Below are 281,015 nucleotides of genomic sequence, written 5' to 3'. Positions count from 1 at the left end.
TTCCCATTGAATTCCATTGTATTTTTTGTCTGTATAATGGAAGTCAATGGGAACCAAAACTGATTCAACAGAAACAGAAAGTTATACGGGTTTGGAACAACACGAGGGTGAGGAAAGGATGACAGAATTTCATTTTTGGATGGACTATCTCTTTAAATCAGCGATTCTGGCGAAACCTGCCAAGAGCGTCAAATGAAAAAAGTTTTGCTTCTTTAATTTTAAGGTTTAAATAAGGACAAAATATTATGTTTTTATTTTTCCATTTTAATATAGTACAAAATACTGTGTTGCAGTAATGAGGATCATAAGGAAAGAAATATACAGACAAAAATTGGAGAAGAATTACACACAAAAAATGTTTTGAGGGGTGGTTTGTGGGAAAAAAAATCTTACAGGTCCTTAATTTTCTTTATGCAAAAGTTATTTGACTCATTTTTGATTTGGATTTTGGGGTGACAAGGATTTGTTCTTGTGAGTTTCACACAAACACTCATAAACGCTTCATTAAAGTCAACTTAATCGTGAGATTTGTCAGATTTATGATAAACATTTAAATGCGTATTTGATCCTGTGTTTCACTCAAACTTCACACGTTAGTTGTTCCACCACCGTGCCCTTGAACGAAACTCAGAAACACTACGGGCTGCTGGGTAACGCATTACCATTTGCAGCATCAGTACGAGATAACAAAACCCAAATCATCAGACTCGTTCCTATTTTACATTTAGCCTTTACGTGATTGTCTTGGTAAGAAACACCGTGAAGGCTTGATTACATGACAAATACTGTGTTATTACGGATGCCTTGTCTGAATCATTTCTGGTCTTCTAACTGTTTGACACTGTCGTCCCTCTCCGGCGTAAAGCACTCCTGCCTCCTTTCAGTAGCAGCGGACGGTACCGACACGCTAGATTACGAAATAAGAAATAAGTGTGTGTTTGTTTTATGAGTCCGATGACCTCCACACTTGTGACAGTGTGGATGTTTTTGTATCCAGACGTGTGTTTCTAATCGAATGGGATGAACCGGATGTGGATTATGTACATTTGTGTGTATACAATAGCTTTTCCTTCTCCCTCTTGCAGCTAGCTGTGTGTCATGTGGGCAGTTTATGGATGTGATGACCCATCCGAAACCCATCAGCCTTAACCCTCGTTTGCTCGTGTGTACGGCGTGAACTTTTACAAAACACTCCTTACTTGAAATATAAACTCATGATTAGACCCTGATTAATGTTTGGCACATGTCAGTTAAAGGGAAAGTGGTAAAGCGACAGGGAGATGTTGAACCTCTTTAATGAGTTTTTACCAGACAGTATTTAAGTTTACATGATTTTTTAGGTGTATTATATGGATGGTTGTTTCCGCCACGAAATAAAGAATAGAAAAAGAGAAAAAATCTCTTAATTGCACATTTATATCATAATTCATAATTGCGAGGTATAAATTGAGCTCACAATTCTGACGCTTTTTCCCACTATTGCGAGTTTATATCTGAGGGAATATACAATTCTGAGTGGGGAAAACACAGAATTGCGATTCTGCGATATTTATTTTGTGGCGGAAACCAGCTTCTATAGTTTTACCTTCTAGCAGGTACTTTTTCTGTCATATTTTAGTCCGATTTGTACATGCAACCCTCATCTAACCAAGCTTTAGGAGAAATGCCATTGATTTAAAATACAACGGCGTTTAATTTCTGCGGCACATTGTATTTTAAACCTGTTTTTAATTCTGGAAGGTCATTTGGAGCAACATGCATGTAAAGTTTCCTTTGGTGATCTGCCCATGTGACCCTTTTGACCTTCATAAAGTGAACATATATCAACGTTATGAACATTTTTTTTAAATATACGTTGAGTTTGGGCTCCTGTGTATGGCTTGAGGTTACTTGGATGAGCTTTTGGGAGTATGGCAGTTGAAAATGATAATCAACTCTCGCCCTTCATCCTTGCGACTGCCGGATTATTGAACGCTGGGATGCGCCTGTAAAGCTCAATAAGTATCCCAGTACCAGAGAGGCACCGTTCTGTTTTTAAGTTGTTTTTGGTACCTGTTTTTAGGTCTCAATGTGTGCACATTGTCTGGCCATTAAGGTACTTTGTGTATTATATGTACATTTGACATATTTATAAAAGCAAGATGTAAATAATTCTTTTTGTTGTTGCTTTTATTGAGCTGTTTGATAACTTTTTGTTGGTTCTTTTAATTTGCCATTGTTTTTAATTGCTCCTTCTGAACATGACGGAGCGCTTTCATGAGAGTTAGCTGTTGTCTGATTGGATGCTTGGCTGGATATTGACATAATAAACACTCCAATAAAATGATTTATACCATGAGTGCTGAAAAAGTTTGTCATTCATTCGTCATATATGATTATGAAAAAGTGTGCTTGAGAATTTGTCGAATAATTTCCCTATCTTTTCTCAATGGTTATTGTGTTTTCTCAACCTGAATATAAATATATTTTAATGTTATATTCCTGAAAAAATTGTGGGAATAAAGAAAATGGTAATTTTTCTAGTGATATTTTTCTAGCTATGCTTTGTTTTAAAACATTTGACACTATAAAATCTGTGGTTCTGTCGATTTCAGTCTATATTAGCTTTGCAGTCATCGATATGCTAGTGTGTAGTCCTAAAAGCTGACCAAATTAGTTTTTAACTAGCATGTTTTGTATATATTGTGTTTATATTTTGTCCGAATGTAGGAGTACATTAGCATTTTGATGACAAAATATGTACACAGTTAATCTTCCAGGAAACCTGCTCAAAAATATCAATGACATCTTTAACTTGGGTTTTGTATGGTTATTCTTCACAAAATCAACAATGAGTGTGGATGAGAACAAAGGTATTTTTAAGGCAATGTCAGCAACACTTGTAGAGAAATTAGATGATCAGAAAGTGGAACTGAGAAAAATGATACTTTTTTGCCAAAGCGTTTCAGCACACAGGCCTTCATCAGGGCTAAAGGACTGCAAATAAAGGAAACTCATTCAAATACTAACACAGATAAGATTCAAACTTATAATTGACCAATGAAAAGTTAAAATCATCTTTAACTTGTACAGAGCGCTCCAGCGATTAAGTATTTTTGTAGGCCAACCTGGAAGTTAGCATCACCCTCGTTCCTTTGACAAAAGCCAATAGGTTTTTTCCATTTGTTTTGGATTATCACAGAAAACAAGCGTTGTGGCCAACAAAAGATTTTGGAGGCCTAAATATACAGTCTGCAAAAGTAAAAAACCAAAGTTAAAGCTTTACACAAATTACATATACGTCCACACCACCAAGCCTGCAAGCGCATTAGCATTTTAGCACTTCTGGTTCCATCGTCCTGAAGTCAATGAGTTTTTGGTTAAATGCTTTAAGATCTGCGGTGAACACAAGCTCAAGATATTTTCATGTTTTATTCTATAATATGAAATACATCAGTAATACCCTCTTGTGATTTTTTTTATAGCTTTTAATTGTCTTGTAAAAGGCAGTTGCTAACAAGTGGCTATTGGGACTCTAGGCTGTCAGGGATATTAAACGTCATTAGCCGAACAGGTAAACTCTTCTAGTCGCTAGTTTGCTTCCACAGCCTTGTTGTATTTATAATCACGCTCTTGCAAACTATTATAACTCAAACTTTCAGGGAAAATGTTTTTAAACAAAGACTGAAAGACTTGTGAAAGCTAGTGATGGTGACATTGAAGTCATGTGACCATGGTATAGTTCATTTATTTAGCTTTTAACTTCTGCTGATTGTATTTATGCTTTAAACATTGTAGCCTGGGCATTTGTGAAGATTCTCATGATGAATAAAACATGTAAGAATCAGCTTTTGTTAGTCAAAAAACCCTATTTTCTGAAATACTAATCCAAATGATCCTTTTTGGTTGAGGGAACCAAGGTGATGCTAACTTCCGGGATGGCCTACAACGTCATTAATGATGTTTTTATGCTGAAAATATCTCAAGCTTGCCTTAAACACAGACCTTACTTCAGGCAGTTACCCAAACCGATTAAAACCCCTTAAATTAAAAACCCGGATGTTCAATGATGCCATCAGTATTTTTTTTTTTTTTTCTAGAAGAGCAAGACTGTAAATTTTACATGCGTATTTGTGATGAAGGCTAATTATGTTTACATATTAGCATATAGATGCGTAGCTCAACGCTAACAGGCATGGACTAAAAGACAGGAAAAAAGTCCATTTCAGTTTCATAGGCTGTTTAATTGTCATTTTATGTTTTCTGTCCTCGCATTCTCTCAGTCTCGCGCTTATCACTTGTTCTTTCTTTCTTTCCCGTCCTTGTTTGGATTCTCGGTGTCTCTCTCTCTCGCTCTCAGTGTGTTAATTTGCCTGAGAATGCATTAGCTGTAATGAGAGCTGAAGGCCGAGGGAATCCTCCAGGGTTCCATTAATCATGGACCCTCAGACAGCCAACCTTGATTACAAGTGGCAAGAAATTCATTAGAGCCGCGCCTCTGACAACTTTTATCTCCGCCACTAGCTCTGACTCATTAGGCAGCCAAATTAAGGCTATGATGGCACTGATGAAATTCATCGCTTGTTTATCCTGTGTGATTTGATGCATCTGCCCATACATCAGCGGCGTGGGCGTCCACAGACACTCCCCAGGATTCAGGCCTCGCGCTCCCCGTCCCTCCTCTTGAAGACTTCCGGAGAACGGCACGCCGAGGAGTGGGAATAGCCGGTACCTTGCGCTTCCTAACGATCCGTTAATGAAACAAATGCTCGGATATCAATTAAACTATTAATCTGATTGTCATAATGAGAGTGTTCCGCTCTTGACAAGCTGTGCTGCTATTCCCTTCACCGCATCCTCGGAACAGCACCTTGTGGAATATCTCTGTAGGCTATTTGGTTTGTGATTCATATTTTTTTTTTTTTTGTAGTGATACTATAATAATTAAAGCTAGTATAATTGGCATAATGAGAATGCTAATTAGCAGAGTGTCTAAATGAGGGGATATGTAAATGCAACAGCTCATAGGCATTTACCACTAGCGGTTACTGGAGGCTGAAGCAATTAACTTGCACACTCGTGTCACAGCGACATGCTGACAATACAAGTCAAGAAAGTTCAGAGATTCCTCATTAGTTTATGAGATTGTTTTCTGTGCACATAATTTATGGGATTGTTTTGGGGAATTTGTGTTTAGCACTTTAAAGTCACCATGAAACCAAAATTGACAATTCTTGTCTGTTTGTTTTTTGATTGTTTTTTTGTTGTTGCAGTATTTATTATTTAAATGATTTATCAGAGCACATAAGTTTTTATGTTAATTCATGTGCCTCGTTAATCAAAATAATTTCTCTTATTTGCTCTTGCAGCGTCTTCTCTTTGATGAGTTTACTGATGTTGAAGGCGGGGCAACCTGTCACTCACATGAGATCGACCAATAGCAAACCACAACCATCCAATTCCACATGAACAAAATCAAGTCCTTCTCTACATTATTTCTTGTTCGACCGGCCACGGATATACATCACAATAGGACTAGACAGACTATCGCAACTTCAGCTTCATGTCGACTTTAAGTGAGCTTGTTTCATCAATTCAAAAAATAAGGTCTAAGTGGGCACACTGTAAAAAATTATATGATCAATAAGTTATGAACACATGTTTTTACATTTCTTCAATTCATCAAAATAAGTTAAACAATTTTTTTCAGATTCATCTGATTTCTTTTAATTGGTTTAATGTAATTTAAGTTGATGGTACTGAAAAATTTAAGGCAGCAACTTTATTTTTACAGTGCATGAGCTTTGCCACAGGTTATGCTGGATTCTTTCAGGAGGTCAGTGTCTTCACATCTCAGCGTTGCTTTCGTCCTCCCTATTAGCACTTATGAGAGAAAACATTGCTGGTGTGTCATACATCATGGTACGTTACACTTGGCATCCTGTTGCCGTTTCTAGCCATGAAAGCAGCTTTCAGTTACGTTCACTCTGCAGGTGAATATGGCTGTGCTGTAGCTCAAACAGTAGAGCATAGAACAATGCCCAAGTCATAGGTTTGATTCCCAGGGAATGCATGATCTGATTTAAAAATACACGTATACCTTCAATGTGGTGTAAGTCACTTTGAGATAAAACCTGACAAATGCATAAATGTATCCCATTCTGTATAGCAGCAGAATACAGTTGTCAGCTCTGCTTCTTGATGCTCCGGAGATCAGCATAATCAAAACATGATGGACAGTAATATGCAGTTGCTAATGTTTGGCCAAAAGAAGTCAAGGTTTATTGCAGCCATGAGACAGCAACCTGTTGCTATGGTTACCACTGTGTCAATCATTCCAGTTTGCAGGTGTGACTCCTGTATTCATACGCACAAACAGTCATTTAGATATACAGATACTGTTATCATTCCTAAGACTTTCCAGTGTGTGTACACGGCCTATAAGCCTTTCTGAGCAATCATCTCTTAAACCAGCCTAAACTGGTTTTCTGGTTATAACTAGTCTTCCCTGCTGGTTTTAAATGTTTTTTTTTTTTCTTCTGGTGATATGAGACTTGACTAAAACCAACTATTTGTTCCCCATCTGGGTTAAGTTACCCATGTCTTTTAAAAAGTTAAAAGCACCATTTGTAAAGACCGTTCCATTCACTTTAATATCAAGAACATTCTGTTTCAGCCGCACTAATACATTTTTGTCTCCATTTGCAAATTTTCATTAGTAAAAGGCAGATTGCCACTAAATTCCTCGGCCATGTTTCTGGTCACGACAGTGAGAACATTTGAGCTTCTTCCATATAAGACTTTGAATTAAATTACACTGGACTATCTTGAAAAAGTCAACACCTATAAATTAAATGTATGAATGTTTATAAACCTATAAATGTATTTTACATACTATCGCTGTAGCTCAAACAGAAGCATGGCTAGCAACACCAAGGTCATGGGTTCGATTCCCAGGGAATGCATGCACTGATTAAACGTGTCTTGAATGCAATGCAAGTTGGATAAAAGCATATGCATACCATAAATGTGAATATAGTTTACCTTCATTCAAAGCAGTTTTCCAGCATCACTGCATGATGATGAGCGTGACTGTAGTGACTGAATGAGACTCAACCCTTGAACGAGAGCGAGAGAGAGAGAGACCCACCGTGGTCTTTCGCTCTCTCCTGTAATGATTGATGTTGAAGTTCATTACAGTGTGTTGGATATGACCAGTGTAATAGAGCTCCATCACTCTCATCTGAGACAGCACGGCCTCCCAAAGAGAGACAAATGAGTCCCGTGCTCATTAACAAAAAACCCTCTCTCTCTCTCTCACACACACACACACACACACTCTCTCTCTCTCTCTCTCTCTCAAGATGATCTGCGCTGGTCATCATGGAGTCAAACGATTGTTGTCTGCTGCTTTGGGTCAGTGTCGGTCCTTCTCAATTACATGTGTGGATGTAAAGTATGCTTTCATTTCCATCGTCTCTTGCACAAGTATAGGACATACTTTTCAGGGAATAAGGACATGGTGAGACTTTTAGGTCGGTTATGGACAAGTAAGCTAGAAGTACATCGGATGCACATTTTAAAAAAATATTTTATAGCACAAAGGTTGTCATGCAGTTTTCATGAAGAGCCTAAGAACTGAGAATCTTTCATATTATGTATTTTCCTCATGTGACCGTATAGTCTTATGATTTGGATAAATAACACGTTTTTCACTAAATCAAATGCATGTGCAAAGGCTAAATGGGGAAGTTAATGTTTCATGTCAAAGTCATATAAATTGAATATTGGCATAATTGCATGTTAAATGAAAACTTAGATCTCTGGATATTGCATGTTTGGTTTGTTTTCAGAACAGAAAAGAAATGGTCCAGAACAATAATTCTGATTTAAAGGGAAAATAAGATGCTGAGGGCTGAAGCTTCACAATGATTCCTACTTCAGAAAAAAAAAAAATCCATGTTCATTTTTAACACAAGAATAATCATTTTACCCCATGGTCTCTTGACATGCACTGATGACAGATGAGCTCTATTACCTGCTCAAAATGCATCAAATAACGTAAATCTGCTGGAGTTTCAGAAGAGCAAAGACACCTTTAAAAGTCCACAACTGTTTCAAAGGAAAATGGAGATTTTAGTTATGACCTGTGCATTAAAACAATAAATATTGCAAGATTAACATTTCCTGTAATTTAGCCTATCTTGAAATTGAAAAGATTCAACATATAACATAGGATATCTATATATAATCTATGTATTTATCATTATTATTATCATCATATTGTTTAGTAAATCAAGCCATATTGTTTTGTATTATTAATTACACTTTATAATCGCATGCTAAATGTACTTTTGTGGATGAGTAAATAAATAAATCAACAAATAAAAATGATTAAAAATAACTGTCAGTTGTCACCTTGTGCTTTATAGGCTAATGTTTGGTATACAATTATATATATCAGCAGTGAGTTGATCAATAATTAATAAATTCGTTTCCACAGATGACAAACACTGAAACAGTATTTAAGAAGAATAAACATGCACACAATGAATACATTTTCTCCCAATTGTATGCAACCATGTTGCACCATATTTATTGTGACGTCGATGTGAATATATCACTCTGCCATTGTGTTCTTGAGCTTATTTATTTCCATCACCGTTTTTGTTGTTGTTTTTTTTCTTCACAAAGAACTGGGGGATATTCCGCCTCTAGGACAGAAATGCTTTTAAGAGCACATGCAAAAACTGAAACGGCCCGTTAAAATCATACGGGGAAATCAGACAACAAATGGCAACACATGCAAAAATTCACTACAGCAACTTATAAATACTTATTTTTTTTAAAAAAAGGTCTCTTTACAGTCTCGTATAGTGCACATGTGTGTCGCACGGACACATTTAATATTTACAAATGTACAAAATAATAAATTAAAAATAAAGAAATTTTAGGGGAGAGAAGGAATGAACAATGTCGACGTTGAAAAGTCGGTAACAACTTAATAACTTTCAAATATTTATAATGTAATGCTTAACAGGTCGTGTGTCAATAGCCTATACATTCGAATAGTATAAACTTTAAGTCATATATAGGCAATTCAGAATTGTATGTATAAACCGATGATGATCCGTTAAGCATTGTATAGGCCTCGAGTTTGAGTGAACAAAGTGTTACCTAAACGTCACTGGATATCCTTAGATACTGAAAATGTCTCCTTTTAGGTGTGCTTCATGCATCTGTACTGCGTGACCCCTGACCTGTGTGACTGTGGCTCGTGTAAATGTTCGTTTGAGGAGTTCAGGGTCACTTTGATTGAGGAGTTCATGGCCTGCTGCCCGGCTCGATCTGTTGGTGCTGACTCCGAACCGCGAACCTGTTGACGTGCACGGGGATGGGCACCACGATTTTGGGGTTCCGGACGGGCTCCCCGGATCTGTTGTTGACGTTCCCGGCTTTGATCCGTTTCCATTTGGCCCTGCGGTTCTGGAACCAGATTTTGACCTGGACCTCGCTGAGTTTGAGCGCGTGCGCGATCTGAGAGCGCTCGGTGAGGGACAGATACTTCTTACAGTGAAACTCCTTCTCGAGTTCCAGGAGCTGTTCGCTAGTGAAAGCAGTCCGTCTCCTCCGGCTCTTTCCCGCAGAGCCGCCCGGCGGTAACGCGTCCTGTGAGCCGCCTTTCAGTTTGCTTTTCTGGGCCGCTGAAGCGCAGGTGTTCCCGTCGGAGAAGCTCTCGTTCTCGCTGTCGGCCGAGCTGTCCTCCCGGTCACTGCACGCGGCCTCCGCGGACTTCAGGTCCAGCTTCTCATCGTCGGAACTGTACAGTTTGGTTTCGCCTGAAGAGAAGGACAATTATTAAGCATTACAAATATTCTGGTCAAGGGACAAATGTAGTGTTTATGTATGTAGGCTAAAACATTTAAACCCAATCGAAACTTAATGAATGCATTACAGGTGGTGCCAAAGTGACGAAGTGACTTTTTGACAACCTCGAATTAATTACTGATCAAGAAAATCGAGTTTAAAATAAATGTTCTTTATTGGCATTGATGGTTCCATAAAAGAACATTTAACATACATGGAACGTTTGCGTTCCACAAAAGGTTCTTTAGGTTATTAAAATAAATAAATAAAAATGTCTCTTTTAAGATATGTTCGCTGAAAGGTTCTTTGGGGCACCAAAAATGGTTCTGGCATCACTGCAATATCCCGTGTGTAGAACCTTTATTTTTAAGAGTGTAGAAATGAATTCTCTAACATGATGAAAACATTGAATTGTTAATTATTTGCTTTATGGTGTAACATAATCCATTTAAAATTTAAATTGTACTGATATTATTTCATAAATATCCTGAAACATAATAAAATCCAACAATAATAAAATTCCTTAAAGGCCTGTCCACATATTCGAACCAATGACTTTAGTTCATGCCTTACAACTTTAAAAGCTAATTTAATCTGTAAATTCGTTACACTTTTTATGTTTAAGAAAATGGTGTATAAACTCAAAAGCTCGAATAGAAATGACAGTATTGGAACAATTTGTATGGGGAAAATATATTTTTATAACATAATGATGAAGTAAAATAAACAGTGTGCTGAAACTTCACAGCAATTGCTATTTTGTTCGTATCGTTTGCTTTGTGGTTCAGTCTGCTCAAACTTTAAAATATCAAAAATTTTGCTAACTATTTAAAAATATCACTAAACATATAGCCTAGCCTATAATTAGCTATAATTGTTTCGACGCTCTCCTGTGCCGGAGTGGAGGCCTGTGCCACCTGACTTCAAATCAAACGACAATGGAAGTTTTCAAGCTAAAATGTGTTGATATTTATTTTAATAATTTTATAAAGTCCGTTTATAAAATTAAACAGTTAATAAAAACAGTATATGATAAAATGTCTAAAATGCACTCTGTTTATCCAGCCACAAAAACGACAGTTTTAAACCACATAGGCTATAGGTGAATTTTGATTCAAAAGCTATACCGAAAAATGTTATAGGCCTTACATTTATATCATAAAAAAATACATGACGTTTCATGACATTTCTGACTGTTTGAATGTACAGCAAGTTTCAATTGTTTGTTGATGACACTAAAGAAAGTTTTTAATGAAGTTCCACGCTTTTAGAAAAAAAGTTAATTTTAACCTTTTTTTCACCAAAAGAGCATCTCTTCTTGAGCATCTGTTTTTTGTTGTTGTTTTTGTTGTTTTTTAGGTTAAAAAAAGTTATTTTATTTATCATATTGGTTTGTTTGTTATAAAACTCACCAGTATTTTCTAAAGAACTAGGGTAGAGGATAAAAGTTTGTTTTAGAACTTTTGGCATCATAGAACCCTTTTGGTTCTAATCAGAACTTTTATTTTGAATAAAGGCGGTTAGAACTTTTGAATCCAGCTGTCAGTGAGTTTGTCTCCGGTGCTCACCTGCAACCGCCTGAAAAGTTTCCGTGAAATTGAGGAGTTCGGAGCCCTTGAGTTCGTCATGCGGGCTCTCCTGCCGGTTCATCCCCGTCCCGTCCGCGCCTAACCGGGGTCCCGGCATCTCCTGCGGGGGATAGAAACTATCTGGAGGGTCCGAGAAACTGGGGAGGGTGGTGGTGAGCGCCACCATGGAGGGCATCCCCTGACCCAAACCTGCGCAAAAAGTGTTGGTGAGACGCCCCGCGAACGATGCCAACGGTGCCAAGGGAGGGATACCCGACGGTAATGACGAATGAGACAGGGCTTGTGGAATCATAAGCGGTCGGTACGGCATAAACATCGGGTAGCCCGTGTAGAGCAGGTGGCCCGGCCGGGGCTGTGGAGTGCCAATCAAAGAATCAATGGAAAACGCCGTGCCCGTACCGCTCGGTCTCTGCATGGTGAACTGAGCGCGGTCTGGTCGTATAAATCCCGTGCACTGGCCTTCTGAGACAAATCACCCAAATGTGGTCCACGGTTATCCTGATGGTGCTGTAGGGTCCTCGCCGTCCAACTGACTGGGACCTGATGCGTTTTTTTGTCTGAGCTCTCAGTGTCTCAGCCTCTATTTGTCACATACTGAGACATAAACACACACACACACACTCTCTCGCGCGCGCGCTCTTGCACCCTCTCTCTCTCTCTCTCTCTCTCTCTCTCTCTCTCTCTCTCTCTCTCTCTCTCTCTCTCTCTCTCTCTCTCTCTCTCTCTCTCTCTCTCTCTCTCTCTCTCTCTCTCTCTCTCTCTCTCTCTCTCTCTCTCTCGCTCTCTCTTTCTCTCGGTTATCATCAATACAAGAGGATAGAAGGGGGTGTTGCCCTGGAGACTCATCCATCTTCCTCAAATTACGCTTCATTTCCTTATTCAGTCCCTGACTTTTTAGGCCGCCTAGAGAGGGGGGTGTAGTTTCCCAGTGGGTCAAGTCCCCTCCTCATGGAAAGCGAATGTGAGGGGACTGCGTTGACCACACCAACCCAATCAACTATTATTAATTTTGATTGATGATAAGTAATTACTTTGTATTCAAGGGAAGATATATAACAACGGTTCTTTTGTTGATTCTTTTAGAGGCCGATGGCATCGGAGTCGTGAGGGCGGAGAGGCAGATGTTTCGGCCCTCTTGTGAGAGAGAGTCTTTTCTTTTCTGTTCGGAGAAAGAGTGAATCTGGCCGACAATTATCCCCAAGAGAGAGATTTTACTGATGAAATGACGTTTGAATGTAGAGATCTGTGTGAACACTATGCTGATAAAATAGGGAAGTATTACAAGATATTGGCTTATAATTATCTATAGGCCAAAAAAATATGGATTTTAGATGATAAAATTAAGCAATTCCTTGAAGAAAAAATGTCAAAAAAATGCTGGGTTGTTTCAATGTTTGGATCAAATATGGACAAACACAACCATTGGGCTTAAAATTTTAATTCAAACCATAATATATATTTAAATAAAATGTAAACCAATTTACGCTTGGGTTCGTCCATATTTGACACATACGTGGGTTGAAACAACCCAACGTATTTTAGAGTGTAGCCATTTTTGTGCATGGAAATGTGAAATGAAAACATTTCAAAAGCGTTTTCAAATAACTTTCAGTCTCCAAAAGTTAGATAAGTTCGCTAAATGTAGGCTACATGCTAGCGAAAAGAAATCGTGGTTGTTCCCCTGAGGGGTAACCATAGCAACAGCAGGCAGCGCGAGACGAGTGCTTTCCGTTGGGATCCGCCCGGCCGGAACTTCCACAAAACACAAGTAGGCCAACTGTCATTATTTATCACTTTATTATTCTATATTAATATATCGAAAGTATATCACAAAAAGTTTTGTTTAGATGGCTTACGTCACCCAGAGTATTAGGGCGGCGAAACAACAATTGAGTTACGCGAGACGATCTCAACAGATTAAACCGAAAATTACTGACAAAAATTCCCTTAAAATGCTGGGCCTGGTCATGGATAACAAGTAACGTTAGTTTCTTCGTTTGGCCTGAACAAACCTGCCTTTTTATTTATTTTTGAAAGTAAAAACAATATATAGGGCTAACGTTATAGAGGCTAGCTATAATATTTTTAAACTTTAACTTAATGGCACAGCCATAGGGTCTAAAGGGCTCTGTGTTTTTTATCCAAGATTTTCAGCCTTTTAAAGAGACATTTCTCTTTTTTATAATCTCCGGTCAGTTAGGTCATCTACATTTAAAATATATATATATATATATATATGTATGTATATGTATTATCGTAGTTCATACATTGAACATATTAATCATGTGCATTCACGTAATCCATTGTAATGTGTTTAAATAGAGCCAGACAAAAAGAGTGTCATGTAGGCCTATCTCCACAGATATTCAGAGGAAAGGTCCTTGATTAATCATACAGATAATTTGGACAATATGTAGGCTACAGAAAATTAAGAAGGAAAAGACTTTAAGAGAAAAACGAATCATATACTTTCCTTATTTGAGAATATAATTTAGATTTTAAGAAAAAAATAAAAGAAAAAACAAAGAAAAGGGGTCTAAAATTGCACCCTCTGAGCGGTTTCTCTTTCCCCGCTAAGCATTAATTTAATCGGAGATCATTTTACCGTTTAAATGCCAATTCACTTCTGATGATGATTAGGCGCTATTGAGTCCTGCGGGGCGCGAGCTCTCCAACTGGCCGTCTGATTGCGCGAGGACATAAACACATCACCTCCGACTCTGATTAGCGATGGAGGACCCACAGATGCTAATTATTCTTATAATTGCAAATGACTCCATTCAGGAGCAGTGCTCTTTGATCTATTGAAACCAGACAGCGTTCTCTCTCTCTCTCTCGCTCTCTCTCTCTCTCCCTCTCTCTCTCTCACGCTCCTGAATGGGATACAATCAGAGCCCCCCCCTCCTCCTCTTGGTCATAAGACTTTTATCAAAGATCTGTTCATAGACAATTGCTTTGCAGCTTTGTTCTTCACTACATGAAGAAAAAAGAGCAAACCAACAAGGCTTTATTATCTTTGACGCGCAATTATATCCAAATAATGCTAGGGATTATGATCAAATGTATTATGATCAATGTATTAGGATGGATGCAGGCCAAGTGGGACAATTGGTAAGCTTCATCCTAATCTAATATAGGGTGACATTTGGATCATATATTTTTTAAACAACACTATCAGAAAGTGTCCCCTGTATTCTGATACTTTATAATAATTTATAAAATTGTAGTATAATAATAAATATTATTATTCACAAACAAATGTCCATTGCATTGTTGCTATTGTTTTTTAAAGAGTCAAGGTGACAGGATCATTAGACATGAGACCCTCACATTGTCCCCAATCATTCTGCGCTCTGCCTTTACTTGCTGTTTATCATTCAAGCGCATGCCTCTCCATAACATAATCACATAATACTTCCACACAACTCATCTCCATAATGCTCCTCTGAAGGAAAAGCCACATGTGGCTGGATGAGCCTGTGTCACTCATCTTTCAGATCGGATAACAACAAGTAAAAAAAAATTAAAAACCTGACGTGGTACTTAACATTTTAAAAATCATGTATACAATAGTATTCATCCACATAGAGAATAATGTTACAGCAAGATTTCCTATATCATTCCTCTGAGAAGATAGATAAATGAAGATGAAATCACTGGATAGGATAACGATATCAAATAAGAAAGTGCCATCCAAGCATATCTGGACATGTACCATAATAATACAGAATTGTATTGTAAGCGAAGCCTCAAATTAGACATGAAATCAAGCACTAAAAATGTTAAAATAGTTAAGTTGATAGAATAGAATAGTAGAACCTTTCTCTCTAAAAAGAAACATTTTAAATATAAATCAATTTTTGCGAATTAAAAATGCTGTTGTTTCAACCCATGTTTGGGTCAAATATGGACTAACCCAACCGTTGGTTTAATTTTTTTAAATTAAAATTTTAAACCCAATGGTTGTATTTTTTTAGCATTAATAACAAATAAAATAAGAAAAACAGCTAAAATGAATTACATAAATATAAATACAATTTGTAAAGTTTATTTTACAAGAAAATTGAAACATTAAAACATACCATTGTTTTGAATATTTTCAGAAACTTTCAATTTCGCATGAATTCCTATCAGTGCTTTAAGAACTTTGAAGAGTTCAGATTCCATGAGAGCTCCATGGCGCCCCACTGTGGAAGCTAATGAGAACTTTATATCCTGACCTTCGGCTTACACCTCCTGTTTTGTTCTTCATGAAACTCTTTCATCTTTTTTCTTTCTTTTAATGCTTTAAAATAGATATCAGTAATAGTACAACCTCGTAATCTTTAATCAATATAACTTCCCCTCCCTCTTGCAGCGATGTCTCTTCTCTGATGATGTGTTTACTGGCCCGAGGGCGGGGCAACCTGTCACTCACATGAGATCCACCAATAGCAAACCACAACCATCCAATAATTTCCCCATGGACATAATCAAGAGGACACTTCACTTGGATATACGTCTGCACAATGGTCACATGAATTTACCAAGTAAGACGTTCCAGGATTAACATATTTTTGTTCATCCTGGAACAACAGTCCTGTCTGGAAATGTAATCCTAACCCTATCCCTACCCCTAAAACTAACCATACCCACAAGTTAACCCTAAAATCAGAGGGAAATATAACACTGATGTAGAAGCACCTAACCCAGGTTGTAAGCCTAAACTTGATATAAACTGTAAACTTATCCTTCAAATCTGATTGGTGGATTGAAATGTTGATCCAGTGTTGCACGGTGAAATCACATTCATCATGTCACAATAGGGGAGAAAAGACTATTGCAACTTCCATTTCATGCCGACTTTAAACAAAAAACTTGGTAAGGACAAATTTCTACCCTTCAGAATCACAAAGAATTAAACAAAACTCAATGACTTGATGGATGGTTGTGTGCGTGCTTGTGTGTTCTCAGGTTTGTGGTCTCTCAGTGCATATAGTCTTTGAATGCCAGCATTATATAATTTTTTAGAAAGGTTGGCAGACCCAGGTTAGGGAGCACCCAGTGCAAGCGACCCTCCAGGAACGCTCGGAGTCTGTGGCGGGCCAGGTGCTGGAGACATCGAGGAGTTTGGCTCAGTGCAAACAGGGATTCGTAGAACTCCCGGTGTTTCTGTGCCAAAACAAGACACATATGAATTCATATGATCTGATATTGTAAGAAGATTATTTTGAGATGAGTGAAACCCATTTCTTTTTTTTTCTTCTTTTTTTTTACTTGCTATTTAACATTCAGTTAAACATTCAATACATTATATTTAAGAAAACATGGAAGCTGTACATCATCTGACCTGAAACACTTCCGGAGGAACCGCCTCTACCCAGGCGTCCGTGATTTTGAGCCGGTCATAGGCGTTGAAGAGCACTTCTATTGTTCGTGGAGATGTGCAGCAATATTTCAACACCTGTGTCAGAGAATAAAGCTGTCATATTACAAGAAAAAGAAAACAGGGAAATGAAACTCAAATATCAAGTATATTATTTGTAGCTGTTTTTTTATTTGAATATATTTTAAAATGTAATTTATTCCTGTGATGCAAAGCTGAATTTTCAGCGTCATTCATCCAGTGTCACATGATCCTTCAGAAATCATTCTAATATATTCTTATTATAAACAATGTTGAAATCTTTTATTGCATTATGAATGTCTTTACTATCCCTTTTGACCAATTTATTACATCCTTGCTAAATAAAACTATCATAAATGTTAAAAAAGTAAATTAAAGTATCAAATATGAATAAAGTCTTGTTTATCTCTGAAAATAGATCCAAATGTAATGTTCTTCAGAAACCAACAGAATAGATCACAAGAAATTAAATGGCCAGATCTTAATAAGAATAAACCCTTTCCCAGTAAAAAAAAAAAAAAACCATCCGAAATCGCATACTTCCCTATATAGTAGGCGAAAAACAGTATGTGACAAAAGAAGTATGTCCGAGTTCACAGTACTCATAAAACAGATGGTAAAATTACCCGGATGACCTACTACTTCGTGTGCATACGATAAACACTTTACTATCCCATGAGGCCACAGGAGAGGATTTATGAATGGAGGTGAAGCGCGCAACTGACGCTGGTAGGTCACATGATAATGACAACATGGCGAATGTAGTATGTTCAGATTTAGCGGTTGTGAAGTAATTACTTATTTAAAATACCTACTCAAGAGAGTACGCGATTTCAGACGCAGCCGGTCATAGATCAGCAGGTTTCTGTCAGTTTCCACCTGGTGCAACAGCCCCACCTGTGTTGTGGAGGTCAAAGGTGGAAAGTTGTAGTTTTGGGTTGAACATGGCATGGAATAATTAACTACTTGGGCTGATGAACAGATTGGGCCCCCCTCTGGGGGATTGTGGGGAATTTCTGCAATTACTGCTAATTAATCTCCTATTAACATTTGCCTCGTTAAGACTCAGGCAATTTATTTGGCACAAGTGGGACTCATTGGATGCGTGATGTCAAGTGTTTTTAACTGTGCGCTTTTGAAAGACAGAAATAAATCCATCTGAAAGTGATTATTTCTGTATTTGTGACAAGTAAAGTATCATATGCTGCTTGCTGTGAACTTTAATGATGGTTTTGAGTTAATTCATTCATAGTTGAATAGGATAAATACTGTATATATACTGTTTAATTTATAAAACTGTAATTTACAGACTGCAGATGGATGTCTTCTTGAGACGTGGGTTCGTTCAAGTGGCAAAAAGGTTAGTTCCCAATTTTACTGTGCTAGTTATAAAATGAATAGAATGTAAAAATGAAAATTTATTCACCCTCATGCCTTTCCATGACTTTCTTTTGTGGTTTCTTTTATAACATTATAAATGGCTTTACTGTCACTTTTGACAAATTTAATGCGTCTATATATACAAATATCCCAAAAATGAGAAATATCAGTAGTGCATACCACTAATAAAAAAAAATCCTTAAGGAATACTTTAATTTATTCATAATTTGGAACCAATCCTAAACAGTCTTTATGAGATAATCAGGGAAATAAGTCAGAAAAAGAATGAAAAATTAACCTAATGGATAAACAAAAATAAGCATTTCAGCAAATCCAGCATGAATTGGTACAATCAGATAACTCCTAAAGTGCCCCTGTTATGCTGTTTTAAAGGTTCCTAATTTTATTTTGGATGCCTCCTACAATAGTTTTACATGCATCCAAGGTTAAAAAAACACTTTGATTTTCTCATAAAATACATTGTATATCACCTCATTTCTCAAAGAGTCTGAAAACGGTTTGTTCGATGATTCTGGCTGAATCCCAAATCGCCCTCTAAACCCTCAATCACTATTCCCTACGTTAGTCAACTAATACAGTTCACTTGAAGGAATGAATGAAAATGAGTGAGCGAATTCGGACAGCCGTTGAGCGTACATCAGCTGTACACTCGTTATTGCAGTGCAATGTGGGATTGAATGAGTGCACTCAATAACGTCCACTGTGGTTTCGGACACCACTACTAATGGCTGTCCCCTCAAATAATGCCCTATCTGAGGGTATAGATTTTGGATTTAGCCAATGTTTCTATAAAGCCCTCCTTTCCACAACCATACTCTGCTCTGATTGGTTAGATGGCTCAGTCTGTTGTGATTGGTCTATCGCTTACAGTGCATGCTGGAAACGAAACGCATATTACCAAATCTGAATTTCAGCTCTGGATCTTCCTCAGCGCTTGATACACAGTGATACGAACAGTAACGATGGCGTCAGTTTTTCTGTATCAATTCTAGCGTGAGTCTTCGTCCTATTAAACTGCAGTAAAGTGGATTTGCTTTCGGAGAGCTGAAAACAGCGTCTTTATGACATGTCGAAAACACAAACCAAACTCTTCCAGTCTCAGCTACAGTGTTTGAGGGTCAAAGTTAGGGTTAGCCATTGTTCGCCATTGCCGTTGTTCGCGGGCAGCCATTGACCATAGGCTGGTATTGTGCTAATTTGTTACATTGTTACATAGGTATGTAACAGGAAGTGAGACTGGAATTGCTAACGACTCCGTTTCAGCAGTTCAGAATTTATTATTTTATTCGTCTGGCAGATGTTTTACATTTTATTACACACTGCATGAAAGTTGATTTTCGAAAAAGCATAATAAGGACACTTTTAAAGGGTTTCAATCTTTTTAGATTGGTTCCAAATTAGGATATAAATGAGCATTCCTTGACTAGGGATATAGTGTCCAGTGCTGACCTTGGGCAGAGCTCCAGGCCACACTCTGATGGACCCGTAATTGAGGAGTGCCTGAACGATCCTCTCGGGCTCATGGTCCGTCTTGTAGGCCACCACCTTCAGGATGTTATGCATTGGTGCTTCTCCACCGTAATCCATTTCGTTGACCAAGGCTTTGTTCTTAAGCAGTAGATCCACCACGTCAGGGTTGACGTTCTTACACGCCATGTGCAGTGGAGTCTGCTTGTCCGTGTCACTGACCTGTACATCCGCCCCGGCAGAGACCAGCATGTGGCAAACACGACTGTAGCGCTCCTGAGACGAGCGCTCCTGAGGCTGGGAGCACGCGGCATTCAGAGGTGTGTTTCCTTCGTCGTTTCGTAGGTTTAGCGCAGCTCCGTGTCGTAAGTAGAGCTCCACGTGATCTGGAAGGCCGTGGCGGGCCGCCACATGAAGGGCCGTGTCGTTCTCATCCAAGCTTTGACTGTTGATCAGAGCGCCGAACGCAAGTAGATGTTTGGCACACCTGGAAAAACATACACAAATATTACATTCTGCGTTAGCTCTATCAATTTTGTTGGATATTATTTAACATCAAAGTCTGCGTTGTCTACAAGTACACTACCGGACAAAAGTTTGAGGTCAGTAAGATTTTAAATGGTTTTGAAAAAAGTCACTTATGAGAAGGCCTCATCGCCCTTAATTGATAAAAAAATACAGTAAAAACAGTAATATTGTGAAATATTATTACAATTTAAAATAGCCATATATTTGAAAATGTAATTTATTCCTGTCATGCAAAGCTGAATTTTCAGCATCATTACTCCAGTCTTCAGTGATCCTTCAGATATTATTCAATTATACTGATTGAAAAAGCATTTATTATTATCAATGTTGAAATGCTGCTTAATGTTTTTGTGGAAACCAGGATACACTACCATTCAATAGTTAATACTTTTATTCAGCAAGGGCACATTAAATTGATAAAAAATGAGAGTAACAGGATTTATAATGTTACAAATGATTTCTATTTCAAATAAATACTGTTCTTTTTAACTTTCTATTCATCAACAAAACCTAAAAATGTGTATGTTTCCTCACACGTATCGATACATATACATTGATAAAAATAAGAACCATAATTAATAATTGAGCACCAATAATAATTGAGCCGCAATATTAGAATCAGCATATTAGACTGATTTGTGACTGAAGACTGGAGTAATAATGCTGAAAATTCAGCTTTGCATCACTGGAATAAATTACATTTAAAAATATATTCAAATAGAAATATATTTCTTCTTTCAAAAACAAACAAACAAACAAAAAAACATAATTATTCCAAACTTTTGAGCGGTGGTATACCTTCATTTCAAGTGTCAATCTGACAGTCATTTGAAAAGTTCACCACAGGATTTCCTGTAATCACAGCACTGAACAAGCACTTACTCAAGGGAATCGAGTTCAGTGCACACGTGCAGGGGCATCTGCCCGTCTTCATTGGCTACGTTGGCATTGGCTCTGTACTGCAGCAACAGCTTGGCACACTCGGGCTGGCACTCCTCACAGGCCTCATGCAGGGCAGTGCTGCCCCCAGGTGCCAGGTCCACTCGAGCGCCCCTCACGAGGAGATGCCGCAGACATTCGGTGAAACCCCGGCCAGCGGTGATGTGCAGTGGCGTGGTCAGCTCTTGTTCATACGTCAATGACCACAGTCCTGAACAAAAGAGCACGGTTATTATGAGATTATCTGAAGATTACGACATTCAGTATTGCAGTTAGCTTTCAACTGTACAGTTAGTTTCAATTTTAGATCAGGAAATCAAGAACACGACTGGAGAGTTTGAAGATTTAAAAGATTTTTGCTTAGTTTGTGTGGATGCCAACCAAAGTGACAGGGCTAACATCTAGGGAAGGGGCATAAAGCACATTTGCATATTATTACATTTGCATTTCAAAAGTTTGTGGTTGGTAACATTTCTTAATGTTTTTGACTCTGAAGTCTCTTCTGTTCACCAAGGCTGCATTTATTTGATCAAAAATACAGTAAAAAGGTAATATTGTGAAATATTATTACTATTTAAACATTTTCTATCTGAATATTTTATAAAATGTCATTTATTCCTGTGATGCAAAGCTAAATTTTCAGCATCATTACTCCAGTCTTCAGTGTCACATGATCCTTCAGAAATCATTCTAATACGCTGATTTACTGAGATTTACACAATTATTAATAATAATGTTTCTTAATATTATCAATGTTGAAAACAGTTTTTGCTGCTTAATATTTATGCTTAATTTTTTACCATGATACATTTTTTGATGAAGAGAAAGCTCAAATAACAGAATTTATTTGAAACAGAAATCTTCTTTAACATTATAAATATCTTTACTGTCACTTTTGACCATTTTAATGTATCCTTGCTGAATAAAAGTATTAATTTCTTTAAAAAAAAAATCTTACTGTACCAAACTTTTAAATGGTATATAGTATACTTTCGGTACATGTTTAATCTTAACAATAATTCTATAAATATCCAAAGCAATTTCCATTGCATGTTTTTTATTTAGGTGTTTGATGACATTAGATGCATTGTAACTGTAACATCACACACAGTGCTGTAGGTTTATCTGAATTCACTCATTTACTGTTAACAGAATGCTAAATGAGTCAAACACCAACATCCAACATAATGCCTCTGACACTTACAGTGTGTTCTTATAGATTAATAAGTTAGCAGATGCCATGATGCACATGAGCAGACAATCTTGTTCAGTTTCATTACTTGCTAAATGACAATGCGGACAGTCAGTTTATAATGTAACACACCAAGAAAAGTTTGTCTCCCATGCAATACTCATTTTTTCTGATCAGTATTTTAGCAAGTTTCAAGGGAACACGCATAAACACAAACTCATAAAAAGACCCCGAAGCAACCTCAAAGACACAGTCGGGGTGGTGCAATAAGAAGAGAGCAATCTATGTGTAACCGGAACACATAGGGGAACAAATAACTGTGACAGCAGGCGAGTCTGACGTGGAAATACTGGAAATGAAGATACGCTTTAGAGTGGCAAAGTTTAAGCGCTAGTGTATGCACAGGAATGTATACACTCACCTACAGGATTATTAGGAACACCCGTTCAATTTCTCATTAATGCAATTATCTAATCAACCAATCACATGGCAGTTGCTTCAATGCATTTAGGGGTGTGGTCCTGGTCAGGACAATCTCCTGAACTCTAAACTGAATGTCAGAATGGGAAAGAAAGGTGATTTAAGCAATTTTGAGCGTGGCATGGTTGTTGGTGCCAGACGGGCTGCTGCTCAGTTACTGGGATTTTCACACACCCATTTCTAGGGTTTACAAAAAATGGTGTGAAAAGGGAAAAACATCCAGTATGCGGCAGTCCTGTGGGCGAAAATGCCTTGTTGATGCTAGAGGTCAGAGGAGAATGGGCCGACTGATTCAAGCTGATAGAAGAGCAACTTTGACTGAAATAACCACTCGTTACAACCGAGGTATGCAGCAAAGCATTTGTGAAGCCACAACACGCACAACCTTGAGGCGGATGGGCTACAACAGCAGAAGACCCCACCGGGTACCACTCATCGCCACTACAAATAGGAAAAAGAGGCTACAATTTCCAAGAGCTCACCAAAATTGGACAGTTGAAGACTGGAAAAATGTTGCCTGGACTGATGAGTCTCGATTTCTGTTGAGACATTCAGATGGTAGAGTCAGAATTTGGCGTAAACAGAATGAGAACATGGATCCATCATGCCTTGTTACCACTGTGCAGGCTGGTGGTGGTGGTGTAATGGTGTGGGGGATGTTTTCTTGGCACACTTTAGGCCCCTAAGTGCCAAATTGGGCATTGTTTAAATGCCACGGCCTACCTGAGCATTGTTTCTGACCATGTCCATCCCTTTATGGCCACCATGTACCCATCCTCTGATGGCTGAATCATTTTAAATTGGTTTCTTGAACATGACAACATGAGAGTTCACTGTACTAAAATGGCCCCCACAGTCACCAGATCTCCACCCAATAGAGCATCTTTGGGATGTGGTGGAACGGGAGCTTCGTGCCCTGGATGTGCATCCCACAAATCTCAATCAACTGCAAGATGCTATCCTATCAATATGGGCCAACATTTCTAAAGAATGCTTTCAGTACCTTGTTGAATCAATGCCACGTAGAATTAAGGCAGTTCTGAAGGCGAAAGGGGGTCAAACACAGTATTAGTATGGTGTTCCTAATAATCCTTTAGGTGAGTGTACACTGCAATGATACTTAGGTAGACATAATGCATGACAAAATGATCTTTGAGAACAGAAAGGAATTATTATTAAATTAGTTAATAAATTATTTTATCCACACTTTAAATGGGCTATCAAAACGTTTTATGCTATATTCTGTGCTATTAATTAATTCTGGGTGGTCAGGTTTTTAGATTTCATAATCATTTATAAGATTATTTTATCATTCTGTACAAATAAATGTGTTCTAATAGTCTCAAGTGTGAAACATTCTAAAAAAATTATATTCAACGTTGTTTCCCTCAGAAGCTGAAACAGTTTCACATTGCATAAAAGTTTCTGCGATGATACGAAGCTCAAATATTGAATGGCTAAACAACTGTTGCGTGACATTCTAGTATGTCACCTTTGACTTCACAATTTTTAATGCTAACCCAAACGCAGGAGGTCTGAAAGTGTGCTAATCTAACCGGTCCTACTCAACCCTCTCTGAGCGGGATTCAAACCGGGGTCTCCGGCGTAGGAGGCAGGTGCGCTAACAAGTATGCTAAAGACCTCAGCCTAGCGTCAGACGCTAGCGTGCCTCTTGAGGCCAGGGGAGTGAGGTTTACACGCTCAGCTCTAACTGGTCTACGTCTGTTACACTAAAACGCATTCAGAATTACCAGTGTGAAGTTACTCTTAACCCAGGGTTAAAAATGGCCTCAACCTAGGGTTAAAATGACATTTAAATCAGTTTTATAGGCTACACATATGTAGAAGGCCTAGATTTATGCCATTAAAGTCACTGAGAAACTGGATTTGAGCAATTTACTCTTTTTTTTTTTAACCATTTTACTTACTATCACTAACAAAAAAACAAGTAAAATTTACTTAATTTTTGCATGTTTTACACTCAGATTTTTCAATTGCAATTGAGTAAAATCTAGCTAAGTAAAATGAACAAAGTACACACTGATTTTACTCAGTTTTTCTAAGGCAAATGGTTACACAAAATTAATGTATTTTAAACATCAAGACATTTATAGATTGTCTATGCTTGTGACACAATAATATTCAGTTGTGGTCAAATGTTCAACAATTGAGTTGTTTTAAGTAAACTAAACAAGCAGCAGGAATTATTTTTGCCCCATTGCATAGAAACATCATAGAAACACCAAACATAATTTCACATGTGTCCCTGTAACATACTTAGCCCTCTGTAGTTGAACCTGAAGTTCTTCCACTCCTCTATGTTGCTGGTGTCATATATGGCATCGATGAGATAAGCATACTCTGGGTCATCAATGATACCAATAACGGTGATGTCATCTCCGACCAGAAGCGCATTCCAGAACTGGAGGATAAATCCTGACGCTTGAGCCGTTGCGATCACGTCGCTGCGATATTTCTTTTGTTTGCGAAATTTAATCTTTGGCCCCATGTGTGAGGTAAAGCAAGGAGCAGTTCCGAATCCAGCTTCTTCTTCACGGTTGTGTTGATTGTCTGAGGGGCTTTTCAGACTGGGCACAATGTTATAGATGTTTGCCCTGAATATGTTTGGTTAGTCTGCTGCCTGTTTTTAGAAAGGGGCTATTTTAAGGACGCCTGGCATGACCTTTAGAACGGTCCAGAAACCCGAGGCTGTCTGGCCAATCTGAGAAGTAATCAGTTCAAGTAATCGTGACAATCGAAACAGATCTCTTGGGGGCAACCGAAATACTCTAAGCTCTAGCAGACAAATGCAAAGTTGAGCTTGACAACAACTTGCGCAAAGTTGAGCTCGGTTGCACAACAGCTTGTTCTTACCTCTCACTTTTCCACTTGGGACATAGCGCATGGCTCCTCCCTGTGGCTGGATGAGCAGGTCTGAAGGAAAGCCTCTGGAGAAAAGCTCTTTCACGGCCTCTACATTTCCAGTGTACAGGGCATTTTGAACAACAAGGTCTCGGCACACCATCGGAGGGTTTCCCACGGTCTGCCTGGAAGACGTCCCTCTGTCCCGGGCTTCTTTCCTCAGCAGATACCCACTGAGAACCGGGGCAGCCAGTCTCATCTGGTGCCGCTCCTGCTCTAAAGAGCGCAGAGAGCTTGGATTATACATGGGAGTCCTTCGAGACATGTCTAGACAATCTTCACCTACAGCTTCTTTTTGGTCTAGACACTAAAAGGCCTGGGATCTTTCAAACGGCCTTCTGCTCGGAGGGCTTGTTTTGACATCTGAGTTGGAACTTGGCCACATGTGCATCGAGACTATTTTTACAGTGTCACATGGGTGGGACATAACTTTACAGATTATGTTCGCTATATAGAAGGCAATGACTCATTGTTTATATCAAAACAGCTGTTTACCAGCAGGTCAGCTCTGCCTTATTAGTATTTTCAGATCAATCAGAATCAGAATCAGAATCAATATATACACTCTTGGGTGTTTCTTATACTCAAAATTATATTATATATTCATAAATGATATTATATTTTCATAAATTATGAAGCCAGTGACATGAAGAACATTTGAATTAATAATCTATCTTTTAATTAACCTATCTATCTATCTATCTATCTATCTATCTATCTATCTATCTATCTATCTATCTATCTATCTATCTATCTATCTATCTATCTATCTCTTCAAACTTTAAAGTTTTTTTTAAATGTTTCTCAAAACTTGTTTCTCAAACAAGGCTTTGCTTTTTTTCTTGTTAAATATTTTTTATTCGCATGAGTTAAATTTTTTTTTTAAATTGCAATTCATTAATTTCCTTACATTCAATTTCAAATTGCAATTCTGCATCCTGCTCGCTACCTCAGTTCAATACGAATTCAGGACTTGGATAGCAATTTAAAAGGCATTCTCAATTTAATCTATTTATCTTTCCATGTTTTCTCAATATAAAAATGCATCTTAATGCAATAATTATGATTATAATTTCTTAAATGATGATCCACCATCTCTCCCCCCCCCCAAAAAAAAAATTCCACATTCCGGTTTGCTCTAAAGACACTGCCTCGCGATGTCTTATCCATATGTTAATGACCCTGCCAATAGGAATATAAATGACATTTATTCCATTTTGCCATGCAGTAATAGCTGTCACATTGACTGAAGGCATCAAAAAGTTGCGACTTTGCGAACACACATTACAGGCGAGGCAGAGAATGGGAAGATTGTTTTGCTGCTGGAGTACATCCTTTTAAATGATACACATAATGAGTTTATAATATGCATCTGGGCTACCTCCTCACTACTTTGATGTCTTCCAAATGGCCCGGGTATCATCAGCAAAACATGTAGGCACTTTCCCGCCCCATTGCCTCCCAAATGTATTTTAAATATCATTCCTTGTAACGCAATTATTTAAAACGTTGAACTAAACACTTACTAATGGGGAAAAAAGACAGTGACTTCCATGAATTCATTTCTCAAATGGTGGACATTCAATTTTTGTGGAGGCAGGGACTTTCTCAAGCAAGAAAAAGAAAGAAGTGCATTGAATCAGCACTCCCTCGACTCGTTCGTCTTACTCCCTGCGGACAACACACACACACACACACACACACACACACATATACATATGCACGTACACAGACACACAGTCGTTTGTCTTGCTCCCTGTGGATAGAAGATGTCTATCATTTTGTCCTGCCGTGAGCTTAACAGTGAGGCCATCTGTAGGGTTAGGCTGGTCCGGTCAGACTCACACTCGCTGTTGAGGACCGTCACTGGACTTCCAGAACAGGCTAATGATCGTAACCTTCATCAGTGCAATTAGACAATTAGTTCCTGCTGATTATCTTCCACTTAAGACTGCTGCGCCTCATGTTAAAATCATAAGAATACACTGCTGAAACATCTAGGCCTACTCGGCGTGCAACACTAGACGCTACTAATGAATTTACTAATTAAAGGAACAAAGAGAAGACCAAGAATTAGAAATGCGAGCTAATTGGTTGAGACTAATTGATAACAATCATTATTTTTCGAGGAATAACCAACATGATTATGAGCTGTTTGAATGCTGTGTAAATGGTGCTGCTGCAAATGAACTTAGCTTTGAGCCGGATGGATTGAAGAACTTCATGAAGAGGATTAGTTTGTGGTTTGTGCAGTAAACTGAACATCTAATGGACTTCCTTTCAGAAGTATAAAATACAGTATTAGTTAGCCCTTCACACTCGCAATGACCATAAACTGTTTCCAAGAGGCCAATCTGGTGGTTCCTCACTGACTAATAGCAATAAACACCGCTTAGGATGAAGTCATGACACAAAGACATTCAAAAGTTTAGGATCAGTAATATTTTGCTCACCAAGGCTGCATTTATTTGATCAAAAACACAGTAAAAACAGTAATATTGTAACTTAAAATAACTATATTTTCTATCTTCTCCTCAGAAATCATTATAATATGCTGTTTTTCTGCTCAAAAAATATTTCTTATTATTTTATCAATGTCGAAAGCTGCGGAACCCCTTTTTTTCAAGATTCATATTTTATATGGAATAGAAATCTTTTGTAACACTATATCTATTGCTTTTGATCAATGTAATGCATCCTTGCTGAATTAAAGTAATCATTTCATTAAAAAAAAAAGTTACCGACCTCAAACTTTTAAATGATGCCCAGATGAGCAAATATTGGTCATGCCTAGTCATTATTCTGAATTGTTTCATATAGAACCTGCAGCAGAAGGTGTTGTATAGGGTGTTGTACACTTTTGAGTTGATTCAACAATACAGTATCAACTTTAATGTAGCGTCTTCCGTTGCTATCCTCCAGATTGGGCTCTGTTCAGTTCCGAAACATTAACTTTGGGGGATTAATTGAATTTCTGAGACTGAGACTCATCAATATGCCTCAGTAGAGAATATTATATCAAATTAATTTATGCGGCAAGTTTGCCAAAATCGTGAGTCAACGTTGGCACCGACATCAAAAGTTAGCTGGCATTATGAGACGTAATTCTTCACGAGAGTGGCGTTTATGATAGCCGCTTTGTCCCGTTGCTCAAAAAAAGCTTCCAATTCTGTTTTATAGCCGGTTGGTCCTAACGTTTTGAGTAGATTATTGAAATTTAGTAATGAGGTGAAATTTGTAATGAGGTTAGGGCGACGCGGTTGCATTTTCTTTCGGCAAAATTGCTTTCTCTCGTTCTTTCGAGCGCCCAGAACCCACAATGCATTGGTGTATGTTGCTCTGTTGATTGTGTACGACCGGGCACCCTCTTCATTATGGCAATTGAGAGGTTCATATTTCAACCTAATAGCTCTCGATAACTTTAACAATTGATCACAACCTCATTTTATTGCGAGCCGAGTTAATACACGCTTCCCTGCCAAGTAGAACATTTTCTAATGATGTACTTGTGCACCAAAACAATGCGGGGCCCAGCGCCTGCATTAGTTACTAATGTCCCCATCCGTAATGTGCTTATACCACCCAAAAGAGAGAGAGAGGGAGAGTGTGTGCAAAAATGAAATGAGCGCATGGGGATCTATGAGGGAACCGCAAGATCAAGGGGAACATGGTGATGATGACGATAACGCTTAAGACGCTGTCATTAATGACACCATCACCCTCGCTGCTGTAATATGTCCATAGACATGCCATCATTAGCATATATAAGATCATCAGTAAGGCTTATCGTAGGAGCCAGAGAGGGAGGGCTGGGAATATGGAACACCAGTATTCCTCAGATTTCCCTGATTAATGAAGGGCAAAACATGATTTGTTTTCACCAAAGCTTCCTATCCTGTGAAATACTTCATTGGTCAGCTACTAGACTGTAAAATGGACAAATTATTATATCAGTATGAGCTTTTTAAATACAAAAGTAAAATTGTAGGCCTATTTAATGCTTCTCATTCTGGTTCTGAGTCTCTCACAATGCATGTGACCCGTAGCTTTGTCTCTCAGTCTCACCATATATATCATTTCATGTTCATAAATACGCTTCACAGGGAGTCATGCTGGAAAATCCAATTACTGTAGTTCAAATTGAACATTTGTCAGCATTTACAGTATGTAAAAGTTATTCATTACAATTTGCTAGCACCTTGTGTGATTAGTTTTATATAGCTACAGTTGGGGATATTTCCCATACATTTAAGAAAACAGTGCAGTTTAGCACTTACAAATAATTAAAATATCATAGCATATGTTTGCTACATAAAAATATAATAGGAATGTCAAAATAATTTTGCCAGAATATATCAGGTGAAAGAAATGTCCAATTGTCCTGATCTTTTCTTTACACAACTTTGTTGCAAAAATGTCGAGCACAAACATTCCCATTTTAAAAAAGCAACTTCATTATATATTTGTTAACCTTTTTTTGTAAGACGTTTTTGATTCACTGTGGTTTCTTTTGTTTGAAATACACAGAAATTCAAATGGCTTTGTGGTGTAAGGCTGTTTATTCATTAAATTCAACTTTTTTCAAATTAATTTTCCCATGTAAAATTAATTCAGTGTGGAAAACAAACCCATGCACATGGCAAATGAAAGTGTTGCTCCAATCCGTTCCAGGCTGTGACTATTTGACTCAGTACCTCATGAAAAACTCATCAAAATGAGTTGCTCAGGTCTCAATAGTGTTGAAATGACTCTATCTAGTGGCGAGAATACAACACTACAGTGTGAAAGATCTCTGCACATAACAGAAAGATGCACTTTATTGATCCCTGAGGGTAAATTTGAGATATTCATGTCCTGATTTGCAAGATATTATACACTCCAAACTGTATGCAATCACTATGGCTAAGCTATAAAAACTTTAAGAAGTTGCAGCTTAAATGTGAAACTTCGACTTTCCTTGGCCACTAAGTCACATTTTAGCCCAATTATACCCTCAATACATATTTGAGATGACGAATCTTAAAGTCCCCGTGAACCGGAAGTTGCAAACGACTTTTCTCCAGTGTTGTGACGTATTTCCGAGAGAAACGGAATACTAAATGAGGCAAAATGGTGGGCGTGGCTTTTTCCCCAACTAGCACCTGATTGGATCTAGAAAAGTAGGTGTTTTCATTCAGCCTGTCTACTGTCAGTTGGAGGGGCGTGGTTATGGATGTTAAGAAGACGCCCAAACCGTGAAACCTACGTCATCAGGCAAGGTCCTCCAACGCAGAGGGGAGGGGAAATTTCAGATTTGGATTAAAGATTACGAAGCCAAAAAAATTTGTGTGGATTGACTTGCATGGATGAATTGTTCACCACAAAACGATCAATTTAGGCAAACAAAGTAAGTATGGCCAATTTTGAATTCATGGGGACTTTAAAGGGATAGCTCAGCCAAAAATAATAGTGGCCTAATTCAATCTGTTCATCATATAAAGCGATCGAGTCTTTCCAAAACTTTGGACTAAATCACTCAATTCATATGAATTAGTTTAACGATCTCTTTATGAACTTTTTGAAGAGTCAAAGTGGTAGTTGCGTAGCTGTCAATGGAGGGACAGAAAGCGCTCAGATTTCACCAAAAAGATCTTCATTTGTGTTCTGAAGATGAACGACATGAGGGTGAGTAATTAATGACAGAATTTACATTTTTGGGTGAAGTTACCCTTTAATAAGACTAACAATCATGTAAATAATATTCAGTAGTACTATGGTAACAGCATGGACATTTATAAACTAATATTTAATCAGGAAAAATCAGTTGTTTCCAAGTTTTGTAGTATGGTATACATTGTACATAAGCGCATAATCATTAGATACCATTCCCTCAGTGCAGTATTCTTCTGCACTTGCAAATAAACCTGAGCAAAGAGATTGCTTTTTAAACCAGAATAACGAATACCGGTTCCACCCAAGTTTCTGTGTGCATTTATTAATATTGAATAGTGATTGCAAACATGGCCTTTACATTTTTTGTATTAGTTGAAAAGATTCCCACCCCTTGGACAGCTCTCAGGTGATCACTTGGAGCTGGTGTATTTGGTGACGGCCTTGGTTCCCTCTGACACGGCGTGTTTGGCGAGTTCCCCGGGCAGCAGGAGCCTGACTGCGGTCTGCACCTCTCTGCTCGTGATGGTGGAGCGCTTGTTATAGTGCGCGAGCCGGGACGCCTCTGTAGCGATGCGCTCGAACACGTCATTAACAAACGAGTTCATGATGCTCATGGCCCTGCTGGAGATACCAGTGTCCGGATGAACCTATGGTGGAATGCATGTATATATACACACACATAAGCAATAAGCAACAACAGTTCTGTGATTAAAATATTACATTTTAATATCTAATAATGAGGGTAAACAATTCTTCCACCTAGTAATATAGCTAATTGGCCTAATAACTATGGGCCGCTTACAGGTTCCAAGCAACGATTAAAAATTCAGTTCATTAGCATATATAAGTTCAGTTCAGTTCAAAAACTAGTACATATATATATATATATATATATATATATATTTTGATTTCATTTCACTTTTTTTGATCCACTTCAGATGTTGACACACACACCATGTGATTACATCATGATGTAAAAAATAAATAAATAATATATATATATATATATATTTTTATATCATGACGTAATCACATGGTGGGGTGTCCATGTCTTTTGGTTATATTTTAGTAGTAGTAGTAGTAGTACTATGAAATCGATTAATCACATAAAAGTTTGTATTTAATTATATATATATATGTGTGTGTGTATGTGTGTGTGTGTGTGTGTGTGTGTGTGTGTGTGTGTGTCAACATCTGAAGTGGATCAAAAAAGTTAAATCAAAGTTGTCATATGACAAGAACGGGTAGGCTATTGTTCAAAATGTATATGTACGTATTCATGTATAACTTTGATAAAAAGTTGATCCACTTCAAATGTTGACTACTGAGATAAACAAACACACACACACACTAGATGTGATTAATCGATTTGACAGGCCTATTTATTAGACAAAGCGTTTATTGAAGTGTTGTGTCCTAGCCATAATTCTATGGATTAAATGGATAATGCCATTTAGAACCTGGATAAAATTTAGCCTACATTATAAAAAAAATATATACTTACATTTATTGGATGAAAAGTTTCTTATGATATACCAATATTTTTTAATAAAAACAATTTCGTTTTCTTGTGGGTATTTATTGACTAAATTGATAGGCTTATCAAGTTGTAAACATTTGATCCCGAATCGGACAGATCTAAAACAAACGGTTCTTTGTTCAGTGAATCAAAAAGACGCATGACTCGAGAACCTCTCGGAGCGATTCAACCGACACATCGAAAAGATTCGACTCATAAGAATGAATCATTCACGAATCCATCGCGATTGCACGTGGCGTCAAACGCAAGTCATCAATCAACATTTACAGTGGGAATCATCCGTTTGATAAGTATTCTTCGATAATCTTTATTATTTATGAAAACTCACCCACCTGCTTCAAAACTTTGTAGATATACACTGCATAAGTTTCCCTCCTCTTTGCTCTCCGTTTAGTTGGTTTTTTGTCTCCTGGTACTTTTCCTTTTTTTTTGGCTCCTTCATTAGACATACTGGATTTTTCTTTTTATTAATGAAACTAAGCAATATTTGTTGCTTTCAGCTACGTGTTTGCCGCTTCGGCAGGTCTTCAGCAGGCCTTCATCAGCCATTTATGACGTGTACGGAAGTGTACACTAATTGGAAAGCGTCTGCTCTCAATCTCGCGTGGCGAGCGGAAGTCAGATCTCCACTCAGGATATCCAGTAAGCGTTCAAGTTGTTTTATTTTTCTACCTCCTGTGTCACATTTTAGTTGGTAAACAGATAAGTTAAAGGGGTAGTTAAGCCAAAAATGAAAATTGTTATCATTTACTCACCCTCATATTGTTCCAAACCTGTGAGTTTTTTTTCTTCTTCTTCTCCATATTACTATGGAAGTCAATGATGGGCCCCATCAACTGTTTGGTTACAGACATTCTTCAAAATATCTTCTTTTGTGTATAGCAGAAGAAAGAAACTTGTACAGGTTTGGAAAAACATGAGGGTGAGTAAATGATGACAGAATTACATTTTTTGGGTGACCTATGAACTAATCCATAACAAATACGCAGATAACATTTATTTAACTCTTTCTTTTCCTTGTTTTTAAAACTAAAGAGATCATACTGCCATAGGAGGAATATTGCACAATGAATGAGCTTGACTTTTTATCTAACATGATGAATGACCCAGAAATAATTTTGAACTAATTAAATGATTAAATGACAAAGTTAAGACACTGTTACAAAACTGCATTAAAAATGTATGTTTTAATTTCCAAGATGATAACTGGTTACTGATATTGATGAATTAAACATTCAACCTAGTGACGTCATGTTTCAAAATGAATGCATGTTGTTACATTTTACAGTGTTTTGCATATTATTTTAAAAAAGTAGTCTGCGAATAGTATGCAGTTTGATATCCAGTGTTCATTGCAGGTAGCTTTCAGCTGGGAGTTTTGGCGCATTGTATTTCATGCCGTTGTATGATTTGATTTTTAATTTATGCTTGAATTAAAATGGCAGTCAGGACTTCATTTGCCATTTATATTTATTGCTGCTTTCTGTAGATTCAGCCATAGTTGCACCAAATATCACTTTTGAAATCCATAAAACATCTGGCCAGAGATGAGACAAGGTTCAGGTGGTGAAAGGATGCAAATTGCTCGTCACGCCTACAGTTAATTAGCTTCCGGCATAATATGCCAATTATGTTAAAGAGCTGCACCTGCAGATACTCATTACAGCACAGCAAATTATGAGAGAGGCTAATATCTGTGCTACTTGTACAATTTTGAACTTCAGGAGAGCCTACTTTACTGGCCTAACTAGTAAATAATTGAGTTTAGTTGTTGTGTGTATTATATGCGAGTGCTGTCAATCAAGTGCCATTGTTAAAAATTGTCCCCTGGTTTCACAGACCAGGCTTAAGCCTTAACCTGTCAGTGCTATTGACAGTTCAAACATGCATTTTAACCTGGGACTAAACTTAAGCCTTGTCTGTGAAACCAGAGGTCATAATTCTGATGTTATTCAGATAATCTAACAAAAATTGAGATGCATAATATGCCGAAATCAGTTGTGTACTCTCACATCAATCATTTTCTGCACTATATTTACTATTTTTTTTATTTATTGAATATTTATTATAGGGATAGATTAGCTTGACTTTTTATTTAGCTATATATTTAGCTTTAATTTAAAAAGTTTAGGAATCTTACACTGGTTCAAACGAGGCTACTGTATTGAATGTGTTTGATTTATGTTGAAGTGTTTGGGACATGGCTTTTAATGGTGAGCCTTTTGTTTTTGTATTCAGGCTATCAAAGTATATCAAAATTTGAATTTAGATTTATCGGCCAATATATTGGTTATCAGCTTTCAAATTATCAGTAGAAAGAATTATCAGTTATTGGTATCGGCCAATAAAAGTGCTCCACACGGCTCTAGGGGGTTAATAAAGGCCTTCTGAAGCAAAGGGTTTGTGTAAGAAAAATACACAACTTTTATGATGGATAGATGCACTTTTATGGACTTTAAAACAGAAACAGCCATTCACTGCCATTATAAAGCTTGGAAGAGCCAGGACATTGTTTATTATATAGCTCCCATTGTATTCGTCTGAAAGAAGAATGTCATATACACCTAGGATGGCTTGAGGGTGAGTAAATCATGGGCTAATTTTCATTTTTGGGTGAACTAACCCTTTAAAGCAGAAGTTGTTTATCCATTGATTATTCATTTTGGAACTGACACAAGGTAGCACTGGCGCTTCTCGTAATCATGCTGGATAGTATAGTTTTGCTGTCTGAGACCAATTTTAGAAAGTGTCAAAGATTTTTCGTTGTAGGTCAGAATCGTCAGTTTTGGATCTTTTAATGCGACATGCTTGCTGATGGGTAATAAATTTCCCTTGCGATGAATTTTAGAAATTCTCACAGTGTTAGAAATGTTGCTGCTCCTACGGCGTCTGTCTAACGAAGAACCAATAAGTGTGTAACAGTTGATGACATTTGTGTGTGACATGTTCATATACAATTGTACAATTGTTCAAATAAAACAGGTTGCTTATAGGTATGCAGCTTAAAGCCAGCATGAAATCAAAATTTCTTGACAATTCATGTTATGGAAATTGCAGTGGTGGAGGAAGTACTGAATCTCAGTACTTAAGTAAAAGTACAAATAACCAGAGACATATTTACTTTAGTAAAAGTAGAAGTACCACAATGACAACCCTACTTAAGTAAAAAGTAAAAAGTACCTGATTTTAAATGTACTTTAAGTATTAAAAGTAAAAGTACTTGCATAACAATTTATTCTCTTAATGTCTATATTCTAATGATTAATAAAACAGTTAATTCTAACTCATTCAACCTAATACTCATATAATGATGTTCAATATGATGGAAAAGCAGTTATATTTTAAGTTTTTGTCACCATTTCTGAACAAGCTTGCAATTAGGCAATATACGCATCAAGCTTACTATATACCCTTACTATATACGGTGTATATATATATATATATATATATATATATATATAAACACACATATTATGTTAAAACGCCGTATACGACGGCGTTTGGCTGTAAACGCGATTCATTTATGGCGTAATTCTGAACCTCTTGGCTTGCCATACTAATCCTTACCAAACGTATAATACACACGCACCCCACATCACTACTAAACCTGCCAATGTGTTTCCTATGCATGTAAAACTAATTTTCGCATATAAATTGCACGATAAACACACTGCGTGCTATAGAGACGCATTTAGTGTGACCGGGTTGATATATCTATGGCAACCAGACTTCACTGGTGAGACAAACGTGCGACGAACGGACGGTCAGGATGACGTTTTGACAGAGGAAAAACTGATCAGAAAATTTTACGAAAATGTAACAGAACGTTGTAGAAATGTAGTGGAGTAGAAAGTATAATAATTGCTGCAAAATGTAACGAAGTAAAAGTAAAAAGTATCCACTATTGATTCTACTTAAGTAAAGTACAGATACGTGAAAAATGTACTTAAGTAAAGTAACGAAGTATTTGTACTTCGTTACATTCCACCACTGGGAAATTGCAGTATTTATTATAAATGATTGATCCATGCACATCATTATTTTTTTGTAAAAATTCTTGTGCCATTTTAATCTTCAACCAAAATAATCATCCCCTCCCTCTTGCAATGGCATTTCTTTTCTTTGATGATGGGTTTACTGGCATGAAGGCGGGACAACCTATCAATCAACCATCCATCCATCTAGTCAATTCCCCATGGACAAAATCAAGTCCCACCCTACATTTTTTTTTTTTTCTCGATCAAGATGTTTAGATATCATATTGTCACAATAGTGAAGAAAAGACTATTGCAACCTCCGTTTCTTGCCGATTATAAAGGGGGAGGTCATTGTTTATTTGCATATACTACCGTCATAGTAACAATGAAAATCTGCAAACTTATCCTATTATGTTTTTTTTTTTGGATATTACCTTTAATGTAGTAATATAGCTGTTTGTGAATGTAAGTTACAAAGATCAAAGTTCACGATAAATGGAGTTGTTGTCTCCTAAAAGAACCAATTCTGAACGAATCGTCAGTAATTCTAGTCTCAAGCCCCGTTCACACTACAAGTGACAAAGCGACACGATACCATTCATTTCAATGGGGGGCGGGCGATTTCCGGCGACACGCGTGACTGTTGGCGACCGGTGGTGCGTGTCTGGCGACGCGACAAAGTTGAGATCTGTTTAACTTTATGCAAATGCAGAGCGACTTTCGGGAGCGACAACCAAAAGGAGTGAAGTCAGTGGAGCGCATCGCTCTTCAGTGCTGAGTCTGACCGAGGCAAGTTGAACGAGAAGCTCATTTTAGCAGTCAGAAAATGTCCTATAATTTCTGATATATCTCCGTGTGGTATTCACCGTACTGACTCCGTGCCTGAATGGTTTCGGGAACCCAGATAGACCGGTATTTGCCCGTTTGCTGCAGTTAAATAGCCGCGATGGCAAAGAGCACTCACTGTTTCTCGTTCAACTTTAATAATATGCATTTTATGTACTGATTCCATTTATATTTAGACTTTTCCTTCCAAAATATTTGTTTGTAGCGGCAAGAAAACGTATTTGTTGTCTAACATAGAGTAACAACCGTGAATGTCACTCACAAACATTACTAGGCAACCAGTAGTGGGAACGCCCTCCAGCGCAGCCACTGCCGACCTGCAGCGACAAAGTCGCTTGTAGTGTAATCGGGGCTTTAAAGGGATAGTTCACCCAAAAATGAAAATGATGTCATTAATGACTCACCCTCATGTCGTTCCAAGCCCGTAAGACCTCCGTTCATCTTCAGAACACAGTTTAAGATATTTTAGATTTAGTCCCGAGAGTTTTCTGTCCCTCCATTGAAAATGTACGGTATACTGTCCTTGTCCAGAAAGGAAGTAAAGACATCATCAAAGTAGTCCATGTGACATCAGTGGGTTAGTGAGAATGTTTTGAAGCATCGAATACATTTTGGTCCAAAAATAACAAAAACTATGACTTTATTCAGCATTGTATTCTCTTCCGGTTCTGTTGTCAATCCGCGTACATTTTCAATGGAGGGACAGAAAACTCTCGGACTAAATCTAAAATATCTTAAACTGTGTTCCGAAGATGAACGGAGGTCTTACGGGCTTGGAATGACATGAGGGTGAGTCATTTATGACATAATTTTCATTTTTGGGTGAACTAACCCTTTAATTCCGGTATAAACCAATGGAGGTTTGTAACAAATTTGCATAATGCCAGCCTATGGTCTTCATTGGCTGCCTCTGAACTGTCTACTTTAACCCTCAAACACTGTAGTTGTACAGTAGCTTAGACTAGAAGAGTTTGGTTTGTGTTTTCGACATGTCAAGAAGAAGTTGTTTTCTGCTCTGCTAAAGCAAATCCACTTTGCTGCACTTCCAAAGGATGAGGACTCGGGCTTGAATTGAAACTGTAAAACCGACACCATCGTTATCACTGTTCGTATCACTGTGTATCAAGTGCTGAGGAAGATCCAGAGCTGAAATTCAGAAATGGTAATTGGTGTTTAGTTTCCCACAAATGCTGTGAGCAGTCGACCAATCACAACAGACTGGGCCATCTGACCAATCAGAGCAGAGTAGGCTCTCGGAAATGCGGCGTTTAGAGAGACTGAATCCTTTATTGAACCTTTTCAGACACTGTGAGAAAACCGGGGATGCTGCAATGTATATTATGAGAAAATTGGTGGGTTTTTTTACCTTGGAAGCATGTAAACCTATTGTAGGTGACATCCAAAACAAAATTAGGAACCTTTAAAATAACATTATAATAGGGGCACTTTAAATATCTTGTTTAGTGTTCCCTTCATTGTTCATGATCATTGATCCGGTTTTGCTGCCTATGTAGCACCACATCAGCAGGAGATGCGGCACACACTCAATAAACCATCAATACAAATCACAGAACTGTGTGCAATGACTTTTAGTCCTGTTGACTGTGATTATGACCCACTTTACCCAAAGATGGTGCATCTGGGAGGTTCCCCAAAGGTGTTGTCTCTCAGGAGAGACCATGTAAAGAAAGATCCGGTTCTGCTGGCACTGACTAATAGAAGCTAAACAGCCATTTATTATCTTGTTTTTTATACTTTCATCCCTGAGTGATAAGCATGAGTGTTGTGAATATGATTACAAAGTGACTCATATGTTTGGACTGCCATTCGCTGTAAAAGGTCATCCTGTGCAGTCAGCCAACAGTTTGATAAAAATTGCAGTGTGAATTGCTTGGATTAAGTCAGGGCTTCATAAGCAAATAAGCAATAAGAAAATCACATACATCTGCCTGGCTGAGCAAAGAACTGTATTTAGAATATTAATATTTTTAAATTGCATACATTTTTATGTTTAGATTTCTTTGTAGGTGTGCATGTCTCAGTTTAGTTCTAGGTGTGTTTATCTGCACAGTTCATTAAAGGATTAGTTCACTTTAAAAAAAAAATTGCTGATAATTTACTCACCCCCATGTCATCCAAGATGTCCATGTCTTTCTTTCTTCAGTCGAAAAGAAATTAAGGTTTTTGATGAAAACATTTCAGGATTTTTCTCCATATAATGCACTTTACTGGGCACCAAACGGTTCAAGGTCCAAATGACAGTTTCAGTGCAAACTGCAAACTGTTCAAAGGGCTTTAAACGACACCAGACGATGAATAAGGGTCTTATCAAGTGAAACGATCGCTCATTAAATTTTTTTTTTTTTTTTTTTAAGTTTTATAAGCTCAAATGCTTGCCTTGCTCTGTTCTGTGTGACTCTCCTGTTCGAACTCGTTCATCAAAATGAACGAATCTTTTTCAGAGTCATTTCGTTCGTTAAATGAATCAAATGACTTGTTAAATGAATCAAATGACTCGAAAAAAGATTTGTTCATTTTGATGAACGAGTTCGAACAGGAGAGTCACGAACGTGCATCACAGAGCAAGGCGAGCATTTGAGCTTATAAAACTTAAACTTTGTTATTTATTTTTGAAATGACCGATCGTTTCGCTTGATAAGACCCTTATTCATCGTCTGGTGTCATTTAAAGCCATTTGAACAGTTTGCAGTTTGCACTGAAACTGTCTTTTGGACCTTGAACCGTTTGGTGCCCAGCAAATTGCATTATATGGAGAAAAATCCTGGAATGTTTTCATCAAAAACCTTAATTTCTTTTCGACTGAAGAAAGAAAGACATGGACATCTTGGATGACATGGGGGTGAGTAAATTATCAGCAAAAGTTTTTTAAAAAGTGAACTAATCCTTTAATTGTAATAGCACTTACCTGGTGTGTAAATATCCAATTAATATGCCAGCCTGGTCTGTCTGTTTTTTAAGGTTCAAACATAAAGGTTTGCTCTGCTTTTCAGCTTGTGACCAGCGATTTGTGTGCTGCAGGGTATTCCTCCGTGTTCAATTTCACGATTTTGTTACTGGACGAGACCTTTTGATATTTTCAATTTCACAGTCCCTCCGATCTGACAAGTTCATTGTACGGCAAGACTGATGTGCACCCTCAGGTTTAAGGCTTCTCTCCACTTCCAAGAAAGGTGGTTTATCCTTTCTTTTATCCTCGCCTTTATCTATTTACAGCAGACATTTTTTACCTGAGCCTCAAACTTTGCAGGAAAAAGCCGTTACCAAACATACAGTGTGTGATTACTTGATAGAAGGCCTCGTCATCAGTATTTGTGTTAAAGCATTCTGTTAGTTAAGCTGTATGTTTTGTCCAGACTTTCTTTAGTCATTTTTTCAATTTCTTTGAAGAAGGCATTTCCTGGGAGCAGTGTTATTTTACTTTTATTTATATACTATTAAAATATTTAATAATATTTTGAATATATATATATATACATACATGCATACAGTTGTGGTCATAATTAATGGCACCCCTGGTAAATATGATCAAAAATGGCTATAAAAAATAAATCTGCATTGTTTATCCTTTTGATCTTTCATTCAAAAAATTCGCAAAAATCTAACCTTTCTTTGAAGAAAAAGAATTGAAAGTGGGGGGTAAATCACATTATGAAATAAATGCTTTTCTCCAAAACACGCTGGCCATAATTATTGGCTCCCTGTTATTAAATATTTTTGCAACCTCTTTTTTCCAAGATAACAGTTCTGAGTTTTCTCCTATAATGCCTGAGTTTGGAGAACACCTGACAAGAGAGCAGAGACCATTCCTCCATACATAATGTGATTTCCCCCCAAAATGTGTGTATATATATATATATATATATATATATATATATACACTCACCGGCCACTTTATTAGGTACACCTGTCCAACTGCTCGTTAACACTTAATTTCTAAGCAGCCAATCACATGGCGGCAACTCAGTGCATTTAGGCATGTAGACATGCTCAAGACAATCTCCTGCAGTTTAAACCGAGCATCAGTATGGGGAAGAAAGGTGATTTGAGTGACTTTGAACGTGGCATGATTGTTGGTGCCAGAAGGGCTGGTCTGAGTATTTCAGAAACTGCTAATCTACTGGGATTTTCACGCACAACCATCTCTAGGGTTTACAGAGAATGGTCCGAAAAAGAAAAAACATCCAGTGAGCGGCAGTTCTGTGGGCGGAAATGCCTTGTTGATGCCAGAGGTCAGAGGAGAATGGCCAGACTGGTTCGAGCTGATAGAAGGGCAACAGTGACTGAAATAACCACTCGTTACAACCGAGGTATGCAGCAAAGCATTTGTGAAGCCACAACACGCACAACCTTGAGGCGGATGGGCTACAACAGCAGAAGACTCCACCGGGTACCACTCATCTCCACTACAAATAGGAAAAAGAGGCTACAATTTGCAAGAGCTCACCAAAATTGAACAGTTGAAGACTGGAAAAATGTTGCCTGGTCTGATGAGTCTCGATTTCTGTTGAGACATTCAGATGTTAGAGTCAGAATTTGGCGTAAACCGAATGAGAACATGGAACCATCATGCCTTGTTACCACTGTGCAGGCTGGTGGTGGTGGTGTAATGGTGTGGGGGATGTTTTCCTGGCACACTTTAGGCCCCTTAGTGCCAATTGGGCATCGTTTAAATGCCACGGCCTACCTGAGCATTGTTTCTGACCATGTCCATCCCTTTATGGCCACCATGTACCCATCCTCTGATGGCTACTTCCACCATGTCACAAAGCTCTAATCATTTCAAATTGGTTTCTTGAACATGACAATGAATTCACTGTACTAAAATGGCCTCCACAGTCACCAGATCTCAACCCAATAGAGCATCTTTGGGATGTGGTGGAACGGGAGATTCGCATCATGGATGTGCAGCCGACAAATCTGCGGCAACTGTGTGATGCCATCATGTCAATATGGACCAAACTCCCTGAGGAATGCTTCCAGCACCTTGTTGAATCTATGCCACGAAGAATTGAGGCAGTTCTGAAGGCAAAAGGGGGTCCAACCCGTTACTAGCATGGGGTACCTAATAAAGTGGCCGGTGAGTGTATATATATATATATATACATACATTTTCATTTCATGTCCTTTTTTTCATTCTTAATAGTTTAAAAAAATCTAATTACCTTTAATTATTTTTATTTCATTTTTAGTTTTATTTATTTTTAGGACTTAAACTTATTTCAGTTGGCAATGGCAGCATTTTTATTTTCAAGTTTTTCACCTAATATTTACATTTTATTTCAGTTAACAAAAGCTATTGTAATAGGTTTAGTTTACAAAAGCAACACTGACAGGGAGTTTTTTTCTGATTAGACTGAAATTTAATTACCATAAAATTTTAGTTCTTCAGTTAATTAAAAAAAAGAGAAATTTTAAAACTTTATTTGGCTTCATGTAGTTCCTGCATTCCCTGAGAATCAAACTCATGACATTGGTTTTGTTAACACCATCCCATGCTCTACTTCAGCTTGAATGCAATGTAAGTCGCTTTGGATAAAAGCGTCAATTGGCATAATGATAATCTAGCTCTTTTCTTATAGCATGCCAGTCCATAATGACTAGGGGAAGAAAATAAATCCCATAAAGCAGTCCATATAAGTTGTGTGCTATACAATGTGGAGATTTTTTTTAAAAGTCATCCTTTTGGCTTCCACATGCCACGTGATACTATAGCCATGATCAGTTTTACATTGACTCAACAAACTTTGAGGCATATTTTAGACAATGATGGTTTGATTCATATGAAAACCAGTGAATGAAGGGAGGCCAGATTTAGTTTTTCGATTTGTTATCAAAGATAAACTTTAAAGGCGCCATTTTCATGGTATATTGCATAATTTTTTTTAATTCAGGTGCCCTCATAACCTTTAATCAAAATACAACATGACCTCTTCTCTTCTCTGATGATGTGTAAAACCTGTCACTCACATGAGATCCACCAATAGCAAACTACAACCATCCAATCAATTTCAAATAGACAAAATCAAGACCCGCCCTAGATTTTTTTTCTTCTTTTCGTCTTCTTCGGGAAGCCGTTTCACTCGATATTTAACAAATGGGAAGAAAAAATTATTGCAATTTTTAAAAAGACTCACAACTTTTGTGAATTAATAAAAAATTTTTTTTTTCATATTTTGCTACATTTTAACCCGTTTTTCGCCATAAATAGCTGTGGTATCTGGTATGGCATCACAGTAAATTCTAATAAAAACACTGACCCAACATCTTGAATGAAGTTGTAAATAAAACAAAGAATATTATTGGAATATGTTTTGCAAGATAATACTACTTCAGTCTTCAAAACGTCCCATTTAATTCAATGTTACTTGCCATTTCCCTGTAATTATTTGTGAAATTTTCTAGCATTTTTTTCGATTGTTTTAATTTCAATTGTATTCAATTCAAGTAAATCCTACACAAAAATGTTTTCAGTGTAACTGAAGTGTTTAAACCTCATCATATGCTGTGTTCTACTGTTAGTTGCAACACAGATTTAGATTGCGTTAGATTGGCCGCCGATGTGGGATGATTTATGTCCTGGGTCAAGCAGGGTGGCCCGTGTCATTATGCTCACCGTCGCTTCTCAGTAAGCAGTCTCAAGAGGCTGCTGCAAAACTGCAAAGCTGATGATCCTTTAGTGTTTACAGCATATCTCAGCACGTATGAGAAGCGCCCCTGATGCTCTTCTGCCTGTAACAGACATTTCAGTGGTTTCAAATCAGTTTTAAGATGCTTGCACTTTCATATTAGCTGCAGCATCGCTCTCGAGAGTGGATGTCTTACTCCTGCTTTTGAGCTGACTTCAGCGATATTCTCGGCTGAATGGGATTTTGAGTCTGTTCCAACTGCCCATTAAACAATTATCTTTTTTTTTTGTCTGGTAAATGACACGTGTCTGGTGAGTGTGCTTTTAGATGTGTGTATGTCCACTGCTGTACCACTTTTTTTCTCCTGTCGTGCCCTTCATTTCTTGCATAGATGGAAGAATTTATTTATTTGCTTTTTATATTCAGAGACAACTGAGCAGTTACTTGTCTTTTGGCTCCTGCATACATGATATATTTCATGCAGCATAAAACTGTCATCATTTCTCCTTTTCATCCTTTTCCAAACCCACATTCCTCCATTGAACACAAAAGTTGATGTTAAACAGCATGTTCATGCTCTTTTCCATGTAATGAAACTAAATTGTTTCTAGGGCTTGTTACATAATATACTATATCGGTTATCAGACATTTAAATTTTCTGATTTATCTGACTTTTAATTGTGCATGTTCATTTTACTATTTTTATAAATGCATGGCTTTGCTATCATCTAACACTTACTTAAAATTAGTCTAGTCTTAAAATTAATCCTTTTTTCACAATTGAAATGGTTGTGATGCCTAAACTCACACTTCAGACAATTAATTGTGTTTGTAAGTATTATGTATTTAAAATGGTATTATTTGCTTTTTATTTACTTTTTGTAATTTTATTTTATGTAGACAAAATAGTATAGAAATTGAATGTGTAATTTAACGGTTATTGGCCATAATTATAATTTATTGGTAGCAGACTGAATTTTAATATTGTTCAAGCCGGAAAAGCACATAAAAAGGATTGTAAATGTGGTCTTCTGAACACATTGTTTTTAACTTATCTTCTCAAATCTAATTTCCCATTCAAACATGCTGTCAGTGTGAAGCCAAACACCATTGGTCGGTCCTCATTTATCTTAAAGTTCATATTCTGCCTAACATAAACTTTTATTTGTTGTTGTATTACAATAACAAGAAAAGAGAAGTCTTAGTGGGTTGGCTAGAGAGTGCCAGTACTTATGAACCAGTGAATGAATGACAGTAAGTCTGTTCCTCATGGCCTCTTATGACCTGAGGTCAAGTCCCTGAGGGATTAATCTTATGGTTGGTGCCAAAATATCTCTGCATTGACAAGCTGTTGTGCTTTTCCTGACAGATATGCCAAGTGTTCATTGGGTTGTATTGAATCAAGCTTTGAACACTTTGATTATATGTCAAACAAATCAATCATTGTACAGTTCCTTATTGCATATTGCATAGCAGGGTTGTGCACCATTGGAATTGAATTGAAAATGCTTTTCAAATTCCAGTTAAATTGCTGAATTTGAATTAAAGTAGCCAACAGGAAGCAGAATTGAAATTTGAATGGAAAAGTAGAATTTAAAAAGAAATTCATATAGCTGCAATAAGTGTAATTTTTAACTAGAAAGAGAATGTTTGTCAAGACAAACTTTAAATGATAGCTTGACAACTTCCACACCATTTTTTTTTCTCAAACAGATCTCTTTAAAATGTCACCTGTGGAGATTTGTGCTTAATTATATACACATATTTATATTTAATACATTTATAGACCAGGGTGGAAGAATGCTTAATTTTCACTTCCTGTAATTCCAATTTAACTTCCTGTGGTGTGACCAATTCACCCTCATGAATTGAAAGAGAGCCAGTTCTTTACTTCTAAATTCAGTCCTTTGGCAGCAGAATGTGTTCTACATCTTCCCAAGTTAATTGTTTACTGATGTGACTTCTATTTCAGAGTTGTAATCTTGTTCCAGGTGTTATCTTTGTATGTATAAAGTGAAATCCATTGGATCATCAGACATAAATGGTTTGACAAATGGACAAAAAAAGATTTGATCAACTATTTTGTAAAATAGTTAAGCAAATCGTTGTCTAAAAGGGTTAAGAAGGTGTCAAGTGAGTTAACAGTAGATCTTTACCAGTGCAAGTAAGAAAGCCCTCAAAAAATGCATTGTTGTAGCAAGTCGAAGCAAAAAATTCTCCAGGTCGATGTAGGAGACCAATAAACAATTAGACAAAAAGCCTGTAACTGATTTTCTGCCAATGGTGGCTAAAAGCAGCTAATAGTTTGCTATATTTTGATGGTTTTGTCGAGCAAATTAGTTTTATGGTTGTTTTGTTGGTGACTCATCTTGGTGAGAGATGATTTCAGCTGTTGATCACTGGTGACCAGGTACAATCTTTTATTCATTCAACCTTCAGGTGATAGTAGTAGGAAGTACGTAGGAACATACTCAAAACAGCATTCACAAACTCCCAGAGTGTAACAGTAGAAATAAAGTGATTAGCACATTTGGTCAGGCTATTGGCATATTAAAAGCTCCATGTTTGGAGTGCCCTCTCTCTGATTAAGTGCTGCTCCTCCTTTTAAAGTCCAGCTTTAAGATTGAATCTTAGTTTATTTCACTAACAGTGCTTTTCCATATTTTGCTCTTCATTCTTGAATTTCTTCATAGTGTGTCTCAGTGGTAACTGCTTTTCTTTGTTACTCATTGGTTGCCTTGTTAACAAATAGCTAAACCGCATCCGTCGCATCCGGGAATGTCTGGTAATCAATCATGCAGAGGTATGTGAAATATAAACCCATTTTTGTTATTGCATTATCCGTCTGCCTTTTATTCAAGGACTTGTTTTGGATATGCTACCTACACATGGCAAGCTTGCTCAGTCTAAGCATAACAATGGATTCAGAGTATGCCGCTCAGTAATTTACATGCAGAAATATGCAGAATAATATTGTAATATGCTAATCCTCACACTCAGCATATTTGCTATAATGGAGAGCCTGTAAACAGGATCCAGACATTACAATATTTGCAAAAGTCAGAATATAAATGCATATACACAGACTCCATCTGGTCTATGTGAACACTTCTGAAAGCTGTTTTTTTATTTACCATTGGTCAGGATGCGAGTGCAAACTAAATTTGACGTTAAAGCTACAATGTCATTTTTTTCACCGCTAGGGGTCGCTAACCTCTTAAAATAACAAAGGCGTAGGTTGATGACGCACAAGCGGAATTATGGAACTTGTCGTCATGCCGAAGGATCTAATAATATTTATGTATGAGTGAATACATTGATGTTTTTAACATGACTGTGGTATGAAGCAGGGCGCGATTGCTAATAAAAGACAGATATCAGCGTGGATCCCCGCGGAGTCCCGTGGATATAAAGGACATTTCATTCTACCGAATTACCCGCAAGTGCTGAATTAATACTCACACAGGTCAGTTTGACTAATTAAACTTGTGAGGTAACGCAGTGCTGTTTCACTTGGTTATTCTTTGTTAGTTTGTCTGAATGAGAATAGCAGTAAGCTAGATCAACATTACAATTACTGATCACATTCTAACATTGCATCATGTTGAGCTATATAACATTGATTCGTTTTTTGTACATTTGCTCACCTGTCTAATAAAGTACATACAAGAGTGGCGTCTCTGTCCAATTTAAAATTGGAATTTCTCTGAAATTAAAAATCTTTGGGAACTTTTGGGATATTGTAAGTACACAACTGCAGGAAATATATCACACTGTGCAAGTGATTTTTGGATATTTTATTACAAAAATCTTACATATTGTAGCTTTAATAGAATTGCATGTATTAAAAATGAGACCCTGCAACAACTAAATATAAACAAGTATTATGTATTTTACTCCCATGTTACCTCACCTTGCGACATTGATTGGATTATTGATTTCATTTGGTTGAGAAAGATCTCTAACCGTGACCATTCACCCATTGTTATGGTAATTTTTCTCCTTTGAGCATCATAGTGGCTGTAATCTTGTGTCACTTAAGGCTGGATTTGCTAGTGGGCTGTGAAGGGATCCCTGAACTATTAACCCTCAAAATACAATGCATATTGGTATTGATTGATTGAACCTCAGTCCATAAATCGAGTCTGTTTGACCGACGTGTTTGTTACTGCTCACTCAAATGGTGTCTTGAAATGATAAAAAACCATGCGAGTTCATCTCAACTAAATTAAGATGCAGGTTTAGTAGGGAAAATGAGGATGTGCTTCCATGCAAAACCAACCTCCTCAGATACGATCACATGGCACAGATGGTTGATTCTCTGCAACTACCTGTAGCTGAAATACAGCATTGCACATTTGAGAGCTTTTCTTTCATACAAAACCTGGAGTCGAAGTACCCCCAGCCCCGCTAGCACCCTCCCCCATGCTTCTCGCACACACACACACACACAGGCTGTGGCGGAGCAGACGCTCAGCAGTGGGATGGATCCTGACTACTAAAGAGCAACGGAGAGAGAGGAGGGGTGGCAGGCAGCCGGCAGAGGTGCATAAATCCTCATTTCCAGATCTGGAGGAAGGAACGTTCGCTGTCTGAGGCGAGACCACCACATTGGCTTTCCAAAACACCAAGAGGCAGCGCTCCCCGCAGCTCGCCGTGAATCCAGGAGAGACTGGGAACCCAGCTGAGGCTGTCAAACGCAGAGGTGGGATAGGAGGTCTATGACCCTTGATTTTCAGCAGGGGAGTGGCACAGGGGGACGTAGCCGGCGACGAGCAACAGACGCTCGGCTCTTGTAATCTTCCCATTCACGAATCCATTCCATGGCATTGTCATAGCGATGTAAAGCCATTCTGTGCTGACCGGAGGAGGCACGCTCCAATCAACTGTTCTCGCCTAGTGAGATCTTTCTGCTGTGTTTACATTTCCACAATTCCTCTGTGCCTTTTGGTTTCCCTTCACTTCTTTGTGCTTTGTCCCTCAGAAACCGGACAGCGTCACTCCTGTCTTTTCATGCGACTTGGTCTTTTTGGAGCTGTCATTGTGTTTGGTTCTGCATGGAATGACAGCTGCTTTCTCAGAGACAGTGGAAGAGGTTGCAGATGGAGTGAGGACTACCACTAATTGAAAAGCTACCTAAAGAACCTCTTCAAAGACTTGCTGCTTTTTAAATTACCTCATTTGCACACTTTCTACCGATTGTTTCAGCTGTAAACCTAGTTTTCAGTGGATACCAAATGACAGCCATGAAGGGAGACTCCGAAGATAGCATTGAAAGCACGAGGCCGTCCAGCCTCCAAGTTTTCGCCAACTCCTCCACGTTACATGGCATGAGCCACATATTCGCCTACGGGCACATGACGTTCCGTCGCTTCCTGTGGTCACTGTCCTTCTTGGGCTCTCTAGGTCTGCTGATGTTTGTGTGCATGGACCGAGTGTACTACTACTTTGAGTTCCCTCACGTCACCAAACTTGATGAGGTGGCGGCGCCCATCCTCACCTTTCCTGCCATCACCTTCTGCAACCTCAACGAGTTTCGTTTCTCGAAGATCACAAAGAATGATCTGTACCACGTTGGGGAGCTGCTGGCACTGCTCAACGAGAACTATCAGATCGCTAACCCTCACTTGGCCGAGCCGGAAGTCCTCGCTTTGTTGAAGGACAAGGCTAATTTTGCCAACTACAAGCCCAAGCAGTTCAACATGACGGATTTCTACAACCGCACAGGCCACGATATCAACGAAATGCTCTTGCAGTGCACCTTCAGAGGGGAGGATTGCATCCCTCCAAACTTCACCACTGTAAGTTACCATGCTGGTATATTCTTCTACTGCAGTCAGAAAGTTGTGGCAAACTGAATTACAAGCACTTTTAGTTTATAGGCAAATATCACCTGACATGAGGTACAACGGGCCATTGACTGAGAAACTATATTCTTTTTCTTTCCGACTACTTCTTTGTTAACAAGAGACTTCTCCGTTTTTTGCTTGTGCACTGTTTTTTTTTTTTTTTCCAATCCATTTCCAGCAGAGAAATCCATAGGTTGAAATATGCAATTACATTCATGAATCAATGGCTTCTGGGTAGTAAAAATCAAGAATGACTCTCAAATTGCTACTCTAAGACATTACAAGAGTAGTACACATGCTCTCTCACTCCGTGACTATTCTCACACACGTACAACTAAAGCAAGATGAATTTCTGACAGCAGAGTCAGAGAATTGTACAATATCTTAATGCTCTAATATTATTCCGTGCTAAAAGCAAGCAGCTCTAATTTAAAGAGAACTAGATGTATAAAAAGAGTAATTGATTATAGAGACAATATGGATCAGTTTGATCAAATTAAAAGCTGTATAGACTGATGAACTTTGCATTTCGGTTTAATTTGATTACTGTCAAGTTACGTGCCAGATGTGGAGTTAAATCCTGTGACTGACTCTAATTTATGTTCGGATCCTGGTTTGAACATGTGGAACAAATTACTTAAGCTAACATAATGGTCTAAGTTAAGGTGATGTTGAACATTGGGGTTAATGTAAGTCCACCCCCTAGGAGGAGGCTTTATGCATGCTGAAGAATATCAGCATGCACAATCATAATAAGATCTTTGCTGATGTCAGACATGGATGGGGTAGGAAATGAGAGGAAAAGTCTTCTTTATACCTCAAGGCGGTGTTCAAAGCGTACATTGTATGTTTGTTCATATTTGTGACAATAGGATTAAAGGAATAATTCACATTCAAATAAAAATAAAAAACTCTCATTATTTACTCAACCTCATGTCATTTCTAACCCGTCCTAATTTGACTTTCTTACATGGAAAACAAAAAGAAAGAATATTCTGATCACTCTTTTCATAATAAAAGTGAATGATGACTTGAAAGCTTCAAAATGACCAGACAAGGCCATATGATGTATGCACAATATGCCAAGTCCTTTGAAGTCATGCAATATGTTTGTGTGAAATGCAGACAGAAATGTAGGTTTGTATTCACAAAACTATCATATGGCTTTCGAAGACTTTGTATGTAGTGGGTCATATGAACTGCTTTTTTGCTGTTTTTACTGTGCCTTTACATGCTTTTTGAAGCTTGAGTGCCTCGGTCCCCATTCATAGTATTTTTTTACTTCCCATTCAAAGTAATAGCATGAAAAAAAGTAAATATTTCTCATGACCAGTAATAATTTCTCCTTTAGTTCTCCATGCTGTAAATTCATATAGGTTTGGGTAAGTAAATAATAGAATTTTCCTTGTTAGGAAACCGATTTATGTGTCAATGGGTTGTGCAAGTTCATTTGACATAATGGCCTTTTAATATAAAGGTACTTAGCACACAGATTATTCTGTGTGTTCAGCATACTCACCTTCTAATTTTTTATCATTTACCTTTAATTTCCATCATAAGCATCCTAAATGACCAAATTAATAAATGAGGGGTCATTAACTGGACTATGAGTGCCATAAACTCTGAGTGCAAACATTGCTCTAATTCTCTCTAAAGTGGCTTTTGATTGACTCTAATGAAAATAAGTGTTGCGATCAGGTATCTACAATATGGTCTCCTGACAATATATACATCAATGCTGAGTACCAGTGTAAAACCTCTGGGACTGGGCCCAATGCGCACTTACCTAGTTTAGGGAGAAATCTGTTCTTAATGAAAATTAAATGTACTTAGGAAAACCCAAGTGCCTATTGACATTCAGTGTTGTTCTTGAAACCCTCAAGGGCTGGATCCTGGACTTAAGCATTAAAAAGCACAACTCTTAGGTACATCTGTTTTCAGCTGCTTGAGCATCACAGTTGAACCGCTGTGATCCAGATCGTTTTCAAGCCCCCCTTCTGTCGGCCGAGTAACGTGCCCTATACTTTTTTACTTAGAGAATGGGCTTTCTTCATTAACATGAGTGTTGCCTGGCAACAAGGCATCGCATTGCACTGCAAATCATTCAAGGGTAATTGCTATTGTTGTGCGTGATGACAAACACTCAGGTAGTTGAGATGATTTGAAAGCAGTCACTTTGTGTGCATTTGTGTGTGCATGTGCACGAATGTCTGTGTGTGTGTATATATAACTGTTTTGTGAAAGTACTCTAATAGCTGTCAGATTACTGTTGGTCACAAACAGCCATGCTGAGCTTCAAGCACATATCTTTGAAACAAAACATTACTGTGTCTTTCCCATCATGCATTTATGTCTTAGTCAGACATTGCACATTATGTATTCTAGTGCTGGTGCTTCTTGGACAGTTTAGGTGCAAGAGGTGCAACGTCTATGTTTAGTCCACTGAAACATTGGTGGTGCATTTTTATTGTATTTCTTTTATTATTCAGAGGGGGTAGCTTTGTGGCATCATCAATATGATTTTGCAGCTGATAATGAACACTAAATTTGAACACACTTTTTTTTTTTTTACAATGTGTGTACATTATGTGCCTGATAATGATTGTAGCACGAAAATTGCATGTATTTCTTTTGTTTACAATGCATTTTATTACAATTAAATAATTTCTATATAATTTCTAATTATACTAAGGAATTTTTCATGGGCACATTATTGATTTAAATTCTATGTGAATTATGAGCCAATATTATGAAATATTTTGCCTTGTCTGAAATGGGATTCAGCATTTGGCACATGCACGAACACATTGAGCGGTAATGCCCATGTGGGACACAAGCTCAGATTAACCATAGGGCTGATTTGGCGGTTGCTTGCGGGCCGTGAAGTCCAAAGGGCTTTGAGCTGCAACCAGGTTTTTTTTGTCCAACCAGTGACTCATTCTAAATGGCTTCATCACTTCATTTTGAATGGGTTTAGTCAGGTTTTTCAAGCAACACAATGGCTTTAGTGACGGGTGTGTGTTTATTCTCACAATGTTTTAAATTCTGGTGAGTTTTAATCCATTTGGGGGACATTGGGACAGTGTGGGTGCAGAGGTTGTGCTACAGATAATCATTACCTGTCACTTTGACGGACTTGGTTGTCCATCATGCTTTATTTTATCCTGTCATTAATGAGTTAAGTCCTCTTAGGACCCCAGCTGTTAGCAATTTAAATTTGCCCGATCAATCAAAAACGGCTGAATGGCTAGCAGTTTAGGGTCAGTAAGATATATTAATATTATTAATAATAAAAATGAATAAATAAATAAATAAATAAATAAATAAATAAATAAATATATATATATATATATATATATATATATATATATATATATATATATATACAGGTCCTTCTCAAAAAATGTGCATATTGTGATAGTTCATTATTTTCCATAATGTAATGATAAAAATTAAACTTACATATATTTTTGGATTCATTGCACACCAACTGAAATATTTCAGGTCTTTTATTGTTTTAATACTGATGATTTTGGCATACAGCTCATGAAAACCCAAAATTCCTGTCTCAAACAATTAGCATATTTCATCCGACCAATAAAAGAAGTGTTTTTAATACAAAAAAAAAAAAAGTCAACCTTCAAATAATTATGTTCAGTTATGCACTCAATAGTCAATACTTGGTTGGGAATCCTTTTGCAGAAATGACTGCTTCAATGCGGCGTGGCATGGAGGCAATCAGCCTGTGGCACTGCTGAGGTGTTATGGAGGCCCAGGATGCTTCGGTAGCGGCCTTAAGCTCATCCAGAGTGTTGGGTCTTGCGTCTCTCAACTTTCTCTTCACAATATCCCACAGATTCTCTATGGGGTTCAGGTCAGGAGAGTTGGCAGGCCAATTGAGCACAGTAATACCATGGTCAGTAAACCATTTACCAGTGGTTTTGGCACTGAAATCTTCATCTCCATAAAGCTTTTCAGCAGATGGAAGCATGAAGTGCTCCAAAATCTCCTGATAGCTAGCTGCATTGACCCTGCCCTTGATAAAACACAGTGCACCAACACCAGCAGCTGACATGGCACCCCAGACCATCACTGACTGTGGGTACTTGACACTGGACTTCAGGCATTTTGGCATTTCCTTCTCCCCAGTCTTCCTCCAGACTCTGGCACCTTGATTTCCGAATGACATGCAAAACTGAGCAACAGTCCAGTGCTGCTTCTCTGTAGCCCAGGTCAGGCGCTTCTGCCGCTGTTTCTGGTTCAAAAGTGGCTTGACCTGGGGAATGCGGCACCTGTAGCCCATTTCCAGCACACGCCTGTGCACGGTGGCTCTGGATGTTTCTACTCCAGACTCAGTCCACTGCTTCCGCAGGTCCCCCAAGGTCTGTAATCGGTCCTTCTCCACAATCTTCCTCAGGGTCCGGTCACCTCTTCTTGTTGTGCAGCGTTTTTTGCCACACTTTTTCCTTTCCACAGACTTCCCACTGAGGTGCCTTGATACAGCACTCTGGGAACAGCCTATTTGTTCAGAAATTTCTTTCTGTCTTACCCTCTTGCTTGAGGGTGTCAATGATGGCCTTCTGGACAGCAGTCTTACCCATGATTGCGGTTTTGAGTAATGAAACAGGCTGGGAGTTTTTAAAAGCCTCAGGAATCTTTTGCAGGTGTTTAGAGTTAATTAGTTGATTCAGATGATTAGGTTAATAGCTTGTTTAGAGACCCTTTTCATGATATGCTAATTTTTTGAGACATGAATTTTGGGTTTTCATGAGCTGTATGCCAAAATCATCAGTATTAAAACAATAAAAGACCTGAAATATTTCAGTTGGTGTGCAATGAATCTAAAATATTTGAAAGTTTAATTTTTATCATTACATTATGGAAAATAATTAACTTTATCACAATATGCTAATTTTTTGAGAAGGACCTGTATATATATATATATATATATATATATATATATATATAGCAAGGATGCATTATTGATAAAAATGTCAAATTTTACATTATTACAGATTTTGGTTTAAAATAAAGGTAAGGCTTTAGATTACAGCACGGAAAGTACTGTGTAATTAAGAGGAATTTACAGTGTAACTTGCGGTAATTATAGTGTACCTATAATGTACTTGCATGTAAGTATAAGGGAACAATATGTAAAGTTTGGGGAATAAAGGGGTAACACCCAGGAGAATTAAAAAAAAATATTTATTCTGTAAGTATTATAGAACTAGGGGGTACTTATTCTACTATTAACAATCTTACATTTGGGAGCATTTTAGCGGCGAACATACACTGCTTACCTTTTTGTAATAATTGTGTTTTTTTTTTGATAACAAAAGTGCAGATGTTTAAGTTTGGGCTAACATGTTTCAAGACAAGAAAAGCTAAGACTATTGCATTTTTTTTAAATACTGGGAAATATATCTGGTTTCATGTGGTTACAGGGTAAGTGGTGCTTGTATAATAAATAAAGGTTTCTGAGTCAGTGATATAAGATTGTGTCTATGCATTTTTATTTTACTTACCCTGTAACTACATGGAACAAGAGGGTAACAAGCACCACTACATGAAACAAGAGTATCTTTCCCCAATATTTAAGCAAATGTTGCAATAGTTTTCGTTTTCAGTGCAATTGTGTTAAAAAGATTACATTATAAATGCATAGATATGTACCCTGTCATTTTTAAAAAGCCTATACAGTATGTACTGGTTCACCATTATTTCAAAAAGGTAGCTACGCAGTGTATGTTCTCACTAAATTGCTCCCAAATGTAAGATTGTTGTATCAAAATAGTAGAATAAGTACCCCTTAGTTCTATAATACTTACAGTATAAATAATTCTCCTTGTTGTTACCCCTTTATTCCCCAAACTTAAAATATTGTTCCCTTATACTTATATTGTAAGTACGTTATAGGTAGACTAAATTGCCAAAAGTTAACCTGTAAAATCGCTTTAATTACGCAGTAATTTCCGGGCTGTAATCTAAAGCGTTACCCAAATAAATTCTGTTCTTTCGAACTAACTATTCATTAAAGAATTCTAAAAAAATGTATCACAGTTTCAAAAAACACTAAGCAGCACAACTGTTTTCAACATTGATAATAATTATAAATGTTTCTTGAGCAGCAAATCATATTAGAATGATTTCTGAAGGATCATGTGACTGAAGACTGGAGTAATGTTGCTGAACATTCAGCTTTGATCACAGGAAAAAAATGACCTTTTAAAAAATATATTCAAATTGAAAAGTTAAAAATAAAATAAAGTTGTGAATTTAATAAATTTTTACTGAATTTTTGATCAAATAAATGCAGCCTTGGTGAGCATGAGACAATTATTATATTTCTATTAAATATTTTATCGGATTTCTGTCCAGGCACAGAATATAATTGGCTGAAAGAACTTTTAATTCTATGTAATTGCTTTGGGGTTCGACTTCGAGACAAACTGTTCACCATGCAGGTTGAATTGTTCATGACGGCGTCAGTGAAGTATTGTGGTTGAATGATATTTATAATGTGACATTACCATCACAGGAATCTCTGGTGCACGAGCTCTTCTGGTCTCCCCAATTGTTTTGTTTTTTTGCAGGTTTTTCTTTTTATTCTGCTTGCAAAATAAGAAAAAGATAATGGAAGCTATGTGCTATTCTGGTAACAAAATCCGTGTCACGTGGACTGTATCCGTACCCTCGCGTATACCTGTAAAAACTGAAGTATATTTTGGGCTTTAGGATTTAGTTTGTTTGCAAGAAATGTTGTTCTAGGACCAACAAAAGATGATTCAGGCAAAGTCATGGTCACCCTTAAAGATAAAGTTTTTTCCATGCTCAGATTTTATCCATGCTCAGTCTCAGCACAAAATTGGTAAGTGTTTTCATATCGTCCAACAAATTGAGAATGCTCAAATTGTAGATAATTTGTTCACAAGTACTGCCCATAATGCAGTAAAACCGGCCGTAGTCTGATTGTTTTCAAAGTGTGTTTGGTTGTTTTACGCGCAACTCTTTTCTTGTCTGATGTACCACAGCATGCTTCCATTATTTCAATACACAATGAAGAAAAGGCTCCTTGCACTACAGGAAAACGCATTATCTAACTGCCCCGTTCACGCTACGTCAGGAAAATACAAAGGGTGAGAGGATAAACCTAAAAATCACATAATGGATGTCTTTTGAACACTGCCTTTCAAGCATCTTCTGTCTTTATAACACTGCATTCTGTTTCATGTCAGAAAAGCAGCAAGAGCAACCTAACTGCTCATGATTATAATTATGGTAATTTACTTTCATGCCCTTTCGATTCAAGCCGACATGATGGAATTCGCTCTAGATTACACTATTGTTCACATCTGTTGTATTTCTAAGTTTAATACAAAGTGCTTGAAGAAACTGTGTAAACAAAGAAAGGTCTTTGCACTGACATTCATTATCAAGTTGCATTAGAGCAAAATTAGCTTGTGTTCATCAAACAAATGGACTTTGGAGTCTCAAGAGATGTTTATGTGAACATTGCGATTCTTTTTGTTTCGTTGTCAATTACAAAGTTTCTCTTCAAGCGTTTGTCGCTAACCGTTTGCGAATGAGAACAGCTGCTAAAGTCTAATCATGTACTTTCTTTTTTCTTCCACTCTTTGATCAATGTTCATCTTGACCTACTGCTCACAGTCCTCTTTGAGACGAGGTTTGCCTCACTTTTTCTTTTTCTCACGTAAACCGTTGCCGAGCCCCAGAGACGTGAACAGATTGAGGTGGCTTTTAGCAATAAAAGACAATGTCGTTACGGCTGAGGGAACCTCAGAAGACGACGCAACTCATCTCATGATCGTCGTCTTATGATATTCAGCGCTTGATGCGGGTGATTTGCCAGAAGGGGTGTCACAATACAGACCACATCAATAACTTTTATGATGCTTTTGGGAAGCGGCACAATTTTTCGAGGAGCTTCCTGACGCGATCATTCTCCTGAAGTGTGCGAAGGCTGCCTTATAAATGAGTCATGGGAGTCAAAGGCCAGTGTTTTTGGCAGGAGAACGAATGCCACCACTATTAAAGGTAATGCCAGGTCAGCGTGCCTTAAAATATGTTCACACTTTTGCAGCGATTTTGTGGGAACTGATGCTGAGCTGTATGTGAACATGCTTCTTGGGATGTGTGGGTTGATTCACTGATGCATTGTGATTCTTTCCCAAACAGTTCTGTATCGATCTACAGAAATTCACCATTGGAATTTGAAGGGAATTATTATTAATTCTGCTTATTTACATGCATGTTGTCAGGACCAGTGACCGATTGGGAAAAATAGGGTAAGATGTGTCTGGGTAAGCTGTGCCACCCTTTTAATCTAGTAAACTGCATTAATTTTGCTTTGTGGCCATATATTTAGATGGAGCCTATCATATACAATAATTAAATAGTAAAAGATTAACAACATTGTTTTTTTTCTATGTCAGTACATTTTGTCAAAATTGGTCAAAGCAAATGTATCCAGGTCTATAAAATATGTTTAGTTTTATTTTATTTTTTAAATGTATTTGTTACATTTTATTTATTTTAATTTGAAAATGTATTTATATTCATTTTACATTTTATTTATGTTTAATTATTTATATTTATTTTAAATGCTTATTTATTTAATTATTTATAATAAATCTTTATAATAAATAAATACTTTTTTGGCACAAGATATGAAGTATTAAATGAAGCACTACCCAAAATGGTTGCTGTGTTGTTAAAGATGTAATTCTATTAGGCTACTACAAGTATTGATTTTTTTTTCTTCATTTCATATTCATAATATTAAAATGCAATTTATTTTGAGAAGACATGACTATAGATTTTTACTGAAATATAATTAGTTGTTTTAGTTTTACCTCAATCTAATTTTTTCATGCCCAGAGCATGACATAAGTTAAATGTGGAGGCTTAGATAGCAATTTTGTATATGTTTGGCAACTTAGTATTTTATGATGTTTTTAACGTTATTGTCTGCACAAACACTCAGGGATCTTGTTTATGTGCCTTCAGTGTCATAGTTCAGCTAGTGCTCTGTGTGATACTTGTTTACCTGACAGGGCAAATGCTTGTGGAAAGTGAATTGTGCTGCAGTATCCTCAAGTGTATGTTTTGTTACTGAACCCAGTGTGATGAGTTTTGGCCCAGTTGACAGATCCGCCTCTCGCCCCACTGGAACAATGATGCACTGTCACTGTATCTTGAATTGGTTGGTTTCATATCTTTCAAACCTTGGTGATAAACTGAACATTGTTGTTGCATTTTGAGTCATATGTCACCAAGGAAATAATTGTCTAGCTGGCTGAAATAGTTTAGGGTTTGTTGAAATTGCTATTCTTTTTGAAGAATGTTGTGTGATTGTCTTGGAAGCATCAGTTAGAATTGGTTAAAGGCAGAGCATAGGTGATTTGTTTCAGAAGCATTTTTTTGTTATGCTGATTGAAAATCTCTTCACATCCTGATAGGATTTTCTAAGTTAAGTGGCTTATTGTCTGTGGAGGGCGTAGGACCATAAAATGTTCATCCAATCAATGATACGATGTCCTACCTGCCTGTCCACGTATGTATTTTCATACCTCTGTGCACCTGCTCACATAGTCAGAGTCCGACAGACGTCAGTCACCGAGTATCGCAACCGAAACAGCAGCCGGCTTTTACAGTCCCTCCTGAATCAAAACAACGAGCTTATCCTGCGTTCACCCCATAACTACTGTAATCTGGAAGAGATGGAAACCTGTGACGCTTTACTCGGAGCGGTTCGTGACTCAAATTTATGTGTTTAAGTGGCAACACTATCAACAGCTAAATGAATCTGCAGCAGTCAGGTGGTACAGGTCAGGGCTCTTGAAGTTGTTTATGTTCATTATTATTGTAATGTTATGTGCTTTGAGACATGAGGTAGTTTAACGCCGTCTCTCGTGACACTTGCGTTTGCTCCCTGCTCTGTGTGTTTGTGTGTTTTGGAGGAGGCGTGGCTTTGGAGACGCTCTGAAGTGAGGGTGGGATCTTATGCTTTCAAAGCTAGCTCGCTAATGCTAGCCTCTCTGAAAATTGCCTACCCTACCTTTTAAAGTATAAACAAATTAGTAACATGTGACATCTTATGCCATTATTTCCTAGCAAAAGTGGTACTTTTTGTAGTTTTGTCAATAAATACCAGTCAGAAAATTCTTCAGATGCAAGTGCCATATCAACAAACTCTTTACCAAACAGTATAGCACAACTTTGCCCTCATTAAAATGTGTTTGTCACAATTTGAGGAGAAACGCTGTCTTGTAGATGTTGTTAAATCCGTGTCTTTATATTAGGCAATGAGGCTGTGTGAGCTGAGCTGATTTCCGCTGTAATCTCCCTCCTCAGACTCATCCGTCCTGCTCGCGGATGCCTGACTGTGCCGTCTGATAGTCCCTGTTCATTCAGCACTCATGGTGGTTACGCTAATGGATTTCATGCTAAGACTTTATGCTAATTCTCTCCATGTCTAAAGCTCAAACATTGTACAGAGATGTTATTAATTTACTAAGTCAGCAGTTTTTAATTGATTCTTACGTATTAATCATGTTACACATGGTTCTGCTGTAAGATTTTTTTTTAAAACTGCCAAAGATGGTGGCGGTGCTAGAAATAAATGACATGGTTGTCTAAATGTGTTAAGTCGCTATAGTTCTATTATTTCAGGATTTTTAATTTGGATATTGTTGCTGCCATTGTTTGCTAGGAAACATGTCAAAATAAATTATCAGCTAAACATTAAGAATCAAATGTACAGAAATAAAAGACGAATGAATGTTACAATTATTTATCTATTTTTTTACTATTGGAAATTATTGAAGAAATAATTTTTTATATTAATTTTTTTTTTTTTTTTTTTTTTTTTTTTTTTAAATCAGTTTTTTTAATACTACCCATATAATGGAAGGTGGGGCAGAATTGTAATAAAAATATCAAAATAATTAAAGAAAATAATTAGTAAATATAAATGAATATTTATTTATTTTTGATGTGAAATAGTTCAAAAATATATATTTTTATTTGAAGTTTGCTAATCTTTTTTTTTTTTTTTTGTGGTTAAAATACTATCCTCCTAGTAGAATATATTTTTAAGAATATTTATTATCTGTTTCAGTTTTACTTCTAGCAGATGAAAATACTTTTTTCCATTGTTCATGTAATATTGATAAATACTTTTACATCATTTTGTATTATAAACTGTCAAATAATGACCCATAAATAAGTTAATATACTTTCTTAACCTTTTGGTCTTGTACATTCGATCTTATCTCCAGCTTTGACTTGATACAGTATCTCTAGGCAAGGACTGTGGCTTAAATGTCCTTTAAATGTTTGTCTTTATCGATCTGATCCTGCACACCGGTCCATTTTGTTTTGAACAAAGCATTCTGCGTCGACCTGCTTCAATCTCGATATTTTTTTCTGGATGATTTGCGTCCACTGGAGTGTGGAATTACTCATTTGTTTCAATCAGTGACATCTCCGCTCAATTTGAAGAGCACGTTTGGATTATGACCACCAAGAGATCTGATGATTTTGTGAACTCGCACCACTGCCAGAGATGAAGACGCCAATCAAATTCAACAAGGCAGCCATCCAGTCTCGCTTGAACTAGTCTATTGTCTGCTGGAGAGGCCATGCGGTGACTCGAGGGGACAAAGTTGTGATGGGAAATAAGAAAAGAGACCGTGATAAAAAAAAGCTGCTTTGATGTGGGTTTGTGAATATCGCCCTTTAAAGAGGATGATTTCAAAATCTCACATTTGAGACCGTGTCACATGTTTCATACCAATCCGCTTAAAATGGAATTGGATGAACTTGGGCATAAAGTCAGTAAGAAGTAAGTGTGAAATCTTTTAGAAACTCAATCAAAGTCAGGTCAGGTTGGTAGATGTATGATCACGTACGTTCAGCCAGTCAAGGGAAAGTTTTAGAATATTTCTTTTTAATAAAAGATTACAAGACAAGCGTTTTTATTTGAGAAAACATGAATCATGAACAGTAAGACTAGGAATGTTCAATTAGACGGTGAAAAGGGTCAGATTTGTTTCGTATTGATTTTAAACCTTTTTATTCTCATGGTAAGATGAAAACTGGTTTTATTACGAATCTAAGAGATGAACTTAATTGGAGTTGAAGAAATTTTATTTTGTGCTTTTGTATATGACTCATTTTGCTCTGAGGGCAAACGCAGTATGGGATACGTATGTGTTTTTCATTTCATATTATTTGCTGTAAGAAAACTATTACATTGTGTTCTCTCAAGACTTGTTATGATTCTAGAACTGAAGGCTATGAAATAATGTTTTGTCAGGGGACCACATACAGAAACATGGAAATGAGTGTGCAAATAATTGCCAGTATTACATCAGTGCATATCCATGAAAAAGGCTCTCTGGGCAACGGTGTAAAGTCTTTCACAAAATGTCATTGTACTACCTAGATATTGGAATCGGCCCAATCTAGGAAGTCAGATATTGTCAATGAACCATGTATTGATATGCTGTGCTCCATCGGTGCATGAAACCAGGATCATTTCTGAAACATTCACCGAGATGAGCTAATAAGGGAACGGAGGTGAAAAAGCATTAATGGTTCAGAAGGTTGAGCTGTTATGGCTTTGTCTCCGTAATGAAGGCGAGAAGCTCTCCCTCCAGCTGGAACCCTTAGATCTTCATTCATGAAGACACGCACGTAAGTAACTCGGAACAAACTCTGTTGCTTAAATAATTAATTAAATAAATCAAATTAAATAATGTCGGATGTATCCAAAAGCAGCGTCGGTCATTCCTGGGAATTGATCTGTTGTAGGTGTATTTTGGTTATGTAAGGCTCTGGGAGAAGACTAACCATTTACTTATCAGTGTTGGAAAACTTCACTGAGACGCCAAGTTGCAGCCTACTCATACTTTAATGTTTTATCTAAAGTCACGGTACCTTTTTAAAAGTTAGTAAGCTACTTTTTGTTAAGTAGCTTATATTGAGGGGACAATGCATTTTTTCAATCATCTATATGACATTTAGAATTGGATTAATGCTGTGCAGCAATTTTAGGCTCAAACACAATGAGGGGTTTTGCATGAATGAATCTATGTGCCAAAAAAGACATTGCCATTATAAACTCAGTGATTAATCTTGTCATGTTGTGCTTTGGCTTGTTCTAGTATTGTTGTATGTGACTTAAAGGTATTGTAGGTAGGAATTTTACAAAAAAAAAACTTTTTTCCAAATTTGTTTAAACTTTCTGTATATATCAATGCATAATTAAAATGTAAGTACTCTGATAAAAAGAGTATAAAAATCGAGTGACTCTAGACCGTTTAATCTGCACTAAACACAGCTCATTATTTCCTTCCGGGACGAAACAAAGGATTGGCTTAGGCGACTGTCACTCTCTCGCAACCATGGCAACCACCCTTTTGCCACACAGGACCTGCCCACTTAAGCGTATCCGTTTGATTTGAGGAATTCAAGAGGCACGGAATAGAGATGCACCGATTGATCGGCTGGTGAACGGAATCGGCCGATTTTCACGTGATCGGCCATGATCGGCGACCGGCCGGTCAGTCTGACATATTCCGATTTTATGCCGGTCAAATGCCCTCGGGCGCCACATGATTAACATCGCGCAACATCAGCATCACACGTGCACACGGAACGCACATGTAGGAAACCTCGTGAATTACGGCCGTTTCACACCGCAAACGTGAGCAGCGCGTTTTTTTTTTTCGGCGTGCATGTTAATCAATGAGTGCATTCACACCGGGAGCAGGAGCAGCTCGTGAGCGTCGAGCAGGAGCGTCGCGTGAGCAGCAGTGAAGCGCGGGTTTCGGCGTGCATGTTAATCAATGAGTGCATTCACACCGGGAGCAGAAGCAGCGCGTGAGCGTCGAGCAGGAGCAGCAGTGAAGCGCGGGTTTCGGCGTGCATGTTAATCAATGAGTGCATTCACACCGGGAGCAGGAGCAGCTCGTGAGCGTCGAGCAGGAGCGTCGCGTGAGCAGCAGTGAAGCGCGGGTTTCGGCGTGCATGTTAATCAATGAGTGCATTCACACCGGGAGCAGAAGCAGCGCGTGAGCGTCAAACAGGAGCAGCAGTGAAGCGCGGGTTTCGGCGGCGCAGAGTCTATTTGCTGCGCTGCTCACGTTTAAAGCACACTTTTGATGGACAAAATAAATATGATTTCACACCAAAATTTGCATGTCTGGTGTGTCTTAAAAAGAACTGGAGTAGGCTATGTTAGAAAAGAAAATGAATACTCAAAAATATTCATAGAAAATGTACCCATTTAAACTTGTTTTTATTATTTCCCAAACTATTTAAAGGTGCAATGTGTAACATTTTTGAGTATCTATTAACAGAAATGCAATATGACATCCATAACTATGTGTTCAGTGGTGTATAAAGAACTTACTTAATAAACCGTAATGTTTTTATTACCTTAGAATGAGGCATTTATATCTACATAGGCGCGGGAATCCCCTTCTATGAAGGTCGCCATATTGTGACGTCATGTTTCTACCGTAGCCGACAGCGAACAAACAGCGTTACAGACCGCGTTTCGTCACTACATTGAAAGAGAAGCCGCAGGAAGCTAGAAGAAGCTAGTCATAAACACCGTGAGTAGTGACTTTTCCCTTGTCAGTGGTGTAAATATGTAGTTGGATTGTTTCATGTAACTTAATTCTTCTCCCTCGCTGTGTTATGGCTTTGCTATGTGGGGATAAATGTGCTGGTTAAGTTCGTGAGACAGCTGATTAGTAGGCTACTCTTGTCATTGACCGTAAAACAGTTACAGGAATCACCAACCCGTCGATCTTGGAAGCATTTTAAGTCGATCGAGTTTCCAAAATCAGAGAAAAAAAGCCTATTGTGTGTAGTAAGTGGTGTCTAGGGGATGCGGAGGCGCGCGCGCTGTTACAATCACGTCATTTTTGCCGCGCGCACCTTTGCGCTCATGCGGACGCATCGAGTTTAAAGTCCCCATGAATTCAAAATTGACCATACTTACTTTGTTTGCCTAAATTGATCGTTTTGTGGTGAACAATTCATCCATGTAAGTCAATCCACACAAAAAATTTTTTTGGCTTCGTAATCTTTAATCAAAATCTGAAATTTCCCCTCCCCTCTGCATTGGAGGACCTTCCCTGATAACGTAGGTTTGACGGTTTTGGTGTCTGCTTAAACATCCGTAACCACGCCCCTCCAACTGACAGTAGACAGGCTGAATGACAACACCTACTTTTCTAGACCCAATCAGGTGCTAGTTGGATAAAAAGCCACGCCCACTAGTTTTCCACATTTAGTATTCCGTTTCTCTCGGAAATACGTCACAACACTGGAGAAAAGTCGTTTGCAACTTCCGGTTCACGGGGACTTTAAACAAGGCTTTACGCTTTAACCAGCTCAGCCACAGTAACAGCTCATATTAGCCAGCTAAACTTTTACTATCCTGTTAGAAAAAATATATAGTTGCATAGTTTCATGTGGTTCTTCTCCCTCGCTGTATTATGGGTTTGCTGTGTGGGGAGAATGTGCTGGTTACGTTCGTGAGACAATCAGCTGATTACTATTATTATATTATGTAAGGTGCATTGTGTAATATTTCTGAGGATCTATTGACAGAAATGCAATATAAAATCCATAACTATGTTTTCAGTGGTGTATAAAGACCTTACTTAATGAACCGTTATGTTTTTATTACCTTAGAATGAGACATTTATATCTACATAGGCGCAGGAATCCCCTTCTGTGAAGGTCTGAAGGTATGTTTCTTGAAGCCGAAAGCGAACAAACAGCGCTAAAGAAACCTCATTGCTTGACTTACTACTCTCTGCTGCTGACTCAGACGACGACATATTTTGTCTTACGTCGGCCACCGTAGCTTCTCATTCGAGTTTGAAAACCGAGGGATAGGCATAGACAGTAAAAGAAATGGACAGAGCGATCTCATTGGAACTCAGTTGAGACAGTTGAAGCCCACTTTTCGCGATTTTTGAGAACTTCCGTTCCTGACGCGCAGACTCAGACCGACTCAAACTAAGCTTGATGACGTGAGCAACCTGTCTGACAGACGTTAATCTTCTAGTAGCTGTGCGTGAAAACTGCCAACGTTAATCTGGCAGAGACGGGGAACTTGAGCAAAGAGTTATTTGGCGTGAGTGAGCAGGAGTAAGTATTCCGTTGCTTTTATGGACTCATTATCTATGGGCTTCTCCCTTGATGGGACGTCCCCCCGATTGCCTGCGAGCTTCTTCTCCTGTCTGTACGGTAATTTCTGTACAGCGCGACAGAGAGTCGAGTGGTTATGACGCAATCGTTAGCCTATTTTTACTAAATCTGTTTCTACGGGGCCATAATGTAACATAGAAGGTAATGGAGCCCTTTATACATTGTCGTGTTTCTTTAGAAATAAATAATGGACAAATGGAGTCTTTAAACGCCTCAGATGTAAAGTTATTCGCTGTCAAAGTGACGCCAAAATGAATGGGAGTCAATGGAAATGCTAACGCAAGTGAAGTTCTGCTACAACATGGCGGCACCCGGCCGGCTTCAACTTCCGGTCGATGGATTACCCCCTTGGGGATAGGCCGGCGAGTGACTTGCTGTTTGCAATTTGCAAGTCTCACCACTAGATGCCGCTAAAAATCCCACACTGCACCTTTAAAGTGGTTAGAAAAAATGAAAACAGAATCGGCTAAAATCGGTATCGGCAGGTCAAACTCAAGAAAAATCGGAAATCGGAATCGGCCTAGAAAATTGTAATCGGTGCATCTCTAGCACGGAACCTAGGAATAGCAAAACAATGGCAGAGAAAGACCAATCAAAATTCACATATGCAGTTCGCGAAGGCAAACCAGGCAAAAAAAGGAAGACAGTAACGTTACTAGAAAAGGTAATGAACAAAAAGTCTTTGGATAAACAACGAAATAAAACGCGTGTCAATATCGGCGTGGCTTTCCAGCGATGGCGAGAACTGAGAGACCTCAAGGGGCTGAAAAGTGACGCCTTGTGACGACCTCCTCTGCTTCGCCCTCGACCCCGGATCTGTCCTCGAGCTGACGATGCGGTACTTGTCTCTGGAGTGTAGTCCTCATCAGAGTCAACAATGCTTTCATCATGGAAACTCTTACATGCAGAACACCATATATGTTATGAATGTTACACGAAATTCATCTTCATCACAGTGTAAATGATGGCAATGGAAAAACGTGTGCAACCTGTTTTTAGCTTTGCCTTATAGATAACTAGCTCGTTAGCGAATCAATAAATATAAATTTTAAACTTTACCAATATCAATATGCTAGCTTGATAGTGAGTACTAAAATACATCTTATTTGTTTATCTTCATAATGATAAAGTTAGATTTTTTTATTACATGATTCTGACATGATGTCACTACATGCACTGCGCTCCTTCCTCTCCGCTCGTCTCAGGTAAATAATGCGTCTTCAGCTCAGCGGTCGGAGTCGCGCGTTCATGTGTTTTTGGGCCGTGGCTTTGGAAGGAGCCCAGAAGGGAGGGGGTGGAGTGAATGGAAATAATGAGCTGTCTTTAAAACAGTCGTGAGAGGTCTACAGACACTCGATTTTTATACTTTCTTTTTCAGAGTACTTCCATTTTAATTATGCATTGATATATACAGAAAGTTTAAACAAATTTGGAAAAAAGTTTTTTTTTATAAAATTCCTACCTACAATACCTTTAAGTTAAATGCTACCATTCAAAAGTTTGGGGTCTGTATTTTTTAAATGTTTCTGTCTGCAGAAATTGTAAAATATTATTACAATTTAAAATAACGGTTTTCTATTTGAATATATTTACAAGTGTAATTTATTCCTGTGATCATTACTCCAGTCTTCAGTGTCACATGATCCTTCAGAACTCACTCTAATATGATGATTTGCTGCTCAAGAAACATTTCTTATTATTATTATTATCAATGTTGAAAACAGTTTGCTTAACTGCTTAATATTTTTGCGGAAACCATGATAACACATTTTTCAGGATTCTTTAATGAGAAATCTGAAAAGAAGAGAATTCATTAAAAAAATTATATACACTACCGTTCAAAAGTTTGGGGTCAGTAAGAATTTTATTTTTATTTTTTGGAGGAAAGAAATCAATACTTTTATTTATCAAGGAATAATTAATTTGATCGAAAGTGACAGTAAAGACATTTATAATGTTACAAAAGTCTTTTGAACTTCCTATTCATCAAAGAATCCAAAAAAAAAAAAAAAAACTGTACAACTAACAGACCAACAACTGTTTCAACATTGATAATAATAATAAATGTTTCTTGAGCATCAAATCCTCATATTATACTGATTTGTGAAGGATCATTCGACACTGAAGACACTGACACTGGTGATGCTGAAAATTCAGCTTTGAGCACAGGAATAAATTACACTTTACTATATATTCACACAGAAAACAGCTGATTTACACTGGAATAATATTTAATACTATAACTGATTTTTGTTGTATTTTTAATCAAATAAGCGCAGCCATGGTTAGCAGAAGAGAATTCTTTTAAAAGTATTTAAAATCGTACCGACCCCAAACTTTTGAAAGGTAGTATATATATATATATATATATATATATATATATATATATATATATATATATATTTGCAACATTATAAATATTTTTTGTCACATTTGATCAAATTAATTGGTCCTTGTGGAAAAATGACACCAAACGTTTGAACTGTAGTTTACATTTAATGACCTGTCAGATGTTTGAGGCTAAATTTAACAGCATTTGGTTAAACCCAGCATTATTTTAGAATAAATGGGCAAGAACTGAAGTGTTAGACTTCCCTAGTGAATTAATGCATTGAGACTGACCTTTTGTGTTTTAAGGTTACCAAGTAGCTCTAGCGGCAGATTTAACGATTTCAGGCTGTTAGCTGTGGTTTGGGGAGATAGAGAGTCTCACATTGTGTACTGGATCAATGCCATCGATGGTATTTACTGCAATTTAGAAGGTCTGATTTCTCTGTGAGGTTGAAAATGTGTGAGTGCAGATGAACATAAGGGAATCATTGACATCTGAAATCGTCTCTCTGCCAAGGCTTATCTGCGCATCCTTTCCCAGCACCTGTCACTATGCTGATGAAGCTGTAACTCCCCTATTGTGTTCGATGACTACATCAAACTCATTGACGCTGCATGGTCCTCAATGACTCACAAGAGTGAGGGTGACGTCACGTTCATTTCTTTTGACAGGATTGAAAACGAAAGAAGACACCGTGTGTTGTTTAACAGCATGCTAATTGTTAAAGGGGTCATATAATGGTACATGCACTTTTACAAGTTGATTGTACTGAAATGTGTGTTGGCAGTGCCTGTACACAACCATCATAAAATGATAAAAAATCCATCCAGTGTTTTTGTTTTAATCTCCTTATATGTTACCCGTCTCAAATCAAGCCGTTCGACCGTGTGACGTCACACGCTCGGAAGCCCCTCCCACGATTGTTGATTGACAGCAGTGTTTCAACACAGACCCGCCCTCGCTCGTGAGCGAGCTGTCAATCATAGTCTGCGCGGACCGGCGCGGTCATTGTTGATATGCTGGAGCACTGTCTATGAGCAGAGTGGCGTCTAAGCGATTGTGGTGTTCTGTTCTTGGGTGTAATAACGAACACAGTCATTTTAATGTTCCTAAATCCGAACCGCTGAAGACGCAGTGGCTGAGTTTGTTTTCGAAGGGAATATTCCCCACGAGCAACGTCAATTCTCTCATGTTTGCGCTAATCATTTCTCACCAGACTGCTTTATAAACGAGGATCAGTATAAAGCTGGTTTTGCTAAGAAGCTGCTCATGAAAAAAGGATCGGTACCAGCTATTCGTGTTCCTGCTGAAGCTGAACCTCTAGAATAACTGAAGTGAGTGTAACGTTTTATTAAACTTTATATTAATATTTATATTAATCTTTGCAAATCGCTAGCTGCACGCTTCACAATGAATGCGTCTAAGGTTTACACTCAGGGTACATTACGGCATGTTTTCTATGTATGATGTTCTCAATATAATTCATAATCCCACGTTTATACTGAACAACGCATTATGGTTATTGTGTTACAAATGGTGTACACAGAACAGAGAGGCGGGGTGAGCAAAGCTCATTATCATTTAAAGTCATATGCACTGAAACGGCGTGCTGAAAACAGAGCTGTTTTTGACCAAGTAAAATAAGTGTTTTCTTACAATACTAATGAGAATTTTTAATTAAAGTATATTACAAACTTTTAATTTAGACCCTAAAGAATCATACTAGCTTGTACAAAAATGGCATTATATGACCCCTTTAAGCTGATCTCTCCAAAAAACTTCTGGTAGACAAAAACTTTTGAACATTGTGAGTTTTGAAAATTGCATGTGATCTGCAGGACCCTTTATACAGTGCGTGCCATTGAAAAGGCTGTAAGTCTATCCCTCACAGCCTCATTTTCATCCACATAACATTCCGTATTGTGCGTTAGACTTTCAGTATTTGCTTCCAGCCTGATTGTGTGTATGTGTGTATTCCCAAAGCATCTAGAAAGATTTTTTTCATTCGGTTTGTACTAGGGCTGCACGATTTGGGGAAAATGTCATATTGCGATTAATGAGGTCAATATTGCGATTGCGATATAATAAACAAATGGTTTCATGAGTCAACTTGCTTGGTTCTAAAGTAAAATGCACACACAGATTAGTAATCATTCTGTGTATTAATGTGTATTTCTCAACTCAAACTAGCAACAACAACTAAATGATTGATAACGCCTATAATGATCAATAGACCATTGATGTCTGGATAAAAATGACGACACCCCCCACATTTTAAACGTTAATTATAGCCATCCAACATTACAGTGATTCCATCAATACAATTGAAAGCTATCAACTTTTAAAATATTTATTAGGCTTAAAAAATAATAATAACAGCTTTTAAATTAAGTGAACTTCAAACAATCCTCACATAAACCCATACTAAATGCCATATTTACCTGTGCCCTTCCTGTCTTAACAGGTAGGATTGAGGATTTATATACAGATTTATATACAGAAATTGAATAAAGTTATCAAACAGTCTGCGCTGCATGAATTATAAATTATATATATAGACTAATCCTTATTAAACCCACAAATCTTCTTCAGTCAAGAGCAGTGAGTAATTTTCTGTTCCCTTTGTTCTTTGATTAACTTTACTGACGGAACGCTTTATTCGCTGCTGGCCCTTTAAGAGCAGCCGTTGCCGAGACGGGGATCTCTCACGCGCCTCATTCTCTCACAAGCACAACTCTTTTCGTCCATCATAAGACTGCTCTTATGTTATGAAGATAATCGACAAAACGACATTTTGGCATAATTGTGTGTGTTATTGTTCGTTCAAGCTCGAAAGAGAACTGTATTCTGGCACGCGGTCTGTGCATGCGCATTATACTGGCGCGCGTTTTTCTGTGAGTCACATTCAGGACATTCACAGGCAGCGCGCTCTCGTTTGACTTCTTGTCGTGCAAAATGGTTTTAAGGCATTTGCACGAATAAGAGCGGGATCATGTAACACTAGTCAAAGGATGACAAAAAAGAAGAGATGCTGTGTTCATATAAAATCGCGGCATTTTGCGTTATATAATCGCATAGGTTTGACATCGCGATTACGATTGCGATTCGATTAATCGTGCAGCACTAGTTTGTACACAAAAAAATGTTTTTGGAAAAGTTCAGTATGTAGCTGAGCTACAGTCACGCTACTGAACACTTTAATTAAAGGTAGGGTACGCAATTTCGGAGAGGCTAGAATTAGCAAGCAAGCTTTGAAAGCATGAGATCTAGGGGTGTAACGATTCATTCGTTTTCTCGATGCATCGATTACAAATCCTGATGATGCATATGCATCGATCTTGAAACATGTATTTCGAATCGTGAATCGTTTATTTCGGTCAATATTCGATTTAAAATGCTAAGAATCGAATAATTTGCGATTCTATATCGATTCAGTGCTTTAAAACATATAAACATTAAATGACTACATGCGCGAATTAATGAGGTGTTGTGTGGCGTCATTTCGCGTCCTCACACCTCTCACACACTCGCTGCACTCTTACCATCTTTCACTGGATTTCGCTCGCGCTCGGTCCCATATAGCTCTCATCTGCAGATTTTTGAGCAGTCCATGTTTGAGCTCTCCTCAGGACAGCCATTGGTGTTCACATGAGCAGATGACAGCTCTCTATCGAGAAAGCAAGCCATTGATATAGCTGCCATATCATTGCGCGGGCACTGCTATGAAACAACGCGTTGAAAGATAAGATACTGAAGTTTTACGGAAATGGGTCATACCCGTCCTGAGCAGTTAAAGTAAAACCCCACTTATTCAAGGGTGCGCATTCATTACATGGAAAGAGAAAACAAAGAGTAGCTATTCCATGAGGAAACGTTAGTTAATGTTTAGTTGGGAAAGTTCATGGTATTTTTAGTCTCACAATGGAAGGATGTTTAATGTACCAGGAACACTTTAAGGTTGTGTATCCATTCCTACAAAATAGTTAGCATGATGAACTAACTATACTTTTAAAGCCTTTTTAAATCTTGGTTTACATTTTTACAAATGCTAATTTATAGGCTTTGGAAATATTTTTTATAATAATAGATTCATTAAAAACTAACATGAACTAATGTTAACAATAGACAAAACAATTGTTTTTTTGTTGTTGTTTTTTTCCCACTCTCTGACCCCCTGAAGGCAGCTGTAGCCTATAATTCACACCCTGACTAAGACCCATTGGGGGAAGCATTTAAATAATCCTATGAATGCATATAAAAAATTAAGAATCAAATCGAATTAATCGCATCGAATTTTAATGTGAATCGCATTGAATCGAATCTTTCTGAATTTGCAAAAATCGTTCTTGAATCGAATCGAAAACCTATGAATCGTGAATCGAAACGATTCGCTGCCTACCCAAAGATTCACAGCCCTAATGAGATCCCACCCTCCCTTCAGAGTGTCTCCAAAGCCACGCCTCAATACACAAACTCACACAGCAGGGAGCAAACAAAAGTTTTAAACTACCTCATGTCTCAAAGCACATAAACAACTTACAGAGCACTGACCTGTACCACCTGACTGCTGCAGTGAGGCAAATGGTGGTCACACCATATATTGACTGGTTTTCGGACCCCCCCGGACCCCCCAATACAGTAAAACTGTACATTTTAGAGTGGCCTTTTATTGTGGACAGCCTAAGGCACACCTGTGCAATAATCATGCTGTCTAATCAGCATCTTGATATGCCACACCTGTGAGGTGGATGGATAATCTCGGCAAAGGAGAAGTGCTCACTAACACGGATTTAGACAGATTTGTGAACAATATTCGAGAGAAATAGGCCTTTTGTGTACATAGAAAAAGTCTTAGATCTTTGAGTTCAGCTCATGAAAAATGGGGTTGCGTTTATAATTTTGTTCAGTATAATTAATGTTAATTATCACAAACATTCGGTGTGATCTTTTATAAATGTGGGGGAGTATTTCATGCAGATGTTGTTATTGAATATGTGCGGGAGGCCTTAAGTATGCATTCAAAACGAATATTTGATTGCGTTTAGTCATGCATTATTTGTCAGAATGGAAACAAGGAGACATTGTTTACTTCAATACAGTTGCTGTTGCGGTAAACACTCAGAATAGGTTTAGTGAATTCATAAAACACATTCTGACACCCGAAGCTATTTACGTGCTTAAAGTGCCACAATATAAACACTCTTAAAATTCCTCAAATCCCACACAAAGACAGCATTTCCACTCAGATGCCTTTATCTCGGGAAGCATATTGGATAAATACAGGCAAATAAAAAAGTACACTATACAGAAATAAGGAAGCCAGCGCAGACTGTCGGATTAGAGTTTTTTACGTGCATTGTCAAAACTTATCCTTCCAGTACTGATCATGGGCTTCACAAAAGCGATTTGACGCTCTAAGCGCTATCGCGCTCAAACACGTGACAGAAAATGTCAACTTAGCAGTTGAAATGGCAGAGTATTTCTTTGTGTATCAAACCGAGGGTGCTAATTACGCACGGTTTGCACACTGCAAGGTCACGGTGAATACTAGATCTGTTGAATGAGCTACAGCCTTTATTTATGTCCTAAAAGCTCTTGCATTGAGAAATAGCCAAGCCTGCTTTCTCATGTAGCAACCGATGGTTCAATCATCAGATAACAATCAAGTACATTGAGGTACACGGTTGCCTTGGCAACGGCACACAGCTTACTATAGTCTGCACTGGCCCTCATTCATAGCCATTCTAGCAGAGTTTAAAACCAATAATAATGGTCTTTGATCAGAAGGCTCCTTTCGAGGGGATATTTTATCCACTTGAGGCGAAGCGTAAAAGAGATTTATGTCACTAATGCAGGATGTACATGAAATATGAAAATGCAACTTTTAGTAGATCATAGATCGTGACATGAATGCAATGGAGCGTATCAGTCACTTGTATTCTGGTTGAGGCCATATTGAACAGCTTATATAATGTTGCCATGAGAACAGTAAAAAATCATTGCTATGATCTCAGTTCCACGTTTGTCCCAGGTACACATATTTGCAATTATAATTGCTTTGACTGCATGTTGTTGAGGCCTATAGATAGAAGAACATACGGTTTAATTATTTCGCTTGAGTGCATGCAGTGTCGTCAAATATTCTTTTCAAATGTAATAAAAAAAAATGCATTTGACCTTAAGCTTGAATTTTTTCATTTAGCAGACGCGTTCATCCAAAGCAACTTACAATAGAGAAACAAGCAGTTTTCTTTTCATTTTATCTTTAGTAAAAAAAAAAAAAAAAAGTTAATTATTATTATTATTATTATTATTATTTTTTTTTTTTAAATGTATTTGTTGGTATTTAATTGATTTAATTTCAGTTTATTTTTTTGTTTTTTAATTTTTTATCTATTTACTTTTGTTATTATTATTTTTTTTGTTATTTTGATCTATTTTATCTATTTTATTTATTTATTTTATTTGTAATTTACCTGCAATTTGTGTATTTTATTTTGAATTTACTTTTATTTTGTGTATTTTTTGTGTGTATTTTAAATGGATGTGACTGTACGATCATTATTTTTGTTGATAAATTAAATCTGCTCAATTTTTTAATCATTTGAAAATGCAGTTATTTTTGACAGACCACGAAACATCAAATCAGATTACATCATGCAGTCAAAGTAACAATGTACTTTATATAATTGTTCTTTTCTTAAATGAAGGAATTCTTTTGGGCATTAGTGCGAATTATTACCTTCCATATTTTGTAAGGGTTTCCATAACTCCCTTCTGTTCTGCTTGTGGAATCTCTAATGACACGTACTATTTCTGTACAATGTTCTTATGTTTTGAGTATGAAGGCATCTCAGAGACATCTGAAGATTTCGTAGTAATGCGAAAAGAACACAAAACAGGTGAAACAACACTATAAAATCTATAAAAAGATCATTTCAAAAGAACATTGCTTTCAGCCACATTTCTAATTTTTAAAATATCATTGTTACAGGTTTCATATAGATGAAAACTTCTCGGATTCACGTGTTATTCACACATTATCAGCATCAATTTATTGCTGGGTACTAAAGCTTGGCTTTCATCCATTTCATTTGAGATAAGTTCAACAATGGGCTTTTGAGATTCTCTTAATCGGTTCGGCCAGCGTGAGGAGAAACTGCTCGAGTTGATGCTTCTCCGGTCGCTGACTCAGGTCCAAAGGGAGATCTTTTCCGGACCATAAATTAAGCAGCGTCTCTCCTACCTTCAACCACATTTTCTGAGGTACGGAGAGCCGTTAACAGAGTCCCATATATATGCGCCGGAGCTTGTGTCAAGTGCTAATGTCAGCAGATTTAGGGTCAGTCGGATGCATTGGGTGATTTAGGTGAAGGGTGATGCATTATTAGCAAAAACACTCTTGGTTACACCACTATTATTTAGCTTAGCAAATTACAAACAACATATGACGCTCTCATCTGTGCAATCCAAGAGAACATATCCATGTCTGGTGCCTGTTAACGTTTACTTCCTACTCCATTATCTCAAGCTGTGTTATTGTGTTCATAACTGTTAGATTCCTCCTGAGCTCAATGCCGTCTTCCATTACGGGAATGTGAGATGTTTTAAAATGATTCGTTTACAAACAGTTTAACATCTTGGCATTTTAGGCGATCAATAACCTTTCAAGCAACAGCTACTCGATGTTTAATTTCACGGAAATGAAGTGTGTGGGTCATGTATGGTATGAGAAGTGTGAAGTTAACACCTTGGCAGTGCGGGTGAGTGTTGTGAATGTTGTCTACATTGTGAACCACTTTGCCAGTGTTTGCAGGTTTGTTGATTATGCTGGGAGTGAGTGTGTCACAGCATGATATCAGGTGTGTGTCGACAGCGCTGCGGTGGAGCATTTCTCACCTACTGCATCCAAGTAATCAATCTGTAAATAGCATAATTTTGCTTGCTAGCTGGGAAGATCCTCTGCTCTTTAGATTAAAAAAAACATCAGTGAGACAGATTCTTTAAAGGAGTAGTTCACTCAAAAATGAAGATTATGTACTTATTCACTTATCATGTCTTTCCAAACATGTGTGAAACACAAAAGAAGAACTTAGTGAAGGTGAATGGTTAAAAAAACACCATAAGATTTAGAAATGGGGTTATTGGCTCATGTGGTCCCCAGAAATATTACATTTAGACTTTTTATTCGAACTATCAAAAGTTATTGTTGTTGTTATTATTATTATCATTGGTTTTTTGGAGGAATATTACATATTATAGTTTTTTTTTGGAAATATCTAAATGTTTTATGTTTTTTTTGCTGGAATATTACATATATACATTTATTGGAAATATAAAAATTGTATTTACTATTAATATTAGTATTATTATTATGTTTTTTGAGGAATATTATATACATATTTGGGAAATATCTAAATGTTTATTATTATTATGTTTTTTGCTGAAATATTTCTATATAAATGTATTTGGAAAATTAAAATGTTAATTCATTAATTAATTATTATTAATTAATTAAACAAATGTATAGATCATAACATAGGTTTCAGATTCAAATGCAGAGGTGGTAAATCTGGTTTTAGGGATCTAAGACATGCAACTCCTGTAATGGAATAAAAAAAGAACATCGGGACATTAATTTACATATGCTTAATAAAAATTGAAGTATAGTAATAATTAATTGAAGAATAATAGAGGTGCCAGTTTCAATTGCTGGATCTGGATATTGCTATGGCACAAATTAAGACATGCAGCTACTCCTTTAATGGAATAAAATTAAAAAAAAGAAATTGAGCAGTTTTTGATTTGCACACTGGGATATTTTTGCTTCATTGCACTGATGAAATGGTTTGATTGTTCAGTTGATTAGACTCTGTATCAGACATCAGAATGGGAGGTTTGCAGAACACTAGACGGCTCGACTGAATAGAAGAGCAGTGCTTTGAACTCCACAGATGACATTAGCACATTTTCTGCACTGGTAATTTGCATGTATTTGTCACCGGCGCGACCCCTGCGAGAGAGGCGCCTGTTTGAATTGCGCAAATATCACGACCATTTAAATATCACATATCATTGGTATTCTGCATCCCGCGTCTGTGAGCTTCCGAGGGGAGGAGGCGGAATGGGAAAGGGATACAGCGGGGAATGAACGATGCCTTTTGAGCTAGACGCAAATCGATGAGACAAACATGCCGGTCTGAATGTCACAGTTTCCATTCACAAGAGGACTGTTAAATTACAACAGACTACTTTCCTTTATAAGCCTGTAGACCAATGCTGATATGCCCACCATCAGTCGTTCTGTTTGAAAAGATACATGTTTCTCACACACTCAACACAGTACCAACACTGTCATGCAAGAGTAAACGAAATGTTTTTAATATATTGCCATGAGCGGCGTAGACTGATTATGGTTTTTGTTGTTGTCTAGCATAGTTGTGTTCATGCTTTTAGGGCATTTCTCACAACCTGTCTACGTTGGCATCTGCCTCATTTGGCTAGCTTTTGCCAAGTGACAGATTGAATTTTGTCTGGATGCAGAGCTTTTAATGTCAACAACAGATTATATAGGTAGGAATTGGGTTTGTCACAATACAATCGTTACAATCTTTACCAATAAAAGTGGAATTTACTGGTTAAAAAAAAGCAGTATGCTTTTGACCTGTTTTGAGCAATCAGGTTGAGTGTCATGTTTTTTGCAGGAACATAACATATTGACTTTTTTTGCATGGAAATATTAAAAGATAAAAATGACTAAATACTACTATTTTAATATTTACAAAAAATCCTTATTATAAAATGTTATAGTTATACTAGTATAACCATTTTAATTGTTGTTTTTGTTTATAATTATTATTATACTCTTTTTATTATGCCTATGTACACTCTAAACAATGCTGGGTTGTTTTAACCCAAATTTAGGTCAAATATGGACAAACCCAAATGTTGGGTTAAAAATGTCATTTAAAATTTTAACCCAACTTCAACTTTCACTTTCAACTGTAAATTTTTTAATTACATTTTTAACCCAACATTTGGGTTTGTCTATATTTGACCCAAATTTGGGTTGAAACAACCCAGCATTTTTTAGAGTGTATGTACAGATCTGCCAGGCTTTAAAAAAAAAAAATATATATATATCAATAATATTGTATATAATGCATTCATATTTAATCCGTATTTATATTAATTTATCAGTATTAATATAATGTATATAAAATATATTGGATATTTAATTGTGCATGCTCATATCTTCCATTTTTATAATCGGTTTTATCCATATTCTATTTCATTTTTAATTTAATATTATCTGTAATATATAGAACTGTTTATGACTAACTGAATTGAAAATCTGTTGGAAGGGACTTTTGCATGTTTACTTGACCTTTCCAATATTACAGACACGCAAATGTAAGAAGGTAATTAAATTACCTAAGTTTTACCAAAGTTTTACAAAGTTTACAAAAATGACCATTACCAAAGGTTCCTCTCTACTGTGGATGCTGTAACTCCTCTAGTTTCTTTTCCTTTAGAAAGGCATTCTAAAGTAGCCTTGTATTCTGATGCAGCATATAATTGCTAATATTTCACTATATTCCAATACTTTTTCTGGGGCTAGAAATATACAAGCAAGAAATTGACTGCTGCCTTTGACGTCATGCCGTCAATATTTCATTTGCAGCTCAGGTGATTGGCTCTAACAGTTCTCATGAGCAAAGTTTGCAGGTTTCACATTGTGTTTTTGGGTGGTTCTGATGAATGTGAATGCTAACAAATGCTAGTTTTCTCCTTGGTTGCGACCTGCTAATTGAGAAGCCCTGATTCATGAGATCTAATTGGCATTCTGAAACAGAAGAGAGCAAGAAGTAGAAAGTAGCCTTGAAAAGCAAGGCCAAAGTGACTCAGTGTACCAGTTTACAAATCTTTGAAAAGCAAGGCCAAAGTGACTCAGTGTACCAGTTTACAAATCTTTGAAAAGTAGCAAAGACAAATGTTGTGATTGGTGTTGAACTTTGGAAAATGAATGTGTCAAATGTGTGACATCAGTTCCCAGTAGCTAAAAAAATGGCCAATACAACCCTTTGAGAGTGATGTCTATTTTTCTTGCAGGTCGCACTTTACTTTGCAAATCTCTCTGTATCTTCTACATGCCTTTCAAAACATCTCTCATGCTTTTGTTTTTCAGTGTTCTATTTTAATGGAAACGTGTATCAAAATGCTCTTGCTGGGAGGATGAGATTGTGTTTGGTGAGAGTGCCGTCTCACGCAGGCCGTCTCATGCCTGAACTTCAAATCGGTAGTTTTGTGAAGAGTCCTCGGAGGTTGTGCTGCGTCTTAGAGTTGAACCGCTTCATTTGAGACGAACTGTAAAAGTGATATAAATGACTGTAGACGGATCAGATTTGTCGTGCAGAAGAGTAATTGTTTTCAGTGGGTGCACAGCTTTCCATTTCCCAACACAATCATATGTTTGAGTTCAACTACAACTGAAAATCGTCATCATTTACTCACTCTCATGCATTCAAACCTGTCTGAAAGTCTATTCACCCACGCTTCAAAATATTCATATACTGAATATAAGCATTGATCGAGTACTCAAATTTGGTAGATGGAAGATCAAGCATGCTTGCTTGACACGCAAGAACCAATGAGACAATTACTGTTGAGCTTCCGTTGACTATGTTTGAGTGCTGAGCAATGTTGAAATGTGACTAAAGCGATTGGGTCTCTTCGGAAGATTTGGATTACACCAATTCATGTGGATTTATTTTATGATCTCTTTATGAATGTTTTGAACTATCAGAGTTTTGGGTGAATAGACTTTCAATGGAGGGACAGAAATTTCTCAGATTTCATTAAACATGTCCATCTGTGTTTCGAAGATGAATGAAAGTCTTATGGGATTGTAATGACATTAGAGTTAGAGTGTGTTCACACTTGTCATGTCTGGTTTGATTAAAACGAACCCTGGTGCGATTGCTCTGTTAGTGCGGTTCATTTGAATAAGTGTGAACGCTGCCATCTGAACCCTGGTGACACCAAACGAGCGGACCGAGACGCTGAAAACATGGGTGTCGGTCCGCTTCCAAACGAACTCTGATGCGGTTCGAATGAAATATGAACGCAACATGGACCAAACACATGTAAACCAACCAAAAGCAGGGCATGATGTCACTTGACACGTCCCTAAAAAGGACAGAATGATCAAGCATAACTTTTTTCTCGTCATAGTCGCGATGTTGCCCATCACAGTTCAGTACAGGACTGTCACATCAGAATCACGTCTCCTCACAGCAGATCTTCGTTCTTCGACAGATTCCTGCCGCTGTTTGAATCTTTTACACATTTAATAAGCTCTTCACGAGTTCTCAGCTGGTCAACATACAAAACGATGTAGGCTACGCACATACAACGAGCGCATTTAGCCCAGCACACAGCATTGTTTTGGATGTTCTGTAAGTTCCGTCGAAAAATATACGCCGACATAAAAGATGACCAATCCGTTTGTGAACACTGTATCCCTATGCCTTTAGGTTCGGTAGCGAATTGAACTACATGTGTGAACGCACCCTAACTCACTCTCATGTCATTCAAACCTGTCTGAAAGTCTATTCACCCACGCTTCAAAATTTTCATATATATATATATACAGTGGTGTAGTCTACGTGATACGCAGGTATACGCCGTATACCCACTAGAAAATGTCAAGGATTTCCGTATACCCACTAGGAAAGGCCAAGGATCTCCGTATACCCACTTAAAAAAGCGCGAGTATTCGTAACAACATCGTTTTGTGACAGAACTTTCATTCATAAATTCACCCCGCCGTCTGTGTTTGCGCAGCGGATCGAATCGCGGAATCCAGTCACAAATGTAACTTAGCCTACTGTAAAGCGGAACGTCACGCAATTTGGCCATTTTTGAAAGAATAAATCAAAAGTAGGGAATGGGATGTACAACGATATAGTGTGTAAACTAGTGTACTAGTGTGTAAAGCTCAAAAAGACTGCTATAGAAATAAACTCTGCATGTTCTGCGTGTTTCTGTGAATGAGCGCTCAATGTGTGCTCTACTAGCTACACACTGAAGCGCGCGTGACACTCATGGTGTTTTCAGCGTTTATGAGGAGGACACATTTGAACTTCATCGCAGACCTTTTATGAGAGTCACTTCACAAGAATTTTACCATTTCATTTGATAAAACTATCGTCATTCATTCGTATCATATACACTCACAAACTTTAAAGTCTTCATGACAACCTGTCAAAATAAAAGTTTTCTATAACGAAGAAAATATAACAGAAATATATTACTATTGCACAGTAGAGTATACTTCAAGTAGGCCTAATAATAATAATAATAATAGTTTATTAAAACACACAGAAGCTCAAATGTCTTTAATTTACAACCCACCATAATAAAAGTTTGTAGAGAGAAAGAAAGTAACTCGAAGGAATTATTAAAGAAATTGCATAGTAAGATGTAGCCTACTTTTTAAAATAATAATAATAATCAAATCTATTAAAACTAGAGGTGGGCATAGATTAATTTTTTTAATCTAGATTAATCTAGATTAATATTGAAATTAATCTAGATTAATCTAGATTAAAATGGCTCATTTGAATTCTCCCGAAGGCATTCAGAATATGTGTGCTACCCAAATAATGACTAAAAGTAAGTCTTTGAGAATAGTTTGCCTCGCGTAGGGATGTGCATTTCTGCCAAAAATGCCATTCGACAATCGAGGAGCAAAAGTCAAATATCGTAAAAAAAAAACAAAAAAAAAAAAACGCAATGACAGAAAGGGAGGCCAATTTCATCTTTAGCGATTTGTCATCAAACAAACTGTTTATTAATTGAACAAGTAACATGTTTTCGTCCTTTTTTTAAGATAGTAGGCTAATTGGAAGAAGAAGAAAAAACAATACGCACGACAGTCCGTTTTTGCATCGCCAATGCTCGTTAGATCAAAAAATAATGTCATCATATGTCATAAGAATTTTATGTGAACCTGCCTTGTTACTGCAATAGCCTCATTTTTAAACAAATTAGTTTCAATCAATGTAAACTATTCGTGTGATTATGCCACTGCGCAATACACGCGCAATACACACACAATGTATTACCTGAATGAAATGAAATCGAATGTATCGTCCTGTGGAATCATTCATTCACAGACAGCTTACGAAGATGTTCAACTAATAAAGATCTTCATCGCTGGCAAAAATATGATGCATTTGCAGATTTGCATTCACTAGACTAGACTGTAGATAGGCCACTTCATCCAACGCTCTTGATGCTCTTAAATCTTCCTGCAAATCTTCCTTAAATCTCCGAGTGTGAATTGAAAGCGCTTCAGACGATTCAGTGCGCGAGGAACTGAACAGATCAACTGATTCGCGAACCGATTTAGACAGATCATCTGACAACTTGTTTGATGAAGTCTTTGAACAGAATCGACTCAAAAGAGTGATTCATTTGTAAATGAGCATCGCTCATGCCCATACAAAGGACACAGCGCGCTTGGAATAAACTCATTTAACAACGTATTGCATTAAAATAAAGTAACGAGAGGAACGTCGCCCAACGTAACAAAGTAAAAGTACACCTTGTGTCCCTGACAGGAAAATACCCTACTGCGCGATCTGTGACAGTAGGCGCGGCGTCATACTACACATTAGAATTGCGCGAAAATATAACGATATTCGAAAAAGCTATTTATGATCCCAACCCAACTTTGATTAACGGCGATATTTTTTTTATCGCCCGATAAGAGTCTCACGTTAACGCAGCACGTAATATCACAGTATACTCACTACAAAAAACTAGACTACACCACTGTATATATATATATATATATACACTCATCTAAAGGATTATTAGGAACACCATACTAATACTGTGTTTGACCCCCTTTCGCCTTCAGAACTGCCTTAATTCTACGTGGCATTGATTCAACAAGGTGCTGAAAGCATTCCTTAGAAATGTTGGCCCATATTGATAGGATAGCATCTTGCAGTTGATGGAGATTTGTGGGATGCACATCCAGGGCACGAAGCTCCCGTTCCACCACATCCCAAAGATGCTCTATTGGGTTGAGATCTGGTGACTGTGGAGGCCATTTTAGTACAGTGAACTCATTGTCATGTTCAAGAAACCAATTTGAAATGATTCAAGCTTTGTGACATGGTGCATTATCCTGCTGGAAGTAGCCATCAGAGGATGGGTACATGGTGACCATAAAGGGATGGACATGGTCAGAAACAATGCTCAGGTAGGCCGTGGCATTTAAACGATGCCCAATTGGCACTAAGGGGCCTAAAGTGTGCCAAGAAAATATCCCCCACACCATTACACCACCACCACCAGCCTGCACAGTGGTAACAAGGCATGATGAACCCATGTTCTCATTCTGTTTACGCCAAATTCTGACTCTATCATCTGAATGTCTCAACAGAAATCGAGACTCATCAGACCAGGCAACATTTTTCCAGTCTTCAACTAGATGAGTGGTACCCGGTGGGGTCTTCTGCTGTTGTAGCCCATCCGCCTCAAGGTTGTGCGTGTTGTGGCTTCACAAATGCTTTGCTGCATACCTCGGTTGTAACGAGTGGTTATTTCAGTCAAAGTTGCTCTTCTATCAGCTTGAATCAGTCGGCCCATTCTCCTCTGACCTCTAGCATCAACAAGGCATTTTCGCCCACAGGACTGCCGCATACTGAATGTCTTTCCCTTTTCACACCATTCTTTGTAAACCCTAGAAATGGTTGTGCGTGAAAATCCCAGTAACTGAGCAGATTGTGAAATACTCAGACCGGCCCGTCTGGCACCAGCAACCATGCCACGCTCAAAATTGCTTAAATCACCTTTCTTTCCCATTCTGACATTCATTTTAGAGTTCAGGAGATTGTCTTGACCAGGACCACACCCCTAAATGCATTGAAGCAACTGCCATGTGATTGGTTGATTAGATAATTGCATTAATGAGAAATTGAATGGGTGTTCCTAATAATCCTTTAGGTGAGTGTATTTATATTTTATATAACCTGGAATTATGTTAAATTAATTCAAGAATTTAGTTCAATCAGTGCAATTAGATTCACTCTAACCAGTTCCAGACAAGATCTCAGACATGATATTAGAGCACATGACAGCCAGGATGGAGGTCAATATTTTGAATCGAACGCATGATTAAAAATTGTTTTAATTGCAAAAATCTATGCACAACCTCACCCCTTCCCCATCTCGTTTAATGATCCGCTCTTTATTCTTGGAAGCTTCCCTGCGCTGTATTACCCATTTTCAAGCGTCCTCCTCCTCGTCACAGGCGATGATGAGTCACTCGTTCTCAGATCCACGGCTGTTACTGGTGGCCACCAGAGAGAAACGCAGCATCCACCTTTATTATTGCGCTGCAGACCTGAGCCCTATGAAATCGCTGTAATTACCTCAGCCCCATTCACTAACGTTAGCCAGCTAAAAATAACCACTGACAGCACAGGAAATATAGAATTTTAGCACATACGCCCATCAGTTCACATGTGCGCTTCGGCAGGTTTGATCTGCAGAGCTCATTACCTGATGTGTTGGGGAAATATTTCTCGGAGCAGACCATGGCACTAAATATACTCTCTGTAACCCTGCTGCGGCTAAAGCAGGTCTTGATGGATGCCTCTAAACGCTGCGTAAAGGACTGATAGCCATTGGTCTATGAAGTCCATTTATCTTTCATGCCAACACTGTGTACAAAGAGCTCAGAATGCAACAATATTTCAATCAGCTCAGCGCCCGGTGCTCGCTTAACCGTTGCATGTCTCTGAAAGTGAACATCTGATGCATTCGGGGGCTGCCAACTTCAGCAGAGGAAAATAAGGGACACTCAGGTTCTGTTTTAGGAAAATGTACACTCCATACACACATATGCTATTTTAGATTTAAGTAAACCATCAGTGGCAGGTGACGATTGTAAAGGGGAACATTCCCTGTAAAAAAAAAGTTATTTCAACTTAGAAAAAAAAAAAAAAAAAATTCTTGCTGCCTTCATTTTAAGTTTAGTGAACTTTCATTTTTTAAGTTGTAACCTAACACAACTTCACATTTCATGTTGACTAAACTTAAGATTAAGGCAGCATGCATGAACACTTTAAAGTTGACACATTTTTTACAGTGATAAAAAGACTGAATTAAATGCATTTTATATTTACATTTTATTTATATTTTTTTATATTTGACATTTATAATTTTTATGCAAAGTGACTTCCATTTATAGTATACACTACCAGTCAAAAGTTTTGGATCGGTAAGATTTTTAATGTTTTTAAAAGAAGTCTCTTCTGCTCACCAAGGCTGCATTTATTTGATTAAAAATACAAAAAAAAAAAAGGGTAATATTGTGAAATATTATTACAATTTTAAACCGCTGTTTTCTATGTGAATATATTGTAAAGTGTAATTTATTACTTCGATCAAAACTGAATTTTTCAGCATCATTACTCCAGTCTTCAGTGTCACATGATCCTTCAGAAATCAGTCTAATATGGTGATTTGATGCTCAAGAAAAATGTCTTATTATTATCAATGTTAAAACAGTTGTGCTGCTTCATATTCTTGTGGAAACTGTGATACATTTTCTTTTTCAGTTCTTCTTTGACTATAAAGTTAAAAAGAACAGCGTTTATTTGAAACAGAAATCTTTTGTCGCAATATAAATACCTTTTGATCAATTTAATGCATCCTTGCTGAGTAAAATTAATAATATATTTTTAAAAAATCATATTGACCCCAAAGTATTTTAAGTGTATTTTGTTTTGTGTTTAGCAGAAAAGAGTTTGGAACGACATTTCGGATGAACGATCCCTTACATTTTAATATGGCAATAAATTCAGTGAAACATGCGCTAGTGAAATGGTTTTTCCAGCATTTATAGAAAAACATTATGATGATCCAAAAGTGCAAAAATCCAACAGATAATAGTTGGCTAGTAGAGCAACTCTTCCTTGATCTTTTTTGACCTTCTTCCCACTATCAAGTGTAGCATCAGGGCTCTTGCACAACTTCACATCTACTGAACATCTTTGATAATTCTTGTTCCATTCTAATGTGTATTTTAAACATTGACACTTGTATTAGAAACTGATTAAGATGCAATAAATACTACCGTGTACGATGTTAAAATACAAACTGCTCAATATCAGTACCGAAATGCAGGACCTTTCTGTCTTATTCAAGATGGTTGACATCTATAATTCAGACTGTCTTGGCTTGTCTTCTGAAATGGCAGGTTGGTTTTGACGTATACTTGTGAGATGTTGGCAGTTGCTGAATGCTGTTTAAGCTTGATGTGAGCTGTTTGGATGGAAATGAGAATGTCAATGAATGTTAGCAATGCAGTTTGTGATTGTAAAGAAAGTTACGCACATCATTTGGTTTTCTTCCTCTGGCATTTCCAATATTCCCTTCATCAAAATATGGATCATGTATGGATATTTTTTAACCTTTATGTACATAAAATGAATAGCATCCAGTGAATTGAATTTTCAGTCATTGTTCCTTTCTGATCATGTATGAAGAAAATTGTGTGTTTTTCCCCCTTTTTCATAAAATGTGATTTTATTCCAGAACCTTGAATCACAGAAAGCTTTTGTCTCAAGCTCAGAGGAGCCGCTTGATTATGTGCCATCTGAGAATTGGTGATAAGAAGCAGTTTCATGTGGGTGACTCATCACAGCTGAAAAAGAAGTTATTTTGTTACACTGTACCCCCTAGAACTTTAATTTGCACAGTGTGCATTGACTGAACTTACTTTTACTGATCTGATAGCCTTCTGGACTTCACCAATTTGAACAATGTACTTGCCGTTATCATGCAGTTGTATCATTTTTATGAAGTTCTCCTTGATTCATAAAGTCTGACCCCTGCTCTTGAGTTACGTTCTCATCTAGCTGCTTGAGCAATTGCCACTTATGAAAGATGTTTCTTCTAAGTCACTTGGGTATAAAAAATGTCTGCTGAGATCAAATGTAACTGTAAATGTAAGCACGAAATCCTTGATAAATGATCCATGTAAAAGTTGGTGCTCGGTTCATGCAGCGCAGCTATAAATCAGCAGTTCTCACGCTGAATGTCTCTATTATTCAACAATAAAACACAGAGGAGTGTGAAAAGAACTGCAGACGTCATCATTTCATGTTAGGGCGATGGTGAAAGTGATGGTTTAAAGGGATAGTTCACTAAAAATTAAAATTCACTCAAATCCCCATACAGGAATCTATTTTTTCAATGAAACAAAATGAAGATTTTTCATTAGGTACATTTATGTATTATTTTATAGTAATTTATTGCTAAATAAATAAATACACTAAGGTTCAAAAATGTTCTTTTACATACATTATAAACACTAATAATTTGAAATATTATTGCAATTTAAAATACTTTCTATTAATATATTTTAAAATTATTTAAAATAAAAAGTCATTCATTCCTGTGATGTCAAAGATGAATTTCAGCAGCCATTACTCCAGGTTTCAGTGTCACATGATCCAGACATTTTTCTTTCTAATATGACATTTTTATAAATAAATAAAAAGACTCCAACGTTAGAATAGTAGTGTAAATACATAAATAAAAAAACACATAATCCCCACATATTTGAGCTGACATTTGTGTATGATAAATGCATTATTATAATTATTATATCTTATTATTTATATATTTTAAAAACCTGCTGCAATGCGTGTGCCATTGAAGTCTGATGAGCTTTTGTGCAAAGACTATTGGTGAATAATGACTTACATTTTGGACTCTTCCTCACACATATTTGGCTTCAGAAGACTTAATACGATGGCATATGTACAGTACTACTTTTATCGTTCATTCACTCTGTAATTTGTTTTTTTTTTGTAACTTGAAAGCATCGTTTTTGTATGGAGAAGTGCATGCGCCATTTCTTTTCAACTATGCAACTCATTATGAGTTCTCTCCCTGGACAGACATGCAAATAAAGCCTTAAAGAGTTAAAAGGTCAGAAATTATTCATGGCATGATACGATCTTTAGTCTAAACGTCCTTCGGGATCTGTGAGTCAGAACTCAAAAAACAGAGTTCTTTTTTTTATTAAGTGGGCTTTAAATGTACATTTGCATATTCAGACGGCCATTCGTGTTAAAAGACTGACGTCGGACATCAGAGATTATGAATTTATGAATGTAGATTTATGCCCTTCTATTAAAACCCTGGAATTACTTTAAATCTCAAGTTCATAATTACCACCATTTTATGTCAAAGAGACTCATACTCAACATGTTGTGTTATTTATGACGCATTATTTGCTTTCGGCCTGAATCTTCCCACCCCGCTCAATGCTTCAGGGCGTACGGTTATGTTTTGATGGCCCTTGAAACCTTGCTGTTTGTGCTGAATGACTATGTGGGCTGTTTACTCTCCTGTAGACAGTAAGGTACAGTAGAGCGAATACATTAACACCTGCCTCTGTTTCCTTTTAACAAGCTCTCCACTTCCAGCCCACGAGACTCGCTGTCTCAGTTCTGCATCATCATCCCTGTAGCTATCGCTGATGCTTGTCAAAGAACCATGGAGAATTATCATTTACCTAGCAAGTTAAAGGAATAGTTCGGCCAAAAATAAATTCTCTCACTATTTATTCCCCCTCCATATTTTTTTTTTCCAGTTTATAAAGGTTCAGTGGGAACCCTACACTGTAAAAAAACAATTCTGTGAAATTTACGGTAAAAAAAAACTGGCATCTGTGGTTGCCAGAAATTTACAGTAAAAAAAATACAGTAGCAACATTTTAGGTTTTACATATTTAACTTAAATATGCGGTAAAAAACATATTTCATTAACTGATATAATGTTAATATGCCAACCTATACTAATATCTGTTTTGTACCTATGTAATAATACACTGAAAACATGCGGGATGAGAAAGTCACGTGATGAATCAAAGCAGCTTTTTCACAAGCTGAAGGTAAATACTAATATACAGTGGTGCACAGTGTCATTTACATAAACACCATCATGGTAACACACATGACACTAAAGTAATGCAATAAACAGTAATTTAACCACATTAGATGTAACCTAAAACCCTAATGTACATAACTGAATGAAAAAAATAATAAGATGAAACCGTATTTCAACAAAATTACATTGAATGAATTTTGGGAATATCAATTACAATTTTATACAATGACTTGTTATTTTTCTCTTACAGAAACTGTTTAAGAGTATTTAACTGTAAAATTACATTAAATGGAAGGTTAAATCACCATATATAGTAAGGAAACTTACTGTTAAACAATTAAAAGGTTTTTGCTGTTGCATTTATATCTTTTACAGTGTAGGGTTCTAAATAAGGAGAAATGTCTTAATACTTTGTTTAGCAATTTTTCTAGACATAAAGTATGTTTATAAGCTACTTAATATATATTTTTTTATTAAAATTAAAAATGAATTAAAACCGAATGTATTGATTAAAATTAAATCCATAAAGTGGCGGGAACCCTTAAAAGGTTCTGTATGAGGCGCCTGACAGAACCCTTTAAGGTTCTATATAGAACCTTTTCTTAAAGGTGAGAAACTCTGTTAATATTTGAACTCGACACTCAAACAAACACACCTCTCTCTTCTTTGCTACTCTCCCAAAATATGCAACACAGAAAACCACTAACCGCTGGTGCATCACACAACTCGCGCAAGTATGGATGAATCAGCTGTAATTCAACAACAGCATATCTTGGCTCTGTGAAACATGACAAAAACCAATGTTACTTGTGTATCGAGCAGAAACAAAGCAACCTCGGTGTCCGTTTTCAAGCCTTCCCGCTCTCTAATGTCTCTCCTGCACTAGAAAATTTCTCCAATATTAATGCGGGTCTTAAAGCTTTTGCCTTGTCGTGACCTTTCTTCTTCCAATTATATTCATCTGACCTTTACCTTTAGTAATATCGCAACCATCTCTTTTTCTACAGTATTTCTACAAATTTCCCTCTTACTCACTCTCTCTCCTCCCCCAACATGAGTGGACACGCCCCCTACTGCTGATTGGCTACAAGAGTGTTTTGATGCTCGGTCAGATCCACTTTTGTTTTTTGTCCTATTTACACAGCCAGGATTATGTACAAACATAACTTTTTTTCAGCACACACGCAGAATGGGCATTACAAAATTGTTGGTTTAGGTGTTGATTTAAATTTTCAACAGCGTTTTTCAGAAATCGCTTACTGCACCTTTAAAGAGTAACCAAAAAGAGATGAAAAGCACTTTATGTGAGCAACAGACCAAAAATGATCATTTATAGACTGATAATCTTCACCTTTGCTAAAGCTCTGAAATCGCACGCGTTTCAAAGAAAATAAATAAATAACAGTATGCAGGTTTGAAATGGCATGAGCGTGAGAATTGGCATTTTTTGGTCTTAAGTGCTTAATTTGTGGCTGAAATGAGTTAAAACATGTTTGATTTCCATTTAGAAAGGCTGTGCTATTCATTGTAGACATCAAAGCGAGCACAAGTGTCTCAAATCCGGCCCTCTGTTTCTACATTCTCATTAAAGGACAGCAATCTCGCTTTCCCCACGAATGTCTTTGATAAGACGACTTCACACAGAAGGCAGATTCATTAGCTCTGTTCATTCCCACAGAATGGCTCTTCGTAGAGTAACCTCAGGGACTGGAAAAGTCACCTTTCCCCTTTCAAATGCTAATTAATTTTTCTGCTTGGAAAGAATTCACGTGTGTCCTTTTGTGTCCTTGTTTCTTATGAATTACTACCTGGAGGATGGATAATAGCATAGCAAGTAATATCATTTTAACAGAATGCAAATTGTTCTGTTGAATTAAGTATGGCTCATATACATATATAATACAGTAGTACTGTTTAAAAGGTTGAGGTCTGTAAGATTTAAAACAAAAAAAGAAATCAATATTTTTATTCAGCAGGGACGTATTACAGTGATGAAAGGTTACAGTAAAGACATTTAAAACACTTCAAATAAACTTTTGAAAGAACTCTTTTGAACTTTCTATTCATCAAAGAATCCTGAAAAAAAGCGTATTACAGTTTCCACAAAAACGTTAAGCAGTTTTCAACATTGCTAATAATAATAAATGTTTCTTGAGCAACAAATCAGTATATTAGAAATGTACTGTATTTTGATCAAATAAATGCATCCTTTGTGAGCGTAAGAGACTTCTTTAAAAAAAATTCTAAAGAAAAAGATATCAACCCCCAAAAAACAAACAGTAGTGTGCATAAAATAACATAAAATGATGCACTTCAAGCATGAATGACATTGTATTACATAAAATCAAGGTTCCTATTGTCACAAAAACTGTAATGTGTGTGTGACGTGTGTGTGTTGTGTGTGTGTGTGTGTGTGAGAGAGAGTGTGTGTTTATTGGCTGAATATTTAAAAATTATGGGTAAAGTCATGCCAGTTAATAAATCATGGCAAAGGCATGGAACTTTCTGTTGTGAAATATAAAATTTGCTAGTTATGCTAAGATATTTCATCTGTACATGTTGTTTTTTGAGTAGAGTAAAAACTGCTTGTAACCCACACTGATGTTCAATTTGTGAGTGAACTTCTTTTAATTAATTGGCAAATGGTTCACTAATCACTCTGAATGATTCATTAGTGAATCAGTATGAATCAAAAAAGAAAACAAAACCTGTCAGCCGGTCCTCACAGTCAACTGGAAATTTAATGGAAATTTACTGGTGAAAATGTTTGGGAACTTTGGAAATATCAAACAAAGTTATTGAAATATAACATAAGCGCACGTTACAAGCAAATCATCTCACACAAACAATTTTTAGGCTTAAAAATACATTTAAAAAAAATTATGTTTAAAATTGTACTGAATTTTTTTTTTGTGGAAACTGCCCATAATTCATGTGTTAAATGTGTAAATGTGTTGTTTTTCGCTGAGAAAAGCTCCAACATCATGTGCTTTGCAGATACAACTTGCTTTCATATTTTATTACCTATTCCAGTGACATTCAAACATGTTGTGTGGCTCACGCAGATATCGACCCAATGCTTTTTTTGGGGCCGTTTTAATTGTGTGCCACATTTTACATTCAGGTCAGTGTTTGAAAGGTCTGGTTCATGCTGTTGAAGATGGCCCATTGTGCTCTAATTAAAAGAAATACTTGACTCGGCAGGGAAATTTACCAGCAGGAGGCAGTATTGAACATCCGTATGATATGTCAAATGTCACATTTTAATGCAGCAAATCATTGGATTTGATGATACTTAACACCTAGGGTCTTATTGATTTGTATAGCAGTATATTGCCGTTCACATCATTTATTACATAATCTAATGCTTTAAATTTAAAGCCATCCTCATTTTGAGCTCCTTGTCTGTCGGCTTCCCCTTCCTGATGGATTTTCAGTCCTGCGTGGCTCCTCCATACTCCGGCGTTTTAAGACTTCCCTTTTATAGGAGCTAAGTGGATTTGGCAGTCTTCATATACTAACATTGACATTTCCTGCATGTCTGGGAAACAGGGCTCGGGATATGAAAGCGTGTGCAGGCTGAGATCAGTAATCTGAACACGTGTGAATGCAGTTCTCTCGATGTTGAAAGGGGGTGAAGTCTCGTTTGGGCCCTCGTACACTGAAATGCTGATGTGGAGGAAGCGGTGTGTTAAGGCTTCAGATTGGAGGCTGCATTATGAGAGTCTGCTGTGCTCCACTGATTTCAGAATTGCAGTGACCGAACGGCGCGAGGCAGATTAATTGCTGAACGCTCATGGCTGGAGTGATTCGTTTTCCTCCTAGTCCTAGTCCTTTTTTTTTCCTCCTGTGAAATTGTGTGTGTTTGTGTATCTGGCTATCCAGGAAGATCGATAGATACATAAGAGACAGATAAGATAAGTAAATGGATAGATGCAATTTGGGAACAATGAAACTTTAAACAATCTACAGTTTGCTAAAAAGTGCTAAACCAATCCATTTGGAATGTTTACTTGCTTAAAGTCATTATTTAGAGAGTATTTAAGGGATAATTCATCCAAAAATGAACACTTTTGTCATCATTTATTCACCCTCATGTTGTTACAAACATGTATGACTTGCTGTCTTCTGTGGAACACAAAAGATCCCTTAAACAACAATAATTGCAGATTGATTGATTGTAAATGTTCTACTGAGGTATAAGTTTGAACACACTGAGCTTGCATCTCTCTATTTTGGGCCAAAGTGTTTTTCTCTGTTCCTCAATGCCAAATTATTCCTCTTATGCTTTTGGTTAATACTTCACATGTTTAATAATCAGCATTTTTGTTCGAGATCACAGGGCTCTCATTTGGTTAGCCGTGTTCATAACTGCCAATTTTATGCAAGGAAGCATTAAAATGGTAAAAAGTCATTTCTATATATATACTGTATATATATATTACTTTCTTGAGCAGCAAATCAGCATATTAGAATGATTTCTGAAGGATCATGTGACACTGAAGACAGGAGTAATGATGCTGAAAATTGCATTTTAGGGTGTTCTGGATGATTGCCTTTGTTATACGGTTCCTATGGTGTTCTGGGGGATTTTTTAGCACATTGCTATATGTGTTTTCCAAGATGTTTTGGGTGGTTAGTGGTTACTTACTGGCTCATGTCAAAAGATCCCACCCCAAAGTCTCTGTGATATTCTGGTCTCAGTCCATGCTTCGGTGTAAGTCTTCTGAGAAGTAAAAGCACACACACTGCTCAAATTGAGGTATCATGCATGTCTGTAGCAAAAATGTTTTGAGGTGAAGTTTAATACTTTAGTTTAGAAAGCATCACTAATTACCTATAGACCAACTGCCTGACATTCCTTTGCCTGCTATTAGATTTTGGATTACTTCATTATTGATTAATTTCTATGGTTTCTCATGGGCTTCTCCTCATCCTTTATCTATTAAGGGACTGAGTTTCATCCCAACGAAACCCAATCTTTGGTCCTCTTTGCCCTCCAAGAATGCACAAAACGGAAACCGCTGTCAGCATCAAAACAGTCGTCTCATGTTTCCGAACCTCCCCACATGGACGAGGGTGTTAAGACCTAGAGCCCGCTTAGACGGCACCAGCTTCACTTCGAAACAATCCAGACTTCGTAGAGGTTAGATTTAGCTCGCTAGATCACCGCTTAGTTTATTTGCAATGGGTTCCGCTGAAGAGGACGAGCAGCCCCGGCCATCAGACATCACCGTTTTCGGGGCCAACTGCACCCTTCATGGGCTGAGCCACATCTTCCTGCCTGGAGGAGTCACCTTTAGACGTCTACTCTGGGCAGCAGCGTTCCTCTCCTCGCTGTCCATCTTCCTCTACCAGGTGGCCGGAGCCGTGATGGACTACCTCAGCTATCCTCACGTCACCATCCTGGATGAAATGGACAGTCCCGTCATGTACTTTCCAGCCATCACTCTCTGCAACTACAACAGCTTCAGACGCTCCAAAATGATCCGCAATGATCTCTTCTGGATGGCGGGATTGCTCGGAGTGGAGCAAAGTGACTTTGATGACTTTATGGCTGCCCTGGGACAGCAGCCGGACGACAGCAAGTTCTTCCCCAGCAAGACCTTCAACATGCTGGAGTTTGTACAGAGGACCAGCCACAGCATTGATGAAATGCTGCTGGACTGCAAGTATCGTGGGAAGGACTGCGGTGCGGAGAACTTCACAACTGTGAGTAAAGGTGGACAGAGAGCCACTGAATGGAGAGTTTTTAGGCATTTGAACCACTTTTGATCAAGGTGATCGCTTTGCGATGGAAATTTCTAGGGATGCACATACTGTATGAATCAGAACCAAAGTGTTATTGGCTTGTTGTTATTGGTCTTTATTGGATATTTTAATGTGTATTTTTACTTTTAAGTTTAAAATCTTACTCTTTAGAAAATTCTTTAATTAATATCCAGTTTTCATACATATAACATTGTAATGTTGTAATGTCTAAAATAAATTCGCTTGATTTATTTTATTTTTTAATTTACTTTCGGTATTGGTTTCTATATGCATGTATATGCATTATATATATATATATATATATATATATATATATATATATACAAATATTGTTGATTTAACTTAAAGTAAGTTTACTTGGTTGCCTTAAAATGTTGACTAAAAGGTATAAAGGTAATACAATGAAGGAGATTGGTTTAATCAACAGAAACTCAAAATACTATGTTATCTGAACCACATTAGTTATCTAAGTTGATTTGGTAAAATATATATATATATATTTTTTTTTTTTTTACAGTGTATGCGTTTCTTATATTTTTGGCTTGAGAAATGCATATTATTTATCTTCAATTATGTGTGTGTGTGTTTAATTATCCAATATTGGTAACCAATACCAGCAAATGAAAAAAATGAAGACAGACCATTAAATAATTTTTATAATTAAATATATATTAAATATAATAATTCTAAATAAATCATTTCAATGCATACCTAGTCATTTCCTGAGGATGTCTAAACATCAAATAAAGACAAACCAATTAGACCCTTGAGCAGCAAATGGGTTATTCCAAATTTGGAGGCTAATCTTGATTGTAGTTTAATTGAAAAAAGAGAAAGATCATCAATTTCGATCGATTTTAACGCTACCTCTGAAATACCACTTTCCACTTGCTTTAAATATCACCAAAAATGTGAACCTTTTAGGCAATTAGAAAGTGTGTTCATGTGACCTTTACATTTCTTCTCTGTTGAAGGAACTTGTGCTAAAAAACATCTTAGTCCGCCAGCAAATGGCTGTCAAAGCCTGAAGAAAAAAAAGGATTGCATTTCAATGATATGGCCCATTGATTTGAGTAATGAAAGTGGAGCCGTGCACAGGGTCTGTTGCTCTAAAAAGAATCTGTCCTTTTGCACCGATCAAGTGTCTGTGCGTCATATCCAAATCTTTATCTTTATCCATCATAACAGAAGCCGCAGAAGAAGGTCTGCTTTTATAAACACCAGGTTCAGGATGACACTGACGTCAAGATCCTAAGCTTCTGCTTTTGGGTCTGGTGATATGATGGATTTGTCACATCCTTGCTATCACTAGACTTTCGATTTCAGCTGAATATCGGTAATTCAAGCTGCGCAGTCAGCTCTAAGTTTAGAGAGATTTGATTAAATATGCATGAATGCCTTCATCGAGTGCATATGTTTCCCAAGCCTTAGGCACGGTGGTCTGATAGTCTGGCAGAGATCATTAGCAAGAAATATATCCATCAGTTAGCCGCTAATGCTGTTGAGTTGTTTCAGCTCATGATACGACTTTTAATTGCTGCATTAATAGAGCCGAGCACACAATAACAAGCAGGAACGCAACAAATTGAATGCAATGTTTTGTACTTTTTAGCGCACAACCAATTGTAATGCATGCTTGAGCATTTCATTACCTCAAAAACTAAACTAAAATGCAACAAAAGCAATCAATAAAGCAGTCAATGATCTGATAAGGCTTGTGTAAAACAATCCCAAAAAGTCATTTACTTCAGAGCTTCTGCACCAGATCATTTTAGAAGTGTTTGTATTTCATGCCTCGCGTAAAGTGGCTGGTTTCCATTACTTTACAGAGACACCAGCACAGCCACATTGATCGTCTAAGTCAGACTTGTGTCATGATGAAATTGTCTCTCAAGCTGCTGTCCAGACCTGAGACTAATTGTTTTGTTGGCAGTCGACATGTCTACATAATGCCTTTCATCTAGCAGTGAAGTATGCAGTTTCTCACTACAGGATTATCTTTCAGTATTCAGTATATGGTGCGCCTGATCAATGCAGCAAACAAGAACGTTGTCTCAATGTTTTCATGACAGGGCTCAGATAATTAATGAAACTGGAATCAGGAAAATAGTAATTTGTTGTGTGCTTGTAATTTGCCGTCGACCTTGTGTGAACATGATCATAATATGTTGCAACCTTAAAGTAGGCATGAAACGGAAGTTGCGATGTCTTTTCTTCGCTATTGTAACATATGTCTGAGTGAAACAGCTTCTCAAACCAGAAAAAATGTAGAAAAGAAAAAATCCAAGGCACTCTTCTTCAAAGTTATTTAAAAAGCCTTTATTTACTGGCTATTTAATGAAAGAAAATTAAAAGACATTAGAAGCAACCCGTAGGGTTGAAAAAATGTAGGCTGGGACTTGATTTTGTCCATTTGAGAATTGTTTGGATGGTTGTGGTTTGCTATTGGTCAATTTTACGTGAGTGACAGGTTGCCCCGCCCTTGTACCAGTAAACACGTCATCAGAGAAGTGGTGTCACTGCAAGAGGGAGGTGAAGTTATTTTGATTCAAAATTAGTAGTGCACATGAATTTAAAAAAAATGTACACAGATGAATCATTCATCACTAATGTGGCAGCACTGCGGTACAAAGATGTTAATGCTATGGTACATACCATGGTACTCAATTTTTAAGCGTATTCTTATACTATCATATTTTTAGAAAAAGAACTAGAATGACTGTATATAAATACAGTATTTCCAAGAATACCATGGTTTTACTATGGTAACTCTCAAACATGTCATAAGGAAGTTACATGTTGTCTATGCTAGGCTGTAAAGGCCGTGCTAACTTAAAAATCAGATAATTGTCTTTGGCTGCGTCCGAAATCGGCTACTCTCTTGAGTAGGTACTAATTTTGAATATGTAATATTGAATATGTTCTATATAGTATGAATGTAATCTGGACGTACATTCAGCCATGTTACCATGTGACCTACCAGGGTCGCTTCACTGCCATTAACAAATCCTCCCGTGGCCTCATGGGATAGTAAAGTGTCCATCTTATGCACACTTCAGAATCTCGCCGGAAGTAGTCAGTCATCCGGGTACGTTTGCCAACTCTTTTATGAGTACTGTGAATTCAGACATACTGCTTTTGTCACATCCTTTTTTTCGCCTGCTATATAATAGGGAAGTATGCGATTGCAGACGCAGCCACTGTCTCGTGTCATTTTTAGAAAAGTGTATAGGAAATAATTGCTATTTAAAGCTGCAGTCCGTAACTTTTTTGGGTTAAAAATTAGGGCTGCAACGATTAGTCGACGTTGTCGACAACGTCGACAATAAAAATTTGTCGACAAATATCTTTGTTGTCGAGTAGTCGTTTGATCTCACGTGACCTAATGTAAGGGCCTGCAATATCGCGATTTGACCGCTACGGCGCTGTAGCGCTAGAGTGTAGTGTAGCCCTTACAAATGCTATTGCGGTAGAAGAGAAAACAGCGCGAATTATGACAGTGCAAACGAATCCGAACTAGCAAGGTTTAGGTTTGGGAAAGTTTCACAAAACTTCAAATCAAGAATGCTGTCGTGTGCAATACATGCAAGGCGGAACTTGCTTTTCTCCCGTGAAAAAGCACAACATGCATGTTGGAGTGCAAGAGGAAACATCCCGGCAAAAGAGGAGCCGGTGAGAAGTGAGTGTTCTCCAGCTGGAGCTTACTAACCAGCGGTAAATCTCTCTTTATTAGAGAATGCAATACTACTAATAATAGTAATAATATTATCAATAGTAATATAATTACAGTAATGTGATGACTTATTTTGCATAGAATAAAGCTTGATCGAGCTTAGGAGTCAGGGCTGTTTTTATTATTGTAACACTATTAGTATATTAGGTATTATTATAGGCTAGTCTTATCACTTGCCTGTATTTTGTTCAATAATCATGAATACTTACAAAACGAGATGTTATATCCTTCCTATGATATAGGAAGAATATCATGGCAGTTACTTTATCATACTATAAATTAAAAGGTGAATGAGAACGTCTCTGTCAGCTCAATTGTCATGTAAAAAAAGATTGTAATTTTATAATTATAATAATTGTTTGCAGATTAATATTTTGCCATTCTTTGTGTCCTGAAGTAAATGTCCCTTTTTCTGTTTCAGTTCTAAGAAAAGCAGTGGGCCTATTAAACAATGCTTAGAGAGCATTTGTGTGTGATTTGAGTTGGACCGAAATCTGAAAACTTAAAGAGAATGACCTGTTTAGTTGGCTCAAAGTTCATTAAAACAACTATTTCAAAAGCTGAAGTGATTTTCTTTTTTTATATTATAGTTAGAATATGTATAACTCAATGTTTTAACTAATTGGAAAAGCTGAATAATCGTTCCAAACTTACTGATTAGTCTGCAAAATAATCGACGATTAGTCGATTAATCGTTCTAATAATCGTTAGATTAATCGATTATCAAAATAATCGTTTGTTGCAGCCCTATTAAAAATGATCCAAAATAAATTTTTGAGTAAGTACATAACCAGCCAGTGTTCAAAACTATCCGCTTGCCTTAGCTCGATTCAAAACGGTAAGCTTGAAATAATGTTTTTAATTCCAGTGGGACTGGTGGATTTCCGCGGGAAATTTTAGCATTTCTTTGCGTCATTAGTCACATCTGTAGTTCTGTACACATAAAGAAGGAGTCTCGGCTAGTAGACTATATTGCGTGTGAGGATGCTGGAGGTGGAGATTTATAGCCTTTTCTCACAGCACTTGATATAATTAAACTTATCAATTTGATGGCGGATCCAGAAAGGTACAATCAACAATCACCAGTGACAACAGATTCACCCGCTGTAAAATGCCACTTAAAAAAAAGTAAAAAGACTTCGGAGTGGCTACAGAAAAAAAGAGACTGCAGCCCATGCGAAAACAAGGATAATATCGGAAGGACATTACATGTAGTCACGCAATGCTGATGTTGTTAACATTAACAATTTGAGAACAAAGTATAATTTGCACGGTTTGACGTGATATTATAAGTGATCATTAGATTTAATCAGCGCGATTTACTGCAATGCTTTTTTCCCCTTTGTTGGTCAGAACAAAAGTGGATGTTACTTACTTGTTCAGATGACATTTTCCGGTGAAAATTCCAGTCATTTTCCAGTCATATTTCCAAAAAGTAGAATCTGTGATTCTGAATGCCAGTATCCACACCGGTGCGGCGACTGACAGCCGCACATTCACCTCAAAACATTGGATTCATCCGTGCTGTGCCGTGCCGAGGCACAACCCATGGAAAGTTGATAATTCCGTGAATAACTGCAATTGCAGATTTCGAACAGAGATGGCGACAAAGAGGAAAAACTACAAACTGCAGCTTTAAGCTAAAAATAGCACCAAAAACTGAGCGTTATAGTTAGCTAAACTACTTGGCCGTTCCTACAGTAGTTCAGCCAGAAGTAGTAGGTTAAAATAAGGTTTGGCATTGCAGAACGTGTTGGTGTGAATGCCTTTTACTTTAGCGGCGGGAACTTTCATGCCCAGTAGGATTCTTTTGTTTGTATAATGCGTAAATGAGCTAGTCAGTTAAGAGCGGCTCTGAATATTAGCTGCCTGCCAACTTAGCGTACCCAAGGCAACAGCGGAAAGAGTATTATGGCTTACGTTCTGGACACTCCAGGGTAATTTTGCAAGGAAAACAGTGTGACTGTGCAGTGCATCTGACACATAAGCTGTTTTACAGCCACATCACACTAGCTGCCTAATAATGGGATAGCATGCTTTGCTTCATAATAGCATTAGATACTCTGGTCTCCTCAGGCACTAGAGTCATCTTGCAGGACAAACAAAAAAGTACCATGTTATTAAAGTGATTTCAGACATGCTATCATGGCAATTCCACAGTCAGGGATGTACTGATGTACAAAGCTAATTCCATGGTATCATTTGTAGTACCATGTAAATATCTTCATGTTTTTAAAAATAAGAAGTCTCTTCTGCTCACCAAGGCTGCATTTATTTGATAAAAAATACAGTAAAAACAGTAATATTAAATATTATTACAATTTAAAATACCTGTTTTCTATTTGAATATATTTTGAAATGTAATTCATTCCTGTGATCAAAGCTGAATTTTCAGCATCATTATTCCAGTCTTCAGTGTCACATGATCCTTCAGAAATCATTCTAATATGCTGATTTAAAGAAGCAAATTATCAAAGTTGAAAATACTATTAAAAAGTTTTGAGGGTTAGGGACTCATTTAATTGATCAAAAGTGGCAGTAAAGAAATTTATAATATTTCTTAAGCCAAAATGATTTTCTTTTACATGATATCAAAATTAGGGCTGTTGAACATGTTCATTTTAATTAATTGTTTAAAATGATTGCTGCATACAGCAATTACAGGACCGAGCTCATGAATTTATGAAACAATGTGTGCTTCTATTAGTTTGAAATTTATTTGAGAATTTTTTAATATTAAAACGTGTAATCACGTATACATAAATTAATTCAAATTAGTGTATTATTTATAAAATACAGCAAGAAAAATGTGTGATGTGCATATACTGTAAATGTGACTTTTGCTTTTGTGTATAGATACTGAAATATTCCCTAATAAGTTCCTGTTTACTTTTTTAAATGTGTGTCTTATTGTGCAAAATTCTTCAGGGCACATTATTTAAAACAAACAAAATATATTTGTTTCAAAATACAGTAAAATTGAAATACATGTAAAAAAAATAATTAGAACGGTTTAATTTAGTTTGATTGTATAAAAAAAATATCAACAGCGATCACAGGGCTAAACGCAACATGAATTTAGAAATGGTGTTGTTTCATTTTTAGAATCAAAGAAAAATTGTGAATGTCTTTTTCAAAATCAGATTGAAATGATATAACGTGCAGTGTTGGGGAAAGTTACTTTTAAAAGTAATGCATTACAATATTGCATTACTCCCCAAAAAAGTAACACATTTTTATGAAAAGTAATGCGTTACATTCCATTTGCGTTACTTTTTCTCACCTGGGCTGGGCTTGCTTGTTTTTTTTGTTTTTTTATAACAACAAAAAATGTATATTTTTGGCAAACGTTAAGGCCCTTTCACACCAAAAGTGAAATGCATAAGCCTCAGACTGAAGGAAATGCATATATACACCAGTGCAGTAGAGGGCGCAGCTCAAACTTTTGCTGTTTTTATTCATTTTGAGGAATACTGAATGTTTTCGTGCAAGTGAGATGAGTAAATGCATGTCCACATTTAGTCTAGAACTAAAATAACCATCATGTTTACACAGCGCACACACAACACCTCCTCACTTTATTTCTCTCAACATGAGGACAGGAGCTGTCAGTCAATAAATGTGAAAAAGTAACTAGCGTTACTTATTTGAAAAAGTAGCTTAGATATTTTGTTGTAAATTGAAAAAGTAATGCCTTACTTTACTAGTTACTTGAAAAAGTAATCAGATTACGTAACTCACGTGAGTTTCCCCCAACACTGAGCATGTGGTCCTGCTTGAGCTTGTTTTGAAATGAAGGCATGTCAGATCAGATCTCATGATGATGGGTTGTAGCAGTGACTCTGGAAATGAAACCAGGATGATGTACTAGATAGAGTATTATGGCATGAGAAGGGTGTAAAGATGCGTTTGCGGTTCCGATTGAGTAGCATGGGGTGAGCCGAGATGAGATGGGCCTGAGATGGAGTGATTTGGGAATGAAATGTATGGATGTGGGCTTGTGGCATTGATTTAGTGCTGCAGGGAGAGATGGAGCGAGCAGAAGCAGAATGTACTGAGTCCCTTTCCTTTCCATCTTAGTCACACAGCCAACAGCTGCCCACACTAATGAGCTGGTTTCTGCCAGCCAGGAGTCTGAATCGCTCTAAACAGAAAACCAAAAGCATCTAATTTCCCAGGCTAAGGTATTTTACTGGACTCAATTATACTTTTAAATGGCTTCCAGTGGACATATTCTTTTTAATTCTTCTTGAAAGCCAAAGTGCATCAGGGAAGCCACCTTTATTAGACCCACAACGTCTTTCTTCTGACCTGAGATGATGCTCCTCTAATAGAGGTTTGTTATTTGCAGTATTAGATTGCATCTCGATGAGAAATGGCTCCTAAGGTGGCCTCAAATGTAATATTGGCAACGTAATAAGATATCAAGATGAAGGTAGTGTCATAAATTCGGAATAAACATGTAGGCTACATTAAATACATAAACGTTCATCATTTGATTTTTTTTATGTATGATATCTTTTTGTTTAATGTTTTATTTAATGTACATGTTTATTTGTTTATGTATTTTGGATAATGCCTAGCCTGACTTCGTCATACTCATATTCTAGTCAGAATGTGAGTCTGATACTGGTCCATAGGGCTTTGATTATGAGGCGTGTCTTAACCGAACCAGGAAAAAAACAAAAACCTCTGCACTCAATTGGATAGACCTACAACCAATCAGAGCAACGCAGTAAGTGACATATGTTAAGCTACGCATAGTTGTCAACAGAACAACTGCACGCACGCTGGAAGAAGTAGTAAAATAATGAGTGTTGCTTCTTTTACTTGGTCCTCCATGAGTGCGACCAAAGGAGAAACCACAACGACCACAGGGTTTTCATTGCGTCCCATCTTCATATAGTGACCATCGGAGCCAGCTGATGAAATATACTTTTGCCTAATCCCGTAGGAAGGACGGCAAACACATCTTTCCGATCGACAAATGCCTTGATTGCAGTTCTCTGTTCGTCTTTTAAAATGAATGCGCTGTCGATTTATTTTACAACAGACGCGATAGCGGAATCTATACATCTCAGTTATCCAGCTGCAGTCATCTCTGAGGGAAACCAGTTCAATCCAAGCGCTCTTTGATAACGCGATTATTACGTAACTGCAGATCATCTGTCCATCATCGTATAAAGCCCACCCTGGCAATTTGATTGGCCCGACGATTTCTGAACCGATCATAATTACTCCTCAATGGATCGAGTCCAGACCGAACTTCCCGACCAAAAAATGTTGTGGGCGGGGTTCGGGCTGGCATCCAGGCTAGATAATGCCTGTTTTAATTATATATTTAAGCAACATGTGTATTAATTAGAATAAATATAATGATAGATAGATAGATGCATTAAAACAATAATTGTAATATTTTTAAAATAATTTATAGTATACTTTTATATGTATTCTCATTTATATATATATATATATATATATATTAGGGGTGGAACGGTACACAGAAGTCACGGTTCGGTTCATACCTCGGTTCAGACATCACGGTTCGGTACGATTTCGGTACAATGGAGGGAAAAGCAAAACAAAAATGCAGAAGGCATTGTATTTTTAAAATAAGTTTTATTAATAAAGGCATAGAACCAGTTTATTTGTAGTGCACTGACAATAGTTTTATATAATTCGTTTATTAATTAAATTAATAAAAAGACAAAAAGACCTTGCGATATGTTTGGTAATTGTACCTGAATTAATTTAAAATTAATTTGCTATATTTCAGATAAATATATTTGTTTTTTCTTAATTTTAATTAACATTATTAATTAACAATGTAACATTATTCTCATCTGAATTATAAATAATTGATTTCTGTATAAAATAATACTACCATTAATAACGCATTCGATTTTCTTTTTTAATCAATGTAGAATGTGTAAGATTAGTGCTCCGAGGACAAGAAATGAAAACCAATGCGATGAATGTCCAAAAGATGGGACCCACAGACTGTTTTGAAATGTAGTTGGATAAATATGTTTTGCTTTTAAAACAGTGTGTGTGTGTGTGTGTGTGTGTGTGTGTGTGTGTGTGTGTGTGTGTGTGTGTGTGTGTGTGTGTGTGTGTGTGTGTGTGTGTGTGTGTGTGTGTGTGTGTGAGAGAGAGAGAGAGAGAGAGAGAGAGAGAGAGAGAGAGAGAGAGAGAGAGAGAGAGAGAGAGACAGAGAGAGAGAGAGAGAGAGAGAGAGAGAGAGAGAGAGAGAGAGAGAGAGAGAGAGAGAGAGAGAGAGAGAGAGAGAGAGAGATTTTGGTTGGGTGACAGTAAGGTTACAGTTTGACAAGAGTTTACAGTGTGACAAAAGCACAATGTTGTGTTTTATTGCGAGTGTACACAAATATAAGTAAACACTTTGCAGGTTTAATGATCTGTATGAACAAAATGACGGAGTATGTTTTTTATGTTTCCACTGTTCAATCGCGGCCGCGCCTCTCTCTCTCTCACACACACACACTCCAGCATTGCAATCTTGACATCGCAGCCTGTTCATTATGCGGTCACACCAAACCCGAATAGAGCGTTAAATTCGCGTCTATCGCGTCTAGTTCGACGCTAGTCCAAAGCGAATAGGACGCGCGTATAAAGCCAACGTTTGAAGTGAACGCGCGTTCAGAGCTAAGCCGATGGTACAGATTATGTGTCCCTAAAGAACCCGCGTATCTAACAGTAGTTCCGCATTACATTAATTAATTTTTACGCGAGTTTTATTTATTTTTATACCGTGTATTCTCCGTGTAAATTCGTGCACCGAACCGTGACGCCCGTACCGTTTCGGTTCGGTACGAATACATGTACCGTTCCACCCCTAATATATATATATATATCAGTGATGCGCGGGTCAATGTATAAACAACCCGCACCCGACCGACTTTTTCAACTAACCCGCCCGCAACTCGGACCGCAAAAAAATAAAATAAAATATTGTACCCGACCCGCTTCCTGACCCGCATTTTTTAAAAGTAGTAAATGCTCATCGTAGCGTCATTGGGCCATTAGACGTGTAACACAAATGTGTAAATAGCATCGCAAGAAGTAGGCTAATTGTTTATTAATAAACATGAAGTTGACGTTGCTGACTCGAGATCTTCGCAGTAGTGAATGCGCCAGAGAGAAATGCACATTTCATACAGATAAGTAGAGAGCAGTCCGTGTTCTTTCGTTTTGAATTGTTCTGTTTACAAGTAGACATTTCAATATAGATATATTTTTCAGGTCTGGGAAGTAGGCTACCTTATACGCTGAGTTTCGGTTAATTTATGAGACACGCTCCAGTTCACGCGCCGTCGCCTCCGTGTCGTGATTATCTTGTCTGCTATATTTACTTCTTATTTATTAAATCCAGGCAATTGGTTGATGAAACATTGATTAAAAATAAGATACAATTATAAATCGAAATTCACTTTAAAAAAAGGCTTTCTGTTTGAGGTCTCTGTGAAAGTTTTAAAACAGTCTTTTAGTGCCGCTTCAGAGCGGTCACGTCCTTACATTGTTTTTTCCTCATAAATGCGAACACGAAAAATAAAATAAAATGAATATTTTATGTTCTGTGGAGAGCCAACCCTTCTTCATCCGGTGGGTAGTTTTACTTTTGATTTGCGCAGTGTAGCCTAATTCACAGAATTACAAAAAAAAATATTTTACCTCCTAAAAGTTGAATATTTGTTTTGTCACGCATGAATGCGTGTGTAGCCTATTTCCCTCATATAAATATAAAACGCATGTGTAGACTGATATGTTTCTAATGTCTGGACTCCTTTAAGGGGGTATGGATAAACAGACGTTTCAATATATTGGTAGCCTATTAAATGCATTTTCTGAGAATTTATAGGCCTATTTCAAGTTTTGACTGCAAATGTCACGTCCATAACGCTGGAATTAATCTATCCTCAACTAGTTTTGTTGTGTTGGTCTACGTATTTTATAATGTTAACTTCAAAATTCAAATAATAGGCCTACTAATAGCTATAATTTAAAGATGTGGTAGCATTGGATCTGGACGGGAAGGATAACTCTTGGAGTTGGAAGGGGTGTGTCGCGATTCTTTAGGTTCGTGGATCTGAGTGTCGTGATTTCGGTTTCATATCGCATATCGTTACAGCTATACCTTTCCTCTCTCCGCCTCCATCTCTGCCTGCAGACTGAGCTCGTGCGTCATCTTCGTGCCAGTTATTCAGCTAATAAAGTGTAGGCCTATGTATTTCATAGAAAAGTGTGTCTAGTAGCTACTATATCAATTACAAAGGTTTAATTGACATCTTTATTTCAAACGACCCGACCGACCGCGACCCGAATATCATTAAAAATATTTTTGGATGACTCGTAACCGCGGGTGACCACAGGCACCCGCTCATTTTGGATCAACCCGCGCATCACTGATATATATATATATATGTATAAATTATTTTTATATTTTATAATATATAATACATATTTATATATATTCAGATTATTGCATACTATATATAGCCTAGATAGATTGGAGTTGCGGATCAGTGTCAAACGCTTCCTCTTGACTTGATTGATCGTCCTAATTTAAAATTGAACACTGTGTTTCAGGGTTTGCCACTGACAGTTTATTACCCATTTGTTAAATTGTCAGAGAGTGTTTATTTTATTAATGCCATATTTCAAAAGTTGCGTTATAAATCACTGGATCATTATGATGGATTCCTTTCATTGTGAACCTAAAATAGCATCAAATTGTTACACGGTAGTGAAAAATACACAGGAAATGTCTTCGCATCATCAGGAAATAAATCCATCCATCAGACAGCCGTGTCACAAACCCGGGGAAAAATCCCAAAACATCTGAGAAGATCTTTCTGAAGGTGTTTATCACATTAGAGGGCACAGTCTCGCCTTTTTCTTTTTTTTCCTATATTTGTTTTTTCCTGAATAACAAATGAGGCCTTACAGCCTTTCCATCAGTTTCAAACAGTGTGACCTTGTGTCTCGTATTACATTCCTATGTGCAAGGCTTCTGTTTCCCATAATGCTGTAACAGATCTATAGCACACATCTCAGTCTGTCCAGGACCCTCCATCATCACTCCAGGATTTTCTTACCACTTCAGTGTAAACCGAGATTTCCCCAAATGATGCGTCCCCGTTCGCACGGCTGATTAAAATCTTCACTTCCTGGCCCGGTATCTTTTCATATACTCTAATACTTTCTGTGGTGTGAAAACCTAACCAGTAATTGCATGAACAAACATTCAAATCTCTTTGAAAGTATCTGTAATTAATTTAGATTGTGATTAATACTCCTGGGTCGAACATTTGGCCATTATGGTCTCACCTAATGATGTTTCATTTGTGTCTGATGCAACCTGGGATGTTAATGCAACCCGGCTGTGGAGGTAATAGTCTGCTGATGGTCATTTCAGATGAGATCATATCAGCATCTGTGTCGCTATGTGAAATTAATACGCCGAAGCTCAGCTGTGGTCTGTCTGATTCAATGGACAAGTGCCTAATTTGATCAATAGCTCTTTCTCGAGCGATATCGTCGTATCATGGGCCTTTTGAACATTTGTCATGATGTAATGACCGTAATGGAATGATATGCCGACTTCACAACTTGCCAACAATCACGAATCACATTAAAGGAATCTTTAGGTTTCAATACACGCTTTCTTGATCACATTGTGAACCACGGAAAATATCTTTGACTCGTGACCCATTTGAATCATAATCATATTTACAGTGAAGCACTTACAGTGGAAGTCAATAGGGGATAAAAAAGCTGAAACATCATGTTTTGACAAGACTAATGAGATTGCTCATTTTATGCAAAGTGCATTTACTGTGTGATTTTTTTTTTTTTGCTTTCGAATTTAACCTGATATATATATATATATATATATATAATTGATAAAATGTAACATTTATTTTATTCATATAAATATAATACATTTACTTTTTCATTAATATGGTATATATTTATTTGTTTTGTCTCATAATATATGCCAGTATTGCAACTTTCCTAGACCTAAAAATAACAATAAATGTTTGATTTGTGTGACATGAAAATATTTTGGATAATGCACATTTGATTTATTTAGGTTTTTTGGTTTATTTAAATATAATATATTTCTTTATGTGATTTTTTTGTTCTTTTTTATAGTTATTTAGTTTTATGCCTCATAAAATACCAGTATTGCGACTTTAAATAATTCAAAATTTGACACATTTTTTTTTTGTGTGTGTGTGATATTACAATCCCCTTCTTTTCCTTCACTCCTATTTTTGTAAATTCTTGTATGTAACGCCCAATTTGAACAGTCCAGTCAGTTACTTATGAATAAAAGGAAGTCTTCCTCAACATTCTATCTGAATATCTGTCGCACTCAGAAATATGCCAGATTATGTAAGCAAAAATGGTTTGTAAATGTCATTTCATGTAGAGTTTTACACAAACACTCATTAACATGCCAAGCAGAACTAGGGTGGATATCAAGATTTTATTATGGCTTCCGAAGGTTTTACATATAGCACACACAGACTCCTATGCGTTATATGATATGCTTTTTTTCTTTTTAGCTTTAAAGCTTAATTTGTTGTAATCGAATAGGGGGGGGATTACCTTTACATTATTCAGAGCGTCATCTTTTGTATTTCATGGAAGAAATGAAGGCATACGGGTTGGGAAAGACTTGACAGTATTTTCATTTTTGGTTGAACATGAGTATTAAACCTGAGGTAGATGTTCATGGTGTGTGTGTGAGTGACAGAACAGGTCTGTTTCTTCTCCTGATTGTGCTCAGTGCTGCTCTCTCATTCGGGATTCACAGAACAAGGCCCGGGGTTTGAAGAAAACAGCATCTGTTATTTACTGACACACACACACACTCGTCTCCCAGCTGACTGTGTGTTTGGGGAATAGAAGCAGTCAGGCAGCGGTGCGGCTCATTTGATTCCTCCGCTGGCTTCTGAGTCGCTTCATCACTCCTGCCTTTAACCGCTTTAAAATGTGGATCTGCTTTGATCACTGTTTGCAACCAACATTGTAATATTAGCTGTTGTTATTAGCTGTTAGCGCTCGGGGAACACACTTGTTTGGTTAGAATTTGTGATGTTTCTGGGGTAAATTCTTTTTAAAGGAGGCTTTCACAAAATATATTTTGATGTAGTAACAGACAGTCATTTAGGCTACCACACAAGTTAGCAGTTAGCTAGTGCTGTGTGAGAACTATGACCACAAGATGGCGCTGTTACCAAAGAGATTCAATGTCTTCCACAGCAAACAAATGTATGATTGTGTTTTAGATACATAAACTACACAATAATTGCTAGGTTAGCCAGACTTCTGGAGTTGTTTGACGATAGAGATGTGAGGATTATGAAGAAGATGATTTAACAGCAGGGTAGTTGATCTATAAAAAAAAAGTATCTATAAAAGGGGAAAAAAGCTTGTTATTTGTTCAAAAGGCTTCTAAAAACAATTTGACTCCTTTGGCAAAGGAGGGAAATCCAAAATGTCTGAACTCTTTTCGATAAGTTGTGAAGGATGTGCAAGCCAAGAGGATCCATTTGTGAACTTGATTTATAGAAATGAAGAAACTCATTTATCATGCTGTTTTGTTTCAGCGGGGAAGCTGGCATAAGGTTAGCTGGGTTAAGCTGGTCTCTTAACCTGGTCAATATGGTTTTCATCTGGTCTATCTGTAGTCTAGTTGAAAAGTATCCTTAAAAAGTCTTTAGAATAGAATATAGAATAGAAAACTTCATTGTCATTGTCACATGTACAACGAAAAGAGGTTCTTTATCATAGCAGTTTTACTGAGTAAACTGAGTTTTTTTTACTGAGTAAAATCAAGGTTACAACCTTGAAACCTTGATAAAATTGCAGATAAATCCCACTTAGGCCACAAACTACAAAGATGCAGAAATCAATAGTTGCCACAAATAGTTTTTCCCCCCTTTTGCTCAATGTAAATCGAGATAAATCAGTTGTGATTCCCAGTTTTAGGACCATTCATTTCCATCTTAAATCTAAACATCTTCACAAGAGGACGGGTCGTCCTTGTCTGTCTCCGCTCGCTCGGGTTCATTCTGATACACACTTCACTGCTCTGACTGGAGTCTCCCTGTAAAGCGCACACACGAATAGGGATGTGATTTTTAAGATTTCATCATCCCACCACAGATACTTGACATGATTTAGTGATGTGCATCGGTACGGTCCGCCTGTTGAAATGTGAGCGCTGCTTCTGTCAAACCGCTCATATCTCTCACACATGTGCGCTGGTTTGATGCACTCAGTAAAACTGCTATGATAAATTGCATAAAAGTCTTGAAATATGGTGCTTGAGCAATAAAAAACAGGGAAAAATTTAATTTCAGGACTTTGAGATGTGATTTGGTTTGGCATTAGTCTTAGTCTTAGGTAAAAATCAGAACCGGCCCGACTGGGCCAGTAGGAAATATCCTTAGCATTGAGCCTTGCTTAAAGGCAGAGCTAAATGTGACATTTATTATAATATGGGTAACACTTCACAATAAGGTTTCATTTGTTAACATTAGTTAACTACATTAGTTAACATGAACTAACAATTAACATTTTTTAAAACATTTGTTAATCTCAACATTTATTTATTAATACATTATTTAATCAAAAGTTGAATCTGTTAACTTATGAACCTGAACAATAAACAGTTGTATATTTATTAATGTTAACAAAGACTAATAAGTACTGTAACAAGTGTATTGCTCATTAGTTAATATTAGTTCATGCATTAACTAACTAATGGAACCTCTTTGTAAAGTGTTACCATAGGTTTATGTGAAGTTCATTTAAATAAAAAGCTGTTATATTTTTTTAAAGCCTATTACACAAAAAATGATGCCTCTCAATCATACTTTAATGTTTGAATGGCTATAATTACTCATTTAATCCCCAGAAATTGAGAAAAATCCATTTACATCAGTATCTGTATTGTTATCGGCGATACTGCCCTTCATTCATAGTACTAAAGAGATTCCATGAAAATATAATTAACATTTTAATGTTAGGTATGATTAATCGCGATTAGTTTAAGACAGATGTACAATTTAAATAGTTAATTTTTTTAATCGATTGACAGCTTAAATGTGTGTGTGTGTGTATATATATATACACACACACAGTATATACAGTATTTCACTATTGCCTGCATGGTGGCTTTTTTACTCTGATGACTTTAATCCATCCTTGGGGTAATTTTTAGAAATTGTTTTTAATCTTTTTTAACTTCTACATTCTTTACACAAACAGTATTGAAATTCAGTATTGGTTTTGTTGTCATATTTTGGGACAAGAAAAAAAATCCTAAAGTTATTTAGGTTAGGGTTATTTTTGTGTATAGTAGCTGTGATTATGAATTTTTGAAAAGGAGAAACTAACAGAATAAGCACTTGGTTAAAAAATTAATACACATAAACAGTCATTTGCTCTAGCGACCCAGCAGTAGTGCTTATTGCTCCACTCAAGCTCATTTAAATTCTGTTTTCAAATCAGTGCTTAAGCACGTGTATTTTATTGAATGAAATCTCATATAAAGTTCACAGTGCTGCTTTAATGGAATTATGCATGACAGAACCAGCAGATGTCCTTCGGGACATTAACAGATCGTACCCTGAGAAAAGGGACTAATTTAAAAGCAGATGAAGATTGTAATTCACAGATGATCTGTAAAGGTTGGTCAGGTGATTTATTCCCTGATACTCCTTGATAATTAAAGTTTTTAGCGCTGTGGTACATTACCAAACGGTTGTAAATCTTATACGTTTACAGACTGTAAATATGTCAATTTTGCACTTGGCATTAGACAATGATTCGTTTAATAATCCAGTGATCCGAGACTGTGTAACAGAATCGTTTGTCACTCGCTGATCCAGTTCAGCAGTATTCCAGCCGTAATTGCTCAGTTCTGTCATAAATGTCCATGATGTGCAATGGGAATTGACAGCGGGACAGGTAGAAACGGTCCCAGGCATATTTAGAGCTGTCTGCGTGATTGCTCAGCCATCATCATATCTCTTTCAGCTATACCCTCACTAAGGAGGAGTGTATCTGATGGTGGTGTGTTTAGCGGTTAAAGATCTGGCTTTTAAGACCCGGTGATTCATGAACCATCATCACATACCAATAAACAAGGCTTTTAACCCTGAGCTGTTGTAGAGGGAATCATCCTTGCACACTCATGGCCAAAAATATTGGCATATTTTTCAAGGAATTCATCAACAGCTTTATTTCCTTAGTGCAGTGAACCAAAAATACACGAATAATGGTCTGGACACACTAGATTTCATGTTTGATTGTTCTGGCTTCGGACTACATCTCTGTTCTAGCAGTTTCGTCATTCTTCTTCTGCAAAATGCTCCAGATTTAAAGGCTTCCAACTTTTGACTGCTGTTTTCGGGTCTCTTCATTTGTATTCAATGATGGGATCAAAACTTTATTGCTTGCCACTTCAAAAAAGGCCAATGATTTATTTTCAACCATTAGATGCTTGCTTTAAATTTGGAGTTTGTCATGCTGGAAGACCTAAAGCATGATAAGATGCAAGATGCAATCTGTGGATGTTTTTTGGTGGGGAATTCTGTGGAATTAATTTAAAATTCAATTGTGTCAATGGTAAAATCAATCAATTATTGGTAGCTGAAAGCACGATCAACATTTGCCTACATGTTTAATAATCAAACATGTAAAAGGCAAAGGATGTGTTGGGGTCTTGAACGGGAGACGCTTCAATTCTGCAGATATGGAAAATGCAACAACTTTGATTTATTACAACTTCTGTAAAAATGCAAGAGGTGACATTTTTTTGCCAATGATCGTGGAAGAATAATACAGTGAAAAGCTTTTGCTTACTAAACTAATGGAAAGTGGCTGAGCACTTCGACTTTGGGAGTTATTTTGATTTATTCGTGTCACCTTTAATGTGATTAGTGGACGAATGGCATCATCTAATAATGTTTGAGAACTGATAGTTCCAGTTGGAATGAACTGGCAGTCAGAAAGCATGAGTTTCACACTCGTTTTATGACCAAAATGTAAGTTTTCCATCTGATTATTATTTTTGAAATTGAGCTCAGAGGAATAAGATAACGATCTTAGTTTATGGGAATACATATTCGACGCACCACAAAACTGGCTGGTTTTTGAAGTTCTTGCAGTTTTGCCTCTGAAAGATGTATTAATCCACGAGGCTTAATGACCCTAGACAGAGAAATATTGACTGTGGCTCCAGTGTAACTGGGAGAAAATTAGCCTCCACTGAGAGACCCGACTCTCATCTATATTTATATCAGCCTTCACTGAAAAATGTTTCCTGAGCAAGACATACAGATAGTTCTTCAATCCTGACCACACAGTAAATAAACACAGGAATGAAATATTATGGATTGCAGCTGGAATATTATGAAACCATGATTCTGCCCTTGACTCAGATAAAAAAAAAAATGTAAAAGCTGTAGAAATGTTATTGAATAGAAGAGGAATTTAATGTATTTTCAGCTCTAATAAGCTCAAGCGATACTGAACCAGTTTCATAGCTTTTGGAGTAAGCAGGCTATATGGAGTTATTAATAATTTGTGATTTTTAGGAAGAAATAATCACGGCAAAGGTTGCATGGTCAGGCCTAGACTAAAATGCATGTTTGAGCTGTTTTAGCTTAAAGCAACTTGCACTGAAATATCATTGGTTTGTCTCAAGATGCACACCAGTAATGCTTTTTACTGTTAGGCACGTTTATAAAATCTTTTTAAATATCCTAATTGAACTAAGGTCTAATCCTGACTTAATCTAAGCCCTGTCTGTGAAACCATGCAGGCCATAGCGTTGTTTGGGGCTTGTATTGGCAAGCAATATCTATGGGTATTTATATTTGCCTATAAAATAGTCTCTATATTTTGTATAATATCTCATCACGATGACTAGGTGTTTTTTAGTTTTCCATTAGAGTTTATTATTGTGGCATCCTCTAAATGACACAGAAACTGTGGTTGGTTGAATTACATTTAGGTCAGATGATCTGTCTCTTTCTGTCCAAGTGGGCTGTTCTTCATGCAGATAGTCAGTGGCTGATACAAGAAGCATGATAAACTGGGTTGGTTATTCTGGGGCTGATCAGATGCAATGACAGGCGAATGAGGGCAGAATGCAATCTTCAAAAACTTTTTTCATTTGCGCTGATAAATGGTTAAAAGAGAGGGGATTTTTATGCGCCAAAATGCCCTTTGAATGCCCCTTGATTTTGAAGGCATTCAACTATTTACCTGAAGCAGTTCTTGATCAGATGAGTATTTGATGGCATTCAGTCAGAGCACAAAACACTGCAGCCGAGGCTGATAATGTCACTGATGCCTGAAATTAACTTGGTTATAGGTCATATTTATGGGCTTTTCCATTCAGGAAGGCAAGGAAGTTGATTGAGTAACAAAATAATAAAGCACAAGCATAAATATTAATTTAACCAGGGTTTTATGGATGAGAATGAATGGAAACACTCGCCTGGTGTTTTTATTTCAATGCATTAACAGCCTGAAAACATGGTAGATTGTACATGATAACCTCTGAGATTACTTGTGAATCATTTTGCAGGTTTTTCCTTTTTCTTTCTACAAATTATATTATCATAATAATGTGAGTGAAAAGATCAGATAGAATTTTTGGCTTTTTTCAGGTTCAAATAAAAAACAAATCCCGGATTTTCAATGTGATCTCAGAGTTTTTGGACCCTACTGTACATGTAGACTCAATGTAAAAAATATATTGTTGGTTTAACTTAAAAATGTAAGTTACCTGGTTGCCTTAATTTTTTAAATTTCAATGAACTCAAAAGTTTGAGTTAATACAATGAAGGATATTGGTTTAATAAATAGAAACTCAAAATACTGTTATCTGAACCACATTAGTTATCTAAGTTGATGTGACAAAAGATACGTTGTGAAAACAAATCATGAAAATAGTTGTGTATGTATCATACATCATAAAATATCAGTTTATGATGTCCTACAGGTGTCAGCACAGGATTTTGTAAAGGAATGATCAGCTGCATGTCCACTTTTTCGTCATGCACAACATAAACAAGTTTACCTGACCTCATCTGACCCACTAATGCACATGTACATTTATATATGTGACTGATTATGTCCCGTGAGGATACTATTAATGTTAATGTAAAATAAACAACTGTGAAAGGCTCCCATAAGCATCAATGTCGACAGAAAAAACAGGTCTGATAAATAACATGGCCTCTGGGTATCTCTCTCTTAGTTGGCCATTTTTCTACTTTAATACAAGAAATATTCAAGCTTCTGGGTTTCCTGATTCAGGAATGCAAGAAACAGGGACAAATGGATCCATATGCCTGCTGCAAATCCATCGACAGAATAATTTGAGCGGAGCGGGAGGGGCCGAGCGCTCTCACACAAAGAGGAAAGCAACAAGAATCTGCAGCCAGCCTCACATAGTTGTTCTGTACAAAAAAAAATCCGAAAGCCGAAGAAGAGAGAAGAGGTGAAAGATGAGAGGAAAAACTCAATCTGATCTGTTCAAACAGCTTCACTGAAAGACGAATCAACCTGAGGATCCTGCAGAAACTACGCTGTGAATGAGACTGACATTAGCTGTATTTATCTTATTGAGCTTTGTTGGATTACAGCTTGGTAATGTACAAATCTTTTTTTTTTTACCTTTTATTTATATAGTTTTCCTTTGCATGGACTGGCAATGATATAGAATAATAAAGCTTAATGAATTCATTGGAATTTTGCTCCATTAGTGTAACTACATTACTGAACATGAAATGAAACACTTAATAATCTAAGTTAATATTAACGTCAAAATGTACTGATACATTATCAAAATTAAAAGTTACATCTGTTTATGAATCCAAAATAACATTAACTAACAATGAGCAGTACATTTGTTATAGTATTTATTAAAGTTTTTTAATGTTATTTAATAAAAACACAACTGTTAGTTGTCAGTTCATGCAACTAATGTGTAAATGTTTTTTATTGCTGGTTTGGGTTACACTTTATTTTAAGGTGGTGTCATTGTTACAGTGTAATTATAGATTTAAGTACTGAGTAATATTAATTAGCAACATGTACTTACTATAGTGTTTGGGTAGGATTAGGGTTTGATTGAAGGTTAGTTGCATGTAATTATGCATAATTTACTATGGTAAGTACATGTAACGTGTAACAAGGACACTATAAAGTGTTACCCTGGTTTGATTCATGTGATTATCTTTAATCACAGGATCATATTTCTTCATTGAGACCGTATTGATGCATGATGCATTTTGAAAGAGTTTAACAGCACTATGGAGGAGATGTCCGCGTCCGATCAGGAGGCAATAAACAAAGACTCTGTGATGGATGATGCCAAGACACGCAGCAGCCGGAGGAGACTCAGAATGACTTTAACCCACAGCGCTAAGGACGTTACAACTGCGTTTGTTCTTCGAACAAAAGTCCATGGGCTGAAACACGTATTCTCACCAAACAAATCTAAACTCCAGCGCTTGTTATGGCTCCTGGCCCTCTGTGTTTGCCTGGGGCTTCTCTTCACGTGGTCGTGGAATCGAATCCTGTATCTTCTTTCCTACCCAGCCGTGACCAAGATCTACATGGTTTGGACTCGCAACATGACGTTTCCGGCCGTTACGTTCTGCAACCAGAACCTCCTCCGCGTGTCCAACCTCACCAAAGCAGACATCTACCACAGCGGCTACTGGATGGACATCATGCACCTGAACCACACGGTCAACCGACAGAGCGTTTCTATGCTCAAACACAGCCGACACGGCGAGAAGCTGCTGCATCTTCTGGACTTCTCCAACTACAGCCCGCCTCCTGACCACCAGCTCAACACCACAGAGATGATTGACAGGCTGGGCCACCAATTAGAAGACATGCTGCTGGAATGCAGGTTCCGGGGTGAAAACTGCACTTACAAGAACTTCAGCCCTGTATGTAAACATCACGGTCATGCTTTGCACTTTCAGACACTAGCAAGTTTAAACCGATGCCACATTTGTATTTAACATCCGTTGCTCTGGATAAACCAGTAAAACAATTCACAGTTGTAATAAATCAAAGCTCTGACTTAAAGCAATTAATTATTAGTCTACCTGAATAAATCTAGCTGAGGGGTTTTGTGTTTCTAAGAATGCCTAGTTGTGTCTTCTGGGAAAAGCACAGGGCAAGGTGTTTAAATGGATTAGAAATGAGAGCGATTCCTATTTTAACAGCTTAGAGTCTGTCGGAAGAGATGGCAAAACCATTTCCACTGCAGCAATGTGTGTGTGTGGCTAAATCTCATGGAAAAAAAGGTCACATAAAAAAGGGGTACAAAATAATAATAATTCTATTTATGTGCTTTTGGAATTTTTGAAGTGAAATATTCTTTTGCGTTGCATTACCATTATTCTCAATGGCAGTTTTCATCCGAATCTCATTACTGTAGTCTTTTTTTAAAAACTTTTTATTCACTTTTTCCTACTATAAATGCAGTAATATATTTAAAACTAATAGTGCTGTCAAATCGATGAATTGCATTTAACATTAAAGTTTGTAAAGTGTGTGTGTGTGTACATGTATGTATGAACATGCATGTTTTGTGTATGTGTGTATATATACACACACACGCGCATACCTACACACAAGTTAGTGACAGTACTAAAAAAATAAGCATGAATTGACAAACACTGCCAGTATGTATACAGTATATATATATTTTTTTTAAATATCATAAATGTAAGATAAATTTCATATAATGTATTTTTCATATTTTTGTCATTTATTTTATTATATAGAATATTTTTATGCATTAAGTCACAAGAATGAGAATTTTTTGCTTTACAGAATGAAAATCAGTTGTGATTTTGGGGTAAAATATGAGCCGCTCATTACAGGTTTTCACCCAGATTCACCTGTGTATGTTTTCTTAAAGGGTTCATCGGATGCCCATTTTCCACAAGTTGGTGTGATTCTTTAGGGTGTTCATGTAAAGTTTGTAACATACTTTGGTTAAAATTCCTCAATGGTTGTGTAAAACAACACCCTTTTACCACCTCAAAGACAGCTCTTTTCACAGCGACCCGTTTCGGTGCATGTCTCTTTAAATGATAATGAGCAACTGCTCGCCCCACCCCTCTTTTCCCTGAGGTGTGTCACACAAGACACATAAAGTGCTGCCATGGCAACCTGCTCCGCAGAAACTTTTTTTTTTTTTTTTTTTACAGTCTATGGGCAGAAAGTATACAAATGGCTGAGGGAGGAAATATGCTAATACAGGACAGTGGTCGTGGGCGGAGCATGAGCAATATGACATCATATTGCTTAGAAAATCCAAACGGCTTGATTATTGAAAGTGTTTAGACTTTTTGAGGATAAAAAAAAAAGGAGTGAATTGATTTTTTTCATTGTATGGTGGTTGTGTCGACACACTGCAAAGACACATATGCAAACACCATATAAAAGTGAATTTTGCATTCAATGACCCCTTTATGTAAAATGTTCACTTCCAATCATTTATTTACAAAATTGCTGGCCGCATTTGTCATCAGCGTCAACATTAAGTTATCTCTTTTTTTATTTTTATTTTTATTTTGTAGAAACGTGTGGCAGGTTTAGAGGACTGTTCACAGAAACCCTGAGGCGAAAAATCTCAGTAACATCTACTGGCACAGAAACTGCTCTCTGACAAATTTCTGTGTGGAAGACGCATGAATTATTAAAAAGCTCTGGGTGCTTTGCACAGATGTGCTTAAAACCTGCCTCCAGCTAAACTCCATTGCTCAGTATCTTGATCCTCTTTTTCTTCATTATCAGATAGAAAACCAATCTACCTCTTATAATCCCCCAAACCCTTCCAGTGTTTAAGCATATGAAATTGTACGCATTGCTAGAATCTGATGTGAAATCAACAAGACTGCTTTCCATGAATCTGCGCTCACTTGCAGATTACATATGCACAAAGCTCTGAATCATCAGTCTAAATGAGTTCTCGCCTGGTGCGGTGCGCTTCCCTTCAGAATGAATGAAGTTAATTACTTGGGAAACAGGGAGGAGAGAGAGGCTTCAACTATTGTTGGAAAACAATGTGCTCATTCGATGTGTTTTGGTAAACCGTGATCTCGGCATGGCAAACACAAATCCTCTGTGATGCATCGACATGCTGACAACAACGTTTCATTTTTAGCTCACAGCACTTTCGTGTTAATTGAGATTTTGAGATAATCATAACCATCTTACTCTTCAGATGCTTGATAAGAATGTGGGAACATAACGATCGTAGGTGTGATAGTGTCAGACTGATTCGTTTGATTGAATGTCCTCTTTTAAAGGTCAAGTGTACAATCTTGTGACACTGAGCAAAATTGCAAAAATGAATAGATTTTAACATCATCTTGCCCGTGCAAAACACTGCCAGAGTGCTTTTTGGGAGGTTTAATTTAGTGTGCTTATGCAGTTGCTAGGGTGTTTTGCAAGGTTGCAGTTGCCAAGGCATTCTGAGTAGTAAAGCATGTTTGTTTGTGGTTGCTAGGGTGTTGCTATGCAATTGCTAATGTATTCTAAGTAGTTTGTAGTAAGTAGTAGTGTGTTTATGCAGTTGCTAGTGCGTTTTGAAAGGTTGCAGTTGTTAAAGCCCCGTTCACACTACACGCGACCAAGCGACGCGATACCATTCATTTCAATGGGGAGCTGGCGATTTCCGGCGACACGCGCGACAGCGACCGTTGGCGACCGGATGGGGCGTGTCTGGCGACGCGACAAAGTTGAGATCTGTTTAACTTTATGCAAATGAGAAGCGACTTTCGGGAGCGACAACCAATAGGAGCGGAGCGCGTATGATCCTTCTCCACATCATTGGATGTAATTCATAAAGGCAACCAGTAGTGGGAACTCCCACTAGCGACCTCATCGCCAGCCACTGGCGACATGCAGCGACAAAGTCGCTTGTAGTGTGAACGGGGCTTAAGGCGTTCTGAGCAGTATAGTGTAGGGTGTTGCTATGCAATTGTTAAAGTATACTGAGTAGTTTAATGTGTTTGTATGTTTGCTAGGTTGTTGCTATGCAGTTGCGTAGGAATTCGAACGAAGTAATTTTTAGAATGTTTTATGTAGTTGTTTGTGTGCTCTGAGGTTGTCCAGGTGTTACTATGCAGTTCTAAAATGTTCAGAGCATAGCATGTTTGTTTGTGTTTTCTAGGGTGTTGCTAAGGTATTCTGAGTAGTTTAGTGTTTGCATGGACTTGTCAGGGTGTTCTGGGAAGTTGTCAGGGTGTTTCTCTGCAATTTCTATGAGTGTTTGCTTGGCTTTTCTGCAAGGTTGTCAGGGTGTTGCTATGCAGTTTCTAAGGATTTCTGAATAATTTTTGTATAAAAAATAACCTTTGTATGCAGTTGCCTGGGTGCTCTGTGAGGTTGCCCTGGTGTTGCTATGCAGTTGCTAAGATGTTTTGAGTTGTATAGCATGTCTGTGTGTTTGATTAAGGTTGCTAAATTGTTATATTCTGACTATAGTGTATTGTTTGCCATGTGGTTGCCAAGGTGTTCTGGGAGATTGTCAGGGTGTTGCTATGCAGTTTAAATGGTGTTCTGAGTAGCTTAATGTTTTTGTATGTAGTTGGCTAGTTGCTAGGGTGTTTTTGGAAGGTTGCTAGAGCATTGCAGGTGTTCTGAATAGTTTAGTGTATTTGTGTTCATTTACTATAGTGTTATTGGTGGTTGTCAGGGTGTTGCTATGCAGTTGCTAAGGGTTTCTGAGTAGTTTAGTGTGTTTGTATGCAACTGCAGTTCTTTTGAACGAAAACGTATAAATGGCTTACTTAAAGTAATCTGTGTAGATTTAACTGGCATAGTTGAACATATTTTAAAGGGATAGTTCACTTAAACGTAAGTCATCATTTACTCGACCTGCTTGTTCTATTGCTTTTTGCCCTTCTTTCCTTTTCTGACCACAAAAGGAGAATTTTTTTTAAAAGTGTCCCGCTCGCGTAGTCCATATAATGGCAGTGAATAGCGACCAAAAACAAACCAAAATTTAATGTAGCCTATTATATAACGAAAATCCTGACCTTGGCCATTGATCTTCTGTGCATGGCTAAGCCTTCGTGAGACTGTTAGTGCCACAGTTCACTCCATCTTCCCCAGAAAAAGCACGCAAGTTGTGAGAAATCAAGATGATTAAAAAAACAAACAAATACAACCTTGAAATCCCAAAAAAGTATCCGTGTATTTTTTTCTCTGAGTTAAATATCTCTGAAACTCCATATGTCTGATGACAGTCGGAATCACTGCTGACAGATGTGAACATCGATAACTTCGTTATGATGAGCACAACGAAGATATATTCACCTCAGAGAAGAAGGTACATGGATTGTATTTCATGTTGCGTTTTTGTTAATCTTGTTTTCTCACAACTCGTGTGCTTTGTCTGGAAGAGACGGAGTGAACTGTGGTCATAGAGTCTCATTAATGTGCAATCGAGCACAGAAGACCAATGCCTAAGGTCAGGATTTTCTTTAAATAATAGGTGTGTTTTTCAGCAAACCCTATCATATACCCCCAGAACACGTTGAATATATGACACGTGTCACATGGGATCATTCTGTGATACTTTTGCATCTTTAAAAAAAAAAAAAAAAGCTTGATGCTTGTCGCTATTCACTGCCATTACATGTGAGTGGGACTTTTTTTTTTCTTCTCATTTTGTGGTCAATAAAAGAAAGACACAATAGAACAATCCAAGCGTGAGTAAATTATGACTTTATTTTAATTTTACACTCTAAACAATGCTGGGTTGTTTTAACCCAAATTTGGGTCAAATATGAACCAACCGAAATGTTGGGTTAAAAATGTAATTTAAAATTTCAACCCAACTTCAACTTTCACTTTCAACTGTAAATTTTTTAATTACATTTTTAACCCAACATTTAAGTTTGTCCATATTTGACCCAAATTTGGGTTGAAACAACCCAGCATTTTTTAGAGTGAAGCGTGAACTACTACTTTAAAAGTGAATCATCTTTCAGTACAACAGATGTTTATCTTTAACTGCACTGTTTGCCCTTAATTTTTCATGCTTTTATCATTCTCATGTTGAAATGCCTCAGAACCCACATGGATGAAACGGGCGAAATGTAGCTTTACCTTTTTGTTTCAGTATTTTGTGCTGTCGAGGTCTAGCTTGTTTCCCGCGTGTGTGAGACAGTCCTTGTTGAAGCTCTAGAGCTGAACGATCTACCGCTCATTAGTGTCACAGCGGGGTCATGAAACCATGACTGAACTCATCTGTGTGACCAGTGTCTCTCGCTTCATCACTGTCGAAACACTGCCAAGACCATCATATTTCAGCAGCTATTATCTGCAAAGGGATGAAGCCTGTTCTTTCAAAATGCTGTCAGTTAATTGGATTTCCTTTCAGTGAAAGTGGCGACATCAACCCTTTTTCTTTTTGCTTTGAATGTGTGAGGGGTTGCAGTCAGCATATCATATAATTGATTCGATTGCATTATATATACTATCTAGCCTGGGAAAACCCAGACAACTTCCGGGAAATTTAGATTTGCTCTGAAAGTTAGTCTGGCAAAGAGCTCATTCAAGCCCATTTCCAATCCGTCGAAATCGAGGCACCAATCAGAAACGTTGGGGCGGGCTTTACATGATGACGACAGCGCTGGGATTTTGAAGCAGATTTTGTAGCCTACATTACAGAGATGGATGCCGCCGTCGAACATCACTCGTTCGAATCAGCCATCGCGTCTGTTTTAAGCGATTTGAACGTTTCCTTTCTGTTAAAAACCGAGCAAAGAACAACACTCGGAGATGTTTCTCCGCCGCTCTGCATACGTCATCTCCTTCATCGCTCTGATTGGGTTTAGGTCTATCCGCGACGTCCGTTGGTGACGCCCCTCTGGAATTGATTTGTCTACGACGCTTTGCCAGACCATAACTCAGTTACGGTTACAACTGAGAATGGTCTGGTTTTAACCAGGCTAGCGTTCAATCGTTACTACCGTTCAAAAATGAGATATTTTTTTGTTTGTTTTTGACAGAAGCCTCTTCTGCTCCAATATTGTATGTATTTTAATCAAAAGTACAGTAAAAAACAGTAGCATAATATTGTGAAATATTATTACAATTTAAAAGAACAGCTGTCTATTTGAATATATTGTAAAATGTAATTTATTCCTGTGATCAAAGCTGGATTTTCAGCATCATTACTCCAGTCTTCAGTGTCACATGATCCTTCAGAAATTAGTCTAATATGATGATTTGATGCTCAAGAAACATTCCTTATTATCAGTGTTGAAAACAGTTGTGCTGCTTCATATTTTTGTGGAAATCGTGACACATTTTTTGATTTGATGAACCCCATTTATTTGTGCATTTTCTTTCTGAATTAAAGTATTGATTAAAACAACGCACTGCCCCCAAACTTTTAAACGGTAGTGTGTCTGTATATACATTTACATAAAACTATATTTCATATATTATACTATTGTTCTTTTGTGTGTGTTTTTTTATACTGTCCTCCCACAGATTTACACCAGATACGGGAAATGTTACACGTTCAACTCTGGTCTAGATGGAAACCCGTTGTTGACGACTTTAAAAGGCGGAACGGGGAATGGGCTGGAAATCATGCTGGATATTCAACAGGATGAGTACTTGCCAGTTTGGGGTGACACGGGTAAGCAATATATTAGACATAAAAGACGTCAGTGATGTGTTTTGCATAATTTATGTAAATGCAAATCACAGTGCCTCTTCAATAATTGTATCGATTCAAAAGTTTCAGACAGAAAGTTACATAGATGATGCTTTAAAGTGCCCCTATTATGCTATATTGAAGGTTCCTAATTTTGATTTAATGGTTTTGTTACAGGAATTGCTGATGACAGTTCAGAATCGGCTCTTTATTTTGGAAGCCAATAACTTTATTTGTCATGCACAAACAGCTATATTACTCACTGCATAAAAGGAAATATTGGAAAAAGCATAATAAGGGCACTTTTAATGAAACCTTACGACAGTATGTATCACTCTGGGGTTGAAATGCTGCCATATTTTATATAATATAAGTTCCTTGGTAGAGTTATGTTCCAACTATGTCCAAAAATTATATTTAAAAAAGACAAGATATGGGTTGTACATCATATCGGAAGGAATTGCACATTAGCATAATTTACCCATAAGTGTGCGCACCAAAATGATTTAACTTGTGGTAGAACGTTTAGATGCTGAGATAATAAGGTTAGGACTCCCTCTTGGTGTGTTTTTTAGAGTACACCTGTCCCATTACTGCCTCATTCATTTTCTGTGGCATGCTGTAATTTCTCACCATAATCATGCACGGAAAATAAATACAAAACCAAAAGAGTTACGAATATCAAAGTGCAGTTTAATCTGCTGTAGATGACATGCGGTCAGTGCTCAGAATTGATGCACTTGCATGCTAGTGAAGATTATGTATTTATAATCTATTAATCTTGGTAATTTCAATGGCTCTAGAGGAGACTTTATATCCAGAGGCAATATGGAAGCAGTAAAGAAACATGTATTGGCATTCTGGATAATGTAATTATAAAGTTCATTATAAAGTCATTATATTTTTTGCCTCGAGGCAGTAGACGTCAAATCTCCCGCTCTGTAAATAATCTTGCTTAATGTCTCCTCACAGACGAAACCTCATACGAAGCCGGCATCAAAGTTCAGATCCACAGCCAGGATGAGCCGCCCTTCATAGATCAGCTGGGATTTGGTGTGGCCCCTGGTTTTCAAACTTTTGTGTCTTGTCAGCAGCAACTGGTACCTAATGCTCAACGTATTGCATTTATCACATGTCCTCATATCAGCTGACCTATCCATCCACACCAACATCTCTTTAAACCTGGAGAAAACCAGACTCTTGTGTCCAGAATCAAGTCAGGTTTTACATACACTACAGTTAGAACGTTATGTTTTTTTTTTTTTTAAAGAAATTAATACTTTAATTGCCATTCTTTTGAAATTTATGTTAAAGAATCCTGACAAAAAATCGAAGTGATTTTTCATTTTAGAATGATTTCTGAAGGATCATGTGACACTGAAGACTGGTGTAATGATGCTGAAAAGTCAGCTTTTGCATAACCAGAAATAAATTATATTTATAAATATATTTAAATAGAAAACAGTTATTTTAAGTTATAATTATATTTCACAATATACTGTTTTTACTTTATTTTTGATCAAATAAATGCAGCCTTGGTGAGCAGAAGAGGCTTACCGACCCCAAACCTTTGATCGGTAGAGAGCCTTGTACCAACCCGACCAGTACTCTTACTTATCAAGATTCTGAAGGACATTTTTAAGTATTACTGGACATTATGATCTTACTATTTGCTACAATTTATCTAGCAAACTAAGAGTAATGTGACAGTAGAGATCTAGTGGGAAATAATAATGACATGTTTTAAGAAATAAAATCATTTGTTTTATAATATTAAACAAATATTTATAAACAGTTTTAAATGTCTACTTCATTTTCTACTTCCTCTTCCCTTTTAACATCAAAGCTCTCTGAATAGGGAGTGCACTAGATAGTGAAGTACACTAGATAGGGAGTACACTAGATAGGGAGTACACTAGATAGGGAGTACACTAGATAGGGAGTACACTAGATAGGGAATACACTAGATAGGGAATACACTAGATAGGGAGTACACTAGATGGTGAAGTACACTAGATAGGGAGTACACTAGATGGTCCACTAGATAGGGAGTGCACTAGGTAGTGTAGTACACTAGATAGTGAAGTACACTAGATAGGGAGTACACTAGATAGGGAGTGGAATAATAATTAATCTTTTTTTAACAGAAATAAATTATATTCATAAATATATTCAAGTAAAAAACAGTTATTTTAAGCTATTATAATATTTTTAAGTATTACTGGACATTATGATCTTACTATTTGCTACAATTTATCTAGCAAACTAAGAGTAATGTGACAGTAGAGATCTAGTGGGAAATAATAATGACATGTTTTAAGAAATAAAATCATTTGTTTTATTTTGTTTCAATACAATTTAAACAAATATTTATAAACCGTTTTAAATGTCTGTTAATTTGTGCATTTAAAATCGATACATTTTTAAGTGTCACTCCTAGTCCTCCATAGTGTTATTGTTATTGAGTTGAGTGTTTATTTGTATATGCGCTGAGGTCACGTGACTCCTCAGGAGTATCGGACTCAGTTTCTAAGCAGAACTAATTGGCAGGAGGTCAAGAAAAGCTCTCGTTTACAGCCTTCAGTGGATCAAAGGCAGAAGCAGCTCTCGCTGCCAAGATCAATATGTCTTCATTCATCGACCCTTAGCAATAGATCAATTAGCTGAAATAATCAAGTGCTAAAGGCTACCGCACGCTTCTAATCTTGCTTTCAATTTCATGACCTACATTTTCTACTTCCTCTTCCTTTTTAACATCAAAGCTCTCTGAATCCATCATAAACGCATGTATTATGTGATGCTTCAAAAAGTGACTTCATTTAATGGGAGGATTATCTTCTCTACTGGTGCCATTAGATATGCAAAATGATATAAAATCCAATTATATTTTTTATCCGATTCTTATTAAAAGGCTCTTAAATTTAATCAGAAGTGCATAATATGCAATGGTCAAATGTTACTGGTGAACTTGCACCCTGGACCAGATTACCCTTTTAAAAATGTATTTGCATATTGATTATGGTCATTAGAGAGCTGGTTGTAACTGAAGAGTGTAATCACTTTCTAATGAGGCTTTTCTCTTTTCAATTGATTGTGAGAAGCTCTCGACTCAATTCTGATTCGCAGTCGCTGCAGGTTTCGGTCATGTTACTGTGCAATTGAACAATTTATAAAAAAAAATTTTTTAAAGTAGATAAAGTGTTTTTATCTACAAAAACGAATTAAAAAATGTATAAATATATATATATTTTTAAAAACATCCATTCCTATAAAGCTTGTTTGAGCTAGCAACAGCAGGTCAGTTCGTATATCTCTGGTTTTCTTCAGGTTTTACCTAACACTGATTTCCAGCATGTTTCTTTCTGTGGAATATTGCATTCATAACCCCCATGCTTTTCTACAGTGTGAAAAGTGTCTGATTGCACTGTGGGTTTTATTATATTCCGCTGATGTCCTCTGCTGTTAGTCCTTTGATTGCTGCGCTCTTTGGCTCGGTTTAGTGTGTTATGATTTGTTATTGAACAGCTTTATCCTTCCAGTAATGAATAAAGGTTTCTGCCGTAGCTCCAGTATCTCCCTCCGCCGTGGGGCGACTGCAGGTCCACCCCGATGGACTCTGAATACTTCTCCACCTACAGCATCACAGCCTGTCGCATCGACTGCGAGACCCGCTACCTGCTGGAAAACTGCAACTGCAGAATGGTGCACATGCCAGGTGCGGACACAACAGACCTGAACTTTACTGCTCTCAGCATTTCAACGCAAATCCACTGTAGAATTAAAAGCAAGAAGATTCACCATATCTTCATATTTTGAATGTATTACACGCAAAAGTAGCACATTTTTATTTCAGTGCCCATATTAAGAGGTTTTTTAAAAAAAATTCTTTGATAGATCTTTATATGCATTTTCTTAAATTTTTAATTCATTTTAATATTTTATTATTTTGTTTATAATAATAAATACACTCCTTGTGCTTGCTTATTCACACCTACAGAATTTTATTCTCAATTTTCAATATTTTATAGATGTAAAATCTTTCCTCACTCTTGCTTATTCACACTTACATAATTTGATTCGTAATTGTACCTAGATTTATTTTATTTTATTTTTTTATTTTTTAACAAATATGACTCCTCATGCTTGCTTTTTCACACCTACCAAGTTTTCATCTTAATTTCACCTAGTTTTGTTTTTATTTTATTTTATTTTTGAACAAATCACTCATGTTTTTATACAATCACTCCTCACACTTACTTATTCACGCCTACAGATTTTTAGTTATCTATTTTATTTTAATTTATTTTATAAATGTAAAATCTTTCCTCACGCTTGCTTTTTCACACCTACAGAATTGTATTCTCAATTGTACCAAGTTTTATTTTTGTATATATATATATTTTTTACTTTATAAAAAAAATCCACTCCATGTTTTTATACAATCACTCCTCATACTTGCTTATTTTTTGTTATTTTATTTAAAAATTGTTTTATTTATAAATGTAAAATCTTGCTTTTTCACACCTACAGAATTGTATTCTCAATTGTACCAAGTTTTATTTTTGTATATATATTTTTTATTTTATAAAAAAAAACCTCCATGTTTTTATACAATCACTCCTCATACTTGCTTATTTTTTGTTATTTTATTTATAAAAAAAATGTTTTATTTATAAATGTAAAATCTTTCCTCACGCTTGATTTTTCACACCTACAGAATTGTATTCTCAATTGTACCAAGTTTTATTTTTGTATATATATATATATTTTTTACTTTATAAAAAAAATCCTCTCCATGTTTTTATACAATCACTCCTCATACTTGCTTATTTTTTGTTATTTTATTTAAAAAAAGTTTTATTTATAAATGTAAAATCTTGCTTTTTCACACCTACAGAATTGTATTCTCAATTGTACCAAGTTTTATTTTTGTATATATATTTTTTATTTTATAAAAAAAACCTCCATGTTTTTATACAATCACTCCTCATACTTGCTTATTTTTTGTTATTTTATTTATAAAAAAAAATGTTTTATTTATAAATGTAAAATCTTTCCTCACGAAAAATCGTTTTTTCACTCCTACAGAATTTTATTCTCAATTGTACCAAGTTTTATTTTTTTATATATATATTTTTTATTTTATAAAAAAAACCTCCATGTTTTTATACAATCACTCCTCATACTTGCTTATTTTTTGTTATTTTATTTATAAAAAAAAAAAGTTTTATTTATAAATGTAAAATCTTTCTCCACGCTTTCTTATTCACACTCACAGAATTTTATTCTCAATTGTACTGTATTTTGTTTTATGTTATTGTATTATTATAAGTGTTGTAATATCTGTCACAGGCACCTCCACCGTCTGCACACCCGAGCAGTACAAAGACTGTGCAGATCCAGCTTTAGGTAAGAGGCTGTGTGCCGTGATGCGCGACTGTATTTCTATCTCTACCTAATAATGTGTAAGACCATGTCAGACTTTTGCAGCTTCTATAGGATGATGCCATTAAAATATGCTTCTGGATTTCTTGTGCTAATGTTCCTTTTTTAATAATAATAACAACAACAACAAATAATTGACAGATTTTCTTGTGGAGAAGGACAACGATTACTGCGTTTGCGAGACGCCATGCAACATGACTCGATACGGTAAAGAGCTGTCCATGGTGAAGATACCCAGCAAAGCTTCTGCAAAATATCTTGCCAAGAAGTTCAACAAAACGGAACAGTACATTGCGTGAGTTTACATTTAAATTAAGTTAGTTACACACTGAGATGTTTGTTATTTACATCCTGGAAGGTTTACCTGTCCTTTTATGTCATTTGTCATTTTACAGGGACAACATATTGGTGCTGGATATCTTTTTTGAGGCTCTGAACTACGAGAAAATTGAACAAAAGAAGGCGTATGAAGTTGCTGGATTACTCGGTAAGTGCGCAAAAATGAGCAAATTCGACACCATTATGAAAAATAACAGCCTTATTACTTGTATTGCCAATCCATGTTGCCTTCTGCTTCAATATTTCATTATATTTTTCTATTCTTCCAGGTGATATTGGTGGTCAGATGGGTCTGTTTATAGGAGCCAGTGTCTTGACTATATTGGAGATATTTGATTATCTGTATGAGGTCCGTTGCATTCCTGCTTGTCTAATTTGTGCTTTTTTCCGTAATGCGCTCAAGATTACAAATAATATTCGGCCCGTTTATAATGAACAGTAATTTGCTGACAACATATGTAAAGAATGTGGCACCATTTTTCATTTTGCAGGTTTTTAAGGACAAAGTGCTGGGATATTTTCTACGCAAGAGACGGCCACATCGGAGCGCTAGTGACAATCTGGTAATTGTGCTTCCTGTGTTGCTCTGAATGTGCGCATGCTGGTTTTGTTCATATTTGTTGTGTTTCTTATTGTTTGGATTTTTCTCTCTAATGCTGCATGCATCTAGTAGCTTTTTGTCTTTGGCTCAAATTCTGGGAAATGATTGATGAAGATGGCCTTTCCACATAAGAGAAAAGACACTGGTTTATGTTTGAATAAGGACAAATATCAAAACCAGAAATGGACAAGTTTTAGAAATGTTTAGTATGTCTATCACCCTTCGCTTGTGACAAACCTTTATATCTGACAAATTAGCAGATGATCTGTGCTTTTTATTAAATCAATTAGGACTTCCTACAGTATTTTATTATTTGATTTTAGCGTTATTATTTTACAGTATATAAAAAGTGCAGTGTAGACAGAGAAGTAAGAGTGAGACTCGTTTTTACGATCTGCTAGTGAAGTCGTGTTCATTTGATTTGTTTAAGGCATTCTGGTTTGAGAGTTTCCACACGACCCTGTCCTGGATTATATCACTGATGAAATCAAGTTTCTGTCCATCACAGGATAATATTTCGTCCAAGAAGTCGGTTTCTTTTTTCCATGTTAAGATCAAAAAAGGTTCACCCAAAAATGTCATCATTTACTCACCCTCATGTCTTTCCAAACCCGTATGACTTTTTTCCTTCCATGGAACAGAAAAGATGATGTTCTGCAGGATTTTCATGTTCTTTTCCATAAAGCGAAAGCATATAATCATCAAACGCTATTAAAAAAGGACAAAAAAATGCACCTAATAGTGCTTCATACTACTACAGTAGTGGCCAAAAGTGATGTCCGGCCTAAGAAAACTGACATCTTCACCTTTAATTCAAATATTATAAAACATTTGATAAAGAGTTTGTAAGTATATTGCATAGTTGTGCTTGGAGTCAATTGCTTTATTTGGGATAATGCAATGAAATAGTGTGGACATCATTTTTGACCAGGCTGTCATACAAAGAAATTATGAACATGCAAAAATGAGAGAAGCAATGAAATATTAATAACTTACTATGCTGTAGTCAATGTATGCTTTTTCCTGTGAGTATAATAATATAGTATAATAATAACCTGCAGCTGTAGTTTGCCTTTTTTACCAAATAATTTTGTCAGATAAATACCTTAACCAAGTTTAGAGTTTGTTCTTCCCTCATATTATAGGGTCATTTAAAACAAATATCCCCTCCGGACATCACTACTGTACAGTGACTTCAGAAGTCGTACAGACTCTTTTTATGGTGCTTTAAATGATGGTGTGACAGCTGTTTTGACTGCATAAAAAGAGCTGTTGAAGAAGTTGAGTAAATGATGACTGAACTGTTCAGTTTATTCAAGAAAACTGCAATATGACAGGGCATTTAAATACCACAACATCAGCGTCATTCACCATTATTGTGCCATATCATACCATAGACAAAACAATCCATCATTTTCCCCTTCCCAGCATGCACCAGGACATAACTGATCAAACATTAAAGGTACACCATGAAACTTTCGGCCCTCTAGCAGTTCAAAAACAAAACTGCATGCATTTTGCGGAAGAACATTGTTGAGGTTGTGCTTCGGCTCTGCGTGACTGTGCGGATGAATATGGATATTCTCCTGCTCATAAAACATTCAGTTTAGATATAAAAGGACCTCAAGCTAGTCAGCTGAAGACGTTAGTATAGCTATACCCATTAATAGACACGCTACTAAATAATACGTAATAAAAAAAAAGAATTCTTTACAAGGACATATGACAGTTTATCTGTTCATCAAAATACCGTACTCACCTGTTGGTTATTAAAAACGCCATCTCTGTGTCGCTTTTACAATATACAGGGTTTTCCTGCATAGACAATTATGAGGCGACTTCTGAAATTTCGTGCCGCCTCCGCCTCTCGACAAAACTCGGACAGACAGTCACGTGCTCATATACACGACTTTTCCCACCGTGACAGTTCTGTCGCGATTCCGGCTTGTGTCCATTCTCTAACCGTGTAGTTTGCCGATAGTGCTGCACGGATCATAATCCGCGGGTCGAGCGGGCAGAGTAATAAAAACATTCCATTCAATCGAGGGTGGATGACAGCTAAATGTAATAAAGACACGGAACTCCCATCATGGTACCTAATGTACGGACGGTAACAAAGTTGCGCTGTTGAGTCTCGCGCAGTTATTTATAACATTAACTATAGTTAAGAAACAATATAGCTGCTATAGGCTACACACGACCAGAGTGCTGTTTTCCTGAATGCCATCACGATTGAAACCGAGATATTAATTTCATAACAGTTCAATAAACAAATAGTTAAAATTAAGTTACTTACATATTTAGACTGTTTTTGTTCTGTTTTAGCAGCGAAAATAGTTCCAAACAACAGAACCATATCGCGTCTCACACCAACACTCATCCATGATTCATTACTGAATCATTCAGCGTTTTGAACTAATTGCTTGATTCAAAGATTCAATTGCCCATTATTAAACCGCCTCATTCTGAATCAATCAGCCGTTTGAACGAATCGTTTACATTAATGACTCAATGACTCGCTCATTAAGACGGCCGCCTGCCGCCTCCTACTGGCGGTTTAGTTTCAAAGTATCATTCTTTTCAACATTCCTTGTATATTCAAAAAATATTCAAAATAATCTAATTTAATACAGTTATAATTTTTCAATGTAAATTATTTAATTTGATTGGTAACAGCCTAGTGTCTTATTATTTTAATTGAATGTATTGATAAAATGTAAGAATTTTAAATGAAATTTAGAGCATACATTAAATAAAATTAGGGGAAAAATGCCCTTTATAAAGGTACAAAAAATTATTCCGATAAGAGTGTTTTCAAAAATGAAACATTGACAATAAGTTTAAAGGGAGTAAAGCCTCTGTTTAGGCTATAAAGAAAATGTAATTTTGCCAAAAGAAGAACTTTTAATTTAAATAAATGTTAATTGTGTGATATGTTACCATATTATCATGCTTAATTGAATAATTGTAATGTGATGATCAGATGCAGATATCTAAATCAAAGAATATGGGTGGTTGGCGGGTGGATTATTATTTATTTTTAACAACAGATTCGAGTGACTCAAAGTGCACCAGATTAATGAATTTATCTTTAAAATGTACAAAAATTTCTCCCCCGGACCCCCCTAGTGTTACAATTTTACCACCTCCGCCTCATTTTGAGCCAGGAAAAACCCTGATATAGTTCTCGCCATCTCCGAAAAGCCAAGCAGTGTTGATTCTGGTTTTATTACGAGCTCTTTTTGCCAGCAAACTCTCCTCTGTTCGGCGTTTCTTTAAAACGGGTGATTCTCCAGAGGTTTAAGCTTTATCTGCTCCATGTCAACCTTTCTCGGTCGTTGTGACACTAACCTCTCCCACTCATACAGCAGATATGCGTCACACTAGATAGGGAGTACACTTGATAGTGCACTAGATAGTGTACACTAGATAGTGAACACTGGAATAGTGAATCAAGGTAAGACAAAACACATTTTGGGAAAAGGATTCATAATATTGACTCTTTATTGTTCATTTTGAACAAAAAAAGTTACATGGTGTACCTTTTAAGATACGCTAACAAGCTCACACCACACTACATGATTAGCAAACTTTTGAGACTTCAGAATTAATGTAGTGAAATTTTGTTTAGTTTTAGTATTCAAAACTTTTACCGCAGTAAATTATGCACATGATTTTTAAGTCGTAGTTCATGGCTAGTGCTTGTTTGGTTTTACATTATTGTTTTGATGTTATTAGAATCCATTAAAATAAAGTGAACGATCCAAAGTTAGTTAGATTAAATGTAAAATGTATATTTTAGAGAAACAACATGTATTTAAACAAATTGAACCATTGCTTTTTCAGCACTGTATTATTTTGTCATAAATCTGGTGAAGGTCAATTCAGTTTCAAACCAAATAAATGTGAAATATTTCAAATATATCTAAAAAAAAATGTATTTAATTAGTAAATGTATTTAAAAAATATTCAAAAAATGAATGAGAAATGTTAAATTTCAGTCTTGCATATAATAAGTTTGAGCTGAATTGGCCTCCGCCTGGGTTTGGTCATCTTCATCTCTTTCCATCATGTTTATTCCAGGATTCCCCCGAGATTTCCACCAGCCCTGGTGTCACGCCTAACCATGTCCCCAGGTAGCGCCGCCATTAATAATATTGCAGAAGCATTTCATTGTGTCCTTCTTTAAAATCCTTGCATTATTCACGCCATTTAGAGTCTTTTCCCTTCGTGACATTGAATGTCAGTAGTTCTAGACATGAACAAATGTCATTGTTACGCTTTCTAAGATCCCTTTTTCAAAACCCTGTAGCTTTCAAGATGGAGATGATGTTTTGCAGAAGTTCAGGTAAAACAACACCTGTAGCTTTCACTTGCTTTTATTTGAGTTTTTTCTTCTTTCTGTTTTCCTCCCAACAGTTCATGTTTTGTTCTCTTTCACCAAAATGATGCCATTTTAAATCAAATAAAATATATATATATATTTATGTGTGTCTTAATTACACTACCATTCAAAAGTTTGGGGTCAGTAAGATTTAATACTTTTAAATGTATTTAATAATAAGTAATATTTTAATCATTTGTATTAAATGAAACAAAAGTGACAGAAATATTTTGTAACATTATAAATGCATTTACTATTTCAAATAAATGCTGTATGTTTGAACTTTTTATTCATCAAAGAATCCTGAAAAAAAAAAAATTCAACATTGATAATAATCAGAAATGTTTATTGAGCAGCAAATCAGCATATTAGAATGATTTCTGAAGGATCATGTGAGACTGAAGATTGCAGTAATGATGTTGAAAACTCAGCTTTGCATCACAGGAATAAATTACATTTTAAAAATATATTCAAATAGAAAAGTTATTTTAAATTGTAATAATATTTCACAATATTACTGTATTTTGATCAAATGAATGCAGCCTTGGTGAGCAGAAGAGAGTTCTTTATAAAACATATAAAGACATTTTACTGACCCCAAACTTTTGAATGGTGGTGTGTAAATGATTAGCGTTTGAGACATGGAAACATTCACACCATCATGTTGCAGATGTGAAACCTCATCAAAACTTTAAGGAAAGGGAAAAAATAGCGACACGGGCCTTTTGTAAACGCGTGAATTATTTTTTAGTTTCTCCAATAATGACAATTCTGTCATTATTTACTCACCTTCATGTCGTTCTTCTTATTTTTCTTTAGAATAATAAGAAAGTATCTGAATCTAGCCCATATTCCTGTCCGGATTCAACATTTTTGCTGGGATTTTTGCATTGTCAAAACAGCGTTGATTTTCACAATGCTTTCATATGACGTAAGAACACTTTGACTAATTAACTAATTGGAGTTAAGAATTGTGAATTTCTCAGGCATCTATAGGGGCTTTTGCACCGGAGGAATGTTTTCATATGGCTGAAGTACCCACTTTTTGGCGCGCTGGCACACAGGAACTGGGAACATTTTAGTAATACGAACGCCTTTTAAATTAAACTAGCTCCCAGAGTAGGGTCATGGTGCGTTCAAGTCCTCCTGGGAAGTTCGTACGTACGAGGTGGGAAGTCGTGTTTACGACGGCAGGCGCGTTCAAGTCACTTTCGTCGGAGTAAGATGGCGGAGTACTTTCTTCTAATTAATTACACAAAAATACAGTAAGGTTCTTAAACTCTTGTTCTAGAAAATGAAGAACAAAGAAATGTGCATCAGATGTACTTTGTTTTTTAATGTTTTTAATTAATTTATGAAGCCACTGCCAACTTTATCGTTACATGTTGCATTGTTATATTATAATGCCATCATATTCTGTGCAAGCAATTAGCTTAACTGCGCTGTAAATAGAAAACCTTGACAATATCACTGCATAATATTTTAGTATTGTATTCCGCCATGTTTCTCAGTGACACGCCCACAACTCGGAAAGATCGGGGCGAGAAAATCCCGAGCTCCCCACTGGTATTTACGACATTGTGGTGGCATTCAAGTGCGTTCAACTCGTAAATACGATACGAGATGACTTGAACCATAGACAGTATAAGAAGTGGACAGAGCCATCTCATTGGAACTCAGTTGAGACAGTTGAAGCCCATTTTTAGGGATTTTTGAGCACTTCCGTTCCTGACGCGCAGACTCAAACCAACTCAAACTAAGCTTGATGACGTGAGCAACCTGTCTGAGAGACGTAAATCTTCTAGTAGCTGTGCGTGAAAATTGCCAACGTTAATCTTGCAGAGACGGGGAACTTGAGCAAAGAGTTCTTTGGCGTGAGTGAGCAGGAGTAAGTATTCTGTTGCTTTTATGGACTCATTATCTATGGGCTTCTCTCTTGATGGGACGTCCCCCCGATTGCCTGCGAGCTTCTTCTCCTGTCTGTACGGTCATTTCTGTACAGCGCGACAGAGAGTCGAGTGGTTATGACGCAATCGTTAGCCTATTTTTACTAAATCTGTTTCTACGGGGCCATAATGTAACATAGAAGGTAATGGAGCCCTTTATACATTGTCGTGTTTCTTTAGAAATAAATAATGGACAAATGGAGTCTTTAAACGCCTGAGATGTAAAGTTATTCGCTGTCAAAGTGACGCCAAAATGAATGGGAGTCAATGGAAATGCTAACGCAAGTGAAGTTCTGCTACAAGATGGCGGCTCCCGGCCGGCTTCAACTTCCGGTCGATGGATTACCCCCTTGACTTGAACGCACCATAAGTGTACGTTGATCGGCCGAACGCGTGCCATACGAAACTCCGGCACCTGGCATGTTTTAAGAGTCGTGTAAACACACAGCTTACATATACTTACTCCACAAACATGGAAAACAGCGATAGATGGACAGATGCCGAAGTCCAGCATTTTTTAACTTTACAACTACAGAGTTGTTGACATTGTTAAATCCCGCGCTTAAATGACTTCGCTGTCGTGCGAATGCAACAAGCAAAATGTCCGTTGAGGAAAATGTAGTTCTCAGGGTGTAGTTCCTGCGCTCCTTCAACTACCCGGTGTGAAAGCCCCTTATATCATTCGCAACTGTATGAATGAATGTTTCCAGCCTAGTAAAGAGGTGTTCTGGAGACAGGAAGTGCTTGTAGGTTTGGTTATACATTGATAAGAACTATATTTAGCAAGTTTTTTCTTGGTGAAAGTTTTTTTATTAATGAAATGTTTCCTGTTGACAAAAATTTGGCCACTTTTTTTGATTCTCTATTTTATTTATTCTATAGTGATGACACCAGGGCATCAACAACTTGCTCTATGCTATACTGAAAGGTTTGTCTAAGTGAAAGGTCAAGATTTAGATAAACAACGTGTATTTGGTGGAAGCTTGTGCTGTTTTGGAGGACAGAAGAATGATGAAACAAGGTGGAAATATGATGGAAAAGGACATCTTATAAGAGAACGTTCCCATATTGCTCTTGCTTTGAATACAGCTCATCGCATGAATTTTTAACACAGCCACATTAAATAAATTTGTGTGTAGTCACAATATATTAGACTGATCCAAGAATTAATTTGAATATTCTAGTCATAAACAAAGCAAAGAAATATTAAGATGATAGAGGAAATGCTCAGCAGAGAGGAGACGAGAGACCCAGAGCTGCAGCTTTATTGCTTTATTTAAGACTTATTTTTACTCAATGACACCTACAAGCTTCGGCTTAAGAAATATGAAAAATAAGCCTGCTTGCCAGGGGAATTACTACTGTGTCTTAACGTCTATTTCTTAAACATTTGCATGTTCAGTACAGGTGATGCTCTAGCATCTGTGATATGTTATTGATTATCGCAGATTATTTTAATTCATCAGTTAATGCACAGTGATACTCTTACAGTGAACGTTTCAGACATTGCACCTGGATAAACATTAAAATACACAATTAATTTACAACTCAAATAAAGCATATAATACAGATTTTATATTTAATAGAAGGCTTTAACAAATATACAAGCTACAAATTGTTCATTTTATTGAAATTTTATATTTTTATTTCTTTGAAGTGTTAAATATTTTATATTATTGCTTTTGAAGAACCAGTTAATTTATTATGTGGTAATCAGCAGCATGTCAGCTGCAATTGCTACCTTAAAAGTATAGAAATTTAAAATGTAAAATGTATAACAATTTTGTTTATAATAAAAATTATTATAAACTTTTATTATTTGCTTGCTTGTGCAAACTGAAGAAGCGGTTAAATTATTATGTGGTTATTCTATTCTATTCTTGCTTGTAGAAACTGAAGAACCAGTTAAATTATTGTGGTAAACATCAGCATGACAATTTTATTCTATTCTATTCTATTCGTGCTTGTACAAACGGAAGAACCAGTTAATTGCTACCTTAAAAATATAGAAATTAGGGAAATTAAAAACAATATATATACACTCACCTAAAGGATTATTAGGAGCACCTGTTCAATTTCTCATTAATGCAATTATCTAATCAACCAATCACATGGCAGTTGCTTCAATGCATTTAGGGGTGTGGTCCTGGTCAAGACAATCTCCTGAACTCCAAACTGAATGTCAGAATGGGAAAGAAAGGTGATTTAAGCAATTTTGAGCGTGGCATGGTTGCTGGTGCCAGACGGGCCGGTCTGAGTATTTCACAATCTGCTCAGTTACTGGGATTTTCACACACAACCATTTCTAGGGTTTACAAAGAATGGTGTGAAAAGGGAAAAACATCCAGTATGCGGCAGTCCTGTGGGCGAAAATGCCTTGTTGATGCTAGAGGTCAGAGGAGAATGGGCCGACTGATTCAAGCTGATAGAAGAGCAACTTTGACTGAAATAACCACTCGTTACAACCGAGGTATGCAGCAAAGCATTTGTGAAGCCACAACACGCACAACCTTGAGGCGGATGGGCTACAACAGCAGAAGACCCCACCGGGTACCACTCATCTCCACTACAAATAGTAAAAAGAGGCTACAATTTGCAAGAGCTCACCAAAATTGGACAGTTGAAGACTGGAAAAATGTTGCCTGGTCTGATGAGTCTCGATTTCTGTTGAGACATTCAGATGGTAGAGTCAGAATTTGGCGTAAACAGAATGAGAACATGGATCCATCATGCCTTGTTACCACTGTGCAGGCTGGTGGTGGTGGTGTAATGGTGTGGGGGATGTTTTCTTGGCACACTTTAGGCCCCTTAGTGCCAATTGGGCATCGTTTAAATGCCACGGCCTACCTGAGCATTGTTTCTGACCATGTCCATCCCTTTATGGCCACCATGTACCCATCCTCTGATGGCTACTTCCAGCAGGATAATGCACCATGTCACAAAGCTCGAATCATTTCAAATTGGTTTCCTGAACATGACAATGAGTTCACTGTACTAAAATGGCCCCCACAGTCACCAGATCTCAACCCAATAGAGCATCTTTGGGATGTGGTGGAACGGGAGCTTCGTGCCCTGGATGTGCATCCCACAAATCTCCATCAACTGCAAGATGCTATCCTATCAATATGGGCCAACATTTCTAAGGAATGCTTTCAGCACCTTGTTGAATCAATGCCACGTAGAATTAAGGCAGTTTTGAAGGCGAAAGGGGGTCAAACACAGTATTAGTATGGTGTTCCTAATAATCCTTTAGGTGAGTGTATATAATATAATAATTTTATTTATAATAAAAATGTATGATACAAATAAATGATAAACTTAGCAGTTAATATTTGTGTATTAATATTTCTGTATTATATTTAACAGTGACCTTACTATAATTCAATGGGGAAGGTAAATCCAGAGATTTATTTAGAGTTTTATCAAAAAAGGCTCAAATGGCTTCCATTGTTTGAGACCCGTGTCCAATAACATCTCTAGATGCATCTCATCACAGGTCTACACACAATGAGTCCCACACACACATGAGCTTCACTGGACTGACACTGAATTAAGTTCATGCATCCTGCTGAGTTGTGATTGCAAAGTTCGCTGCAAGATTTCCAGAGCTCCAGAATCAAGACTAAGAAACCTTCTTCCTTCCCCACTCCCCTTCATCCATACCTTTATCCGTGAATTCTTCCTCCTCTTTTTTTAAAATCAAAATTTGACATGTATTCTTCATTATCGCATCACTGATGTTCTGTCTGCTGCTTATTGCCACCTTTTATTTCCATTCCCTTGTTCATTTCTCTCCCATATTTGTTTATTTCCTCTGTTATAAATGCGTCTGGACGTCCTGACATGAATTCATCTCCAACCCCTCATCTGATCTCCTCGTATCACTCCCACCCCCCCGAAATCTTCCGTTCCCTCTGTTGCAGAGCACATGCGACACACTCCGGAGTCACTCGGACAGTCTCGGATTCGCGCCGAACGTGCTACCTAGTCACCCGGCTATAGGCAACTTCGAGGAGTTCGCTTGTTGATGACGCAGGCGACAAGACGGCTTAGGATACGACGGAAAACTGTGAAATATATCAGATAGACTCCAAAAGAAGTGTAAGTCCATGAAAATGTACATGTTAAATAGTTCAAAACAAGCAAACAATGTGACACCTGAATAGAATCAATATATCATCATCAAGTACAAATAGACAACACTTCCAGAACAAAACTCAGGTTTTATTAATAACATCACAGCCACTGTTTGTTTGACATTGTGGAAAATCCTGGTAGATTTCATGACCTTTCTTTTCGAACGATTTCAAATGTACAAATACTGTGAGGGTATTTAATCCGAGAGAGTATTTTTTCCTCTGTGCTTTTCTTGAATCCTGTATGAACACTGTGGGCCTAATTTGATCAAGCCGCCTTAAACAAATCTCAAAAAGAAAGCATTTTAATATTGCACAAAAATTGTTATAGATACAGTGGGTTTGGCCAAGGTTTCATCTATTTTGGCACTTTTTTGTATAATAATCATGTAAGCTTTAACTGCGGTTTGACTGAATTCAGCCCTGTGATAGTACTCGAAAGCAAATGTGTAACCATTCAGAATGTTTGTCTCTGTTCATATTTTGTGTATATATATATAAGTGCAATAATATGCATATTGTGTTAATGAAAACCGTATATTACCTTCAAGTCTTAATTATTAGCTGTCAGGTAAACAGAAGGAACGAGATGCTTTCGGTACTACCTGAGTTACCAGCAATTTGCTCTTCATGCTGTTTTATTTCGACACGCTAATGTTACTCTATTTATTTCCACTTCCGTCTACTAGGCAGTGACGAGATGGGATGTTGTTGAATAATATTTAGATTTATGAATGATGCATTTGATGTGTAATGATCCTATGAAAGCTTCACTACTCTTCCCATCCAATCCCATGAATTCAAACAACATGTGAAGCCATTCAGATTGTTTCCTCTGGGAGATAATTCATTATTTTAATTGGCAAAGACTGTACGCGTCTTAAAGAGTTAAACGCTCTTATTAATTATAATGAGCATTAAAAATCCTGCTCCTAGATCATGGTTCCCCATCCACTGGGAAATATTCAGATGATACACATTACTCAAACAGTTTGATTTGATTCTGTTATGTTTTGGGGGTCTACCTAGAAGTTACAGGTGTCTTCCTTTTTCTGCCATATATATATGTATATATATATATTATATACACATGTTCAAAAATACCCCAGAAAAGTATTTGGACACTTAAGCAACACTTCTGAATTTCATTGCATTAGATACAAAGGTTCCACTTTATTTCAGTAGTCCACTTTAGACATTCTACTAACTACATGTCAACTTAACATTAGAGTATTAGTAGACTGTTGTGTTAGGGTTAGGTTTCACAGAATGAGTTGACATGTGGTTGCAAAGCTACTTGTAGTCTAGACTCACAAAATTGCAAACACTTCAGGAGTTTCGAGGTCATCTGATTGGTTGAATCCTACAGGATTTCCGGGAGACGTGTGTGTTGCGTTCTTCAACGGTTCCCCTGGAAACAAAGATCCCGTGAAGCCAAACCCCCTCAGGGAAGAAGAAAGCTGTCATGTTTATAACTGTGACGATGAGCGCTTATCAGGATCATCTAAACACTGGATTTTCAAATGTATGCGAAGTATGTAAAGTTCATGGCATAGCCTCTTTAATATACGTCTAAGAGTTTTACACACCGGTCTGTTATTGTAGGGACATCGACGTTACATTTTCACACCACTAAACAACATGATGCAGAACAAAATGAACTGTGATTGGTCGCTCTTCGGCCAATGAAAGCTGCTATAGTCCAATCCTTCTGACGTCAGTTGCAAAGTTACTTATAGCAAAGTCCTTAGAAAGAATTAGAATGTCTGAAGTGGACTGTCAAAATAATGTTTTACCGATACAAAATATCAAACTGAATGGCGTTTTTTGTTAAAAAAAAAAAAAGCACAAGCACACTTTCGAAGCAAAACATTTCACAAAACGAGTTGGATATACTGTGCAAAATGAAGATATTTCAAATATTAGTGGATCATGTTTTTAGTTGATGTGAATCACCTTGAGGCCTGTTGGTTGAAAAACGGCGTGGAAAAGTCATGTTAGTTGTGTGACATTTTAGTGACAGTTTTAAGTGTAATTTAAGTGTCCAGGTACATTGTGGGGAGACTTTAGCTTCACTACAGTGCTTTGCAATGTGGTTAAAGGCAAGATATCATCTTCCATCATGTTTTCTGCACTCAGCAACAATGTATTATTGTATTGTTTTATATAAACCACAATGGGATTTCTAGTACAGGTATCACAATTTTAAAATGGAGAGATGTGACATGTAAATGATCCAGTATAATAAACAATATATTTAACCATCTCTTAACATGTTGTCTGTCTGTTGATTCTGTGCGTAATATCAGGTCTGTTTATATTGTCTTAGCCTGACAGTGATGTTATTGTTGACTAAAACTATAAAACTAATTGTTTTCAGTCATTGAAATAAAGCTAAAATATAAATATTAGATGGAAAAACTTAAACTTGTTCCAGTTTATAGCAAAGTATTTTGCCATTTTTAAATAGTTTTAGCAAATTACTAAAACTGAAATAAAACAGCTCTACAAATCTAAAACATAATAAAAATTACAAACTAACCCTAAGCACAAAATTACCTTAAATTAAAATTTAAACTGAAAATATATAAATAAGAGCCAATTCAAAATATTAAGAAATACTATAATCATATATAAATATTAGATTAAAAACAAATGTATTTTAGTTTATTGCCAAAAAAACCTAAATACAAAAAAAGGACAAACTAACCCAAAGCACATAATACAATTACTGACTAAATTGATGAAATAAATAATAAAATGAAAACTGAAAATATAAAAATAAAAGCTAATTCAAAATATGAATACAATAATTATATACAAGTATTAAACACTTTAAACTTGTCACTGTATTCCCAAGGCAACAATCCTAATTTTTGTTTAAGTATTTTGTCATTTTTAAATTAAATAAATGTTTTTTGTAAATTACTAAAACTGAAATTAAAATAAAAGCTATACAAATCTAAAATAATAATGACAAACTAGCCCTAAACACATAAAATGACTAAGAAATGAAAACTGAAAATATAAAAAAAAACTAATTCAAAATATTAAGAATTTCTATAATCACATTAAAGTAATAATAAAACAGCACTGGTGCCTGAAATGATCAACCAAGACAGCAAATACAGGTTTTGGTGTGGTTTATTTTTTTTTTGATAGTGTTATTTCGATCAGACAAAACGAGTCAAAATCCAACAAAAAGAGACAAATATCGAAACAAATTAAATATACAAATATATAGCACCTGGCACAGTTCGACCCCAGACTGTTTAAACAGAACTTTAAGATAACAGAGCTGTAAAACAAAGTGTTTCACTTGTGTGGAAAAAAAACCCAGAACCCCGTAACACTGCGTCTGCAATAGCTCGTCATCCTGATTGTGTTCGTTCAATAACGTCACACCCACACAAATAAATACTGTACATATGCGGTCTTAAGGTACACTGGGAGGTATTTCGGTGGGTATGATATTGAAGCCGTTACCCTTATAAACTACTACTCTCTAACATCCATTTACTGCAGTATTTCAAGTAGGTGATTTCTGAAAGCTCTGGCCACAGGAAGGACTGTGTCGTTCAGGCCATGTGTAAACTGTGCCCTCAGGCTCTTGTGATGCTGATATATTACAGAGGCAAACCTTTTGAGAGCACATTCATTAAAAACTATTTGTTCTATGGCAGATTCTAGTTTAAAAACGGATTGAACTCCACACCCTTCAGTTTTGGGTCTATACGGACACGAGACATTAACTGCTTAAACGGATGAATTCTGGGATACGGCTTGAAAGATCTTCTGTCAGATGTGTCATATTTAGTTCATCACACTGGAAGAGACTGTTATCGGTTGGGTGCAAAGTACAAATCCCAAACCAATCTTAAAAACATGACATTATTAACAGCTGCAAACTGATTTAGTCAGTTTAACCTTGACTAGTCACTATTTGTAACTTTTTGAGTGGTTAAAAATGTTCATATGTTGTTTACAAGTTGAAAAATCATATTTAAATGGGATTGAACTGTGACTAATGTCTGGCTTTATAAAAAAAATCCTATCATTTTATTCATTTAAATATTTTTTCGACATTTAACTCGAACATATCTTTAGCTTGTTTCATTCTTATAGCATTAGCATCATTTAAATGATAACAAAAATCATTTAATGCAGTCATATGATCATCTAAAGATTAAAACAAGCACATTTGTCAGTGTAGATGAAACGCGCTCATGACAGACTGACTTTTTTATTTGAACTATTCCCCTGCAAATCAAACCCTTTTTGGTAAAATGTGATGAATTTTATTGCTAAAATCTTTTTTTTTATGTTGCATTTTATTCATATCTGTCAAAACTTTTGTTTCATTTAAATTAAACTAGGCAAAATTATCCTTAATCCTATATATTATATTTTCTTTAAGGAAAAAAAAGATAATTTTATGTTGAATAGTATGTTTTTCTTATGAGGCAACTGGCATGATTTTACATTCAGTGAAGTTTCTCTGTCCGCCGGAGCTGTAACGCTAAAGTGAAACTAGCAATACTACGATAAAGGATGTTTTCATCCCTGAAAACCGAGGCAGCGCTTCAAAAGTAAATACTGCCGGCGCGGAGAAAGTTACTTGCCCTAACCCGAATAAATCAAACGTTGCATGAGGAAAAAATGAAATGGAAATAAATACTGTAAAACAAGTGTCATCCTGTCATGTCATAAACAAAACAAACACACACACACACAGCAGTCTTAAATGTAAATGTGATTGATGTGAGGAGGGAGGGAGAGTGGCAGACATACTCTTGCAGTCCATTACATCAGTTCCTCTGAACTGGAAGACGGTGCGTCCAGAGAACCCGACGGCCCCTGGAACAGCATGCTTGGTGTGGCGTCCCAGCACGCTTTATCAAAAGGTTTCAAAGCAAGGCCACAACTCCCAGAAATCAACACAAAACCTGCAAAAAACAGAGATGTTAATATGGAATTTGATTCATTTTGCACTTTATTGAGTAGTTTGAGTCAAAAATCGAATCCTATGGAATGATATATCAATATAATACGGGATAAGCGATGTCGTTGATGTGTGAAACGCACCGTACAGGTTGAAGGCACTTCAGCTGCTCCCTCTGCTGGTCTGATCTGGCACAGGGTTGATGTTTATCTCTTCCTCGTCCCCCTGCTCCTCCTCTTCCTCTTCAGCCCAGCCACCCAGGCGGACAGAAGTGGGCGACTCCAAGGTGACTGTCTGTGTCTCGGGACCTTGGGCTGAGAGAAAGAAGCGGCTCATGATCCTTTTATACCAGAGTTATACCATATAAAATGATTGATTAACCCAAAGATTCAACATTTGATATCATAGACCTGTTGATGGCTTATTCTGGCTGAGAAACGCTCACTTATTGACTAAGTTAACTTGACTGACCAGCCACAATCTGAAAATGTATTTATTAGTCCCATTCTCTAAGAGCACTTTATAATGAGGGTAAATTTGTGAATATTACTTCATGCATTCTGCATCATGAACTAGGAATAAAAAAACACTTTTACAGCATTTATATATATATAAAAATGTGTGTTTGTGTGTAATTACTACTTTTGTTAATACATTAGCATTACAAGTTGAATAAATTAACAATATATAATGCTATTTTAATTCATTCATGATTCAGATTTATTAAATTATATTAATATCTTTAAACAATTTTTTTTTAAATCTCAAATTTAAATAATAATAATAACAATGATTTTAAACATGAAGTTAGATTAATATATGCTGTAAAAAGTATTGTTGATTGTGAGTTTGTGATTCCTAATGCTTACAAATGTATTCTTATTGCAAAGCGTTAGAATATTGTAGAGCAAGTTTTTAGAGAATATTGCAAATTAATGTTTATTAATTACCCCATTCCCTAGTATAATGGTTGCACTTTACAATAAGGTTAAATTTGTCAACATTAGCTAATGCATTTGGTAACAGGACCTAGCTAAAACAAATAAAATAAAATACTTTTATTTGAGTTGTTTAAAATGATAAATAATAAAAATGTGTAATAGTAATATTGATCATAAATTAACAATAAAAAACTATTTATTTATAAATTAACAATATTTAAAAGACGCTGTAAAATAAATGATTGTTTGTTTGATATCAAATGCATTAACTAATGCTAGGAAAAGTAACCATATTGTAAAGTGTTATCAAACATTTTTCAATTATATTTCAAATACATTTTTCATCGTGACTTCGTCTACCTTAGGCACATATGAAATATATTTTTCTCGCCAAATCTCTTATCAGTCTCATCTTTAATAAAAGCATTGGGCGGCACTAATGTGATGCGGATGATGCACCAATGGACGTACTTTCAGATGCCGCCAAAGAGCAATATTTCAATTCTAATTAAATCTTACTTGATTCTTTTCAGTGCTGTTGATTTGACTAATTACTCAAAACGACCACCACTATCTGATGCGTTATGAAAAATCAATTTCTGTGTGTAATATGCATCAGACGGTTCATAAGACAACTCTATGGTTCACTCACCACTGTTGGCGCTCATGTCCCTCATTGGCACAGAGGCCTGAAACAGTCCAGATGCATGCTGGGTCTTCTGCTGATGCACCTGAGGGAAAGACCAAAAGGTCTTATGAAGGATTGTTATTAATATTTGAGTATATTGGGGCCACTGCGAGTAGAGTGTACTCACCTCATGCATGTATATAGCGTGCAGGCTCATCTCGGCAGATGCAAACTCTGACACCAGGGCTGAATGAGACTGGCTGAGCATCTTGGAGTCACTAGCGGACATGCTAAAGAACAGGTAACATGGATATAACACAGATCTGAATGACTTCGACACAAATTGCGGGGTTTTATGACAGTTACCTGTCGGCCACAGTGTGGTCGCTGTCGTACATGAGGCCGTCGTGCTGCTGTCGGGATGGTAGAAATGTGTGTGAGCGAGATCGTCCTGCATGGGGCTGCTGGGAAGACGAGAGGGACGCCAGGACACTAGCCGCGGCTGAAGCTGCACTGTTCGGAGAGATGAAGCGCCGGTTCCTTCCAGGCAGTCCAGAGGCAGTCAGCACAGGGTGAGCCAACACACTGGCTAACAGGTTATCAGGCTGAAGACCAAAAATAATGCAAAAACACATGCATCTCATTGAGGGATGTGAAAAATGAGCTGGCGATGTAATACGGCAGATGTAACCCTGCAGACGCAGATGGCTGAAGTCACTGCGCTCGGGATTATGATCTGTGAAATTACCAATCTGGCAGCAAGTGCAGAAACAATGCAGAGGCATAAAATTAAATGTCAATATTTCTTGTCTTTCCTGGCAGGTTTTTTAATATCCTGAACGCCACAGGAAATGTTTTTTTTCTCTCTCTCGTTTTGCTTTCGGAGTGGAGTGTTTCTAAGTGTGTCCCACTCAATAAATACAATAAATCTCTACTCTGTAGGTTTAACCACTGAACTACCGAAACTAGACCGTAAAATACAGAGCACATCACAATGTTTACCTCACATTGTTGTATTGATATTCCTACCCCAAAAATCATAACATATTCACATGATTTTTTTTTTTTTGGTGGCGGGTGGGGACTCATTCAAATTAAAGGGGTCATGAACTGGCTTTTTAAATTGTTTTATATTGTTGTCTGAGGTCAACTTATGACGTTCGCTTGGTTTTTACATTCAAAAACATCAAAATGAATAAGTAATAGGCTATTTTCTACCCTAGTTTTGAGCCTAGCTCAAAAACGCTCGGTTTTTATGGGTGTCTCGCATTGAAGACTTGGAAGTAAACGCCCACTGCTGTGAGTGGATAACAGTTTTGCATATTATAATGAGTTTCGTGTAATGCGCGAATCGGTGGGCGGGGCTAAACCGGCCGTGTTGAAGTAGGCGGTGATCTTCTTCTGCGGGGGTGGTGTTTTATCCTCTTTGACGTCATAGTTCCCCACTTTGAAAAACGAGTCGTTTGCTGAGCCTGGTGTCAATAAAAGATTTTATTGGACTAACAAGGACATTTTCAGTTCTGAAACTTACAGGATATTCTTATAATTTGATGACCTCTTAGATGTCAAAAGCTCAAGGAAAATTTGATTTCTCAGTTCATCACCCCTTTAAGTTTGTAAAAAGACAAAACTGAAGCTTTAGGTAAACACACTCAGTTTTTTTTTTTATTACTTTTTTTTTCTGATAGAAATAACTAATAATAATATAGCTGCGAGCAGCGATTACGGGCCCAAGCCGGTGTCACCGCAACCCCGGTGCCTTTAGTTATCTAAAGGCACCGGAGTGGCGGTGCCGCCGGCTTTGGCCCTTCATCGCTGCTCGCAGCTATATTTATATATATATATATATATATATATATATATATATATAAACAAGCCGGTGGCACCGCCACCCTGGTGCCTTTAGGGTTACTGTGCATGACGGGCAATATCGTAACTCCGCTTTGACCTTTGAGAAGATGTGTGCTGTAGAGCTTGCATTGGTGTGGGCTCTGCAAAAGTGTGCATTGAGGGCACATATCAACCACAAAGTATGCGTGAGCAACCTTCTGAAACCTAAAATGAAAAATGAGACACTCTACGGTCTCATGGACTTAATGGACACATGAAATAAGTACACAAGTTTGAAAGTTATATGAAGTGTGCCAAGACAGAATATTACTTGCCTGATCTGATTAGAAAAATAGTTGGTGTGTGTGTGTGTGTGTGTGTGTGTGAGGCGTGATTGAACAATGTAGACATAAAAACATACCCCGTCCTTTTGTTCATACAGGACATTATTCAAACTGCAAAGTGTTTACTTATATTTGTGTACAATCACAATAAAACACAACATTGTGCTTTTGTCAAACTGTAAACTACAACTGTCACCCAACCGAAATCTCTTACACACACACACACACACACACACACACACACACACACACACACACACACACACACACACACACACACACACACACACACACACATAGTTTAAAAGCAAAAAAAATCTTTTGGACATTCATCATATTGCATTGGTTTTCATTTATTGTCCTCGATCAGAGCCCTAATCTGTTTATTTTTTCAGTTACACATTCTACATTGATTAAAAAAGAAAAATCAAATGTGTTTTTATTTTATACAGAAATAAATAATCTATCATTCAGATGAGAATAAAGTTAGTGTTAGTTCAAATTTTAAGGAAAACAAATATATGATCTGAAATATAGCACATTAATTTATAATTCATTCAGGTTCAATTACCAAACATACAAATCTCAATGTAATTTAAAGCAAACAATACATTTAAAATACATGGGTTGTATGCTATTTTTTTTTATATAAAAAGATATATATCCAAAAAGACAAGGCCTAAACTTTAACAAGGGTTAAACAATCACTGTAACAGACACAATCACACACACACACACACACACGTCAAATCACTTACATTTTAGATGCAATATTGACTTTTTTTTCTGTTTCAGCAGCGAAAATAGTTAAACAAAGATCACAGCAGAACCATCGAGCATCTCACAGCAACGCGTTCTCATTACTGAATGATTCAGCATTTTGAACGAATCGGTTGACTCAAAGATTCAACGACCAATCCATAATCTGTCTCATTCATGAATGACTCAGCCGTTCGAACGAATCGTTTGAACGAATGAATCAATGACTCGCTCATTAAGACGGTCGCCTGGCGACACCTAATGACGGTTTAGTGATATTAAAAGTATCATTCTTTCCAACGATTGTTAATTAACTCATATTTGAAACATAAGCTATATATATATATATATACACACACATATATATACACACACATATATATACACAAAAATAAAATAAAAACACATTTGAAGCGTGTTTGCTTACTAAATTGTGAGCGGAACGAAAGTTGCAGCAAATATCAGCAACAGGAGTCAAATTTCATTAATCACGAGAGTGAAGAGCTGACTGAAAAGATGATGACGGAATAGGCTATTTTATGTAAAAGCCCCTATTTAAGCGAATCTATCATTGTACTCTTTTGTTGTTGTGTTTTCCGTGAAAAATAATAGACTATTGAACTCACAATTCAAGCAATCGGCCCCGTTATTGCACTAATTTTAAAGTGACACTAAAAAGTATGCGGCTGCACTGGCATTCATAATGGTGCGCGTCCATGGCGACGAGCGAGCAGAAAAGAGCGAACGTTTTTTAGTTCATTCCTACTTCCATAGGAATTCCCTCGAGCGCTCTGCACGTGGCCATTATCAATGTCCCGTATTTAAAAGCTCTCGGTCCTCAGTCACATACCAAATATATGTATAATGTATATATAAATATAATTTTGGACACAAGAGGGCAGTATGGCCCTATGTATAATTTTGTGTTTAAACTAAAAGAGCCCCTCCCCCCCTCCCCACACAGACACAGACACAGACACACACGAATGGCAGGGTGCATTCTCTCTGTCAGAGGGAGAGGGAGAGAAAATTCTCAGAAACATCCACATTCAAACCAAAATATCTAACTTCCTCTTGGTCTGAGCTAATGACAGTTAATTAGAAAGTTGTCCGGCTTGATCTGAACCATATGCATACCTGTGTCTGTCGAGTTTCATGCAATTTCAAGCATGCTAAGAGTCTCAAAAGCATCAAACAAGAATATTAAAGTTTGATGTGTTGCCACGGCAACAGTATCTAAGATATCAATAATCCTTTCACAGGTCTACATCTGCCGTGTGTTTACATTATACACATAAAGTTTGAAGCAAATCGGGTAAAGATAAGAGGGTGATTTCAAAGCATTTAGGAAGTGACACACTTCCTGCTGCCAGTTGGTGGCGCTATAACTTTGACTCACAATAGTCACATCCATGTGATCGGGCTCTTACAACGAACACACTGTTGAAGTTTCATCAAGATCAGTTAATGTATGCAGTAGTTATGACACACTTCCTGTTTCACGTTTCTCGCCATAATTTTGTTTCCTCGCCACGGCCAAACCGTTCGAGATATCAAAAATCCCCTCGCAAACTTTCATCCTCAATGTCTTGACTTCATGCTGACCGAGTTTCGTGCCGTTTGTTTGAATTCTCTAGGAGGAGTATTTCACATTCCATTGCGTGTGTTTTACCAACAACCCTAAATAGCCGACTTCCTGTTGGGCTGGGGTAAAAAGTAAGAGTGTGAAGTATATATGAAACGAGGAGATCTACATGTGTACCGAGTTTCATATTATTACATGCAAGCGTGTTTGATTTATGGACCATGTTTTCGGACCCCGTTCCAGGGGGCGCTGTCGAGCCCCCCTGCCACGCCCGGGTACCATCTTCAGCCCGGCCCTGATGGCCGCGGGTTCTGACATGTGTGCAAAGTTTCAGGAGTTTTTGAGCATGTTAAGGCCTCCAAAAGTGTCCAAAAGGTAGCAGAAAAATAATAAGAAATATAGCTGCGAGCAGCGATTACGGGCCCAAGCCGGTGGCACCGCAACCCCGGTTCCTTTAGTTACCTAAAGGCACCGGGGTGGCGGTGCCGCCGGCTTTGGCCCTTCATCGCTGCTCGCAGCTATATTTATATATATATATATATATATATATATATATATATATATATATATATATATATATATATATATATATATATATATATATATAAATTATATATATATATAAAAAAAAAAAAATATATATATATATATATATATCACTTGCCTTACCGGATTAGAACAATGAAAACAATAAAAAAATAACTAGGGAATCACTAAACCGAGAGAATTAATCTGTTTTGATGATACACTCAAAATATTACACAAGCAATTCTTTAAATTTAATGATATTCAGAACAGAACAAGAATAAAAAAAAACTATAATTAAGAAATAACCGAAATAATTGAAAGCGAAAGTGAAAGTAGGTGGTGTTTGGCTCACGTAACTCTCTCATTAGAATCAAACTGTTTCAACATTTGCGATGTATTTGGATGCTAAACTATTCTTCATTATGGGCTTTGTACTTCACTCAGGTTTCAATATGTGTGTGTGTGTGTGTGTGTGTGTGTGTGTGTGTGTGTGTGTGTGTGTGTGTGTGTGTGTGTGTGTGTGTGTGCGTGTGTCTGTGTGTGTGTGTGGGTGAGGTGCGGGTGCGGGTGCGGGTGCGATTGAACTGTTACACATAAAAACATACTCCGTCATTTTGTTCATAGAGGACATCATTCAAACTGCAAAGTGTTTACTTATATTTGTGTACACTCGCAATAAAACACAACAAAGTGCTTTTGTCAAACTATAAACTCTTGTCAAACTGTAACCTACAACTGTCACCCAACTAAAATCACACGCACACACTGTCTAAAAGCAAAAAAATATTTATCCAACCCCATTTAAAACAGTCTGTGGGAGCCATCTTTTGGACATTCACCATATCGCATTGATTTTCATTTATTGTCCTCAGAGCCCTAATCTGTTTATTTTTCAATTACACATTCTACATTGATTAAAAAAGAAAATTCTAATGTGTTTTTATTTTATACAGGAATAAGTTATTTATAATTCAGATGAGAATAAAGTTAGTGTTAGTTCAAATTTTAAGGAAAACAAATATATTGATCTGAAATATAGCACATTCATCTCAGGTTAAATTACCAAACATACAATCTTAATTTAATTTAAAGCAAACGATACATTTAAAATATATGGGTTGTATGCATATTTTGGAATTTAAAAAAAAGATATATATCCAAAAAGACAAGGCCTTAAACTTGAACAAGGGTTAAACTCTTGTCGCTGTAAGAGACACAATGATTCAGCATTTTGAACGAATCGATTGACTCAAAGATTCAATGACCAATCCATAAACATGTATTGTCTCATTCATGAATGACTCAGTCGTTCGAACGAATCATTTGAACGAATGAATTAATGACTCACTCATTAAGACGGTCGCCTGGCGACACCTAATGACGGTTTAGTGTTATGTTTAAAAGTATCATTCTTTCCAACTCATATTTAAAACAATCTCACATTATTTAATGCATTGTTATTTTTCAGTGTAAACGATTTAATTTGATCACCCCTACCTAGAGTAACAGCCATATAGTGTCTTATTATTCTAAATAATTGAATTTATTGATCAAATTTACAAATTAAAAATGAAAGATGAAGCATACATTTAATAAGACTAGACTAGGGGTGCCCAGCAGATATTACAATTGGCAGATTTAAATATACCATGGCCCCCCACCGTCAATTTGGTGTGTGTATAATAAAATCATTTAGTCACTACAATTAAAACTTGAACGTATTTGCTTACTAAATTGTGAGCAGAACGAAAGTTGCAGCAAAGATCAGCAACAGGAGTCAAAATTCATTAATCACGAGAGTGAAGAGCTGACTGGAAAAATTATGACGGAATATTTTGTGTAAAAGCGCCTATATAAGCGAATCTGTCATTTACTCTTTTGTTGTTGTCTTTTCCCTGAAAACCGGAAGCAATCGGTCCCCGATATGGCGCTAATTTTAGTGACACTAAAAAGTATGCGGCTGCACTGGAATTCATAACGGTGCGCGTCCATGGCGACGAGCGAGCAAAACAGAGCGAATGTTTTTTCATTTCTACTTCCATAGAAATTCATTCGAGCGCACTGTGAGCGCCACCACTATAAATGTCCGTGCGGACGTCCTTACTTTACTTTCACTTTTAACTTAGCGATTTAACACGTTTTACACGTCAAATAACCGGTGAGAAAATATTCTCGGAGTCACATAGGCTACCTAATATATTTAAATACAATAGGCCTACCTGATTTTGAACACAAGAGGGCAGTATAGCCCTATGTATTATTTGATATATTTATTTTTTTAACTGAATAGTGCATCCTGGCTGTTTTTAAACTTGTACATTACTCTTAAATTGAAAACAAGAATAAAATGGGTTTAGTTGTGATATTTGTATAATTTTATCTAGAAATAAATGGTGTATAATTAAATTTTTAGAAGATTTGAGGCTTTTAGTGTTTATTTTTTTTTTACATGATTTTAATCCCTCGCCATAGCAAAACAATTAGAGATATTCAATAGATATTCACAATTATGCTTCTTTAATGTATTTTCATCATGTTGAAAAAGTTTGGTGGGAATAAAATAAACCACTTAAGAGGAGTGGGTAAAAATGTAGAGCCTGGTTTTGCAAAACATCCACATTAAGACAAAAATAGCCCACTTCCTGTTGGGCTGGCTTAAAGTTGTTTGGCCCGATGAGATCTATATACCGAGTTTCATAATATTACATGCAAGTGTGTTTGATTTATGGACCAAATTTTCTGACGAAGTTTATGGACCAAGTTAATTTAATTAATAAACTAATTATATAAAACTATTTTCAATGCACTACAATTCAACTGGTTATATGCCTTTACTTATTAATACAACTTATTTAAAAAATACAAGGCGTAAGACATTTATTTTCTTTTTTAATGCAGGCCAAACAACACAGCAGTCAAATGGTTAATCTAGCCCCCCTCCCCCTCCCCACACTCACAGACACACACACACACAGAGACGTAGGCTCAGAGAGAGAGAGAGACATAAAATGACAATTTTCAAACCAAAATATCTGACTTCCTGTTGGTTGGAGCTATTGAGTGTAAATTAGAAACTTGTCTGGCTGGAGGAGAACAATACACATACCGATTTTTATTACTGTAGATAAAATTAATCCCCCCACTTTTGACAAAAGGTGGCGCTACTGAGCCCTCAACACGCCCGTTTCTGAAACTTTGCACATGTCTACTGGCTAATAAATGAGATGTGTCTGTCGAGTTTCATGCAATTTTAAGCAATTTCAGGCATGCTAAGAGTCTCAAAAGCATAAAAAAAGAATATTAAAGTTTGATGCGTTGCCACGACAACAGTATCTAAGATATCAAGAATCCATTCACAGGTCTACATCTGCCGTGTGTTTACATTATAGTAGTGAAGTTTGAAGCAAATCGGGTAAAAATAAGAGGGTGATTTCAAAGCATTTAGGAAGTGACACACTTCCTTCTGCCAGTTGGTGGCGCTATAACTTTGACTCACAATAGTCACATCCATGTGATCGGGCTCTTACAACGAACACACTGGTGAAGTTTCATCAAGATCAGTTAATGTATGCAGTAGTTATGACACACTTCCTGTTTCACGTTTCTCGCCATAATTTTGTTTCCTCGCCACGGCCAAACCGTTCGAGATATCAAAAATCCCCTCGCAAACTTTCATCCTCAATGTCTTGACTTCATGCTGACCGAGTTTCGTGCCGTTTGTTTGAATTCTCTAGGAGGAGTATTTCACATTCCATTGCGTGTGTTTTACCAACAACCCTAAATAGCCGACTTCCTGTTGGGCTGGGGTAAAAAGTAAGAGTGTGAAGTATATATGAAACGAGGAGATCTACATGTGTACCGAGTTTCATATTATTACATGCAAGCGTGTTTGATTTATGGACCATGTTTTCGGACCCCGTTCCAGGGGGCGCTGTCGAGCCCCCCTGCCACGCCCGGGTACCATCTTCAGCCCGGCCCTGATGGCCGCGGGTTCTGACCAGTGTGCAAAGTTTCAGGAGTTTTTGAGCATGTTAAGGCCTCCAAAAGTGTCCAAAAGGTAGCAGAAAAATAATAAGAATAATAATAATAAGGCACCGGGGTGGCGGTACCACCGGCTTTGGCCCTTCATCGCTGCTCGCAGCTATATATATATATATATATATATATATATATATATATATATATATATAAAGCCGGTGGCACCGCCACCCTGGTGCCTTTAGGGTTATTGTGCACGACGTGCAAAAACGTAACCCTGCTTTGACTGTCGAAAAGAAGTGTGCTGTAGAGCTTGTATCAGTGTGGGCTCTGCAAAAGTGTGCATTGAGGGCACATGTCAACCACAAAGTATGCGAGAGCAACCTTCTGAAAGGTCAGGTCTACATCCAGGTCTACATCTGCCGTGTGTTTACATCATAGTAGTGAAGTTTGAAGCAATCAGCTGATTTCAAAGCTTTTTGAAAGTGACAGACTTCCTGCTGCCAGTTGGTGGCGCTATAACCGGGGTGGCGGTGCCGCCGGCTTTGGCCCTTTCATCGCTGCTCGCAGCTATATTTATATATATACACACACACACACATATATATATATATATATATATATATATATATATACATATATATATATTGTTTTTTTAAGAGACAAGACAGAATATTACTTGCCTGATCTGATTAGAAAAATAGTGTTTGTGTGTGTGTGTGTGTGTGTGTGTGTGTGTGTGTGTGTGTGTGTGTGTGTGTGTGTGTGTGTGTGTGTGTGTGTGTGTGTGTGTGTGTGTGTGTGTGGCATAATTGAACAATGTAGACATAAAGACATACTCCGTCCTTTTGTTCATACAGGACATTATTCAAACTGCAAAGTGTTTACTTATATTTGTGTACACTCGCAATAAAACACAACATTGTGCTTTTGTCAAACTATAAACTCTTGTCAAACTGTAAACTACAACTGTCACCCAACCAAAATCTCTTACACACACACACACACACAGTTTAAAAGCAAAAAATATCAAACAATCCTATTTAAAAACAGTCTGTGGGAGCCATCTTTTGGACATTCATCATATCGCATTGGTTTTCATTTCTTGTCATCAAACAGAGCCCTAATCTGTTTATTTTTTCAGTTACACATTCTACATTGATTAAAAAAGAAAAATCAAATGTGTTTTTATTTTATACAGAAATAAATAATCTATCATCCAGATGAGAATAAAGTTAGTGTTAGTTCAAATTTTAAGGAAAACAAATATATGATCTGAAATATAGCACATTCATTTAAAATTCATTCAGGTTCAATTACCAAACATACAATCTTAATGTAATTTAAAGCAAACAATACGTTTAAAATATATGGGTTGTATGACTATTTTTTAATATAAAAAGATATATATCCAAAAAGACAAGGCCTAAAGTTTAACAAGGGTTAAACTCTTATCACTGTAACAGACACAATCACACACACAATCACACACACACACACACACAAGTCAAATCACTTACATTTTACATGCAATATTGACTTTTTTTCTGTTTCAGCAGCGAAAATAGTTAAACAAAGATCACAGCAGAACCATCGCGCATCTCACAGCAACGCGTTCTCATTACTGAATGATTCAGCATTTTGAACGAATCGGTTGACTCAAAGATTCAATGACCAATCAATCCATAAACATCTATCTCATTCATGAATGACTCAGTCGTTCAAACGAATGAATCAATGACTCGCTCATTAAGACGGTCGCCTGGCGACACCTAATGACGGTTTAGTGTTATGTTTAAAAGTATCATTCTTTCCAACGATTGTTAATTAACTCATATTTGAAACATAAGCTATATTTATATATATACATACATATACACACACATACACAAAAATAAAATAAAAACACATTTGAAACGTGTTTTCTTACTAAATTGTGAGCTGAACGAAAGTTGCAGCAAATATCAGCAACAGGAGTCAAATTTCATTAATCACGAGAGTGAAGAGCTGACTGAAAAGATGATGACGGAATAGGCTATTTTATGTAAAAACGCCTATTTAAGCGAATCTGTCATTGTACTCTTTTATTGTTGTGTTTTCCGTGAAAAATAATAGACTATTGAACTCAGAATTCAAGCAATCGGCCCCCGAAATTGCACTAATTTTAGTGACACTAAAAAGTATGCGGCTGCACTGGCATTCATAATGGTGCGCGTCCATGGCGACGAGCGAGCAGAACAGAGCGAACGTTTAGTTAATTTCTACTTCCATAGGAATTCATTCGAGCGCCACCATTTCAATGTCCGTGCGGACGTCCATATTATACTTTCGCTTTCAAGTTAGTGTTTTTAAACCCCCCAGCGGGAGGTTTACACAATTGGTTTACACAATCACACGTTGATTAACCGGTGGGAAAATATTCCCATAGTAACATCCCTAATATATAAATATATATAAATTCAATAGGCCTACCTGATTTTGAACACAAGAGGGCAGTATAGCACTATATATGATTTGGATTATTATTATTTTTGACTAAACAACCATTCTGGCTGTTTTTAAACTTAAAAATAATTCTTAAATTGAAAAAAAGGAATAAAATGGGTTTAGTTCTAATATTTGTATAATTTTATATAAAAATAAATGGTGTATAATTACATTTTAGAAAGATATGAGACATGCCCTGATTCTTTTTTTGACATTATTGTCCTCGATCAGAGCCCTAATCTGTTTATTTTTTCAGTTACACATTCTACATTGATTAAAAAAGAAAAATCAAATGTGTTTTTATTTTATACAGAAATAAATAATCTATCATTCAGATGAGAATAAAGTTAGTGTTAGTTCAAATTTTAAGGAAAACAAATATATGATCTGAAATATAGCACATTCATTTATAATTCATTCAGGTTCAATTACCAAACATACAAATCTCAATGTAATTTAAAGCAAACAATACATTTAAAATACATGGGTTGTATGCTATTTTTTTTTATATAAAAAGATATATATCCAAAAAGACAAGGCCTAAACTTTAACAAGGGTTAAACAATCACTGTAACAGACACAATCACACACACACACACACACACACACACACACACACACACACACACACACACACACACACACACACACACACACACACACACACACACACACACACACGTCAAATCACTTACATTTTAGATGCAATATTGACTTTTTTTTCTGTTTCAGCAGCGAAAATAGTTAAACAAAGATCACAGCAGAACCATCGAGCATCTCACAGCAACGCGTTCTCATTACTGAATGATTCAGCATTTTGAACGAATCGGTTGACTCAAAGATTCAACGACCAATCCATAATCTGTCTCATTCATGAATGACTCAGCCGTTCGAACGAATCGTTTGAACGAATGAATCAATGACTCGCTCATTAAGACGGTCGCCTGGCGACACCTAATGACGGTTTAGTGATATTAAAAGTATCATTCTTTCCAACGATTGTTAATTAACTCATATTTGAAACATAAGCTATATATATATATATATATATATATATATATATATACACACATATATATACACACACATATATATACACAAAAATAAAATAAAAACACATTTGAAGCGTGTTTGCTTACTAAATTGTGAGCGGAACGAAAGTTGCAGCAAATATCAGCAACAGAAGTCAAATTTCATTAATCACGAGAGTGAAGAGCTGACTGAAAAGATGATGACGGAATAGGCTATTTTATGTAAAAGCCCCTATTTCAGCGAATCTATCCTTGTACTCTTTTGTTGTTGTGTTTTCCGTGAAAAATAATAGACTATTGAACTCACAATTCAAGCAATCGGCCCCGTTATTGCACTAATTTTAAAGTGACACTAAAAAGTATGCGGCTGCACTGGCATTCATAATGGTGCGCGTCCATGGCGACGAGCGAGCAGAACAGAGCGAACGTTTTTTAGTTCATTCCTACTTCCATAGGAATTCCCTCGAGCGCTCTGCACGTGGCCATTATCAATGTCCCGTATTTAAAAGCTCTCGGTCCTCAGTCACATACCAAATATATGTATAATGTATATATAAATATAATTTTGGACACAAGAGGGCAGTATGGCCCTATGTATAATTTTGTGTTTAAACTAAAAGAGCCCCTCCCCCCCTCCCCACACAGACACACACGAATGGCAGGGTGCATTCTCTCTGTCAGAGGGAGAGGGAGAGAAAATTCTCAGAAACATCCACATTCAAACCAAAATATCTGACTTCCTCTTGGTCTGAGCTAATGACAGTTAATTAGAAAGTTGTCCGGCTTGATCTGAACCATATGCATACCTGTGTCTGTCGAGTTTCATGCAATTTCAAGCATGCTAAGAGTCTCAAAAGCATCAAACAAGAATATTAAAGTTTGATGTGTTGCCACGGCAACAGTATCTAAGATATCAATAATCCTTTCACAGGTCTACATCTGGCGTGTGTTTACATTATACACATAAAGTTTGAAGCAAATCGGGTAAAAATAAGAGGGTGATTTCAAAGCATTTAGGAAGTGACACACTTCCTGCTGCCAGTTGGTGGCGCTATAATTTTGACTCACAATAGTCACATCCATGTGATCGGCCTCTTACAACGAACACACTGTTGAAGTTTCATCAAGATCAGTTAATGTATGCAGTAGTTATGACACACTTCCTGTTTCACGTTTCTCGCCATAATTTTGTTTCCTCGCCACGGCCAAACCGTTCGAGATATCAAAAATCCCCTCGCAAACTTTCATCCTCAATGTCTTGACTTCATGCTGACCGAGTTTCGTGCCGTTTGTTTGAATTCTCTAGGAGGAGTATTTCACATTCCATTGCGTGTGTTTTACCAACAACCCTAAATAGCCGACTTCCTGTTGGGCTGGGGTAAAAAGTAAGAGTGTGAAGTATATATGAAACGAGGAGATCTACATGTGTACCGAGTTTCATATTATTACATGCAAGCGTGTTTGATTTATGGACCATGTTTTCGGACCCCGTTCCAGGGGGCGCTGTCGAGCCCCCCTGCCACGCCCGGGTACCATCTTCAGCCCGGCCCTGATGGCCGCGGGTTCTGACATGTGTGCAAAGTTTCAGGAGTTTTTGAGCATGTTAAGGCCTCCAAAAGTGTCCAAAAGGTAGCAGAAAAATAATAAGAAGAATAATAAATAATCCTAAGGAAAACAATAGGGCCTTCGCCCTTTGGGCTTGGGCCCTAATAATAATAAATATATATATATATATATATATATATAAATATAGCTGCGAGCAGCGATTACGGGCCCAAGCCGGTGGCACCGCAACCCCGGTGCCTTTAAAGGCACCAGGGTGGCGGTGCCGCCGGCTTGGGCCCGTAATCACTGCTCGCAGCTATATTTATATATATATATATATATATATATATATATATATATATATAAAGCCGGTGGCACCGCCACCCTGGTGCCTTTAGGGTTATTGTGCACGACGTGACACAAAATATCTGCTTGCTATCTGCCGAACGGCTCTGGTAGTTTCGCTTCAGCACTGATGATGTTGTAGAAATAGTGCGCTCTGGTTGGTCTGGATTATTCGGGATTTTTTATTTTATACAGAAATAAATTCTTTATAATTCAGATGAGAATAAAGTTAGTGTTGATTAAAATGAAGGAAAACAAATATATTGATCTGAAATATAGCACATTAATTAAAAATTTATTTAGGTTCAATTACCAAACATACAATCTTAATTTAATTTAAAGCAAACAATAAATTTAAAATATATGGGTTGTATGCACATTTTTTTTAATAAAAAAAATATATATCCAAAAAGACAAGGCCTTAAAGGGTTAAACTCTTGTCACTGTAACAGACACATCTCTCTCTCTCACACACACACACACACACACACGTCAAGTCACTTACATTTTTAGATGCAATATTGAATAAGCAGAAAAATCGGATTTTCTGCTCTGAAAATATAAATAAGCAAAAAAATTGAATAAGCACTTTGAATATTCTAAACAGAATAAGCACTAGTCGCTAATGAATAAGTACTAGTACTTAATGGAATAGATACTAGTATCTAAAAAATAAGTACTAGTAGCATGAAAATAGAGACTAGTAGGTTAAAATGATTAAATGTTAAAACGGCTTGCCATATTGGCTCAGAGAGAGAGAAAGAGAAAATGACCTTTTAGATACTAGTACCTATTAATAGATACTAGTATTTATTCAATAAATACTAGTACTAAGTCATTAGATACTAGTACCTATTAAATAGATACCAGTACTTATTCATTAGCTACTAATACGTATTCAAAAGAATATCTAAAGAATAAGCACTAGTATCTAAAGAATAGGCACTAGTACTAAAGAATAAGCACTAGTCGCTAATGAATAAGTACCAGTACTTAATGGAATAGATACTAGTATCTAAAAATAAGTACTAGTAGCATGAAAATAGAGACTAGTAGGTTAAAATGATTAAATGTTAAAGCGGCTTGCCATATTGGCTCAGAGAGAGAGAGAGAGAAAATGACCCTATTCAAACCACAATATCTGACTTTCTGAGGGTCGGAGCTAATTACTTTAAATTAGAAAGTTGTTTGGCTTGAGGAGAAGAATATACACGCTGAGTTTTGTAACTGTAGATAAAACTAACCCCCCCACTTTTGTCAAAAGCATTTAGAAAGTGACACACTTCCTGCTGCCAGTTGGTGGCGCTATAACTTTGACTCACAATAGTCACATCCATGTGATCGGCCTCTTACAGCGAACATACTGTTGAAGTTTCATCAAGATCAGTTAATGTATGCAGAAGTTATAACACACTTCCTGTTTCCATTATTCGCCATAAATTTGTTTCCTCGCCACGGCCAAACCGTTCGAGATATGAAAAATCCCCTGGCAATTTTTCATCCTCAATGTCTTGACATCATGCTGACCGAGTTTCCTTGCGATTGGTTGAATTCTCTAGGAGGAGTATATCGAATTCCAGGGGCATACGCTTCCAAACAAACCATAATAGCCGACTTCCTGTTGGGCTGGGGTAAAAAGTAAAAGTACAAAGGATATATGAACCGATGAGATCTATATGTGTACCGAGTTTCATATTATTACATGGAAGCGTGTTTGATTTATGGACCAAGTTTTCGGACCCCGTTCCAGGGGGCGCTGTCGAGCCCCCCTGCCACGCCCGGGTACCAGCTTCAGCCCGGCCCTGATGGCCGCGGGTTCTGACCAGTGTGCAAAGTTTCAAGAGTTTTCGTGCACGTTAAGAGCCCCAAAAGTGCCCGAATAGTCGATAAAATAATAATAATAATAATAAATATAGCTGCGAGCAGCGATTACGGGCCCAAGCCGGTGGCACCGCAACCCCGGTGCCTTTAGTTACCTAAAGGCACCAGGGTGGCGGTGCCGCCGGCTTGGGCCCTTCATCGCTGCTCGCAGCTATATTTATATATATATATATATATATATATATATATATATATATATATATATATATATATATATTTATATATATATATATATTTATATATATATATATAAAGCCGGTGGCACCGCCACCCTGGTGCCTTTAGGGTTATTGTGCACGACGTGACACAAAATATCTGCTTGCTATCTGCCGAACGGCTCTGGTAGTTTCGCTTCAGCACTGATGATGTTGTAGAAATAGTGCGCTCTGGTTGGTCTGGATTATTCGGGATTTTTTATTTTATACAGAAATAAATTCTTTATAATTCAGATGAGAATAAAGTTAGTGTTGATTAAAATGAAGGAAAACAAATATATTGATCTGAAATATAGCACATTAATTTAAAATTTATTTAGGTTCAATTACCAAACATACAATCTTAATTTAATTTAAAGCAAACAATACATTTAAAATATATGGGTTGTATGCACATTTTTTTTAATAAAAAAATATATATCCAAAAAGACAAGGCCTTAAAGGGTTAAACTCTTGTCACTGTAACAGACACATCTCTCTCTCTCTCTCACACACACACACACACACACACGTCAAGTCACTTACATTTTTAGATGCAATATTGAATAAGCAGAAAAATCGGATTTTCTGCTCTGAAAATATAAATAAGCAAAAAAATTAAATAAGCACTTTGAATATTCTAAACAGAATAAGCACTAGTCGCTAATGAATAAGTACTAGTACTTAATGGAATAGATACTAGTATCTAAAAAATAAGTACTAGTAGCATGAAAATAGAGACTAGTAGGTTAAAATGATTAAATGTTAAAACGGCTTGCCATATTGGCTCAGAGAGAGAGAAAGAGAAAATGACCTTTTAGATACTAGTACCTATTAATAGATACTAGTATTTATTCAATAAATACTAGTACTAAGTCATTAGATACTAGTACCTATTAAATAGATACCAGTACTTATTCATTAGCTACTAATACGTATTCAAAAGAATATCTAAAGAATAAGCACTAGTATCTAAAGAATAGGCACTAGTACTAAAGAATAAGCACTAGTCGCTAATGAATAAGTACCAGTACTTAATGGAATAGATACTAGTATCTAAAAATAAGTACTAGTAGCATGAAAATAGAGACTAGTAGGTTAAAATGATTAAATGTTAAAGCGGCTTGCCATATTGGCTCAGAGAGAGAGAGAGAGAAAATGACCCTATTCAAACCACAATATCTGACTTTCTGAGGGTCGGAGCTAATTACTTTAAATTAGAAAGTTGTTTGGCTTGAGGAGAAGAATATACACGCTGAGTTTTGTAACTGTAGATAAAACTAACCCCCCCACTTTTGTCAAAAGCATTTAGAAAGTGACACACTTCCTGCTGCCAGTTGGTGGCGCTATAACTTTGACTCACAATAGTCACATCCATGTGATCGGCCTCTTACAGCGAACATACTGTTGAAGTTTCATCAAGATCAGTTAATGTATGCAGAAGTTATAACACACTTCCTGTTTCCATTATTCGCCATAAATTTGTTTCCTCGCCACGGCCAAACCGTTCGAGATATGAAAAATCCCCTGGCAATTTTTCATCATCAATGTCTTGACATCATGCTGACCGAGTTTCCTTGCGATTGGTTGAATTCTCTAGGAGGAGTATATCGAATTCCAGGGGCATACGCTTCCAAACAAACCATAATAGCCGACTTCCTGTTGGGCTGGGGTAAAAAGTAAAAGTACAAAGGATATATGAACCGATGAGATCTATATGTGTACCGAGTTTCATATTATTACATGGAAGCGTGTTTGATTTATGGACCAAGTTTTCGGACCCCGTTCCAGGGGGCGCTGTCGAGCCCCCCTGCCACGCCCGGGTACCAGCTTCAGCCCGGCCCTGATGGCCGCGGGTTCTGACCAGTGTGCAAAGTTTCAAGAGTTTTCGTGCACGTTAAGAGCCCCAAAAGTGCCCGAATAGTCGATAAAATAATAATAATAATAATAATAATAATAATAATAATAATAATAATAATAATAATCCTAAGGAAAACAATAGGGCCTTCGCCTTTTCAAGGCTTGGGCCCTAATAATCCTAAGGAAAACAATAGGGCCTTCGCCTTTTCAAGGCTTGGGCCCTAATAATAAATAATCCTAAGGAAAACAATAGGGCCTTCGCCCTTTGGGCTTGGGCCCTAATTATATTGTTGTTGATAATAATAATAATTATTTACACTACTGTTCAAAAGTTTGGGGTCAGTAAGTTATTTTACATTGTAACAGTATTTAATTAATTGCAGCCTTGGCGAGCATAAGAGACTACAAAAATCTTTTGAACGGTATGTTTTTATCTGAAATATTATAGTAAGTATCCCTAATATGATTTTGCAGGATTTATCAATTATTTACAAAAAAGTAATTTTTTATATTGTAATATTTTTAAATATACTATATATATATATATATTTTTTTTTTTTTTTTTTTTTTTTATGTATTTATATAAATATAAATTGTTTGTAAATAAGAAAATGGCAATTTAAATTTTTTTTTATATTTTTTTGCAATTAAGGACTTTTTCCATCTAATCTCCATCTCTCATTATAATAATAATACTCATTCTCATTATTGCAATATATATATTGTAAGTGTTTATATAAATTGTAAAGCATTTATAAATCAGGTCAATATTTATTGCCTCTAACATATGCTGTTTTAAGGTTTAAAAAAATCATTGTCCTTACCGTAATACTCTTAAAAATAATGTCACAATACAAAGTAAAAAAAAAAATCCTAAAATATCTCTCATTTTTGTAAGTGTGTTTTAATGTGAAATATCAATCAATCTAATCAAATCCTGATGCATCCAGTTCTGCCCTACATTATATCTAGCTGTGTCGTGAATGCGGTTTCAAAAAAGCTGCATTGATTGGAGCCTGATAGGGATCCTCCTAATACAGTCTAAGGCAGTGCTGAACATGAGAAAGTGTGGCTTACCCCAGTGGCGGACTCGTTGGACAGCAGCGAGGTACAGAGAGGAGCCTCGGACAGCAGCAGCTGAGGAGACGGTCCCGTCTGAGCGTCCTGTTGCACCTTCTCCATCAGGTGACTGATGAACACCGAGCTCTCCTGCGGCGGCTGCCAGCGAGGGTTTTTGATGGTGAAGTGCATCAGGGAAAGCTCAGTCTTGCCGTTCTCAGCCTGCTGGTACACCGACGCCTCCGTCTGGCCTTCAGACATCCACTGAGCGAGAGGGGGGAACGGTATTTTTGAGTCTCTGGGTTTGCACCATGAAGCTTTACCCACCGAATTATATCGCAAGCTGAATGTCCAAACGTGCATGTGATCTTTGATGTGCATTTACCTGTGGGTTGCCATGGCGCCTGATGTCCATCTGGGCGAATGAGCAAATGTCTCCCACCCCTGCCACATCCACGGTGAAGTTACGGAAGAAGTCGATGATTTCTAAAGACTTGCTCCGCAGGGGGAAGATGAGGATGAAGGGAGTAATTATGGGACTGAGAAGCTCCTCCAAGATGAAGACCTGCAGGACAGGTGCACATAAATGAGAGAAACTCTTTAAAACAGCTGCACAGGTGTGAAATAATCCTAGAGGACAGACGCACTGAAGATCCGAATCTAAAGAGCAGGTGTGCAAAATCAGACGAGCTCTTTAGACAACAGGTGCAGAGGGGTAAGGTATCATTTCATACTTGAGATAACCGAAAACTCAACAGTTCCTGTGGTAAACAATCAGCCGTGCTCATTTTCAGCTGTCAGACTTTGCGTATTTTGTTTCTGTGTTATAAAAGTAAGATACAGACTAAAAAGTCCAGACTGTTGATATTATTTGAATCCTTTGTTTTAAACATAATAAAATACTTAAATAATTTATATACTGTATCATTTCAACAATGTTATTTAAATAACTGATTATTTATAATTTAGTCATGTTTGTTTTTCTGTCTTTTAGTATGTATTAATAAGAGGGTTTTTTTAACTATGAAATATTATTTTCACATACTTAGACCCATTTACAAACACAAGTATACTTGATTTCATAAAGACATGTTTTCTAAATCAAATTATTAGCTAGTGATTGTACTAAAGCCTAAATCAAATATTTAAATAATAATTCATTTAATTTGAATCAAGCGGTTTATCCTTTTTATATTCATTATTAGAAAATAAAGGAAAACATTTTCAATTTAAATGTATTTGTATAACACTTTTCATAATAGATATAATTCCAAAGCAACTGCAGAAAATAGTGCCTTACAACCAGTGAACGAGCTAAAAGTGACAACAGTCGGAAGAGCACAAAACAAATTAAAAACTATTCTTAAACACATGTACTTTGCAGGAAAAGACTGATTTTTTTTCTGAGAAAAATATATCCATATGCACTTTCAAAATAACATTTGTAATTGTTTAAAGTTTGAAAACCCCTGTATTCGTTCATTAATTGAATCACTTATTTATTTACTGTGTATTTTATGCATACAGTGCTGTTCAAAAGTTTGAGATCAGTAAGATTTTTTTTTAAATATTTTTGAAAGAAGTCTCTTATGCGCACCAAGGCAGCATTTATTTGATCAAAAATAAAGAAAAACAATAATATTGTGATATTACAATTTAAAATAACTCTTTAATACATTAGATAATATATTTTAAATATTTTATTTTAAATTATGTAAGTCTTCAGTGTCACATGGTCCTTCTAATATGCTGATTTGGTGCTCAAGATATATCACTAACACTAGCACTAGATATATCACTAGATAGGGAGTACACTAGATAGGGAGTACACTAGATAGGGAGTACACTAGATAGGGAGTACACTAGATAGGAGTACACTAGATAGGAGTACACTAGATAGGAGTACACTAGATAGGAGTACACTAGATAGGAGTACACTAGATAGGGAGTACACTAGATAGGGAGTACACTAGATAGTGAAGAACACTAGATAGGGAGTGCATTAGATAGTGGAGTACACTAGATAGGGAGTACACTAGATAGGGAGTACACTAGATAGGAGTACACTAGATAGGAGTACACTAGATAGGACTACACTAGATAGGACTACACTAGATAGGACTACACTAGATAGGAGTACACTAGATAGGGAGTGCATTAGATAGTGAAGTACACTAGATAGGGAATACACTAGATAAGGAGTACACTAGATATATATGACTAGATAGGAATACACTAGATCAGGGGTCTTAAACTCGCGGCCCGCGGGCCGTGATATTTTGTGGCCCCCTACTTGACATTAAAGTGTAATGTTAGTGCGGCCCGTCGTTGCGTGTGCCGCGTTTTAAATGGGCTACCTTACGGTGGGTTTGTTGTCAATAGTTGCCATAGACAACCGCGAAGTACAAACATACTGCGCGCCTGGAAAAAATGAGCGCGTCGCTTCAATTATGAGCGCGCTTGCCGCGCACGCGCACCTACATTTGAAATAACGAACTTGAGCGCGCAAAATATGTGAGCGCGATATGTGAACGGCCCCTTGTCGGGCTACCACCAATCAGGCCGCGAGCTACTGGTAGCTCGCGAGCGACGTGTTGGAGAGAGACCCTGCTCTAAAACAATGTGAGAATAATCATTTTGAGCTTGCAATTTGTGTCCAACAGGTTGATAAGAAGGTTTGCTTTGATTTGTGCAGTCAGTAATTTGCCTGAGACACTATGCATGTGTAGAAAGAATTCAATAAGACGGGCAGACATGACTGCAAATATTTGTATTTCAAAAGCAATAATTGTTTTTCTAAGTATATAATAAAAGGAAATGTGCCTTCCAAAAAAAACATTCAATATCATTAATGTGTTGTATAAAGAAAATAAAAAGGACATAAGCAAATATAAATATTACAAATATGTGTTATAGACAAAGAAAGTTTGTAAAATGAACTTCAACTGTCAGAAGGACAGCTCATGAAGAACCAATCATGTACAGAAAGGAATGTTCAAATTCAGAGGAACAGTTCAGAAGAAACGTTAATAATAAAGATTGAGAAGATTGGATCAGTTGTGCTCCTTTTTTGGAATACTTGAATACTATTTTTGTGGAATACTTGATGCGGCCCAGCCTGACCCAGACTCTACCTCCAGCGGCCCCCAGTTAAGTTGAGTTTGAGACCCCTGCACTAGATAGTACACTAGATAAGGAGTACACTAGATAGTAAGTACACTAGATGACTAGATAGTAAGTACACTAGATAGGGTGTACACTAGATAGGGTGTACACTAGATAGGGAGTACACTAGATATATGACTAGATAGGGAGTACACTAGATAGTACACTAGATAGTGAAGTACACTAGATAATAACTCTTAACATTAAATAATACATTTTAAATATTTTATTTTAAATTAGGTAAGTCTTCAGTGTCACATGATCCTTCTAATATGCTGATTTGCTGCTCAAGAGACATTTATTATCATTATCAATGTTGAAAACATCATTGCTGCTTCATTTTTGGGGGAACCGTTAAAAAAAAAAGTTTTGTTTCAAAGTTTCAACTTTGATGAATAAAAAGTTCAAAAGCACAGTATTTATTTGAAACAGAAATCATTTGTAACAGAAATGTCGTTACTAGCACTTTTGATCAATTTAACTTAAAAAGAAAACTTGCCAAACCCCAGATTTTCTTAACGGTAATGTATATTAATGAATGAATGAACAAAAGGCATAATATCTAACAACAATGATCTGACAATGTCATGCAGTTCTCACCGCTTTATACTGGAAAAGCTGTGCCATCTCATCCCGGGTCTCGCTCTTGTTGGCGTTGCCCTTCCAGTGGTCGGGCATGTAGTGGATGTGTGCCAGGACACACTGCAGCAACTGTTCAGGACACCACACCATATGTTCATCTGGAATAAACGACCTGTAAGAGAGTCACATGGCATTACTGTAGACCAGGTCAGACTAACAGGTGCTGAGAGTGTTCAGGGCAGAATTACAATGCTTAGGTGGAACAAGGTCAGCAGAACACATGAGACAGCACTTGTTCTCTGACCTGAAGCCAGCTGGGAAGAGCTGCGGAGAGCCATTGTCTTTTACTTTATGTAGTTTGGCCAATATGTTTTATGTCGAGGTGCACAGCTGTAATCATTTTACACATTAGCTCTGTTCCAAAACGGACAGCACTGCCTCGTTGTCTACATAGGCAGCATCTTTAACTAAATTGAACCTCATAAGTGACTGATTTGGAACACTCTGCATAGGCAATAAACATAGTGCACAGTTTTGTTTTGTTCAATGTCATGTTTAGGGGTCTAAATGCGGCCACAATAACAGAACACATTTCTTGGACAGATGATTTCATGTTTACCTGCAGATATTCCCTTCTCAGTAAAGTACTTCACCTGATCTTCCATTAACAATGTCAGAGGACTCACAACTAATACAATAAAATCACTCAGGAATCTAAAAGATCGGCCAAGCTTGGAAAATAGTACTTTTCCCATTTGCCATTGGTAAACATGTGAACACATATTTTTAAACTAAATGCCTCTAAAAACTCTTAAAACACTTTTAAAAACTACAAAACTTTTAAGCCATTATCTTCACAAATATATTCCGTTCTCACAAAAATAAATGAAAGCTAAATAGATTTTTTTTAAATAATAAAAATGGTAAAGCACATGAAATATTAACTAAAAGTTATTAACTAGATAGTGTACACTAGATAGGGAGTGCACTAGATAGGGAGTACACTAGATAGGGAGTACACTAGATATATGACTAGATAGGGAGTACACTAGATAGGGAGTACACTAGATAGTGAAGTACACTAGATACATCACTAGATAGGGAGTACACTAGATAGTACACTAGATAGGGAGTACACTAGATAGTACACTAGATAGTAAGTAGCCTACACTAGATTGGGAGTACACTACATATATCACTAGATAGGGAGTACAGTACACTAGATAGTACACTAGATAGGGAGTACACTAGATATATGACTAGATAGGGAATACACTAGATAGTACACTAGATAGTAAGTACACTAGATATATGACTAGATAGGGAGTACACTAGATAGTACACTAGATAGTGAAGTACACTAGATAGTGAAGTACACTAGATATTGAAGTACACCAGATAGTGAAGTACACTAGATATATGACTAGATATGGAGTACACTAGATATATCACTAGATAGGGAATACACTAGATAGGCAGTACACTAGATATATCACTAAATAGGGAGTACACTAGATATATGACTAGATAGGGTGTACACTAGATAGGGAGTACACTAGATAGGGTGTACACTAGATAGGGAGTGCACAAGATAGGGAGTGCACTAGATAGGGAGTCCACTAGATAGGGAGTACACTAGATAGGGAGTACACTAGATAGGGAGTCCACTAGGTTCTGGAACAGAGCCGCTGTTAAAACTGATTTACTACACAGTCAATTCTCGGTGTCGACTAATAAATTAAGTGACTGTCTTCATCAAGTGCTGCTAATCAGGTTTGGTCTTTTACCCAGAACACACACACACACACACACAGAACAGAAGATGTGAACTAACACACACACGATACTAAATGGGATTGCATTTTCTGAGGTGGAGACAAGCTTTTGGCTTGAAAGGCAACATAAAAGGCAACATAAATAGACATAACATACAAAGTCTTGCCGTACCTGGTGATGGTGATGACCACGCCAAGTACGGTGATGGCCGTGAGGATGTGTTGCACGGTCAGCACGTCTTCATCGTACACCGTCAGAGCGATGAGCACAGCGAACACCGAGCCGGAGAAGAAAGCCACGTTCTTGGCCAGCACCGCCAACATAGGAGAAACAAAGACATTCATGTACTTGGCGGCGGGTTTGTACCCACGGCCCATCCTGCCTTGCAGCTCGTGATCCAGCTCGTTGAAGTGGCGCAGGTAGAGCCGACCGTACAGCGACCAGCGCCGGGCCCCCAAACTCCCCGGCTCCCGCTTGATGACCTCAGCGTAGCTAAAGAACGCATACAGCACCTGCCACACCAGCACGAAGGGGCACAGCAGCAGATTGACCAGCCCTGTCAACAGTATGACGCGGCTCAGCTGCTTGGCGAGGTCCTGCCGGTTTGCCGCCCGTTTGTATTTAGGATGCAAGCTCCATTTGTTCTGGAAGAGTGAGAGGGGTCCCCAGAACAGAATGAGCTCAAAGTTGTATTTTAGGCCCTGCGTGAGGAAAATCATGTCGCCGCAGAAGGGCACGCGCAGTCTGACGGGCAGCAGGGACTTGTTGATCATGGCCACCGTGTAGTTTTTAAAGCGCAGGATGCGGTGGTAGATGTCGAGTTCGGAAAGTTCCCGCTTCTGGACACACATGGGATGCTCACGCTGCAGGTGAATCAAACGCCCTTGAACTTCTTGCCATGTGAAGTTGCACAACTCATCCTAACATTCATAAAAACACAAAACAGTGTGTTTAACAGTGTTTGAATAAGTAGTATAATATAAACAATTTATAATTCGTCTAAAATGATTTAACTAATACAAATATTTAATTTATTTACTTATTAAATGATAGAAATATTTATATTTAGGTGTGACAAATGAATGTGGTTAATAGTGTGCTAATTCATTTTTTTTTAAAGATTAGTTTTAGATGAATCTGCACTTTGTTAATCATTTTATGATTATTAATATACGTGCAGTTTTATGACTTCATTAACTAAGAGACAACATGGAATATTTGTACTTTTAAAAATTCATTTATCACACCATCGGACCACTAAAATGATAACAAATGTAAAAAGGTGTGAGAGGAGAATTATGTAAAACAAGACAAGTTACATTTGCACTTTAATCTAAAATCGTGTTGTTTGATAAACTTATGTAATGTGTCTATCATGAATGTATCTCTTACCATCTGTATTTTCAGAGCTTTAATATAAAACTGCCGGATCTCCCAGTAGCTGAGGACGTTAAAGATCACCTTCACAAGCCGATAGAGCCAGAAAATGGCCGCCATTATCAAGAGAAAGATGATCCAGCTGTTTCCTTGAATCCTGATCGAGGAAGAAAGATCATCACTATTATGATATGACAGCAGATGATTATGGGATTGCTCATGGTTCCTTTATGGCATTATAAGTTGCGCATATAAATTATATCTATAAAATCTATACTACCATTCAAAAATTGAGTTTTTATTCAGCAAGGATGCACTAAAATTGATCAAAAGTTACAGAAAATGTATAATGTTACAAAAGATTTATAATTCAAATAAATGTTGTTATCTTGAAAACAAAAATCGCAACACTGATAATATTAAGAAATGTTTCTTCAGCTCTAAATCAGCATATTAGAGTGATTTCTGAAGGGTCATGTGACACATGTGATGCTGACAATTCAGCTTTGATCACAGGAATTAATTACATTTTTTAAAATATATTCAAATAGAAATGATTTAAAATTGTAATTACATAATATGTCACAAGTTTTTACAGTAATTGGTGAGCATAAGAGACTTATGAAAAAAAATTAACGGTAGTGTAGGTAGTGTGGCTTGAATAACTAAAACTCTCTTCCAAACGCAGTTAGTTGCAAAACAGAATGAAAGCAGATATCGAAAATAATATGACCAACCAAATGAGAATGTTTACCAAGTCTTTATTACTTTATGAAAGCACAAGATGTTCCTGAATGAAGTGTGTCACTGTCAACTGTGATATTAATATGTTTGTGTTGCATATCTTAGTCTGTGAACACCACATTTGTAAATTGATTTATACTTCTTCTGACTATCTGTGTATGAAACATTAGGTGTCCATGATAAGTAAAAATCTGAGATACAAGCAAAATAGCGATCCAATGCCAAATGGACCAAAACATCGCACACTCGGTTTCTATTTAAAACACATGAGCTCAACGTAATACAAAGTTTCAGTATCATCTACAGTCACGGAAATAGAATAACAGGTTCTGAGAGAGCAGATCATCCCAACAGGTGCTTGTTTACAGCCTGCTTATTTTGGAGCCACTGTTTGAGAAGTAGGAAACGAATCAGTTCGAGGTTTTGAACTTCACATGACGTGTGACGCAATCTATAGAGCAAAACAGCCTTCTCCCCCAGAGCTCCAGGGCACGTTTGAACTCAGGCGACTACAAAAACCAGCTAGACATGACAGGAAAACCGCAATAAGAAATCAACTTTGAAAACTGAACACAAAACGTGATAAACCTTGAGTGGTGCATTATGATAAAAGTTCACATGCAATATCAAAATATCGGCAAACTGGCTGTTACGATGCAGGTTGTAAAAAGTTCACCTATTTGTTCTTTTCTAAAATATATTATTTAAAATATTACAAAAGCGCTAAAACCTGGTTTTAATTCTAAACTAGGACTGTCACTAACGATTACTTTGGTAATCAAGTAATCGGTCAATTACTTTGACAATTGATCGAGTAAACCGATAAACTGAAGTGAACAATAGCTCATGACAGCTCTATTCTGAACTTTGCTTGATTCGATGAAAATACAAATTTTGACTGTAAACTGAACTGTAAAAGAATTTCTGTATAAATAAAACATTTGAATATTATTTATACACCATCATAGTATTTTTTAATATTTAGAATGAGCTTTTATTTTTATATTTTCATTTTAGTTTAAGTTTCAGTAGTTTTATTATGCTTTTCTGTCATTTTTAATAGTTTGTTTTTAATATTTCTATTTAGTTCTTATTTATTTAGTTTTAGTAATGTTAGTACTTCAACTGAATATTATTTTATTTCAGTCAGTTGCAAAGGCAACATTTCTACTTTTTACAAGTTTTTTGAGTGCGAGTGAGTTTTTCATCTAATATTTATTTATTTTATTATTTATTCCAATTAATAAATATGTTAATGACAAGAACACTGAAGTAGTCAAAGATGTTACTAATTCATTGATTGATTAATAATATAGATTAATATTAATCATATAATAATATAAATATATATGTAAATAAAGACTGGATTTTTGGAGTATTCCTAAATAAACAAACAAACAAACAAACAAATAAAATTCAGTGTAACCACAGATTTCTACAAGCAAAGCCAATTTCAATTCTCAATAGCAGGAGGTTCAGCATCTCTCGGTGCATACGCCTGTATAAACCGGACACACTGACCTCTCAGTGCACTGCTCGCTGGGTAAAATAGCATCAGGAAGGGTGACCTTGTTCCTGTCCAGAGGACCGAGGCTCTGACCCGTGTGGTTGACCACTCGGTTGGCAAAGAGAACATCATATTCCACACAGTTGAAGAGGAAAGTTGTAAACGTGACCACAAACAGGAATTGCCTGAAAATGGAAATGCAAAAGCAGACATGATTAGTTCTTAAGTGATTATATATCAAAAACTTGCCCTAAATAATTAAAGCTTCAGGCGATAAATAAATATGACTTACACAAGCTCAAAAAATTCTGATAACACCATACAGGCGAATCCATTCTTCTGATGAAAATGATATATGTGAGCATGTTGATTAAGGCCTCTTGGATTTCAATAATAGTTGAAACAGTTTTAAAGAATTACAGCTTTGTTTAGCATTAATGTAGCCAGAGCGTAACAAAATATCAACGCCTAATGATGAATAGAGGCAGTGTGTTCTCATGAAAAAGAGAAAATGATACTGGAACAGTGTTGGGAGATTTTCATGCATTCACAAAAATTGCCCATTTTTCCATTCAGCCTATGAAATGTATGTAAATAATATTGCAAAATTTTATATTTTTTAAAGGATATTCTTGTGAAGAAATTGTCGAGGTTCTTGATATGATGCCATGGGTCTGCAATGTAACAAAGACATAATTCAAATGATAAAAAAATGGAACGGTCTTTAGTATTATATATATATAAAATAACATATTATCTTGTCATACTGTATGACAGTGAACAATACTTACCCCCTCTGCCCTCTGACACATGGATGAGTAAATCTTCCTCTCCTGGGGGTGAGTCTTCATCACAGTCTTCTATCCGATGATACTCCTGGTACGTTTCAAAACCAGCCATCGTGTTTTACATTCTACCTCTCTATAATATTCACCTTAGGTCCTGAACAACAGGTATAATGATAGTGGAATTAGTTATGACCATTTACTACAAACAGATCTCACACCATAAACAAGTGCAGAACCAGCTCAAACTGACCAAGTTCACTGTACTCTGTACTCACAAGACTGTTATATTGTCTTTATTTTTCTGACAAAACCCCAACCACATGCTCAGTTTATGTTCAGTTGAGTCAAGGACAGACTTGATTGCATCATTACAAACAGACAAAGACACATGTTGTCATTATAACTCACGATGACGTGCAAATGCAACGATTATTGATGACAACATAACTGATCGTTAGATTAAACCATTTTTTATGAAGTGACTGCTAACAGGGGTGAGTTTAACAGATTGCCACCACACACATCAACCTCATCCAGGCAAACCTGCTCATTATTTGCTTATCGTCTGTTTTTGTCTAGTTGAGATTTTATTACTGAAAACACTTCTATTAAAAGAAAACTGAAATGATTTAAATGTGTAAAGCGCAAAATGAGTCTCACCATCCGAGCAAAGATGATCCTCGCCTTTGCTCTTCACAACAAAAAACAGATATGACAACAAATATCGCCTGTCGTCACTTTGGTTTCTAGTAGCGTCACTTCCGGGACTTTTATTCACTACATGTAATGCAAAATTATTATATATATGAAATATTAAATATGAAGATTGCCAAGAAGTGTATACAGTTTTCTCTATGTCCGATCTTATGTTCTTGATAGTTCTATTTAAGTTCTGTTTAATCTAAGTAATTTCTAAACTAGGTAAATCGTTGACCAGAGGACTGTTTTAAACAAAAATAGACCATGTTTGCATGTATTAATACATAATTACACTTTATAACCAATAATAAAATATAAAATGTTTATTTAAATAAAAATTGGAAAAAATGAAAGCGTACACCGTTCATCAAACATACACATATTTCAGACTGAAAGAAATGCCAAATAAAAAAAAAGCCAGTTGTAAAAATAAAAATAACCACATTTATATAATGCCAAATTGTCATATACATTCCACTATTTATGTATGTAGAAAAAAGTGGAAAAAATATTTACGGAGCAATGACGTATAGGGCAAGCGTGGTCACGCTGGGATTGCGTAAACATGGCGGCCTACATGTTAATCCTTGAGTGCATTTAGTTTCATGAACAATCTTTCTTTCTTCTTCCTGTTGTCATTGCAAAACACTACTAAAACATGTTTCATTTTGCACGTTGCAGTCGATTGACACGCGGCACTGTTACGTCTGATCGATTTTTGAGCTCCCAAAAAACAAGAGATTTCTTGATCCACCACCTCAATAGGTACACAATGTTTATCTATATTTATTAATTTGGCTTGAAACTAACTGTCTACACAGCACATTCATTTTCATGTTGATCTGGTTGAAGTCACAAGGTGGTCTGTTATCAAGTAACTTTAGACGTTGCTTTTGTTGACAGAAGTATGTTGTTTATGCATGCCAAAGGTGATTCATATGGTCTAAAGCAGGGGTCTCAAACTCAACTTAACTGGGGGCCGCTGGAGGTAGAGTCTGGGTCAGGCTGGGCCGCATCAAGTATTCCACAAAAAATAGTATTCAAGTATTCCAAAAAAGGAGCACAACTGATCCAATCTTCTCAATCTTTATTATTAACGTTTCTTCTGAACTGTTCCTCTGAATTTGAACATACCTTTCTGTACATGATTGGTTCTTCATGAGCTGTCCTTCTGACAGTTGAAGTTCATTTTACAAACTTTCTTTGTCTATAACACATATTTGTAATATTTATATTTGCTTATGTCCTTTTTATTTTCTTTATACAACACATTAATGATATTGAATGTTTTTTTTGGAAGGCACATTTCCTTTTATTATATACTTAGAAAAACAATTATTGCTTTTGAAATACAAATATTTGCAGTCATGTCTGCCCGTCTTATTGAATTCTTTCTACACATGTATAGTGTCTCAGGCAAATTACTAACTGCACAAATCAAAGCAAACCTTCTTATCAACCTGTTAGACACATATTACAAGCTCAAAATGATTATTCTCACATTGTTTTAAAGCAGGGTCTCTCCATAGGGTCTCTCTCCAACACGTCGCTCGCGAGCTACCAGTAGCTCGCGGCCTGATTGGTGGTAGCTCGACAAGGCGCAGTTCACATATCGCGCTCACACATTTTGCGAGCTCAAGTTCGTTATTTCAAATGTAGGTGCGCGTGCGCGGCAAGCGCGCTCATAATTGAAGCGACGCGCTCATTTTTTCCAGGCGCGCAGTATGTTTGTACTTAGCGGTTGTCTATGGCAACTATTGACAACAAACCCACCGTATGGTAGCCCATTTAAAACGCGGCACACGCAACGACGGGCCGCACTAACATTACACTTTAATGTCAAGTAGGGGGCCACAAAATATCACCCCGCGGGCCGCAAATGGCCCGCGGGCCGCGAGTTTGAGACCCCTGGTCTAAAGTAAACTAATGAAATAATATTGCGTAATAGTCGTGGTATGTCCCTTGTGAAAAACAAGTACATTTTAGCATTCTTTTAAAAGAGTACTTATTATGGAAAAATATACTTTAAAATAATATATTTATGTATGTATAAGTGCGAACTGAATGTAATGTCTTCAGACAAGTAATTGCATTTGTTATGCGCAATTTTAAAAAGATATATTTAAATGCAATTAGTTGAACTTAAGAGTGCTTTTTAACATATTTAAGTACATCTTTAAATGTAATTTCATTATAACTTCTATTGTCTTTGAAACAAAAGTGGGCCGCTTATTGTACTGACAAGCATTTATGGTGAACGAAATAAAATGCAGTCATGTATTTAAATATATTTGTAATTTATGGTAGTTGCAATTTAGTGCATTTAAAATATATTATCTTTAAATGTAATATTAAATAACACACTACAGTTAAAATTATAAACAGGAACTGATTTAGTATGTTAGTCAACGCATCAGAATAAGTGTACTTTAAAGCACAACAACCCACGTTGATTTAAAACTTACTTTAATGTAAAACCATTAATTTGACATGATTACAAAGTGCACTTTTTTCATACTGTCCTTTATCTCTTGTATTGTAGACGTGGCCAGCACACAGTATCATGGAGCAGTTCACAAATCCCATTCACACAGTTCACTGTCAGTGCTCCTGTTCGGATATGGAGACAAGCTCAAAAAGTGCTCCGTCTAGCATCCAGACGGCAGCCGAGAACTCCAAACGTCACTCTGAAACTCATATTAGGACCAGCTGCTTTGACAGTGACGGCACGCTTGCTTGGTACTGTAGCTCATTGTGAAGCAGATGTGAACAATAATGTCCCGGTGGAAGTTCAGTTGAAAGAAAAGATTCCTGAATTCAGCTGGGCCGTCCTGTGGGAGTTTGTTCGACCCCAACTTCTTGCTCTAATAGGAGCCGTTATCGTCAGTAAACATTTAAACTATTTGTACTTATGCTTAATTTAATTTAACATCCTTTTTGGCTAAATAGTTTTTTTGAACCATATTATGTTCTCTTTCAGCTTGCGTTTGGAGCAGCAGCCCTTAATATTCAGATTCCTCTGATTTTGGGGGATCTGGTGAATGTCGTCGCTCGCCACATGAGAGAACAAACGGGTCACTACGTGAGAGATATTCAAGCGCCTGCAATGAAGCTGCTTGGACTGTATGGTTTACAGGTACTTGAGGTCACACCTGAAACTCTATGAGCAACATTTCACTTGCTCCTGATGATTATAAAGACTCTCACTATTACACTACCATTCAAAAGTTAGGGGTCAGTAAGATTTTAGAAAAAAATTAAACCTTTTTATTCAGCAAGGATACATTAAATTGATGAAAACTGACAGTAAAGACATTTAGAATGTTACAAAAGATTTCTATTTCACATACATTCTGTTCAAAATAACTTTCTATTCATCAAAGAATCCTGAAAAAAAATGTGTTACGGTTTCCATAAAAATATTAAGCAGCACAACTGTTTTCATCATTGATAATAATCAGAAATGTTTCTTGAGCAGCAAATCTGCATATTAGAATAGTTTCTGAAGGATCATGTGACACTGAAGACTGGAGTAATGATGCTGAAAATTCAGCTTGGATCACAGAGATAAATTGCATTTTTAAATATTTTCAAATAGAAAACAGTTATTTTAAATTTTAATAAAATTTCACAGTTTTACTGTTTTAATGTATTTTTGATCAAATAAATGCAACCTTGGTGAGTAGAAGAGACTTCTTTCAAAAACATTACAAAATGTAACCAACCCTAAACCTTTTAATGGTAGTGTATATGTAAAATCTGTTGTTTATTTGTCTTTCAGGGTCTGTTGACCAGTGGCTACATCATTCTACTGTCTAGAGTTGGAGAGAGAGTGGCTGCTGACATGAGAACAACTCTCTTCATGTCCTTGCTTAGGTTTGTACTTTTTTTCTTAAAGAATTAAAGTGCAAATGTGCTATATTTGCTGAAGAGGCTCTCATACACTTTAATTAAAGAAAAAATTCTAATGATCTTGTGTAAATGTCATGTTACAGACAAGATGTTGCGTTTTTTGATGCAAACAAGACTGGGCAGCTGGTTAATCGCCTCACGTCAGACATCCAGGAGTTTAAATCTTCCTTCAAGCTGGTTATTTCCCAGGTAGGATGTTTTATACACCAGTTTTTATGCATTATTTGCTTATTGTGTGGTTTGCAGTATGTATGCATGAAATGCATGCTTTTACATCACCTTTAAAGGTGTCCTATATGTTTTTTTTTTTAAATCTTTTTTATCTTTTGTGTGTAAGTTGCTGTTTGAGCATGAAAAATGTCACTCCAAAGCACAAAGTTATTGTTTTAGTGCGCACTGTTTCTGAACTCCCTGAAACGCCTGGAGTTTTCTTCCAGGAACGAACGTGTCACATTATTTTTCAATTAAATAATTCCTGGCCAAGGCATACACAAAATAAAGGTGCGGGGCCTGGTTGAGTTAGTTAGTAGTGTGTTGAAATTTGCAGTTATGGTAAGAGGCGGGACATTTCCAAAACACACTCAAAGTGGTTAACCAATCACAACACACTGGTCCGGCCGACCAATCAGAGCACAGTGTGCTTTTCAGAAGAAGGGGCTTCATAGAGACTGGAACTAAACAGAGCGTTACTGACAGACTGAGAAGAGAGGAGCTGCAAAAATGTAAAATACACTCACCTAAAGGATTATTAGCAACACCTGTTCAATTTCTCATTAATGCAATTATCTAATCAACCAATCACATCGCAGTTGCTTCAATGCATTTAGGGGTGTGGTCCTGGTCAAGACAGTCTCCTGAACTACAAACTGAATGTCAGAATGGGAAAGAAAGGTGATTTAAGCAATTTTGAGCGTGGCATGGTTGCTGGTGCCAGACGGGCCGGTCTGAGTATTTCACAATCTGCTCAGTTACTGGGATTTTCACGCACAACCATTTCTAGGGTTTACAAAGAATGGTGTGAAAAGGGAAAAACATCCAGTATGCGGCAGTCCTGTGGGCGAAAATGCCTTGTTGATGCTAGAGGTCAGAGGAGAATGGGCCGACTGATTCAAGCTGATAGAAGAGCAACTTTGACTGAAATAACCACTCGTTACAACCGAGGTATGCAGCAAAGCATTTGTGAAGCCACAACACGCACAACCTTGAGGCGGATGGGCTACAACAGCAGAAGACCCCACCGGGTACCACTCATCTCCACTACAAATAGGAAAAAGAGGCTACAATTTGCAAGAGCTCACCAAAATTGGACAGTTGAAGACTGGAAAAATGTTGCCTGGACTGATGAGTCTCGATTTCTGTTGAGACATTCAGATGTTAGAGTCAGAATTTGGCATAAACAGAATGAGAACATGGATCCATCATGCCTTGTTACCACTGTGCAGGCTGGTGGTGTAATGGTATGGGGGATGTTTTCTTGGCACACTTTAGGCCCCTTAGTGCCAATTGGGCATCGTTTAAATGCCACGGCCTACCTGAGCATTGTTTCTGACCATGTCCATCCCTTTATGGCCACCATGTACCCATCCTCTGATGGCTACTTCCAGCAGGATAATGCACCATGTCACAAAGCTCGAATCATTTCAAATTGGTTTCTTGAACATGACAATGAGTTCACTGTACTAAAATGGCCCCCACAGTCACCAGATCTCAACCCAATAGAGCATCTTTGGGATGTGGTGGAACGGGAGCTTCGTGTGCCCTGGATGTGCATCCCACAAATCTCCATCAACTGCAAGATGCTATCCTATCAATATGGGCCAGCATTTCTAAAGAATGCTTTCAGCACCTTGTTGAATCAATGCCACGTAGAATTAAGGCAGTTCTGAAGGCGAAAAGGGGTCAAACACAGTATTAGTATGGTGTTCCTAATAATCCTTTAGGTGAGTGTATGTGAAAAATGTGTTTTTTGAACATTCAAGCATGAAAACCTATTCTAGTAGAGCCCAAAAACAAAATAAAATTATAATATTTGGCACAAGTAACAAACCATTTTCAATAATCAAGGAGCAAATGTTTTGAGCAAGTGCATCTAAAAAGCCCAAGGGAGAATGTGCAACTATCACAGTCATCTGTTAATGTGTTGTGTTTTACAGGGTTTGCGCAGTGCCACACAGACAGTGGGCTGTTTTGTCTCACTGTACGTCATCTCCCCCAAGCTCACGGGTCTCACTGTGGTCGTTCTTCCATGTCTCGTGGGGGCTGGTGCTCTCATCGGTTCTTTTCTCCGTAAACTTTCACGGAAAGCACAGGAACAGGTGACGACACTGATAGAGAAGAGTTTAGTTTTAGTGACTCTTTCTATGCTAACTGCTAAATGCTAAACCCATTTTCCTCTTTTAGGTTGCTAAAGCTACAGGAGTGGCCGACGAGGCTCTTGGTAACGTACGAACAGTGAGGGCTTTTGCCATGGAGGATCGAGAACTAGAGTACGACTTCACTTTTTTCCACATTTTCTGTTAATTTTGAGGAAAATATTGAGTTCTGTGGAATTGTTGATAATACTACACTGTAAATATTTTTTTTTTTTTTTAATTAGTCTCATGGGATGGCATTTGATTTAGGGTTAGTTTCTTGTCATTATGCATAATTTACTGTTATTAGTACTTCACCTTAAATAAAAGTGTTACCCAGGTTTTTATTATAATATTTATAGTTTTCTTTTCTGATATGAACCATTCTTTCACAGGATGTTTGCCGCCGAGGTCCAGAAATCAGCTGCCATGAATGAAACGTTGGGCACAGGAATTGCCGTATTTCAGGGCCTGTCTAATATTGTCCTGAACTGTGAGTAATTATGCATGTTTTACTGATTTGCATCCAATTACCACATGAACTAGAGCTGTTCAATATTTCCCTTATTCGACAGGCATTGTTCTAGGCACTATATTTGCTGGTGGGTCTTTGATGGCCCGTAATGACATGTCACCTGGTGATCTAATGTCATTTTTGGTCGCCTCTCAAACAGTTCAGAGGTGAATTTTTTTGTCTGCACATAATATAGAAGAAACAAAAAGTGTCTATAATGTCAAACCACATTAAAAACACATGTAACAGAATCACCTCACATCTGTCTCTATAGATCTCTTGCCAGCATTTCTATTCTGTTTGGACAGGTGAGTGGAAGACACTTATCTTTACATATTGTATGTATCCTATATTTATAAATATATATATTGGTTTGTGTCAGATGGTTCGGGGTATGAGTGCAGGGGCCCGTGTGTTTGAGTACTTGACTCTAGAGCCCAGCGTTCCTCTCACCGGAGGAGGTCGTATCCCTCTCAAGTCTCTGACGGGAAGAGTTGACTTCATGAACATCGATTTCAGGTAGGCCTCTAATGCAAACATGACAAGACCTGAGTTTTATCTAAAAAGTTCCATTCTCTGTTATTTGATGTTTCTGGCATGTTTCTCAGGTATCCAACAAGACCTGGAAACCAGATCCTTAAAAACTTCAACCTGACTCTACCTCCCTGTAAAACTGTGGCTATCGTTGGAGAGTCAGGCGGAGGTAAGATGTCTGTCTGTCCTTCTGTTGATCTATCTACCTCTCTATCTGTCTGTCTGTCTGTCCGAGGGTCTATCTATCCATCTGTCTATTCGTCTGTCTATGTATCCATCTGTCTGTCTTTCTGTCTGTCCTTCTGTCGATCTATCTACCTGTCTATCTATCTGTCTGTCTGTCTGTCCGAGGGTCTATCTATCCATCTGTCTATCTATCCGTCTGTCTATGTATCCATCTGTCTGTCTTTCTGTCTGTCCTTCTGTCGATCTATCTACCTGTCTATCTATCCGTCTGTCTGTCTGTCCAAGGGTCTATCTATCCATCTGTCTATCCGTCTGTCTATGTATCCATCTGTCTGTCTTTCTGTCTGTCCTTCTGTCGATCTATCTACCTGTCTATCTATCCGTCTGTCTGTCTGTCCGAGGGTCTATCTATCCATCTGTCTATCCGTCTGTCTATGTATCCATCTGTCTGTCCTTCTGTCGATCTATCTACCTGTCTATCTATCCGTCTGTCTGTCTGTCCAAGGGTCTATCTATCCATCTGTCTATCCGTCTGTCTATGTATCCATCTGTCTGTCTTTCTGTCTGTCCTTCTGTCGATCTATCTACCTGTCTATCTATCCGTCTGTCTGTCTGTCCAAGGGTCTATCTATCCATCTGTCTATCTATCCGTCTGTCTATGTATCCATCTGTCTGTCTTTCTGTCTGTCCTTCTGTCGATCTATCTACCTGTCTATCTATCCGTCTGTCTGTCTGTCTGTCCGAGGGTCTATCTATCATCTGTCTATCCGTCTGTCTATGTATCCATCTGTCTGTCTTTCTGTCTGTCCTTCTGTCGATCTATCTACCTGTCTATCTATCCGTCTGTCTGTCCAACCGAGGGTCTGTCTATCCGTCTGTCTATCTATCCATCTGTCTGTCCTTCTGTCTATCCGTCTGTCTATCTATCATCTGTCTGTCCTTCTGTCTATCTATTTATCCTTATATCTAGAGGCAGAGAATGTCTGTCTATCTATCTGTATATCCATCTCTCTGTCTATCTATCCATATATCCGCCTGTCTAATGATATTAGTCATTTATTTACCTCTAAATTCAGGCAAATCCACAGTGGCCGCCTTACTGGAGCGGTTCTATGACCCCAGCAGTGGAGTGGTAATGTTGGATGGGCTGGACATCAGAACACTGGACCCGTCCTGGTTAAGAGGACACGTCATTGGGTTCATCAGTCAGGTACATATTATTCTCTCTCTGTGAGCTGGACCTTGCTTCACTCTAACGTTTCTGCTTTGGTTTGTTATATACCTATGTCTGAAAAAGATCACCAGTTGTATCAATCTTTTTTGTCCTTGTCACAGGAACCTGTTCTTTTTGGAACCTCTGTGATGGAGAATATCAGGTTTGGAAAACCCAGTGCAACAGACGCTGAGGTCACGTCTGCTGCCAAACAAGCCAATGCTCATAATTTCATCACAGGATTCCCAGATGGATACAACACTGTGGTTGGTAAGCACTGTTAAAAACTAAACCAAAAAATAAATTTGAAAATAAAATGACTTTTATTTCCCCAAACTCTAGACTGAAAGTATTTTAAAACTTTATTTTTAAAGGGAAAGGTTTCAATAAAGTGAGATGAAAGATGTAATTTTGAAGTGTGAATAAAATAACTTTTTCTTCCGTTTTCTAAAATAAAATAAAATGTAAAATACAATAAATTAATTTTCATATATTTTTAGGTGAACGTGGAGTCACTCTATCTGGGGGCCAAAAGCAGCGGATCGCAATCGCTCGTGCCCTGATAAAAAACCCCAGCATCTTGATTCTGGATGAGGCCACCAGTGCGTTGGATGCGGAGTCTGAGCGTGTGGTTCAGGAGGCTTTGGACAGAGCCACAACAGGTCGCACCGTTCTGATCATCGCTCACCGTCTGAGCACCATACAGGCGGCCGATCTCATCTGTGTCATGAGCAATGGACGTATTGTTGAGGTTAGGAAGGACTTTACAAAGGATGTACTTGCATACTGAATGCCTGAAACCTGTGATGTTTAATGTTTGTTTTATTATTTATGTTTTCAAAGGCTGGAACACACCTGGAATTACTGAGCAAAGGAGGGCTGTATTCAGAGCTTATAAAGAGACAACGATCCGATGGTCACAAATAAAATACTGTATTACTGAGCATATTTCACTACCAGTTATTTTAAATATTTGTTTTATTTGAAGTTATTTACATTTTTTAATTGTTTTAAAGACAAAATTTGATTTGGTGCACCGCCATAGCAAATGAGTTTTAGTGAATAATCTGTGTTTTGAGTTTTATCTATCAAAGAATAATGTCAGTGTTGTGCAATGGTAGCCATGCTGTTTTTTTAATACTGTTTGATTTCCCCAAACTCTAGACTGATTTTTTAAAGTATTTTAACCTTTTTTTTTAAATGAAAAGGTTTCAATAAAGTGAGATGTACATTTTATTTTGAAAGATGTATTATTTATCAATACTATTGATGATACTCTGCCTGTCTTCCATGAAAATTGGGGTATAATAAAGTAAATATTTTCCTCCTGCATTCCCCTTACTCTTTATTTTGTCTGTTAGTTAGAAAAGGTGTTTATACTTTTTTTTAATAAATGATGAAATATTAAACTAAAATGTTTTATTTTAATTGTATTATTATTAATTATTGCAGTTTATAGTATTTATTATCCACCCAGAAGGCCGTTTACAAAGGATGCTTTTATTTTGAAGTGTGTCTCAGTAAATCGCCATCTTGAAACCCTTATTGCTCTCTTCATGTTGCGTACTACGCCCCTTGTTGATAAAAAAACCGACAGTAGTCAGCTGTATTATTTAAACCTTTATTTTAAAACGTAGGAAATTAAGGAGCCAGGACGCTTTATTTAAAAGCTATTGTAGCTGGCTAAAACCATGCAAAAGTATGAGAAGTTGGAGAAGATAGGAGAGGGTGAGTAACGTTAAATGGATTGTCTGGCCTGAATGGCTGTAACGTTATCTGCATTGGAGATTTATAGAGTATTAACAATCATGAAGGTTTGCTGTTATAGAGCTTAAAGCGTCTGACAGTCTGCTGTGAATTATGCCTTCGTAAGCGTGTGTTGAGATTAAAGTCTAAGCTAGAGCTCAGCTAGCAAGCTCATACTGCTATTGAGAGGATGCACTTGGCTTTAAATAAATCAAAACGGCATTTGCGCACCTGTTAAATGATGCCGTAGCTATTGTTCAGATACATCGAGGTGTTGCATTGATTATTTCGAATCAAACTGATCGTTCATTCATAGCAGTATCATTAGCAGCTTTTCTTTGATTCTCACTGAGCTGCAAATGTTAACGTTAGTTAGTAGCTGATTCCTATGAGGCATAAAGTAGTGTGTCTTCCTCCAGGGGGCGCATGAAGGCTCAAAGTCTGCGTGGCTGCATCCGAAATCACATACTTCCCCACTATATACTAGTGGGTAGTGTATATACTATAGTATAAATATGTGTTAACACAAAAGAACTATGTCCGAATTCACAGTACTCATAAAAAAGTACTCGGATGACCTACTACTTCCGGCGAGATTCTGAAGTGTGCATATGATGGACACTTTACTATCCCATGAGGCCACAGGAGAGGATTTATGAATGGCAGTGAAGCAATACAACTGACATGATAATGACAACATGGTAGATGTAGTACGTCTGGATTATGGCTGTGTCAGAAATCGCATACTCGCTTGAGTAGGCACTTATTCTGAATAAGTAATTACTTCACGACCACTAAAAACGTATGTTCTGTATAGTATGAATGTGTGTAGTATAAATGTAATCTGGACCAGAGCCATAGATGGCTCTGATATGGACGTACTATATTCGCCATGTTGTCATTATCATGTGACCGTCAGTTGCATCGCTTCAGAATCTCGCCTGAAGTAGTAGGTGAAAAAATATACTAATTTAAATGTATAGTCATTTAATCGAATGAGTACTTGAGTTATAGATCGAATGAGTACTTGAGTTAAAAAATCTTCTTTTTAAAAAAAAAAAATCTATTTATCAAAAAGGACAGTGATTGGTCTGTTCTGAGGTATGCTGAGAAAAGTAACGGTTACGTCGCGACAACGCTGTCTGCGAGATTATACACAAATACAATATAAGTATTATTTTAAACTTATTCTGCCTGATAATTTAAAGACATGTTTTGCTGCTAGGCCACGCCCATTTGAGGATTTGTTTTATTCTTATTGACGTTTTGCCAACTTATCCTATTTCTACAGTGATTTTTCTAGTCAGAATGACTTTTTTTGTACCCTCTGCTTACTTGATTTTTGTACCCTGTCTCCAGGTACATATGGGACCGTTTTCAAAGCTAAAAACAGAGAAACACATGAGATTGTGGCCCTCAAACGAGTGCGATTGGATGATGATGATGAGGTAAGACTGGGATGTGAGGCACAAGTCATATTAAAGCAAACTGTCACATTAATTTTCAATCCTACAACAGGGGGTTCCAAGCTCAGCTTTACGAGAAATTTGCCTCCTGAAAGAACTGAAGCATAAAAACATTGTAAGGTAAGTTTGTTTGCATTTTAAGTATGTTTAAGCTTACAGCATGCACTGAGTTTTGTTGCATTTATATTTCCTATTTTGTATTATTATTATTTTTATTTTTTAATGAAATGTATTATTAGCATATTTCATCATGCAGAATAAATGTTGTTAATTAGTATTATTTTATTATTATAATTGCATTTTTAATGTATTTAACCATATAAATTCAGTTTTGGTTGGTTGCAAGTATTTTTTAAGGAAGCATTTCAAAAGAATTATTGATAAATAAATAAACAGCGATGAAATAGAAATTGTGCAGTTTGTCTTATGCTGTATTAAAGGGTTAGTTCACCCAAAGAAAATGAAAATTATCTCATAATTTACTCGCCCTCAAGCCCATCCTAGGTGTATATGACTTTCTTCTTTCAGCCGAACACAATCGAAGAATATTAAAAAATATATCCTGGCTCTTCCAAGCTTTATAATGGGAGTGAATGGTTCCTGAGATTTTGAAGCCCAAAAAAGTATAGTAAAATATCCATATTTATAACTTTATAAAATATAATCATTTGCTTCTGGCAATGGCCGTACATGAGTCTAGTTCCGGCAGAAGAGTGACCTCTGACCCCCTCTTTATTAACCCCCTGGAGCCTTATGGATTGCTTTTATGATGGATGGATGCACTTTTTTGGGGTTCAAAATCTCAGATACCATTCACTCCCATTATAAAGCTTGGAAGAGCCAGGATATTTTTTTATATAACTATATAACGATTGTGTTCGGCTGAAAGAAAGTCATATACACCTAGGATGGCTTGAGGGTGAGTCAATTATGGGATACTTTTCATTTTTGGGTGAACTAACCCTTTAACAACAGCTACTTGTTCTTGTAGGTTGCATGATGTCCTGCACAGTGATAAGAAGCTCACATTAGTGTTTGAGTTCTGCGATCAGGTAGGAGCAAGTACCTGCATCATTATTTACCCTGTTTCCAATGATCTTGCTGCTTGATCGAGTCTTGTGAGATCAGTGTGTTTTGTAACTTGTAGAATTACTTCCATTCAAACAGGATTTGAAGAAATACTTTGACAGCTGTAATGGTGACTTGGATCCAGAGATTGTCAAGGTTTGATTTGATTTTTAAATCTGTATAAAGCCCTGAAAAAAATGTGTCACAGAAGAGCATCTCTTGATGGCATATTTAATGTTTGAGGTATCAGATAATGCCGTTTTAATTCTCTCCTTGCAGTCCTTTATGTACCAGTTATTGAAGGGTCTTGCCTTCTGCCACAGCCGAAATGTTCTCCATCGAGACCTCAAACCACAAAATTTGCTCATCAACAGAGTAAGTAAATGACTGAAAGTGCTTGATATTGGATATTCATTATTCATCCTTAGTGTAGCAGGTTTGTGTTATATATGACTATAAGATTGCATTATGTTGGTGAAACCCAAACATGCTCCATGTTCCTTTATTTCCGCTGTACTCCCAAAAACACTTTTTAATATCTGTATTATTTTGTTGTCATCAGAACGGTGAACTGAAGTTAGCTGACTTTGGCTTGGCCAGAGCGTTTGGAATACCTGTACGATGTTATTCTGCTGAGGTAAGCTACACGGCTTCAGATGCAGCTTGGACTTTTTCAGCGTTTCCCTGTTCCTCACTTCATGTTGATTGGCTTCAGGTGGTGACGTTGTGGTACAGGCCACCGGATGTGCTGTTTGGTGCTAAGCTATACTCTACCTCTATTGATATGTGGTCTGCAGGGTGTATATTTGCTGGTAGGAAAAGCTCCATTTAACTTTTTTTGTTGTTGTTGTAGTAAAACTGTTCTTGTAGTATGTGAATTTGTTTTTCTGTATAATTTTTCTTTAGAACTGGCAAATGCAGGACGGCCCTTGTTTCCTGGTAATGATGTGGATGACCAGCTAAAGAGGATCTTTAGATATCCTTTACACTTAGTTGATCTGTTTAAGATTTATGTTGGGTTTATACTTTTGGATAGAACTGTAATCTTGAAGTTTCATATTGTTAATACCTAGTGCAGGATGGGAAATTTAATGTAATGTATTTATATATATATAATCTCATACATTTACTCACCTTCATGTAATTTCAAACCTGTAAGACTTTCGTTCATCTTCGGAACACAAATGAAGACCTTAGACCTGAGACCTTTCTGTCCCTCCATTGACAGCTACGCAACTACCACTTGACACTAACCAATGAGGTTCCGTCTCGTGTTACGCATCACGTTTGAGCTTCAGCAAGAGGTTTGTTCTTATGCGTCAATCAGGTTTGGTTGAGCTTCTGTTATGTTTGCTGATCAATGTTTTTATGTAATTAAAAGCCTAAGTTAAATCTATTCATCATATAAAGAGACAGTCTCTTTAGAAAATTTGGACTTAACCGCTCAATTCATATGGATTAGTTTTATGAACTTTTTGAAGCGTCAAAGTGGTAGTTGCGTAGCTGTCAATGGAGGGACAGAAAGCTCTCAGATTTCATCAAGAAAACCTTCATTTGTGTTCAGAAGATGAACGAAAGTCTTACGGGTTTGGAACGTCATGAGGGTGAGTGATTATTAATGACAGAATTTTGAGTGAACTCATTCATATATATTTATGTGTGTCCCTAAAGAGACATGATGGTGGAAAATATGAGGAAAAAATGTATTTAAAATCTCTTTTTGTTCCCCTGAGAAACTTTGCGCTCGCTCGCAAAACAACTGAAAAAAGTTTCTCGGGGGAAACCAAAAGCATTGATACTGTATATAATTTTCCTCCCACTCATAATTTTTTCCATCACCATGTCCCTTTAGGGGCTCCGTAGTAATGTAATATAATTAAGTTGCCAAGCAATGCATGTAGAAACTTGGCACATCAAGCCAAGTTGCCATTGAGCTGATTAACTTTAACATTTTGGCACATTGCTGGGAACACCGACAGAAGAACAATGGCAGACTATGAATAAACTTCCAGATTATAAGGTACAACATTTACTCGTCTAAATGACACCTAAAGATATTCATTGCACGAACAGGGCAGGTCATTAGATTTTGCTCACAATAACAAGTGTTAGAATGTACAAAGAAACCAAATCAATTTTGAGGTTTAAGAAATTGGCTATTTAGTAAGGCCTTGCTTTATTTTCATACATTTATTCTGCATTCCTTTCCCTTTCTCTTTTCCTTTTCTTTATTTAAATGTTTTGATAGCCGTACCCAATGTACCCAGCTACTACATCACTTGTGAATGTGGTCCCGAAACTCAGCAGCACTGGCAGAGACCTTCTACAGGTACAATATTCTCATCGTGGAATCAATTACTCCATGCTTTCATGCATCATGGTTTAGCTTGGATTTTTCTGTGTTTGCAGAATCTTCTGAAATGCAATCCAGTACAGCGAATTTCAGCAGAGGAAGCCCTACAGCACCCTTACTTTGCAGATTTCTGCCCACCCTAAATGTCAGATCACAGATGATGGGCCAGTCTTACCTCGTCAAACCCCTTCAAGACCTCCAGCTTTCAGTTCCGCTCACACCTGCTAGAAAGAGGGACCGTGAAACACTCCTCCCCCTTACAGTTTATGACAGAGTGTGGTGCTATTATCCTACATAAACCATGTGTTTGAGTCTCCAAAATACCTTTATTATGTTAAAACAGTTCACCCAAAAATGAACATAAGGAAATAAGCTGCATGAATATTCCTCCACATATACAGTAGGTGGGAACAGCTTGAGCGTGAGTAAATGAAAACTAGATTTTCATTTTTGGGTGAACTACTGTTTAAACCATCACTTTTAGTCACCAAAATTTCAGTCCTGGCTCTACGTGATTTATTTAGTTGATTGCCAAATGTGCTTCATAGGTCTTTAATCGTTTACAAAATGCTGCCATGAAGACTACTGAAAGCAGCGTTTTCTTTTTTTATTTGTTAAAGATCAAATCAGCTGTATCGTTTACTAAGGTACAGCACACATACTTGATTTAGCACGTTACAATATATAGCATTTTAAAAGTTACTTTTGTGTTGTACATTTGGTAAGGGTATAGGAAAAAAAAAAGAGTAGAGTTCTTATTGTGTGACTAATTTTGCCATTTTCTATTAATGATATTTTAGTGGTAATTTTAAACCATTATCAGAATTGTTGACTCTTGATTTTGAGTCCCCCCCCCCCCCCCCTCAAATTTAAGCAAATCTTGTATTTCAAATACACTTTTTTTTCAATAGAATAAGCTGATTGGATTCAAATGCGTTCACATAGAATAAGAAAGGGTGTTCTTTTGTATAGTGTACCACAAAAATTGCCTTGAATAGTCGGAGCAATAGCTGTGTGTAAAAGAACAATGTTCTCATATTTGAAGCATTCATATTTCAATGCATGCCAGTGTTGTCATTACACTTCATGTGATGTTGCACATGTACCTTATGGAAGAGTTGGGTCATTGGATAATTTACATCCAGATGGCCCTGAAGTCTGTGAAATATAAGATAAAACTAACATTTTCCCTTCTTTTGCTTTGCTTCTCTCATCAGCTGTAGTAGATGTAGATTGTTAGAGAACATAAATCCACATTTTTACTTTCTGGCCTTTCATAATGATTTTATTTTATTGATTTGAAGTACTATAATTATCTGAAAATTTCTTTGAGATAGTGGTTACATTTTTCATTTTTTAAACACTGTGTGAAAATGCTTTTATTTATTTATATAATATGTGATCTATCAATAGGCTTAAGTTTCAAATTAGGTGGATTTGGTGGCTTGGTAAGGGACCATTCCTGACGTGGATAGATCTTTCATAATACACCTAGCATACTAAACATTTTTATTATAATTATTATAAACCATATAAGATTTGTTACGGAGACAAAAATAAAAGTTGCTATAGTACAAATAGGATATTAGCAACAGGCTTGTAAGTAATGTGTGAAAACAACCTTATATGTTTCTTATATGTTGTTATCAAGAATGTAGCAGAATTCTGTTTGCAACCCTCCATCAAGACAATACAGATTTTTACTTTATGATCATCTGTAAACCATATCTAAAATTTGTTACTGTATACAGAACTGCACCAAATTATTAAAAATGTTTTCTCTAAACAAAGTCTCATACGTGTCCAGCATGAATGAAATCAGGAAAGATGAGCTGTTGCGCAGATGCTAAACTTGAATGCTCTTGATTTCTGAGAATATTTAATATTTGAACAAACACGCCCCTATCTTGATAGCCTTCCCCCAAAATTCACGAACACGCTATGCAGCACAGGCACCTCCCCCCTGATTATTGGACACGCCCCTTAATGCTGATTGGCTAAATGTGTGTTTTGGTGCAACAGCTTTTTCAGAAATCTCTTACTGCACCTTTAATGTTATGGAGAACTTGGCATCCACTGAAGGACTTCACAGGTAAACTTTCAGGGTTGTAAAGGCTGTTTCACAGGAATGATTCTGTCCGTATTCTCTTGTCTTGTTTGGTGGTGGTAATCTTATCAAATGTCATTCCACACCCTGACCCATCTACTAATTAAGCACCTTGTTTGGTTTCTTGTACTGTTCTGGATTACTGTAACTTTGTCAACCTTTATTGGATTTCCTCCGTCCCAAGGCAAACAAGGTAACATGCCCCATAATGGCTTGCTGTCTTCAGTGCGGTAAGGGTTAAGCTGGCTTCATGGATTTAGTTGAGGACCTGGTGGTGGCGCTGTATACTTGCTAAATTGTCTTGTGATAAAATACATCAGCCGGTCTTCTGACGGTTTGTGCTATACCAGAGACTATTTATATTGGCTATACCTCCCTTTATCAGATAGGTAGCCGCACAAATCGATAGCGAAACATGCTACGTATCAGATTGTGCTACCAGCGTCATATTAATGTGTTTTGAGCTTGAGGCTTTTTTTTTTAACGTCCATACATACCTACCCTTAAAACAATGCAAATATTGGTAGTGGTACACAATCTGATGGTTCGTCAGTAGGCTACACCTGTTCCTTACCATTTTTTGTTTTCGATGTAAAAAATTGTTTATTCTATTCCTGCTTAATATTCATTCAATCATTAACCCTGTAAAGTTTTTTTTTTAATTGAGCAGTTTATTGAAACTTAATTTTAATTAAAAATCTAAAACAATAAGTGTTCTTGTTTAGTATCATATTTGATACACCAAGCTTTTATGGCTCATATAGTATGATATAGGATAATATGGAGCTCATACCTATTCAGAGGCGTTTGGTGCTGATATTGATATTGATGTGGCCAAAAAGTAATTAAGATGAAATTTTGATTGTAATGTAAATCAATGAGATTTTTATTATAACAGTATAACAGGTTACATAAAATGAACAATGTTGTTACATAAATAAAATAGTTTGTATTTTTGTATGTAGGCCTACATGTTTTTTTGTTTGTTTGTTTTTTGCATTTTGCATTTTATGTATGCAAATGGTTACAAAACTAGAGTCTGTTTCGTGGCCTATTGTATGGATACATTGATGATTCCGTTTTCATGGGCCATTTCATTTATATTGTTTTCACAGGAGTTCTTCAGGAGAACTTAATAATGTAAACACTGCTGGCAACCAGCCAAGGCATCATATATATGTGATATTATTTAACCTAAACATGAAACCAGAATTCAAGTCCTCAATCACAGTGTGAAGATGTCATGTGATCAGTCTTCACGTGTGACTGCCACCATTCAGTTTCAGTGAATCCTCAGTAGTGTTCGGGAAAGTTACTTTTCAAAGTAATACTTTACATATTGCATTACTCCCTAAAAAAAGTAACTAATTCCATTACTTGGTTACTTTTTATTGAAAGTTATGTGATACGTTACTGTTTCTCAATCACAGTGTGAAGATGTCATGTGATCAGTCTTCACGTGTGACTGCCACCATTCAGTTTCAGTGAATCCTCAGTAGTGTTCGGGAAAGTTACTTTTCAAAGTAATACTTTACATATTGCATTACTCCCTAAAAAAAGTAACTAATTCCATTACTTGGTTACTTTTTATTGAAAGTTATGTGATACGTTACTGTTTCTCATGTGGGGTGGGCTTTATCTAAAGTCATTTTTGCAGATTCATATGGTTGAATCATCAAAAGTCAGCTGCAAAGACAAAGTGAGATGAATTTTATTAATTTCGATGAATGCTGAATCTGTTTTTGTGCAAGTGAGGAGTAAATGCATTCTCACATTTATTCTAAAACTACAATAACCATCATGTTTACACAGCGGACACAACGCCTCTCCACTTACTCCCGCTTTCTCTCAACATGGGGACAGTGTAGAGCTGTCAACCAATACAAGGGAAAACAAAGTAACTTGCGTTACTTATTTTGAAAAAGTAACTCAGATAATTTGATGTAAATTTAAAAGAAATGCATTACTTTGCTAGTTACTTGGAAAAGTAATCTGATTACATTACTCACGTTAGTTGTAATGCGTTCCCCCAAACACTGATCCTCAGTTAGGGAAAAATAGACATCAGAAGAGAGTTTGATTGTGATTTTGAAAAAGTGTCTGAAAGTGTCTTCGCAACAAAAGGTGTTATATGTGCACCCGGCATCATGATATTTCTTAAACAGTTCCTCTGTCTTGGGTCTAAACTCTGATATCTGTATGTGAATGGCCTTCTTTCAAGAATAAAGTACTTAAGATCAGTGGCGTAGGTTTGATTTTGAAATTGGTGGGGACGGGGACATCAACATAAATATATTTTAAGTTTTGATCGAAATTATTGCTAGGGATATATCAGTGTCATGGGATATTGGTAGGGACACGTCCCTAGCGTCCCTACTAAATTCGACGCCCCTGCTTAAGATACAAGTGGGTTTGGTTTTCATTGCAGTCTCACCACTAAATAGATAATTTCCACAGCAGAGACACTCTGAAGGGAGGGTGGGATCTTATGCTTTCAAAGCTAACTTGCTATTGCTAGCCTCTCTGAAATTGCCTACCTTTTATAATAATGTGTCATTGGTATTACTGTATCAGTTCGAGTCCGAGTTGGATTCTGAAAATGTGGATGATAAAGCCGATCGATTGGAACCAACTTTGCAAGCACCACTTGTGCAGAATGTGCTAAGTAATCTTTGTAAATAGACTTTGTTGTACTCTCCCAGTTTAAGGAAAATTCACTGTGCACAAGCAAACTTTTGAGTTGTACTGCTCAGGAACAGCGTTACAAATACATCTTAACCACTGATTCTGAACAAATGGGTTAGGTTTTGCTTTTGCATCCAAACAAACTATTTTTGCATATGCCTTTGGGCGGGTATTATGCTAATATTTCACATTGTGACATGCATGTTTGCCTTAGTAATATCTGGACCTCGATTGAGATGATTTAGGCAGGTCTGGATCCGTGCTCTACGCTAGGCAGAATAAATCCCTTTTTGTAGGAAACTGTGAGCTTTACTTTGCAGATCTTATACATGCACAAACGGATACATTACCAAAGATGTCCAAGTTCTTTAATGTTGTTTTGAGCTGATTAAAAGACAAGACACTCTGAAATGCTTGAAGATTGTTCTGCATATAGTTTGGAGGAATATAAACCGCTCGCATTCTGCTGGTTGAGCGGCAGTGATTGTCTAGTTTTTGTAAGTCAGTCTATTAAATGTCTGTCTGTGAGATCAATAGTGTACTTGTGTGGCCTCAGGATCAATATCGACACCACTAGTGCAGCTGGAGCATCCAGACCGAATTATGATAGTAACCCTGCAGCAAAGCATTGAGATATGGTGCATCTGCAATTACATATATTTAAAGGTTATTAAAAACCAACCACATTTCATGAGGATTTTACTGTGTATTACTGTGTGCATTGTTTGTATTTAAATCCTTTAATGGCCCCTTGTATTTATATAACTCAACAAACTGCATTTAAACAGAGCTGTCATTAAACAACATAAAATATCATAATAGGTCACAGTTTTAACGTAGATGATGTTTAGTGCATCTGTGAAAAATAATCCATTAATCTGCATTTCAAAACAAATTATAGAAACCTTTTGCCTATTGCATCATATGGGGATGGGGATGGGGATGGGGATGGGGATGGGGATGGGGATGGGGATGGGGGGGGGGGGGGTATTTATTTATCTGTGTAATTTGGTTATTATCGTTACTAAAACTACTAAAATACTAAAACTAAAAAGCTTTTAGAAAAACATTTCATTACTTAAACTAAATAAAATAAACATTAACAGAAATAAAATAAAGTAACTTAAACATAATTCATTTCAAGCAACATTGCTCATAAAGAAAATATAGAAATCGTAAAAAATCAATAAAAAAATACTAAAGCACAACAAAGCCTACCTAAATTTGAGCTCAAATTAAAATGAAAACGGGAAATATTAAAATAAAATATTATTCAAAATATTAATTAAAAATTATAATAGGGAATGATACTAAGATAACACTGCTGTGTATCAAATGGAAAAATAAACTATTAATTAATATTAGCCTAATACAACTAATTTCACAAGTCCACCACAAACCACTGATTGAGACATATAATTGCCAAATGAAAATTAACTGAACTGCATACTAATAATGACCCAACTGTAGTCTTTCAGATTTTCAGGGGTCCTGCATTTCCTCTGGGAATTGGGGGAGGTGGTTCAGGAGTCACGTGACTGCAACCCATCCGTGCCGACCCTTTGTTGTTGGGATTTTGGGCAAGGAGACTCGCAATATTGCCCCGAAACGAAAGGATTGAAGAGAACTGAGAGCGAACGCTTTCTAAAGGACGGAAAACAGGCGATACGCGTCGGCTTTTCTCACACCTAGCAAAACAGACGCGCGAGAGATGCACACAAAGACAGAACGAGAGGCATCCGCGAGCTGTTAATGAGACGCGCACGAGCTCATGCAACACACACAACAGCGAATCCGTGCAAATGTGCTTGTGATCCAAATGCAAGGCTGTTTTTAACCGGAGTGATGCTCACAAGGCTCACTCGGCCTTTCTGGGACACTAACACGTTTTAAAAAGGAAACATTGGAATATTTTCCGCAGCATCCACAGATTGCTCCTCTTTTGTTCCCCTGCACCTTTATTTAACAGGTCAAAGAGGAGATACAGATACATCATGTCGGTGGGCAGCGGGCTGATAAGGAGGACCGGACCAGAACTGTCTGTGTTCTGCCTGCTGACCATCATCATCAGCCCAGCGCTGGGATCCGTCCAGTCATCCCACCCGCAGAACACTGACTGTGTGTCCGGCAAAGGAAAAGGCTGTTTAGGTATGCATTCACTATTTAATATGTTGCATGGAAATAAAAGCATGCTCACTTTGTATCTTTGTTGCAGATATTGCACATTTGCTGTGTGCATCTTGAAGATGGAGATTCAGGAAGCATGGCCTCTGGAGGCTTACGAGATGCAGGCAGTGTAGGGAGGGATGCTAAAATGAAACTACCGATGTGTTCCTGTCAAATAAACTGATGCATGGGGCTATTTTGATTTGTGTGCATATATTAACTCCTCTTTGAATGGGTTTGCACTTTGCTGGGGCTGAAGGCAGGCGTCCATCTTTTGATGCACCAGATCAGGTGAGACAATATAAAGGGAAGCGTGAACCCCACCCTATAACATCACTCTCATCAGGGGTCTGTGGTGGTGACCACAAATTCTCATAAACTAAAGAAACTGGTTTTAGTAAATGAGATTCTGATTGGATTTTGTATAGCTAGCCTATGTGCATGGATATTTCTCCATGGGCAATGATAAGCCAATTGTAATGTTTTAAGCCACATGTTAATCCATGCGGCTTGGGAAGGCAACGGTGAGCCCCGCTGTTTGTACTGTCCCATATGGTGACCGATGGGGGGCTTTCAGGCACAAGGCCTGTTTGAAAAGCCTTGCATGGTGTTGTGATCTTATTTATTGTCTTGTATGTCCTACCAGACCTTACGAAACATGTTCATTGTTTTTGGATTGGATAATTGATGTTTCCAACCATATCCAAGTGAAGACTAGTGCAGTTAAAGCCTTGTCATGATAGCTGAATTGCACCAGACTTCAGGTTGAAGGCTAATTTATACACTTGTTTGTGAATATAGTTATGGATATAATTGGTTATTAATGCACATTTTTAGGCTTTGTTGACCTTTTTTTTACAAACTGTTGACTCAGCTAGTAGTATGCTTTCACCTGATGGCATTTACACACTGGCTGCATGCAAAATATCACAATAAGTAGCTGTTTAAAATGTAACCTTTTAACATAATGCTCATCTTTGTCTTTTGGGGCATTATATATAATGTAAACTCTCCAGATGGGCTTTTTTTTTTCCTGGCTGTCTTTCTTTTTAAAATCCTGACACCCTTTTTGTCACCTAGAATTAATAGAAGGAAAAGCAGCTGACAATAGCGGCCATTGTGCGCCAGTGTTTTCAGATTCAAAGCTCCAGGCACCAGTGGTTTAATCAGTGGCCGTCCTGCATAAGCGCCGGGCTGGTTTTGTAAAAGGCAGGAACACAATGGAGCGAGTCTCAGGGGCATCAGAATTGCCCTCAGCAGTTGGATTGTACTGACCACAACCAGAAAAAAGCCCCCTTTATTGATGCCCTTCTCCTTAGTGTCACTAATTCACTAGACATCCTATTTTTGACCGCTGCATTAATGGTGTTTCTTTTATTAAAGGGCAAGTTGGTAATTTTGCTAACCTTAAAAGCTACATTAAATTGCCATATTAAAACCCCAGCTTTGATTTCTGTATTGATAATGTTACTGGAATTTGATCCTGGATCTTAGTAAATCAATATTTGTGCTTGCATCTCTGCTCTCATTTCTTGCTGTTACTCATCAGTAAATGATAAGTTACAACACCCTCGAATTAAAGCGTTTACCTGATTTAGAGCAGTGTTTTTTTTTTTTAATATTAACATTACCATCAATATGTTAAATTATTGACCTGACATGAGGGGAATAGGAAAACTTGCAAATATGGTAGTGTAATTAGACTAACACAAAATCACTAGGCCAAATATTATATTAGTTTACTTCCAAGTGACATGAATATGAGAAGTGTTTTCTCATCACTTTCAAATTTTATAAGGCAATTTATTTTGGTATCCTATCCAGGTATGATTATATTTTCAGTTGCTTTCTGTTATTTGTAGGCTATTTATCATTGTTTTTTCTGGTCAAGAACCTTTCAGATCGGAACAGACCTGTATCCCACCACTTCATGCTTAGAGCAACATCATTTAGGGGCCTTTACACGACACAGTTTTCAACTATTAATGGAACTTTTTATATACGTTTTGGCTGTCCATTTACATGACAACAATATTTTGGGGGCCTTAAAACTCGAGCTTTTGAAACTGGTTTCAAGTGCAAGTTTTTGAAAACGATACCGTTATCGTCTTCGTGTAATCTACAAAAACGCGAATTTGTGAAACTAGTGACATCATTCGCATATATTACATGTTCTCGGCCTATAAGCGCGTAGTGTTTCTTTGTGCAAAGTGACATCGCCAACTAGTGGCCTGTCAGGAGAATACAGCGTTTTTAATCGTTTTTCGCGGATCCGTGTGAACGGGATCATTTTAACAATGTTGTCATCTACACGTAAAACACAAAAGAGAAACTTTTCTGTTTTCAGTAGCCTACTTTGTTGTCGTGCAAACGTACCTTCAATCTTTGTTTTAATGCATATTTTACCCCATGTTTTTTTCATAGAGAATTGTATAAGTAAATATTATTAATATATATATATAGAAATAATGATCGATGTCGATGTACGTGCATACATACCATTGTAATTCTGTGACCCAAAAAAAAAACACAATCTCTGACCTCAGCAGGAGAACTGAAATGTTAGTTGTTCACATTAAGGCCGATCTAATCTCTATCCAATCTTTTGTTCTTTGAATAAGCCATTTGAATTTTAGATAATGTCATTAGATAATGTGTTTTAAATGGCATTTACTGTTAAGTACATCCTGTGCACTTATCAATCAGAGCTCTAATCTTTGCCTGATCTGGTCAGTCATGCTGGCTCATAGCTCTGAAGCTGCATAGAATGATTTCTTTAAGTAGTCTTCTATCCATTTCCTGACCGCTCTTGAAACACGCATTGCTCACACATCTGAGAGAACATCAATTGACATGCAACCAGCGTTTTGTATTCAAGGATGCCGAGGTTCTAAAGCAAGGCTGGATATGAAAACCCAACTCTTATAGTCATCAGTCAATTTAATGGCTTTCCATTGAACAGACAAACGGCCTCTAAATCACTCCAGTGTGAGGGAGATGCTTTATGCACATAGCTTCCCCGTAGCCCATAGGTCTGAAATCAATGGAGTCCACCGTGACAGGGCGAGGGGTCGACCGAAGGGAAGCGGTATTGCAAAGCTTTGCATAATGCATGTGTGTGGATGCAGCGGGCGCTGGCGAACCCAGTTTAAGGCAATATGCTCACCCTGCATGCTGTCACGCTCTTTAAGCCCATCCTGAGTGGCTTCTGCTTTAGATGCCGGAATATTGTGCTGCTTAGTAGAATTTAAGCTGAATTTTTTTTATTTTAGCAGATATAACTTAATATTTTTTAATTGTTTAGCTGGTGTAAAGGCAAAATGTGGCATTTCGGCATCACTTGAGTCGCAGAAATAATTGTTTTCAATCAGGTTTCCCAAACACTCCCCTTCTGCCATTGGTCAGACAAACGGATAGCCCCGCCTTCAAACTCACCATTGGTTGAGCCAATGTTGCTATGTGGAGCTGGTCGGAATGCTTTAAAGGAGAACTCCGGCGCAAAATGAACCTTTGGTCTAATAAAAACATTGGTCCCTAGTCAACCGTTCTCTGAGATTTGTTTTCATGATAATTTAATGTATAGAGTTTTATCTCTAAAAACTGTTTAGCGTATAACGCTAGTAATGGGGGCATTTAATAAGTAAAAAGAAATCGCTAGTTAATACCACTAACAAGGCTCAAAATAGCCCCACACGAACACAGTAACATAATGAGGGTCCCTACATGCAAAACGAAGCATTGAGAACTTTGTAAGTGTACAGACCGTTTAATAAGAAGATATTTTATGAAGACAGTCCACTTCGTGTATACAGACAGGAGCCATCTTTGGAAAACAGTCTCGACTAATCAAACCACGAACGACGTGCTAAGTGAGCTGAACTGTATGAATGGCGTTCGTGGTTTGATTAGTCGAGACTGTTTCCCAAAGATGGCTCCTGTCTGTATACACGAAGTGGACTGTCTTTATCTTTATCTTCTTATTAAACGGTCTGTACACTTACAAAGTTCTCAATGCTTCGTTTTGCATGCAGGGACCCTCATTATGTTACTGTGTTCGTGTGGGGCTATTTTGAGCCTTGTTAGTGGTATAAACTAGCGATTTTTTTTTACTTATTAAATGCCCCCATTACTAGCGTTATACGCTAAACAGTTTTTAGAGATAAAACTCTTTACATTCGATTATCATGAAAACAAATCTCAGAGAACGGTTGACTAGGTACCAATGTGTTATTAGACCAAAGGTTCATTTTGCGCCGGAGTTCTCCTTTAACAAATGTTTAAAATTTTTAAACTAATGGTTTACTTAGATTTGTCTTTATATGGCTGGAATTGGGATTAGAAAGTCATTGGTTGTTTCTGTTTTAGATACTGAATATTGTCCTATGTTTAATAGAATTTAAGCCGAAAATGTTTATTTTTACCAGATATATATATATTTTTTTAATTGTTTAGCTGGTTTAATGGCTTAATGTGTAATTTCGGCACCACTGGAGTCACAGGAAGAAAGATTGTTTTTAATCAGGTTCCCCAAACACCCCCATTCTGCCATTGGTCAGACAAACGGATAGCCCCGCCTTCAAACTTACAATTTGTCTTTGTATATTAAACTGAGATTGGGATTAGAAATTCCTTGGTTGCTTTTGTTTTAGATACTGAAATATTGTGCTATGCTCAGTAGAACTGACAGATAGCCCCGCCTTCAAACTCACACCGTTGCTTGAGCTAGTGTTGCTATTTGGGGATTGTAGGATGTCAGCTAAGATCAGCTACTGAGATTTGTCTTTGTATATTAAGCTGGGATAGAAAAGAACATTTTTAAAACAAACTTTTTGGATGAGCTCATCTAACATATTTTTGGTACTTCGCTCTGTATTTACTTGAATTTAGTGTTTTTGTCATGTAACATTTTCCGTCATTCCATCAAGGTGTGTTTTGGTCCTGAAATGTTTAACTCTGATGTCACGCTTGTGGATTCTGTCAGTTCCACACTGGCGTATAATTAAGAAGCAATTATTTTAAGGAAGCCCGTCACAGATGGTGCCTTCAAAGAGGCCCGGCCCACATAAACCACAATTACTCCCACCCAAAGACATGCCAAATTGACCATGCTGGTAGTCCTTTGTTTCCTTCTTCGTCTGTAGTTATACCATCACTTTGATGGTTAAACTCGAGACTAAATCTACTTCAGAAGATCTCAATGAAGAACCGGTTCCTACCTCTAGATATACTGATGGTTCTAGTTGTGGTATTCTTTACCACAAGACTATAACTTGTTGGGATTGAAGTGATATTTTAAAGATGTTAGATGATGTATCCCTGTAGGTAATTGACTGCAAAATTGAGGTTGAATCAAGTTTATCAAACTAAATTAATGTTCAGATCAAAGCCGCGGTGGTTTCTAACCACTAGACCGCACGAATGTTGCACTCCTTAACAGTAACGGCTGATGGCTTCATACCTTTGAGTCTTTGATCTCCCAGCCTTAGACAAGAGATCTGTATCACGACTTGTTTGATCTCAAAGACCTCAAACTAATTATAACAGTACAGCTCGACTGCAGTGGATTCTGGTTGGTAGTCATTAACAGCAAGAAGCTCTAGTCATCCACTCTCTTTTTAGGATGTTTGCCACAACTCTCAAGCAATGCATTCTTGGTCATGATATACATTTGACTTCTTTGAAGTACTTTAAGTGTCTCTATCCTTTAGCTATACCCATCACCCACCTATCTCTTCATTGCCTGTCCTCTATAGGTCTTTCTCCCCTTCTTAATACATGTATTGTCTTTTTTTGTGTGTGTGTGTGTGTGTGTGTGTCCCTAATATGCCGGAGGCAAAGAGGCACTACAGAATGGAGAAAACCCGTATAATGCTCTCGACCCTCACAGCAGTTTACAGTTGTACAATTAAAGCACAGCCCGTAGCACACACACTCTGAGAGATAGGGTTACTTTATTCTTCTTAAAGCAAGTTTAAGCCGAACTTGAGTGTCTAGGAGGTAAAATCGTGTATCAGTGTCAGTAAGAAGAAACTGTTGATAATGTGTAGTTTTGTGAATCATATGTGATCTATAATTGTAGACGGTTATTATCTATCGTAAAAAAATTTAAAGAAGATTGAGACTTTTATTTATTTTATTTTATTTTATTTTTATTTTTTGTTACAGTAGTGTGTATATAAACCCTATGATTCTATGTAAAGTTTTATGTTGACCCTCCCTATTGTGTCTACATGCTGTGCTCTTATGCTGGGTGTGTTTTCACAGTGCTGGACTCTACAAAAAAAAGTCCCCTGCTGAAAGGACACACTTGAATTTCCATACTGGTACAAGCTGGTTTATGTTGCTGGTCTAGCAGAGTCATTAAAGGTGCATTTGCATAACATGGCTAGAGCAGCAAAGCTCCCTTTAGACTACGTTCAGACTGCAGGTAAATGCGGCCCAAATCCAATTTCTCTGCTCTTATGCGACTCAGATAGGTTTTTGTCATGACAATGTGAACGACACAAACCACATGGAATCTGATCTTTTCAATTTTTTGCAATGCGACCTCAGTCTAAACAGTCATATCGGAATTCATGCAACTTTTGTCACTAAATCAACATTCGTCACAATTCTGCGCTCATGGGAATCACTTAAAAGATTTTACATCCCCGAAGTTATCAAGACAGTTGCTAAAGGTTGCAACAGTGATGTGACAGCTCTACTGTGTATACAAGCAAAACACGAGGGCTCATATCATAAGTGTTTAAAAACTCTGCTCTCTTTTTTCACATCCTCGTCTTTGTTTTTCTATTTTACCTGCGCATACATTTGCTGGCTTTGGTGGGAGATCACAATATAAATAAACATGTTATCACTTACTTTATTGTCCTCCGTGTTTACTTCCGCATGATAGCGTGCTACATTACACTGTAAAAAATGATTGTGATTTTTAACGGTAAAAGACTGTAAAAATGCTACAGTGAAAAACTGTTAATTGGTTAACAGAAAGATTCCTTACTATATACGGTAAATAACTCTGATAGACCTAACGGTACATTTAATGTAATTTTACTGTAAAATACCGTTAAATACCGTTTTTGAAAGTGAAAAAGAACAACTCATTGTATAATTTACAGTGAAAAAACGTAAATTGACATTCCCTGCGTGACACTTCACATTTGATGTATTTTTGTTGAAATAACTATGTTTCTTCATAGTTTTCTTAGTTCTTTTCTAATCAGTTATGTACATTAGAGTTTTGTTACATTTAATGTTGTGAAATTAATGTTTATTGCATTTTTAAAATTTCATGTGTTACCATGATGCTGTTTAGTGTTTGTGCGAATGAGACTGTGCAGCTTATTTATATTAGTATTAACTTTCTTGTGGAGGAGCTGCTTGTGATGAGCTTTGATTTATCATGTGACTTTCATCACTGCTGTGATGATTGTTGGTTGTCAGTGTATTACAATTGTACAAAACAGATATTAATACATAAATAGGTTGGTAAATTAACATTATATCAGATAATGAAATACGGTTTATTACAGGTTTATAAGTCAAGTCTGTAAAACCAATAACGTCTGTACCATATTTTTGACGGTAAAGTTTTGGCAACCACAGCTGCCGGTATTTTACCATAAAAATGGCATTTTATTTTTCACAGTGTACAATTCAGGACGATGCTCTGTTCACACTGCAATCTGCAATCGGATCTGAGCAATAAATCGGAAGTGTTTATGTAGCCTTGGACTCATATTTATATTATACTTGTAATGAACTTCTTTCAAAAATATCTTTAAAGTGTGAAATGTTTTGAACTTCTACTAGGATAGGATTCAGTTAAATATTCCTTTAGATGAGAAAGAGGGTCTAAAGTTAAGATATAACGTCACAGCTTCCTTCTTTTTAATATGGGACACTTTGCAGGGACTATTGACCCATTGAGGAGATGAGTATCGACTGGTCTTGAGCGGATGAGCTGTTTGGCTTCAGGCAATGGACTGATGTCCTTATCTTTCAAATGGCATTGATTCCTGTCGCTGCTCTGATTATCTTTGCGCAGTGTGAGATCTGGGTCTCCCCTCTGCCCCACACACACTGTGCATTGTATTTGTTTAGAGATGTACACTTGGAACTGGGTCAGTTCAGATGAGGGACGTTTAAGGAATGTCCCATTAAGGAACTAGTTGGATGAGGTTTGTTGTGAAGGTTAGGCCTTATCAGTTGGTGTATTTGTCATTTGTGCATCTCAGCGAGTTCAAGTTGTTTTGTATTGGTGAAGTAGACTAGCATGAATAGTAAAGTGAATACAGTAGTGCATTTTGGCACTAAAACTTAAACTGAACTAAAAGACAGCAGATTATTTAGAGCATTTTTCATAACAACCTTAAATATTGCTTACACTGCTATATGTAACTTATAAGTGGGAAATGGAACAAATGATGAGGCAAAATCTGTCGGCATTGACAAATTGTTTACCTGAACTTTTTTCATATGTATTTATTTGTGTATTGCTAAGTAATTTGTTCATATTTTTTTTTACTGTTTACTTGTTTTTAATAATGTTTGAAATTTATACTAATTAATCCAGTTGTTTTTGCTGGGGTATTTTTGTTAAAACCGTAGGAAAATTTATGCTGCTGATTTTTATAAATGGAGATCAGCTACATAACATTTTGCCAAAAGACAGAATAAATATGTTTGATTTAAATGTTTGACTAAATGTTTTACCTTACTGGAAAAGAATCGGAATCCATAAGCAGAATCGGAATCGCTAAAATTCAAACGATACCCAACTCTAGTTATATAATACTTTGCCATAAGTTACCCTTAAGTTAAAGTTAGTTAATGCATTACCTAACATTAACTAACAATAAGCAAAACATTTGTTACATTATATATTAATCTTTGTTGATGTTAGTTAATAAAAATACAACTGGTCTTTGTTAGTTCATGTTGTCTCAGGTCTATTAAATATTACAGTTACAACTTTTTAAGTTGACATTAACTAAGATTAATAAATGCTTTATAAATATGTTTCATTGTTAGTTCATGTAATGTAATTAACTAATGGAACCTTATTGTAAAGTTTTACCAAGATCTTCAGTTAGATTCATCAACATTACGATATTTTGGGATTTTGTACACGCACTTTTTTAAAAGCCATGTTTTTGACATGGTACCATGTTTTGTGGACACATTCAATTGAAATGTATTCTTTGGCACTGTTGTAATACGGTGTTTTTGGAACTTTCACTACTGTAATACCACGTTTGTTTGTTTGTTTGTATGTTTTACAAAGTACCAAGGTGTTTTGGACATGGCAATCTTTGCACAATGGAGTATTGTGTAAATATGATATAAATACAGCAGCTGATTGGTTAATCTTAAAGCCAACCACCTTGGCCAATCGATCTGTTCTATCTACGTAACCTAGTTATTTCTGTCCCGAACCCGCTCAGCTCAGTGTAGCGCTCCATGGGATTTGTCCTATCCCTCCACCCTCCCCAGCACCACCTGCCTAGATCTGCTAGGGCTTTCTCTCTACTTTGCTTGCAACAGCTTGGATTCTATTCACTGTATTTATGTGGATGTTTCAGCAGTAGCCTTCACTCATGAGTCAGCATGAGTAGCAGATCTAGTCTGCCAAGATCATTCCTTACCATGGTAAATCAAAGTATCACCATGGTATTATCTCAGATATCATATTTCTTGTGAAACTTTCATTACTTTGATCACTTTTACGTTTATTACTGTAAAGGCATTACTGTACTCAAGCTGTGAAATCCAGCTCACTTTGACAGTGAATTTATTAGCACTCGCTCTATTCCCACAGGTGCCAGACCAACACATCATTTCTCACAACACTTTAACACCTCCACAGATTAACCTCTCGTCTGATTTAAACAGACTTATTAATTAACTTCTCAAGCTGCTCTTCCAAACTTCACTCGTCTAAAGTCTGTGCATTGGTTTTATCTGGAATACTTCCTCTCTCTCCAAAACCACTTGGCTGGGTCTCTGTGGCTGCAGCATTTGTGCCATTTTCCAAATGCATGCGCGGCTCGGCCGCATGCCAGCAAGCGTCTGTAGTGGCTTTAAGTGTGCGCTCCTCATTAACGGGCTGTCTTACGCCTCGTCTCATCTGCCTGAATTTACACAAGGGTTACGGCTGCCCAGTGCCCTTCATTTGCATGGCCAATGACCTGCTTCGGGATGCTTTGCTCTTAATTTAAATGAAATCTTCAGTTATGGGGCATTATTATTATGGGCAATCTAGCTCGCTTTGAAGAGCTTTGTTTTTATAGAGCTATTTAAAAACTAAGAATGAAGTAAAATGAAAAGATTCTGAACATCCATTCGAAGTCTAATATTTGCAACTCTTAATACAAACCGGTTGTCCCATCCATTAACTATTACCATTTTTTCAAAAACGGAATATATTTTGATATAGTGTTATTGTAGGTGGTTTGGTTGTCCAGGTTTAGTGGTAATATGTTGTTCCAAACCTGAATGACTTTTCTTTTTTCTGTGGAGCACAAAAGAAGATATTTAAAAAATAATGAAAGTCAATGGGGTCCAAAACAACCCTGGACCTTATTGACTTTCATTGTATAGACAAACAAACACTGTCTGAGGCATTCTTCAAAAAATAGTCTTTTATGTTCCACAGAAGAAAGAAACTCACACAGGATTGGAATGAGGGAGAGTAAATTTTTGTGTGAATGGTTCCTTTAGCCCGGTCTCAAAGGTTTTGTCTGTCCCAGCTGTGTGTCAGATGGAGGATCGGGCCTTTCTTAATTTCTGTTTATAGGCTTCATACTCGCAGCTAGTGGTCTCAAATATGAATGACAGTTGACAGCTGTTGGACACATGCTTTTTACAGCTGCTTTCTTCCTGCAGTCTGATTTCAGATCAGTATGTTTCACATCTTTTATAATGGGTGGATGAAGCTGATCCTGCATGGGCAAGAACTATAAATTAACTTCCTGGTCCCATTATAGAAGTTTGGTTTATGGTATATGGAGGAACATTCATATAGACCCTCATTAACACAGTATAACCACATTCAGACTCATTAAACACAGACATTTGTTAGCCACCTGAGTTCTGGAAGCTTGTTTCTGCCATGGAATAAAAAATGAAAACACTCACAATCTGACTTTTTTCTCGCAATTGCAAGTTTATATCCCATAATTCGGACTTTATAAGTCTCAATTGTGAGTTGACATCTCACAATTTTGAGAAAAATGTCAGAATTGTGACTTATAAACTCGCAATTGCAAGAAATAAAGTCAGAATTGTGAGATATAAACTCGCAATAAAAAAGGTTTGTGACTTTTTATCTCACAATCCAGACTTTTTTGCTTAAAGTCTAGTTTATATCGCTCAATTCCGTCTTTGTAACTAGCTATTTCAAGTTTATATTTCCCAATTATAAACACATTTGCGAGAAAAAAGGCAGAATTGTGAGGAAAAAAACGTTGCCATTATCTTTTTTATTTTTTATTCTGTGGTGAAAACAGTCCAGTCCTGATTAGGCGAGATAAAACATAATCAAAGGAAAGAAAAACATGTTTATCTTTTTTTTTTTTTTTTTTTTTAAGTTCAAGACAGAATAGGTTAGTGGTACACTTTTTGTTTAGCATGAAATTCTTACCTGAACTGCACTTAATGTGATAATCATGCATTGTCGCTGAATGTAAAAGTGCAGATTTTTGCTCTATGAGAAGCTTGAAGAGAAACAAGTCTACTAGTAAAATGTTTTTATCCCTTGCAAAATGATTGACCAACAGGTTTGTCGGTGTCTGGTGTTTAATCAGCGTCTGTTGTGTCTCTTCAGATTTGTCCGAGAAGAAGAGCGACCTGCGTGTGTGCGACGCCACTACATGTCGTTACAACGGGATCTGCCAAAACAATGGCGCTGACATCAAATGCGTATGCCAGTTTCAGGTACGCTTTTTACTTCTTTTATTTATTACTTTGTAACACAGTTTTTTGTTTTTATGAAAACGTTTCCGATTCTAAATTGTGATTGGAATAATCACATATGAAGCCTTTGCTCAGCAACCATATCTAAACTTTTGTCGCCTGCAGATTTAAATGCTCAAGCTCTTTAAAGCAGGAAGGATTCTGATTGGCTGTCGTTGTTTTTATTGTTCGTCTGCTGGAAAAATTGTTCTGAAAGTGATTCCAGTGATATCATTTCTCTGTGCCGATATCGTTGTAGTTGTGCTTTGGACTCTGCTATTTCTTTATATTTAGAACTATTTCTAAACTATATCTCTCTATCGTTGTAGTTATTGTCCTTGTTGTGAACAGGCCTTTAGTATGGAAGCTTGTTTCCGCCACTGAATAATAAAAAAAAAATAATTGCGACTTTTTATCTCACAATTGCGAGATTTGAAGTCAGAATTGTGAGAAATAAAGTCGCAATTGCGAGATATAAAGTCGCAATTATGAGAAATAAAGTCGCAATTGCGGAAAAAAAAAAGACAGAATTGCGACTTTTTATCTCACAATTCTGACTTTTTTCTCACAATTGCGAGTTTACATCTCGCAATTCTGACTTTATAACACATAATTGCGAGTTTATATCTCGAATTCTGACATATTTTCTCAGAATTGTGAGATATAAACTCGTAATTGCGAGTTATCAGGCCAATTCTAAGGGGGAAAAAAGACTAACTTTTTCCCCCTCAGAATAGTTTATATCTCACAATTCTGACTTTACAACACGCAATTTCGACTTTATATCACGCAATTTCGACTTTATTTCACGCAATTGCGACTTTATTTCACGCAATTCTGACTTTACAACACGCAATTTCGACTTTATTTCACGCAATTTCGACTTTATTTCACGCAATTGCGACTTTATTTCACGCAATTCTGACTTTACAACACGCAATTGCGACTTTATATCACGCAATTCTGACTTTATAACCTGCAATTGCGACTTTATATCAATAAATTCTGACTTTATATCTCGCAATTCTGACTTTATAACACGCAATTCTGAGAAAAAAAGTCAGAATTGTGAGATAAAAAGTCGCAATTACTTTTTTTATTTTTCATTCTGTGGCGGAAACAAGCTTCCATACTTCAGAGATACATTGTTTTTTTTGTTTTTTTTTTACTTTTATGATTATAGTCATCACTCTCATATTGTGGACTTATTGCTGGTTTAATGGCTTCTGTTCCTCTGAGAAAAATCGTTGAGAATTTTTTATGTGATTGTTCTTCAGAAAATCTCTCAAATGATAAGGCTGAATCGATGGTTTAGCATTTACCTGCATTCCTTTCCCCCCTCATTGATCAGTGAGCCATCTAGAGCATATTAATGTGAAAAATCACGTCAGAAGTGGCTCAGCTCAACTCAATACTGCATCCAGCTCTTCAAAAGCAGCAAATATCTTGTTGTATCTGAGAAGCCTCTCTTGTGTGGTGTTTTTGCCGCAGTGCTCTAAGAGCTACGTCCCCGTGTGCGGTACAAACGGAGACACCTATCAGAACGAGTGCTATCTGAAACAAGCAGCCTGTACCCAGCAGAGACCCATCTTTCTGGCCTCTGAGGGCCCCTGCTATCCTGGTGAGTCCACACTGTCTCCTCCACTTCCTGAAATGAAACCTGACATCTTCTGCCTTAGTTCACATTACACTGACTGCTCGTTTTAGTCGAACACAAGTCACAAGCTTTTTGCTTTGTTTTTTTGAGATGCTGCAACAATTGGTGTTGGTCTGTGAGGGGATTATATAGTTATATAGTATATATTTATACTGTATACATGTATTTTAGAATCCAAGGACCGTGTTTCATTTGCATGTCAATTAGATTCTTCGCAATAGAGGAGAATTTGGGATGTCAGCAACCTTTGCCATTTCCATGCATCCTTTTATGTCAAATATTTTATCAGATTTAGAATTGATTACCTCTTACCCATAAAATTGAATAATAATAATAAAACAGAAACTCATACAGGGGCTTTTTTTTGTCTTCATTTCTATGGAAGCTTGTTTCCGCCGCTGAAAAAAACAAAACAGTATTCTGACTTTTTTTTCTCACAATTGGCCGTTAATAAAGTCAGAATTGGCAGATTTAAACTCGCAATTCTAAAAAAAAAAGTCAGAATTGCAAGATATAAACTTATAATTGTGAGAAAAAACTCAGAATAGTCTTTACTGTCACTTTTGATCAATTTAATGTGTAATTTCTGGGAAAAAAGCATACTGACCCCAAACTATTAAATGGTATGACATTTCTGTCATCTTCAATGACATACTAATTTTTACACTAATTTCATTTAGTAAATTAATTGTATAAAATACATTTTTATATATTTGATTGTAAATGCAAATATGATTAATTTGTATATACTCTGTGATGCAAATTATCAAGATATTCATTCAAATAAAAGTTCGTTTGATCTGTTTTTATTTTTGAGGGCCTCTGATGGGCCACTGGTGACAAAGTTGCCTTCAAGGGACAGTAGATGAACTGTCTTTTTTTGCTAAGTCCAAATGAACAGAAATTCTATTTTAACACCCTGTTTATATGAAGAGGCTTATATTACAGACTCTAATGAGCAGTGTGATTTGATACATGACAACCTTTATTTTTAGCTCTAATTAATCTCATGATTTCTTTTCATCCACAAATTAGATGCCATGGCTCATAATAATTTGATATGCGTGTTAATAATGCATTATACAAGGACCATGATAATACGCTCCCACTGTATGAACTCTTGACATGGCAAATGTTTTATGATGTATAGTTATAATAAGTTCTCCCTATTTGTTTTTTTTTTTTTGTTCCAGATAGCAGCTCAGGATCGGGAGATGGAGGTTTGTTTTCTTTTCTTTTCTTAAATTTTTTTTTTTTTTGACCACAAAAGCAGCCACAGTAATATCAAGGAAATTGAAACCTGGTGATTTCTAGGATTTTGACCTCCAGACTTCAAATGACGGCAGAAACGGGTCACCTCCCTGCACTCGAGAGCTCTGTAGATCAGCCAAAACATGCCATCTGAGGTTATTTTTATCCTCCTCATGCTGAAGTTGTGTGATAAAAGAGTGACCCCGCGCTGTGCTCGGTTTAAAGATGAAGGCTTGTGTGTTCGGGCCGCTCTAGAGCTGTCATTACTGCAAATTACAGACCGCTGCAGGAACGCAACTCTAAGTGCTGTTGAGTATGTTCTCGCTCAGTGGCCACTTCTGAAATGCATGTTATGGCGCTGAGTATTTTGAATCATTCTTTTACTTTAAAAAGACAATCAGTCTTCTTTAAAGTGTAGATTATAATAGTCTCGTTCCTCATTTTCAGTTGCCAGAATTTCTCTATTTGAGCTTGTCCTCTACAGACTTTTATGTATATGAATATTTTTATGTATATAAATATATTAAAAAATCAGTTTTTATAATAATATATTATATAATCATATTTTTAAAACAATAAAAATATAATTATATATAAATATGAAGTAACTATATCAACAGTGTTAAAATCAGGGAATTTCTACTTTGAACTTCAGAACTTTCTTTGTGCAATTTGTTATTTTCTATAACAAAAATTTCTATAACTTTCTACAATCATGAAATTATCATCATACCTAGCATATAACAACAATTTCCAAATGCGTCTTTCATATTTTCAAGTAAATGGTAAAATGTGGACAGCTTTGAAGCAGTTTTAGTTGTATTTATATTTTGAATTAGCTTCTTATATATATTGCTTTCATGTTACTTTTATTTTTTAGTCATTTTGTTATGTGCTTTTGTCATTTTATTCGTTTTTTTAATATTGATAATTAGGTTATTTTAGATTAATTTATTTTTATTTAAGTAATAGTTTTAGTTTTTATGTATGTCCAGTTAACAATTGTAGTGATTCAACTTATTTCAGTTTATTGCCATTTCTAATTTTCATTTAGGTTTAAGTTTTTCAACTAATATTTATATTTTATTTTATTTCAATTCACAGAAATGTTTTTGATAGTTTTAGTTAAAGATAATAATTCTGCTGTGAAGGACAAATAGGGGGGAAAACGGTTAAAAAGCAGTTATATCTTTAATAATGTAAAGTTTTTTTTATATATATATAATTGTAATTTATTTTTGTGCTATCACTCTTCCAGAATATGAGGGATCAGGCACAGATTCGGCCAAGAAAGTCACAAAATGCAGCAACTGCAAGTACGGCGCTGAATGTGACGAAGACGCAGAGGATGAGGACTCGTACGTGCTGCATTCATTTCTCTATGATTTCTGCTTATGTTGTCTGGACACATTTAGCAGAGTAGCCAGGAGTTGCTAATTAAAGAGTCCTGTGCTACTTCATGCCAGCTCTTTAAAGTAATGAATGTATGAAGTTTTTTTTTTTTTTCTCAATATTGAAAACAACTGCCATTGTGTATAATATAAAAGCATGAAGTTGGAAAGAATTCAGCTCCATCAAAGCCGAGGAGGAAATAACATTACTCCCATGAGACACTTGGACTTTGCAAAACTTTTTTGTATCAAATGTTTTACTTTTTGCATTTTCATGCCAAGCGCTAATAAACGGTGTGGACTAACTCCAGGAGCCACATGAGATTCAGGGAGCCCAGGGAAACATATTCCTGTGTCAGCTCTCAAACCCTAATCAGAGTTCCAGTTCATGAACCAGCAGGGGGAGACGACTACACACAGCACACACAGACGCACGCGTGTTTCAGTGTGTGAGATTTACAACTGATCAATAGAGCACACCTGCAGCTCTGAGTGATCTTATTAGTGACTACATTTAACAGGCATATTGGTATCCCTGTTACGCTATGTTTCCATTCAATGTTGCAAATTTAAAGGAATAGTTCGCTAAAAAATGAAAATTTTCTGTCATCATTTACTCACCCTAAAGTTGTTTTAAACCTGTATGAGTTTCTTTCTTCTGCTGAACACAAAAGAAGATATTTTGAAGAATGTCGGTAACCAAACAGTTGATGGACCCAATATTATTTTCTTTCCTACTATGGAAGTCAATGGCGTCCGTCAACTGTTCGGTTACCGACATCATTCATCCATTCTTCCTTGCGCATCGAGGGATTTATTCGATAAATGTGTATCCATCATAGTTTACGCACACATCTTCTTATATGATAAATATAAGAAGAATGCCTTTTTTTTTTTTTAAACGCATTATTAGAATTTATGCGCATCTTGGCGTTTCCATTCAGTGTTTTTTATGCGATATGCACATACAAATAGGTGGATGGAAACATAGCTATTGATATACTATTATAGTTTTTGTTAACATTTTGTATTATATTTTCTGTTTAGTTAAAGATTTCGGAATTTTTGTGTTCTTGTAATTTTATTTGCTTTTTATAAATACGTCTATATTTTTTTTTATTAAGTTTTAGTTTTCATTAGTTAAAACTTGTTGCCTTGGGAACTAGCTGACAATTTATTCCCATTTCAAATTTATTTTATTTCAAGTAAGGAAAATGGTTTTAGTTAATGAAAATAACCCTGATAGATGACATTCAGTGCTTTATCAAAAGCATTTGTTACTGGTGAAGAGCTTTTTGTTCCAGCAAAATGTTTGTTTAGGCCTTTGAATAATTCATAGCACGAATGAGACTCACAGCATTTACACCGGCCTGTTGTTGCAGCTGTTCGTGTAAAATCGACTGCAGTGGACACAATGAGAATCCAGTGTGCGGCACAGACGGAAACTCCTACCACAACCCCTGCCTGGTGCGAGAGGCGTCCTGTATGAAGCAGGAACAGATCGATGTGAAACATTTAGGGAGATGCCCAGGTCAGATCCCGTCATAGTAACAGCACTGCAGCTTATACATCAAGACAAATAGTCTCAGATAACTCAATATTTTATCCATAGTTCCTTTATGTGAAATTTTTAATGATAGTGTCTACCAGAGCCAATCCGTGTTTGTTTTTTCATCACTCAGATAAAGACAAAGCTAAGAAAACTGAAGCTGGACTTCCCTACAAGCCAGAATTTACTGGTCAGTGCATTTCTAATCTTCATCTCTAATGGCACCTTAAAATGGTGTTCACAATTTTACTTCCAGAATGTGAAATATTTCATTGTGAAGAATATCTAATGAGAAAAAAAACATGTCTTTTTCCATTTTGTATTGATTGGATAGTGAAATGTGTCTCTATATGACATGTGGTTGGAGGGGTATTATTGTATATTTTTAAAATAAGTATCTTTAGCGCATCAAGGCTGCATTTATTTGATCAAAAATACAGTAACACAGTAATATTGTGAAACATTACCATTTTAAATAACTGTTTTCTGTTTGAAATATGTCTTAAAATGTTATTTATTCATGCGATGCAAAGCTGAATTTCCAGCATCATTACTCCAGTCTTCAGTGTCACATGATCCTTCAGAAATCAGTCTAATATGCAGATTTGCTGCATTTCTTATGTTGAAAACAGATTTCTTATTATTATCTATGTTGAAAACAGTTGTGCTGCTTCATTTCAGGATTCTTAGATGAATAGAAAGTTCAAAAGAACAGAATTTATTTAATTTTTGTAACATTTTAATGCTTTTACTGTCACTTTTGATCAAATGAATGTGTCAAAAAGCATACTGACCCCAAACTTTTAAATGGTATACCCGTGAGTTGTTCCCAATAAGACCAATTTTGAGCTCATGTTGACCAAAAACGATCAGATTCATGTTGTTATTGCAGTTATGTTGTCATGTAGTCAACATATTTTAAGTCAGTTCAGTTGGTCAAAATTCACTTAATAAAAACTTACTGCAAAAGCTTTACTGTGAATTTTGTACTGTTAAATGCATTGTGTTGCCTTTAATCTAGAATCATGGCTGTTTGTAATAATGTAGCTTTTTAACTGTGCTGCGAAGTAAAATGCCTCAAACTGTCACACACCTGTCATAAATTGCACTGCTCAACTATATAGTTCTGTATAATTGAGTTTTAAACAAAGCTAAATCTGGGAGTTAAATGTGCTACTTTCAGCAATAGAGAAGTAAAAGTAGATTGTTCTATTTTAGACCCAGCAAAAGCCGGTGATGGGAAAGGATACGGCTGGATGCCCGTTCCCTGCACAGATGACTACGCCAACTTCTGCGTCCATGGCCAGTGTGAATTTAATTACGGCATCGCCTCCTGCCGGTGAGCGTCTGGTGTTTGGTTGCACAGAACTGTGTTCATCCTATCAGGTGTTCATTAAAAATGACATTTGTTGGAAAATGAGTTTCCGATGGTTTCTTGTATTTCCACAGGTGTGAATCGGGTTACACGGGGACGCAGTGTGAGGAGATCGCCGACTTTAACATCCTGTATGTGGTACCCAGTGGCCAGAAACTTCATTATGTGCTTATAGCTGCTATCATTGGAGCCGTGCAGATCGCCATTATTGTGGCAGTGGTCATGTGTATTACCAGGTGAGTGCTGGAAGAAACTTAACAAGGGGCTACAATAGCATTTGGTAGAGAAAAATGGAAATTTTCGCATCTTCCAAAAGCATGCATTAACGCACTTTCTTAATATTTAAAGTTCGATTTACCTATCATAATACATTTTTTTTTTTTTTTTATACAGGAAATGTCCTAAGAATAATCGTGGAAGGCGGCAAAAGCAGAACTTTTCATCAAACACCGCTTCAAGGATGATGTAGCTTGTTTTTATTTTATTTTTTTATACTTTTTGTACCAAGTGGATTACAGTTTTAATGTGCTTTTTTGTTTTGTGCTTTCTTAACTCTGGACAATAAGGTTATTTTTTATTTTATTTCATTATTTTCTTGAATGGTGCCTTATTGTTTTTTTGTTTTCAGGACATTTTAGGTACTTGATGTCAGTGGCAAACACTGTCAAATGAATGATAAAAGCCAGCTCTTTTTTTTTGTCGAGTTTTTTTGTTTTTATTTTTCCTTTAGGTTGTGGTGCCAGTTTTTTTTTTTTTTACGTATTGTTAGATGTAACTCTCGGCACACAAACTGTACCACAAAAACGGACGTCGTCAATTTTCATGGAATGTTCTTTACTGAAAATATTAACTGTCTTTAACTGCCCTCTTTGATTTGATTTTTATTTCCTCAAATCGAACATAGCTGAACACCAAATTTAATTGGACATGAACAAGTACGCCGACGAAGTGATGACGTTTACAGTTTCTTTTGAAGGGAATTCCAGAGAATGAAATGCAATGTGTTTGACTAGCTAATCTTATCAATGTTGAAATGTTTGTAGTTTTTATGTTCTAATGTTATCGGTGTTGTTAATGTTGAAATGAACATTATTGACATTAATTTAATTCTATGAACTGCATATCGCATGACCTGTGAAACTGTGTCCAGTGCTGTAGATTTAATAAAATTTAATTCTCAGTCTTACAGATATTTTTGTTGCCTGTACACACACAGTGTAAAGTTCGTTGGTAAACCTTGAGTCATTCGGATGTGGCTTGTCCTATGTAATACGATCTCTCAGAGTAATCTAATTATAGGAATGCATTTCATGTCATTTGACCAGTTTAAAATCATTAGCATCATCTTTACAACTTTACAAAATGTCTTAAAGGGATAGTCCGCCCCAAAATCATTTAATGATTTCATGTGGTTCCAAACCTGTAGTGACTTAAGTTCTAATGTGAAACTTGAAAATATTGTGAAAAATGTATTGACTTCCATTGTATGGACAAAAAACGTGTTCAACGGAAGAAAGAAAGTCATACCAGTTCAGAACAACATGAGTAAATTATTTTTGGGCGAACTATCCCTTTAAGAGTGACATCTTGGGTTATCGAATTATTGAATTAACAGATTGCATTGAGAAGCAGCTATTTGAAGAAAAACAAGAAGATCTGATCGCTCACTGTTTGCTCACGTGAGATTTTGTGTGTAAAGAAAGTAGAGTCGAAGAATGAGCTGAATGAAGAGTTCTGGAGAATTAAGTAAGCCTTGGTCAGCTACGATGTGAGTGATGAGTAATTCTAGGCGGCCCAGGGTTTAAGAATAGACTGCAGCTGGTGGCATCATTTCACAAGTTTGTACAGTCCCATCTTAAGGTGGATCATCTTCCCCAGGTTGCAACATGGCAGTCAAGTCATGCTTGAGGCCGAACTTAAAGCATTGTGGATTTGGTTGTAAGCAAACTGCACCCTGAGTTGTGAAATTTCTCAAATTTGTTAATTGTAAAGCTGGAACCTTTTGTCCCAAAGTAGGACAATCAGTTGCCTATTGTCGGTAGAACGTATTGTTTGTGCTATTCTTTGACTGTATCATTAGTTTTTCTTTGAGGAAACTCATCTCCATGTAAAAAAAAATGGTGTGGTTAAGAATCAAGGGGGTTTCCATTATCTCAGCTGTACACGCATCTTCTAAAAACGACGAGGTGTCCGCTTACTGTGGATATTTATAACGCTGAATTCATGGTGAGTTGGTTTGATGCCCCCTTCCAATCCCTCTGCGCTCTTTTCCAGTTGTGTCTGGCCTTTGAACCTTGTGTTCCCTATTTACAAGAAGGGAGGAGCTTCTATATTCTCCAGAACGTTAATGAAGCTCCAGTCAGAGGGCGAGTCCGTCTCATCCGAGAGTCTTCCAGGGCCCACCACGGCCCCACAACCCAGCGTCCCAAACGATAACCCAACACCCTCCTGTGCACCAACAGAAAATACACCAAAGCAGGACCTGAGACCTTCGGCAGTTCTAGTCTAGGGTCCTCACTGTGTTACAAGGACAAGCATGGCTGACAAACTGGGACTGGCGGGTGTGGTGGACGAGCCCAGCGCCCTGAACATCTTCTCTCTGCTGGAGAGGGTGTCCGGGATCATAGACAATGTGCAGGCGTGCCAGCAGCGCATGGAGGAGAGGCAGCTGGAGCTGGAGAACGCTGTGAAGACCATCCAGACAGATGTGGTGAAGCTGACGAAGGAGCACACAGTAACGAGTGGCGCTGTGGAGAAACTCCTGGAGAAAACGCGCAAGGTCAGCTGCCACATCAAGGATGTCCGTGTGCGGGTGGAGAAGCAGAACGTACGTGTCAAGAAGGTGGAGGAAACCCAAGTCGAGCTGCTGAACAAGAACAAGTTCCGTGTCGTCATCTACCAGGTAAGGCCAAATGATCTTGTTGCTTTTTGTGGCATGTTTTCTTCGGACTGGGTTTTTATGGGTTCCATTTGGAGTTTGGATTCCTAAGGCAGGTCTAATTTTGGAAACGTACAACCTTAGAATAGTGGATCGGTTTCTTGTGATCATACCATGCATCGATTTTTTTTTTGGACTCTGAACTTGTCCTACAACATTTCAAACTTATGGAACCGGCCCATCAAAGATAGACAGATTATTACGAGATACATGGTCTTGCATGATCCAAGATAAATCACGATACACTAGAAGGTCATGTGGCCTACAGCCAACAGCAACACAGTAGGAATGTTCTGCCAGGCCCCACTGAGAGGATTAGGTTGGCGGCCATTTTATCTGATATGTGCCAGGATGTCTGGAGTATTAAGCAAATAAACCATGTAATGTGATCCATGAAAGAGTAAAAATGAATTAATATTCACTCTTGAATGTTTTAGAGACTGAACTATGAAGCCTTATTTGGAATATTGCTGTGGATGTAAATGAGGCTAGAGGTCTGAAATGAGATTAAGATCGATTACAGAAATTATGACATCATAGAGGAATGTTTCATGGCTAAATCTGGAAATATTGTTTCATCTGCAATAGATGTTACATTTATAGCTTGAGAATCATTTGGCGTAGCTTGTATTTGGACAATTCAATTACTGTGTACAAAAGCAAGGTACTGCATCAATCAAATCAAATTTGACTTATCCCGTCTATTTTATAAACCGGAGTCATACTTATGGGACCATTATGTCTAAAATAAAATACAATAAAAATGTATTTGTTGCTGTCTACATCTTTTGAAGATTTATCATTGGAAATGTTCTCCATTTGCCATATCAGAGAATTTTTTGGAAAACAGAATGGCTGCTCATGTACGGAGATTAACTCATATTTTCCTTCTCGAACAATACTTTTAATTAGGCTCCTGCCCATCGCCTCTTGTACCATGAGCAGAACAGCTGACAGATTTGTTCAGGGTTATTCTGAGAGCTGCACTGAAGCTTCATGTCCTAATATAGTGTTTTCGCCTCTGACAGAGTGATGGTTTAAAAAGCTGCCGACAGAGTGATTTATAACGATTGAAAAATGGCAGTTTGTTATCAATAGTGTTTTTCTGGCTATAAGAATGCGCATTTTGTTTTGCGACTCGTTATCAGAAGTGTGGACACGCAAAGCAGGGTTCAACTGGCTAATAATAGCCCATGACGACTGACAGTGAAACATGTAACCTTCACTTATTTTGTATGCTTCATAGCGATTTGACTTATATAGCCTACTGGGCCCCGTATAGCCTAATAGCACATCCCGTCCGAAAAATAAAATAAAACATATTACCTGATCTTCATTTGCGGCCAGACGAAGTAGTAGCAGACTCACAACGCAATATTAATTCGGCTGTGATCAACTAGTTTTGTTGTAAACCCAGATTTTACATTACATTAAATTCGATATTCGAAAAATTTTCATAATAAAAAATAAATAAATAATAATATAGCCTGTCAAGAACACTTTTATTCCTACATTTTAAAGTCTGTAAATTATTAAACGGCTTTCTGGAATACTTGATTCTGATTGGTCAGTCGCGAATTCAGCGGGTAACTGACGACCGCGTTTCTTTCACGTCTGTCGTATCATTCCGCGTATGTATCAGTTAGCCACTGTGAAAATTACCTCAGAGCTTAAAGTGAACATACAATAATTTTGTATCTCGTGAAACAGGTTGGTCACATTATCATTCACTTTCTTTTGCTATCATAATTATGCATGATGATTAGGCTATATCGATTATGGCTTTCTTATGCGACAATTTTTGGGCAATTTGTGACCACTTATAATTAAGAAATCTTTTAAGAGTCTTGGTTCTATTTGTTTTGCATAGAGCTATAATGGAACATTTGTATACAATAATCCAAATATGTTGATGGCAATATATTGTACAAAGTAAAACATTTTAACAAACTATAGATAAACTGTGCAAACATGGAAGGGGGTTGTTCAGAATGTAGGCCTATCTTTTTCTTTGTATAGCCTAAAATCATTTGATTAAAGGTCTCAGATCTGCTATATATGGTATGTTTATGGTAAATTTATTGTCTTTCCACAGGGAGATAATGAGGTCCCAGCTGTAGCTGGCTCCAAAGCTTCTCTGAAGGGAGCAGTGGGCGGAGACGCTCCCACAGACTCAGATGCACCGGAGGCCCCGCTCCCAGACTCAGATGAGGAATACATGGTCGTCGAGGAGGCCGACTCATCTACTGCTGCCAAACTAAAGAAGACCGGCCTGAAGCGTATCGAAAGCCTGAAGCAGACCTTCTCGCGTGAGAACATGACTAAGACCAAAGAGAACCTGGGCACCAAGGTCAACAACCTGGGTCAGCGCATAGTATCGGCCGATCGGCGTGAGAGAATCCGCCAGTCCGGGGAACGGCTGAAACAGTCTGGGGAACGTTTCAAGGAAACCATCACGAAAACCGTGCCAGCAAAGCTGAACCTGAAGAAGGAAAGGACGGTGGCTGAAGGTCAGGAAGGAGCAGAAGGGACCACGGAAGGAACGGCACCCGTCCCACCACCCAAGGGTCGCAAGCCAAGCCCTGACGTGGCCTACACTGAGCCGACGGAGAAACAAGAAGGTCCAGAGGAGGGCAAGGGCGAGGAATCGGAAGTGCCGATGTATGATATGAAGCAGCTTTCTTAAAAGGCGAGTCTGACAGTCACATTTGGGAAAGACTAATGTACAGATATGAATTAGATTATGGAGAACTTGAAGGTGGAAAGATTGGGAAGATCAGAGATCTTGCTTCTGAGCATATGGATCAGCGGATTGTGCTAACAATTGAATGAGCGAATTGAGGAAGTTGTACACTACAAACAATATTCGTAGAAATTTTTTTCTTTTGATTTTGTTGTTTACATCTTTTACGGACTGCAGTATGAAGGGTTATGAATGTTAAACCAATGTACTGAGGTGACTAGGCTATGGTTTTAATTTAAAATCAGCTAAAATTAGGGTGCACTCATTGTTTGTTTTTGTTGTCTTCATTCTGCCACCTATGGGTGACACATCATGCAAAATAGAAGGTTTTTGGAAACAAATACTCCACCCACACAGATGTGTCCTACAATACTACTAATAGATATAAGGTGTGTTTGACATCAAAGTACCGCCATATGCTTTCGAATCGCACTCGCGGTTCTTTGATGTCATACACTCCTATAGTGAGCAGTGGTCAGCTGGTCATGTGATCCCAATATTGTGTCCACCATGATGGGAAACATCTTTTTGTAAGACACTGCTGTCTCTCGCTTTTCTTTATTAAGGGGTAAAATGTTTTTGAGGAATAATTACGGAGTGCACCTTTTAAGAATTACATATTATGTAATTAGCATTTTATTTGTTAGGCGTGTGTAAAATTACTTTAAATAACTGAATTTATTAAAAAACAAAAATGTTCTAAGATGGGTAACAGAAGTGCATTTTGGACTTTATCTGGAGAACTATAAATATATTATGGTGTTGACTGACATCCAGCATGTCAACAATAAATGAGTTTAGAATTAGGTTTTTCAATTTAGATGTTATTGTTGTTGTTGTTGTTTTTGGAATATAACATTAACTGTGCAGACAAGTCATTTATAACAATATTTTTCTGTGCCTTTCTGTGTTGTTCATGTAAACTCTAAAAAAACAAACTTTGGTGATAAACCATCACTATTCAGTTGTAGTATTTTTAAATAAACATGTTAACTCAATCAGCTGGTTTCTGAAGAGTTTGTGGAAGAAAATGCATATGGTGTATAACTAGTCATCAAGATTTATTATAAGAGATTTGCAATCAGTCTGTTGTTTAAAGATCTCAGTAGTAAAAACTGCTGCTGTATGGCATGTTATTTCCTATCATGCAGGTGTCCAAACCTTTTTATTGTGGCCAAATGGAGAAAAAAAAAAAGTCAGAGGCCACTTAGTTGTAATGATGATAAAAAGGCTAGACTGCTACCATGAGATTGTCTTTCCTGTTTGTTTTAATCACACCTTGAGCTCTATATGAAATGTTCATGTGTGAATAATAAAGAACGTCACTCAAGAACACTAGTTGTAATGGAACAATTATGTTTCTTCAATACATTGTTTTAAGTCATATATACGCATAGTTCGGACACCAATCAACATCAATGCACTGCAAAAGTAACGATCCCAGATAAGTAGACCACTGTAAGGGGCATTTCTGAATAGTTTAGGAAAAACAGAGATACATTCTATTGCATGTTTGTGCAAAAGAATTGCGTATACTTTTTTATTGCTGCTTTCAAACAAGAATTTTTTTTTTTTGTACAGTAAAATCCTTGCCATCTCAATAAGAAATTCATGTGCGAGTCGTACAAAATGGCAAAATAATTGTAAAATCAATGACAAGAATAGTCATATTATTAATAATAATAAATTTAGCATAAATTCTCACAAACTCCACAAATCAATATCCTAGTTTTATTTATTGATTTGCATTTTTTTTATAACTAGCTTCATGTGTCAAAATAGCTTTGGACTCTTGGAGCAAATTATGGATTTATTTACAGTCACAAAGCAAAGCGACTCCCCTCAGTGTCCAATGGTCCGGGTTCTGGCTGCTCCGGAGCAACAGGGAAAAGATGTATGTCAGGTCAGTTCGTCTTGGTTTCTTGTACACTGGGCAGGAGTACAGATTCATGGGCGGCTTCTTGGTTTCTGTGGTGCTGCTAACCGCATACACATGCGCAACTGGCAACGGTGTGAAGAGAACCTACCAAACAAGTTTATACACATACATACTGTATATCATGGCTTTGCAAATGAAGACAGATTAGTTGACTTTGGGTTCGCAAGATGGTATATGCTTCAGTAGAAATGTTTTTTTTTTATGGGTAGAATAGGTCAAATGGGTTTATGGGTCAAATTAATTGTATCTATTTTGTAATTAACTTCAAATATATATATATATTTATTACATGGCTTGGTTGAATTCTAATGTAGAATGCGGTCTGTTACTTCTATATAACAGACCGCTGCTAAGTACAATACACCGTTGCCATGAAAAACAGAGCGTTGCCATGGACACAATTCAGTTCACTCTGGAGGAGAAACTCCTTTAAATCAATAAACTCCTTTTTAAATCAATATTTTATGTCAAATTATTGATTTATTTGGTAGGTAGCCATGTAATAAGCGAGATAATCTGAAACAGGGCGGTTGTTATAGCGAATACAACCTCTTCGGGCTGATTTAAGACCCCGACGCGAAGCCTGTCAGGGTTGCATTCGCTATAACAACCGCCCTGCTCTACATTATCCCTTACATATATATATATATATATGCATTTTATGATGTATTATGATGTATACAATTAAGCCATTTCATTGACAGCTAAACTACATGGTCAAAAACATGTGCACACCAGGCTCAGAAAACCATTTCTATAAGAAACTCACTTTGTGCACAGGAGCATTTTCATGCTGAAACAGAAAAGGGCTCACAGGAAGTCTGTCTGACTGAGAAGACTATATGGGTCTGTGGAATGTTTGTAGTTGAAACAGCTAAACCTGTTATCCACATACTTTTGGCTATGTATTGTCTTATAATAAATCCTTCCCCTGAATACCTTTGGAGATGATTCTGTCAGTTTTGCATTTCGCCTGTCCCATCCAGCACCATCCAGAAAGAGACCGTAGATGTAGACGCCGCCCACGTCTCCTGGAGGGGGGCCTGTAACATCTTCCTTCATCATACGAGTGACGTCGTTGAGTAGGACGACTGTGTCTAGGGCCCAGCCTTTAGCCAGATTTACTCGAGTGGTCTCTTGTCGCATTGCTGTTAAGAACCCCTTCAATGAAGAAAAGACACTAAATAAGTATGTTACTAGAGAAACCTGATCATTTGCATAGAATGAAAGAGTCAAATGAAACACAAGATGAGGTCCTCAAATCTTTTGCCCCACCTGTGGATTGAAAAACCCTGTGAGCCAAAACTGATGAGGTCGACCACTAAACGTCCAGGTGTGAAACTGCTGGTTCCTCTCAAGGAGTTCAGTGAACCAGAAACCCAGAGACGCAGCATCCCAAGAGATCTTTTGCCATGTATTTGGAACACGAGCATCATACATGCTGTCCAGAGCGTCGCGGAGATCCTCTGACATTATTATAGTCCCTTTGGGATTACAAAATCATTGTATTACAATACAAAAGCAAAATAAGAGTCTTTTTCTGATGATATTGTTGATGTTTATCTTAATAATAAAATATGAAGGTGTTTTCTGTACTGTGGGTGAAAGTTTCTGAAGCTCACCATCAATGGCAAGTTTAAGGTCGGTGAGGGTACTGCGCACACGACCAATGACGCGTTGCATTCTGTCAAGCTCTTGACGAAGGAATATAGTCATGGGCTGGAATGCACCCATTTTTTGTAGACAACTCCTCACCTGCAAAAAGATGAAACAATCATGGATGTGCAGGATATGACTGCAGTAGATGTTGTAGCGACTTTGTGCTGAGTTACAGAAGAAAAAAACGAGCCAAGCACATTTGGATGCGGTACTGGGTGGGTAGACGTGGTCAGTCTGGACTCTACAGATTAAGTCAAGTCAAGTCAAATATATTTATATAGCGCTTTTCACAATACAGATTGTATCAAAGCTGCTTCACAGTATCAATCAAAACAACTTAACAGTGTTTGTTTATTACTGGAAAAAGACATCCAAGTTTGGTAGAGCTGATCAGTGGTATGATGGGTCATTTAATTTGAATATCCCCAACTGAGCAAGCCAAAGGCAACAGTGGCAAGGAACCGAAAAACTCCATCAAGTGACCCGATGGTGTCCTAAAACTCCATCAGATGACCCAATGGAGAAAAAAAAAACCTTGGGAGAACCCAGGCTCAGTCGGGGCCAGTTCTCCTCTGGCGTTTATGAAGTAGAGGCCAAATTTACAGTAATTGTAAGATAAAAATTTTACAACAGGAGGTAGTCAGTAGTCAGTTGTTTTATCTATGCTGATGAGTAAAATATTGAGGCTAATTTGTTAAGTGTTTTCTGTTAATTTCTTTTGCATTGTTATTGTATTTGTATTGTATTTTATTGCAACACTGGCAGATAGAGGAAAGCTTCAGTTTAAGTAGTAATGCGTCATACACAACACAATCGACTCATAATATCAAGCAGGTATTGATATCCTCCAACTGGATGGAATCATAGTCTGAAGCTAAAAAATAGGAGTCTGTTCCCATCATACACTACAAGACTTTCTGTGAAATCTGTCAACTCCGACTGCCCCAAATCTGCTATTGTCGACTCGTCCAGACTGCAAATAGGGGCAAAAATCTGTGCAAAAGTTGTTGTGTATTCCAGCCTTTACTCGCAAACTACAAATCCTGTTCCTCAATAAGGTGAGAACCAGACCGTTTAGAAACATAAATATGCTTGAATTAATTAAAAAGTGTCTTATCCAAGTAGTAATAGAAGATGTTTGTTGTTGTAATGATTAATACAGTAAAATGATGAGTATAGTAGTACATATAGTAGTCGTTATCATATAGTTAGCTAACACATCGCTAACATATAGTTAGCGATCACACTACATGCATCTGAGTCCAACCGAACCATGCCCGAACAACAGGGAGCAATCACACTAGTCAAACAAACCGGACTTTGGGGGTCAAATGTGCTTGAGCACAGTTCAGATCACCTAGTGTGAGAACACCCTAATAAAAAGGTGGCCCAATAACTTCATCTTCACCTCATGTGGCACATAGTCAGCAGGAAGTTTTTCTAACATCTCATTTGCCATTTTCTGGACAGACTCCTCTCTGGTCTCGCCTTCCCCGCTGCTGCTGTCTTTGGGCTGGATGTTGAGGATGGTACTCAGGGTTTCATTAGCCATGTTGGTCTGATAAGTGATGTCAGCATTGGCGTGGAGGCCAAATACCTATTAGAATTAGAATCAATAGTTCAAGTTCAAGTAGTTTATTTGACATTTGCTCAGCTTAAGAGCATTGAAATGCTTAAGACAAGGCTCAGGCACATAGAGACTAGTGCAGGACAATAACATTAGGTTACAATAGGTTGTAGAATATGCGACCACCCAGCTGTCCCATCAAACCCCACAGAAAAATAATAAAAATCTATCTGTATCACCTCAGGTGTATCACCCAATGGCAGAGTATCAATATGCGCATGGTAATCCTGTAGCATCCTGGCCTGTGGTATAGTATATCCCTTATAGAAGCAGAACTTGTCCCCAAACATGGTCTCACTAAACCAGATACGGGCGAACGTATTGAGCAGGCGTTTGTCCATATCATCCGTGACACGCCCGCCATACTGCACCTACAGAGCGGATAGTAAAAATATGTTGCCAAAAGTTTGGATGTGTCAAATAAAAGAGGTACAAACACACAGTGGGATGCTAATATTGTACCTCTCCCAGCATGTACCGCAGGCAGCTCCAGTTTACTCCTCTCTTGATGTCCATATCATCCAGGTGGTTCTGCACAAACTGGACACTGGATGTGAAATCAGCCTGGTTGAACTCATAGGGAATATTCCAGCCAAGTGGACCAAATTTGCGTCTCTCCTTTAGTGGGAATATGACAGTGAGGACAAAAACAAAATGGCAATGAACTGAAATCATACATGTTAGTGAGGCAACTGCAGGGAGTTTGTAAGTTTATGAAAAGCTAATAGTTAATGAAATGAAAAGTTTGAATGTAAAAAAAATTACAAAAATTTGGGTCTGAGATTTAAATGAGTATATATAGTCCATTGCGATGCACGTTTCAGAGTGAAGCATGCCACTGTGTTCATTTACACGTTAGCAGCTTACAGTGTTTTCACTAAAACACTAGTGTGATTGTGATATGGACTGGGTAATTATCACAACTATAATGAGGTTTGAGTCCGCTTTAAAGTCTACCTACAAAGTAAAACCAAAGACTTAAAAAAAGATTAAATTTGTATCTGTTTACTTGCATGTCATGTGACCAGTAACCAACATCAGAGAACTATGAACATGAATGTGTCTTTACATTTGTTAAATACTAACTTCAAATCTCAAGGGGTATTTCAAGTAAATATTTCACATCTAAGAAGTTTTGCTGCCAAACATATTTGGGAATGACTGCATATAGAGTAATAAAAAACAATCCATTTGCATCTGACAAATGTTGCTATTTTAATTACATTACTAACAAATGCTTTTTGTCATTTGTGAACTAATATTTAATAAAGAACTGACATATGGCCTGCATTTTAGCTCTAATGCAATATTAAAAATGTCTATGAACTAATGAACTTTAAAGCATGTCAGGACTCAGGACCTGCGGGCAGAGAGCGACATGGTTTAACTAACAGCTGTCCTGACCTGGACTGTGGTGTGGAGGAAGGCCACAGCATAGAACAGAGGTCTCCACTGGGGCATGTTGGTGATGTCCAGCTGTTCTTGAGTCACACTATTGTATGTCCGCTTGAGTCCGGCCTTCACCCCTGCATCATCACAGATCGTTAACCCCACATTATCTGTCATCTGTATGCTTAGCATTTTATTTCCTGTTTTATTCCTTTGTTTTTAATGAAGTTGACTTTGAAAATTCAGAAAACTATTTTGATAACGATAATGATAAATCTAGCTAAAAAAGGAAGTAACAACAGCAAAATGTAAAAAATTTACTTCTAGTAATAATAGAATGAACAAAAACAGAATTTTCCCCTCCTCTACCTTGCGGAGGCTCATTGGTGAATTTAATCGCAGACTGTAAGAAGTTAATGGGGAACTTGGGGTGCGCCTCTGTAGTCACCCAAAACCTGAAACTGTCTTGGATGTCCTCTGCTGTGGTGACTGTCTCTAGACCTTCATCCAGGAAATCCAGCCCTAGATGGCAGTTCTGCAGAAGTAACCAGCCCCCATCAGACATGCTCTGGGCCAGAAGCCTTCTTGCATGCACTTCCTGTCCCTGTCCCATGGAGATAGGCCGGCAAGGAACACCCTGCAAAATAACAAGAAAACTGTTGAGAAATGTTCGGAACTCAGAAGTCATCAAAGCTTTACATCAAGCTATACTATAGTTTTAATGTGGGGTGATGCGAAGGTGGTAACATCTGTAGAAATTGTTTGACTGGGGCAACAGTCAAATATACAAATATTTGACTTCAGACTGCCTAAACTGACATGCAAAATTCAAAAGCATGTAATAATTGATAATAATTAGTCATACCTTCGACTTGGCGAGTCTCTCTATGTTCTCTGTGGGATCAGAACCCATAGACAGGAAGCAGACTAAAGGTACCCTCTTCTCAGCTTCTGAACACATGGCCTCCATATCCAGAATCACTCCTTCTGCATACTTCACCCCCATTGATTCGGCGATGTATTTACGTGCCTAGCACCGAACAACAAGGAGCAAATGATAAAATGAACTTATATTCAAATTCAACAAAATATGACAAAAATGGCCATTTTAATTACATTTTGTCATTTTAAATACTTGACAGAATCTGTTCAATTATCAATTAGCTCAAACGGAAGTTTATAGAAATTATAATTTAGACATCATAACATAATCTCACTAAATAATGTTATATAAATATATATATAGTGTTGTCAATAACACACACCCACACACGGTCAGAGGTCAGTGATTTCTTGTCACTGCTTTGAATTTGCTCAGCAGCTGTAATGCTATATATATATATGTATATATATATATATATAAAACATTCAAAGGTGATATTTAGACCGACAATAGTTGGACAGTGTTTGCAAATGAAGAATCGTACTGCACTAAGATTCAATTTCTTAATCTTGTATTTACATGTAAAAGAAAATCTTTGTCAAATTATTATTACACTACAGTACAACATGCGAGTGCTGTTGTTAAAATAGTATTTCACATATAACCCAGTGAGTGACGGAGGGTGAACAGGTGTACTGGGAAATCTACAGCATGTGTATAACCCTGAGCTCATTTTAGGAGCAAAGTGTCTCTTTATGCAAAACAAAAGTAATACAAATTTAAAGTGCAACATGAAACATTTTTTTTCTTTTTTAACAAAGAGTGAATGGAGATACTTAACAAAAAATGAATAAAAATGACTAAACCTTTAACTAAAATGAAAATGTGAAATATAAAATAAAACACTAATATTCCAAAAAACATTCATAAATACTAAGATATTATAGTAATGACACTAAAATAACGCTGCTCTGCATATTAAACTAAGACAGAAGAAAGTATTTTATGCCAGAAAAATAGGTTTTCCTGCACCTGTGCAATGGTACGGTCAGGACACCAGCTTCGTATCAGCAGCAGTTTACGGAATGCATCCAGTTGGCTATCATAACCATCAGGAAGAGGAGTCTCCTCTGGAGTGGCTTCATCAAACCAGCTCTTCCAGGCACGGTCATTGCGGGCCACCTGGGTTAGGAGAGCAGTGAATTGGGGCAGGGTAGACAGTTGCACCAGGTTTAGCCACGTTGTGTCCAGGATCCAGCGCCTTGGCTTGGGCTCAACAGAGTTTAGGTCCAGAGATGCTCCGCCTGAAAGAGGGTAAAGATTGAAGAACATGAATTACTTGGCCTCAAGGGATTCCAAAGTGCTGTATTACATGGAATTGTGGGAGATTTCAAGACATAGATCTACTTTAAACATATTGAGTATTACTACTCTTAAAATTAGACTAAAACTAAAAGTGGACAACATGTTATTTTCAAAACAATATGGTTCAAACCTTTGATGAAGGTCTGAAAATCGCTGTGGGAAATGTTTTTAGCTTGTAGATCAATTTTTAAAGTCAGAAGCAGGGTAAAAATAAATTTGTGATCTTCATAGAGTCCTCGAGCGGTGTAGCGAAACACTTCGAAAGTGAGGTACTCCATGATGTTGTCTAGTCTTTTAGCTGTAATCGGGGACTTTGGCGACTTGTCCATCGACATGTCAAAGATGCCCAAGAACTGACGAAGTGAGGTTTGGTACATCATGTTGACCAGGCTCATCTCCACAATCAGGAAATAGAGGATACTCCCCCTGGTGGCCACTGGACGGTACTCCTCTCGAGTGAGGTTGATGTTAATTTCTGTCTCTGCAGCAACTGTTAGCTTTTGACTCACCTAGGCAGAAGATTTCAGCTATCAAAACACAATTTAATTTCAGAGGAAAACAATAAGGTTGAGTAAGCATCATTGTTGGTTTTATGAGTCAGCATAAAAGCACATGACTATAAATGAAGAAAGTACCTCCTGTGCTATAATCTTGGTGACTTTGAGCACCTCGATAAGAGACTCATCCTCTACTAGAGAGCCCTGAATGCTGGTTAACTTGTACAGAAGATTGCTCTCCAACTCCTGCATCTTCCTCTTGTTTGATGTCACTTCCTCCAAGAGCTTTACACGTTCAGCCTCCATTTCCTTGATTGGAAAGTTAATGATTAAATTGACATTTGATCTGAAAGCTATATTATATTTTGCACAGAATACAAAATGTAAAACCCGTGTCTCAGAAAAGGGTTATTATTGTTAAATGAAATTACTAAAACATTTTCGTTAATTGAAAAAAAAAAAAGCGTTAAATTAAAAAAAGTACTAAAATTACTAAGACTAAACTGAAAAAATAATATGGATAAAAAAAGAGACAAAAACAAAACAAAATTATAAAAAATGTAACAAAAATTCAAATGAAAATGGAAAATATAAAAATAAAACCATATTCAAAATATTAATAAAAACTATAAGCGCATATTAATGATACTAAAATAACACGCTCTCTTCTTGCCTTTTTCTCTATGAGAATGACTCTGCCGAGTAATTGGTCTTCCAAACCCTTCATAGTGACAGTAAAATCCACCACTGCTGTTTTAGCGTTGATCTCTGGACTGTATGCAGGGTTGGCTAGTTTCGTTGTAATGTACAAAGTAAATGTCTTCATTACATCCACTTCTTTGTCCCCGACTTTAACCTAACACAAGAGAAAAGTTGTTAGCTTGGTCTACTAAATCCCTGAGAAGTTTGAGACTGATTATCTGAAGACTTACTTTAGAAGTTTTTCCAGACTTAATGAAGTTCTTCTCCAGAATGTTATCCAGCACTGGATCAAGCTCTTCCCCAACATCCTCTAAGAGCAAAGGTTTACCCTGGGACAGGCAGTCTTCCAGATGAGTTCGGAAATATTTGTGGTTTAGAGATGTAACCTGGTGGCAAAAAAAGAAAAGAAAAAGAAAAGCTGATGTCTCTTTGCTAGCCCAAATCCAACACTTTTGTTCAAAGTAGCTACATTTAATGATTTAATTACATAATAATTATAGTAAAGATAATATGATAATGCAACAAAAATACATATTACAGAATTAAGATTAAAACTGGTATCCAATCAGTACCTGTAGGTCATTATTGTTTTCACGGTTCTTGATCCAGATCTTGCCTTGGCCCTGTGGGTCAATAAGCAGAGGATAACGAGAAGCCTTTGTTACGATGATGCCGTTTTGAATGGACAGGTCATCATTGGGGAGACCCTGCAGGTTCCATTCTCCTATAGTTGCATTATCCACCAGCATATTGATCAAATTCAGGTTCTGTGCAGGAAAACAATTTTAGAAGATTAATAAACTGTAAAAAATATATATATATATACTGTATCTCAAACAAAAAGCTTGAAGGAATAATAGATTTTTGTTGTTGTTGTTGAACTCTTACACACAAAAGACTACATACCTCACTGTAAGGGATGTGGCGGATATTCATCTCTTTCTTCCACTGTTGCATGAGAAGGGTGCGATACTCCTGGTTGAAAGGCCCAGAGTAGGACAGAAATCCAGTGGCTAGTAACACATCCCCCACCAAATCTTTAATTTGCTTCTCGAACTGAGCACTGCTCTCTGTCCAGCGAACCTAAGACAAACATAAGAACGTTCACATACACAGTTCTACGGTTTGGATGTTTTTAAAGAGTGTCATTTCATGGCTCGCAATCAAACATCTGTAGTGTTGCCAGGGCCTAAACTAACTTTTTGCCACACCTGCCTGTGGCCGGTGCCTCAAGAAAATGTAATGGCCATACATTTTTTTTTTTCGGCCATGAAAATTATGACACCAAAAATGTAGATAGCAGTGAAAATTTGATACCACAGCTAAAACTACAAGCCTAACTGTATACATTTAAAACATGATTAAAGACAAATTAACAGTCAGTAATAAAATAAGAACAAAAATTCAAATTACAAGCAATAGCACAAATAAATACCATAGAACAAAGATACAAAAGAAATAAACAGTGCTTTTCAGGTAGATTTTTTAGGCAGGTTTTCAGGTACAGAAATTGAATAAAGTAATCAAATGTAAAATAATCACTGCATAGTCTTCACTGTATAAATTAAAATGAAATTAATCCTAATTAAAGGTACAAATGTTATTCAGACAATAGCGTGAAATGAATAACAGTCAATTATGTTCTCTTTGTCCTTTGTTTGATTAACATTAAAAACAGATGGCAGCAGTTTTATAAGGCTGCTGTCACTTTAATACGTGCATACCAATTCAACATATCAATTCTGTACATATGCATTTTTTTGTACATAACTGTTTATGTTTACTTAAGACATAATGTTTACTAGGATACTCACTGAGACGAGCATTTTTTACATAATTTTCTTTGAATTTGTCAGTTCAAGCGCAAGCAGACGTGAAAGAGAGCTTAATTCAGTATTCGAGCGCTGTCTGAGAAGCAGCTTTCTGGGCGCATGCTTCGGATATTTGCGCACAGAAAACTTTCCACACTGTGCACAAGTAATGAAGTGAGTTCTCTTTCGTGTCTTTCTCGCAGTTAAATATTTACATTTGCAAGGTTTAAACTTTCGTGACGGTCCAGGACTTGACCCACAACTGACCCAAGCATCGTTCATGTACACGTTCTCACAACACCGTATTGTTGGAATTCATAAAAATGTTACCGGCCAACTGGCGATTGACACCGCTTCATATAGTCGCACACCCGATTTTTTACACGCAAGGGTTAATTTTAAAGCCTGAGTGTGGCTCTCATTTATTCTACTCTATAACTTAAAGATCTAAATCCTGCAAGGAATTTTCAAACCTTTTCTCCACCAAGACCATCTATAAGAGCCACGGCATTGGACATTTTCTTCTTGCATGCCTCAGCATCGTCCAGCAGGTCTTGCTTCTCCTTCATGGCGGTGTCATACATTGCCTGTGTAAATATGTGCATAAACATCCGAGATTTTAAACCTCTGGAGATTCATATAAACTTGAACTTCAGTTGAAGAAATTTGACAAAATTCTGAATGCAAATACAAACATTGGTGTTAACTATATATTAAAAATAAATACTTAAGAAATGCTAACATATTTCATAAATTTTTTCCTTCAATCAGAGAATTTAAAGTGGTGTTCGATTACATTAACAACTGTTAATGTAATCGAGCCATGAAGATAATTTACTTATATATATATAAAAAAAAAAAAAACGGTAATTGGTTCCCAGCCTTAAAAATATATATCACACCTGAGCCTCGTCCAGCTCTCTCTGCTTCGAGTCCAGTTGTTCCTGAGCATTTGATAGTTCATTCGATGCCACAGTCAAACGAGCCTCTTGAAGCTTTAAGTTGGCCTGCGATCCACACATATACAGGAAATTAATACATTAATTCTGTTCTAAAAGCTAGAAACATATGTAAGATATTCTGATTAAAATCTTCTTTTCTGTTCCATTTAAGAAAAACAAGGTTTAGAATGAGATATAAGTAAGTACCACAACTGTTTTCAACACTAATAACAATGAGAAATGTTTCTTCAGCTCTAAATCAGTATATTCTAATGATTTCTGAAGGACCATGTGACACTGAACACATTATTATTAGTAATGATGCTAAAAAATTCAGCTTTGCACCAGGAATAAATTACATTTAAAAATATATTAAAATAGAGTTATTTTAAAAAACAGTAATTTTAAATTGCAATAATATTGTACAATATTACTGTTTTTACTGTATTTTTTATCAAATAAATGCAGACTTGGTTAGCATAAGAGACTTATTTACAACATTTAATTCATTGTAACATAAAAAAAAACTACTGCCCCCAAACTTTTGACCAGTGGTGTAATTCTTTACTATATACCCAGTGATGAATGAGACTGTGGAATATTTTGTCACCTTTAGGGGCAGAACTTCCTTATTGATGCCAAAGAACTCCACCATTGCTTGAGTCCAGGAACAGAGCCCCGCTACACTACCACAGGTCCTCTTAGCTGTTTCTAGGTTATAGTCTTCCATTGCCAGATATGGTGTAAGCAGTTCGACCATCTCCTCTGTAATAGTGTCCTTTAAAGAATAACAAAAATGTCAAAGAAAATGTGATGCTGTTGCACTGTGAAAACATATACTGTCACACTCTGAGTCTAACTCAGAATTTCATTAGTAACCATGATGCATTAATGACTTTAATGCATCTAATCACTTTGACCCAAAGGGAAGGGTCATATAAGGTCAGAAAGAAATTCATGTTTAATCTTTGCTTTATTTTTGTCCTAGTGTTGATTCCACTGTGACTATGCTAACTATTTGACTTCTATTGGCCTCAGGCTGCTCTAAACTTGGATCATTACTGGGACACTATATTCCTGTTTACATAGCCTGAACAGATGCATGATCCAGCAACCAACGACCCACATCCCAAAGGGCACTCCATCAGTGATAGAATGAATGGCAGAAAGTCTATATTAATCATATGCAGTGAATATGGGGGTTTCCACTTGAACAGCTATGAAGAGTTCAAATGGCAGAACACAAAACATTGATGGGAGTTTCATATAGATGGCATTAATAACTTGGAGAGATGGAGTGATTTACTACTAGTGTTACATGAGTAAAATTGTTGTGGAAGATTTCACAATTACTGCTTTTTTAAAATCATGTTCATCCTGAATATAATATTAACCCTCCTCTTACGTTTACTTTATAAAAATCAAAAAGAAAGCAAAAGACACATGTTCTATGTTTTTAACAAATTTAGAGGCCGTAGAAATTTGCATATCAAAATAATACAGTAGGTTTTAGAGAGTTAAGATCGAAATCAAGTGATGTGGTCACAGATGTGTGCATCAGTTACTTTACAATAACATGGCTCATCCAACAAGATTTCAGAGCCAGACCTATCACTTTAATAAAGACCTAAAATGAAGATGTGTGTATCAGTATTACAATGTGTTGACTGACCTTGTTAAAGTTCAGCAGTGTGCCGAGGAATGCAGAATTGTTCATCAATTTAAGAGCTTCACTCCATGAAGGTTTAACACAGGGTCTTTCGGGGTCCTGGGTGACCATATCCACCCGTCGCTGGAACAGCAGCAGTACACAGTCCATGATCCGCATGATCAGATGTGGAGGCTTTCCCAGTTTACGAACTGCCGCGATGTCGGCAGGCTTTATGGTCTAGAAACCACAAATGGTATAAAGCTTTAAGTTAACTAAATTCATGTAAGGTCTTCAAGTGCAAACATGAAATACTGTTCACAAAGCATTTAATTCAATCGTGTTTTAGGGGTGATTTGGCGTGCTCCGGACATCTACCTTTAGTGCACCCTCAGCTGCCTCTAATGCTGGTTTGGCCGCCTCAAGTTTGGTCTCAGCCACCTTTTTTTCCTGCTCTATCTCATCCACAATCGCCTGGGCCTTATCTTTCACCTTCTGTACCTGAGCCTTCACCTTTTCGGCAGCTTGTGCCTTGGCAGTGACCTCCCGCAGAACTTCACCTGCTTTCAGTTTAGCCACCTCCAACACCTTCTCCTTCTCTTTCAGCTCCCCACGAAGCTCATTAACAGACTGCTCAGCCTCCATGAGGCGCTCGAGACCTGCAGATGAGATTAAATAGTTTATAGTATAAACAGATGCTTTGCTGCTACATAGTAGATCATTCTTTCCATAATTAGGTTCATTTTCAGACAGTTTTTGACCTTGTGATTCAGCCTTCTATAAAAAAAAAAAAAAAAGTAAAATACTTTTGGTTTTTTAACATTCATTCACATTATTTAGAGAAATTATTAGATCAGTTAAACCAACTATCACCAAAATAATTGAAAACATGATTTAAAAAAATATATATTTATATATATATATTCACACACACTTTAACATCCAAAAATGTTTTCCACTTAGATGTTGAAATGCTTCCTTTAATATGTCCTTTAATTTGAAATTGTTCAGTTTCATTAAATGTTTATTGCAAGAACATAAAAGAATCACATAATCAGGGTTTTAATTTTTCTCTGAAGGTTTCCTTTCCAAAGGTGACCCTTTGTTGAACATAAATTTGACTTTTTGTGTGAATTAATTTTTTATCCTATGGGTGGAAAGTGTCTCTTTAAAAAAAAAAAAGATCATACATTTACCTCTGTAGACTAAATACTGACGATGGTAATGCTAAATACCAGGCTGAGAGCATTTTCACGATTGTTTAATCCAAATGTAAAGAACAGCAACAAATCAAAAATTTTGAATCAAAAACAAATGTAATTGCAAACCTGTGTTCATTCGCTCTGCAAGCACCCCCACATGTTCAATGTTTTCTGAGTAAATCATCTGGTATCCCTTAATAAATGCCAAGTAGGATTTGGGCGTCACATAGGTCTGACGCCTGAAGCGCTGGAAGTACTCGGTGCAGATCTCAGCCACCATGTCTTGGAACATTCCCATTGTTTCCACCACGTTCTTTTTCACCTCGTCTGAACAACGCAGTGAATAGTTAGAGAGGAAGTGCTGAGCCACGGCTACTAAAGCATCCCGTGGCCATCGCTGGAACCAGTCCACAGTGCAGCCTGAGATGAGGCCGGGGAACTTTAGGGCACGGGAACGCAGTTTCTCGCCAACTGGTGAGAAGCAAAGAGCCACGTGGAGGTTACTGCGCACCCTGGACAGGAAGTAGTTGTAGAGGTTGTCGATGGTGGGTGGGCAGCGTGGGAGATCCTTCTTCATGATGGGAACAAGACTTTGGGTGATCTCATCCACCTCATCTCGAGCAAACAGGTTTGAGACTTCTCCAGATGCCAGAACGTTGTTCATGTACTCCAGAAAAGCTTCATCCTTGATGTCATTGTCTGTGAAGATGAAGGTCACGCCCTTCCCTTCCAAACCTGCAATTCTGTACAGGGCTTTCAGGTCCTCAATTAGATTACTCACATTGTATGTTCTGTAAGGGGAGAAATTATGTTAAATCTTGTCAAAGGAAATATGATCACATTTGACTTTGTGTAGACTCTAAACAATTAAAAAAGACATAAATATCCACCAAAGTAAATTTACACACCGTTGATAGAAAGTTTACAATGGGTTTAAAATGACCCAGGGCACAATTCAACTATTTAAATGGTGAAAAGCCCTTATGAAAACATTGTGAAATCAAACCATCAAATTTGAGAAGAATTATAATATTCTCACCTTGTCATTGTGATTTGAAAGCTCTGGTATCCAGCAATGAAGGATGAAAGTCGGGTGAGACTCTGTTTCCCAGAACCGCCGACTCCAACCAATAGGGCATTACCACGAGCTGTCCGGATTATCCGCGAGACTTTCATCAAATGGATCATGGCATCCTGTGAGAGTGTAGAGGTCAATGCGAGATGAATTAAAAATGTATATCTATCCATCTATATTACCATTTCAGTCGTATCTGACTTTGGTGATCCTATGGCCATCGCTCAATATACGTGAGAGACTGTTCATGAATTTTCTTGGCAATGTCTTTCCCCAAACCTCCATATTACATGGCTTGGGACTCACGCACACACGTCTTTGGACTGTGTGGGGGAAAGCCACGCTGACACAGGGAGAACATGCAAAGTCCACACAGAAAGGACTCCTGTTGAGCCATGGCTCGAACCGGGTACCTTCTTGCTGTGAGGTGACAGTGCTACCCACTGAGCCACTGTGTATGAGGGTAACATGATTGGTAAAAGACCTCAAGTCGGGATTCTAACTTGGGATGCCAGGGGAGCAGCTGTGCCATATTTCGGAGCATTGTCCACTTTTGGCAACATGTTAACATTTTTGTTCCACTAACCTCAAAGAAGACCAGATCCATGGCTGCTCCTCTAACAGTTTCATTATACTGTTGTTGAAACATAGACAGGCGCTCTGATAGGGCCTTGAAGGAAGGAATGGGCTCATAGATCTTTGGTATCTCAACCTCTGCATCTTCAGGTTCATCTCCTGTTATCTCTGGAGCATCCCGCAGGAAGTCCACAAAGTACCCTTCCCATGGGCCCTGCTCCAAAAGACTAGGACCATGATCCTGTACTGTGATCTACAGAGCATAGAAAGGTAGAGAAATCAGATGATATACATCTAATGAAATGCATATTAATTGCATAAAATCTATGATTATTTTACTAAACCCAACAAATAGAATTAAAAACAAAATTTGTTTCAATATAAGTAAACATCCTGTGCGTGAGGTAACAGATCATGAAGCCTGTAAGGATTTAGTTGACACACCCTCTCCAAAATTGCATTGAATGTCTCTCTGTCTTTCTGATCAATGAAGCGATCGGCGATGACCCGTGAGCACTCGTGGCGGAAAAGAGATGCCATCAGTTGAGGCGTCTTACACACTTCTGAGCCCACAGTGAGAATTCCTTGCCAAATCCTGCTCAGATCACGCAGATTAAAAATGTAGTGGAACTTAGCTGGGGAAGGCAGCATCTGAAAACAACATTAAATTAAAATGCAATTAAATATGCAACCGTTTAAAAGTTTGGGGTTGGTAAGATTGTTTTAATGTTTTTGAAAGAAGTATCTTATGCCATACGCACAACCGGCGCTGCGTCATAGAATGTCTCTGAACAGATTCACGCCCACTCTTGGGGGAAAATAAACTAGACTTCCATAGACTTCAATAAAAAATAGCGTCACAAAACAACGTCCGTACACAGCCGACAGGCGTCAATAACTTAAGAAATCACTAAGATTAAACATGTCAAGTAATTATATGTCCACCCTGCCTGCCATAGAGTCTGAAAACTGCCATACACAAACTTAATTTGGTCAATTTATAAACATGTTCCTTCATTCTCCCAGCGTCAAATTGGTGTATAAACCCCACCAGTGGCCAGAGGTGTCTTTCTTTTACTGTCTATGGTCTTACCCGGACATTTACTCGTAGTTGTACCTCATCGAGTCATCATGGTAAGCCAGTGAATGATTTTACTTCATTTTTTAAAGTAAACATCTTTAAATGTATATATTTTGTCTTATAATATATCTTATAATGCATTTAACCCCGCTGGGTGGGGTTGTTACACCAAACTTGACGCTGGGAGAATAAAGGGACATGTTTTTAAATTGACCAAATTAAGTTTGTGTATGTATCTTTCACGCTCTATGGCAGGCAGGGTGGACATATAATTACTTGACATGTTTTATATTAGTGATTTATTAAGTTATTTACGCCTGTCGGCTGTGTACGGACGTTGGTTTTTGCCGTTATTTTGTATTGAAGTCTATGGGAAGTATAGTTTGTTTTCCCCCAAAAAGGGGCGGGACGAAATTGACAGTTAAGTTCCCGGATGTGCCGGTTGTGCGTATAGTAGAAATACAGTAAAAACGGTAAAATCTGTCAAATCCTTCAGAAATCATTCTATGATGCTGATTTGTTGCTCAAGAAACTATTTTTTATTATCAATGTTGAAAACAGTTTTGCTGCTTAATATTTTTGTGGAAACCATGATACATTTTTTAGGATTCTTTTATGAATTGAAAGATAAAAATAAAAAAAAAGAGATATATATATATATTTGTTTTTATTTGAAATGGAAATATTTTTAACATTATAAATGTCATTAATGCATCCTTGCTAAATAAAAGTAATAATTAAAAAAAAAATCTTAATGACCTCAAACTTTTTAACATTAACCCTCTGGGGACCAGAGTGTTTTTGGGGCCCTTGGGATGTTTTGACATGCACTGACATTTGTGCTTTTTTCAGTTATTTATAAACATGTTAATGGCAAAGGTGTAAATTCACTCTATATAGCACAAACTTGGCTACCATGATGAGTGAGCAACATGTATGTACATGTTTGTATTTTTAATAGAATAATGTTTATGCGTGGTTATTGAAAAAAATAAAAATGAAAGTTGCTGAAATAAGACCACAAAACACATATTGATTATTTCTTCACAAGACTTTTGAAAATTGTATCACATAGCCTAGAATATTTGCTCCAAAACTATGTGAGAATCATCCTGACTACTCATTCAGATAAGTCAATAAAGTCTTTTACATTTTTAATGACGTGTTTTGTTTGAGAAAGCTTTATGCGAGGAGGCGTGGTCTCTCATTAATATGTGTGGAATTTCACACCTGAGAAAGACAAAGACCCTCCCCATAATGGCCCTATTAGGTGCTATCAGGCCATATCATTACAGGAGCCTTGCACAAAGAATGAGGAGATTTAAAAAAGAATGGCTTTTAGATTGTTTGGATTTATATAAGGAAAATACAGGGTGCATAAGTCTGGACACTTCTATCACACACCCTTCACCGTATAGACATGGTTTTATTTCAGTTCAAAGTTCAAAGTTAGAGTTGGAAACATCTTGAAAAGAAAATTGTCTTTCTCCATAAATGTCTTAGTTTGATCATACATATTTCAAAGTTGAGGATTCATTATTTTGATAGCTTGAACAAACACTAAAACATCTTAGTTGATTAGTTTATTGACAAAACATACTATATATTTAACATATGAGCAGAAACTCCTAAAAAAAGCTTATTTGATGTCTATTTTAGAGTAAAAACTTTATCCAAAACGAGTCAACGAAATGTTATTTAGTCTGTAACAGTGCGTATCTGTGCGTTCATTCATTCATTCATTCACACACACACACACACACACACACACACACACACACACACACACACACACACAAACATGATTCACATTTAACAGTACGCTATTTTTCCGTTTACAGACACTACGTTATTCTATATCGCGATTAGAACAAAGCACTTGCAAAAAACACTTACTTCTCAGCTGAATCTGTTCATCCTCGCAGTGAAAATAAACCCAGTGGTAAATGTCCCAGGATTGTTCCTCATATAGCCGCGCAAGACGACAGTAGATTAATCTGACTAAAAAATAATGTGTGTTTTCAGAGTTTATGGGCGTTCACGCGTCTCAATGTGTTGCTTCACATATTTGCGTTTGAATAGCGCGTGCTCTCCGTGGGCGTGTCACATTACCAGGGATAATCAGCTGAGAGAACGATAATGAGACGGGCTGACACGTCTCTCTTTTTATATAGATAACATAAACGGAGAATATTAATTTTAGTTTTGAATCGGATCATTTAAAAGTACAAACTCAAACGATTTAAAAGATATATTGCTTATGGCTGGGTGAATAGTATAAGCTGAGTTGTGTTGAAGATTAGAGACGTGCTCTAGAAAAAAAGTTCACGGTGACTGAGAGGCAGAACGCACACCCTGTTTATTTTCTTTATTTTACAAAAGCACAATATTTTATTTCGATTGTATGTGGGCACATAAAAAAGTAGACATTTAACAGATTATTTTCTCATATTTCTTAACTCTATATGAACAGAAATGATGGTAGTACTTTAAGTCTATTTTTCTGCTATGTGAAAAAAAACGAGCAAAACGCGCCCGCGCGTTTCTGGTCCCCAGAGGGTTAAAGTATATAAAATATGTTGCATAATATCAAAATTGTCCCATAAATAATTTACAGGATAAGAATATAATGTTCTATTGTCTATATAGGCCCAATTGATAAATGTCGTTCATGTTGATCAACTGCTAGAGAATCAAGTTTACAGCATACATTGAAGCATACTGACCACAAGAGGACACCATTCTCTAACAATTTGGATCACCTTGTGCTGTGACAAAAAGCATGCATGTTTAAAAACGATCCAAAAATGATTTCCCGAATTGAAACCAAATTTTGAGGAGCCTACAATACAGAGTCCCAGCCCTACGTTTCATGTTCAGCAAGTAATAACTCTTTTGATAAAATTACCAAAGCAGTACCTTAGCTTTGACCGCTTGCCACACTCTCCTGGTGGTAGGAACCAAGGCGGCAGCCAGTGAGCACACCTCTTCCGGGAAGCCTCTTTCTGAGCAAAAATACCCACTGGCCAGTGTGTGGAAGATTTTATCTATAGAGGAGTTGGATGGGAGAGTGCAGTTAAACACACAGAACTGGCGTTTGAGTCGCTGGGGGATATCATTGCGGCCACCTCCAGGGTGGATCATGGCAGCCGCTATCTGCAAGTCGACTACGCCGATGAATTCCCCAGGCCGTTCCAGGCTGTAGAAACCTCCTTGCACCATCAGCTGACGAACAATCTCATTAGTGATCTGAGTGGTGAACAAAAACACTAGAGGCTCAGTCAAGGAGAATAAGAAATAGGATGCTATTATTGTTTACTTAATAAATTGTTGGCCCTTTTATTAGATTATTATGCCATGATAAGATGTTAACGTAATTCAATGTACATTTTTCTGGGCTTGTAGTTGAACTTTAGAATGTTTGTTATTTGACAGACCCCACAAAATTAAAATCCCAAATTAGAGTCCATGTCTGTTACGGCCATCTATATAATATACATTGTGCTCAAAGAAATTGACAAAAGGAGCATGTGACTCCTTACCTGATCGCCCCACTCATTGATAACTGGCATGTTGATGTCGTCAATGAAGACGGTCATCTTCTTCCCTCCGGGAGGTCCGTAGGTGGTGCCCATGCGTTTGTCTATATAGCTTTCGATGGTCTGCTGAAACATGCCAGGCAGGGTAGCCGAGGAGAAGTTTAGGCTTTTGCTCATTTGTGTTTCTGGGTCATACTTGCTGGTGTAGCCCTGTGGAAAGGTTTGGATAGCATGACTTGCAGAACTCAGATGCCTTATTTTCTAATGCACATTTTTGGCTTAAAATAGATTAAATTCTATTTACCTTTAATTAAGTTCAGCTATATAATAAAATTATAAAAGTTTGGGGTTGGTACAATTTTTTTAATACACCAAGGCTGCATTGATTCGATCAAAAATACAGTAAAGACAGTAATATTTTGAAATATTATTACAATTTTAAATAATTATAATAGTTTTAAATTATTCGTAATAAATTCATAGAACATATTTTACAGGCAAATGTGTTATGCTGCTCATAATAGCATGGATTAACTGAAACACGCACCTTGATCATGACTGTCTTGGCTGTTCCCTGTTCACCAATGAGCAAAACAGCTTTGCCTTGCTTCATAATTGTTTGCATGAGAAAGTCTGTCCGTATATTGTCGACATTAGGTACGAGAATGGAGGCATAGTCAGGAACCATGTCTTTGGGGTAGTTATATTCTGGCACCTAATGATGACATTGCAATTAAAAGGTATTATGACGAATCATGAAAAAGGTATGACAAACCATTCATCCTCTGAATAAAAAGATAAACAGGAGGTTTGGCAAAAAAAGAAATCTAAGGAAAATTAGGCAAGCTAATTCATGAACTTGTGGCATGTGATTGACGATAATTAAAGATCACTAATGGGTTTCAATCTATACTTAACATTTAACATTATAGAAAATTATGTCATTAATTACTCATATCGTTCCAAACCCGTAAGACCTTTGTTCATCTTCGGAACACAAATTAAGATATTTTTGATGAAATCGGAAAGGGTGAGTAATTAATGACAGAATTTTTATTTTTGGGTGAACTAACCTTTTAATGATCTTACCCTTGTAGACCAGAGATCCCATTCTCCAGTCACACTGACTACAAATTCAAAGATGGTCTGGTCCCCCTCTGTGTAGGGCAGGTCCAACCTGGCATTGTGCTTTTTAAGGAACACCTCCATCTTGACTCGATCTTCCAATTCCAGCAAAGCACCAACAGACCACATCACAGCAAACAGGAAGAGACGGTTCATGTATGCCTCTGTTAGGTGCTTCTCTTCAACATCTGGCAATAGGCCCTGTGTTAAATAAATAAACGAATTTCAATTCAATACAGCTCATGATCATTATATTTTTAAGATCTTATGCATACATATATACATTGTTAGTGTATATTAATGTAACACGCTACTCAAGCTTTACAGCCTCATTTGGCTTGTTACTTCATTTAATGATTCCAGAAAATAATTGTGTCTGTGCATCACAGTTTACCTTCAACAAATCAATGGTCTGCTTGATGTACATACATTCAAGCAGCTGCATTTTGGGGGAAACCGCAGTGGAGACAAAATTCATCAAATCCTGTGAAAAATGTAGAAGTTAGCAGGGAAAGGTGTGTAAATTAATAATGCAATTAGTTTTAGATATCTCACAGTTTCATAGGATCAACAGTCTGTGAGAGCTCTTCAAAACTGTGTACAGAATTCTCTGACCTTTCCCTAGGCAATGTCAAAGAATCAATAGAACTTTTCATTAATAAACCCCTAAATGGCTTAGAAGCTTAATGGTAACAAAGCATTGTATTGATCTTTTTTATATTGATGTTTACATCTTTTATCTCTAGATACCTTGTCAAAATGAAGCTAAATATTCTTGTTGTATCAGTTTAGCTTTACTCCAATAACATATGTATAAGAGAGTAATGCAGTAATGTCTAGCTGTCACCTGATAGATAGAGTTGAAGGAGGCCAGTAGCATTTCAGCTTGTGTTGCTGGGATCTTTTGCAGCCAGGCCTGCAGTATGGGTTGCCAGTCCAGAACAGAGGAGCTCATGAAGACCATTCCATTGCGGGACACAGTAGCAGGAGATGCATTGTCGATGTTGTGTGGCTCAAATACCACCTTGCAGTTAGGAGCCATTGGTATTCTGTCTCCATTTGCCAGGGTGAGGGTTTTGTTGTCGTCTAAGACGGAGTTGAGATTTTCGATCCAGATGGCATCAACTGGACCATCAAGAACAATCCATATGTGTTCTCCCTGTGAAATGTTTTACCATGGAGTAATATAATTGGAATTTTTAATTACTTACAATTGAAATTCATGAGCACCAGGTCATTTATTGACAGTGCAATCAAACTGCAATCACATTTTTATTAATTGAAATCTCAAATTACTTGTTCAATTGCCATTCAAACACATATTCATCAGTTGGGGTTGGACCCATAAAAATGTGACTAATGACAAACAAATGAAAGAAAATTGCTTATTGCCAATAGAGTCAAAGTTAAAGATTAAGCATGACATTCAATCATAAATTGCTTGTGACACAACTCTCTCACCTTCTTGGCCTTTAAAGTTTTCCTCCAAAGTGTGGAGAAGATACCATCTGTCCAGTCATTAGTGGCCACATCCAATGTGCCAAACATCTGGGAGGCAGTAATGGCCTTGGGATTCATCCTCATTTCTTTGTGTGGATTTCCACAATCTGTCATGGCTTTCATTAGAGTGTGGATACATGTGGTCTTTCCTGTTCCACTGGGGCCAAGGGTCATCATACCTACGCACAGAGAAGATATCGATGGTTGAGTGCAAGGACAACGTTGTCAAAATGTGCATGCCTACAGTCTGGGCATTTGACAAAATTTCATTCTTATAACTTTAATAGCAGTAAAATGGATAAAGACTAACCATGTCTCACTCTCTGAGTCTCATATAGTTGCACAAGTTTGAGAATCCAGGGTGGGTGTGCAATCAGTCCGGCTTCTTCAGCTTGTTTTGTGATAGCCCCTTCCAGCTCAGGATAACCAGCTTTATCCAGCATGATGCCCGGAAACAAGTCGTTTATCAGACTCATGAACAGGGGCTCATCTTCATCCACCTGTATGGAGGAAGAGGCAGGAATAGAGTCAGTTGCTAAGAATGTCTATGACACACTGACACATTTATCCTATTGCTTCAAGGTGCTGTTTTTATTTAGATTTGGATCAATCATAGTCACCAGTTTGGAGAGGTTCATGTCACGCAGAACTCTCATGACCACAGTCTTTTCTGGCTCATTTGGGTTGGATCTCTTTACAGCACCCAGAGTTCTCAAAACCGACAAGATGTTCCTCAAGCCAAAGTCATAATGAACCTGTTAAACAATAAAAAATTATGAATATTATCAGGAAGATCTATGCCATGACCATCAATAAAAAAAAAACATCTAATATATTTATTATTTATTTATTTATCTATCACTTTACGCCATACCAGCATCAATGGTTATATTCATGGTAAACTGAAGAGTAATACATTTTAAATAATAATTAAACATTTAAAAACATGATCTTCACAAACAAAACAAAAATAAATAACAATAACAACAATAACAAAATTAATAACATAGAGCAAATAAATAAAAATAATAAAATAGTTTTAAAAAAGTATGTTAATTAGATAACAATTAACAATTTTCCACAAGATAACAATTTTAAAAAGTCCATTAATGTAATTTATGAATAAAAACATTGCCTAACAGCATTAAGACTGTTAATTCCCTAATTTTTACTGTAAAGGTGCTTGTATAAAGCACTATATAAATAAGTGGGACTTGACTAAAATGGGAGGGCTTTGTGACACATTAAAAAGCCAATAGATTTAGTTAGTAATATATTGTGGGTACCTGTTTAGAAAGCTGTTCCTCACACAGTTTGTACAGAGTATAAAATTTACGGCTGAGGACTTGATTTTCACGAAAACCTGCGCTGGCAAGTTTCACTCTCATGATGATGGCTCGGTCAGGCACCATCATGGCCACTGTGCGGAACTGAATTTTCAAGTTTTCGGGCAGCTCCTGTCGACCAGCATAACCTGGGTTCTGTGATAAAAAAAACGACAAATGAATGGAGGGGAAAATATTGAAAAAATAATATGAATGAAAATTCATGTACATCAAATACATGTTATGTGTTTCCCCAGCAGGCTACTTTGATGACTGCAAATTAATTACATGAAGGACAAGGTGGGCTATAATTGATCACTTTACCATAGTAAGGAAGATGCCAAACTCTTTATCCATATCCACCAAATCTCCATCTGTGAATATGAACTGAGTTTTTTTGTTCTTCTTGCACTGCAGGACGATGTAGATTTGTTGAGCAGCAACTGAGAGCACAGGCAGCTCAATGCGGTTAAACTCATCAAAACAGCCCCATGCGCCAGACTGGGCTAATCCTGTTTGACAAACATTATAAACATGAAGTGCCAACAAAAAAGGTCACTCACTTTAAATATGCATCCACTATTATGATTAAGGGTCAAACAGGTGCTCTGTTAAGATTATTTTAGAGGTGGAAGAGAAGAAAGCAGTTTGAGAAGTTAGTTAAGGTGCACTCAACCTTTATAGATGCGGCCCAGTCCACGGAAGTCCATCTGGTCAGAGCAATTGAAGACAACCACATATTTTCCCAGGCAGCGGCCCATGTCTTTGGTGGTTTCGGTTTTTCCTGTGCCTGCAGGGCCAGCAGGGGCCCCTCCCATACTCATCCCTAAGGCCTGGGACAATGTGATATAACATCTGCGAGGAACCAACCAAAATAAACAAGTGGTTAATACACCAGACAATGGGTGCTACTCATTAAGAGCCAGTTTCTAGAACCTGGCCTTTTCAATGTATCTATACTCGCCTGTCAGTTAGAGGTGTAATAACCAGACGATCAGTGCAGCCCAGATACTCATTACAGTAATCAAACTCCACGTCTGTGATTTGGATTATGCATCTGTCCGTGTCCTCAATGAAGTAGAAGCGGGACTGTTTCTGCCATTCAAAGTCTAAAGGTGACCGGATGTTCATTCGTACCTTGAGGGGGGGATACAAAAGCAATGTGAAGTTTAGATTAAGGTTACTTAATCAATATGATGTGAACTTTCAAGAAATACACACTACCGTGCAAAAGTTTGGGGTAAGTATGTTTTTTTTAAGTTTTTTTTAGCAAGGATGTATTGAATTGAGCAAACATAAAGAAATGACAGTATTAAAAATATTTCTATATCAAATAAATGCTGTTTTATTGAACTTTCCATTCATCAGAAACTGTTTTCAACATTGATAATATTAAGAAATATTTCTTGAGCATCAAATCAACATATTAGAATGATTTCTGAAGGATCATGTGACACTGAAGACTGGAGTAAAGATGCTGAAAATCCAGCAATCACAAGAATAAATTACTTTAAAAATAAATATATATTCAAACACAAAAAAGTCATTTTAAATTGTAATAATATTTCATAACATCAGATATTTACATTATTTTTGGTAAAAAAAATCACACTTTTGAACGATAGTGTATAACAGGGGTATTCAAATAAAGTTTCAAGAAGTCTGGACGCTATATTTCCTTCCTAGCAGAGGCCCGGACATTACTTCTTTGGAATAGATATACATTTCCATCGGGGCATCCGTAGTACTTTGTAAAAGAAAAACTCCTAAATACTCAAAATAGTCATCAAAGATGAGAATCTTGGGCCCCGAGAGCCAAAACAGTGATGTCTAAGAGTTTTTTTTACCAACATTTACCAACATATCACAAATCTGCTTCATCTGTATGACAAATAACAATTGTATTTGCTGCATTCTTATTTTCTGCAGTGTTTTAGCAGAAATATCTATTTTTCTGCTCACCGTGTTTCTGCTACTGTTGTTAAAATAACTGTCATCTGCAGGTCTTAAAGTGGCTCTTTACGTCTTTAGTGAGAGAAAAGCAACGCGCACTGAGTGGAAAAGGCTAGAATGAAGTGCCTTAGGCTCTAGATAAATATAAGGGGATGTAGAGCTGAAAGATCATTCATTACCATAAACGACCCTGAGCGCTTGTGATGTGTACCACTCCATTGTTTTGACGCGCAGCATTTTAAACTGTAGAAACTGTAAAATGGCGCTGTCTGGATGGAGCCACCATTTGAATACTAATAGTATATAAGGACTGTGTTCAGTTTGGTCTGCAAGTGTCAAGGTGTTTCAAGAGAGTGATGCTTAGCAACCGTTTTATACTGAAGAACCCAAAAATCAATCACCAGGTCATCAAAAATGTCCTTCTGGTGAACATGTATGGTGATGAGCGTCTCATATTTGGTTCTGTCCATCTTGGTCAGATCATGAGTAGTCATATCAATCAGTTCGTTCAAAAGATCCAGGAATTTCTGGTTAGTAGTCTGCATTATCTGCTCAAAAAAAAAAAAGACAAAATAATCAACAAATATGGGAAACATCTTTTATACATTTATATAGAACTTATTTATGGGGAAGAAAAGGAAGAAAGCTGTCCATTAATAAACTACAACCTCCTGATTTTAAATATGACATGAAACACCAAAGTAAGGACAAAGCTTGAACCTTCTTGTCAGACTTGCTATGTTGGAGAGCTTCTTCAGCATCTCTGGTCCAGATGAACTGTATGCCGAGCAGTCCAACCTGAGCAGGGAACATCGACTGGAACTCCACCAGTTTAAAGCCCTGGTCACTAATAACCATGTTGGCCTGTCGTATAATGTGGTGAATGGTCTTCTTGACTCCATCCAGTAACAGACCCAGCCAGGCTTCTACATTACCCTGTGGTGTGAGACCAGTAACTATCTTCATTATCAGTGGATCATTATAAGTCTATGGATTTTTTTGCCAGTAAACCCAATAACTTAAAGTTATAACACACCACTCTTCAAACAAGTAACATAGTTGGAAGTATAATTTTTTATGCTACAATTGAGGTTTTTTTTGTGCTATTTAAGGTATATAAAGGTAATCTCAGAAATAGTGTACCTGGGCATTGATTGATTCACTCAGATCCACTGTTTCCCCTTCCTGTGACTGAAAACTAAGTATCTGGTCATAGTTTTTCTCGTGAAACACAACTCTGTTTACATTATCAAATAGGTTCAACAGGTGAGCCTGAAAGACACACACACACAAAAACACAACTGGTTTATTTATTACCTGCTGTATTCTATTAAAGTTTGATGATAAAAATAAAACCCATATGGTATCTAAACAACCCATGTAACCCATGTAACTATTTACTAAATGCTGCTTTTGGTAACCATACTGATGTGAGAACTGATGTGTGGCTCTATGACATAATGTTAAAATCCCAAAGTTAGATAAACGCACTTGTATGGTGTGCGAGTCAGATGCCTGACCCAGTATCTCCAGCAAGACAGGGTCAGAGACGAAAAAGAACCGTGGGAAGACGAGACGTTTCTTTTCCAGGTATCCACTCAGAGATTTCTGACACACTTCCAGCTGTTCCAGAAGGTGTGGCAGCAGCTGTTGCAGTGTCTCGTCCCCAACACAGCACTGAATCACACCAGGAATCTCGTGTGCTCGCTGCATTATCCTCTGCCATGACTTATCGATGTTTTGGAAGCGTTTAGCTTCCTGCAGAGAGAACATTTTCAGAAACATTAAATATAATTTTTTTTTTATTAATATAATTAACAAAATTGGCTATTCCACAATTTTTGGGGTGTGAACCACCTATTATTTTGCGCTCTACTGATGTATCATGTTGCACTCTTGTGTACTTCATATAAGAGGCGGTATTTGTGCAATGTATGTGAGTGAGTATTAGGAAATTATGCTTTGGTGGACACACAGCCTTACAAGAGGAATCTGCCTTAGAAGGTAGACAACTCACAATGTACCAAAAAGGGTTAATGTATTTGGATTCAAGCTACCTGCGGCAGTTGTTTGGCAATGTCTCCACCCACAAACACAGCCTCCAGGTACAGCCACAGATTCTGCACAGTCAGCCACTTCTCAATCACCTCTGAACTGTTTGACAACTTCTGCACCCACTGCTGGATGGAGGGCTTAAAGGGAGCATTGTATCTAAAACAAGAATTTAGTCAAATTTACATTCCACTGTAATGAAATACAGTATTAAATTTACATTACTGTATATATATTTGGAAATCAAAGAATCATATCTAAATTATTTGAAAAAATAATACAAAAAATGTAAAATATTGTATAACTGTATTCAGCAAAATACCTGTTACTCATTAAAGACCCAAGCACCATGAGACTGTCCTCCATTAACGCCACCTTCTCTGAAGTGTCTGATCCCTTTAGCAGCAGCTCTCCACGATTCCTGAAAGGGTTATTTACCATTTGTAAAGTTAATTAATTTTATAACAAATTAATGAATTTAATCACAAATTCCATTGTTTCTCTGACCTGAATGATGCAAATGTGAACTGATGGCTGCTCCATTCTGTCACAACATCTTTGAGTTTGGCCTCAATGTCTCGCTCCTTCACTGCGCTGATACACACATCCTGGTACCCAGAAGATTTTTAAGATACTGACAGCCTTATTTTTTTATGCAATCAATCTGGTTCCAACCATTAAGGATATGTTTCATGGTATTGTACATAGATGTAATGGAATATTTAGCCTGCACAATACCTCAATATCTTCTTTGGCTTTTAGCAGAGGTGCTTCCATGACATTTCTTAGGCTAAAATTCACAGCTTCCACTTCAAATTTGTGGCCGGTAATATCGGTCAAGCGCTGCCAATGTCGGGACATCATTGCCTAGTCGTGAATGTGTATGTTAATACAAGATACAAGACATGTTTGCTGTGTATAAATGCAATATGATGTCAATGAACAGCTGCTTGCTAAACGGCACCTTATTTGCCATCATGTAGAGCAGAGGACAGGTTTCATTGAAGTCATCAATGGTTTTTTTCAGGTCATTGAAAGCTTGCCACTCTTTCAGGGCCGCAGGTAGTTTACGGATCCTTGAAAAGAATTACAAAATAAGCTCTCAAATTTAGTTCATATCATATTTGTTAAAGTTTAAGAAAGTGAGAATCATAAAAACCTATTCTGAAAATCCAGCAGTTCAGTATTTATCTTTTCTATATTGAGGTCCGCCCATAATATGTCGTAATATCCAGTAACGCTGTCAGTGACAGAATTGTAGAGGGTGTACAGCTTGGACAAAAGATTGAGCTCTCGTTTGATTCTGTGAAGATCAGGATATTCTGAAAGAAAAATAGAGAGAATGAAAACACAAAAAAATAATAGTCCTAACAACTCAGTGTACACTACCATTCAAAAGTTTGGGATAATGTAATGGACTTCTTTCCAAAAACATGTAAAAAAAAAAATGGTGTCTACCATGACCTCTCTGAACCTAAACTCTTATATTAGCAAGAAAAGAAAAAAAAGTACCTCTAACTGGGAGGCCAAATAGTTCTTCGCCACTGGAAAAGGTGACATATTTCCTCCACAGTTCGTCAAACTTAGCCTGATAAACTTGCAACCTGTCACTAGCTTCACGTGGAGCCAAACCTGTTACTCCAGGACCACTGAACACACACAGAGGATTTATTAAGACTGTAATCACTGATAGATGTACATAAGAGACTACATAAAGAGAATATGCAAATTAAGTTACCTATTGTCATAGTCAGCAAAGTAATCTTGCACAGATTTCTGGAAGATCTCAACTCCAGATACAAGCTCAGCCTTCATTTGAGGCTGAACTTCCAAGAGCTTATCCTGTGTTCCTTTCACCTTTAAAATTAAAACAGATCATCGTACATTTTCAAGCAAATGCTTACAAAATAAAAAACCTGATTTTCTACTTCCTTCGTGAGATGTAAAGTAGAAAAATTAAAGAAAATAAACTGCTATTTATTTTAACACTATTTCATGGGGTCTCAAAAAACACTTCCCTCACCGTCACATGAAGTTCCTTCCAAGCGTACATGACCCCATCAATCTTTTCCGCATTTCCATCACTGTAGAACAGCTCATGGCGATTCAGCAGAGTGAACGACTCCTCCACCGGTCCAATGAGTGTGTCTATCCGTATCTCTGCCTGCTGTACCTCCTGCAGGGCAGCCATAGTTTCCCTCACATCATCCAGGTCAGAGATGGGCCGCTGCAGCTGCCTGCTCACCCCATCCACAAAAGAGCTAATCTCTGCCATGCTCACAGAGGCCTTCTGGTTTAGAGCCGCCCCGAACGCACGTTTCCAGGTGCGACACTCTTCAATGAGGGACCGTTTGAGGGAGTCAGTTTCGTAGAGGATGGGGCCCGCAATGCATGTGGAAGGTAGCTCTTGAATCTGGGTCTCAAATTTCTGATCAAATATATGTAGTGGAAGTTAGTATCACTCTCAGTTAAAATGCATCTGTCTTCAAACTTTATAAGACTTATTTAACAATTACGTACAGAGTACTGAGACAGTTGGGCACTGAATTCTGCCAAAAATGGGTTGGTCGCCAAAAATGCTTTCACTTGTTCTGCTGGGTCCTGGTTTGGAAGAAAGCATGAAATGTCACATATTTTGATATCCTAATGCTCCTGTTCTGTACACACAGTTCAGTCATTTACGGGAGTGACAACCACATTCTACAACTGAAATAACTCTCCAAAAATGCAAGTATTGACATCCGCATTTACAAAAATTCTATGCAGTGTGTAGGGAACCGAACTGAACATAATTGTTAATGGCATATTATAAAGTGCATCAGAGTGTTTCTCTCTTCTGTACGTGTGCGGTGCAAGAAATCACAGGGAAAGCGGTACGAGCATTGACTTATTCTTGTTGCAAGATCTTGCTGAAAAAGTCTCATTTTTGACTTGCTGAAAAAACCCAGGAAAAATAGGATATATACTATATATATATATATATAAATTATATTTGTGTATAATTGTTTTATTATTATTGTTACATATTTATATTATATGTTTAGGACCATTAATATTTTTTTGCTTTGTGATATTATCTCCATGACAATCACAGTCTAATAATACACTATTTTAATGTTAGAGTGTTCATGCAGCATGGTTATATTTATCGTGCTACCCGTAATTTTGACTTATTTTAAGTTAAAAATTAATTATATTTTATTAAAATACCATTAAAATACTATAATGAAACCTCAATGAAAATGTAATGAGGAAAACTCACTACTCATTAAACTCATGAAACATTCATATGCATTTACAGTAATAAGAATTTAGTAATCCGCATGGTCCTGCAGTTCAAAACAGGCTTCAATATTTTTAATTACATTTTTTTTTTTTTTGGGGGTGAAATATGACATGGACATACTCTAGACAGGTTTTGCAGTTCACACATGTGGCATGTTTTAGGACTATAAAACTTAGTTTTATAAAAAACACTGACAGTTAACTAACACAGAGAAATTAGCAAAGTGAACCTTCAGGAAAATGAGGAGGTACAACAAATCATTCAAATCACCAAACCTTTTTCTAAGTACCTGGTTCCACAGGGCTGAAAATTGAGACAACCCTTGCAGGATGTCCCCAGCATCTACTTTGAGGGAGGACACCACAGGGACAAGCTGGGCCAGAGCTTTGTTCACATCCTTATGTTCTATCACCTGTCTGTCCAGAGACCTCAGCGTGAGTGGTTTAGACACAAGAGTCTCGTCTCCATTCTCCCGCAATGCTAGCTGCTCTGCCTGTGGAGTCACAAGACTTCTAGTCAACTAACCTCTGATAAAGTTTATAAAGCATCTGTGGCATGCTATTGATTACCACATGATAATTTTGGGAGAAAAATCAAGTGTACAATGATGTACACTTTCCATGGACAATGGAAGTCAAAGAGGCAATGTGCAGTATTGATAATTTTAACTTGTTTTGAATCTGGATCATTCCTTTTATTCTCTTACCTCCCATTGTTCCTGTTGGACGTTGGAAAATTTCCAGAGTGGAATATCCTTTGCCATTGAAAGCACCATGTTCACTACTTTATTGAGAATGCCCTGCACAACAAGGACAAGTGAGCGTTTAAGAATTATTAAGTCAAACTTAAGTCTTAGCATTTAAATTCATATGTATATGTGCGTTTTATGAAGGTTTATAAAAACACACTAAGAGTATCAATCCAACAAAACCTTATTATTATATGTTTGTGTTTTATGTATATATACTGAACACACTATAGGTTCAAAGGTTTGGGGTCAGTAAGATTTTTAAAATGTTTTTGAAATTATTCTCATGCTCATCAAGGCTGCATTTTTTTAACAAAAATACAGCGAAGAGTAATATTGTGAAATATTATTATTTAAAATATATATATATATATATATATATATATATGTCATGAACTGCACGTGGAACAAGGACAGAGGTGATCCAAATGCAGGCTTTATTGAGAGGACAATCCAGAAACAGGTACGAGAGAACAGGCAGAGGTCAAAACCAGGTAAGCAGTCCAGATCAGCAAACATATAATGCAAGGAGGAGGCAAACGGGAAGACCAGAAACAGGCAGGGAGTCCAGGAACCGTGAAACTAGGAAACACTAAGGAACTAGGAAACACTAAGGAACTAGGAAAACGCTTAGGATGCAGTGAGACACATACAATACTGAGCAATCAACCAAGGGAAAACTCAGGCTTAAGACAGGTGCGCTAAACAAGATAATCAAACACAGGTGCATGAAATCAACCAAAATCAGTCCAGGGTGAAACCTAAAGGAAACAATAAACTAGGAAGGAGTGCCCCCCAGAGGCTCAAGCGGGCACTCCAGTCGCAGATCGTCACATAACCCCCCCTCTAAGGAGCGGCTTCCAGACGCTCCTAAGAGCTCCGGAGGGAGGTCGACGGGGGATGGGATGGAGGGCCAGGCCCGTGGAGAGGCAGGGGGCCAGGCCCATGGAGAGACCTGGGGCCTGGAGACCAGAGCAGGGCAAGAGACCATGGGTGAGCACACTTGGAAGGGGACCAGGACGGAGCAGACTCGGACGGAGACGAGGGAGGAGCAGACTCAGACGAGGGCAGAGCAGACTCGGAGGGAGACGAGGGCGGAGCAGACTCAGACGAGGGCGGAGCAGACTCGGAGGGAGATGAGGGCGGAGCAGACTCAGATGAGGTCCATGTCAGCGTCACCTCCATGGCCCTCACAGAGTACCTACTGCCCCCCCCAAAAAAATACTTGGGGAAATTCACAGGTTCAGGAAAGCCCTCCCGGAGCTTGAAGGGCGCAGGCAGGGCGAGGCGCAGAGGCGGAGCCGGCAGGGCGAGGCGCAGAGGCGGGGCCGGCAGGGCGAGGCGCAGAGGCGGGGCCGGCAGGGCGAGGCGCAGAGGTGGGGCCGGCAGGGCGAGGCGCAGAGGCGGGGCCGGCAGGGCGAGGCGCAGAGGCGGGGCCGGCAGGGCGAGGCGCAGAGGCGGGGCCGGCAGGGCGAGGCGCAGAGGCGGGGCCGGCAGGGCGAGGCGTCTGGGAACGCCCTCCGGAGCCTGGCGAGCCAAACGAGTCCTCCTCCTCCTGCGACGGCGCTTCACTGGGCTTGAAACTTTCACTTGGCTGGATTCACTTGACTTGGAACTTGACTCACTTGACTTGGAACTTGACTCACTTGACTCACTTGACTCACTTGACTCACTTGACTCACTTGACTCACTTGACTCACTTGACTCACTTGACTCACTTGACTCACTTGACTCACTTGAAGACTCAGAAGACGATGCACTTGACTCACTGGAAGACTCAGAAGACGATGCACTGGACTCACTGGAAGACTCAGAAGACGATGCACTTGACTCACTGGAAGACTCAGAAGATTCGGCTGGCACGCGCTTAGACTCAGTAGAAAACTCTTGAGGCAGGAATATAACGGAGCTTACGTGAAGTGTTAGAACGTCGGGATTCACATGTTGCGTGGATACGGCGGACCCTTTACGAAGCGCTGGTTCAAGTGGGCTTTCATGTAGCGCAAACTCGGCGGAGCACGTGTGAAGCGCTGATTCACCGGGAGACACTTGATGCGTGGATTCAGTGGGTACCTTGTACAATGGCGAATCGTCGGATCTTTTGTGAAGGAAAAGTTCCAAAAAATCCACAGTAAAAAGCGAACCGCTCATGGAAAAGGCCAGGTCAATATATTGAGTAAGAGTCCAGCTTGAACTCGGAAACGGTATAGCAGAGCCGAGTGGTTCAGACAGTCCTCCCCGAAAGAACATCATCAAACAGAAATCATTCAAGTAGGACTGACGAGCGAGCTTCAAAAAATCTGTCACAAAAACCTTGAGAGGACGTTCTCCTTGACGGAGGCTTACGATCTGCGCTGTGGGATCCATATCGAGGTCCGTGTTCCTCTCAGCCGCTGGATCAGTAGTGGCTCAGTATTCTGTCATGAACTGCACGTGGAACAAGGACAGAGGTGATCCAAATGCAGGCTTTATTGAGAGGACAATCCAGAAACAGGTACGAGAGAACAGGCAGAGGTCAAAACCAGGTAAGCAGTCCAGATCAGCAAACATATAATGCAAGGAGGAGGCAAACGGGAAGACCAGAAACAGGCAGGGAGTCCAGGAACCGTGAAACTAGGAAACACTAAGGAACTAGGAAACACTAAGGAACTAGGAAAACGCTTAGGATGCAGTGAGACACATACAATACTGAGCAATCAACCAAGGGAAAACTCAGGCTTAAGACAGGTGCGCTAAACAAGATAATCAAACACAGGTGCATGAAATCAACCAAAATCAGTCCAGGGTGAAACCTAAAGGAAACAATAAACTAGGAAGGAGTGCCCCCCAGAGGCTCAAGCGGGCACTCCAGTCGCAGATCGTCACAATATATATATATATATATATATATATATATATATTCTAATATATTTTAAAATACCATTTATTCTTGTGATGCAAAGCTGAATTTTCAGCATCATTACTCCAGTCTTCAGTGTCACATCATCTTTCAGAAATCATTTTAATATGCTGATTTTTGCTCAAGAAACATTTCTTATTATTACAAATGTTGAAAACAGTTGTGCTGCTTCATATTTTTGTGGAAACTGATAAAAAAAATCAGGACTCTTTGATGAATAGAAAGTTAAAAATAACTGTATTTATCTTAAAAAGAAATGTAAGACCTAAATGTATTTACCATCACTCATCTGAAGATCCTGCTTAATTCTGAAGAAAAACACTAATTTCCTTCAAAAAATGTTTTAATAAAAATAAATAAAAATCTCACTGACCCCAAATTTTTGTACAGAGGTGTAACAATACTTTATATTTTGATAATATGCTCCTTGCTGTTTTCACATCAGTACCTGTATGTGCTCTAAACTTGGTCTGACGACGATTTTGGGAATGGCCAACTCAACTGAAGCCCTTAAAATAGGACACTGAGGGGTAGCTGCTCTTTGAGATAAAGAAAGTTGTGTGGATCTCACACCAAGCAGCCGACGTCGCAGAGCATCCAGAGAGCGTTTGGTAGCTTTCAAATGAAGAACACAAAAACATTAATATGTGACTCTTTTTGAGATGAAACTGTGATGGATGATCCCATAGTGCATGTATACCTTTGACCAGAGCGTCTGTGTTCCTCTGACACATATGTCCTATCATGATGTAGAAAGTACATGGGAGACAGTGTAGACAACGTGTCCTCTGCTTAGCATCAGGATGCAGACATTGGCAGTTCTGAACATACACGTAAAGATTTTCTATTTACTGCATGTGTTGTATTTGAGTTTATAACAGTAATATTACACATTATAAAGGCCAATTCACACTGCACCGACAGATACAGGCCAACGCCGAAAGTTACCAGATTACAGCATGTCACTTCTAAGACATTCTAATTCTGATTCAAAAGTGTCTGTTGCCGTCTGTCAGTGCAATGTGATTTGGCCTTAATGAGCAACAAATTGTCTAATCAAGTGCTAAAAAGTATTTTAGAATTATATACAATAATAAACTCCTAAAATTAGTTGATAATTGATATGTTTATAGCACCTCCAAGTTGACTCTTTCTGAAGGTTTCAGCAATCTATTCAGTTCCCCAACCAACTCCAAAATTGAGTCCTCCACCTGTTGGCTTGCACTTGAATGAAAACAAAGGATTCCTCAAATTATTTGAAATCACATTTAACTATGAACGTCAGTCAGGATATCCAATTTAATTAGACATGCATGAAACCAAGGCTTTGAGGAATATAAGTATGTTCCGTTCAAGGTCTTTTAGATTTTTATGCCTATTTAGCTGTTCGCTTAGTCGAGGAAACATTGAAAAATCACCTTTTGAATAGAATATGCGTAAAAGACATAATCCCAGACCTTAAGTCAGAGGAATCTTTTGAACTGTCTGTATTTATATCCCTCACAGCTTTGCTTTGTTTTCTCGTCAAATTAAATACGACTTTTTTCACCAATAGATTTTAAAAGTGTCACTCACATCTTCAGCATTTCTCTCGCAGTGCTGACGGTGGTCTCTGCATTGGTAAGGAATGTCTCGGGTGTAACTGGCTCGTCATTGGGCAGTGTAATCAGATGAGTGGAACACATGGATTTTAAGACACTATCAATTCGACATTCCAGAATATCCATAGCAACTTTCACTACTTTTTCCAGCTCTTGCAGTGCCTTGTACACACAGCCTATGACTGAAACATTGAGAAAAGACTTAATACATACATAAGATAATAAGCCTTAATACAAAAGTCTTGATAAATTAGGATTAGAAATTGAATAAAATTAAGGTCCGTTCACACCAGGGATGATAACTATAAAGATATAGTTTTAAAAATCAACCTCAATATTAAAGAATAGCAGAGTTAAGAACACACCACGTCTATAACAAAACCAGCTCAGAGAAACGATATCATTGGAATCACTTTCAGAACAATTTTATCCAGCTGATGAACGATAAAAACATTGACAGCCAATCAGAATCCATCCTGCAGCAACGAGTTTAAAGTGACAGACAAGCATGCCCTTACAATAAACAGAACGATATCTTCCGCTGGTGTGGACACTAATATAGTTATCTTTATAGTTATCGTTCTTGGTGTGAACATGCCTTTAACCTCATAATATTTCTAAAAAGCGACTTAAACTCTAGGACAGTGTATACTGCATTTAGTGCATGACTTTTCATTCGGCACATACACACTGCAGGTCAATACGCTCTGGGTCAATGTGTACTTAATCTCATTCTATATATGCAAAGTTTGATTATTATGGGGAGTGATATTGATATTTTGTTATCTAACGTAATAAAATTCAAATATTTTTCAAATTGTTCAAATACTTTTTGGGGCCTCTGTAAACATTTTGCATACTAAAATTAGCATGGATGATGAAAGATTTTAGGGCAACAACTCTGAACTAAAATTGAACTGATCTAATGTAATTTATTCATGTAATAATTGTTTTACAGTAGTCAATATTGAGGGAAGTCCATGAGAGAATGGTCAGTCCAGGGTAGAGGGCAGTCTTCACAGATCTGATAAAGGGCTGCATCGGGGACTTTAGCACGCTGGGTATCCTCCTGACTGCTGTGTTAAATTCTCTCAGCATACCCTGTAATCTGAAACCAGTGAAATTCCACTTCATGTTAATAAAAGTATTAACTTTACATTTTAATTCAGAACAATAATTTATGCTTGTTATGTTTGTTGATTTTTTTTACAGTAGCTTTATCCCAAAACCATACGTGATGCCTCTCTGTCTAATGCCAACATACATTCTAACCGTCATAGAATCTCTTACAAACCTGATTTGGAACTCTTCATAAAGTACACAGCAAGTATACATGCCACATAAATAGTGCTCCTTTAAGGTGATTATTTTAGTGCAAGTTAAATGTCTTTAATGCACTCACTTCTCACGATACTCCTTCAGCTGAGGATGTTTGGTAGCCATGTTGCGGATAACATCGGGTACATCTGCACCCCTTTGATACATGCTATTTGCCTCTTGCAATACCTCCAGGACCAGAGGGTCAAGATTCACAAAGAACTCCTGCCACAAATAATGTTTAAGGTAATTAAGGAGTTAATTAAAGTGTACAGTTTGGGTTTTATACATAATAACAGGTTAAAAATTTGAATTTGTAGTTGATTTCATTGCTTTCAAAAACAAACAAACCAAAAATATTTAATTAAGCTAACGTAAAACTACAAAAAGTAGCCCGGGCTTTTATTTTCCCAAATCGTCGAACTGCACCGGCTTGTATTTGAGACAGGCGTCTATATGAGACAGGCCTTTATAATTTAGTATTGAGATTTGAGATGTTGTTCATTGAGTCAGGGGCGGACTTAACCATTAGGCAAAGGTCGGCAATTGCCTTGGGCCCCGAGCTACCTAGGGGCCCCCAAAATGCCCCATTAAACTATGCTTAAGTTTTTTTTTTTTTTTTTTTTACTTTTCACAAATTATATATTTCTAAAAAACATTTGCGCAAAAAGGCATCAAATCATTAGTCGTGATTAACAGACAGTATACAGAATGACAGACAGAGTGTACAGAGTAGTAGACAGAGTAAAAATTAAGCGAAGCTACCCAAGCGGTGCTGAAAAACCAGGAAGCGGGAGGAAAGCAATACGTTTTTAGCAAAATTGCAGAAGGTAACAAACTTTTTTGTGATGCCCGCTGAAAATGACAACAATGCTAATGATATGTTGAAGTCCATGGCCGTAGCCAACTATGAGGTGACCGAGGTCCGGAACTCTGTCATTTTTTTTACATTCAAAAATAAAATGTCAAGCTCTCTGAATGATTAATTACCCGTTTAAACCACCTCATATGAGTGTTTGCTATTCATGTTGCTGCGAGAAGCTGGCGCAGTGAACGGGGCTTGAGAGCGCGCTGTGAGTGAGGGCGCGCGTGCAGCCTCCGTGTTGCCAGATCCACTAATGGAAAGGTGGCAGTAGTCTTCTGGACCTGTTTTTCTGATTTAATGTGACACTTTAGTTTAGGAAGTTATTAAAGTGGAAAGTTGCATGTTAGGGTTAGTGATATATTAATCTTATTTTCAAAACACAAGCTTCGAACTTATTTCGGATTATTATTATTATTTTGTTTTGTTTTTCTTGTTTTTCGTAGCAATATCTGGCAACATTTTACTGTCAGCATTAATAAAAAAAAAGCTTATAGACAAACTGTAATTGCATAAAGCTACCACATTTGGTAAGACAAATGCAATGATCATCGTGATTATCTGTAAGAAATGTATAACACTATCAAAAACTATAGCATAATACAGATCTGTATGAATGAAATTAGCCAAATAACTTACTGGCCAGCAGGAAGACGGCTCATGCTGTTTAGTTAACCTTTCACAAAGTCATCATAAAAACATTAATTAAAGCAGTGTTTCTCAACTAGCAATCTATTCAGTCAGCATATTTGTGTTTGATCTGTGTGAATTACAGAAATATAAGACTTGCTAGACCTACTTTTTCTATATTTCTTTGCAAAAAACTCTCCAGAAAGTGCCATTTAATGGTTTATTTTTAAAAGAAAGAAATTTCGTTCTCTTTTAAAGATCGGATGGGGGGCCCCATACTACCTTTGCCTTGGGCCCCCAATTAGCTAAATCCGCCACTGCATTGAGTGTATAGGCCTGTCTCTAATCTCTAAAAATCTCCAAATGCTCCACGTGAAACTGCGGTCTTCCGACCTTTTACTATCGTGTCAATTGATTTTGATTAATCTGCGCGAGGGAGAGAGAGCAAGACAGCGCTCGTGTTGTTTGAAGACGTGAGAGTGCGCGCGCGGCCGGGGCACTCTCTCTCTGCTCGTGCGCCCTGTCAAGCGCAGCAGTCATTCTATTTTACATCACTCACCGATCAAAAAAGGCTTTGGAGTGACAACAATTTGCTTTGGCGGCCGCCAAAAAGCGGACGATCTGACGGGTTTAGAGGATTAAATACAACCCGAAACTAAAAAACAGACCCGGCCTCTATTTGAGACCGGCCTTTATTTACCCAAACCTGCAGCCACACCAGGCGTGTAAAAGAGACAGGCGTCTATTTGGGACTCGGCTATTATTTGAAGTTTTACGGTAAATACATTCACAGTACTGATACATTTTGCCAAAGAATAATGTCTTTTAAATTCTGGCTTGAAGTGATAAACTTGTAATGAAAAGTAGATGCAAACCTTAGTTTTTGGGTGTATGGTCAGCAATGAAGCATTGAGACCATATAGTACAAGATCTACACCTTCAGTCCAAGCTCTGTGATGTATCATTTCATACTCCAGGAGTACGGCAGCAAGTCTGTTGTATGCTCGAATAATCTTCCTCCTGTCTGCAGTCTAAAGGTCAAGACAAAATAATTGAGTTTCTTGAAAGATCTTTTTTCAGGAACAAACTCAAAATTCATCAAACTCAAACTACATCAAAATGAAAATAAACTGTGTTCATCTATTGATGATGAGATGTGACAATCTTGTCTTTGCAAATTACCTGCATAATGTGCAATTTGTCTTTTAGGATTTGCATTGGCAAATCAATTTTTCTAAACAGATGTTGTGACCATGCAATTTTCCTAGCCAGCTGCAACAGAAAATGTAAAACACTATTAATGTTTTAGTCCCAGTCACACTGCTTTCTTGTCGTGTATATTCTGCATATATGTAAAATAAGTTGTGGGCATGTTTTTATTGTTTATTAAATGATTTAAATATAAATGAGAGCTGAACAGTTTGCTAATCACTCAACAGGAAACTTACAGGGGTCAGCTGGAAATAATTCGGATTGTCCTTCTCTCTTTGGTAGCATTTGCGTACAAACTCAAGGTCATATTCGTACCGTTGCAGAACTACCACATACTTCTGGTTGAGGTCCATTTGTCTGCCCACACCGTTCTCTAATTTGGACAACAGGTCAAGGACCTGCTCAGTCTGTTGGTACAGTAAATACATTTCCTTTCAGTGTAGGAGGAATATATTTACGCAATATATTGATCCTGCGCTGTAATGAATGATTCAGTCATTCAAATGTTCAATTAATAATATAACTAAAATGGCCTTACAGTGAGTGGTCGTTGAAGCCAAGTGTCAATTAGTGCATCTAGAGACTGATACAGGCCCTGGATTTGATTTCTGAACTCAGTGTAGTCATTGTCAAACTAAAAGAAACATAATGTCATGAGAGATGGTTCATGTCTAAAAAAAAAAAACATAAGACTAAATCAAAGAATATATAGTAATGAGAGATCTTACTTCTAATTTGCGATGGTCAAGCACATTGTAGGTCTTGGATTTGATGGTAGACACAATCGTTTGGTAGCGCATGTATATTTTCTCGACACCTTCAACTTTCATGAACTGCAGGGCTGAAAAATCTTCAAGAGTTGTGGCCATGTCTGTTATCTTCTCCAGACGTCTGCAGAATGTGTCAAACTTTCCGAAGATGTAATTTTCACTGTTGGTATGACACAGCAGAGCTGAGTTAAAAAACTAAATATAGCGTCAGTTTGATTTCAAGGTGACTTTAAAGCTGTGGTTTACTGACCTCAATTCAAATTTCTGTTCAAGAGGGTTCTGCTGTATGTTTTTTTTCATTTGGTGGAAGCATTGCTGGTACTCCTGGTTCAACTGAATACATTCTTTCATCCTCTTGAGCAGTTCCTTTCTAAATGGGAACACAGACCAATGTATTTTATCTACAGTATATTCAAACTTAGAGACACAGCTCTAAAGAACTTTAGCAGCATTTTACGTCCAACCTGTCAAAGTCCCAGACTTTCGTCACCCCTTGACAGAGATAAGCCTTGCTGGTTGTCACCATTTGATTAGTGACCTTCACAAAAAGCGATGTCATGTGTTCTGAGGTGTTGTAATATTGAGACACACTCTGAATCATGTATATGCTGTTCATCAGTTTAGGAATGTGTTTCAGCATGGTGGTCTGAAACGGAGTAAAAATGTATACAGTAAAACTGAAATATTCCATTGCAACTAATGAAGTTAAAATTGTGACCCTTAAAGTGTCCCATAAATGACACTCTTGGTTATATAATTGTTTTCCTGAAGAATGTACAAAATAAAATTTTGGAGCTTACTGGAGTGCTTTTTTCCAAAAGTTCAAAGAACTTGTCCAGAGTGGATAGATATTTCACATTATTTTTAGCCTCATTGGCCACAACCGTAATATTTGCATCCTATAGATAGAAAACAGCATAAAACATGTAAATCAGTTATTAAATGTACAATGTACAGCAGGTCATAACAGTTCGAAAAATCTTATTCCAGTAATACGAAAAAATCTCCTTGAAAAAAAAATATTATAAAAATGGTACAGTACTTGTATGTCATGCGTATTCATTGTTTAATCATAATTTATGTTAATTAATATTAATTTAAAAACAAAAATCATTATAACCAAACAGGATCATTTTCATTACAGTAGTACAGTAATGAGAGTGGGATTTGTTTATAGTACAGTGAGAATTTAGAAGGAAATCTGAAAATAAAGTTTAATGCAACAAATGTTAATGACTTTAAAAATAGACAGCATTTTCTTTAAGCAAAACACAAGTACTTACTTTTTCCTTTTTATTTTAAAATATGTAAATTCTTCAAGTAATAGCTATTTATTAAAATGTATAAAAAAGCAAAGCAGTACATAACATCCACTAAACTAACCAGTTCTTTCCATTTACTCAATGTCTTGGACTTGGTCGCCTGCAATATACCAATGACCATCTTCACATAAGGGTCCTTGATTTCATCCATGAGGCTGAAAAAACATGAATACACAGTAAATCTAATAAATATACATATAGATGGATAAGCACTAAATTAAATACCAATCTTGCATGCTATTACTGAAGAAAAAGACACTGCTGGATGGCGTGGTACCTGCTGAAGGTGACCATCCTGCGCTTCCAGTGTGCCAGCTCTGCTGAGGGTCCAATATCATCTGATTCTTTCCTAATGCGTTCACTCTCTGTAAGCACTTGTTCTATCTGCTTGGCCCAGTGTAACAGCACTGTTTCTAGAACTTCTACCAGCTCAAAATTTTTAGCTTAGAGCCCAAAATAAAAAAAAATAGAAGAATACAACAATTAAGGTTTGGGACTAGCTTATAATTTTCACACATGTGTGGAAAATATTTTGCCATCTGTTTTACCCAATATTTGTGAGAGTACTATGTATTTTTAAAGGGAAGCATGTTATTTTATGTGCACCAAAAATGTGGCCTTGGGAGAATTGCTATGCAATTGTGTTTTCATTTGGCATTTTAATAACAAGTGTTAAACCCTCTGCCTCACATAAACATTAAAGAAAGTATCATTATAATTATAGAATAGTTATGATTTATTGATCTTTTCCCAATATTTGACACTTTACCTGCATTACTATAGTCCTCGGCCTTCTGTATGTGACTCAAATCAGGGGCTGATGGGATGTTATGAAGCTTAAACTTTTCCTCCATTCTCCTCGTCCCTAAAGAGAGGTTACAGGTGAACTTATCCACAGATCTGAGGAGGTCTTGCACATCTGGGCCCGTTTGGCCACCTTTTATAGCTCCCCAGTCCTAAAGGAAAGGTTGGATTAATGTCATGTGTTTTGGTTCTGAGTTCCGTAGTCCCAGTCTGGAGTATTCTGTAACTTTAATTATGTATATAAATGCTATACAGTATACACCAAATACATTTAATTGTCACAAATTCATTTTCCTTTCACAAGATTTTCTGTTAAAATAGAAAATTTGTATTTATGAATAAGGGGAAATAGACATTTTCATTCTTGAAAGCCTTTTATCGGACAAACGTTTGTATAGGCCTCTGTGGAGAAGACAGGTCTTCAAAAAATTTCCATTTTCCAGGAAGAGAAGACAAAAAAATCCAGAAGCCAGAAAATCTGGAAAAAGTTTTCCAGTACACCAGCATATACATGCAATGTGATTTCATAGACCCTTTAAAACTGTCCTTGCTTAAATAAATAACCAAAAATTATTTATTAATGTAAACAATTATTTATTCAAAGGATTACTTTTTATATTAGCCTATGGTCCAACAAAGAAAGCAGGCCTATTTCCCAGCATCATTCATCAAATTCATGGAATTACTGTATATATCATACCTCTTGCGACTTAAAGGCTTGGTTAATGGCTTGAGTAAAAATAAAATCCAAACGTTGGTAGACACTTGTCTCTGAGCAGTCAAGTTTTTCAAAAGTCACCTCCTGCAGAGAATGACATAAGACAATCGGATGACTGATAGACAATAACCAACAGGCCAAGTTACACTCGAAAAAAACAACAAACAAACTCCCACACTGACCTGTGATATGTTTGTAGTTGTTATGGCCTTGTCTGTGATTCTCATGAAAAACAAACACTGCCCGGTAAGACCCTGCAATCAGTGAGTAAAGAGTAGTCCAGTTCATTGTTTTTCTACTTAGCAACATGCATACATAGTTACTTAGTCACTCGTCATTTAGGACATGCTGTCCATCCAAAGCTACTTAAACTGCATTAATTGCAGGGACAGTCCCACTAGAACAACTTGTCTTTCTGACTGGTCTTGTTGTGCCTGTGTACACATACTGTATACTGTATATCATGTATAATAAAAATCTAAATAAATCTTACTGATCCCAAATATTTGAACGGTATATATATATATATATAAATATACTGTATATATATATATCTTATGAAGTCTCTTATGGTCACCAAGGCTGCATTTATTTGAACAAAACTACCGTAAAAACCGCTTTGTAAAATGTTATTTATTTCTGTGATGGCAAAGTTTAATTTTTTTAGCATCATTACTCCAGTCTTCAGTGTTACATGATCCTTAATAAATTATTATAATATGCTGATTTGGAGCTCAAGACATATTTCTATTATTCTACTATTAATATCTGGCCTTATTATTCTATTATTATGTTGTGCTGCTTAAAATTTTAAGGAAATTGTGATACATTTTTTCAGGATTCTTTGCTGAAAAAAGTTCAAAAGATTTGTTTGAAATAGATTTTTTTGGTAACAATGTAAAAGTCTTTATATTATACTTTTGATCAATTTAATGTGTCTTTGCTGAATAAAAGTATGAATTTCTTATAGAATATATATAAAAATCTTATAGATCCCAGTCTTTTTTACGGTAGTATAACTAGTGTTAGGGCTTTGTTAAAAGAGTAACAGTAATGGCAATGCTTAGCTTAGCCCTTGATATACAAATACTAATAATTGATTTCCATTACACGAGAGTAGATGTTAAAACTTCATGCTGATTTGTACTCGGGCTTTCGGCAAGATAAGCAACACTAAGACGCAGCTTTACAGTAAACTATGCTTCACCCATTTACCAGGGCTCCAGACTAACTTTTACACTGGTTGCACTGGTGCTACCAACTTTCTCAGTTGGTCGCACCAGCATTTGATTTGGTCGCACCTTTTTTTTTTCTTTTTTTTTGCTACATGCCATGGGATTAATCAATGCATGCTGATGAATAGTGGTTTTAATGGACCAAGGCTAGCAAAGGCTTTCTGGGTTGCAGCAGAAATACCTGTAATATATTAATTATCATTGCCAAATTTCAGGATTTTGGACAGTAATTTTAATCTGTAATTTTAAGCATTTTACATTTGAATTATATACAATCTATCTATTTACATCTGAATCATATTCTATCTATCTACCTATCTATCTGTCTATTATCATCTTTCTATCTTTTGAAAATCATTAAACATTCAAATGTATGCATTACATTTTAAAAGATTAGAGTAGGCCTATTTTAATAAACTGATACAGATTTTTCGTTATCAAAGTTTATAGTTGTAACAAAAAGCAGAAATCTCACACTCCTTACCTTCTGCATTTTATAATAATTTCCTTTTCCTCTGTCGAGCGATCATGAGAGTAATCGCTCAACAGAGGAAAATATAACCGCTGAAAAGACGTAGGAGGAAGGGGCTCTGTGTTTCGTGAGACCATTTTTTTATCATTTTTATATGCCTTAATTCGTGAATTCGTAATTGGCGCGTTTCACCACCAGTGTGCAATGCGCGTGACGTCTACGTTCGTCAATAAATAAACTGCACGTGTCTTGCGGAAGAACATTGTAGACGGAACTTCTCTCCGTTAATGTCTATGGCGAGTCACGCAGGCACTGGGCTACTCCGCAGCCGAGACTAAACCCGGGATAAAATAGTCCGAATATAAACACTTATTATAGGCGTACCGTAGTGATTCAGAATAAGTCAAAAACACGGTTTGGAAAATGGATTCATGATGTAGCCTACTCGTTCATTTTGAACATAAGTTACGGAGTTCTGTTGCTCAAGCGTCCACTCGCACAAATGCGACCACATAACATTTTAACTCGCACATTCTCAAAAAATGGTCGCATATGCGACCAATTTGGTCGCAGTCTGGAACCCTGCCCATTTACGCTTCTTTCCATATAGTGGTGTGACTCCCCTTCTGTCCGGCGTTAACGGGTGCAGTGTACTTGGCGCGTCAGCACACACGACGGCTGCAACTACAGTGTGGTCTCCCTAGTGGACCAGCACGACAACCGTCTGGATTGAGCCGAGTTGGGGACATATCTAGGGTCTTCAAGTGGGCACCTTCCGTCCTCAGTGTTTCGTCGACTAGCCCACGACACCTCAAGAGGGCTCGACAGCGACTCTGGCGTCCCAGAGTCACCTCCCTCCGTCCCCCACTCAACTCAGCCCAGCTTACTGACCTCTACATCCCTCCTGCTGCTGAGACCTAACCACAATCTCTCTGCAACCCAACCATACGCGCCAACCCGTTTGACTAAGGCTGTCGAGCCCCACTGGTGCGTTAATGCAGTTTCAGTGGCAACGGTTCTGTATGGCATACCACCTACCGCAAAACACAATATCTGCCCAACCACCCGTCATTCACGCAATATACACAGGAACGTAATGACTGTAAATACTATACAACCTATACAAACCAACAGACTCTTCAAGTTTTCAAGAATTAATAACTATACATTGCAGTTCAAGTGATTTGAAGCAACAGTGATTAAAGGCACATTATGCAGAAATTGTGTTTTAGTCAAACAGTGACCCCTATAGTCGCTGTGGAACACTTACACTGTCGTAAATAGCTATCTAGACATATGTGGACATTTTTGGACTGGTCTAATTATCAACAATGGATGAATGAACAGCATCGTAAAAAATGGCATACTACAAGCAAGCGCAACAACATAGAATGCAATCAAGTTTAGAAATAAGAGATTTCGGCTACTTAATCCATCAACAAGATCACCAGGTCAGCATCGCGGTTGAATCCAGTGCTGCTTTTTAGCTCGCGCCAACTAGTGAAAGCCCGACCGAGTGGGACTGTCACAAGGAAATAGTCAAAGGATTCAGTTGCGAGTAAACAGTAATTTATTGAGCACAATAGTAGATATCCGTGTGGGTCAAAATGGAAGCAGACAGAAGAAGACTCAGGCTCGGCAACGCAGGGACACAGTGGGCAGACACAGATGCAGGAACAGGTAGAAATTCCTCCGGGAAAATCTCAGGAAACCACTGCATGGTACAGGAGTGGAATGCAGGAGAACACGGCGAGTAGAACCCTGGTAGCCTCAACAACCAACTGACAAAGACAGGACGAGGTAACAAACAATATATCGGACATCCTCATTCAAAACAGCTGGCGCTGATCAGCTCATCAGCCGCGCCCGCCCTTGCGCTCACTCACACAACACACACACACATAGCGAGGGCGAATCAGGGACTCTTTTCTGGTTCCTCACGCGGTCAGATTCTCTTTTCCTTTTCCAAGTCTCTTCCGACCGCGTTTTCTTTGCTTTTTCCATCGTCAAGTATCACGTCTGAAATGCGCGCAAGTGTCTTCGTGCTTCATATGTGGTTGTTGATGTGTGTGACGTCGTTGCCGTAAAGCAAGTCGTGATTCTCGCGAGATTTGTCGGGGGCGCTCCTCTCAAACTTGCATTGCTGGTTTTTCCAGCGGCGACCCCGCCAAGCTTTATTACCAGGATGATTCGCCCTACTATGAGTTTGTTTACCACCGAAATGACTTTGAAGCTGTTATATCAAGGTACAATTCTTGCATAGTGTGCCTTTAATTGCCCTACAATGTACACAAGTGTTGTTGTACCTCAGTAGTGCTTGTGTTGATTAACAGTTTCTTCTGTCCAGTGGCTACATTTGAGGTATCAATCAAAGAATGGGTCTATAGAGAAATACAGGCAGGTATTGGCTTGTTAGTATCATGGTGGGCAGATGCTTAGAGGATATTTCAAAGTCACTATCAAGTTGTGTTTTACCGATACTTTGACTTGGTAGGAGACCATCAGACTCTTTGAACCATTTGCTGAGAAGAATTTCTCAATCAAGTTGAACTGTAGAATACACATACACACATTTATACGTGGCAATCACAATATTCTGTGATTTTGAGCATGTCAATAGTGTCATATTTTACACACCTGATCATTGGAGATGATAGCCTCCTCGACATCCATTTCCCCCAGGCTAATCACCTCTCCAATGATTGAGATAAGGTACCTGTGTCGGCCATCAAGAGCTGCTCTGCGCTCATCTTTGAAGGCTTTGAGGTGTTTACCTTTATCCTTCTGGGCTTCATTTAACAGTAACCCAGTGCGCTTCCCCGACACCTGAGAGAGAAGGGCAAGTCAAGTCAGCTTATTTGCAGGGTAGGGTCTAACCCAGCACTATTGAAACTACCAGTGACATAAGTGTACATTGATTGGCCGAACGCATGCCATGTGAAACAGTGGCACCCACCATTTTCAAAAAGCTGTGTGAACATATACAACAATATGTATATATGTATATATATATATATATATATATATATATATATATAACTGAGCTCCTATAACTACCTAGTGTGAAAGCCCCTATTAATTGATATGCACAAAGTATGTTCAGTTCAATTTAACTAAATAAATAAAATAATTATTAATAACCTAGTTTTGTTGACAGGCAAAAGTGTGGAACGCCAGACTATAAATAACCCATCAAAAATATTATATAAAATAATAAAATAAAATAAAGATAATTACTCACAGCAGTGTTGACCGTGGGTGATATAGCAGCTGGTGTTGTTTGATTGATGTTTTTTTCCATTTGCATTCCAATTCTTTTGTGTCTACCACCACCTACAATAATATGGTAACTCTTTACAATAAGGTCCCATTAGTTCACATTAGTTAATGCATTACTAATATTAACTTGCAATGAACAATGTATTTGTTACAGTATTTATTCATTTCTGTCAACATTAGTTAATAAAACTACAGCCGTTCATTGTTCTTGTTAGCTTAGGTCCATTAAATAATATTAACAGATAGGCTACAACTTTTGATTTTAATAATGTTTTAGTATGTTTAAATTAACAATAACTCAGATTAATAAAATTATTTTTATTGTTAGATCATGTTAACTTATGTAGTTAACCGATGTTAACAAGTGAAACCTTATTGTAAAATGTTACCAATAATTTAAACAATGCTTAAGGTGATGATTTACACAGGGAAACTTTTTGAGCAATGTTGCTGGGTAATGTTGCCATCAACGGGCAACCAGGTGAGACACAGGGCCCATGACCGATCTAAAGTATCTAGATAGAAATTTGTTGCCCATTCTCAATGGGAAAGTACCCAAGCAACATCGCTCTGCAACTATTTCCTATTTATCAATACATATAAAGACAAGCCATTGTAAACTGTCTATATATTCATCTTACACACAAATAATTAATCATACCCCTTTTTATGGTGGTTAGAGGTGGTTTTACTTCTAGGTCCAGATGTGAGGACGAGAGTGGGTTTGCTATATCATCATTCTCTTTTTCATGGGTTGACATAGTGCGTTTCTCCTCTTGAGATACACCAGGTACATCTGACCCAGGATCAGATGCTTCAATTTCTGACATTTTTTTGTTTGTTTTCTCCTCCTAGGAGTTAAAAGTGAGGAAATTCAAATGAATCATCATCATTCAAGGACACTTTCGGTATTTAAATAAGAATGGAATCATTTGATGTCATGTGGATAGCAAACATATTTACTGGTTACAGTTAATTTCTTCGTTTAAATTTAGAACAGTTTACAGCTGGTGTTTGACTTAACGGACATAACGAACATTCAGTGTTAATCAATGGGACTTCTTTGGGAATCAAGCCATAAACGAAAACTGTTACTACTTCCAAATAATTTAGAAAAATTGTAGGATAACGTTAGGTCAAACTAAAAAGCTATGCCAAGTTTTGGTGGTTTGAAAGCTCTTGGTCAGCTGCAAATGCACGTTTATGGGACTTTTGGGGATTTCTGGTCGTCAGCTTTGACAGGCCATCATAACAGGGGACTTAACATATTTTATCAATAAATCCTATATTAAACCATTAAATAATATTTCCTTTGTCGCAAAATAGCTCCTTAGTAACGTTAGCTAAAAGTTAGACTGTTCGGCTGCGTCAAACGACTAACGTTAAACTAGCTAAGGTTTTAAAAGTTATTTTTGTACAATTATTGGAATAAATTAACTCAAATTAACTTTAAAGTTAACTTTGAACGCATATTTAGAATAAATCACCATATTATTTTCCCTTTGCTGCTAATTTAGAGCACTCACCTTGCCCGAGGGTCGTCAAATCTGAGAGAACAAACTGAAAGCCTGAGGCAAAGTTTATTGTTACTATAGTAACTGACGCGCGTGCATGAGACTAGCAAATAGAAACAACATGAGCCTGTTTAAAGGAACATTTGGACCCTTTTCACAGACTTTGAGGACGCGTTTAAACGGTCATCAGCATCGTAAATCCTTTTTTTTTTAGATCAAGTTTTTCCTATTTTCATTTTATTTCTAAAACGTATGTACATTTATAACACTGTTCTTTGTATTATATTACCTTTGCATCAAATTACAAAAAACTACTATGCTGCTTTGAGGGTGTGACGACGCATAGATATGTGTGACAGTAAAGTTGACATCTTTCTGACTGCTGAGTTTAATTCTTTAGCTATTTGATTAAATGAGAACACACACAAATATTTTATGTATTCTCAGATTTACCGAAGTTTACCCAACTATGACGACTTCCGCGACTTTCCGGAAATAAAAAAAAGAGTTAACTGGATAAATTATGCATTATTTTACCTAAATAATAACAAAAAAACTACACTATATAATGAATAAACATTTAGTAAATGCAATATCATGTTTCATAATACATTATTAAATTGGTGCCCAGCTAACAATGACCTGGCGGTCCACCAGCGTTTTTTGGGCGGCACAAAGTCAGCGGCTTGACACGGTCGGACCTCCGGCGGCGCACCATTGGCAAAACGACCAATCTGAAAATGCGGTCGGTCCGCCAGCGTTTTTTGGGTGGCACGCCACCGGCGGTTTTCCGCGGCTGGGCCAACGTCGGCACACCAGTGGCAAGCCGATAGTCGGTCCAGTGTTGCTGAGCACTTACAGGACATCTTTAATTTATAAATGTATATTTATTTTTAATTTATTTTTTACAGTTAAAAAGAATCTGAAAGCACTGAATAAAAAAAAATGTGAAACTGACATAGCTGCGTAGCTATATCAAAAGCAAAGTGTTGGTGGTATAAAAAAATACTGCCTATAAGCATTTTTAGCACGCGTTCAAATGAAATATGGGGCTTGAGTGTTCGTAAAAACAATAATAAAAAAATCTGAAATTATAAAAGTGCCACAATTGTCCCACTATCACGTGCTGGAGTGGTAATTTGCACCTATGAACGGGTCATATAACTTCAAATAAGTTTTAAATTCATGATTTAATAATGAGATTTTTATTCAAGTAAGGTTCTAATTCTAGATGTTTATGTTTGTAAATGCTGCGTGACTTTGACGCGTTTTAATGGACGTGCGCGTGAATATTCGAGTCGCCTTCAAACACTGGAGCAGAGATGAGTTACCATGGAAACGGCGCAGGACGCGTCACCAGTGCAACAGACAAGCAGCAAAACTCCGACTCTCGCTGTTGATTTCACTGCTTTCAGGTGAGTTTAGTCTCTAAAATCACACAAATAATACACACAACTGTTCTTTACACTTCTCTTACTTGTAATTGACACGCTTCTGTTGAATATTTACTTTATAGAAATGGTTTAGTGTCTTCGAGAAAGTCCGTTAGCATCTCATTCTCAACCGTTTTCAGAAGAGGTAACGTTAAGTTAACGTTAGGCTAACGTTATAGCTTGAGCTTTTGTTTATGAAGGTTTGGGCTTTTAATCACATCTTACGTGTAGATGAGAGGTTTTGATAGTTTTGTAAAGATTTTGCTTGGAAGTGAGCTAATTTATTTAACATAAACGTATGTATTTAACATAAAAGTGCTGTTAATCGATGACGTCACTTACACGACTGAAACTAGCTCAATGGTTAATAAATATTGATAAAAATTGTTCTGTGATTTCAGCAGCAACAAAATAATCCCTCTACAACAAAGGGAAAGTTCCACGACTTCAACATTTCTGAAGAAAGCTGCTGCTGGAGAAGTGGGAAACACAGGTGAAGTGAGGAAGCTCAATAAATAACCTCATATAAATTTTTTCATTATATTTTTCACCTATATCACCATGCATCTGTTCTCATTTTTTAAATTTCTCATATTTACATTTTTTATTTGTTTAATTTATTTTAAGGTTTTGACATCCAAACGTAAGTGACACTGTATGAGCAATATTAACCCTCATTTTGTGTTTGGGTCATTTTGACCCAGAGAAGATTTTATTTTTCCCTAAAATACTAGTTAATGTCATCGCATTGGACTGAAACTTGGTGACTTTGTTCACAAAGGATATAATTAAGTTATATATCTATGCACAAACTGGTTTTAGTCTGCAGTGACCCTGTTTCAAAAGAATCTTTCTTTCATGTTCTTAGTTTCATCACAGTTTTCAGACAAAATATTATGAGATTGTGTTTTGGGACTAAAATGTAAAAATATAGATGTTATAGGACAGACACATATAAATGCTTCACAGTGTCTTGCTTGGCATTCATTTTGTAGCAGCACAATGGCGAATAAGCTCTCTATGCATGATGTTCTTCATCAGATCATTGATCGAGACACCAGTGAGGAGGAGGAGGTGATGCAGGATGAATCTTGCAGTGAAGGAGCATTAGAAAGATGTTTTAGAAGAAGCCACCACTGAGCTACAGACCTTGAAACCACTGATGAGCAGCATCTTCTGATGATGAGGGCCAGCTGATGCTACATTCTGGTCAAAAGATGTAAGTTTGTCCTGGTCTTCATCCCCACGAGGCAAGGTAGTTTTTCTTCTGAGATTCATCCTCACTAGAATCTCGATCAATGATCTGATGAAGAACATCATGCACAGAGAGCTTCTT

At 37.2% G+C, this 281,015-nt stretch overlaps 10 protein-coding genes across 19 annotated transcripts; 5 read left to right on the top strand and 5 right to left on the bottom strand.

Annotated features, from left to right (window-relative positions):
• Positions 1-8,533: 8,533 nt before the first annotated feature.
• On the bottom strand, positions 8,534-12,080 carry gbx1 (gastrulation brain homeobox 1). The gene is made up of 2 exons (XM_056249303.1): positions 11,415-12,080; positions 8,534-9,818 (listed from the first exon to the last, which is right to left on the bottom strand). The coding sequence occupies exons 1-2, from the start codon at positions 11,848-11,850 to the stop codon at positions 9,304-9,306; spliced, it is 951 nt and encodes a 316-aa protein (XP_056105278.1). The 5' UTR covers positions 11,851-12,080; the 3' UTR covers positions 8,534-9,303.
• A 4,078-nt stretch (positions 12,081-16,158) lies between these two features.
• asb10 (ankyrin repeat and SOCS box containing 10) lies at positions 16,159-26,015 on the bottom strand. Of its 2 annotated transcripts, none has more exons than XM_056249300.1 (5): positions 25,703-26,015; positions 21,100-21,367; positions 19,672-20,176; positions 16,765-16,878; positions 16,159-16,586 (listed from the first exon to the last, which is right to left on the bottom strand). In XM_056249300.1, the coding sequence occupies exons 1-5, from the start codon at positions 26,013-26,015 to the stop codon at positions 16,401-16,403; spliced, it is 1,386 nt and encodes a 461-aa protein (XP_056105275.1). In that variant the 3' UTR covers positions 16,159-16,400. The 2 variants fall into 2 exon arrangements, with proteins under 2 accessions (XP_056105275.1, XP_056105276.1); XM_056249301.1 differs by lacking the exon at positions 25,703-26,015 and adding an exon at positions 25,106-25,665.
• A 5,689-nt stretch (positions 26,016-31,704) lies between these two features.
• zgc:92591 (uncharacterized protein LOC436997 homolog) lies at positions 31,705-33,499 on the bottom strand. The gene is made up of 2 exons (XM_056249305.1): positions 33,275-33,499; positions 31,705-32,049 (listed from the first exon to the last, which is right to left on the bottom strand). The coding sequence occupies exons 1-2, from the start codon at positions 33,389-33,391 to the stop codon at positions 31,813-31,815; spliced, it is 354 nt and encodes a 117-aa protein (XP_056105280.1). The 5' UTR covers positions 33,392-33,499; the 3' UTR covers positions 31,705-31,812.
• A 16,066-nt stretch (positions 33,500-49,565) lies between these two features.
• On the top strand, positions 49,566-142,230 carry asic1c (acid-sensing (proton-gated) ion channel 1c). Of its 9 annotated transcripts, XM_056249291.1 has the most exons (14): positions 116,870-117,040; positions 117,642-118,353; positions 124,934-125,084; positions 126,075-126,202; positions 128,667-128,817; positions 130,455-130,511; positions 130,689-130,842; positions 130,943-131,034; positions 131,156-131,235; positions 131,378-131,449; positions 131,918-132,015; positions 135,571-135,623; positions 135,800-135,835; positions 141,741-142,230. In XM_056249291.1, the coding sequence occupies exons 2-14, from the start codon at positions 117,706-117,708 to the stop codon at positions 141,803-141,805; spliced, it is 1,785 nt and encodes a 594-aa protein (XP_056105266.1). In that variant the 5' UTR covers positions 116,870-117,040; positions 117,642-117,705; the 3' UTR covers positions 141,806-142,230. The 9 variants fall into 9 exon arrangements, with proteins under 9 accessions (XP_056105268.1, XP_056105271.1, XP_056105266.1 ...); XM_056249293.1 differs by lacking the exons at positions 116,870-117,040; positions 117,642-118,353 and adding an exon at positions 49,566-50,213; XM_056249296.1 differs by lacking the exons at positions 116,870-117,040; positions 117,642-118,353 and adding an exon at positions 94,914-95,547.
• A 3,883-nt stretch (positions 142,231-146,113) lies between these two features.
• Positions 146,114-178,587, bottom strand: atg9b (autophagy related 9B). The gene is made up of 15 exons (XM_056249289.1): positions 178,490-178,587; positions 177,833-177,983; positions 177,672-177,715; positions 177,334-177,398; positions 177,056-177,226; positions 174,806-174,947; positions 173,585-174,333; positions 171,656-171,809; positions 168,276-168,455; positions 167,909-168,154; positions 148,831-149,069; positions 148,652-148,754; positions 148,489-148,567; positions 147,039-147,209; positions 146,114-146,899 (listed from the first exon to the last, which is right to left on the bottom strand). Exons 2-14 carry the CDS (start codon positions 177,939-177,941, stop codon positions 147,058-147,060), a joined length of 2,433 nt encoding a protein of 810 aa, XP_056105264.1. The 5' UTR covers positions 177,942-177,983; positions 178,490-178,587; the 3' UTR covers positions 146,114-146,899; positions 147,039-147,057.
• Positions 178,588-179,067: 480 nt separating this feature from the next.
• On the top strand, positions 179,068-188,208 carry abcb8 (ATP-binding cassette, sub-family B (MDR/TAP), member 8). Its single transcript, XM_056249290.1, has 16 exons — positions 179,068-179,293; positions 181,071-181,410; positions 181,509-181,664; positions 182,310-182,404; positions 182,524-182,629; positions 184,594-184,755; positions 184,841-184,926; positions 185,187-185,284; positions 185,367-185,472; positions 185,580-185,613; positions 185,688-185,824; positions 185,914-186,008; positions 187,102-187,235; positions 187,361-187,508; positions 187,739-187,989; positions 188,082-188,208. Exons 1-16 carry the CDS (start codon positions 179,187-179,189, stop codon positions 188,163-188,165), a joined length of 2,139 nt encoding a protein of 712 aa, XP_056105265.1. The 5' UTR covers positions 179,068-179,186; the 3' UTR covers positions 188,166-188,208.
• Positions 188,209-188,758: 550 nt separating this feature from the next.
• On the top strand, positions 188,759-194,135 carry cdk5 (cyclin dependent kinase 5). The gene is made up of 12 exons (XM_056249304.1): positions 188,759-188,966; positions 190,344-190,432; positions 190,503-190,570; positions 191,442-191,502; positions 191,618-191,674; positions 191,798-191,893; positions 192,081-192,155; positions 192,234-192,330; positions 192,425-192,496; positions 193,480-193,538; positions 193,767-193,847; positions 193,928-194,135. The coding sequence occupies exons 1-12, from the start codon at positions 188,930-188,932 to the stop codon at positions 194,012-194,014; spliced, it is 879 nt and encodes a 292-aa protein (XP_056105279.1). The 5' UTR covers positions 188,759-188,929; the 3' UTR covers positions 194,015-194,135.
• A 6,033-nt stretch (positions 194,136-200,168) lies between these two features.
• Positions 200,169-221,193, top strand: tmeff1b (transmembrane protein with EGF-like and two follistatin-like domains 1b). The gene is made up of 10 exons (XM_056249302.1): positions 200,169-200,811; positions 212,657-212,766; positions 214,276-214,405; positions 215,635-215,661; positions 216,951-217,050; positions 218,466-218,614; positions 218,766-218,822; positions 219,851-219,971; positions 220,082-220,243; positions 220,401-221,193. The coding sequence occupies exons 1-10, from the start codon at positions 200,658-200,660 to the stop codon at positions 220,474-220,476; spliced, it is 1,086 nt and encodes a 361-aa protein (XP_056105277.1). The 5' UTR covers positions 200,169-200,657; the 3' UTR covers positions 220,477-221,193.
• A 1,078-nt stretch (positions 221,194-222,271) lies between these two features.
• On the top strand, positions 222,272-225,967 carry cavin4b (caveolae associated protein 4b). Its single transcript, XM_056249286.1, has 2 exons — positions 222,272-222,909; positions 225,041-225,967. The coding sequence occupies exons 1-2, from the start codon at positions 222,544-222,546 to the stop codon at positions 225,629-225,631; spliced, it is 957 nt and encodes a 318-aa protein (XP_056105261.1). The 5' UTR covers positions 222,272-222,543; the 3' UTR covers positions 225,632-225,967.
• Positions 225,968-227,498: 1,531 nt separating this feature from the next.
• Positions 227,499-277,566, bottom strand: dnah5l (dynein, axonemal, heavy chain 5 like). Its single transcript, XM_056249285.1, has 79 exons — positions 277,394-277,566; positions 276,695-276,786; positions 276,091-276,279; positions 275,929-276,003; positions 275,760-275,834; positions 271,929-272,000; positions 271,729-271,830; positions 270,994-271,180; positions 270,502-270,667; positions 270,286-270,379; positions 269,703-269,801; positions 269,367-269,548; positions 269,153-269,272; positions 268,861-269,062; positions 268,671-268,766; positions 268,369-268,539; positions 268,103-268,192; positions 267,796-267,951; positions 265,514-265,653; positions 265,068-265,219; positions 264,086-264,293; positions 263,647-263,734; positions 263,211-263,331; positions 262,959-263,125; positions 259,570-259,662; positions 259,153-259,356; positions 258,098-258,178; positions 257,601-258,005; positions 257,316-257,434; positions 257,090-257,226; positions 256,737-256,899; positions 256,542-256,653; positions 256,316-256,444; positions 256,085-256,185; positions 255,900-255,998; positions 255,583-255,736; positions 255,017-255,283; positions 254,669-254,797; positions 254,246-254,461; positions 253,927-254,073; positions 252,537-252,709; positions 252,249-252,427; positions 251,897-252,084; positions 251,534-251,728; positions 250,868-251,002; positions 250,558-250,747; positions 250,209-250,426; positions 249,595-249,906; positions 249,142-249,231; positions 248,712-248,948; positions 248,170-248,337; positions 247,626-247,832; positions 247,003-247,332; positions 243,447-243,653; positions 243,013-243,255; positions 242,391-242,545; positions 241,478-242,142; positions 240,528-240,808; positions 240,174-240,389; positions 239,112-239,279; positions 238,463-238,567; positions 238,034-238,147; positions 236,656-236,832; positions 236,322-236,516; positions 235,980-236,135; positions 235,721-235,903; positions 235,186-235,356; positions 234,681-235,059; positions 234,218-234,489; positions 233,168-233,332; positions 232,672-232,939; positions 232,318-232,439; positions 231,376-231,531; positions 231,093-231,284; positions 230,695-230,883; positions 229,250-229,382; positions 228,903-229,111; positions 228,567-228,788; positions 227,499-227,711 (listed from the first exon to the last, which is right to left on the bottom strand). Exons 1-79 carry the CDS (start codon positions 277,560-277,562, stop codon positions 227,499-227,501), a joined length of 13,947 nt encoding a protein of 4,648 aa, XP_056105260.1. The 5' UTR covers positions 277,563-277,566.
• Between the last annotated feature and the right edge of the window lie 3,449 nt (positions 277,567-281,015).

The sequence above is a fragment of the Rhinichthys klamathensis genome, unplaced genomic scaffold (genome assembly GCF_029890125.1).
Source record: "Rhinichthys klamathensis goyatoka isolate OS25496 unplaced genomic scaffold, OSU_Roscu_1.1 h1tg000059l_1, whole genome shotgun sequence".
Classification (NCBI taxonomy): Eukaryota; Metazoa; Chordata; class Actinopteri; order Cypriniformes; family Leuciscidae; genus Rhinichthys; species Rhinichthys klamathensis.
This window is presented reverse-complemented; position numbering and strand designations above follow the sequence as displayed.

Bases quoted from the DNA above. Each gene is read 5' to 3' on its own strand.
- gbx1 (XM_056249303.1), bottom strand. From the start codon at position 11,850: ATGCAGAGACCGAGCGGTACGGGCACGGCGTTTTCCATTGATTCTTTG. The intron at 9,819-11,414 runs GTGAGCACCGGA...CCTTCTCTTCAG, and splicing joins AACTTTTCAGGCGGTTGCAG to GCGAAACCAAACTGTACAGT.
- asb10 (XM_056249300.1), bottom strand. From the start codon at position 26,015: ATGTCTCGAAGGACTCCCATGTATAATCCAAGCTCTCTGCGCTCTTTA. The intron at 21,368-25,702 runs GTAAGAACAAGC...TCTTTTGTTCAG, and splicing joins CCCAAGTGGAAAAGTGAGAG to GACTGTGGTCATTGACGTAT. The intron at 16,879-19,671 runs GTCAGCACTGGA...TCTCTGACACAG, and splicing joins GGCCTGGAGCTCTGCCCAAG to GTGTTGAAATATTGCTGCAC.
- zgc:92591 (XM_056249305.1), bottom strand. From the start codon at position 33,391: ATGTCTAATGAAGGAGCCAAAAAAAAAGGAAAAGTACCAGGAGACAAA. The intron at 32,050-33,274 runs GTGGGTGAGTTT...ATTCCACCATAG, and splicing joins TCTACAAAGTTTTGAAGCAG to GTTCATCCGGACACTGGTAT.
- asic1c (XM_056249291.1), top strand. From the start codon at position 117,706: ATGGAGGAGATGTCCGCGTCCGATCAGGAGGCAATAAACAAAGACTCT. The intron at 131,035-131,155 runs GTAAGTGCGCAA...CTATTCTTCCAG, and splicing joins TGAAGTTGCTGGATTACTCG to GTGATATTGGTGGTCAGATG. The intron at 132,016-135,570 runs GTCGGTTTCTTT...TGTTTATTCCAG, and splicing joins GATAATATTTCGTCCAAGAA to GATTCCCCCGAGATTTCCAC.
- atg9b (XM_056249289.1), bottom strand. From the start codon at position 177,941: ATGGCTGGTTTTGAAACGTACCAGGAGTATCATCGGATAGAAGACTGT. The intron at 177,227-177,333 runs GTAAGTCATATT...TTCCATTTTCAG, and splicing joins TCAGAATTTTTTGAGCTTGT to GCAATTCCTGTTTGTGGTCA. The intron at 174,948-177,055 runs GTCAGTGTGTCC...TTCCTCGATCAG, and splicing joins AGCGAGCAGTGCACTGAGAG to GATTCAAGGAAACAGCTGGA.
- abcb8 (XM_056249290.1), top strand. From the start codon at position 179,187: ATGTTTCATTTTGCACGTTGCAGTCGATTGACACGCGGCACTGTTACG. The intron at 185,825-185,913 runs GTAGGCCTCTAA...CATGTTTCTCAG, and splicing joins TTCATGAACATCGATTTCAG to GTATCCAACAAGACCTGGAA. The intron at 187,236-187,360 runs GTACATATTATT...TCCTTGTCACAG, and splicing joins TCATTGGGTTCATCAGTCAG to GAACCTGTTCTTTTTGGAAC.
- cdk5 (XM_056249304.1), top strand. From the start codon at position 188,930: ATGCAAAAGTATGAGAAGTTGGAGAAGATAGGAGAGG. The intron at 193,539-193,766 runs GTACAACATTTA...ATGTTTTGATAG, and splicing joins ATAAACTTCCAGATTATAAG to CCGTACCCAATGTACCCAGC. The intron at 193,848-193,927 runs GTACAATATTCT...CTGTGTTTGCAG, and splicing joins CTGGCAGAGACCTTCTACAG to AATCTTCTGAAATGCAATCC.
- tmeff1b (XM_056249302.1), top strand. From the start codon at position 200,658: ATGTCGGTGGGCAGCGGGCTGATAAGGAGGACCGGACCAGAACTGTCT. The intron at 212,767-214,275 runs GTACGCTTTTTA...TTTTTGCCGCAG, and splicing joins AATGCGTATGCCAGTTTCAG to TGCTCTAAGAGCTACGTCCC. The intron at 220,244-220,400 runs GTGAGTGCTGGA...TTTTTTATACAG, and splicing joins GTGGTCATGTGTATTACCAG to GAAATGTCCTAAGAATAATC.
- cavin4b (XM_056249286.1), top strand. From the start codon at position 222,544: ATGGCTGACAAACTGGGACTGGCGGGTGTGGTGGACGAGCCCAGCGCC. The intron at 222,910-225,040 runs GTAAGGCCAAAT...GTCTTTCCACAG, and splicing joins TCCGTGTCGTCATCTACCAG to GGAGATAATGAGGTCCCAGC.
- dnah5l (XM_056249285.1), bottom strand. From the start codon at position 277,562: ATGTCAGAAATTGAAGCATCTGATCCTGGGTCAGATGTACCTGGTGTA. The intron at 255,737-255,899 runs GTATTTTGCTGA...TTCTTGTTTTAG, and splicing joins GGGTCTTTAATGAGTAACAG to ATACAATGCTCCCTTTAAGC. The intron at 231,532-232,317 runs GTCAGGACAGCT...TTCCCACTAAAG, and splicing joins TCCTCCACACCACAGTCCAG to GAGAGACGCAAATTTGGTCC.